General features: G+C 38.2%; 3 protein-coding genes and 1 pseudogene across 4 annotated transcripts; all 4 read right to left on the bottom strand.

Moving 5' to 3' along the window:
- Window positions 1-30281: 30281 nt before the first annotated feature.
- Window positions 30282-30353, bottom strand: LOC122028346 (annotated as a pseudogene).
- A 45348-nt stretch (window positions 30354-75701) lies between these two features.
- On the bottom strand, window positions 75702-93634 carry LOC122027407. Of its 2 annotated transcripts, none has more exons than XM_042586356.1 (7): window positions 93183-93634; window positions 86338-86400; window positions 86020-86156; window positions 78029-78069; window positions 77873-77921; window positions 76798-76962; window positions 75702-76172 (listed from the first exon to the last, which is right to left on the bottom strand). In XM_042586356.1, the coding sequence occupies exons 1-7, from the start codon at window positions 93542-93544 to the stop codon at window positions 75979-75981; spliced, it is 1011 nt and encodes a 336-aa protein (XP_042442290.1). In that variant the 5' UTR covers window positions 93545-93634; the 3' UTR covers window positions 75702-75978. The 2 variants fall into 2 exon arrangements, with proteins under 2 accessions (XP_042442290.1, XP_042442291.1); XM_042586357.1 differs by having other exon boundaries at window positions 78029-78066; window positions 93183-93633.
- Window positions 93635-160354: 66720 nt separating this feature from the next.
- Window positions 160355-166076, bottom strand: LOC122026876 (eukaryotic translation initiation factor 3 subunit C-like). Its single transcript, XM_042585602.1, has 4 exons — window positions 165924-166076; window positions 164672-164730; window positions 162773-164596; window positions 160355-161479 (listed from the first exon to the last, which is right to left on the bottom strand). The coding sequence occupies exons 2-4, from the start codon at window positions 164693-164695 to the stop codon at window positions 160535-160537; spliced, it is 2793 nt and encodes a 930-aa protein (XP_042441536.1). The 5' UTR covers window positions 164696-164730; window positions 165924-166076; the 3' UTR covers window positions 160355-160534.
- A 13527-nt stretch (window positions 166077-179603) lies between these two features.
- On the bottom strand, window positions 179604-264296 carry LOC122027847 (LRR receptor-like serine/threonine-protein kinase FEI 1). Its single transcript, XM_042586859.1, has 14 exons — window positions 264021-264296; window positions 261327-261531; window positions 261117-261252; window positions 257395-257466; window positions 257180-257251; window positions 243066-243137; window positions 228553-228624; window positions 228405-228476; window positions 214900-214997; window positions 203421-203582; window positions 202976-203308; window positions 199182-199427; window positions 180310-180443; window positions 179604-180187 (listed from the first exon to the last, which is right to left on the bottom strand). The coding sequence occupies exons 2-14, from the start codon at window positions 261427-261429 to the stop codon at window positions 179969-179971; spliced, it is 1791 nt and encodes a 596-aa protein (XP_042442793.1). The 5' UTR covers window positions 261430-261531; window positions 264021-264296; the 3' UTR covers window positions 179604-179968.
- Window positions 264297-288358: the final 24062 nt, after the last annotated feature.

The following is a 288358-nucleotide window of genomic DNA, read 5'->3' as shown; positions in this document are numbered from 1 at the left end:
TATACAAAATCAAACATTTGTAAGAGGAGGTTTTACCCATTAATTTTATTCTTGTCAACCTAACTTTATGACAAATAAAATTAATAATTGGTTTTCCTTTGGTCACACAAATAATAGTAGTGACTCCGATGAGGAGGATACTATTAGATGTGCCTAAGTGTATACCATTACTTGACACTTAGTTCATTAAATAAGATTGTGCCCCTTCCGATGGGGAAGATCACATGCTCCTAATTAATTTCCTACAGTCATCCAAAATGAAAGTTTAATCTAGTGATCCACAAACAAACTCATCTGATATGGAGGAAGGTACTCAGAGCCAACGCGCAAGTTTGTTTGCATCACTTACAAACCAATAATGGAGACCGTGGAATTTATTAAAAAAAATCCCTCTCCCACTTAGTTATTTAAGGTGAGGAATTTTAACCTATCAAGCACACATCACACACATCACAGTAAATAAAAGCAATAAATATGGAAATTAATTTTCCAACTATTATGGTCTTTTCCATCACTGTCCTTCGCGTGCTGCCAGCCCTAGGGTTCATGCCGTCGGGTCTATCAAGCTTCCTTTTTCGCTGCGCCTCTGGTCCTCCAATAGCACCATGCCTCGCAAGGATACGATCCGTGACATAAATAAAATTTTACATACATCGATCCTATATTCCACAAGGGAATGTACATCATGTCTAGATCGAACATAAATGTAAAATCCTTGGGCTAATACAGCTCCTGCTGTATTAGTTAAATACAATCATGCACACACAATAAAATGCCCTTGACATGTCCAAGGGTCCAATCACACACAATAACCAAAAGCCATAATAGTTGGAGTCTGCAACCACAAAGTTAGCATATCCTACTATTATCCTGCCTAAATTATGTATGACATGTGCATAATTAAATTGAAAACCAAAGACACAGAGGCACACCCTAGCTCTGATACCAATTGTTGGTTGGTCCTAGGAAGATCGTACCAGTTCCACTGTATAAAAATTTTGTACAAGTGTCGAACCTTTCCTAACAATCTATTGTGTTCTTTAGAAATTAAATTCGGAATCGCAAACGGAACTTAACATTATTGATTCCAAATTTAACTTATCTGTTCTTAGTGTTTTAGATTTGGATCGCAAACGATACTTAACATTATAGATCCAAATCAACCTAGATTACAAATTTAATTAAATATTTATTTCGGAAATCGTCTCTCAGGTCAAACATGGCGAGGCACTTGACTTTCTTGGGTATGGGAACATCCACCACTGCCTCGACAAAACCTCTTAAAAAATTTAATATTTAATTTCCTTATATAACCTTAGGTTTAACCAAAAAGAACAATCAAATCATAAGATCGAAAAATAAAATAAAAGAAACACAACTTCGAATTACAAATCCAAAATCTAGAATCTCTAGCCTCTTGTGTTTGGAATTCATACAAAGAAAACTAGTATGATACGGAAAATAATTACTAGTTATACCTTTCTTTGTAAGTAATAACCTCTTGATCTTCTACCGTATTCCTCTTCTTATCTCGGATGTTGTGTGGGCAATGATCTACTGAGATGAGAACCACCAACACCTTCCTTCTTGGAAGATTCGACCACCAACCTTCAAGCTCCAAGGGATGCAAGAGCAAAGCCTCCTTTCTCTCCTTCTTCTCCTAACTAGAACCGGCCACCAAGGAATCCTCTAATGTTGATGCCGCCGGCCACCAAGGAGGAAGAGAAAAGAAGAAGAGCAAGGAACTAGGGCCGGCCACCACCAAGGAAGAGAGGAAAAGAAAAAAGAATAGAGTTGTGTAAGGTGAGGCACCTCTACCCCCTCTTTTATATTCCTTGGTCTTGGCAAATAAGGAAATTTAATTATAATTAAAATTCCCTTATTCTCCTTGCCATTGGTTAATAAGGGATTTTTTATTAAAATTTCCTTTAACCCTTTATATGGCCGGCCAACTTCAAGAGCTCCAAATAAGAAAAATTTTGAACACAAAATTAAACTTCCTTATTTGCTTCCCGAAATTTTTAATAAAAATTTCTCTAATAATTTTTCCCTTCATGGTTGGTTATGAAAGGAAATTTTATAAATTAAAATCTATCTATTAAAACATGTGGATGATTTCCAAAAAGGAAAGTTTTCTCTAAAATTAAAATCTTCCTTTCAATCTACAAATAAGGAAAGATATCAAATCTTTTCTTAATCTTTTGTAGAAACTTATAAAAGGAAATATTTAATTTTAAAACTCTCTTTTGAAATCATAAACATGGTTACAAAAAAGGAAAGTTTTATCAAAAATTAAAATTTTCCTTTTAACTACAAATAAGGAAAGATATCAAATCTTTCACTTAATCTTTTGTAGAAAGTTATAAAAGGAAAGATTTAAATTTTAAACTCTCTCTTTTAAAAACATGATATCCACATAAGAAAATATTTTAAAATAAAATCCTTTTAATTTTATTAGGGCCGACCACAACAAGCTTGGGCTCCAAGCTATGGACGACCCCCTTCACTTGGCTCATCCCTTGGCTTGGCCGACCCAAGATTGAACTCCAGGCTTGCTTGGCCGGCCACCTAAGGGTGGGTAGAAAGTGGGTATGCGGTGGGTATAATTCTCTATATACAAGAGGCTACAATAGGGACCGAGAGGAGGAATTGGTTTTGGTCTCCCGATGAAATTAAGCTTCCCGTGTTCACCCCGAACACCCAACTTAATTTCATCAATAATAATTCATACCACTAAAGAATTATTATTGAACTACCGCACCAATAACAAATTATATTTTTGGGCTCCTTCTTATTATGAGTGTGTTAAACTCCCTGTGTTTAAGATGTCGGATGTCTACTAATTAATTGAGTTACTGACAACTCATTTTAATTAATATCTTAGTCCAAGAGTAGTACCACTCAATCTTATTATCGTGTCGGACTAAGTCCACCTGCAGGGTTTAATATGACAATCTTTATGAGCTCCTCTTGGGGACATTATCAACCTAGATTACTAGGACATAGTTTCCTTCTATAATCAACAACACACACTATAAGTAATATCATTCCCCAACTTATCGGGCCTATTGATTTATCGAGCTAAATCTCACCCTTTGATAAGTTAAAGAAATGAATACTAAATATATGTGCTTGTTATTATATTAGGATTAAGAGCACACATTTCCATAATAACTAAGGTCTTGTTCTTTTATTAAGTCAGTATAAAAAGAACTTACCTTAAATGGTCCTGCTCAATACACTCAGAGTGTACTAGTGTAATTCTATAGTTAAGATAAACTAATACTAAATTACACTATGACTATTCCAATGGTTTGTTCCTATCCATCTTAGTCGTGAGCTACTATTTATAATTTATAAAGAACCGATAACATGATCTTCTATGTGTGACACCACTCACCATGTTATCTACAATATAAATTAATTGAACAACTACACTTAGCATTTAAATGTAGACATTTTTTACCAATGTGATTCTTTATTTCAAAATAGATGTTTACAAAAGCTTGGCTTTTAGTATACTCTTCTGTGAGCTTGTACGAGGTTTCTCCACCTCTGGATTATTTTGAAAATGAGTATTTTTTATAGTGGAGAGTGTGCTCGTGTATAGATTCTTGGATTAATCATCTCATCTTGAAGTGAATACCAAATAAATCCTTTGTGTTAGCATTGGAGGAGTTCGCTTTGAGTTTTATTCTACAAATCATCTCCAACGAAACAAGATGAGTGATGTGCACAAATATTATGATCATTTACACATGCTTTAGCACACATTCACGTACTTTATGCATATATATTCGTTGCATGATTGCCTCTTTCATCTTGTATTCATTATATATACTCTTTTGCTCGGATATCTGCTTTTTGTTTGATTTTGTGTTGACAGGGATAACTTTCGGAGCAAAAATGATGATTATCAACGCAACAGAACATGCCGAAGAACACGGTCATGTACCCTTGCACGGTCGTGCCACCCCATGCCGAGACCAAGAAGTACACGGTCGTGCATCCTTGCACGGCCGTGCCCCAAGGACCGAGGCCAGACACCACACGGCCGTGCCAATTGGCACGGCCGTGCAGCGCCACCAGAGAAGAGAATGAACATGGTCGTGCCATCTTGACACGGTCGTGTCGCCACAGCCGAACCCTAGTCTATATAAGGGTTTTAACCCTTTTTCTCGAGGGGAGAAGGGGGGAAGCGAGACGTTGATAATCATGATTTTACTGTATTATTTTGATTCATATATGCATGGTTTGATGTTGATTTTATAGGTTTAAATCATGGTTACATCACATTTTATGCATTGTATCGATTTTGGACCTAATTGTAAATTATATTATTTTTGGTGTTATTTGATGCTAATATTTGATTCTTATTTTGTAGACATCAAAGGATCTTGGATTTGGATCTATTCGAACTGAATTTGTGCTCAAATCGGAGTTTAAACAAGAAGATCAAGCTACGGAGTATTATGTACCATTCATCAAAGATTGGTTAGATCTGAACCATCCAGTGAAGATCTGGTAGATCTGACCTAAGAGAGAGTAGATCCAGGCCCTAGATCAAGATCAGCATCTTCGGATCAGATTTTAAGTAACTTTCCACCATTGATCAAGCTCCAAATTAATTTCAGTCGTCCATTCAGATCTGGATCTGATTCAAAACAGAAGCTACAGTAGCACTTCTCTTCGTCGATCTCCCTGCATAACTTCGCGTCCCGCGGCGCATCTCCAGCGAGATTCTGACCCCATCTCCACTTCCAGATCTATTCTCTGGCCGACTTCATCAACGACGACGTTCTCAGATGCTTGCAACCAGCTTCCGGTGATCTGACCTCGCTCCAAGGTGTTCCTACGGTGAGAATTGTGTCCGCAAATCTCTGTTCTGCCACGCTCGATTTGGAGGTGTTCCTCCGATTGGTGATTCCGCTTCCATCAATGGGCATTGGCGGTGTTCCTCCACAACTACTGGACCGTTCCCGACGACATTCCATCCACCATCTTCTCCACATCAGATCTGAGGTTGCAGTCCACAGAATTGCAAATTTTTCGAATTCGGCAGCTCCGATTTTCATCAGCTTCGCTTGGAGAGGTGTCCGGTGAATCTGGTGAAGATTAAGCTGAGTTAGCTACTGAGATTGTTTTCCCCGATTGCTGAAGTGAGGTTTCATGGATGCTTCCTTATGTGACGGCAAGGAGAAGTTGCCGTGAGAAGTGATTTGGTGTTGAGATGGTTTAGGGTTTTATTTCATTTTGCTACTGTTTTATAGCTTAGAACATATTCCTTTTATGTTTGTTATGTTTTTATGCAAGTAATTTAGCATTTTTTCCTTTTGTTGAAGTTTAATTCATGTTTAGTAGTTGTAATTTCGTTGATACAATTTAGTTTAATTCTTGTTTGATGCTTAGTTAATTGTTAAGTGTTTAATTTCTAAGTTAGGGTCTTAATTATGTTTTAGATCAGATTTATCTTATGTCTTGTTGTTCATTCTTAGTTTAAGTGAGTGTTGATGATTTAATCAAAACGTAGGGTGACAATGCGTTATGGTTTGATCATTGGCACCTAGTTAGGTTTCACTATTGCTTTAGATTAATTTCTTTATTGCTGTGCTTTACTTTTGTTAAATTTAAATTCAAGTTAAACCCCCCATTTTCATATTAAAAATCTCAAAAATAGAAATAACTGACAATCCTAGATTACATCCTACCATTGGTTCCTCGAGCTTCGATCCTGGGCTCGTTATTACAACATGGTTGTGTAGTTAAGGGGTTCATGGAATATACATTGTTAATTTATTTTACGAGTGTGACAGACTTGTTACCAAATTTTGGCGCCGTTGCCGAGGAAACATTGTAGCGGTGTTTGGTGATTTTAGGATTATTCTTCATTTTGGAAAACTTTACAAATTTTGTTGTTTTGATTGCTTTCATGCTTATATATCCATGTGTTTGATTTTATTTGTTCCTGAGTTTTCTGATTTTATTTGCTAGTATTTCAGTGTAAGAACATGAAATTCTTTTTATCATGGATCCATATTATCAGCAATTTGGAGATTGGAATCAGAGTTATTATTATCAGCCTTAGACTGGGATTTATGCGCCTGAATATCAGTATGAGGATGTACAAGAACAATTTGCAGATTCAATATGGAAATGTAATGAAGTTATTCAACAAATGAGAGAGCATCAAGAGCAACAATTTGTGGGGATACGGAACATACAAATTTAGTTAGATGAAATTGCGTCATCCATCAATCAGTTACAAGCACAAAACTGCAGTGGAGAGATGGAAAGTAGTGATTCTCTCAGGCCTGACCCTACTTCCCTTTATTCCCAATATTTATCTAGAATTATTTGTGATGATGATGTAGTTGTAAAAATTTCTGATTCTACTAATAGGGTTGCTTTAGATGTTGTTGCAGATGCAGATACAGAAGAGAATTTAAGTGTAGGGGAATGCTTACTGGAAGCATTACCTCAAGAATTACCAAGGATAGAGGATGTAAGTGTAGGGACTTGTGTTATAGAGCCAAGCACCCAAGAATCACTACATGAAGTTGAACATTCACCAGAACCAGAGCCTGAGCCATTAGTTGATGATGAGGAGGTAATAAACACCAGTCTAGAACCTTTAGGTACCTTTCAACACGATAAGGTAAGTATTTCTTGTGATTTACTAGAAAATTTTATAGAGGTACCATTCATTGATTTTATTAGATGTGATTCATTCATTGATATATATTCTACCCACACTAATATTCTCCTATTTTCTTTTTATCCCACACGCGTGTGGGAGGTGTTTTGCTTTATTGATTGCGTAGGAGAAATTAAGCTTTCGGAGTGGGTACTTAAACTAAACTGCCTCAGACCTCCAGAGAGAATTTTGAATGGGAAAATGATTAATAAGAAGAATTTGAGAGGAATGAAGGTTACTCCACTTCCGGGGTGGATTCTATTTCTAAACCTTCTTCAACCACCGGGAAATGAAAGGGGAGTTGGTTCTAATTTAACTTTCTTTTGCATTTTAATTCATGCTTTGTGTTTAGTATTTTCTTTAATAAATTCTTTTTTGCTTTATACATTTCGTTAGTTGCACTTTGCTTTCATACTTGGCATTTTGTTAGTATATAGCATGTCATTTTGAATAAAAGTCTCCATGGGAATTTTCTAAGCAATATTTTTAAGATGGTAAAAGTTTCTTAAATTTGATCATCAAGTTTAGGTCATGTGACATGATTGGATACTCTACTTACATGATATTGGTTAAAATGGTAGTGGATTCTATTTTGATCGATTGAGCTTGTTTGCAAAAAAATTACCTAGAGAGGACCACTTTAAGCCTAAACACTATTATTTCTTTTGTGTGGCATGCACTCATAGCAAATTAAACTCTAGAACTTGCTTAGTTTCTTTTCAAGGTCACATTAGCATTTGTGTGCATGGTGATAAAGGATTTTGTCAATTTTGTTCCCTCATGACTTTTAAATTCTTTCCCACAAATTTTCTTTAACATTCTCATTCAACATTTTAACCCTTGATCACTTTGCTTTGTCTTCATCCCATTATGAGTATTGGTTGAATTCTTGATGATTTGGATCGACTAGATGACAAAGGATTAAGTGTGGGGAAGGATTGCTTATGCTTGAGGTTTATGGAGGTTTCTTACTACTAATTGACTGGAACTTCTGAAACTGTGGAATCAATTCAAGATGTATTATGTTTTCACTACATTTCTGTTAAATAGCAAGGCTCATTGGTTATTAAATTGATAGGCACATTTCAGTGAATATGTGTAGCTATTGGGAGGCAATAATGAAGTTAATCACTGAATGTTGGTGCCAATTTTTTTTGCTATTGCATTTCCTGTGTAGCAATTTCAGAATTCAGAAGTGTACAAAATACTAACAGATCATGAAAAGGCTGAATTGTAATGACTTAAGCATGGATTGAGATCCTTTTGGGAAAATTCTGAGCTTGAGTTAATTACAGTTTCTGGACTAATTTCCTACTTTCTTCAATGTGATTGCATTACAAAATATCTGAGTTTTGAAGTTGATTTTAGTGCAAATGCTTATGAGAAATCTATGTGCCATTTCGTATCAGCAATAAGTATTGAGTGTATCCTGTTGCTGAATTTACTAAGGCTGGAATGAGCTATATTATTTTGTTTAACTTATCATATATGATTCTAGTTTAAGTTCATTCGAGTTCAGATTGTGAAATTTAAGTGCTAGAAATCAGAAGTTATTAAGTTGAATCCTTGGTGGTTAAAAATTGCATTGTTAACGGAATCCCTTCTCAAGTTTAATTCCTTTTCATAGATTTTGATTTTTGAAACTCACATTGCTTCAATTCAGAAACTAAAATTCTTGAACTGAAGTGTCCTAGAATTAATAATAGTGGAACTGCGCTTGCATATTTGAGGCACCAGCTGAAAAACTGAAAGAGTATGAAATTACAGGAGACGTGTGATAATAAAAAGCAAGAAACACTAATAGAAAAGAGACCCAAAATTTGCTGATTACTTTGTTTTTCAATACTGATAATTAATCTGGCAAGTTGGGGCTATGGACAGAACTTAGACCAGATTCAAGCTTTGAATTATCCAGAAATTTGGAATTTCTTGGAATCTGGAATCTGAAGAGAGGATGAGTTGTGATTTATAGATTTGCTTGTCAAGCCCGAATTTGGAACATTCACAGTAAGTAATGTAACAAGCTATTTCTTTGATCCAAAAAGAAAGAAAAGAATACATGGGAACAAAGGAGCACTAGAACTATTTTGTGCCAACTTTCAATATAAAAATCTGGACAGCTGTTATGCCAAATTGAGTTCTTAACTTGTGATGCAATTTGATGCATTTTATTTTCCATGAAGTTTACCTTTATTGGTCTCAAGATCTTTGAGAAAGAGAAGTTACTTTTAAAGTGGCAAATATGAATAATCATGGAGCTGGAATCTGTCATCCAGAAATCAAAACTGGAACTGAATACATCAAACTGATTTCCTGGATTCGATTGCTGAAGTTGTAGTTGCTAGAAGTTGATAATTATGGGATGCTAACAAACTGAAGTGCTAGAATTTCGCAGAAGTTGTAGAATTAAAATGTGAATTGGTGTATCAGTTGTGTGCTAGATTCTGTTATAAGTATCCGGCCTGTAAAAATCCAAGTGGAGCACTTGGTTTTCATCTGGTGGAAGGGGAGTAGCTAAAATTTTCTGGAATTGAATTTTGAATTTACAAATTTCCATTCAGCATGAAGATGAAGAGTGAAGGTGAAGATTGGTTGAATTCAAAATCAATTTAGTTTGGTAATGGTGACTGAATTTGAAGAAGGAAAGAATGCTACATTAAGAAGAAGTCCATACTGTAATCAAGCTGCACTAACACATTTAGAATTCATTTTGGAGTAGTACAGTCCAGAAAAATTAGAAACCTGCAGGAATGGAATTTGCAAGTGAAAATTTGTGGGAAATTCAAAACCTTACAACCAAGAAAGTTCTGATTTTCTAGCAGTGAAGACACAAGAACCAATGTAACACAAGGATTCGAATTAAGCTAATAGAAGCTGGAAATGAATGTATCAACTACAACATGTTGTGTGCTAAGTTGAATTGTGATTTCTAACCACAAATAGCTTGGATTCGATTTCCTGAAATTTTAGTGCTAAATGAAGTTTTTTATTCAGCTTAACTCTTCATGGTTTAAAGCAATATTCTCTGTGTTTACAAATTCAGAGACTGAAGCTCTGAAATTTGAAGCTTGCATTACATGATCTGGACAGAAATAAAGAAGAGCAATGAATTTGAATTAGATTATTGTTGCTAGAAACAAGAAATAAACTCTGCAGAATGAAAGAAAGAAATAAAAAGATTTTACAAGATGACAAAGGATTAAGTGTGGGGGAACAAGAATTTTTTGATGCACTTGTTAATGGTTGGGAAAATTCAAGCCAATGATGGAGTTTTGGAAGAATGTTGTTATGAATTAAGTACTCTTTAGATTGTATGCTAAATGTATCCATATCTTTGTTGGGACCGAAAAGTAGCTAGAGGGGGGGGGGGGGGGGGTGAATAGCTTCGCGTGTGCTCATCGTGCTTCGTTGCTTGTTTCTTCAAAGTGATGCGCAGCGGAATACAAAGAAGCAAAACTACAACAATGCTAACAATAGGATTTTACTTGGTATCCACCTCACAAGAGGTGACTAGTCCAAGGATCCACGCACACACACACATCTCCACTAATAAACACTCCTTTTCGATAACTACCGAAGGCGGAGAAGCCCTACAAGACTCTCAATACAAGTAGAAGAAAGGGTAGTAAAGAATAAGCAAAAGCTTACAAGAGATGCAGTAAAAACCCTAGCTTCTTCTTCTTCTCGTTGCAACTCACCTCTTGATTTGGATGAACCTCCAAGAACCTTCAAGAACTGGCGGTGAGGAGCTTAGAGAGTGCTGGGGAGGAGCTGTGATGAATCTGGAATGAATCAATGAAGTTCTACTGAAGGAATCGCACGCCAACAGCTATAAACGATGCCAACGGTCGAATCCCAATCGATTGGATTGCTCCCAATCGATTGGGGAGGCTTTGGATCGATCCACGGATCGATCCAGAGTGCCTCTGTGCTCTGAAAAAATGTCTGGATCAATCCACGGATCAATCCAGCGCTTATCGCGCGAAGCAGCAGCGTCCCAATCGATCCACTGATCGATTGAGACCTCTGGATCGATCCACTGATCGATCCAGAAGCTTTTTGTTCGCTAGGAAAAGCTTGGATCGATCCACTGATCGATCCGGAGGCCTGGATCGATCCAGAGGCTTTCTGTTCGCTGGGAAAAGCCTGGATCGATCCACTGATCGATCCACTGATCAATCCACTGATCAATCCACTGATTGATTCAGCTCTTGGTTTTTACCCAAAACCAAGTCCCAAGCCTCCCAAACCAACATCCGGTTAACCATGACTTGTTGGTACATAAAACCTAGCATCCGGTCACCCTTGACCATCTAGACTCTCTCACCAAGTGTCTGGTTAATCCCTTTGAGCCACTTGGACTTTTCTCCTCTTGCCAAGCATCCGGTCAATCCCTTTGACCTACTTGGACTTTTCTTCCTCGTGCCAAGTATCCGGTCAATCCCTTTGACCTACTTGGAGTTTCACCAGATGTCTGGTCAACCTTGACCCATCTGGATTTCCCCGTGCCTGGCTTCACTCACCAGGACTTTCCTTCTGCCTAGCTTCACTCACTAGGACTTCTCTTCTGCCTGGCTTCACTCACTAGGTCTTTCACCTGGCTTCACTCACCAGGATTTTCCTTCTGCCTAACATCCTAGTTAGGACTTCTCAGTCAAGTATCCGGTCATCCTTGACCTACTTGACTCTTCTTCAATCAACCTTGTATTGTCAAACATCGAAATCCAAACCAAGACTCAAGCTTGGTCAACCAGGTCAACCTTGACCTAAGGGATATTGCACCAACAATCTTGAGTTTTATCATGTCAAGAGTAAGCTCCAATGGTTTTGAATTTTGAGACTTGATACTATGTTGATACATTCAAGACTCTAAGAGACGTATGTTGAAGAAACTGGAATCTGACTGTTCTGTTGGATGTTGCTGCACAAGAGCTTTGCTATAGCTTTTATAGAATGAAGTTATCAGTAAGCCTAAAAGGAGAATAGAAGAGAAGTGGCATAGTTGGGTTAGTATAGGTTATTGAGGATATTGAAAATGAGAAGTTGCTGTGTAGAATTCTGCAGAAAATTGAAGGTATCATTGTGGTGCTGGAAATCAAGATGCAACCTTTAAGCCAATGTGAAACTGAAGTTAAAGTTCTCTATTGTGTTGGAACAAATGGTATTCTTGCTTCCTTGACATCAACAAACTTTAGAACAGAATTTCAGAACTAGAAATTACTGAAACAATGCAAAAGAATCAGAAATGGAACTGAAGCAGAGAGCTTTTGTAGCTATTGTAATCTGATCAAAATGGATCAAAATTTGAAATTTAGTTGGTAAATATCATTACACTAATGAAGCACTTGGAAATAGCATGATTTAATCTGTAAAGAAGGAAGAAAAGAGTAATACTTAGCACTCAAAATAGAAAGGTTTAAGGGGGTAAAACAGAATCCAATTCTGGGGTTTGTATCATAAACTCTCAAATTGCTGGGAATGAATTTGTAGATGTCATAGTTGAACTTATTGTGAAGTGAAGTGTGAAAATCAGAACTTAGTTTTCAGATTCAATTTTGAACAATTTTGGTAGGCTTCCTTAACTTGACTTAATGTACTTAGAGCTTTTAGCTCTAATTTCAGAATGGTTCTGGAATTCTGTTTAAATGAGTAGAAATTTCTATTTCTACAGAACTGAAATTCTGAAGGAAGCTCAAGTTATTTCATTTCATCATTGGATTCGAAATTCAACCAATTAGTTGTGGATCTGTAGCAACATTTTGAATTCAATGTCAGAACTGTTAGACGTTGCATCAGTTGCAACGTCGGGAAGATGAAGGGGTGCCGATCCTTCATCTTCCTCCATTGAAAGCTAGCCATCAAAGCATTAGTTGGTAACCGATGTTTTGCTAGCTATATAAGATGGTGTCCAAGAGCAATCGTAATCGAGGGTGTGGAGCTAATCGGGGGTGAAGAGCGAGCGAGCGCTGTGGAGGTGATCAGAGAGCTTTGCGAGGAGATCGGCGAGCAGAGGGAACACCCAAAGGCTAGGATTTGGTTGGTGGAAGAGTTCGAGAAGGTTCCGTGTCGTGATCTTCTCGGCGACAGAAGCAGCGACGTCTCCGGCGGGTCTTCAGTTGCGACTTCGGGAGATCACTGTAAGTGATTATAATTACCGAATTATTTCGCTTTAGTTTTCATGCTCTCAAAATTACCAACAATGGTATCAAAGCATGTATGGTTTTGAAAACAAAAAAATCGTGCACGGTGATTTAATCGATTAAAGAATAAAAACGGTATGAACAGTGCTCGTTTTTGTCGAAGTACAGTAGCTTTCGTTTTCTTGCATGCATGAACAGAAGTGCACAGTGAAAAATAAAAAAAACATGTATAAAATAAAGAAAAAGGTGCATGTTTTTTATTCACGTACATGAACAGTAGAGATTAATTAAATATATTTATTAATTAATTAAAATACATATAGAAATGTATTATTAATTAATAAATAAATATTTAATTAATTTATGGTTTAATTTATTGAAAATGGAACCAGACCAACTTAGCCGATCAAACCCAGGTCTGGTTTAAATTATTAATTGATTTAAGCAAACCAAATTGATTAAATGATACCTAAAGCTGGTTCAAATTATTTGTTGGTTTAAGCAGCTCGGTTTATTATTGAATTAATTAGGGTGATCTTGATTACAGAAGTTGGGCTGATCAAATATGACCGGATTAGTTCCGTTGTGTCAGATTTGATCAGAAACATTAGATTTGTTCTAATGAGTCAGACTTAATCCAATGGGCAATTGGACGAATCAAACGAACCTGAGTTTGATTAATAAGTCTGTGATTGACTCCAATGGGTTTAAACAATAACAGGACATAGGTCTAATTAGATTAGTTCTAATGAGGACAATAGACTAAGTTTAACATCCGGACTCCTGATTGACCGGTCTAATGGGTCAGTCGACTTAAACTCCTGAAAATCGAGAAGATTTGTTTTTCTTGATTTATAATGATGGTATGCCTGTATAAATTGAATTAAACTGGTTTTGTAATTAATCGGTTTTGTACTGACTTATTTAAATTCATTTTTTCAGATGGCACGGACGATTACCACATTGACTCGTCGCGAAGTGCGGCGAAACCAGCTCCGAGAGGAGATTCAGGAGATAGAGTATAAGTCTGCTTATGGAGTCGACGGACATGTTAGACAGCTGGATAGACTATTTTGGAAACTTGAGCAAGAAGAGTTTCCAGTCTTGGACAGTTATAGGATCTGGGCATTGATGCATTCATTGCCAGAGTATCCCAGGATAATAGCAGACTATGTATGGGGGCGTCATGAAGGGCGTGCCATATATTCAATACTATATGAGGAACTACTTCTGTAACACCCACGAAATTATAAGATAAGTATATGGGTATTATATTCTCTTTAGAGCATAGAAATAAAAAGAATAAGAGAAAAGGGAAAATAGAAACCAAAATAGAATAAGAAGAGGTGAGGTCAAGGATTGAACCTTGAACCTCCCACAAATAATGGAAATAAATTGATGTATGACAACCTCTAGAATAATGAATAATATATGGATAGAAAGGAATGAAAATTTAGTTAGAGGTGAGAAGAAAATAAAAGAGAACTAAGCAAAAGAGCAAGAGAAAACTAAGTTGCTTACCTCCTCTTCCTCTTGGTTAAGAGAAGAAGCAAGCAAAAGATAAATTACCTACTTCCCTCCCTCTCTCTATTTTCGTGGGAATTAAAGGAATGAGGGAAAAGAGGAGTTGAGGGAATGAATGAAGACATGTTTCATTTGCAAAGGAATAAATTGATTGGGAGAAGAAAAACAAGAGATTAAATTCTTTTTTCTTCCTCCTTCCTTCTCCTTCTTCATTCCCCACCGAAACCAAGAGCCCCTCCCTCTCCTTATTCCAAAAGCTAAGCTAAGTTCCTCTCCAAGAAAACTAAATTTCGAGAAGAAGCCTTCAAGATCCATCCCTTCCAAGCAAGAGAAGCAAAAAGAGGTACAAGAAGAAGAAGCTCTCTCCTTCCTTGGAACTTAGGATACCTTTTTCCTTAAGAAAAACCACAAGCGAAAGGATGTAAGTTTCCCTCACCTGTGGTACAATAGTTTGTGTATTTTCTATGAGATTTGGTTGCCTAAAAACCTAGGATACCTTCATGAAATTTTCGGCCAAGACAAGACTAAAAAGAAGGACCTAGGAAATGTAAAGACCTAAATTTTGACATGCTCAATATGCTTCTTGTAACATGTATCTTATGGTAGGGATTTATCTAATGTTCATATGCTAGAATTTTTGGTTAGAACTTAGAATCATATCCCTAGACTCTCGGCCAAACATGTATAAAGGAAATAGGTAAGTTAAGACTCAAACCAAGCATGCTCCTTTTTGTTTTATGATATGTACTTCATGATGAGAAAGTTGTTAACATGATTTGCTCATGCCTATATGATGATTGAACTTTATTCCATGCTCCTAAGTATTCGGCCATGATAGGATTAGGGGCCTAGAAAATTGTTAAACCTAAACTAATCATGCCATGATCCTCCTTAAGACAAGACATGAAAATTAATATGACATGCTCATGTTGTAGTGTGGTTAGAACTTGTTATCATGCCCATGAACATTCGGCCACAACAAGTTTAAGGGCCTAGGAAACTTGGAACCTAACCTAATTATGCTTATGTTGTTCCTTGTAATAATTGTTATGAAATTGGTTTAGGGTTCTCATGCTTTTATGACACTTTAAAACTAGATTCAAGCCTTACAAGTTTCAGCCACAACAAGTTTAAGGGCCTAGGAAACTTAGAACCTAACCTAATTATGCTCATGTTGCTCCTTGTAATAATTGCTATGAAATTGGTTTAGGGTTTCCATGCTTTTATGACACTTGAAACCTAGTTCCAAGCTTTAAGGGTTTCGGCCACAACAAGTTTAAAGGCCTAGGAAACTTGGAACCTAACCTAATTATGCTTATGTTGTTCCTTGTAATAATTGCTATGATATTGGTCTAGGGTTTCCATGCTTTTATGACACTTGAAACCTAGTTCCAAGCCTTAAGGGTTTCGGCCACAACAAGTTTAAAGGCCTAGGAAACTTGGAACCTAACCTAATTATACTCATGATGTTCCTTGAAATATTTGCTATGAAATTGGTTTAGGGTTCACATGCTTGAATGTTGATTTTAACCCAATGTCATGCTTGATAAGATTCAGCCATGATAAGTTTATAAGCTTAGGAAACCTAGAACCTAACCTAAACATGCTCATGATGTTTCCTTATGGTAGATGATATGATATTGGTTTAGGGTTCACATGCTTGTATGTTGATTTTTTTTAACCTAAGTCACAACTATATGTTTCGGCCACTATATGGCATTAGGGTTAGAAATCTAAATATGATTCCCATGTATCTCACATGCAATATTTTATGATGTGATAAGAGTTTGCTATGCTTCTATGTTTAATTATGTATACTTATGATCTATGTATGTTGGTAACCCTTATGTTGTGCTGTGTGCCCAAGTTATGCATGCTATTTATGATGAGTTGTGTGCCCAATTTATGCATGATATTATGATGAGTTGTGTGCCCAAATTATACATGCTATTTATGATGAGCTGTGTGCCCAAACTATGCATGCTTTTATGATGAGCTGTGTGCCCAAACTATGCATGTATTTATGATGTGCTGTGTGCCCAAATTATACATGCCATTATGATGAGCTGTGTGCCCAAATTTAGTATGGTATGATATGATAAGAAATATGATGTGCATGAAATAATAAGAACCATGATATGTATGACATGCTACTTTACTTTATATGGCTTGTACCAAGGGTGGGCTCCATAAGCGCCCGGGGTCGATGGACTAAGAAACGGGCCTCGTTAGGGATGGGCTCCTAAGTACCCCTAGGTCGATGGACTAAGAAACGAGCCTAGTATGTATACCTTGTAGGGTTCAAGACTTGCTACCTTGGACCTACATAGGACGCGCGCATTTATGTATGTGGTACAAGCCGGGGCCCTAATCATGTTATGATTATGTTTAAGTATGTATGTAATAAGTTTTCAAAAGACATGTTTTATATATTTTTGCATGAATCATGTTTTTGAAAGTCATCTCACATAACACTTTATGATTATGTTACGATATGCCATGATGCTTATGATTATGATATGTTATACTAGGATGCACTTTATGATTATGTTATGATATGCCATGATACTTATGATTATGTTATGCTAGGATGCACTTTATGATTATATCATGATATGCCATAATGCTTATGTTTATGTTATGTTATGCTAGGATGTACATTATGATTTTACCATGATATGCCATGATGCTTATGATTATGATATGTTATGCTAGGATGCACTTTATGATTATGTTATGATATGCCATGATACTTTATGATTATGTTACGATATGATGCTTCTATACATGATATGATGAGTTGTCTTTATGCTATATGCCTTGGAGATTAAGTTATGTTATACGGTTTTTGTGAGTAGGAAAGGATCTTACTGAGCCTTGTGTGCTCACAGCTTACTTTCCTTGTACCACAGATAAGGGCAAAGAATGGATGTACTAAGGGAGCAGCAGGAGGGGGCAAGAAGGACGTGTGTAGTAGTGACTCGGCTAAAGAGAAAGACCTGCTTCTAGTTAATAAGAATTATGCTTATGTCTCTCTTTTATGACTCCATGACATTTCATCATACTCTTTAGTATTATGGCTTAAATTTATATTAAGCATGTTATGTGACTCATATGATAGGTAGTTAGTGATGATGATTTGAAAAGTAAAGGAAAAGTTTAAAAAAAAAATATACTATAGATAAGACTTCCGCTGTTTTAAGAAGAAAAGATAAGTAACCCCCGTCAGCTTGAGCAGGAAGGGGCGGGGCGTTACAACTTCACCATATGGGTGAAGAAGAGCCTGAAGAGGACCAGGAGAAGCTCGAGGAAGATCCAGAAATTGATCTGATGGAGAATCCTGAAGCTGCCCCATCTGAGATTATCCCAAATGAGTCCAGGTTAATAGGGATAGTGTTGGCTGCTATACTAGTGTTTGTCCTAGTGGGAGCAGTGCTGGCCTATCTAGTTTATTAGTGTTCTGTTTACTGTTGTTATGTATGAACAGTGTTAGCTCATCTGGTTTTTGAGTCATGTAATAATTTCTGTCGTTTTGTACGAACAGAATTAAATAATGAAAAGTTATGTTATATGTTAACAAACTTGGAAATGATTAGTTCATTTCATGATATGATTAGTTCATATAAATATGATTCGTTCATATTAAATGATTCGTTCATTAGATGGGATGTGTGCAATAAAATTGATCAATGTTGATTAGATTAGAACATACAAATGATGAGTGGAAACAATGTAATCACTTGATTTTACAAACTAATTTTAATTTACACTGAGTCAATGATTAATTGCACATATATGAATTACACTGAAATAATAAATAATTTATTTATTTATGTAGATCATGGCAACTAAAAACATCATAGCTAAACTCAATAAGGGTGAGAAATTATATGGGGATAACTACAAAATCTGGCACCTCAAGATATAATATGTTCTTGAGGAACAAGAAGTTCTAGAGGTTGTAAACCAAATTATGGAGGAACCGGTTGATGGTTCTTCAGTACAGCACAGACATGACCTTGATACTTATAAGCCATGGAAAAGGAAGGACTCCATTGCTAAGGGTATATTGATTAGTTCAATGGTGGATGACCTAGTATTTGAATATGAGATATTACCATCGGCTCATACTGTCTGGGTAGCCCTTAGAGAGAAGTACAGTGGAGTCAGTCTGAGTAAGCTCCGTCAGCTAACTATTAAGTTTGATAGCTATAAAAAGTGCTCGAATGTTACCATGGCCCAACATCTCAGGGAGATGGGTAACATGATTCGAGAGCTTAAGACTGCTGGTTATGCGTTGACCGATAAACAATAGGTTTAGGAAGTCATTCGTTCCCTTCTTGATTCTTGGGAAACGATGAAACAGAATCTGACCCATAGTGAGAGTATCAAGACTTTCACTGATGTCTCACGCCATGTGCAACTTGAGGCGGAGAGGATTGAATCCGCAAGGATTTCGTGTGAAGCTTTTGTAGTTGAAGGTTCTGGTTCCAAGAATAAGAATAAGTGGTTTAAGAAAGGAAAGGAGGCTAATGTTGTTGCTGGGAAAAACCAAATCAAGAAGAAAGGAAAGAAATATGGACAAAAACCTAAGAGGAGGTTGACTTGCTTCAACTGTGGCAAGAAGGGTCATTTTGCTAGGGATTGTAGTGAGCCTAAAAAGGTAGATCCATTTTTGTCTTCTTTCCACGAGCAATATGTTGCAAGTACAGTGTTGTTAGCTGATTCGTATCCTTTGTGGATTGTAGATTCAGGAGCAACAAACCACGTAGCTCGTGATCGAGCTACATATGTGGAGTACCGTCGGGTACCAGCTGGCAACAAATGGATATATGTACGAAACAATGCAAGAATTGAAGTCAAAGGAATTGGCACTTGCAAGCTCAACCTACGTGGTGGAGGCACCTTGTTTCTACATGATGTCCTGTACGCTCCTGAGATTCGACGGAATCTGGTTTCCGTTATTTGTCTTCTTGATTTAGGTTACAATGTAAATTTTTATAGCCGTTGTGTGGAACTTCGAATTAACTCTGTGTTAATTGGATATGTTTATGTAACAAATGGTTTTATGGTTCTTGATGTAGAACCAAATAATAATAGTTGTTTTTCAAACATTTCTCTTACTAGTAATGCTGATATTAATGATGAAATTTGGCATGCTAGATTGGGACATATAGGACAAGAACGAATGAATAGATTAGCTAAGGAGGGCCTATTAGGCACTCATGCTAAGATTAACTTGTCTATATGTGAGCATTGTCTTGCGGGAAAGACAACTAGAAAATCATTTGGTAAGGCTATTGGGGTTGAATCACCATTGCAATTAATTCATTTGGATATTTGTGGTCCAATGAATGTGAAGGCTAGAAATGGGAGTTCTTATTTCATTACATTTATCGATGGCTTCACACGTTTTGGTCATGTGTATTTGATTTCTCACAAATCTGAAGCATTGGATTACTTTATTCGTGACTTGAACGAAGTTGAGAATCAATTGGAACGTAAGGTTAAAACCTTGTACACTGACCATGGAGGAGAATATTTATCTGATCAGTTCAAGACAATGTGTAATGAGAAAGGGATTATTAGACAGCTAACTATCCCTGGAACTCCACAACAAAATGGGGTTGTTGAAAGAAGAAATAGGACTCTTCTTGAAATGGTTAGGTCTATGATGGCGCAGACTAATTTGTCAATCTCCTTTTGGGGAGATGCATTATTAGTTGCGACCTATATACTTAATAAAGTGCCTTCAAAGTCAGTTTCATCTACCCCACATGAACGTTGGGCAGGCAGAAAGCTGGATTTGAGTAATCTGAGACCTTGGGGGTCAGCTGCCTACGTTCATGATAAGACTCACGAATATGGAAAATTAGGACCCAGAGGTAAGAAGTGTATCTTTATAAGGTACTCTGAGACTTTTAAGGGTTATGTTTTTATTGGTGAGAGACAAGATGGAACCATCTCTGAAATAGAGTCAAGAGATGCTACTTTTCTAGAAACTGAGTTCCCAACATGAGGTGAGGTTGATAAGACAATTCCTCTATATGAGATAGAGGAGGAGGATAATGTTCCTTTATCAACAGATCAGGAGATGCCTGAATCTAGTCAACCGAGTGGGAGTAATTTGCCACTGAATTAGTCAGTTTCTCAATAGTCTAACCTTCGAAGAAGTAGTCGTCAGATTATTCCTCGGAGAAGATTTGATATTGAGAATGAGGCATTGATGGTTCTCCCAGTTGACGATTAGGAACCTCGAATAGTTGAGGAAGCTTTGAGAAGCTCAGTTAGAAAAGAATGGGAAATTGCAACGGATGAAGAAATGGAGTCAATGAGAAAGAATCAAGTTTGGGATTTAGTCGATCTTCCTCCGGGCTGAAGGGCTATTGGGAATAAGTGGATTCTCAAAGTAAAGAGGAAAGCAGATGGATCGATTAATCGATACAAAGCTCGATTAGTTGCAAAAGGATATACCCAAATGGAGGATATTGACTTTGAAGAGATATTCTCCCCAGTTGTAAAGTTTGTGTCAATACGTGTCATCCTAGCTATCGTAGCACAATATGACATGGAATTACATCAGATGGATGTAAAAATGGCTTTCCTTAATGGTAATCTTGATGAAGAAATCTATATGGTATAACCAGAAGGTTATGTTGCTGAAGGCCAAGAGAAAAGAGTATGTAGACTTCGGAAGTCTATATATGGGCTAAAGCAAGCGTCAAGACAATGGAACATAAGATTTAATGAAGTAATATTATCTTATGGTTTCGAAATGATCAATGAGGATCATTGTGTTTATCTAATAAAGGAAAAAAGGAAAGCTTATCATTTTATCGTTATATATTGATGATATGCTAATAGCTGGAAGCGACATAAAGTGTGTGATAGAAGTCAAAAGTTGGCTTTCATCACAATTTGACATAATAGATATGGGAGAAGCAGAGTACATCTTAGGAGTAAAGATCGTTAGAGACCGATCAAAGAGGTTTTTGGGTTTGTCTCAAGAAGCTTATATCACTAAGATGCTACAACACTTCAATATGTCAGATTGCAACATCGAACAGATGCCTATAGCAAAAGGTACTGTCTTAAGCAAAAGTATGTATCCCAAGACTCCTGAGGAAATAGTCGAAATGAAGAAAAAACCATATGTCAGTGTCATTTGTAGTTTGATGTACACTATGTTGTGTACCCGTCCCGATATAAGCTATGCTATTGGCTTAGTTAGTTGTTTCCAGTCAAACCCAGGATCGAGACACTGGAAAGCGGTGAAGAGGATATTCAGATATCTTAAAGGAATAGCTGATTATTGCCTCTGTTTCCAAGGATCAAATATGAGCCTTAGTGGCTACTCAGATGCAGATTGGGCATGGGATCTTGATGACAGGAAATCCACATCTAGTTATGTATTCTTGTTGAATGGTGGCGTCATCTCATGGAATAGCAAGAAGCAGGCTTATGTAGCCTTCTCGACAATGGAAGCTGAGTATGTGGCTTGTGCAGCGGCTGTGCAAGAGGTTGTCTGGCTAAGAAGGTTCCTAAAGCATCTGAGGATTGCTGAGGATAGTGGGAATCCTGTTACTGTGTATTGTGACAGTCAAGCTGCGATAGCTTTTTCCAAGGATCCCAAATATCACAACAAAGGCAAGCATATAGAAATTAAGTATAATTTTGTAAGGGATATTGTTGACAAGAAAAAGATTATTCTTGAGTACATCCCTACACGGAATATGCTTGTTGATCCTTTTACTAAGTCATTGACTAAAGAGTCATTTCATGGGCATGTGAAGTGTTTGGGGCTTCGAAGAATGTAACAACTGTAAAGACATTTTGATAAATGAAAAATGTCATGATCTATTCAGTGTATATGTCTTGGTTACATTCGAATAAAAGTCTCGATAAGCATGTTGACAGATTGAGATTGGTCCACTCACATGGACAATCATCTCTATTTGTTAAGTACGAATAGAGGTAAGACCGTTGCTTATGGAACAGCTTATGTAGCTGTGAATAGAGACATGCCCATAAGTTAAGGTCGCCTTGATATTTGTGTCAAGATGAGATCATTTGTGTGATAATTGAAGTAAATGCACCCACCATTTACTGAATCTACTTGAGGTCAAATTAGAATTCATATGTTGAATTCAGGATTAGACATTGGGAATGTCTAGATCGAAATCTATATGATGTTAAATTTGGGAAAAATATGCGCTCTTTTTAGTAAAGAGAATAACATCGTAGCATGTGATTCATACCACATGTGCATGGCGACAAGAAGGGTAGTAGGAGATTGGATCCCTGCTTCTCTACTATGTGAGACCCTTGAGATTATAAGTTAATCTCCAGCTTACCCTAAGTGACTATTTAGCTGTCTACTTGAAGTTCTGATCAGTGTCTGCTACTTTAGCATGTTTCCTATTGGCTATGGATGATTCGGTCTATGGAGCATAACTAGGAAAGTGACTGATTAGAATGAATGGATTCTAGCTAAAAAGGAAGATTAAGATTGATTTACATCTGTGACATTTATTCACTGGTACCGATTACATTTTTAGTTCAGTACATAAAATGTAATTGTGAATAATTTGTTTGATTAGAGATGTTGAACATGCTCTTGACATATGGTCAATATGAGGGATTAGAGATGCTCATGATGATGTAAATAATTTAATCTGGGGTAAAGGCAAGTCATTTATGTCTTTGATTCGTTCTGTGGACATTTATGTCTCTGATTTGTTCTATGGAGCAGCTAAGTAAGGTGTGATAATCTTTTTAGCAATTGAATGCTCACTGTGCTTGCTGTCGCACGAACCATTTTCCCTAATGTATGGAATGGATGTTCTTATTTGGTCTTTGTGACTAAATTCTGCTCTGGTCTTCGTGATTGGATCCTCATAAAGTCTACGTGACTTATTTGGTCTTTATGACTAAATTTTGTTCTGGTCTTCGTGACTTGATCCTCATAAAGTCTTCATGACTTATTTGATCTTTGTGACTAAATTTTGCTCTGGTCTTCGTGACTTGATCCTCATAAAGTCTACGTGACTTATTTTGTCTTTGTGACTAATTTCGCTCTAGTATTCATGGCATAATCACCTTGTAATCTATGTGACTAACATGGTCTATGTGACCATATGGATTGACTTGGACGAGTGGGAGATGTTAGACGTTGCATCAGTTGCAACGTCGGGAAGATGAAGGAGTGCCGATCCTTCATCTTCCTCCATTGAAAGATAGCCATTAAAGCATTGGTTGGTAACCGATGTTTTGCTAGCTATATAAGATGGTGTCCAAGAGCAATCGTAATCGGGGGTGTGGAGCTAATCGGGGGTGAAGAGTGAGCGAGCGCTGTGGAGGTGATCAGAGAGCTTTGCGAGGAGATCGGCGAGCTGAGGGAACACCCAGAGGCTGAGATTTGGTTCGTGGAAGAGTTCAAGAAGGTTCTGTGTGGTGATCTTCTCGGCGACAGAAGCAGCGACATCTCCGGCGGGTCTTCAGTTGCGACTTCAGGAGATCACTGTAAGTGATTATAATTATCGCATTATTTCTCTTTAGTTTTCATGCTCTCAAATTTACCAACAAGAACATCAAACTGATATGAACATAAACACTTTGAAGTCCAATCAGATTGTAATTTCTTATTATGACAGTGCCAATTGAGGGTTTTGAAGATACTGAATTTGTTACAACTCAAGCTGGAATTATCTGAATTCTTACATTACTTAAACTTAATGCACACACCTGATGTTGGCTGTAGCTGAGAAATGATAAAGGGCTATATTTCCCTTTACAGATGCTTGAAAATTGAAGAGCAACCCCCATGAACATAGAATCCAACAACAGCATTGAATCTGAAACTTAGTATCAGTAACAGAATTGGACATCTGATTTTTAATCTCAGTATCAGTTTAGCATAAATTAGCAGAGTTTCAGATTCAGTTTAAATTCCCTGTTCTTGTTCTACTGATGAATGATACTTAAGCATTTCAGTAAGTTAATGATAGCTGGATATTTCAGTAAGTTAAACTATGAGCTTGTGTACCAGAATTTAGTTCTAGAGTTGGAATCAGAGAAGGCAGCTAGAAATACCGAACTATAGCTTGAGATAGAGTATCCAATTGCTGAAATCTAAATCAAGAGGACCAGCTGTAATCAATGTTGTGGACTCGTGTAAGTGAAATACAATTCCATTTATGAAGCAGTCAGATTGAGGCATTAGTTCTGAAGATATGAGATGATTTCAGCTACTTGATACCATGATTTCTGCTACTGCTTAATACTGAAGTTTCAATTTTCAGAACTCAGAAATAACTGTCTAAGTCCATATATCCATTATGATAGCAACAACTTCAAGTTTAAATCCTATTAACATAGTATTAAATACTATCCTTGTCAAAGCTGAATTCAGTATAGTTGTAACTGAAGCTACCTTGAAATTACAATTCCAAAACTTAAGATTTGGATTCTGGATTTCTGAAAATGCCAGCTGGTATCTGCAGTAAGCTGTAGATTTCTGAATGGCTGCAGTTTGGTGAATTCTGCAGAAATGAAACCTGAAATTGAGTTAATGAAGATGAAACAATTCAGATTTGTAATTCTGAAAAACTTGAGTTTTTAAAGCTTAAACTTCAAACTATTTCGATTGGATTGGAGATGAATTCTGGTGTGATCTTGAATCAGTTTCTTAAGCTTACTGGAACTGCATATTGTTGAAATTGCTGATTTGGCCAGCTGCATTACTGTTGCTAGATGTATAGTTAGTTTCTGTAATCACGTACAATGATTTGTATGAAGAAACCAGAGCACAAAGATTCAAGTGCAGAAGTCGATTTGCTGGAATTGTGTACAATCAGCAGAACCAGAAATCCACATAAATCCAGAAATGCACTTTTATTTCTGAAATTGTGAGTACAGATATAGATTTGAATTACTTGTTTTGGAGATGTGTTGACTGAAACTGAATTCTATGATAAAGAATGCTGCAGAAATTTTGAAACTTAATCCAGAAATTTGTGTGTCAACTATGTTGCTGCAGAATTTGCAATTTCTGTAGAAGTCACTGATTTAATTTTCATTGTTCAGTATAAAAAATCTATTTGCATAAATCAATTTCAATTTCAGAATATGCACTAGCAACTCTCTTCTAAGTTAAGCCATGCAAGTTTTAGCCTGAAGTTCTTTGAGATTGAATTTTTGGAACTAAAACTGGAAACAATTTTGCAGTATGTAATTGCAGCGGGAGGAAGTAAAAATTCAAGTAGAATTTTTGTGCCATTGCAGAAAAAAATTACAGTTTGTTAGAAGGTTTTGCTGTTTTTTGAAATTGTTACTGGGAATTTGATTTTTGAGTTCAGTAGAATAAATGTGAGTATCAAATGAAGCTTTAGAATGCCAAGTTTCAGTTGATAGCTGCAAGGGATTGAGGAGTTGCTGAATTCTGGATTTTACCAGCTGCAGATTCTGTTTTTATGTTAATTACTAGTGCTGTTTCTAATCAATATGGTTAGAATTAAACTTATTGTGATTACAGCACTAAATGAGAAACATTAGTGAGTGGAGCTGGATCATAATTGCAGTGATAAGGAAACTACACAGTTTTACAAGATATCAGTAAAGTAGCTTGTTAAGGAAGGTAGCATTGGAGATGTTTTCTTGCCAACATTTGTGTCCAGATTTGTAACTGGAAGTTTCTGAATTGGGTAAAGTTTTTACCATGATTCTTGATTAGTGAAATGCTCAAGCATAGTCTGAATTTTGTAAGATGAATCTTTGTAGTTTGAGTTGGAATTCAAGAGCTCCAACCAATTATTAGTGTAATCTTCCATGACAACACTCTAAGAGGTTGCTCCTATATTTTTACTTGAATTTTTTTTCTGCTGCGATTGTGAGGATCTGGTAAATGAAAAACACCACAGAAACATAGATGATTAAAGAATCTATAGATTAAAGAATGCAAGCAGTAGTTTAAGCGTGTTAAGAATTTTTAGCTATATATGTTTCATCGTCCGAGGCGGCCAATGTTTTAAGTATGGGGGAGGGAACTCTTCTTGGCAAGTTGATGTGAGATTATTTTAGTTTCAAAATGCTGAAATTGAGTGCAAAAATAGTGAAGAAGAAAGGAAAAACAGTGGCAAAACAAAAGAGTATCAAGTCTGGAGATAGCGTATCAAAATTTTTGGATAGCCATCAAACTGAAGGGGAGTTTAGCTTGATCTTTTGTATTGATAATGACAAATGGTATTCATCTTTTACACATCAAATTTGGTCAACTCATCAAGTATATTCCTCCAATACTCTCATTCTCTCATTTTCTTCATTAATGCCTTTTCTTTTGCTTATTTCATTCACTTTCATTGTTCTTTTTTATTCCATTTCAATTCTTGTTGATTAAATCCTTTTGATTCATGTATGCTATGTTTTATAGTGGTGGAGAATTAGAAAATAAGCGAGCTTATGGTAGTGAAATGTTGTGAGTTGCATTGAGTGAGCTCCACGTATATGTAATTTTGAGTGTGAGAGTTAGAATAGGTAAATCCCTTGTGAGATTGCAACTTGCTTAATTTTTCAATTGGATTGAAACTACCATACTTACTAATTATTGGTTGGATTATATTCATGATTGTTGGTGATCTTTAGATGGTCTTAGTTAAATTCCTTTTACTATCTTCTAGGTATTGCTAGGGAATTTTTTGTGAAGATGATTTTTGGTTTTCTTTACTTGCACGGGATGTTCAAGACTAAGTGTGGGGGATTTGATAATCATGATTTTACTGTATTATTTTGATTCATATATGCATGGTTTGATGTTGATTTCATAAGTTTAAATCATGGTTACATCACATTTTATGCATTGTATCGATTTTGGACCTAATTACAAATTATATTATTTTTTGGTGTTATTTGATGCTAATATTTGATTCTTATTTTGTAGGCATCAAAGGATCTTGGATTTGGATCTATTCGAACCAAATTTGTGCTCAAATCGGAGTTTAAACGAGAAGATCAAGCTACGGAGCATTATGGGTCGTTCATCAAAGATTGGTTAGATCTGAACCATCCAGTGAAGATATGGTCGATCCGACCTAAGGGAGAGTAGATCCAGACCCTAGATCAAGATCAGCACCTTCGGATCAGATTTTAAGTGACTTTCCACCGTTGATCAAGCTCCAAATCGATTTCAGCCGTCCGTTCAGATCTGGATCTGATTCAAAACAGAAGCTACAGTAGCACTTCTCTTTATCGATCTCCCTGCACAGCTTCGCATCCCGCAGAACATCTCCAGCGAGATTCCGACCCCATCTCCACTTCCAGATCTATTCTCCGGCCGACTTCATCGACGACGACGTTCTCAGATGCTTGCGACCAGCTTCCGGTGATCTGACCTTGCTCCAAGGTGTTCCTACGGTGAGAATTGTGTCCGCGAATCTCTGTTCTGCCGCGCCCGATTTGGAGGTGTTCCTCTGATTTGTGATTCCGCTTCCATCAGTGAGCATTGGCGGCGTTCCTCCACAGCTACTGGACCGTTCCCGACGACATTCCATCCACCATCTTCTCCACATCAGATCTGAGGTTGCAATCCACAGAATTGCAGATTTTCTGAATTTGGCAGCTCCGATTTTCATCAGCTTCGCTTGGAGAGGTGTCCGGTGAATCTGGTGAAGATTGAGCTGAGTTAGCTACTGAGATTGTTTTCCCCGATTGCTGAAGTGAAGTTTCATGGATGCTTCCTTGTGTGACGGCAAGGAGAAGTTATCGTGAGAAGTGATTTGGTGTTGAGATGGTTTAGGGTTTTATTTCATTTTGCTACTGTTTTATAGCTTAGAAAAGATTCATTTTATGTTTGTTATGTTTTTATGCAAGTAATTTAGCATTTCTTTGTTTTGTTGAAGTTTAATTCATGTTTAGTAGTTGTAATTTCGTTGATACAATTTAGTTTAATTCTTGTTTGATGCTTAGTTAATTGTTAAGTGTTTAATTTCTAAGTTAGGGTCTTAATTATGCTTTAGATTAGATTTATCTTATGTATTGTTGTTCATTCTTAGTTTAAGTGAGTGTTGATGATTTAATCAAAATGTAGGGTGACAATGCGTTATGGTTTGATCATTGGCACCTAGTTAGGTTTCACTATTGCTTTAGATTAATTTCTTTATTGCTGTGCTTTACTTTTGTTAGATTTAAATTCAAGTTAAGCCCCCCATTTTCATATTAAAAACCCCAAAAATAGAAATAACATACAATCCTAGGTTATCATCCGACCGCTAGTTCCTCGAGAGATCGATCCTGGGCTCGTTATTACAACATTGTTGTGTAGTTAAGGGGTCCATGGAATATACATTGTTAGCCGTCAGTTGGAGAAACATCTTAAAACCGTCCCACGCCATCTTGGACCTCCGTCCAACGATCTTCCACCACCACACGACTCCAGAGGCAGAGAATTGGATCCGAAGGCCACTCGTCGTCATTTGGATAAGCATATTCTTTCTTTCTTTCTCCGTGTCTGAAGATTGTATGTTTATCTACATTATGTCTTTGGATATTTCTCCAATACTCATGGAGTAGATCCCTTGTTCTAGGATTAGGGAGTAGTTGTGGTTCGGTTCGATGTAAAACTCGTATTATGCTTATACTCGTTGGAGGATCTTTTATGCTTTGTCTCAATTGCATGTTGCTTAATTGTGTAGAACTTGTTAACCTCGTAGAGGTATTATCCTTAGATCGTACACCCGAGGGGCTCTAGTGACAGGGGTAACTCGTTCACGGATATCTAGGATACTTCCTTGAAAGGAGAGGCAAATTCTCCTCAAGGAAGCGAGAGACCAAACTTAGCTCTTAACCACTATTCTTAACTAACCAATTGGAGTTGTGTCCTCAAGATTTGCCGAGGTGCCCTAGTGACAGGGGCAAATTCTTAACTTCTTAGGGTCCTTCTTTATTCTGGTACTTAAGAATAGCCGCTTTAGCTTCCAGTAATTGTATGTTAAAGGATAGCGAGTGTAGGATAAAACGTGACACATCAACACCACCACAATGAAACCGACCTCCTAGAATTCCTCATAACCAAGTGAACACTTCGACTCACCAGCTCTCGATTCTTCTTCCCGACCTTTCTTCCTTAGATTATTCACAATCATTGGTAGTCTAGCTAACCCTTAGTGAACAATTGCTAGTGCTTATAACCAGTCCCTGTGGGATCGATATTTTTATTACGGACGACGAATCCATGCACTTGCAGAATCGTAACAAGTTTTTGGCGCCATTGTCGGGGACTGCGTCTATAACATTAGCAAAATCATATCGGATTAGACTAGGCTTTCTTTTCTTTTCTTAATTTTCCGCATTCATTTTTTTTTATTACTATTTTCTATTCTTCTATCATATTTCATATCTTATTATTGAATGCGTAAAACTAACCTTTCAGGACAGCTACTACCCTTTGATTCAGAGATTGACAGGACCTTTCTGAGGAGAAGAAATCTACAGAAGACGTTCCAAGTAGCACAAGAATCCTCAGAAATGGCCGACAAACTGCTAAAATATTACGTGGCACCATATGCACGAGGGGTTCGGTACAGCATCACCCGACCGCCCATTGAAGTCAACAACTTTGAAATCAAGCCTGTAGTAATCCACATGGTCCAGCAAAATCAATTAAGAGGAGGACCACATGAGGACCCAAACCACCACCTAGAGCTGTTCTACGAGATCTGTGGCATTATAAAGGTGAACGGGGTCCCTCCGGAATTAGTCAGACTACTTCTCTTCAGGTTTTTCCTGAAAGACAGAGCCAAGCAGTGGTTGAACTCCCATCCAGCAAATAGCATATCATCTTGGGAGCAGTGTGAGCAGAATTTTCTGGATAAGTTCTACCCACCCAACAAAACTACTCACATGAGGAACCTGATTGGCTGCTTCAAACAGATAGACTCAGAATCATTATTTGAAGCTTAGGACAGATTCAAGAGTATGCTAAGACAGTGCCCTCATCATGGCCTTGAAAAATGGTTAGTTCTGCACACCTTCTACAATGGGATAAATTATCACACGAAGGTATCTCTTGATTCTGCAGCAGGAGGAGCACTGATGAACAAAAGCCTTGATGAAGTTGAAGAAATCATAGAGAATGTGGCACAGAACCACCATCAATAGGCATCTGAAAGATCCAGTGGCTCTTTTACGGGGAATCCAATTAAAGCATCAGGGAAATTCAACGTAGATGCAGTTACACTCATGTCTGCAAAGCTGGACACTCTGACCAAGAAGTTTGAAGTCATGGGGAACAACACAGCTAATACAATGGCATGTGTTTACGACACTTGTGGAGGTACAGATCATGCTCAAGACACCTGCCCCTTTGGGACGATTCAGGCACAGATGAACCAACTTGAGCAGTGTGATACAATAACCAGCTACAATCAGAGGCAAAATAATCCATACCCCAACTCATACAACCCTAGATGGAGGAATCACCCCAATTTCTCATACCGGAATAATCAGGATCAAGAACCAGCACATCAAAATCAGGATCAAGGACTTAGATTTTTCAATTAGTCAATTAAATACACATTTCAAGGATTGGCTCCCAGGCTATGGCGAGGCACTAGGCCTTCTTGGGTATGAGATCATCCACCACTTCTAGACAGAACCTTTCAAAGAAATTATATATTTAATTTCCTTTTTGAAACTCCTAGGACTAACCATTCAAGTGTAAATTATGCCTAGGTCCTTAGTCTAGCCTAATCTAAGCATGCATAAAAATAAAGCAGAAAATAACAATCATCAAGCAATTCTATTTATTTATTAAGATAGTTTTTCTATTAGCTCCCCCTAAATCATATTCTCGATATGGTCTATCAAGGTAATGGACTTGATCCTTGGGGACCCAATATTTACCAAGTCCAACTTGATTGACCAAGTTGGACTTAGGTACCCATGCTTGAACTACCTTTATATTTGGTCTGTTAACAAGTGACAGATATAAATGGTATTTTCTTTTAGTCTTAAATCCTAGTCCGGATCAATTGTGTACGGCCTTCTGTTTTCCAAGAATCAAGTCAAAATTCTTGGAACCCAGTGTAAACCGTTCCAATGCAATCTTCAAATCCTTGACTTGAGTTTTCAGCCTGGAATTCTCTTCCTCAAGTTTTTGTACTTGAGTTGAGGTTCCAGTCTGAATCGGGTCAGTCAAGGATTCGGAGATAGTCACTTCTTTAAGGGTTGTTACCTCCTTTAGAAGTGCTTGGATCCGAATGTTAGATTTTACTAATTTATGCATCAGATAATTAACTAAGCCATATAACCGAGAAGTACTTACAGAGGGGTTAGGCCCTTCAGAAACAGATACGGATCCGTGGCTTCTCTCATACTCAGCTTCTGATTCATCCTCGCTTCTGGATTCGTTGACTTGGTCCCGGGCCATCATTGCAAGGAAACTTGTCTGTTCAAGTTCTTCATTGTCAGACTCTTCTAAAGAGGACTCGTCCCAAGTCGCCTTCAGAGCTTTCTTCTATCTTTGTTTCTTCGCATCCTTTTGATTAGGACAATTTGCTTTAATATATCCCTTTTGATTGCAACTGTAGCAGATTACTTCGAACTTTATCTTTGAGCTTGGTTGGGCCTCCTTAGACTGGATCACCTTCTTGATGTCCTTCTTGTTAAAGCCCTTCTTCTTTTTGTAGAGTTTTCTCACCAAGTTGACGAGTTCGGCTGTTAGCTCGTCGTCGTCATCTTCTGAATCTGGTTCTTCTTTGGACTCCGGTTCGGTTCTACGTCTTGCTTTTGGTTTGCGCGCTCTACTTGTACCTGCAATCAAAGCTATACCTTTCTCGGTCGATCGAGCAAAATTACAAGTATGAAATACAAGTAAAGTAATAATTAAATTATACCGACAACATAAATAATAAATTTGAAGCTCCTGATCGTCGGAGTGTTGCTACAGCTGTTCTGGACTGTCTCTTGAGCAGCACAAGGAAGAAGGATCGCTTGGAATGTCTTTATACAAGCTATTGGTCAAGACTGCCTTATAAAGGCTGTTGAGGGTGCCTTCAAGCCCCTTGAGGGCGCCTTCAATCCCCGGCTCAGCTGCGCATGGATAATGCCTGACTTCTTCGCCGCTTATCCTCTTGAAGGCGCCTCCATACTCCTTGAGGGCGCCTTCAAGGCTATCCGAGGTGTCTCAAGCCTCCATGAGGGCGCCTCCAGCTCTCCTACGCGCGCTCCTTCTGCCTTGCACCCGAAGCGCCTCCAAGCTCCATGGAGGGTGTCTCAGGTAATGTTCATCCGAGACAAAACTTGCTCTTTCGTCCATGCAAGATACGTTAGTCCACAAAACAACAACATATCCTGTAAAACAAAGGTAGCACATAATAAAAACATAAATATAAATGTTTGACAGTCGTTGGACTGTCTGGTTCTGATTTCGGATTTCCGACCGAAAACCCTAGGTCGAACCGACACCTACTATTCCCTCACCGAGGAACGCATCCTCACCTACTCCACTCAGGAGAGTTACTTGTTGCTAGTTCAGTCCTCCAGACCTATTGGACTTTTACTCCACCTAGGGTTACCACCCCCTAGGATTTTTGCCCGAAGATTCGACCCGCCAAGACTTCCCGCCTAGGGTTACCATCCCCTAGGACCTAGGGTTAACACCCCCTAGGGTTTTCCACCTACCTAACCGCAGCTAGGACTTTTGCCTAAGATACCTTAGGACTTTTCCTGCAAACTCATTCAACCATATTAGATAACAAATAAACTTAACTTTGAATCCTTTGCCATTATCAAAACTCGGGTTCGATCGTCGGATGCTTCCCGCACCAACATATGGGACCTTCATTGTGATGTTGTGAACAACAAGTTGTTAGTGCAATTCGCACTAACGGTCTAACTCAGGTTTTAATTAATAACAAGCGAGTTAAGTTAGGTGTTTTGTGATCTAATTATGTTACCAAGTGTGCAGGAATTGACAAGTCCAAAGGACCATACATCATGCTGAAATCTGGCTAGGTTTGCGGGATTGGATAGCTGGTGCGAAGTCCAGATAGGTCAACGGGCCAACCAGATATCTGGCAAAAAGTCTGGTTGGGTCCGAGGGAGCAAACAACTAGTAGAAGTCTAGTTGGGTCTGCGAACTGGACAACTGGCATAAAGACCTGGTGGATTAGAAGACTAGTCAACCAACTGCAAGATAGTAAGTAAAGGTAAGTCACTGGAGAAGAGTGACTTTGTGAGGACGCGTCCCGGTTGAGGGATAGTAGGCGCCAGTCCAGGTTAGGTCCATTTTAGTTCCCTAATCTGAGACCTTGAGCAGTTCCTGGTTCTAGATGGGCAGGAGCTAATTACTACTTCTTATTTTCACTATGCTAACTTTATTTTACAGGTTAGATGTTTTAGTTTTGGACTAACACAACTTGTAGGACAAAAGGAGCAAAAAGCCTTCGGATGAATAGTACCCAAAGGCACCTTCAAGCGTTGGAAGGCGCCTTCGCACTGTTCATGGAAGGCACCTTCAATGGCTTGAAGGCGCCTTCCAAGGGATAAAATTTGGACATCATCGCAGATAAGGCGCAGTGACTTCAAGATCAGATTTGACCCATTGGAGGCATCTTCAACGCCAATGGAAGGTGTCTTCCATGGCCTTTATAAGCCAGTCACGACTAAGCTTCTCATAACAACTAATATATAAGCCACGAGTCCGCACTCATTTTCAAAGGTTCCAATGAGGTACAATTTACTTTAAGCAAAAAGTTTTTTTTAAATAATAGCATGTTTAAATAAAAAATTAACTATGTCTGAAAATAAAATAAATGAACTAAATCTACAAAATAAATTACTTAACGATCAACTTGTTGGTGCAACCTTAGGTCAAGGTTGACCTGGTTGACCCGACTCGAGTTGACCTGACTCGAGTTGTATTTTGATGTTTGACGAGAACATGATGGGAGATTGTTGGTGCAACCTTAGGTCAAGGTTGACCTGGTTGACCAGACTCGAGTTGACTTGACTCGAGTTGTATTTTGATGTTTGACGAGAACAAGCTTGGGAGATTGTGAGTGCAACCCGTGGTCAAGGTTGACCTGGTTGACCCAAGGTGAGTTGACCTGACTCGGAAAAGTCCAAGCAGGGAGTTTGGCACGGGAAAAGTCCAAGCAGGGAACTTGGCATGGGAAAAGTCCAAGCAGGGAGTTTGGCATGGTGAAAAGTCCAAGCAGGGAGCTTGGCACGGGAAAAGTCCAAGTATGGAGACTTGGCATGGAGAAGTCCAAGTATGGAAGCTTGGCACATGGGAAGTCAGAGAGGGCTCGGTAGCTCGTTCTCCGGACTGTGGTCAGAGAGGGCTCGGGAGCTCGTTCTCTGGACCGGATGGAAGTCGGAGAGGGCTCGGTAGCTCGTTCTCCGGACTGTGGTCAGAGAGGGCTCGGGAGCTCGTTCTCTGGACCGGATGGAAGTCGGAGAGGGCTCGGTAGCTCGTTCTCTGGACCGGATGGAAGTCGGAGAGGGCTCGGTAGCTCGTTCTCTGGACCGGATGTGGAAAGTCCTGGTGAGTGAAGCCAGGCAGACGGATAAGTCCTGGTGAGTGAAGCCAGGCAGTGGGAAAGTCCTGGTGAGTGAAGCCAGGCAGTTGGAAAGTCCTGGTGAGTGAAGCCGGGCAGATTGGAAATCCTGGTGAGTGAAGCCAGGTGAAAACCCTAGTGAGTGAAGCTAGGTGAAAGTCCTGGTGAGTGAAGCCGGGCAAGGGAAAATCCAGATGGATCAAGGGTGATCGGACATCTGGTGTTGAGAAGGTCAAGTAGGTCAAGGGAGTGACCGGATACTTGACACGAAGAGAAAAGTCCAAGTGGGTCAAAGGGATTGACCGGACACTTGGTGGGGAGTCTTAGCAGGTCAAGGGAGTGACCGGATGCTAAGCATGATGTACCAACAGGTCAAGGTTGACCGGATGTTGGTGTGGGAGACTTGGGAAAAACCAAGCTCTGGATCGATCTGGGGACCGATCCAGTGATACGGCTGATCGGTCTGGTGACCGATCAGTAATCAAACAGAATGCTTCTGTGGATTATTTGATCGGTCTGAAGACCGATCAGGAAGCAAACAGAAGAGAAGAAGGAGAAAGGCTGATCGGTCCAAGGGACCGATCAGACTCCTCCTGGACCGATCAGGACATAGCCTGATCGGTCCAGGCTTAGCCTGATCGGTCACCAAGACCGATCAGGGATAGTGTGGACCGATCAGGTCGAAGCTTGATCGGTCCAGGCCTAGCCGTTGTGACTCAACGGCTAGGTTATTTCGGGCTTCTGTGTTCTGGCCTTTTTGCTTGCAGGTTCGTAGGTTGGCTCAGGAGATCAGAGGTTATAAGAGGAGATCGAGGGCTGCTACGAAAAGCTACTTACTGCTTCTTCCTCCTTGAGCTGCTGTTCTTCTGAAAGCTGTGCTTGAGCTTTGCTGAGCTCCGAAGCTTCGGGGGAGCTTCTTTGACTGAGTTGCTTGTTGCCATTCGTCCGTAAAGTTGGTGCTTCATCCGAGACTTCAGTCGACGAGAAGGCAAGCGAGTATTTGTACATTCATTGTATATTTTATTCTTGCTCTTCTTTGTATTTCCTTCTTGCTGTTGTAAGTTTTTGTGGCGAGGTTTCTCCACCCATAAGGAGTTTACATTAGCCGATTTTCCGAGGACTCATCCACCGACGGATTGATAGGCTTCGTCCACCTTACGGACACGCCGAGGAGTAGGAGTTTCATCTCCGAACCTCGTTACATCGACGAGTTTGAGGTTTGCTATTCTTCGCTTTCATTTCTATTTAGTTATTTCCGCTGCGCTAACCCTAATCGTAGGAAGAAACGGGAAGAATTTGGGTCGGCTATTCACACCCCCCTCTCTAGCCGCGATCATCGGTCCTAACAAACTCAATAGTTAAGTCAATTCAACCTAAAACCCCAACTCAAGTTGCAAAACTTAAGGAGGATAATTCCATATTGAAAGGCAAAATACTTGAACTAAAAGAACTACTAGAAAAATTTACAACTAGATCCAAGTACCTTGACATAATACTTAGATCACAAAGAGCTGTATACAACAAGTCTGGTCTCGGATACAAATCCAGCTCGACTAACAAAACCTTTATATCACTTATAAATCAAAATAAGAAACTAATTAAAGCCTGGGTTCCGAAAGCGTGTCTAACCACGCAAGTAGGACTCAATCAATTTTATGTACCTAAAAATAAAATCCACTATCTAAAACCAAATCCAACTAAAACTATAAATTCAAAACTTGATCCTCGATTTAGTTAATAAGTGACTCCTACCTTTTGTAGGAAACCAAGTGGATATTAGACAATGGTTGTTCCAGACACATGACTGGAGACCACACCAAGTTCACTCATCTAACATAAAAAAGTTTAGGAATAGTTGCCTTTGGAAACAACAACAAACTCAAAGTAATTGGGATATGTAATATCGAACTCAAAACTGACTTTATTGCTAAAAAGGTGTTATTGGTTGATAACTTCAAATATAATATACTTAGCATTAGTCAACTGTGTGATTCTAGATATAAGGTTAGGTTCCTATTTTATGAATGCTTAATCAAACACTTAGATAACCCTAACATAAACTTAAAAGGATTCAGGAAGGACAACATCTATGTAATCAACCTAACTATCTCTTCACTTAAGTGTCACCTGACACAAAAAGAAGAAACCTGGTTATGGATTAGAAGAATATTCCACACAAACTTTAGAAACTTAACAAAATTAAATGGTTTAGTTAGAGGCTTACCAAAATTAACCAACTTAGATTCAACAATCTGTAATGCTTGTCAACAAGGAAAGCAAATTAAATCAACCCACAAATCAACTAATCAAACTCAAACCAATTCAATACTAGAATTATTGCACTTAGACCTATTTGACTCCCATGGAATCAAATCCATAAATGGGAGTCTCTATTGCCTAGTAATAATAGATGATTACTCAAGATTTACCTGGGTAAAATTCCTAAAAAAAAGATGAAATGTTTGAAGTGTTCAGTAAATTATGCAAACAAACTAAAAATGAAAAAGATCAAAAAATCAATAGAATCAAAAAGTGATAATGGAGGTGAATTTAAGAATCATAACTTTAATCTATTTTACCTTGAAAATGGTTATCATCATGAATTTTCATGTCCTAAAACACCCCAACAAAATGGAGTAGTAAAAAGAAAGAATAGAGAACTACTTGAAGCCTCCAGGACAATGCTAAATGAGTATAAACTTCCAAAATATTTTTGGCCAAAAGTTGTTAGCACAGCCTACTATGTACAAAATAGACCATAATAAATAAAACTTATAATAAAACCTAATTTGAACTCTATTATAATAAACAACCTGATATTAAATATTTTAAAGAATTCGGATGCTCAGTTTATATATTAAATATAAGAGAACACTTGAGAAAATTTACCTCAAAAATAGAAAATGAAATTTTTGTGGGTTACTCATTAAACAGTAGGGGGTGCAGAGTATATAACAAGAATACACTAAGAATCGAAGAGACCACAAATGTAAAATTTGAAGAATTCAATCTGAACCTAGAATAAACTTATATTCAATCAATTGACTTTGTTAGAGGTAGCACTAATCTAGGGGGAGCGAGTAACAAAGAAGAACATCAACCTCAAAACAACAAACTAGAACCATAAGGGTTAACCCAAACCATCCACTTGTCCAAGTAATTGGTAACCCAGACCTAAGAGTCCAAACTAGATCAACCTTTAGAAACTTAAGTCAAATAGCTTTAATTTTTAACATCGAACCCAAAACAATAGAAGAATCATTAAGTGATCCAGATTGGATCTTAGTAATGCAAGTGGAACTAGCCCAATTTGAAAGAAATGAAGTATGAGATTTAATTCCATTACTAGAAAATAAAAAGGATAATCGAAACCAAATGGGTCTTTAGAAACAAACTAAATGAAAAAGGGGAAGTTGTTAGAAATAAGGCCAGATTAGTAGCAAAAGGATTCAGCCAAATTGAGACTTGACTATGATGAAACCTATGCACCAATTGCTAGACTCAAATCAATTAGAATGCTACTGAGTTATGCAGTCGATAAGGGATTCAAACTATATCAAATGGATGTTAAATCAGCCTTTCTAAATGGACTGATTAAGGAAGAGGTATATATAGGTCCCCCCCCCCCCCCCCCCCCGACTTTGAAGACTTAGAATACCCTAATCATGTGTTCAAATTAAAGAAAGTCTTATATGGCCTAAAACAGGCCTCCAGAGCTTGGTATGAAAGGTTGACCACATACTTAATCATAAAAAACTTCAAACAAGGTTAAATAGACCCAACCCTTTTTGTAAAAATAATTAATCAAGATCTATTTATAATACAAGTCTATATAGATGATATAATATTTGGATCAACTGACTCAAAACTGTTATAAGAATTCATAACGTCAATGGAATAGGAGTTTGAAATGAGTCTAGTAGGACAACTAACATTCTTCCTAGGTCTACAAATCAAACAAAAAAATGAAGGTAACTATGTTTATCAACAAAAGTATACACTTGAATTACTTAAGAAATTTGGAATAGAAAACTCCAAAGACATTAAAACTCTAATGGCTACCAATACAACCCTAGATAGTGACTCAAGTGGAAAACCTATAGACCTCAAATATTATAGAAGTGTCATACAAAGCCTACTATACCTAACTGCAAGTCGACTAGATATCTCATTTGCAATCAGTATGTGTTCTAGGTACCAGACTTGTGCCAAGGAATCACACTTGTCTTGTGTTAAAAGAAGTTTTAGATACTTAAAAGGTACGACCAACGTAGGAATGTGGTATTGCACTCTTAGGATACTCTAACTCCAATTATGCCGACTGTAAACTCGATCGGAAAAGTACAAGTGGTGGTTGTCAACTACTTGGATCATCAATTGTCAGCTGGTTTAGTAGAAAGCAGCACTATGTTGCTTTATCTACTACTGAGGCAGAGTGTATTACAATAGGAGAATGTATTGCACAACTATTATAGATGATGCATACCCTAAAAGACTACAATCTAAATTTTAAATACACAAAAGTGTTAATTGATAATATTAGTTCAATCAACTCAACAAAAAATCCAATGCATTATTCAAGAACTAAACACATTGAAATAAAACACCACTTTATCGGGGATCATGTCTCTAAAGGAGATATTCAACTCAATTATATTGAGTCAAAGTCCAACTTCGCTGATATCTTCACCAAGTCACTCCCTGAAAGTGAATTTAGCATGACGACAACTAGGAATTTGTTTCATAGAATAGGATTGCTATTTTTTTTTTTACTTTCTTTAAAATAGTTTGAAAATTATAAAGAAAAATCTTTTATTTTTTTAAAATTCCCAGTTCTTTAGACTTTCAAAATTGATTTTAGTCTTAGTCTAGATCAGATCCATAGAAAGCATGTTCCTATAGATCTAGGACTTGAGCATCTCACAAACACACTAAGACTCCCTTAATTGTGTATTCCAAAACTTAGAATGACATGAGATACGTAGACCCTTTTCCTGTACTTAAGATACTTATATTTATGCATCAACACAAATCTAGGTGAGAAATACCAAATTACAGTAATCAGATTAAGAAATCCATCTTAGTTAAATACTAAGTGGACACATATACTTAACTTGACTAAGTGAATACTGCTATCTTCTAATAGTTAGTTAGTAACTATTGGTTAGACATAAAAGGACACTTTCTAAGGTGTTTAGATTATTTTTAATATTAAATTCAGAGGGAGGATATTTAAAACTAATTTTTAAAATAATTTTAAAATACAAAGTGTCTTTTCAAAACTACTTAAAAAATATTTTCGAAAACACACTCAAACTTTTCCAAATTTTTTTAAAAAAAATATTTTGACAAAGTTTTGCAAGTAGGTTCAGAAATATATTACAACTTATCTTAAGAAATTATGAAAATATTTTCAAATTCTTGTTTAAGATACTTTGAAATTCTTTATTCAAAAATTCTTCAAAACTCATTTTAAATTTTTTTTTTACAGAAGTACTTTTCAAAATCACTATTATGCTATTTTTGAAAATTACCTTGAAAGTTTTTTCAAAATTATTTAAACTTTATAGTTAGTTTTGTAAAAGTTATCTTTCAAAACCTAGTATAAAAATTCTAAACATTGCTTGCACAAAATTTTGATAGTTTTTTTATAAAATATAAGTGTTTTGACAAAAGTTTTTTTAGGTTTATAAAACTCTATTAACTTCTTTCCCCACAAATCCTTAAAAAATTATTATTCTCACTGATTACTTTACTTATCATGTATTTTTCTATTATCTACTCATTTTTTTAATGAATGTCAAAAGGGGAGGGTTAGTGGTTAAGTTAAAAAACAACTAAAAATTAGAATAACTTAACTCCAAAAATTATAAAGAGAAACAAAACTAACCATCTCATTTTTTGGTGTTGCTTCTCTTAGAATAATTTTGTATGTATTTGTTGTATATTTTTTCTAACTTAACTCAGGTTGTCATTGCATCAAAAAGGGGGAGATTGTTGGTATAGTTTGAACTAATGATCTAACTCAGGTTTTGATGAATGATAAGTGAGTTAAGTTAGGTGTTTTGTGATTTAATTACATTACTAAGTGTGTAGGAATTGACAAGTCTAAAGGATCAGACATCAGGCTAAAATCCAACTAGGTCTGTGGGACCAGATAGCTAGTGCGAAGTCCAGATAGGTCAATGAGCCTACCGGATATCTGGCAAAAAGTTTGATTGGGCCCGAGGGATCAGACAACCGGCAGAAGTCTAGTTGGCTTTGCGAACCAGACAACTGGCATGAAGACCTGGTGGGTCAGAAGACTAGTCAACCGACTACAAGATGGTAAGTAAAGGTAAATCACTGGAGGAGAGTGACTTTGTGAGGACGCGTCCCGGTTGAGGGATAGTAGGTGTCGGTCTAGGTTAGATCCATTTTGAATCCCTAATCTAAGACCTTGAGTAGTTCATGGTCCTAGGAGGACAGGAGCTAATTACTACTTCTTATTTTCACTATGCTAACTTTATTTTCCAAGTTAAATGTTTTAATTTTGGACTAACACAACTTACAGGGCAAAAGGAGCAAAAAGCCTTCAGATGAAGACCCCTTCTAAGGGAAGGTGCCTTTGCACTGTTCATGGAAGGCACCTTCAATGGCTTGAAGGTGCCATCTAAGGGATAAAATTTGGACATTATCATAGATAAGGCGCAGTGATTTCAGGATCAGATTTGACCCATTAGAGGCGCCTTCAACGCCTATGGAAGGCGCCTTCCATGGCCTTTATAAGCCAGCCTCGACTAAGCTTCTCATAACAACTAATATATGAGCTACTACGCATCAATTTAAGGTTTCGACTGCTCCGACTTCTTGCTATGACTCCACTGCGAAGCTGCTACACCCGACGACTGCTCCAAGGACTTCCGATCACGGCTGGCAGACCGACACCGACACAAGAGTGCTCTCATATCGATCCCTATGTGTTCGTAACAAAATTTTTTGTACTTGATTATGAAAAGGGAAGTGTAGCGTGTTACACTTCGCCTAAATTCTTTGTACTCGATTCCCTCTTCCAAAGGCACCGAAAGAGGTATTTTAGTGGATTGTCCATCGATAGATCCACGGGACCTGAGTCTTGGAGTAGGATCACCGAAGGTTCCGAACCAAGTAAAATCAACCGTGTTTTCTTGTATTCTTTTTCTTCTTAATTTTTTGTTGCACATACTCATGTTTTTATTTAAATAATAAAACAAGTTTCCAAAATCACATGATTCACCCCCCCCCCTTCCTCTCATGCATGACTCGATCCAACACAAGTGAGGTTGTGAACAACATGTGAATAACTCTTCAGGAGGATAGTTTTTTATATGTGCCAAAGGAGGAGAATATAAAGTTTAAATTAGGAAACATTTATTTACCCAAATGGGGAGATTACCCTCTTAGAAAGGGGGAGAATGAAGGAAACTCTCATTTATGCTTTAGCATGAAGAATAAGTTGAGACTATGAGATTACCCTAACTTAAGCATATTATCAAACATCAAAAAAGAGGAAATTATTGGTAGAATTTCTCCTGAGTCAAAGTTGACCAGGTTGACTAAGCTTGAGTTGGCTCAAGCTTGAGTCTTAATGTTTGAATTTTAATATTTGACAATGTATGAAAATTACAGGTACAATTATCCATATGGGATATTGCTAGTCAAAGGTTGACCAAAAGAGTCAAATAGGTCAAGGTTGACCTGATACTTGACTAGAAAGTCCTAACTAGAGGTTACACAAGGACAAGACCAACGGGAAGGTTGGAAGAAGAAAAAAAATCTTAGTGGGTTAGTGTTGACCAAAGACATGGTATGGAAGTCTTGATGAGTAAAGCCAAGCAGATTGGAAGATCCTAATGAGTAAAGCCAGACAGTTGAAGAGTCCTGGTGAGTGAAGTCAAATAGTTGAAAAGTCCTAGTGAGTGAAGCTAGGTAGTGAGAAAAGTCCTGGTGAGTAAAGTCAGGTGAAAAGCCCTAGTGAGTGAAGCTATGTAGAGAAAGTGTTAGTGCGAGAAGCATCAGACGATCGAACCTAGGTTTTGATTATGTCAAAGGGTTCAAAGTTAAGTTGTCTTATAATCTAACAAGGTTGATTGAGCTTGCAGGAAAGTCCTAAGTTATCTTATGCAAAAGTCCTAGCCGTAGTTAGGCAGGTGGAAAACCCTAGGGGGAGGTAACCCTAGGTCCTAGGGGGCGGTAACCCTAGGTGATAGAAAGTCCTAGCTGTGGTTAGGCAGGTGGAAAATCCTAGGGGGAGGTAACCCTAGGTCCTAGGGGGTGGTAACCCTAGGTTATGGAAAACCCTAGGGGGAGGTAACCCTAGGTCTTAGGGGTGATAACCCTAGGTTATGGAAAACCCTAGGGGGTGGTAACCTTAGATCCTAGGGGTGGTAACCCTAGGCAAAAAGTTCAGTCGATCTAAAGGACTAGTCTGGCAATAGGTAACTTCTCTTGAGAGGAGTAGGTGACGACGCATTCCTCGGTGAGGGAATAGTAGGCGTCGATTCGACCTAGGATTTTCTGAGGAAATCCAAAGTCAAAACCGAATAGTCCGAAGGTTGTCAAGTTATTGATTTATATATCATTTTCTATTTTGTCCAACTCTATTTTGTAGGAAACTAACAATTATGCAGAGTTAGTTTTGGTCTTGATTGGTCGACCGGACCTAGGGTTCAGTTGACCGAACAGTGGATATACGGTGATCGAGATCAGGTTAGATTGATCATATCATACCAGATAAGCCAATGAGGATAGTGGGATCGGGCGACCGAACGATGAGATCGGTCGACCGAATGACGAGATCGGTCGACCAAACAAGGGCTCATCCGAAGTTGAATCTGAACGGGAAGACGGACCGATTCAGGCAGGATCAGTCGACCGAACCAGGAGATCGGTCGACCGATCAACGACGAGTCAAACTTGATCCTGATATCAGTGGATCTGGATCAGGCCTAACTTGGCTATTTAAGGAGGGCTCAACCAGTTGCTTCAACAAAACATAATTTCCAAGATCAAGAAACGAACAACTGTTGCTCTCTTCAACACTGCTCTGACAACCGATGAACAAATTCCTAATTCCTTATTATCGGTATACTTTGTTTTTTCAGTACTTGTAATTGCTTACTTGTAAAAGATTTCTAAACTATTAGTGATTGCTCACCAAAAGTGATCAACGATCGCAGGCCTTAGAGTATGAGTCGACACAGGCTCCAAACCAAGTAAAATCAATTGTCTTAGCATTGGTTTTGTCTTATTCTTTATTCCGTTACGTCACTTTAATTTTTTCGAAATGAGTGATATTCCCCCCCCCCCCCCCCCTCTAGCACATCAATGATCCTACAAGAAAATCCTAGTGAGTGAAATCAGGTGGTGAAAAGCCCTAGTGAGTGAAGCTAGGCAGAGGAAAATCCTAGTGAGTAAAGCCGGGTAGTGAAAATCCCTAGTGAGTGAAGCTAAATAGTGGAAATCCAAGTGGGTCAAAGGATTGATCGGACATCTGGTGTTAAGAAGTCCAAGTAGGTCATAGAGGACCAAACACTCGGCATGAGACGGTAAGTCCAAGTGGGTCAAGTTTGACCGAACACTTGGCACGGGGAGAAAAGTCCAAGTGGGTCAAAGGATTGATCAGACATTTGGTGATCAAGTCCTAGCATGTCAAGGTTGACCAAATGCTAGGCACAAGAAAGTCTCAGCAGGTCACGATTGACCAGATATTGGGCGTACAAACCCTAGACTTGAGTTAAGCAAGTTTGTGTTGGTCAATCGATTAGGTGATCAATTGAGCTAGAGCCCAATTGATCAGTGGATCGATTGGCAATGCTTTTTTATGCGAGGAGCTCAATAGATCAGGTGATCAATTGAGAGAAAATCCTGTCAGCATAAAAAGATTCCCAATCGATCAGTCGATCGATTGGAGCTGGTTTTCTTATAATGATGCAAGGCAGACGGAATCAATTGGTCAATCGATTTTGAGGTCTTCTATAAGACCACAGAAGACACCTGGATCGATTAGTTAATCAATCCAGCTACCCCCAATCGATTAGCCGATCAATTGGGATATGATCGTTGCATAGGTTATGAGCTTTGGATGGTTGGGATCGGCTAGATCTGACGTGGCAATCAATTGGGAAGTGAGCCCAATCAATTGGAAGCCTTAAATTGTGAAGTATAAAGGCAATGGTGAGGTTCAAACGCAACAACGCTTGCACAATTCTTCCCCACTACTGTTCACTAAACTTTGAGCTTGGAAGACAAATGCTGCTGCACTTTCCAACTAGTCCAGAGGCATCTTCAAGCTACAAGAGATCAAATAAGAGAGGTTCTTCATTGTATTTTTGTCCATATACTTCTTGTTTTGAGTTGTACTCTTGTGTGAGATTGTATGAGGTTTCTCCACCCCCGTATTGTTCCGAAAATGAGTATTTTTTTATAGTGGAGAGTGTACTCATGTGTGGATCTTTGGATTAGTCACCTCATCTTGAGGTGGATACCAAGTAAATCCTTTGTGTTAGCATTAAAGGAGTTTTCTTCGAGTTTTATAATGCAAATCATCTTCAACTAAGTGAAGTGAGCTATTAACCCCCCTTTTAAATAATTTCTCTAAACTAAAAGGAGGTTATGAATTAAAAGTTTTGAGCATGGTGAGATATAAGAGATTATAAGGAACCTATATATATATATATATATCACCAATGAGTTTTGATCAAAAGTCATTAATTACTTAGATGTTTCTAAAATTTTAAAACTTTAACACAGACAAGATCAAGAGAATACAAAGATGTAATTGGTGTCGTTTTAGAGTAAATCAAAAGTATCTAGGTATGAATATGACATTGTATTAAAGTAAAGATAGTTGAATTTTTAAAATAATTTACCTAAACTGATAGGAGTTATAAATCAAGAGTTTTAAGCATTGTGAAACTCTAGAATGAAAGGAACTTATTGGATAAAATTTGAACTGAAACTAACTTATGTAAGATAATTAATGAGTTTTGGTCAAAACTTATTGATAGCTTAGATTCTTTTGAAATTTTAAAACTTTGGCATGAACAAGATCAGGAGAGTGTAAAAAAAAACTATTGGTGTTGTTCTAGAGTTAATTAGAGATGCATAGATCTAAAATTGAAACTATATCAAAAGTAAGGAAGAATGATTTTTTTTTAATAAATTTTTTAAACTAATAGGGGTCATGAATCAAGAGTTTTGAGCATGGAAAGACCCAGAAGAGTGAAAGGAACTTATTGGATAAAGTTTTGATTGAAACTGACTTATGTAGATCTATCAATAAACTTTGGTGAAAACTCATTGAATGATTAGATGCTTCAAAACTTTTAAAATTTTAGCATGGACAAGATTACAAGAGTGCAAATAAATTATTGGTGTTGTTTTAAAGTAAATTAGATATATATATGTCTAAATATGAAACTGTGTCATGTTAATGGTTCCCCGATGAGGGAGACTGTCCCAACGGGTCTATCTATGGATGGCCTAATTCATCTAACGTGGCTTCCAGCGCCCTTGACAGGTGTTATCTCTTTTCTTCTCGGTCCACTAATATTCTTGTTCTTGAGACCAAGATCGCTAAACCGGAGGTATGTTCGCTGCCTCTAGGAAGGGTTGGACTTAGGGATAATGGTGGATAGCTATGTATATCTCTTCATTCAACCTTTGGCAATCGAGTAGTATGGTCATACTCCCAGTGGGAAGCACAAAACAAATGGGAAGGTAGATTGTGTGATCTCCTCTTATACACTTTAGATTTCTTTAGATCCTGATTCTCCTCTAATATATGGATAGCCTTCTCCTTGGATATCTTCCATGGGGCATAGTGGGAGAAAGGTTAAAATGCCCCCTCCCAAGGCATCGAGTGTGGGTCCTTCCTCAACATGGTCAGTAGGTGGGCTCACCAACCTATGGTTATTTCTTTTAACATATTGTGTTTCTTCCACATTGATGTACTTTGTTCGTCCCAAGAGATTGTCATAGACAATTGGAGGATTTTCACCAAAGATCAAAAGAAGACCCTTTCTAGTAATCCCTAGGAGAATGCACTAGTAAGGATTTCTGAAGTGGTCATAGACACCTTCAGAGTGGCTTGGGTAAAGCGTTGGATGTATTCCCTCGAGGTCTCCTACCTCTATTGCTTTAGCCAGAAGACACTAAGGGACGCCTTAGTATACCACTTGTTGTTGATGAAGTGGTGCAGGAATACCATGCTTAAATCCTCAAAAGAGTGAATAGACCTGAGCATCAACCAATTAAACCATTGTTGAGCCAACCTAGTAGTCTAAAAAACTTGGCATTTCACCCCCTCTAAGTACTGGTGCAGAAGAGCAACATGTTTGAATGAGCATAATGTTGGATTGTTAAGACGCTAGAGGGGAGGTGAATAGCATTCTTCATCTTTTTCAAAAATTGAGAATACACAGTGGAATATAGAAAATAAAAATAATACTAACAAGACCAAGTTTTACTTAGTTCAGATCTTGTGACGACTCCTACTCCTATGCCCACGATCGTCGATCGCTTTCATTGGGAAATCACTATCAATTTGAATATTTGAATTACATGTTGGTGCAATTTGTATTAACGGTCCAACTCAAGTTTTAATGAATGACAAGTAAGTTAAGTTAGGTCTTTATATGATTTAATTGTTTTACCAAGTGTGCAGGAGTTGACGGGTCTAAAGAATCTAACACCAGGCTGAAATCCAGCTAGGTCTGAGGACCTAGTAGTAGGTGTGAAGTTCAGATAGGTCAAATGGCTGACTTGATATCTGGCAGGAAGTCTGGTTGGGTCCGCGGGACCAGATGGCCGACATAAGTCTAGTTGGGTATGCGGATCTGACAATTGGCATAAAAACTTGGTGGGTCAAGAGGCTAGTCGACAGACTGTAAGTTACTAAGTTAGGTAAGTCACTGGAGGAGAGTGACTTAGTGAGGATGCATTTCGATTGAGGGATAGTAGGTGTCGATCTAGTTTAGGTCCATTTTGGATCCCTGAACTGAGACCTTGACTAGTTCTTGGTCCAGAAAGGATAGGAGCTAATTATTATTACTCATTATTACTATACTAGCACTTGTCCTATAGGTTATTATTTGGTTTATTAGACTAACACATTTTTCAGGGTAAGAAGAGTACAAAAAGCCTCTGGTGAACAATACTCGAAGTGCCTTCAAGCATTGGAAGGCGTCGTGGCACTGTTCATGCAAGGCGTCTTTGGTGCATGGAAGACACCTTCCGCAGGATAAGATTCTAACCTCTTTGGCAATAAGGATCAGCTTTTTTGGGATCAAGTTTTACACGCTAGAGGCGCCTTCCACAACCTTTATAAGAGCATCTCGACCAAGCTTCAAACAACAACTTATACACAAGCTTCTACATCTTTGATTGAGGTTTTGACTGCTCCAGCTTCCTGCTGTGACTCTGCTACAACATTGCTACACCCGTCTATCACTGAGAAGTCACCTACACACCAAGCTCAAGATGACCAACTCCGAAAAAAGTGTTTGGTAACTTTAAATTCTGTACTTAATTATTGCAAAAAGGACAAGTGTAGTGTGTTGCACTTGTTCCGACTTTCTTTTGTACTCGATTCCCTCTTTTGGTGGTTCTAGAAAAGGTACTTTAGTGGATTACCCATCAATAGATCCGCAGAATTTGGGTCTTGGAGTAGTAGTCACCAAAGGCTCCGAACCAAGTAAAACTGACTGTGTCTGTCTCTGTCTTCTTACTTGTCTTTTTATTTCTGTATTTTTCCACTACATACTTTGTTTTCAAAATAAAAAAGAACAAGTTTTTTAAAACCACATGATTCACCTCCCTTCTCACGCACGACTCGATCCAACAAGTGGTATTAGAGCCAAGTTTTGCTCTAAATTGGTGCAACCACCAATCAAGCCAAGGGAGTTGTTTTATTTTTTGGATTTCAATTTTTCGTATTCTATTTGAATTGGTAAAAGTTTACTCTTCAAATAATTCTTTCTCATTCAGTTTTTACTCTAAGTTGGTACAACACCACTCGAGTTCCTCGATATTCTTTTTATTTACTTAAACTCTGCTAATCCAAGATCAAGTCTTGGTACCTCCCTCTAGTTCTCTATTTCAGTGATAAATGGCCCAAAATGAAGGATACAGTAATGTTCATTCGCCACTATTCTGTTGGTGCAATTTGTATAAATGATCTAACTTAGGTTTTGATGAATGACAAGCAGATTAAAGTTAGAGTATTTTATGATCTAATTGCTTTATCAAGTATATGGAAGTTGATGGGTCTGAATGACCTAACACCAGACTGAAATCCAACTAAGTCTATGGGATCGATAGCTGGTGGGAAGTCCAGATAGGTTTAAGGGGCCCAATATCCATGAGAAGTTTGGTTCGGTTTGTAAGACTTGACAATCAGCCGAAGTCCAATTGGGTCTGTGGACCTAACAACTGACGGGAAGATCTGGTGGGTCAAAGGTAAGTCAAGCGATTGCAGTTGGTAAGTGGAGATAAGCAACTGGAGGAGAGATCCAGTGAGGACGCATTCCCCATTGAGGGAACTGTAGGCGTCGGTCCAGCTTACATCCATTTGGAAAACCTAAGTTGAGACCTTGACTTGATCCTGGTCTCGGGGAGACATGATCTAAGTACTACTCTTATCTTATTAATGTTGTGCTAACTCTATTTTGCAAGATAAATATATTTTTCTATTGTCTGGACTAACTTTTTGTTATAGGGAAGAAAAGAGACAAAAAGTGGTCTGGGCACCCCGACCAATCTCACTTGAGCAGGTGCGGCAAGCACCTGGGCAGTCTGGGTGCCCAGAATTAGTCCAAGAGACCGGACTATAAAAGTTATCTAGAAGCTGAGTTGGAGCACGATGATTGGACGAGCCCACATCAACGGTCCAGGCACCCAAAAGGGGTCCAAGTGCCCGAAAGTGGATAAACTTAGCGGATGAAGTTTCAACGAGAGATCACCATGTTAGCAACGGTCCAGGCGCCTGGAAGGGTTCCAGGTACACGGAATGGACCTATATAAAGGCATTCGACCAGCAACTTTAGAACAACATTGACTATAACTTTCATATTCAAGTGATGCTCCGAAAAAGCTCTGACGACACCGAAAGGCTGCTCTGAAATTTGAGGAACAAGAGACTTCAATTCTCTTTCTATTTGTCAGTAACAAATTTTATTTTCAGTTCTTATACTCAATCATTGAAATTGTTTATGAATTGATAATGATTGCCTAACAAAAGCGATCAACAACTGTGAGCCTTGGACTAGGAGTCATCACAGGCTCCAAATCAAGTAAAATCATCTGTGTTAGCATTGTGTTCTATTTTCTTTATTCTGCTACATAACTCATTTTCAATCACAATTTTTTTAAAATTGCTATTCACCCCCTAGCGACTTTTTGATCCTATAAGTGGTATCAAAGCATGTATCACTCTGAATTGGTGCAGCCACTAATCAGGCAAAAGGGTGATTTTTTAAACTTTCTTTTAATATCTCTTTTTCAATTTTGAGCTTTTCCAATAGAATTCAAATTGGTATAATTATCTCGTTGGATCAAATTTTCTATTGCAAAATACTCTTAAATTGGTGCAATACCAATCGAGTTTTATTTTTACCTCCCACACTGCTAATCCAAGACCTAGTCTTCAGATTTCTCTTCTCCTCCTCCTTGTGTGCAAGATGTCAGACTGTTGATGGTCGGCTAGAGAGAGATGAATAGCCCTAACAAATAAAAAGAATATTTCTCAAATTTATGGCTTAATTAATCTAACACTTGCATAAAAAAATAAATGACTGAAAGAAAAGAGGCACGAAAGGGTTACTTAGTTACAACCAGGGAGATTGTTAATCCAAGGAAGTTGGAGCTCAGTAAACAATCTCCTTTAGGTGGAGAAGCCTCTTACAGTAGTTGAAGTACTTAATTACAGAACAAAACAAAACTAGAATGAATCACAAGTGTTGTGTTGAATCTCTTGGACCAGGGTTGTATTTACAGCCCTGGTCGGGGTGCTTGGAAGAGTTCTAAGCACCTAGAATGGGATAGAATTCTATCCCCGACGCAACGGTTAAACACCACGTAGATTTGGGTAAAGTTTGGATTTCGAGCGTCTGAAAGAGTTCCGGGTGCCCGGATAGTCTGGGCGCCCCGACTTGGTCCGGCACCCGGACCAGGAAAGTCAACATAGTTGAATTTTTTCATCGGGGTCTTCTGCTCCGGTTTCGCTCGCCTCGATCTGGGTCTTCCACTCGCTTGGGTGATTTCGGCCATCTGAAATAGGGCTCACCCGAATCCAACTTCCGGCCTTCTCGAGCAACCTTCCGCTCCGGCTTCTCGTCCCTCAGAAATGTCGCACTCCTCCTTCTCGTCCGCCCGCATACTCTTCCGTAGCACCTTATCCCTCAGACACACCGAGCTCGTTGGCTCTCTCACGTGTCGTCTTTCTCGCTAGCTGCATCTTTTGCTCGACTTCCTGTGCTCTTAAGTTCCTGCACACTTAGACATAAGGTTAAACCCAACAGGACCTAAGTTAACTTGTTTGATCATATCAAAACTACCTTGGGGTTCCAACAATCTCCTCCTTTTTGATGTGAGCAACCCAAGTTAAGTTAGGGTAAACCAACATAAGGTAAAAGTAATAAATTTGCTATTAATTTTAAGTTACCTCCCCCTAGACTTAATTTTTCCTTCTCCCCCTTTGATCACATAAAAAATAGGATACCTCAAAAGTCTACGGGAAAAAAAATTTGAGTTGATAAAGTTTTAAAAAACTTTGAGATAGATCATTTTTAAAAACTTTAAGTTTTGCATAAAAAAATCTAAGTTAAAAAAATGCAAGAAAAGAATGTTTAAGTAATTTTGACAACTATATATTTAAAGCATTATTAATCACAAGTAAATGTTTTATCAGTCAGTCAATTAAATATTTTATTTCATTAATTGGCTTTCAGGCTGTGGCGAGGCACTAGGCCTTCTTAGTTATTGGAGCAACAACCACTTTCTAGACAAAGCCTCTTAAGGAAATCAAACATTTAATCTACTCTCTGAAAGACCTAAATTTAAATATTTAATTCAAATATGATTTTGAAACCCAATATAGGTTCCTTCTAACTAGGTTAATCATAAATTTCTTAGGTATATATTTTTCTTGACAATTTTTTGATTTTGCCCCTATGAAATCTGTGGTGCCAATTTAAATCATTATATCTTTTAATATGTGTGCATGTATAATTTTTCAGCTCTTCTATTTCTGTTTTCAATTTTTCATTTTCCAATTTCACTTTTTCAAAATCTTCTAATTGACAAGAAATAGCTAATGTTGATTTTAACTCCTTATTTTCTACTTCTAATTTATGAGATGTTTTAGTCAGAAACTTTATAAATTTAAATAGCTTATCAGGCGGTAAGGATCGTACCTGACTTATCTTGTCGATTTCATCATCTGAGACTACCCCTGTAGAGTTGCTCTCTTCTGATGTTGCTCCCCCTTCATCAATGCTCTCGATACTCATTGCAGAAGAGCTTGCTTCGTCCTCTTTGTCTTGATGACTTGCCATTAGTGTGATTTCGGCGTAGGCCTCGATTTCTGATTCTTATGAGGTTTCATCCCACATTGCTTTTAGGTTATTGTGCCTTTTCTGGGTTGGCTCCTGTCTGTGCTTGTGTCCTTATGCTTGTCCTTGCTTTTCAATTTTGGGCAGTTATCTTTTATATGCCCTTCTTCATTGCAGTGGTAGAATTTTACCTTTCTTTTTCATCTCTTACCCTACACTTGATTAAACTTATTGGAGTTAAATAATTTTTTAAATCTCCTTACTATAAAAGTCGTTACGTCATCGTCAAGTGATGTCTCGAAATCTGGTTCGTCCACTTTTACTTTTAAAGCAACATTTTACCTTGATTCTTTCTTTAGACCTGTACATCTTGACTCATGAATTTCAAAAGTTGAAAAGCATTCTTCTAAGGTGCTTACCTCTAAATCCTTAGAGATGAAATAAGCATCTACTAAGGTTGACCATTCTGGAGTCCTAGGAAATGCGTTAAGCGCGTACTTTAGCGAATCTCGGTTGGATACCATTTCTCCGAGATTTGTGAGTCTGGTGATTAGCTCCTTGATTCTTGAGTGGAGGTGTACGATAGTTTTGTCTTCTTCTAATCGAAGGTTGCTGATCTGATTCTGGAGCAAGTCCCGTCTTGCTAGTTTTGCCTCCGAGGCCCCTTCATGTAGTCCCAAGAATTTCTCCCAGAGCTCCTTGGCTGACTCGTAGGCTCTGATATAGTTGACTTCTTGAGGTGGTAAAACACTAAGCAGATGAAATTCTACTTTGCCATTTGCCACGAAGTTAGCTTGCTCCTTCTTCGTCCACTGATATTCTTCTTTATCTTTCAGGGCTACGAAACCATATTTTATAATTATTAATAATTCAAAATCTGTTTTAAAAAATACCTCCATCTTCTTTTTCCAGTTCGCGAATTCCCCCTCGAACTTCGGTGGATGGTTGCTCGATCCAGCCATCTTGTGCGCTTCTTTGGCAGTTAGTCCTTCTGAAGCGAACCCGCTCTGATACCACTTGTCAGATCGTTGGTGGCCGGCTAGACGGAGGTGAATAACCCTGACAAATAAAAAGAACCTTTCTCAAATTTACGGCTTAATTAATATAACACTTGCATAAATAAAAATAAATGATTGAAAGAAAAGAGGCACGGAAGGGTTACTTGGTTACAACCGGGGAGGTTATTAATCCAAGGAAGTTGGAGCTCAGTAAACAATCTCCTTCAGGCGCAAAAGCCTCTTACAACAGTTGAAGTACTCAATTACAGAACAAAACAAAACTAGAATGAATCACAAGTGTTGTGTTAAATCTCTTAGACCAGCGCACCTAGAATAGGATAGAATTCTATCCCCGATGCAACGGTTAAACGCTACGTCGATTTGGGTAAAGTTTAGATTCCGGGCGTCCAGAAGAGTTCCGAGCGCCCAGATGATCCGGGTGCCTCGGACTGGTTTCAGGTGCCTCGACCAGGTCCGAGCTCCCCGACCTGGCTCGAGCGCCCCGACTTGTCCGAGCGCCCCTACCTGCTCCGGGCGCCCGAACCTGGAATGTCAATATAGTTGACTTTTTTGTCCGAGTCTTTCACTCCGGTTCCGCTCGCCTCGGTCCAGGTCTTTTGCTCCGGCTCCGCTCGCTTGGGTGATTTCGGCCATCCGAAATAGGGTTCACCCAAATCCAACTTCCGACCTTCTCGAGCAACCTTCCACTCTAGCTTCTCGTCCCTCGAAAACGCTGCGCGCCTCCTTTTCGTCCGTCCGCGTACTCTTCCGCATCACCTCGTCCCTCAGACGCACTGAGCTTGTCGGCTCTTTCTCGTGCTGTCTTTCTCGCTAGTTGAGTCTTTACTCGACTTCCTATGCTCCTAAGTTCCTACACACTTAGATATAAGGTTAAACCCAACATGACCTAACTTAAATTGTTTAATCACATCAAAACTACCTTGGTTCCAACATAAGATTTCATTTCTCTAAATGGCCCAATCTGAAGGATACAGTACTGTTTGTCCCCTATTGTTCGTCCCCCACTCTTCAACGGGGACAACTTCCCATATTGAAAGAAGTGAAGGGAGGTGTACCTGAAAACCAACATCGACCAATGGTTCATCGTCTGACGAGGTTACAAGGCGTCGGTGTACGAAACAACAAAAACATCGATTGACCCAGGCAGATGCAATCTGGATGACAAGAAGAAGGCCCAGACCAACTCGAAGGCAACAAATGCAATCTAGTGCGGTCTTACTAAGGAAGAACTGAACCGCGTCAACCCATTAGAGAACGCCAAAGAGCTCTGAGACAAACCGATTGAACTACATGAAGGCACAAATAATACAAAGGTAACAAAGCGTGACTTGTTATTAAATAATCTGTTTAACATTAAAATATAGGATGGAGAAACGGCCACTCAGCTACACACTAGAATCAAAGACATTTTGAATGGGCTCCACCTAATCAGTCACCAACTAGAGAACAGGGATGTAATCAGGTATGTCTTGAATTCTTTTCCTCGAAATACATTGTGGACATCTATAGTAGATGCCTATAAAGTTTCGAGGAACTTAAATAAATTAAAACTAGATGAGTTATTTTGTGATCTTGAACTCCACGAACAGATTAACTCAAAGTCGGTCAAGAAAGGATTTGCACGTTTTGTAGGTTCTTTAAAAGAAGCCAAAAACAAGAACAAACCGGAGCCGGAATCTAAATCTGACTCAGAAATCGATGAACAACAACTAGTGAACATGGTCAGAAAGATATTCACTAGAAGAAAGAACAACTTCATGAAGAAGGACCTACAAAAAATGATCAAATCAAATGATGCAAAGGCGAAGGTCACATGCTATGGGTGTAACAATAAAAGACACTACAAGCACGAGTGTCTAAAAAGCAAAGACAACATACCCAAAACAACTAGAAAAAAGAAGGCACTCAAGGCGACGTGAGAAGAATTGTCCTCGGAAGAATCGGACGTCTAAGATCAAAAGCATCACAACTACCTCACGCGAATAGCATCAGGACAAAATTAGAAAGTGAGACAGAACAAGACGACGAGTCTGAATACAAATCAAGCCACGAGTCCGCACCTATTTCCGAAGGTTTGAACGAGGTATCTTCTATCTTAACCTCTAAGGTTTTTAGAATAATTACATGTTTGAATACAAAATTAATAAAATTTGAAAAAAAAAAAACTGAAACACTTCTTGAGGAAAATCAACAACTCAAGAAACAAATTGAAAATAAAAAACCAAATCAAGAAATAAAACTTGAGGAGGAAAATAAAATCTTAAAAAGTGAAATCAACAAACTCAAAGGACTATTAGAAACTTTACCACAAGATCAAAAAATTTTGACCTAATTCTTAAAACAAAAAAAGTCGTATATAATAAGTCTAAGCTTGGATATAAATCCAACTCTACAAATAAAATGTTTCTCTCTTTAATAAGTCAAAACAAGAAATTAACCAAATCCTGGGTTCTGAAAGAGTGTCCAACAACGCAACTAGGACTCAATCAATTCTATATACCTAAAAATGAAATTCATTACCTAAAAACAAATTTATATAAACCAGTTAACCCAAACCTAAAATATAAAAATCAACCAAATTCAAATCTTAAAAATAAATTTAAATTAAACAACTACAAAACTAAGTTAAATTCAAATTACCATCAAGTTTATTATAACTACAAAAATAATTGACATAAACCTAAAAGCTCAATAATTTAGGGGGAGACTCCAAATTAGTTGGCACCTCCAAATTAATAGTTTATCCAGCTGGGTAATTAGGATTAGGCTAAAAAGAGATAAAAGTTTAACTTGAAAAATAGCACTAAAGAAGTTTTGGATGATAGTAGGTTAGGGAAACTATTGTAGGATTGTAAATATGGTAGAGGTATTTTGCCTTAGCACTTGCGATTTCACCTACTTTGTGTTTATTGTCTTAAATAAAGGTATCAGATTCAAGGGGGAATCGAATTTCAAAACAATTGTCAAAAACTCTAAAATGTTTACTTGAGAAATTTTTCCTAAAATTTTTTTTCCTTAAAAATTTTTACTTAAATTTTTTTTAAAAATATTTCTTAGAAAATTTTTCTATAAAAATTCTTTAAAAATTATTCCTTAAAAGATTTTTCTTTAAAATTTCCTTTGAAAATATTACTTAGAGAATTTATTTTTAAAATTTCTTTTAAAAATCTTACTTAGAGAATTTTTTTTCTTAAATATTTTTTAATTTTATTTATAAATTTATCATACAATTTTTTTTGAAAATCTTACTTAAAAAATTTTCAATTTTTACTTGAAAATTGTTAGAAAATATTTACTAAGAATAATGTTCCTTTGCAAATATTTATTTAGAAACTTTTTTTCTTTGAAATTACTTTGTAAATATTTACTTAGAAATTTTCTAAAAGACTTTCTTTAAAATTTTTGAAAAAAGTCTACTTAGGAATTTTTGAAGTTTACATAAAAATTTTCAAAAAAGTTTACTTAAAAATTCTTGGAAAACTTTACTTAGAAATTCTTGAAAAAGTTTACTTAGAAATATTTAACAAAAGTTTTCTTAGAAATGTTTAAAAACTTTACTTAGAAATTTTTGAAGTTTTCTTAGAATTTTACTTACAAATTTTTTAAAAAATCTACTCAAATGTTTTTAGTTTCCTTAGAAATTTTTTGAAAAGATTGACTTAGAACTTTTTGTTCAAATCTCATCCTAAGTCTGAAATATATAAGGTATTTACTTTCAGTTATTTTCTGCATTACTGTCTGGTATTACCTTTCTTATGCTTGTATTTCATTTACCCTAGTCTTTTTATGAATGCCAAAAGAGGAGGGTAAGGGTTAATGTAGAAAAACAACAAATAAATTTAATCATGTAAAACAAATGCAAAACAAACTAAGATCATTTGTTTGCTTTTTTACATATTGTCTCTCAATATTATTTTTTTCTAACTTTAACCCAGATTGTCATTGCATTAAAAGGGAAAGATTGTTGGTACAATTTGCACTAATGATCTAACTCAGGTTTTAATGAATGACAAGAGGATTAAAGTTAGAGTATTTTGTTATCTAATTACTTTACCAAGTGTGCAAGAGTTGACTAGTCTGAAGGACCTGACACCAGGTTGAAATCTAGGAAGGTCTGTGGGACTCAATAGCTGGTGAGAAGTCCAGATAGGTCTGTAGGGCCCGATATCTGGCGAGAAGTTTGGTTGAGTCCATGGGACATGACAACCAACCGAAGTCCAATTGGGTCTATGGACCTGACAACTCGCAGGAAGACCTAGTGGATCAAAGGTAAGTCAAATTACTACAGTTGGTAAATAGAGGTAAGCAACTGGAGGAGAGATCCAGTGAGAACGCGTTCCCCGTTGAGTGAACTATAAGCGTCAATCCAGCTTACGTCCATTTGGGAAACCTAAACTGAGACATTGAGTAGATCCTAGTCTCGGGGAGACAAGATCTAATTACTACTCTTATCTTATTAATGTTGTGCTAACTTGATTTTACAGGATAAATATATTTTTCTGTTGTCTAGACTAACTTTTTATTGCAAGGAAGAAAAGAGACAAAAAGTGGTTAGAGCGCCTGGAAGGGCTCTAGGCGCCCAGACTAGTCTCGCCTACGCAAGTGCCTCAAGAACCTAGGCGGTCTAGGTGCCCGGAATTAGTCCAGGCGCCTAGACCACAAAAGTTATCCTGAAGCTGAGTTGGAGCGCGAGGACTGGCTGAACCCACGTCAACAGTCTAGGCGCCCGGAAGGGGTCTAGGCACCTGAAAGTGGATAAACTTCGCGAATGAAGTTTCGACGAGGGGTCACCATGTAAGTAATGGTTCAGGCACCCAGAATGGGTCTATATAAAGGCCTTCGACCAATAGCTTTAGAACAATATTAACTACAACTTTCAAATTCAAGTGCTACTCCTAAAAAGCTCTGACGGCATTGAAAGGCTGCTCCGAAGTTCGAGGAACAAGAGACTTCATTTTCCTTTCTGTTTGTCATTAACAAATTTAATTTTCAATTCTTGTACTCAATCATTGTAATCCTTTTATCAACTAATAGTGATTGCCCAACGAAAGCGATCGACGATCACGAGCCTTGGAGTAGGAGTTGTCACAGGCTCCGAACTAAGTAAAACCATTTGTGTTAACGTTATGTTCTATTTTCTTTATTCCACTGTGTAACTCATTTTCAATCATAATTTTTGAAAATCGCTATTCACCCCCCCCCCCCCTCCTCTAGCGACTTTACGATCCTACATATTCAACGGGACAATTTTCTATATTGGAAGAAGTGGATAGAAGTATACATGAAGACTAACTTCGACTAGTGGTTCAGCGTTACCAAAGGACACAAAGCGTCAGTCGACCACAACACCAAAATTTTAATGGGCCCAAAAAATTGGAATCCGAATATGAAGAAAAATGCCCAGATTGACTTTAAAGTGCTCAACGCGGACTAATAAAGGAGGAACTGAACTGGGTCAGCCCACATGAAAACGCAAAGGAACTATATGACAAGCTCATAGAGCTACACGAGGGAACTAATGATGCAAAGGTAACAAAAAGGGACTTATTCTTAAATAAATTATTTAATATCAAAATGCAAGAAGGAGAATCTGTCAGTCAGTTGCACGTGATGATAAAAGACATCCTCAACGAGCTTCACACAATCAGCCATCAAATGAAGAACCGAGATCCAATAAGGCATGCTCTAAATGCATTCCCTCGAAATACATTGTGGCCATCCATCGTGGATGCCTACAGAATCTTGAGGAATCTATCCAAATTAGAATTAGATAAATTCTTTTATGAATTAGAGTTGCACGAACAGACTAACGCCAAACCCGAGAAAGGTATTGCTCTTATTGTAAGAATGTCAAAAGAAAAATCCAAATCTAAACCAGAACCTGAAGATGAGTCCGACCCAGACTCAGACGATGAAGAATACCTAGTAAACCTGGTAAGAAAGATATTCACTAGGAGAAAGAAGAACTTCACCAAAAAGGTCTTGCAGAAGATCAAGTCCACTTCCAATTCCAACAACAACAAGACAAATGTCACATGCTTTGGATGCAACAAGAAGGGGCATTACAAGAATAACTGCACAAATCTAAAGAAGAAGAAAGCCCTCAAGCCAACTTGGGACAAATCATCTGTAGAGGAATTAGACAGCGATGAACCAAAGCACACCAACTATCTCGCGTTGATGGCATATGAACCATAATCGGAAAGTAAATCGGAAGATGGGTCCAAACTCGAATCAAGCCACGAGTCTACATTCATTTCCAAAGGTTTTGATGAGGTACAATCTATTTTAAGCAAAAAAAAAAATTAAAATAATTGCATGTTTACATAGGAAATTTACTATATCTGAAGATAAAATAAATGAACTAAACAAAGAAAATAAAACACATAATGAACAACTACAATCAAATTCAACAACTGAGCCAATTCAAGTTGGAATCCCAACTCAAGTAACAAAACTTGAGGAGGGCAATTCCAGATTGAAAAGTGAAGTACTTGGACTAAAACAACTACTATAAAAATTCACAACTAGATCTAAGTATCTTGATATGATACTTGGATCATAAAGAGCTGTGTATAATAAGTCCAGACTCGGATACAAGTCCATCTCAACTAACAAAACCTTTATATCTTTAGTCAATCAACATAAAAATCAAACCAAAGTCTAGGTTATGAAAGCATGTCAAACCACGCAAGTAGGAATCAATCAATACTACATATCTAAAAATAAAATACACTATCTAAAATCAAATAAATCAACCTTAATCTCAAAAATTAAACCCTCTAAGCTAAATTCAGTAAAGTCAATCAAAGCAATAACTAAACCTAGATTACATAAAAATAAAATTAATCTAAACTCAAACTATAATCAAGTATACTATAACTATAAAGCAAAATCAACACAAACTCAAAACCTAAAACCCAAGTCCAATAATTCAAGAAGAGTCTCCAAACTAGTTGGTACCACCAAAATCAATAACTTACCTAGGTGGGTAATTAGGACTAGTCTAAAAAGGGACAAAAGTTTAACTTGATAAATGGTACTGGAGAAGTTTTAGATGATAGTAGGTTAGGAAAATTCTGCCTATGCATGTTTAGGAAGATATGGCTTCGACCTGGTGTATGTGGCTTAGTGGAACTAATTGAAGCTACCCCTTACGAATCCTCACTAGTTATACTAGAGTTTTGTATTAAGTTCAATGGATAGGACTATTTAAAAAATTTTGAATGCGTGGTTACTTTAATGATGTCCAGGTAACTCACCACAGCTTAGAAATTTATCCAAAGTTCTTGTTTGTTGAACCCAAAGCTAAACTTGAATCTAACACAAAGTTAAACCAAACTTTGAATCCAACTTAACACATCTCACAAAATTATAGGATTCCCTGACTAAAAATATAAATCAGGTGAGATGATTAAGGATCCAAAATTAAACTAAGAAACCAAAATTAAAATTAAAATTAAAATTCAAACTAAAATTAAAAATTAAAAAAAAAGACCAAATTCATAATTCAAACTCAAATTTCAAATTCAAATTCAAATCAAAATTAAATTAGATTAACCTCCTAAATTATTTTCTAACTTAAATTAATTTGGAACTTAAACTTGCATCTTACAATTAATTTCTTAACTTAAATTAATTTTTAACTCAAATTAATTTTTAACTTAATCAATTTTTTTTAACTTAAACTCTGGACTTAAATTGATCTTTAAGCAACTTAATTAAAAACATTATTGTAAAAAAAATGAAAAATGAAAGTGCTACCGAAGGTGCCTCCGAGACAATCGAAGCCACCCTCGAAAAGGAGAGAAAAAATCTTGCCCTAATCAATTGGAGGCACCTTCAGTCAGTTGAAGGCACCCTCCTTAGCACATGGAAGGCGCCTTCTATTAGGCTGAAGGTGCCTTCAACCTTATTTTTTCCAGCAAATAGATCCTTGCTCTGTTCACGTAAACTCTGGACTTAAATTGATCTTTAAGTAACTTAATTAAAAACATTATTGTAAAAAAAATGAAAAATGAAAGTGCTACCGAAGGTGCCTCCTAGACAATCGAAGCCACCCTCGAAAAGGCGAGAAAAAATCTCACCCTAATCAACTGGAGGCACCTTCAGTCAGTTGAAGGCACCCTCCTTAGCACATGGAAGGCACCTTCTATTAGGCTGAAGGCACCTTCAACCTTATTTTTTCCAGCAAATAGATCCTTGCTTTGTTCACGAACTCGATCATGGCAAGGCGCCTTCCTCCATTAGATTTTCATCATTTCTCCATCTTTCTCCCTTCAAACTTCGCCAATGCTCCCTCGGTACACACTAACTTAACTATCTAGTTAAGTTTAACTATCTATATGTTGTTATATAAATGTTTTACATGTATACAATAGGAAACAACGACATGTTAACCCTAGCCCTAGAAGCACCCCATCTACTGATGCTAGATTTCCTACTGAGTGACTTAGACTAGACTTTTTACAGAATACATGCATTCCACTTAAATCTAGATTTTTTAGTAGATACTTTTTCACTAGGTACTATACACCTATCATTAAGGTCATTGACTATTACCAGTTAGATAGACTAGTTTACTATAGTCATCCAGTAAACCTAGACCTATGTGCACAATTTTATAACAACCTAGTTAAGATCGATGATCTGACATACTCCACTAGAGATGGTGGGAAGGACTTCAGATTCTCCCCCACTCTATTATATATGATAGCTTAGGACTTAGGAGATCTTTCTATCTATTTTTGTGTTACCCTAGTAGGGATTTTCTATTTGGCAAACCCTACTCCCATATTACATTGAATACTATCCACATGTATTTTTTTTAGGGAGGAGAGACTACCTACTATGATTGACTTTAGGTCACTCTCCCTTAGGGTCCAGGACTATGTCCTGTATTGAGTCTTGACTGTTGGATTAATCCCAATGGTCCGTGCGACTATGTGTTTTGATATTTGGGCAAAAGGTTTAAGTTAGGTTCATCCTTGTATTTGATATGTGTATTTGAGTTGTGCAGGTTTGTAAGATACACATATGACTCAGGTTAATGGCTTTAGGTCTGGGAAGGATGGAGCATGTGAGGGACCATGGACAAGGCAGCAAGGACAAGGGCTGAAGGAAGCAACTTCGAGGCACATGCGAAGGATGGCATGGGGACGAGCCGCAGGCTTGGATGCATCCGAGGGATAAGAGCCAAAGGAAGTAGACTTGATGGCAAGAGGTCAAGGCTGCAACGAAGAGTCAAGTGAGTCGTAAGGGTGAGGGTCCAAGTGCTGAGAGATTATACTCAGGGTACCAGTCAACTAATACTTTTATTAGTTGACTGGTGCAGTCGACTAGGGAGCGAATAGAAGGTCTCTATTTGTGCAGCCAGTGTGGAGCAGTCGATTGGTACTTTCACCAGTCGATTGGTATCAAGCCATTGGATTGTAATGATCGAATCTCCATGGAGGGCGGTTGACTGATACTTTCAGCAGTCGACTGATAGGCGAGGTTTTCCAACCCATGGCCTATATAACCAAGTCTCGGGAGCTTGGTTAAGGTTGACAAAATAGAGGTGGTTAACCCCTATTAGTAGTCTACCAATGCCCTAACTTCTCAAGAGTTCTTGTGAGAGTTGTGGTGAGGTTTCTCCACCCACAAAGAACTACGTGAGCTAGCTAGAGCTCTTCCAGGGAGTAATCCACTGACGAATAGGGATTTTCCACCTTATGGACAACCGTGGAGTATGAGCCTTATCTCTAAACCACGTAAGCCAGCATGTAGCAGTTTGTTTATTCTTTTCCTTATTATCTTTAACTTTTATATTCATATTAGTATTATATTTTCGTTGTGCACTAACGAATACGTAGGGAGAAATCGATTTGGGGTCATCGTCTATCCAACCCCCCTTCTAGCCAGCATCTGATCCCCAACAAGTGGTATCAGAGCGAGGTCGCACTTCGTCTGACTAACCACCGAGAAGAGCAACTTTCAAAGGATGGTCGAGTTGATTACCCCGCTAAAGTATGAAGGAGGAAGCTTATGGGACATCACTATTTGGTTAGTGAAAATGAAGAACTTCCTCGAGACGGATTGGGACACTATGATGGTCGTCGAGGAACTATTTGAAGTCCCAAAAGATAAGAAAGGGAAGAAACTCCGACCATGCCATTGGACAAAGGAGCAAACTTCACTATCAAAGGCAAATTCAAAAGTAATATCGATCTTGATAGATATTTTGCCTTCTAACATGATAAGTAGTATAGGTGAATATGAGAATGCCCATGATTTGTGGAGCAAAGTGAAGAAAGTTCTAGGCAAAGAATTTATGCCTACACAAGAAGAAGAAAAATCGGAAGAAACAGATGAAGTGGCTCAAGAAGTAGAGGAGGAGCAACCGGAAGTTGGCACATGCTCAATATCCAAGGAGGAGAAGGAAGATGAGGCATCATCCACATCATCAAGGGTTGAAAAAGAATCCAAGACAAGTGAAGAGGAAGTCTTAGAAGTCAACCTAGCAAACACCTCCACCGAAGTGAAGTCAAAGGACCACATTATTTGCTTCGGGTGCAATGAGAAGGGACACTACAAGAATAGGTGTCCATTGGGTAAGAAAGAGATAACTCCTAGACCCATTCAAGTTATATTAAATACTAACAAGCGTTGTATGAATAAAGAAGCCTAAAAGAAGAGGATGTGCATTAGATGCTTCACATGTGGTAAAATGGGACACTACCACACGAGATGCCCAAGGAAGGGAGAGCTCAAAAAGTTGAAGCATCTAAAGAAATGCATGAAGAAGAAGAAGAAGAAAATCTCAACTCAAGGGAGAGCTTCAAGGGTAAGGGAGGTATACCCTAACTTGAATTATAATTCAAATTCTTACTTTCCCATGCATGCTAGGAAAAATAATGATAATCATTATGTAGCAATGAAATTTTTTTGTTTTAGATATCATGATAGAAATAGGGTAAATGTAGATCATAATCCTAGGAGACCAATTCATGATAAATCTAGAAATGGTAGACCTAAGTGTTAGTTAGAGCCCTAGAGTCAATCATTTGATGATTGTTGTATGGACTCGTTGTATCATATTCTTGTATATTAATAAAGGCATTTGTTTTGGTTATTATACTTACTTGTATTGGTGCCAAATAACTAAGTATAATAGTGTCCTTGAGTAGAAGGTTCTTACCTATATCAATCGATTGGTTAAATCGATAGTGAGATGATAAAGGGAACACTACTCTTAATCATTCCTAGTCAAGTATTAACATTCAGGGATAATGTTAATACGACGAGACTAGCATGTAGGTCAACTCGATGATTTGATCTCACAAGTCATGGATATGGAGATATCAAGTCGACACATGGGTATGCATTAGAAAATGTATACTGAATGACCCGCCATGAGAAAGTATCATGGATCGTTATATGAGTGTCATATACTTTCTCATGTGGCTATTAGTATGACTACTAGTCCTTGGACCTGAAGTCACCATGGTTCCCTACATAAGGAGTTACGTACTTTGGTTTCGTCAAACGTCACCCGTAACTCGGTGGACTATAAAGGCGATTACTGGGTATGTAACGAATTATGCAGAGGGATGTGAGTGATGTAGATGGGATCTATCCCTCCTATATGACGGGAGTGACATCGATATTCTTGATAGAGTGAGACCACTAAGTGCATGGTCATGCCCAAATGAGTCAATATGAGATATTAAGCTCATTTGATTGAGTGAGTCTACTTGGAGTTCAAGATTTAGATTGATTAGAGGATGACACGGTCTATGCCTCACATTGATCAATCTAGATGTCTAGGATAGAAGTACATTGTCATATATTGTGAGGAGTCACAATTAGTAGTCACAAGGTGATGTTGGATCTCAACATTCTTATAACTTGGGTAGTAATGATGTGTTGCTAGATACTGCTCATTACTTATGCTTCTAAATGGGTTTAGGAGCATTGCCAACGTTACAAGAATCTATAGGGTCACACACAAAGGGCACAGATGGAGATTAGGTTCATTTAATGAACCTAAAGAAATAGGCTCATGTGATGAATCAAATTGGATTAAGAGTAATCCAAATTGAGCTAATTGAGTTGGACTCAATTTGGTTCATGTGTTAAGTGAGTCTAATTTGGACTTAGACTCATTTAATTAATTTAATTCAATGAATAGAGATTCATTAAATTAAAATTGACTTGAACCAATGGTTAGATTAGATCAACCAAGGGAGAGAAGTGGTCAAGTTTGACTTGACTTGAGAGGAAGATGAAGGGTCAAGTTTTACTTGACCATTTGCCACCGCATTGGTGAGTTGGCATTAAGTGGGCTTATGATGATGTGCCACATCATCAAGACCACTTCATGGTGTGCCACCTCATGAGGGAGATCAAGAGTTTTTGACTCTTGAAATTCCATGGAGTATATAACCACTCACTTGAAGGTGGTCGGCCACTTTTTGTGGAGTTACTAGCTTGAATTGATTTTTCATTAAAGTCATCTTCTTCCTCAAGCTCTTCTCTCCCTCTCCTCCCTTGGCCGAACCCTAAAAAGGTGTTAGCACACCTTTTGTTTGGTCTCTCCATCTCTTGCTTATGTGGATACACATAGAGGAGTGTCTACTTTGACACTCTCGAGATCCGGCGAACTTTGGACGAGCAGGATTAAGCGAAGGGCTTCGCATCAAGGGTAAAGCTCTTCTCCTTTGTAGATCTAGGTTAGAAAACTCATACTCGAAGTTTTACAAAATTTTAATCTTCGCACGGATCCGTGGCATGGGAATTTCGGGGTTTTCGCAACGCAAAAAGCGGTTTTTGTGGCCCGAAAAATCCAACACTAAGGAGAACCAAGGCATTAATCCCAAGAATGCTCCACATGCCTAGGAAGGGTAGGTCTAGGAATGTCTGACATGTTGACTCTAGGTTTAGGAACCTAAAAAGAGAAAATCAAGCTTTGAAGGCAAAGCTTGATCATTTGGAGAAAATCTTAAAGAGATTCAATGTTGGATCTAAAGGGTTAGATATGGTGTTGGGTAGTCAAAGATCCAACAATGATAGATCAGGTTTGGGATACTGATCTAATGTCTCCAATGCTAAGGAAAAGTCTTATCCTAGGGTTGCATATGACTATAGTAAGGAGAAGTCAAGAAATGGCAAGGAAGAGCCATTTAAAGATAAGGAGAAGTTAACTAAGGATAAGGTGTACAAGGTTAAGAAGGTTAGGTTTGTAGGTTAAGTGTCACCGGAGGTGCACCGATGTGGCATACCAATAGTAGATGAGTCACCTAGGGAGATGACTAAGGTTAAGAGCTCTGGGGGAGCTCAAATAGTCAATTTGGGACCTATGGCCAATGGATCTCAAGTGGGTATTGCTTGAGATTCTAGATGAGTCATGGAATGTCCCAAAGGATTTTGGAGATGAACTTGAGTCTCAAACCTAGGGAATTAGCACAATTAGGTTGAGTTCATATAGGAAAATATGACATTGGGGTCATATGGCATGAAAATTAGTTTTTGATGTATAGATGACATCTAAACTAATGCTAGGGATGCATTGATGTTTAGTATGGGCAAATACATCAAGAGGAAGTCAAAACTAGGACTTTAGGTCAAGGTTCAATTGAACCATTTAGCTAATTTTGGGTTTTGTGTCAATCTTGGGATCCGAGATATGTACATTTTTAAATATATTTTTTTCAAGTAGACACGGGTAAAACAGACCTCTCTATAAAATTGAGGATTTTTGGAGGTCTGTAAAATTATTGACGTATTTTTGAAGTTGGGTTCAGAATGTTGTTTGGGCTGAAAACAGTGTGTCAGTTGACTGGTGCAGTTACCAGTCGACTGGTAATAGTATTTATCGAACAAAGATTGGTTATGTGAGTTTGTTTCGATAAGGACAGTCGACTAGTACTTTTGACAGTTGACTGATACCAATCTGAAACTATATTTTAGCACTGATTTTTATCGGGTCAGCTCGTATAGGTGTATGAGATCCTTGGAGGATTAATACATGAGTTTAGAGTCAATTTGGATGTCAAGTTTCAACAATTGGGATATTGTTGGAGCTTTTTGATATTAGGCAAAGGGAGAGAAGTAAGGTTTAGTTGGGAAAACCTAAAAATACCTTTGCGGTGGTGAAAATCCTAGCTCAGGAGCTTAGGTGTAGGGGGAGCCTTGTAATAGGTTCTTAAATATCCTTGTGGAAAAAATCCTAACTAATGGGGAGTTTAGGTGTAGGGGGACCCTTGTGATAGGTTCCAATGCATGTTGCATACCATCATTCGACGGTATAAGTCCAAATGTGTAGCCTTGGCAACTTAAGTTCATTTGATGGTGTAAGTCCAAGTGTATATCCTTGGCAACGTAAGTCCATTCAGCGATGTAAGTCCAAGTGTGTAACCTTGGCAACGTAAGTTCATTTGGCGGTGTAAGTCCAAGTGTGTAACCTTGGCAATGTAAGTCCATTGTTTTTATCATGTGTTATTGTTATTTGTTTTTCCTAACTTGAACGTATTGCCAAACATCAAAAAGGAGGAGATTGTTGGAGCAATCTCAATGGTCCATGGGACCATGTGTTTTGATGTTTGGGAAAATGGTTTAAGTTAGATTTAACCTTGTATTTGATATGTGTATTTGAGTTGTGTAGGTTTGCAGGATACACATATGACTCAGCTTGATAGCTTCGGGTCCGGTGAAGGATGGAGCATCTGAGGGACCGTGGACAAGGCAACAAGGACAAGAGCTGAGAGAAGTGACTTCGAGACATACGCAAAGGATGGCATAGGGACGAGTCGTGAGCTTGGATGCATCCGAGGGACGAGAGCCAACGGAAGTAGGCTTGAAGGTAAAAGGTCAAGGTTGCAACGAAGAGTCAAGTGAGTCGTAAGTGTGAGGGTCCAAGTGCTGAGAGATTGTACTCGGGGTATCAGACGACTGATACTTAGTTGACTAGGCAGTCGACTGGGGAGCGAACAGAATGTCTCTATTCGCTCAGCCAATGTGGAGCAGTCGACTGATACTTTCACCAATCGGCTGACATGAGCCGTTGGGTTGTAACGGTCGAATCTCCACGGAGGGCAGTCGACTGGTACTTTCACCAGTCGACTGATAGGTAGGATTTTTCAACCCGTGGCCTATATAACCAAGCCTTGAGAGCTTGGTTTGTAACACCCACGAATTCTTAAGCTAAGTAGGTGAAGTTTTCTTTTAGAATAAAAGAAGATAAGATAGGAAAATATATATATATATATATATATATATATATATATATATATATATATATATATATATATATATATATATATATATATATATATATATATATATATATATATATATATATATATATATATATATAGATATATATATATATATATATTTAGAATTGGTCAAGGATTAAACCTTGAACCTTCTTAAGCTAAGAATTATAGAATTACCACTAGACCATCATGAGTTATTGTTAAATAGAGAATGAATATTGTAGATAAAGATAAAACCATGATTTAGAGAAGAAAGCAAGAAAACATCAAGTAGCTTTCTTCCTCCTTCTCTTGATTAAGAAAGCAAGACAAGTTGTTTTTTTTCTCTTCCTCACTCTTTTCATTTTCGTGGATGACAAGAGAGAAGGAGAGGAGAGGAAGTAGGGGGATGAATAAAGACATTTCTTCATCATTAAGAGAATAAAAGATGAGTTAAGAGGAGGGGAAAGCAAAACCTCTTTTTGCTTCTTACTTCCACCTAGCATAAGAGGGAAAATCAAGAAGGGACTTCACTTTTCTTCCCTTCCCTCATCTTGCCGTGACCTAGAGCCTCCTCTCTTCTTTCCCAAAAATACAACTAAGGTTTTCTCCCTAAGAAAACCAAACCACAAGAAGGAACCCTCAAGATCTACCTCTCACAAGCAAGAAAAACACAAAGGAGCACTAGGAGGAGGAGCTCTCTTCTTTCTTCTCACAAAAGGGTACCTTCTCTTAGGAAAAGACCAAGCAAGAGGATGTGAGTATCCCCTCACCTGTGGTACAAGTGGTTATATGGTTTTTGTTGAGTTTATATGAATTTTATAACCTAGAGTTTTCCCTTAGAAATTTCGGTTATGATACTTGTAAAGTTTATGGAAGCTTTAAAACCAAAACCAATATGTTTAAGTTTTCCTCATGATATGTTATGAATATGACTTTGATATTTCATGCTTGTATAAGGCTTGGAGTTAGGTAATACTCTACCTTAGGGTTCGGCCATGAAGAGGCTTAAAACCTAGAGAAGCTCAATTTAAAAAACTAACATGTCTATGATCTCTTCTATGATGTTATATGAATATTTTCCTTGATGTTTATACTTGTATGTTGCTTAGAACTAGTAGGAACCTATCACAAGGTTTCGGCCATGAAGGGATTTAGTACCTTAAGGAGGCTAAACCTCAAAGCTAACTTGCTTATGTATTACCTTATGAAAAGATATGAAAAATAACATAAAGCACTTGAGATTCATGTTGCTTAGGGTTAGGTTTTTTTCATGGTAAACATTCGGCCACCATGAAATGTAGGGCTTAGGCAAGCCTAAATTCAACCCTAACATGTTTATGTTCCTCCCCATGATATACTATGAAATTCATAAGGTACTCACATGCTTGTAAATTCTAGAAGAGGTATCAAGTATAAAGTTTCCACTAGATGTTGTGAATGTTCTCTTGATGTTTCATACTTGTAGGTTGCTTAGAACTAGTAGGACCCTATCACAAGGTTTCGGCCATTAAGGGATTTAATACCTTGATGAGGCTCAACCTCAAATCTAGCTTGCTTATGTTTTACCTTATGAAAAGATATGAAGATAACATTATGCACTTGAGATTTCATGTTTCTTAGGGTTATGTTTTTTCACATGTTGAACATTCGGCCACCATGAAATGTAGGGCTTAGGCAAGCCTAAATTCAACCCTAACATGTTATGTCCCTCTCCATGATATGCTATGAAATTTATAGGGTACTCATATGTTTAGAATCCATGCTTTGTGGCATTCGGCCACTTACACTTGGTGAACTTAGGAAGCTTGAACTTTAACCTAATATGCTCATGTGAATGCCTAGGATAAATGCATGGAAGAAAATTTATTTAGATTCACATGCTTGCATGCTATTTGTAACCAAGTTTGGACCTTGTATGTTTCGGCCAAGGTGGATTTAAAACCCTAGGAAGCATAGAACCTAAATCACATATGCTTATGATGTTCCTTATGTTAAATGTATGGAAATAAATGTGAGTTCATATGCTTGTATGATTTCATGAAATCTAAATGAGCCTATGCATGTTTCGGCCACCTTTAGTGGGTTGAGAATTTAGACCAAGTTATGACTCAATATGTACTTCCCTTGCCATGACTTGAATTGGAAGAAGTTAACTTGTGATCCATGCATGATTATGTTTTCTTTTTTTTTTTTGTGTTAGTTTGCTCATTTGAATATGTTTATGAACTATGCATGAGAATGATATCTAAATAGCTATGTGCCCAAATATGATGGCTATGTACCCAAGACAAGTATGATGGTTATGTGCCAAAGTATGATGGCTATGTGCCCAAGTATGCATGGCTATGTGCCCATTTATGCATACCTTATGAATGACATGAATGATATGACCATGATATGCCATGAATGACATGAATGAAATATGCTACGAATGACATGAATATGATATGCTATGAATGACATGAATATGAAATTTCATGAATAACATGAACATGATATGCTATAAATGACATGAACATGATATGCTATGATTGACATGAATAAGATATGCTATGAACGACATGAATATGTTATGAAATGATAAAGATATGATATGGCATGTATTTTACTTTGAATGGCTTGTACCAAAAGGGTGGTCTCCTCATGCGCCCCTAGGTCGAATTACGGGCCTAGTAAAGGGTGGGCTCCTTACGTGCCCCTAGGTCGAGCTACGGGCCTAGTTTCCTAGTAGGTTCAAGACTAGTTACCTTGGGTCTACTTAGGATGCGCGCATTATGTATGTATGTGGTACTAAGCCGGGCCCCTTTCATGTTGAGATTATTTTCAAGTACTATATGATATTGTTTTAAGACATCTCACACACGACATAAATCATGTTTTGAAAAGCATATTGCACATGACATTTACATTTCCCATGTTTTAAAGGACATCTTGCATCCATGCTCACGATATGATGAAAAGTAATGCCTACAAGATATGCTATGATATGATGCCTTGATGTTATGAAAATAAATGTCATGATGTTTTTCATTATGCTATGATGTACACTTATGTTATGACATGATCTATACCATGATATGATGATTTCCTTATGTTATGATAGTACCTCCATGTTATGATATGATTTATATCATGATATAATGATTCTTATGTTATGATGTGATTTATGCTATGATAGGATGTTACTTGTACCATGATAAGGTTTAGGCCATAATATGTTGTTTACTTTACCTTATGTCATTACTGAGATTCATGCCATGATTTGATATGTTTTAATTACATGATGATATGAGCATCAATTACTCTATAATGTATGATATGATGATGTTGCATGATACGTTGGTTTTTGTGAGTAGGAAAGGATCTCACTAAGCCTTGAGTGCTTACAGATACTTTTCCTTGTACCACAGATAAAGGTAAAGAATGGAGAAACTAGAGGCGCAGCAGGAAAGGACAAGAGATGTGTGATGGTGACTTGGCTAAAGAAACAAAATAACCTGCTTAAGTGTACTTAGAATAATATGTTATGTGATGTGATGTCTTTTATGATTCTCTATGCATGAGTTAGAAATGAATACTATGACTATTTAAGTTGAACCATGTTATTTCTTATACATGTGCTTACTATGTTACTCTATGCTTAGAAACATAGATATGCTTCCGCTGTATGTATGTATGAATGTTTAAGTTACTAAGTCTAAGAGTAAGGAAAGTAACCCCGCCCTCACTAGGCAGGAGTGGTATTAAAGGGGCGGGCGTTACATGGTTAAGGTTGACGAAATAGATGTAGTTAATCCCTATTAGTAGTCTACCAGTGCCCTATCTTCTTAAGAGTTCTTGTGAGAGTTGTGGTGAGGTTTCTCCACCCACAAGGTGCTACGTGAGCTAGCCGGAGGTCTTCCAGGGAGCAATCCACTGATGGATAGGGATTGTCCACCTTACAGACAACCGTGGAGTAGAAGTCTTATCTCCGAACCACGTAAATCAACGTGTAGCGGTTTGCTTATTCTTTTCCTTATTGTCTTTAGCTTTTGTATTCATATTAGTATTATATTTCTATTATGCACTAACGAATACGTAGAGAGCAATCGATTTGGAGCCATCGTCTATCCAACCCCCCCCCCCCTTCTAGCAGGCATCTGATCCCTAACACTGACCACCTGCATTCTGTCAATCAGATCTCGCGATGTTACGATGATGCAGCCATCACATTCCTTCTTCCTGTATGCACTATGTCAGTGTTTAGACATCGACATGTGCATTGCATTGCACATTTCAGAATATCATGCATGCATCCAGTCTCGTCACTAGGCGACAGGTTCATATGTAATATTGTCACATTTTGATATACATATTCTCAACCATAGGGATAGATATGACACAGGGTACGTCCACTCCCCTTAGCGCATATGACAAGATTGGCCAGCGTTAGCTTGCACTAGTGCATATAGAGGTCACCGCTCAGGAGCGACTAGCATGGAAAGTGGGACCACAGCTAGACATTCTAGGCGAGGTCGAGGATGATTTCCCACCCATCATTCCAAGCAAGGGAGAGGAGATGCCAACATTTACAGTCGAGGAGCTCTACAGATACCCTCTAACTCTGACCCAGCCCTCAACTCTGACCCAGACCAACTCCGAGCACCTAGACCGCCCTAGTACCTAGCTAGGAACCACGTTTGGGTAAAATTGGTCTAGGCACCTGGACAAGCCTTCTCTTTCTTGCAAAAAGGAGTTAGTCCAGGCATAAAAATTACCCTGCAAAACAGAGTTAGCACAATAAGGTAGTAGCATTAATTAGATCATGTCTCCCTAAGATTTGGATCTAGTCAAGATCTCAAATTAGATTTCTCAAATGGACCTAAGTTGGACCAACACCTACTGTTCCCTCTACCGGGAACATGTCCTCACTGGACCACTCCTCCAGTTGCTTAACTTTTACTTACCAACTGCAATCGTTTGACTTGTCTTTGGCCCACCAAGTCTTCCCAGCAGTTGTCAGGTCCGTATACCCAACTGGACTTCGATTGATTGTCAGGTCCCGCGGACCCAACTGGACTTCCCGCCAAATATCGGATCCCGTGGACCTATCTGGATTTCGCACCAGCTATCGGGTCTCGCAAACCTAGTTCGATTTCAATCTGGTATCAGGTCATCCAGACTCGTCAAATCCTGCATACTTAGTAAAGTAATTAGATTATAAACACTCTAACTTTAATACATTTGTCATTTATCAAAACCTGAGTTAGATCATTAATACAAATTGCACCAACACATAAGTGGTTCTCAAGGTCTATAGACCCGATAGATTCATTGATATGTAGAAGTCAAAAATTAACTATAATTCTTTTACCAAAGATATCCTTCGAGAAGGGAGTGTCTTGGCAAACTCCCCTCTCTTTCTCATCTCCACCAGACTTGCAACTCGAACTCTTCCGGGAGTCTCACGAGGCAGTTTGAGAGTAGTCAATCCTCAAGACTACTCTTTGGTCAATGACTCAAGGGGCATCGTTGGGCCTCTCTCCTCATAGGAGGATTTCCATTCTCCATGACTTGTATATGCATTTCTCATCTTTAAACTTAAATTTTTCACAGACAACACCAAAATGATGCAGTTGAGATCGAAATTTGAAATCAATGAGGATTCCTTCTCAAGGTCGATTGGTTGTCAGGTCAACTTTATCAAGTCAAGTTTGTCGAGTTTCCCACCTAACGAGGCAACTTCATGTCTAATCGATCATTTATCAAGTTGACTTCATATTGAGTCGGCCACTCAATGAAGATGAGAGTTCGTCTGGAAGGAAGGTGAAGCTACCACGTGAGAGAGAAATTTGTACTCCCATGAACTAGTTAGAAGGGGGTAGAGGAATGCCTCAACTAAACCCCTTCTACGGCTCGTCTAGGGTTAGGTCGATTACGACATCAGCTCAAAATTAACTGTGAACCGATAGCATGAACCGAAAGTTCAAACTATCGATCCATTCGTATGTTTTATTTTATCATTGGAATCGACGGTTCCAACGATTGGAATTGAAACGTGCAGTTCCGACCATTAGAACCATTAGTTCTGGCTGTTAAGATTTTTTTTTTTAAACGGTAGAGATTACTTAACTTTAAAAATAAGCCGCTCATTTCATTATTTTCACACTATCTTCTTCTCTACTCTCGTCTTTGAATTCTAAAATTTCAATTACTTACTTTCGACTTTAATTCTCTAATTCTAATGGAAAAAACTTCATCTCATCTAGGACAATAAACTAATCGATCTGGATGTGAATCTCAACGACATTTAAATTATTGATGATGAATCAGAGTAACTTTCAACATTTAAGATACAATAAGTACCAAAACTTCTAAGGTTTGAGATATTACATTTTTAAAATTATCTATTTTTACTACCCATTTTGAGAAAAAAAAATACTCTGGCATCCGAAGTATCATGTAAAAACTATAAGCATTATAAAATCTCTGACCAATTTCAATCAAACTACAATTATGGACTATTAAATGGACACATTAAAACAAAACATTCAAAAAAAAATTTGAAGTTCAACCTTCTCAAATATAATTTTCTAAATTTTTATCGATTAATAAATATTTCAATTTAAATTTATTTAAATATTTAAATAATAAATTTAAAATCATTAATTAAACTTATTTATGTATCGAGCTTTCTTTTAATTTTGAATTTAAATACACATTTTAAAAAAAAAATATCAAGAGCCACTTGACTCTTTTGTTAAACCTGTTCTGCAAACTACACTTGCTCGTCCAGTAAAAAAATTAATACGATAAGAAAAAAAATTATTGAAATTTTTTAATAAATTAAATAATAAAATTTCCTTATATCATGATATTTGAAGATATTATTAGTAAACTCATTCATTATAACTTCTGATTCAAAAATATTTATTAACGTATCTAATAAACAAAACAATCATTTTCTACTTCCGAACCTTTCTCAAATAACACACAGCAAACAACATCGAGAGGAATATGTGTATCCTTTAGTTCCAAAGAGAAAACTATTAATCCACATAAATATTAAAACTAACAATAAAATAGTTGTCATTTTTCAAAAAACAAAAAAGGAATGGTAGGAATCAAACCTAATAGTCCATCACTAACAACTAGTAATGAAATATAATAACTACCTTCAACAAATTGCTTTTTGAATTGGTTGGTCCCTTGAGAGATCCTGAAAGATGATAGCGCCAAGGGAACTGCAAAATCCATTCGATCAATTAGAATTAGTGTTTTCTTCCTCCTCTCCGGTCGCATAAAAATCTTTGACCATTAATATCTCGCCGTATAATTTTTTAGGCACTTGCTCCAAATCCTTCCCCTCTTGCCATGCTTGCCCCACCACCACTCCTGGTCCAGCATGGCGTAGGTAAATAACCAAATGATCATTGAACGGCCATGGATGCTCCGCTGAGAAACATTGTGAAGGGAGGAGAAATAGGTTTATCCAACTAAGCAGAATTTCAAGTTCAAATAGCAAATTAGAAGAAAAAAGAAAGGCAGATTTCATTCATGTGATTAGCAGATAGCAAGCAAGTATGAGATGCATATAAAAGGAAAAGGGAGATTGAGAAAAATAGTGTAAACTAATGGTGGAACAGAGAGGAAACAAAAGGAGTCACGTTGTCTTGCTTCCACACCTCCACAAACTATCCATCTTGTTTTTTCTTCAGCATGGAGAAAAGTAGTATAGGGAACAGAAAAGTCATGTTGTCTTGCTTCCATTCACTTACAGCTGCTATGTTTATTCTGACAGAAACTAAAAACAAGTGGCGACTCACTTTATGTTTTAAATACTAAAGGTTCAAATGTTTTCTCCTTTCACTTATATTTGAACCGAAATAAAATGAAAAATTCTGACAAGATTAAATTGATTCATCATGTGACAATTTTATTTCTTTTTTTCTTTCCTTTCATTCCAAATTTTGTCTAAGTAGACAAAACTACTTCGCTAAAAGCCAACACGACAATTTAGATCTCAGAGATAGTTACATAATGCCCCATGAGGTGTGCTCCAAACGTATTATCAGTTTACCTGGTTTTGGGAAGCGAGGAGGGATTATCAAGGGATCCAAAAGCCCATCTCCAAAGTCATAGGCTATGTCGCATGGTTGTTCTGTTGACATCACTTCCATGACTCCTCTCACTTTGAAGTACAGAGGAGCACGAAATTTCTTCAATCCAAACGAGAAAAGCACACCTGAAGCGCAAAAACACACATGGGTTACTGTAGATAACAAAGCAACTGTCTTTCCAAATTACCAATTGGCTTTTCTGTCAATTAATTCTGCATGGATAGCAGAGGTGGGCAAAACCCCAAACCATTGGATATCTGGCCAAGCAGATCAGACTCAAAAACTCTGATCATTTTAGTATTGGATCAGATCATGAGTCAAAGTGTATTTGGATCTTGGTGGTTGTATGCATCTATGTAGCTTAAAATACCAGTTAATATGACCAGGCCTAAATTAATTAATCACTAATTATCCATTTCTTAAAGGAGTAAGTTACTTCATGAACTTTGTTTAATAAATAATAGTGATGCAAAAATCCATCAAAAAAAATTAAGAGTTCTATGTTGTTGTCTTGAACACTCTATTGCACTGTTTATATTATGTTTATATTTTACAGGTTTGAATCTATAATTATATTGCATTAAGTAGGTCTTATATATATTATTTTGGATTTTAAACTTGTAATTTTAAAATTTAACTTTGGTTGCATTAGTGAATCTTTATATGGAAATTAGTAAGTGCTTTGATGGTGAACTATGAATCAAGAACCCATGTAACCTGATCTGACCCGACTCAAGTTAGGTTGAACCTACCATACATAGGTTTGTATATGATTTCGGATTAATTTTCCTTGATCCTAAAAACTTAGGTTGGATTAAATTTGGGTCAAAAACCGATCAAACCTGACCCACATTCACCCCTAATGGATATCTAAGAAAGCGATAGAATTTAAGGGCAGTGATAAACAATTTAACTGCAGTATGCGTTACAAAACACAGAACCAAGATAGTTCATACATATTGCTAGTAGCTCTTTAGCTAAAATTATTCATGAAAAATGGCAAGTATTGGAACATATCTAATATCAATAATTTACCTGTAACAATTCGTCCATATGTATGCCCATCCTTGCCAAAGAAGATAGCCTGCACTGGGGCATAAAAATCAGAATATAACAACAAAAAAACAGAAATCATACGATTATTAGATAACATTGAAATTTTATGTTAATATATTATGCAGAATTAGAGACCTTTTTGAAGTCATGAAACCATCCAACAGGCAAGCCTCCTGCTTTAATATCAACAAAAAAGTCAAAACAGTAGAAGCATAAAACACAGTAAAAGCTCGTAGTTCAGTTAAATGACTTGCACATCAAAAGAATGTGAAACAAAATGTTTTGAGTTCCTAGAAAGCCAAGATTAAAAAAAGTGGACCAATTGCAGATTCTATCTCAAACAAGAGAACGTGTACTGTCAAAAACTAGAAAAGAAAAAAAATGCCATTTTTTTTCATTTTGCATTCTAGATGAAAAACTGATGTGGATAATTTATCCATTAATTTTATGAGCCATCAGATCAATGACACAAGTACAGTTGGGGCAACCAATATTATGAACATGGCCAATCTATATGCCTTAAAAGCAAAGGAGGCACATGGTAGATCAAGAAAATTAACAATGGAAGTCCACAAAAGAAATAAATTAGATCCATTAGAACGCTTAGCCAAGTGTAGTTTTGTCATTGACTGGACCATCACTATAAAAACTATAAATCATGAAGAATAAAGGCTATATGGAAAGGGAATTTTTGGGGAGGACCACTACAGTAGCTCACAACGCATGACAGTGCTCTTAATAATTTTTGGGCGTAACTATTCACCACTTCAGCACCATTAATTCTCCATCTTATTCCACAACAGAATATTGATTCAACTTCAACCACAATGTAATCCCACCTTGGTTCACCCAGACGAGTTGCCCATAACTTTGCCAAACCCCAACCTCAACCAAACCCCAAACAATCCAGCTGTCCTAAGCCTAATTCACAACACAAATTGTCCAAGATCATCCCTTAGTTGGTCTTCGTTAGGTGACATCCCTATCTGAGGTCTAAGCTAGACTCAAAAGCTAAAAAACTTCAGTATTGTTATAGTTTTGACCATAAAAAATTGCATTGTTTATTCTCTACCAAGGCAAACGCTTACGGTTTCAACTAGGGAAAGAAGGGGTAAACTTAGGTAAATCTAATAGGGAACCTAGATTTTAGAAATTTTTAAATTTTCTAAAGTTGATTTTGGTAAGAACTTTCATATAGGAGAATTAATTTAGAGTATCTTTTATTTTTGATGGGAGCTTAATAGGGCTGATATTAGGTTCTTTTTCGCTAATATATGAGATAGTTATCTTTGTTTTATCAATGTTGTTCAAATTTTCTATGTGATTTGTTGATACGAGTGTTCTATGTTGCATTAATTTAGCATCAATATGTTTTTATGTTGCATCAATTTAGAATCAGCGTCAAATTCTTTATTCAATGTTCAATACTTTTCACCAACCACAAGCTAATTTGGAAAACAGGTTGTGGTTGGAAAATATGATAGTAATAGAAGTTTCTTTTTCCAAGCCAGAAGTTGTGTTACAAATAAGGTTTTTCCCTCATTTTGGCATAATAATGATTAATTTGAATTCTTGCATATTTGAAACCATTAGATCATATTATTTTCTCCAAGAGTATAGTCAATTTGCAATTTCTAGGTCACAAGGTAGTTTGTAAATCAGCTAACTAAATTACAAATAAGGAATAGTTTAAAATGACGAATAGTTTAAGGATTTTACTCAAATAGAGCTTGTTTTGGTAAAAAATGATTATAAGAGTGTCTAATCGATCGCCAGAGTTTTGATGTTTATTTGACAATATATTTAATGAAGCTTGGTCAAGGTTGACCTAGTCAAGTGTGAAGTCTAGTTAGGTCAATGTTAATCAGATGACTGACAAGTGGTGAGTAGTCTACCGAGTGATTAACAAGTTCAAGTAGGTCAAGGTGACCTAATACTTGGCAAGAGGAAAACCTTAGAAGAAGGTAACCCTAGGAACCTAGGGAGAGGTAACCCAAGGTAAAGAGGAAAATCCTTCGAGAGGTAACCCTAGGTACCTAGGAGGAGGTAACCGTAGGTAAAGAGGAAAACCCTAGGGGGAAGTAATCCTAGATCTTGGAGGAGTGAACTCCAAGTAAAAGTCGTAGTGAATGAAGCTAGGTGGTGAAACTCCCCGTGCAGGCAATGGAAAATCCTAAAGGGATGTAACCCTAAGTAATGAGAAACCTTAGAGGAGTAAACTCCAAACATGTGTGACTGAATGGTTTCCGGTTGACCGGACCAGCGGATTTTGATAAACCTAAGTATAGTTTTACCAACACTATTTTTGCATTACTCTTATTGCTATTGTGTTAATTTAGTATTGCAGAAAAAAATTTAGTGGAACGGGCGATCAGACACTGAACAGAGAAAGTCCAAACAGTCTAGAAGACCCGATGTTTGGCAGGTGAGTTGAGGTAAACTACTGGAGGTAGTGAAGTGAGGTCGTGTCCCATTAGAGACAAACCTTAGGTACTGATCCAACTAAAAAAATCGACAGATGTTTATAAGTTGAGATCAAGACAGTCATTACTGTCTCATTCATGCATACTATATTTACACTAATCTTGCTTTGTAGATTTATGTTCTAACTCTGTTTTGCAGGGTAAATATTATTTTTATTTACTAACACTATTTTGCAGAAAAAGATGTTTCGTCGACGGAACAAAGGTGTTCAGCCGACGGATCCCTGGAATATCGAAACAGTGAGATTCGATCCAGAATACAAAAAGAATTTTCGGTTCAGTCGACGAATAAAGTTAAATCAGTTTATTTCTAGAATTAAACAAGATTCGAATACAAATGGAAAACGATGTTCAGTCAACAGAAAGATCTTGATCCGTCGACGGAACAGAGAGATTTCCGTGATCGAACAGATCAAATCATCGCAAACAAGGAAGGAACAAAGGATCTTTAGTCGATAGAACCCTTTATCAATCGACAGAACGAGCCCTATAAAAAAAGCCCTCGAGCTCCGAGCTAGATAGAACCTCCTGCTTTTCAACTTACTACCGCTCTTTCTCTACTCGTGTAGGCTTCAACTACTACGACACTGAGAGGCTTCCAACAACCTGCGCTGCTACTTAGATTCATCGTTGTCGGTACACTTTACTTTTACTTGCACATTATACTCTCATTTGTAATATCAATATATCTGGATTGCCTAACGAAAGCGATCGACGATCGCGGACCTTGGAGTAGGAGTCGGTTGGGCTTCGAACTAAGTAAAAAAGAAGTGTGTTCTTTATTTTTATTTTTACTTTATTCCGGTGCTTACTCTAGATACAAAAGATAAGAAAAGTTTTTAAAACTACGAAATTCACCCCCCTCTCTCGTTCTTTCATGATCCAACACAATATTAAATGTAATATATTCGAGGTGTGATTTAGTAAATTGCCAAAAAAAACAATTCTCTAAAATAAGAGATATTATCAAAATCAACTTTAAAAAGTCTAAAAAGTTTTTAATGTAATTCTCTATTTGATACATGACCGAATTTAGGAGTAATCTTAGGAGTGAGAGATATAAATTGAATTTGTACTCACATAGAGTACAAGCTTAGATTCATGAAAATCAAAGTGGACTATCTAAATAATTTTCATGAATATTATTCTTCACATATATAGATCCAGGAATAATATGTACACTTATTTACAATTTCATTTTTTTTGGGTGTGTTTAGTAAAGAATAAAAATAATAATCAATATAAGTCCAAGCATAACCCTCATAGTTCTAATGAACAATCAAACCCTAACACATTTCTAAGTTAAATAGCAAAAATTGGAAAAAAAAAAAAAAATTATATATATATATATATATATAGCATATATAATGCGACCTCAATTGAAGGAGTACAACTTTTCAATATTAACCTCATTTAAATAGCCAGGAACTTTGTCAATGTAAACAAGACTATAATTACATAATCTGAATATTCCCATTACATAATGATCTGTGATTAAAAAATAATAATAGGAAAATATGTCTCAAAATAGGTTAAATATCAATCACATAATAAATTTTCAAAAATTGAAATCATCATCTCTAGGTGAGCCAAGTATAACATCATCTAGATATCATGCTTCACTTACAATTATAAACTTTTAGTTAAAAGAAAAAAGTTTATCTTTACAAAATATTAAAGCTAAGGATCCTCTAATAACACCTTCGAGCAACTCTCTAATGAAATTGATGAGTCCTTTGATGATGTCATTTAAAAAAAACCTCACCCACTCTTGTTAAACCCTTTTGAGAGTAATCAATTTGATACTAATGAGGACTTACATTTATTGATTATAACTCATTTATGTTACTCAAAAACGCAAAAAGAGGATTGAATAAATATACATACAACAACAACAATAACAATCAACCATTTATCTTACTAAATGGGGTCGGCTATATGAATCCTCTTATGTCATTAGCTAAATCCTCTACTATATCCTTATCCATATTTAAATGAATTTTATCATGTTTTATTGTTGTTAACCAAGTCTTCTTTTTCTCTTTTTTCCTTGATTAATCTGTGTATTTGTCATGATCTTATATCGCATAACTAGAGCATTTATTAGTATTTAAATATATATTTGTACTGTCTTAAATGCATCTCCGTACTTTTTCCTCAATAGTTGTAACATAACTTTCTCTCTAATGATCAAATTTATTATCCGATTCATCCTCATATGTTTGAACATCCATCTTAACATCTTTATTTATGCGACTCTCATCTTTTGCTCTTATGCTTGCTTCATAACTTAACATTCAACTCCATATTATAGATGAGGTCTAACCGTTGTTTTGTAAATACTCCTAGATCTTCTTATATAGATCCAAGAATAATATAGTATACTTATTTACAGTTTCATTTTTTTTTGTGTGTTTAGTGAAGAATAAAAATAATAATCAATATAAGTCCAAGCGTAACCCTGATAGTTCTAATGAACAATCAAACCCTAACACATTTCTAAGTTAAATAGCAAAAATTAGAAAAAGAAAAAGAAAAAGGAAAGAAAAAGGAATAGTAGATATAATACGACCTCAATTGGAGTACAATTTTTCAATATTAACCTCATTGAAATAGCCAGGAACTTTGACAATGTAATCAAGACTATAATTACATAATCTGAATAGCTCCATCACATAATGATCTGAGATTAAAATAAATAATAATTAGAAAATATGTCTCAAAATAGGTTAAATATCAATCATATAATAAATTTACAAAAATTGAAATCCATCATCTCTAGGTGAACCAAGTATAACATCATCTAGATATCATGCTTCACGTGCAATTATAAGCATTAGTTAAAAGAAAAAAATTGATCTTTACAAAATATTATAGCTAAGGATCCTCTAATAACACCTTCGAGCAACTCTCTAATGAAATTGATGAGTCCTTTGGTGATGTCATTTAAAAAAAAAAAACCCTCCTGTTGACCCACTCCTGTTAAACCCTTTTGAGAGTAATCAACTTGATACTAATGAGGTCTTACGTTTATTGATCATAACTCATTTATGTTACTCAGAAAAGAAAAAAGAGAATTGAACAAATATACAAATAACAACAACAATCAAACCTTTATCTTACTAAATGAGATCGGCTATATAAATCCTCTTATGTCATTAGTTGAATCCTCTACTATATCCTTATACATATTTAAATGAATTTTATCATGTTTTATTATTGTTAACCAAGTCTTCTTTTCTCTTTTTTCCTTGATTAATGTGTGTATTTGTCATGATCTCATATCGTCTAACTAGAGTATTTATTAGTATTTAAGTATATATTTGTATCATCTTAAATGCATCTCTGCACTTTTTCCTCAATAGTTGTAACCTAACTTTCTTTCTAATGATCAAATTTCTTATCCTATTCGTCCTCATATGTTTGCACATCCATCTTAACATTTTTATTTCTACGACTCTCATCTTTTGCTCATATGCTCACTTCATAACTTAACAAGTTTAGATACTTAAATCTTTCTTATAGGTGACTCATTATCTTCTATCTTAATAATTATCTTGTTGCATCTACTATATAAAAAATTCTATATATATTCTATCTTTACTCTGGTAAGCCTAAAACCTCTAACATCCAACGTCTCCCGTCAATATTCGAACTTAACATTTACTCATTTATGTCTCTCATCGACTAAAACAATGTCTTTTGCAAATAACATGTACTATAGTAATGTGTCTTGATGTATCAGTGAGTTCATTCATAACAAATGTAAAAAGATATGGACTTAGAACCCACAATTGAAAAAATATACATTGGGACATAAAATTTAAAAAAAAAATGGTATATGAGTTATTATATTATCTCATCTTTATCCAATTTACTTTATAAGGTGGGATAAGGCAAGCTCAAACAGATAGGTAGGTGGTCTTGATGGGGATTCAGGCGACCTCTAATTAATCGAGTGGAGGTGGGTCTTGATGGGGACAAGGCAAATTACCATCCCAACTAGCCTACTCACAAATGAGGTGTTAGTAGTCGTTGATAGATTAAATTCATGATGGAAAAAGGAGATTCGCTCGCCACAGCACCTCCGCCAACCCGTCCCCAGGCCAACACAGAAGAGGTATATCACGAATGGCTACTCGCCTTCGACAGCTGAATAACGCATTACTTAACATGGATATGAATCTAGATATCTAACACAATACTTTTCTAACCGTAAAAACACTAGATCAAAGAAAATTTACATGCCTTAGCAAACAAAATAACATGTAGTGTCAACACAAGATTAGGGGGTTCCGTAAAGGTCTTATTTTCTACAAATGAAGGAAACAATTAGAGAAAGAAAAAGGTAAGAGAAAAAATATTTAAAAGAATTATAAAATATTTTCCATCAAAATGTTTCCTTAAAGAGAAGGAAAGAGGGGGAGGGAATTAAATTTTAAAACTTTGTTTATTAAAAACATTAATTAAAAATAAATTTAAAAAGAAAATAATTTTTAATTATTAAAGTTGGGATTTGAGCTCCATTGTGCACAAAAATGAGTGTCCTGCCCAAAACAAATGGAAGCAATAAAGAGGAAAATTAGGAACGAATTTTACTATCTTTTCCTGCCCTCTCTTATTTATACAAATGAAAAGGAGAGAAAGTGATGTGTTAGAAAAAAAATTAGTCACTTGTTTTTTTTATTATTTTCCTTCCCTTGTAGGAAGCATGGGCAAAGATTAACAATTACACCAAGAATCCCATTAGAAAAATGTAAAACTAGCTAGGATATTTGATTGAACTTGGATTTTTATAGATGATGCTCATTTTGATATTTAAAATGTTCACCAAGCCATACACTCACTGGATCCAACAAACTAATAAGCACAAAACCATCCATTCTAGTTCTACATTTGTTTGAATAAAATGTTTAGCTAATTTCATGTGTCTAACCAAAAAATCTTTTATTTTTCTAATTTTTCTATCTTCCCATTCATTTCCAGTGGAACCCTCCTCCCCTGACACCTTCCATTCTACCAATGAATTACTTGTAATAATTCTCAAATCTGAATCGGCTATTTGTTCTCTAATAGCACCTGCTCCTAAAGATTTCTCAATTTTGAAATGTCTCAAAGACTTGGGTAGTAAAAAAAAGTTTAGGTGATAGGGATTCCAACAGACTAGGACTAACCATGCCATTGCAAAAATGCTGTGTATGTTTCAATGACCAGAGATTCCATTGGTATTGGAGTAGCTTGCAAACCACTAATCATTATTGCTATAGTACTAATTGGAGTGACTTGCAAACCACTAAAGATTGTTGCTATAATACTATCTTCCCCACAAATTATCTATAAACTACACAGATATGCCCCAAAAAACTACTGATCAAACGTATAGGGCATGTTATACACTACACAAAGCCCTTGCTTCACAAGTATTGCAAGATTTATCAAAAAGACTAGGTCTATCCCATAGTTGCACATGTTACCACCGTGTCAGAATGTCATGGGCATGTGTGACAAAATTACTTTCACCAAGGGACAACAAAGAAAGGATGTCAGCAGCAAAAAAACATTGGAGATTGGAAGAATTTTCTACCATTAAAGTCAAAATAGAATTTCAGAAACACAGATTGACATATTATCAAGTAAAAATACCTTCACTTGCCCGGCAGTTCCAAATTTCCAGTGCCTTGGAATTATTTCCAAGAGATAACAAGGGAGATGCACTTAGCTTTACAAATTTGGCATCCTGATAACGTGTTCCAGCTAGTTCCCACAACCTTGATATCAGTCTGCACGATAACAAGAATTTCACATGAATTCTAGGATATGTTGATCATAGTATTTGAGTCTTTAACAAAGTATAAATTACACATTACATGACAGTTGAAAAGTATAAATTACACATTGCATGACAATACGTGAAGGAATCTCAAATTCTTTTCAAAAGATTATCTTTAGCAATCAACTTACCCTCCTTTAACTGTACGCAACAAGTTATGCCGCCTTTCTTCAGGAATATCCCCAATTTTCTTCCTGTATAAGTTCAAACCATGTCTGCTCACAGGCATATTTAACAAACTAAGATAAAAATCATAGAAATGATCGAAATTTCCACTAAACATTTTGATGGCACCCTGTCATGTATTCAGCATAAAGGATCACTCACAAGGCAAAAGTGATTCAACATTTCAATCTAACAATACAACTTATCCAGTTAAATAACAAAGCCCGTAGTGGATATGTCATATGTTCCTCTTAGTAATTTCCTTCAATTAACACTATCATCATTATGTGTTCATAATGATGAAGAATTTGTTGGTGAAATCTTAGTCGAGTTTGACCGAGTAGTTTTGGGGAAATTGTATGTGCAATCATATCCCAAGTGATAGAGTTCAACCAAGTGATTTCAAAGTTTGGGAAAAAGTTTAAGTTGAAGTTTGTTTGTACAGTGGAAGAAGTCCAAGTATGTCAAGGCTCGTCAAATACTTGCAATCAAAGAATTCCAAGCAAGTCAAATGACCGGATGCTTAGCGGATGAATGTCTACGCAGGTTAGAAATGACCAAAAATTTAGTGGCCAAAAGTGTTGGCAGGTCAAGGTTGACTGAACACTAGGGAACCAAGGAAACCCCAAAGGCGAGACAAGGAAGACCTAGAAGTAAGACTTCTTGGAAGATGAAGAAATCCCAAAGGCACAATGTCTTGATAAGAAATTCATAGTGAATTTTAAGTCAATTGAACCTGTATTTTGAGATTTAGATAGAGCTTGACTAGGCAAAGACTGGCCTTAGATTACTTGTAATCAATGATCCAACTGACTAGAGGTTGAGTTCAGCTGATTAGTCGACTGGTGTGTTGACTTGATTAGGTAGTTGACTCACAATGAACTGCTCACAATCAGAATTATTCTGTTCGAAGTGGAGTCAACTGAGCAATCAACAAGATCTCGAATAAGAAAGATGAAGAAGATGGATAATCATTTTTAAGTGTAAAGAAGTTGTTTTGAGGCTAAAGTGCAGCCAACCTACCTATAAATATAGGAACAAGGGGAGCTCGTGATGACAACTGAAAGTGCTCATAATCACCATTTTAAAGCTCTCTTCTACCTTCAAGATTCATATTTGATTCAATTGTTTCTTCTTGTGCCTATTGTTTTAATCTTTGTAAGAAGAGAACTTAAAGACTTGAAAGTATAATTGGATTCAAAGAGTAACTCACCTTATGAATCATAGCCTGTGGAGTAGGAATTAAGGGTTCAGAACTATGTAGAATTGATTTATTAGCATTTGTTTTTTGTTTTAAATTATTGCATTCTTATTTTCGCTGTGCAACTAATACTAACTTTGAATTGAAAATTGAAATTTTAGTCTATGGTCAATCCCATCTAGATGTGAGATTGATCCTACAAAAATGTAATCAAAAGGGAGCATGTACAATGAAAAAAATATATAATATTGATGCCAAGCTGTCAGCACGTGAACCTAAACTACAATGAAATCTATTTATTCTAATATAGAATTGAATGGCAGGCTAGAGAAGACGGGTGACGACAAAAAATTAAATCAAGGTATGTGTACGTGACAATATATAAATAATGATAGTCGATGTAAATAAGAAATTCACAAAAAAAAAATCAAAAAAATGTTAACATACGGATCTAATGTGATTTAAAGACTCTGCTCTTGCTCCACAATGTATGACACATTTGGCGTGTCATTCCCAAATTCTGCTAAATCACTCTTTCAAATGAGGTAATAGAGTAACCTCTACAAATGAGGATAAAGTGATTAGACTTTAACTTTACTGATGGAATTTCAACAAACCAAAATTTTACACAGATAAGTCAAAGCCAAACTTTCCAAGATCTTGGATATGAATATGATTTGGACACTAGATAGAAATAAAACACAATAAATGGAGCTCAAAAAATTTGTGGCAAATGTTTCAACAGCCAAACACATTATATATCATGAACCAATGTTCACTCACACAAGCTGAAAATGAGCAGTTCAATCAACTGTGAAACTGGTTCAATCAGAGCATTCAAAAATATAAACATTGGATCCTGCAGAATATAATCTGGTCGACAAAAATTCAAACAAAAAATTTTGTGCCTTAAAATCCTTACTTTGCTGGAAAGTTACTCTAGTAGACTAAAAGTGCTCCAATCAACTGAAACATATTAGCACTCTGATCAGGTTGAGCAACTCCCCTATAGTCAGGTTACAAACTACATAGGTTGGCCAACAGTTCGGGACTGGGTTGTCGACAAACATATGACTCAGAAACACTTGTAAGTTGCAAAGCTTCAAAAAAAGAAAATCTCAGTAACCCAATCTCTACCTAATCTATTAAAACATCAATACAATCAATTTACCCAAAGCAAACTAAGATTGCAACTAGAGGTGAGCAATCGGTTTAAACCAAACTGACCGAACCAATTAAACTAAAAACTGAACTGACCAAATTATTTTTGAACCAACCGAACCGACCGAACTTTTCAAAAAAACCAAACCGGCCAAACCGATAAAACATCGGTTAATTCGGTTTTTAACCGAAATAACCGAATTTTCGGTTTGGTTTGGTTTAATTCCGATTTGGTTTGGTTTGGTTAGGTTTGGTTCCAATTTGGTTCGTTTCAACTCATAATATTGGTTCGATTTGGGTCCAGTTTGGTTTGATTTGATTTGGTTTAGTTCCGGTTTGGTTTGGTTTAAATCAAAATCTCGATTTAATCGGTTTAACCGAATTTTGATTTTCAAAACCGAACCGATTAAATTGATAATTCTAGAAAAAAAAATGAATTTCCGAATTAACCGAACCGAACTTTTAACTTCGATTAATTCAGTTTAGCTGAACTTTTGCTCACCCCTAATTGCAACAACCAACACATTAAACAACATTCATCTATCTACGAGTTTGAAGTTCCTCACAACTCTGCACTCAATCCATATAGTCCATTTCCCAAGTTTGGTCACCTCAATAGAAAGAAAATATATACGACTCCTAGAATTAAGTGGTAGAAGTTAAAAGATGGGAAGCAAAATATATATAAGGAAAAGATAGGAGTACAAGCATTAAGTGAAATATACGGTGATTCTAATACGACATGAAATAAGATTGTATCAAAGTTGAAAATAGTATCTAAGAGTGTACTCGGTGAGGCAAAGGAACATGCACCACTAAGTAAGGAATCTTGATAGTGGAATGAGAAAGTACAAGAGAAAGTGAAGGAAAAAATGAATAGCTTATAAGAAATTATATATTTGTAAGAACGAGGACAATCTAAAAAAATATACAATGGCCAAGAAAGAAGCTAAGAGAATAGTGAATGAAGCAAAGAATGAAACTTTTGAACAATTATATCAAAAATTGGATACAAAAGAAGGGGAAAGAGACATTTTTATAATAGCTAAAGTGAGAGAAAGGAAGACAAGAGATGTTATCTAAATAAAATGTATTAAAGATGAATGTAATAGGGCACTAGTAAACAATGGAGAAATAAAAGAGCGGTGGAAGAGATATTTTCACCAACTTTTTAATGAAGGTTTAGGTGACCAACTTAACTTAGATAATTTAAATAAGTCAGATGAGCATAGGAATTTAAATTTTTATCGTAGAATTCAAATTTCATAAGTAGAACAAGCTTTAAATGAGATGCACAATGGAAAAGCCGTTGGACCAGATGATATTCCAATAGAGGTATGAAAGTGTATAGGGAAACAACGTATTGAATGGCTTATAAAATTATTTAACATAATATTGAAAACGAAAAAATGTCTGATTAATAGAGGATAAGTACTCTAGTTCCCTTATATAAGAATAAGAGAAATATACAAAATTGTACAAACTATAGGGATATTAAACTAATGAGTTATACCATGAAACTTGGAGAAAAAGTAATAGAAAAAATATTAAGGAAAGAGGCACGGTGACTAAAAATCAATTTCGGTTCATGCCTAGAAGGTCGTTAATAGAAACTATACGTCTTCTTAGAGAATTAATTGAAAAATATCGGGAACAAAAATAAGATTTATACATAGTATTCATTGACTTAGAAAAATCTTATAATAGAGACCCGAGAGAAATTATATGGAGAATTCTAGAAAAAAGATGTGTTAGCATAGCATATATTGAACTAATTAAAGATATGTACAAGGATGCAATGACTAGAGTAAAGCCTTAAGACGAAGTAACTGAAGCATTTCTAATAAAGATAGGGTTACATCAAGGATCATCTCTAAGTCCCTATTTTTTTACACTAATTATGGACGAACTCACTACACATATTCAAGACACAGTACCGTGGTGCATGTTATTTGCAGATGATATTATTTTGGTAGATAAAACACGTAACAGAGTAAATGATAACTAGAATCTTGGCGGGAAACACTAGAGGGGCAAGGTTTTAAGTTTAGTAGAATAAAGACAGAATATATGAAATTTAAGTTTAGCAATATTATATATATGAGACAATTGTTAAGATAGGAGATGACGAGTTGTCCGAAACTGAGAGCTTTAGGGGGCGTTTGGTTTAGGGTAATAGGAGTGGGGAATGGGAATGGGAATCATTGATTCCCATTGTTAATGTTTGGATTATAGGAATAGGAATACAAATAAGGGAATGAATCCTTGAAATTGGGTAATAACTCATTCCCATGTACCCCCCTTCAATGAGTCATTACCCTATTTTCATCAATCAAAATATTTCCTTATTCCAAAAATACCCTTGACTTAAAACTAAAATTTTCTCCATTAATATCAAATATCAAAATATATTTATTTATTTTTTCTTTCATATCACTTATCTCTCCTTATTCTCTCTCATTATATTTTCTCTCTCATCATTTTATCACACACTTTCTCTCTCCTTAATCTCTCCTATCACACTCTCTTTCCTCTTTTTTTTTTCTCATTACACTTTCTCTCTCATCATACTTTCTCTCTCCTCAATCTCTTCCATCGCATTCTCTTCCTTCTTTTTTTCCTCATCACACTTTCTCTCTCATCATGCTTTCTCTCTCCTCAATCTCTCCCATCACACTCTTTTTTCTCATCACACTTTCTCTCTCATCATACTTTCTCTCTCCTCAATATCTCTTATCACACTTCCTCCTTTTTTCCTCAACACACTGTCTCTCTCATTATACTTTCTCTCTCATCATACTTTCTCTCTCCTCAATCTCTCTTATCACACTTACTCCTTTTTCCTCAACACACTTTCTCTCTCATTATACTTTCTCTCTCATCATACTTTCTCTCTCCTCAATCTCTCTTATCACACTTACTCTTTTTTTCCTCAACACACTTTCTCTCTCATCATACTTTCTCTCTCCTCAATCTGTCCCATCATATTCACTGTTCTCTTTTTCTCTCACCATACTTTCTCTCTCCTCAATCTCTCTCATGACACACTCTCTCCTCATTTTTTATCACTATATTTTCTCTCTCTTCATCCTCTCCTATCATACTTTCTCTCACATCATATTTTCTCTCATCATGCTCTCTCCAATCACACTCTCTTTTTTCATTTTCTCTCATCACACTTTCTCTCTCTTCATTCTTTCTTATCACACTTTCTCTCTCATAATACCTTCTCTCTCATCATTCTCTTTCATCATATTTTTCTCTCACATTCATCTTTCTCTCACATCTAATTTTTTCTCTTATTTTCCTTTAAGGGTAAAAAAGGAAACTTTGATTTATTCCGATAGAAAATATACAACTAACCAAACATTGCTTTTAAGAGTGATATCCATACTCATACCCATTCCCATTCCACAATACAATGATTCCCATTCCGATTCCTATTCCTAGGAAAGAACCAAACGCCCCCTTAGATATTTAGGATCATTTTTGTAAAATGATGGAGGGATTAAGAGAGATGTTTTACATAGAATACAAACGGAATGGTTAAAATGGAGGAGACCGCCGGGTGTTTTATCTGACCGTAAAATACCTCTAAAACTTAAAAGAAAATTCTACAAAACCGCAGTTAGACATGGTATGTTATATGGAGCTGAATGTTGGGCTATGACTCGAGTACATGAGCATAAGATGAGAGTTGTAGAGATAAGAATGTTAAGGTAGATGTGTGGGCATACGAGAATAGACAGAATAAGAAATAAGAGCATTAGAGAAAAAGTCGAAGTTGCATCTATTGAAGGAAAACTCCGAGAGACACATTAAAGATGGTATGAGTTAGACGACCAATAAATGCTCCAGTTAGGCGATCTCAAACTATGACAAACACGCATATCAAATGAGAAAAAGCAAGACCAAAAAAGACTTGGTTAGCAATAATAAAACAAGATAAAATTTATTTAAATATAAATGATGATATAGTTGGAGATAGAGCTCAATGGCGTAAAAGGATCCATATATCTAAGTCAACCTAGTGGGATAAGACTTGGTTGTTGTTGTTGGTCACCTCAATCTCAGACAAGTCTTGCACACTCAATGCAAATGATCAAATATAAATATATAACTTAAATCCCATTACCGAGACATCAAACATCAACGCATCATGGCCATGAATCATGGCTACAACTAATAACTTAATCAAGCTCATCTGACTAGTTTCATTTTGTGAATGCGCTATTCTGGTGCAATGTGATTTAATTGTATGTCCCTCTTCCATCGAAGAAAAAATAAGATTCCATTAGTTGTTCACCCATGGATTCTAAAACATTAGAACACAGAGCAAGAACTTGAGAAAAATTTGCAAAGAAAAAACTTTTTCTTCTCAATCGGTACTATGACGCAATTAGAAAACAACGTATAACAAGAAAAAAAAATCCGGCATTGGGGTCTCACCACAGATAAGCTGCAGGGTTGTAGGAAGTGGGATCGAGGGGAATGAGCTCCTTGGGCGGGTCAAGGAAGCTCAACACGTCCTGCTCGTCGAGGTAAACTTTCTTCCCACCTGGAAACAACTCGTACGGCTTATCGTCCCACGGAGAGAGGTGTTCGCTTCGCGCCGCTCGCTGCTTCGCCTTCAGGTTGAGAGGCTCCAGGCCGCGTCGGGACCCCAGACGAAACGAGAGAGGCGGAGGGAGAGCCCTGAATTCTGGGAACCCTGACCTCAATTCGCGGCCTTGAGGATGAAGTGGAAACGGAAGGATGGAAAGGGAAGCGAGGATGCGACCCATTTGATGCGTCCCGAATGAGAGCTCCATCGCCGGTGCCGCTTAGCCAAACCCTCCGAGGGTTTTCGGGCACGGATCGGAGGTTTTTGGCACGTATTCTCTGGACCGGATGGATCACATCACTCATATAAAATTTTATGGACCTTTTTATATGAATATAATTATGATTTATAAAATTTCATCTATGAATAATTTTGTGTCCAAAATATATTTTATTTTAAGTTATCATATATAATTTTAATTATGTAATTATAAATAATCATATAACAAAAATTTTAGGGAATAAAACATAATTAAACATTATTTAGTTTTTTTCTTTTTTCTTTTTCACGTTTTTCGTTATTTTTATATGTTTTTTTATTTTTTTTATTTATTTTTTATTTTTTACCTATTTTTAAAAAAAATCTATTTTTTATGTTTTTTATTTTTTGTTATGTTTTTTATATTTTTATATATTTTAAATTTTTTTAGTTTTTTGTATTTTTTTTCTATTTTTTGTGTTTTTAAACTTTTTTTTTGTGTTTTTTCTATTTTTTATATATTTTTACATTTTTTATTATTTTTTTTACGTTTTCTTAATTTTTAAATTTTTTTCTATTTTCTATTTTTTTTAATGTTTTTTTATCATTTTCCCATTTTTATTATTTTTTTAAAAAAAATGTTTTTTCTATTTTTTAAAAAAATATTATGTTTTTTTCATTTTTTATTTTTTTAAAAATACATATTTTATTTTATTTATTTTTTACTTTTTTACTTTATATTTTTCTCTTATTCGAAGATATTTTGGATACAAAAATTTCATTAACCCCGAAATCAAGAAAAACAATAGATTTCTAAAATTTTCAGATTCCGGATTACATGCTCTTTTTAATGACGTGTCGGCATAAAATATTATTCGGGAATCATCGATTGTCTAAATTAAATTAGATTTTCGTTGATAATCTTGGATGAATAATCAAGATTATCAAGGATAACTCTCAACCAAACGCACTCTAATAATTAGGGTAGGGTTTTCACTTTTGATACTCTAGATAGAAACAAGAATACACGTGTAGCAATCTTAGATCATAGGATTGTGATCCAGATGCACAAATCTATTGAATATTGGAGAATCGATTTTCCAGTAATATCGGAACATAATTGAAACGATAGGCAATAAGAATGAAAATGTTAAAAGATCTTACCTTTGACTTAGATGGAATTTTATAATATATCACATTCAATTTCAAAGTTTGCCCTTAATTGCTCGATTTTATAAAAAAAAGAAAAAAATATCGTCTAAGATTTTTTTTAAGAGCCCCAAAAGATGTTTAATCTTTTTATTATCATTTTTTAATTTTTCATTAGAATTTTAAGACTATTTCTATTAAGTTGATTTTGAGTTAGTTTTTATTAATAATATTTTATTATTTTTTTTAAATGATAATTTTTTAAATATCTATTGTCTGACATTATCTATAGGTTTTTAGAAAATTTTAAATATTAACATAATTCAAGAATCTTATAAAATATTAAATCTATATTAGGTTATCTGGATTTTTTTTTTTCATGGATGCTCCACATTTAAATGGCACCCAATCTAATTACAAAAAATTTCAAATATTCTTTTAAACTCACTAAAACTTTTAAAATTATTAATTACTATTTTAATCGTTAAATGCTATTCTTTTATGGTTTAATTAATAATATGGATGGATTTTAATAACGGCCAGAGAAAAAAAAATATAATATATGTGTAATTAAAATTGTTACATGATTAATTAAATTGAAATTTTTTCACATATAAATTTTGAAGATAAAAACTCATTTAAAATTATGTACTTGAATTACCAAATGATAAATGATAATGTAATTCTTTTAATTAAAATTGTTAGATGGTTATATAATAATTTTAATCAAAACAGCCTAGATGTTTATGTTGTTAGTAGATAAGAGAAAAGGTGGAGGAGGAAGAGAAGGGGAAGAACATGAGAAAGAAAAAAAAAGGTTCGAGCAAAGGAAAATGAAGAGGAAAAAGAAAGACTTACTGTTCGTAGTGGAGCAAAGGAAGAAGAGTGGGTGAGTGTAGGAAGATGCGAAGAGCGCGAAGAAGATGAAGAAAAGCTTATTGGTATTGCCTTATTGGTAGTGTAAAGAAAAAGGTGTCATGGAGTAGATGGTGAGGGTCGGATAAGTTAGAGGGGAGGAGAAAAGTAATTATATTTGCATATGCAAACTTATCTAGCTAATCTAATGTTTAGTAAGAGCATCCACATCAGTTTCCCTATCACTATATCTAAAATTTAGGGTAAATAGCTCACTATATTAAATTTAGACAATCACTTTTCACTACACACTACATCAACTATCCTAAAATTTCCATTATCTTCAATTTTTTATTATTTTCTTCTCTTTCTTATATTTTTTATTACTATATTTATAGAATGAGTGGAAGGAAAGAGAATGAATGAAATGAGAGAGATTGAAAAGAAATATTATTATATATTTAGGGTAGAGTTTTCATTCCCTAAATTTAGAGAATCACTATTCATCAAATCTAAATTTAGAGAATAGATAGGGTAGCTGATGCAAAGGTTTTTTAACTACCCTATCCAAAATTTAGGATAAAATCTTTGGATAAGATAGCTAATGTAGATGCTTAAGCTCACAAACATAAATAAGTTTATACATACTAATTGCTAATGCTCAGTGGCCACTCGAAAAGCCACTATCTTTCTCTTTCATAGTTAACTATCATAGGTGGAGAGAAACATCATACAATATGAACAATTATAAGATCTTACCAGATGAATGCTTAAGAGTGTAACGGAGAGACCTAATTGGATTTAACCAATCTCCATTCCCAATTTTCAAGCCTACATCTTGCTCCCTATTAATAGTATTCACTCTTGTTTATTCTTTAATTACTTGTTATTTAGTTGATCAATAGATTGGATTCATTCATGGTCGATTGGTTTCCATAATACTATGATTCCTATTTCGTTTCCTATTTCTAGAAAAGAATCCAATACTTTTTATATCAACTCTTTCTTAAAGGACAGTAAAATATGAATGGCGAAGATGAAATTGATCCGACGGTGGAAAAGTTGAGTAGAGGGGAATTAAATTGCTGTCACGGAGATCAGGACACTGATTGATTTTTGTTTTTTTTTTACCACAGTGCAGTTTTCACGCGTCCTCAAATTTGTCCAAAAAATAATTTGATTATTGTGCAGATTTGGCGATGGTTTAATAAATCTGTACCAAAAATAATTTGACCGTAGTGTAGATTTGCAACATAAATAATTTTCATCCTAAATTTAGGATGAAAATATTTTTATCGTGATTTTACAACGAAAATTATTTTTTCATAAATTCAAAGGAAAAAAATTTTACAACAAATTATATATTTGTCGCAACATTTTGTGATGAATTTAGAATTTTATCATAATTTTACAACGAATTTTGAATTTCATCCTAAATTTTATAACAACTTTAAAATTCATTGCAAAAAATCAAAATCAATGGTTTCTATCAAAAATTAGAATCAATGATGGAAAAAAATTTATGACAAAACTGAAATTCGCTACAAATTTTATAATAAAATTTAAAATTTATTGCCAAATTTTGCGACAAAACTGAGATTATTGCACAAAAATTGACAATAAATTAAAATTTATTGCAAAATTTACGAAAAATTTTACAACAAAAGTTATTTTGTGGCTAATTTGCTATAAAAATTATTTGTTGCTAATTTCATCATTGACTAGCGATGATTTTTAATTTTGTTGCAGTTTTACAGTGAATTGTTTTAATCACAGAATTTTGTCCTAAATTAATTTTTTTTTATAGTGTATAGTGTCGTTTTTCAGGCCAATAATGTCTTTTGGCTTTCCTTTTGTACCATTAGTTAATTAACCATAGATTAGTCATTTGCCCAATTGATAGTCCCAAATAGAAATAGTATCTTGGCAAAAATTAAAAGGACGTTCATTTTTTTTTTTTTGAAATCATCAAAGAGGGTGACTTTTTTATTTTTAATCAAATAGGCGCCCACCATCATCAGCAATCCATATACAATTATCCAATAGCCTATTGGACAATCTTTGTTGGAGATGTAGGTGATATTCTGAATTAAAAATTACAACAAATTTAACTCCAGACTTATTTGTTATATCTTTGTCTAATAATTTTAAAACATATTTGTTCCCTCTAGTAATGCTTCGATGTTACATGGATCATCTGTTTCTCAAGATACAAAGACAAACCACAATCACAACTAAGCAGAGGTTTATCATAGCGAATTGAGTTTGTACCCAAATGCTATTACGGGTAGGCTATCAAGTGAAAAATGCACGATAAAAAAGAAGATGAGTGGAACGAAGGTGGAAGGCTTTTTGCGTATGCTTAACATTGTGTCTTTTATTTGTGGTCACAAACCTCCTTAAATAGGAGCACAAACCCATAGTAGCATTCAGTGGTTGATTAAGAGCCATTTACTACCTTTACTTGCTGAGATCGAAACATTAGCCAAGATTCTCCATTAATTCCATAAATTATGGATTAATGCATCTGTTATACATATAAATAGTTAGCAAAAAAGGATTCACATGGCAAAACACAGATTAATTCACTTGGACAAATTTTACCCTGACTAGTACGACATTTGACACGCATGTCCTGCTCACACATGAGTCACATTTGGTCTAGTGCAATCCAGGCCCTAGATTTCCACCCCTCTGTGCGGATGCGCATGAGAGAAAGTCTCTCCCAATGCATATGTTAACAAGATCAATGCTTGTGACACATTATAAATCAATCATAATGCCTTGAAACTTCTAATATAGAACTAAAATCTATTCACAATGGAATCTCCTTCTTTCTTTCCAATTCTTTTTCATTCACATTTCTAATAATCCCTAATATGAATGAAAACAAGATATATGATAATATTCAATAGTTAAGTCTAATATAAGACAAGTAGATTTTACCCTTTGAACCTTTCTTTATGAAGACATATTTACTTACTGATTGATAGTAGACATGATGTTTTTGAACTATTTTACCGTCTATGTAAACATTGACATATCTCACCAAGAACTCTCTTTGATACAACTCAGTTCTCATGAATATGTTCATTCTTGGCCATGAACATACTTGGTTTTGTAAGAAGTTCTAAGAATCTAGCCTTTCAATTCTCTTCGAAGCGGCTTTATTTCTTTCTCACATAGGTGATCTCTCCAAAGTAATCCACATTACTCCACTGGATCATTAAAATGATATGCTTAATGCAGTTCCCCACAGTGATCTACTTAGTTAGTGTGGTTAGGTTGTCCCATTGAACATAGTTCTTGAAGTCTCCAATCTATATAGGTTGGGTTTCCTTTTCACTAACTTTTCCCATCAGCATCATGCTCATTTCTCTCGATGAGCTTGCAACTATTTTTCTATTTAACTTTTTGGTTAGTGGATCAGCTAGGTTATCCTTTAACTTAACATAGTTAACAGTAATAACTCCCATAGAAAGTTATTATCTAATAGTATTGTGTTTATAACGTATATATCTAGACTTATCATTATACATATAACTGTGTATCTAACCAATAGTCAATTGAATATCACAATATATGCATATTGTCGCCACAAGTTTGGTCGTCTAGAAATATCTTCTAAGAATTGTCATAGTCATTCAGTCTCTTCACCACATTTGTTTAGAGCTATAAACTCAAATTTCATCGTGGATCTGATTATTATGATTTGCTTAGAAGGTTTTTATGAAATGGATGCACCTCCAAAAGTGAATACATATCCACTTGTAGATTTAGAGTCTTTCGTGTATGATATCCAATTTAACTCGATGTATCCTTTGATCACAACTAGATATCTCATATAGTGTAGTTCATAATTACGAGTATATCTTAAATACCTCAATAATCTAGTTATCCCTTTCTATACTCAACACCGAAATTACTCATGTATCTACTCAATTTACTCACTATGTAGGCTAAGTCTGGTCATATACAACTAATCAAGTACATCAGATTTTCAATTATTGGATTGTAGGAGATGAGAGAGGGGGTGAATCTCATTCATTTAGAACTTTTTCTTTAAAGTAAATTAAAATGTAGCAGAATAGAGAGAAGACAAACACAAAAAGATAGTTTCTTTTTTACTTGGTTCGCAGTCCAGCAACTACTACTCCAAGGTACACAATTCTTGATCACTTTTAATGGTCAATCCACTAAATGCTTAAATCATACAAATATAAAAGATGAGCAATTACAATGCAAGTACAAATATAAAATATACCGATAATGAAGATTAGGTCTTAGGCGTAGGTTGTCAGATGGCCTTTCGGCGTAGAAGTAGCAAAACTTGCACGTGCAGCAATAGAAGAGACAAGGTTGTTAGGTTCTTGAGTGCAAAACAACACAAGCATAATGAAATAAACAACAAGATCCTTTCCAGAAGATCCATGCGAAGAAATCACATACTAGTTGAATTGAGAGTTCTACCTTTGTTGTGTAAACACGAACTCCCGATAGTAACTTTTCTTTGGATATAGATCTCAGCTCGATCAAGTGTTTGCACCTCTATGGTATCCACACGAACATGATCCGTCCTTCTCACGAACTCACGAACTTGGAGAAGAAGAACCACCTAAGATTGTGGTAGCAACCAACAAAGGGATCTCGGCCAAGGAGGAAGAAGAAAAGAGAAGATAAGCAAAAACCAAGTATCATCATGAAAATGAATCAAAAAATCCCTTTTGTACTCATTTAAGGAATACCAAAGGTTTTTTGGCTTTTGGTCTTCCTTTGATTAATAATCTATTAAACTTTTTAATGAAAGGAATACAAAAGGTCTTTTGTCTTTTGGTCTTCTCTTTCAATGCATGATTAATCCATATTAATCATTATTTTTCTTAAGTGGATTCAATTGAGTATAATTCAGATTAAACTTCATCTAACCCAATGAGTCTAACTCGGATTGGACACATTGACCCAATAAGCCTAATTATCTTATAATTAACTCTTAGGCTAATACTAACAATCTCCCATTAACATTAATGTCAATCACTACAAAGATTACACCAACACTTTGAATTAACCCATTATTCTTAAGGCCAGAGTATTTTAGTCAAACTAAAATAAACTCATATCCAAATCAACATATTCTTTATGAGTGACATAATAGACTCTCGTAACATTGGTAATGTATCCAAATCAATATTTTAGATACATAAGCAATTAGTGTTATCTTGCAATGCATCATTACTATCCAAGTGATAAGAATATCGATATCCGACCTAACATGTCCATGTCGATTATTTTGTATAACTCAATCCTTCTATCTTTGATATCTAGATTGATCAATAAGGCATAGACCGTGTCATTTTCTTATCAATCTTTGTGTTTCTTGATCCCTAATAGACACATTCAATCAAATAATTTCAATATCTCATATTAACTAATTTGAGCATAACTATGCATTCTTGTGTCCTACTTAATCAAGGGGCTCACAAATATCATTTTTGTCATATGGAAGGGATAAATCTCATCTACATCACTCACATCCCTTTGTATAACATTACATACCCAGTGATCGATTTTATAGTCCACCTTGTTACAGGTGACATTTGACGATACAAAAATACACAACTCCTTATGTAGGAATTGTAGTGATTTCAGGTCTAAGGACTATTCATATCAATAGTCACATGAGAATATTTATGACACTCATATAACGATCCATGAAACATCTCATGACTGGGTCAATTCAGTACATATTCTCTAATATATACTCATGTGTCAATGCGATATATCATATTCATGACTTGTGGGATTAAGTCATTATTTAACCTACATACTAGTTTCAATGCATTAATATTGTCCTTGCATATTAATACTTGACCTATAATAGTTAAGAGTGACATCCCGATTGAAGGGGCGTAGGCGTTAGTGTAATTTAAGTCCATTTTGGATCCCTAAACTGAGACATTGACTAATTTCTGATCCTAGAAGGAAAGGAACTAATTATTACTACTTATTATTATTTGTTCTAACTTTGTTTTACAGGTTAAATATTTTAGTATTGGACTAACACATTTTGCAGGACAAATGGAGCACAAAGTACCTCGGGTGAACAGTATCCAAGGCGCTTTCGGGAGCTTTGAAGGCACCTTAAGCATTGTTCATTAAAGGCACATTCAAAGACTTGGAAGGTGTCTTCCATTGGATAAAATTAGACTTCGTCAATGATAAGGAGTGTGTTATTCAGGATCAGATTTTGCACATTGGAGGCACTTTGAATGTTATGGAAGGTGCCTTCCATGCTCAATAAAAGTGCATCTTGACCAAAGCTTCTCACACATCACTTCTACGATCTACTAGGCATCCGTTTGAAGTTTTGATTACTCCAACTTACTGCTGCTGCTTCAAAGAAGTTGTTCTGCCACTAAGATACTTTTCCGAGTCATCCGATCATCTTTGGCAGACCAACAACAACACACCGAGCGCTCTAACTTATTGGTAGCATTTTATTAGTGTTGCATTCTTCATACTGTTGTTTTAAAAAGGAAGTGTAGGTTGTTACACTATCCTTATCTTTTGTATTCGATTATTTCTTCTGGTGGTTCTGGAAGAGACATTTAGTAGATTATCTATCGATAGGTCCGCGGGCCTGGATCTTAGTGTAGGGGTCGCCGAAGACTCCAAGCCAAGTAAAATCAACTGAGTTTTTCTTATGTGTTCTTTTAAGTTTAATATTTTTTTTGCAATTTTATTTTAAGTTTTTAAAATTACTCTAGTTTCAAAAATATATCAGTCGCCCCCCCTCTCACATGCTCAAGATCCAACACCAACAACATACTTAACATGTTCAAAAATATTCACATTGTAGTAACTATAATTTAATAGCTGTCATAATACGAATTTGAATTGTTCATCTAACATTCACATTGTAGCAACTATAAAATTATAGCCGCTACAACTCACATTTGTTCACCTACGATTAACGTTGTAACAATTACGAAATCATAGTTGCTATAACTCAGACTTGTGCTATTCATTCACAATGCTACAAACTGTAGCTACTACAACTCAAACTTGTCATGTTAAACAATATTCACATTGTAACAACTATGACTTCATACCTACTGAGGCTTCATAGCTACTACAACATGGGCTTCTCTAGTTCATATAATTGGCTTATGAGACTGGGTGGTAAGAGATAATAATGTTGAACAGTGTACTTAAGGGTATCCTTATCATTTTACAAGAGGGGCTAGTGGGAGAGGGCATCCTTTTAATTAAAAATAAAAAAGGGGCACCCCTTGATGATTCGTAAAATATAGGGTGCCTTTTTGATTTTTCCCCTAGTATGTTTTTTGCTACTCAACTAAGTAGACTCCTTAGTTGACTCAACCCTCTAATCAATTGGACTCTGCTATAGGAGTACATTCTCTCAACTCTCACAACTTATATAGTAAAACTTTCCTTTTGCAACTTGATTTCATTGCTATAATTGTCTCCCATCAAAGTTTGTGATTTTAGATTCACCAGTTGTTTGCCCTAAACCTATGAATTGTTATCTCTATAGCAATTGAATATTATACCTCAAACTCACCCAAACCATATCTTTGTGGTTTTGAATTAATCAATCAACCTCCATTGTCACTAATCAACTAATATTCTAGTTCCAACCACACCATCACTAGATCCTTATAGTGCAAAGAGACTCTTTGCCTCTAGAACTTCCTTATCTGCATCCTATAAGTCATCTTCGATTTACTAGGACTACTTCCTTGCATAATATCCTCAACTAACTATGACTTTCCTTGCTTAGAAACTCTTCATCTATGAGAATTCACCTATTAGTTAGTTTTTAGTTGATGTTGGTCTACCAGTACTTTTCCTTACCCAACCTCAAGTAACCATTGACCAATTAGAAATTCCACTGCCTAGAATTTGTTGGGATACTTCGTGTTGGGCCCCGTGGTTGTTTTGATATGATCAACCAAGTTAGGTTAGGTCCTGCTTGTTAATTGATCCCTGTATCTAAGTGTGCAGAAGCTTAGGAGTGTAGGGAGTCGAGTGGAAGACGCAGCTAGCGAGAAGGATCGCACGGGAAAGGAGTCGACGGGCTCAGTGCGTCCGAATGACGAGAGAGCTGCGGAAGAGTACATCGGTGGACGAGAAGAACGTGCACGACGTTCGAGAGACGAGAAGCTTGGTCGGAAGCCTTCTCGAGGAGAAGGCCGGAAATTAGGTTTGGGTGAGCCCTATTTCAATTGACCGTAATCACCCAAGCAATCAGAGCTTCGAAAGAAGAAAAGGAGTCAAAAGGAGCTGAAAAAACTAGATGGAGGCACCTTCAACGAAGTGCTGAGGGCGCCTACGCTCATTGTAGTCTTGGAGGTGCCTCAAGGGCATGCCTCAACCTTGTCTGAGGCGCCTCAAGGGCATTGGAGGCGCCTCAAACCTGGCCAAAGTGGTCGTTTGTAATCAGATAAAGTTTTATCCGGTCAAACCTCTGGGAGGCGACCTCAACCCCTTTGGAGGCGCCCTAAAGACTCGAGATAGAGTTTCCAGGAGCTATATAAAGGCCACTGGAGCTAGGAAATATTCAATCAACTCTGTATTAAGTTCCTAGCAACTTATGAGCGTTCTTAGTGTGTAAAAAAGGTTTCTCCGCCTACAGTGAAGGAGACATTCTAGTAGAGCTGTTTAACTTCCTTGAATTAACAACCTCCTGGGTTGTAACCAAGTTAAATTTCTTGTCTCCCTTCTTTTTGTTACTTTATTTAATTGTTGCTTTTATTTTTGAGTTGAAAGCCTTGAGGAGGGTAATTTTTGATTGCAGGCAATTCACCCCTCCCCTCTTGCCGGTCCGCTGCACCAACAAGTGGTATCAGAGTCTGACAGCCTCAGAAGGACTAACCGCCGACTGAAGCACAAAGATAAAGATGATGGTCGGAACAAGCATTCATCCCCCGAAATTCGACGGAGATTTCACGACGTGGAAATGCCGAATGGAGGTATTCTTTAAAACCGAATTTGATATTCTTCTTATTATGAAATATGATTTTGCAGCCCCTAAAGATAAGGAAGAATACAACTGGACGAAGAAGGAGCAAGTTGATTTCGTGGCTAACGGAAAGGTTGAGTTCCACTTACTCAGCGTTCTGCCGCCCCAGGAGGTAAGTCAGATCGAAAGCTACGACTCTGCCAAAGACCTTTGAGAAAAATTCCTGGAGCTCCACGAAGGCACCTCAGAAGCGAAGTTAGCAAGGCACGGCATTCTCCGGACCCAATTGACAAATCTCCAGATGAAACAACGACGAGAAGGTAGCGCAACTCTAAGCAAGAATAAAGGAGTTGATAAGTCAACTGACCAATCTCGGAGAATTGGTAACGAACCGAGATTCTATCCGGTATGCGCTCAACGCCTTCCCAAAAACTCTAAAGTGTACGTCCTTAGTAGATGCTTACTACATCTCTAAGGACTTTGAGGTAAGTACTTTAGAAAGTTTATTCTCTACATTTGAACTTCACGAGTCTCGAATTACAGAGCCTAAACAAGTAGAGAAGCCAAAACTCAATGTTGCACTACAAACTAAAAAGGACGATCATGACTCAGAAGCGTCAATCGATGAAACTGAAGCGACACTATTGGTAAGGAAATTAAATAAGTTCATTAAGACTAACAAATTCAAATCGCAGTCTGGGAAGCATCAATGTAACAGAAGGACGGACCGATGCTACAACTACAACGAGGAAGGGCACATCAAGGATGACTGCCCAAAGTTAAAGAAAAGGGACAAGGAGAAGTGTCAAAGACCAAAGTCCTCCAAACGCAAGAGTCTGAAGGCTACATGGGATGATTCTTCATCCTCCGAGTCAGAAGCCGAAGCCTTCTCAGGAGTAGCACTAATGGTCAACCATCTCTTGGAAGATGACTCAGGATCAGAGATGAGCTTAGATCAAGAGGAAGAATCAGAAGAGGAAAGCGACGATGAAGGGGGAGCATCACCAAGTGAGGTAAGTAAAGTACGTGCTCTCACCCCTACTCAGTCTTTTCAATTGATCAAAGTGCTTACGAAAGATCTAGCAAAATTAGAAAAAGAAAATGCTGAATTGAAATTGAAATTAGAAAAATCATGCCCCTTAGAGTTATTAAACTACTTAAAATCAGAGAATGGCAATTTGAAAATGCAAATTGAAAATTTGAAAAATTTAAAAATAATGTATGCTCAAATAAATTTTCAAAATCAAAATTTAAAATTTATAGAAAACTGAATTGGTATATTAGAAAACATCAGGGACAACTTAGACAAAATCCCAAATATTATGTACCCCTTAAGTTCTTATATAATCCAGTAGGAAGGAACCTATACTGGGTTTCAAAATCTTTACTAGATTAAAATTTTGTAAGTTAGAGCTTTCAGCGAGAAAATTAAACATTGAGTTTCTTTATGAGGCTTTGTCCAAAGAAGTGGTTGTTGCTCCAATAACCAAGAAGCTCTAGTGCCTCGCTACGACCTAGAAGCCAAAATATTGAAATAAAATGTTTAATTAACTTTTTGGTAAAGCATTTAAAATTAAAATTAGATAATGCTTTAAAAAGTTTTTCAAACATTTTTCTCAAATAACATTTTTTGGTTAAAATTTCTTCTGAAATTAGAAATGTGTATTTACCTTTTTCTCAAAAAATTGTCTTACCTAAGTTTTACTTAGAAATTTTTTTAAAAGATTTTTACTTAGAAAAACTTTCAAACTTTCACTTGATAATTATTACCCCAATCTTTTTGCTGTAATCAAAGGGGGAGAAATAGGTACAAGTTTAGGGGGAGTTTTAGGGAAGTTAACATTTTTTTTTAAAAATGTTTTTTAACTTAGTTTTTTAAACTTAATGTTGCAAATTATTTTATTGCAACCTTGTTGCCTAAAAATTGTTGATACAGTCTGACCTGGATGTTGTTTTGATGTTGACACTGATTTAAGTTTCAATCAGATATTGAATTAACTCAGACAAATCAGGGTTGACTTGGTTGACCTGATTAATCTGATTGGGAAAAGTCCGAGCAAGGAGCTTGGCACGGGAGAAGTCCTGGTGAGTGAAGCCAGGCAATTGGAGAAGTCCTGGTGAGTGAAGCCAGGCAATTGGAAAGTCCTGGTGAGTGAAGCCAGGCAATTGGAAAGTCCTGGTGAGTGAAACCAGGCAATTGGAAAGTCCTGGTGAGTGAAACCAGGCAATTGGAAAGTCCTGGTGAGTGAAGCCAGGCAAGGGAAAATCCAGATGGATCAAGGGTGATCGGACATCTGGTATTGGGAAGTCCAAGTATGGAAACTTGGCATGTATAGTCGGAGAAGAGCTCGGTAGCTCGGTCTCTGGACTGTCAGGATTAAGGGTAGCAAGCTTGGAAGCTTGCCTCTTAAATCACAGCCTTGGATCGGTCTGATGACCGACCGATCTAGGAGCACACGTGATCGGTCGGCGGACCGATCCAAGGACACTAGTGTGCTCGATCGGTCTACGGACCGATCAAGAAACACCAAGAGTATATCGAGAGCATCTTGATCGGTCCGCCGACCGATCGTGAGAACTTCGATAGCATATCTGCGAATACCGGTATGCTCTATCAGATCGACCGGTCTCGGGACCGGTCGATTGATGCTCGATCGGTCCGGAGCCGTCAGCTGGCTTGTCGACACCGATCGGTCCGAGGACCGATCAGAGTTGATCTGATCGGTCCGCACCATCAGCAACGATCGAAAAAGAGATTTGAGCGTATGGATCGGTCTGCAGACCGATCCATACTATAGTCTGTTTTGCATGCACTTTCTCCGATTCTTTCTGATTCAAAGTTGCTTTTGCCTAAATATTTCTAACCATCTGCTGCAAGATTTTGAGGTGCAGGTTACTGGTAATTTGCAATTGGTTGATTTCAAATTGAGCTTCATTAGTAGAGGATACCAGAGAGACTTTTGCTATGTTCCACTGTAAACCTGTTAAAGCAGCAAAGTCGTGGCTGCGATCTGGCGGTGATCTGGCATCGATCAGCTCAACTCATGGTGATTGGGTGGAGCTCAGAGACACCAGTGAAGACCAGAATTCCATTGGTGTGAGCTCAGATGATCAGATGAGAAAGAAGCGTGATTGGCGATGCTATGGCTGGATGCAGAGATTTGCTGCAGTTTGGCAGGGATCCGTTGCGGGCGAAAGGCAGAGATGGCAGAGACATAAAAGGCTGGTTGAAGAGAGGGTTAAGAAGAAGTTCTTGGGGAAGAAAAAAAAAACACTCTCTGTCGATCGGTGCAAAAGCTTTGACGCTCGGGGCTGAGAAGCGGCTGTCTCGACTTGCTCTCTGTTTCACTGACCTTCGCGTGACTGTAAGCTTAATTTTCATTCTCCTAAGTCACCAAGCTCAGTAAGTCTTGTGCTATATTCTACATACCTGTTGAGATTTTGTTGAGAGGTCACTCCACCGAGAAGGAGAAAGTTCATAGCCGGGTGTTCACCGGGGTTGATCTACCGAAGATCGGCTTGTCCACCTTACGGACACCGAGGAGTAGGGGCAAGTTATCCCCGAACCTCGTAAACACTTGAGTCACTGTGGTTTGCTTTGTTTCTTCTCTTATTCTTATTCTGTTCTTAACTTGTTTTCCGCTGCGCTAACCACTCGTGTGAGTTTTATCTTTAAGTTTTAGCTTTTGAAGAGGCTATTCACCCCCCTCTAGCCATCCAAGATCCTAACAAGTGGTATCAGAGCTTGGAGCTCTTCATCCGGCTTAACAACCTAAGAGCAAAGAGATGGCCATGAGGGAAGGTTTTAGCACAAATCGACCACCTTACTTTGAAGGGGCAGATTTCCAGTACTGGAAGGGACGCATGGAGTATTACCTAAAGACGGACATTGCCATGTGGTTCTCAGTCAAGGAAGGCTACACACCACCAAGAGATGAGGAAGGTAAGGAGCTCGAATCGTCAAGGTGGTCTACCGAACAACTCCGCAAAGCACAAGCCGATGCCAAGGCCATGGTCACCTTGCAATGTGGAATCGCCAAGGACCAACTAGTCAAGGTAGGTCCTTTTACTAGTGCAAGAGATCTATGGAACAAGCTCATTGAGCTTCAAGAAGGGACTCGGGACTCTCGAATTGCCAAGAGAGACTTGTTCCTCAACCAACTCCAGAACCTCACCATGAAGGAAAATGAGAATGTAAGTGAACTTCATGGTAGGTTTAAAGAGATCATTAACGGTCTCCATTCCATAGATGAAAATGTAGAAAACCGCGATCTTGTAAGGTATGCACTTAAAGCTTTTCCTAGGAATGCCTTGTGGTCATCTATGGTAGATGCCTACAAGGTATCCAAGGATCTTTCAATTGTCAAGTTAGATGAATTTTTCTGTGAAATGGAATTACATGAACTTGCTAACAAAGGCCAAAAGGAGAAAGGTATTGCTCTTGTTGCAGGAGAAAGGAGCAAGGATGGGAGAAGAAAGAAGGAAAAGAAGAAAGAAAAGGAGATCTCCTCATCCACCTCTTCCTCCGAGTCCGATGACGAAGGCGAATCATCGTCATCAAGCGAAATGGCGAATTTCGTGAGGAGGATCATGAGAAGAAGCCGAAGATACAAAGGTAAACCTAATGATCCGAACATTGATAAATCTAACGTTACGTGCTATGAATGTAGTAAGAAAGGGCACTACCGAAGTGAGTGTCCTAAGCTCAAGAAGGAAGAACGAGCCAAGAAGAAGGAAGAACGAGCCAAGAAGAAAGAAGAAAGAAGCAAAAAGAAGAAGGCCCTTAAGGCCACTTGGGATGAGTCATCTTCAAGCTCATCCGAGGAAGAAGAGAAGAAGGAGAAGAGCACTCGCCATTTAGCACTCATGGCAAGGGAGGACTCCGGAAGCGATGGCAACTCAAGTGATGCTTCAAACGCGGCCTCATCATCCTCGGATGATGAAGAGGTAACCTCTTCTCATGTAGAAAAATGTTATAAGACTATTACTCATTTATCTACATTGCTTAAAAAGTCGAAAACAGAAAATAAATTGTTAAAAGAAGAAGTAGAAATGCTAAAGGCTCTTAGGGAAGATGAGGTTGATGACCTCCATCTAGAGCTTCTTGAAGATGAGAACAAGGCTTTGAAGAGTGAGGTTGAGAAGCTCAAGAAAATGCTTGAGAAATTCTCAACTAGCTCTAAGACATTAGACATGATCTTAAATGCCCAAAGGGCAGTCTACAACAAAGCCGGGATAGGTTATCAACCCAAAGAATCGAGTTTTATCTCATTAGTGTCTAGGACCCAATACCATAGATCAAATGATTCTAGGGTTCATGGAACTAGGAAGGGTATGACCAAAGCATGGGTTCCTAGGTCACTTCTTGTAGATGCATTAGGTCCCAAGATTTGGGTACCTAAAACATCTATCTTTCGTATCTTGTAGGCATTGATCGAGGGGGAGCACCTATCAACTTGGTTTGTTGATAGTGGATGCTCCAAGCACATGACCGGGGACAAATCTCTATTTGCTTCTCTTCAAAACAAAAGTAGAGGTAATGTGTCCTTTGGTAACAATGGTAGTCTTAAGGTAATAGGAGTTGGAGACATTCATATATCCGAATGTCTTCATATCAAGAATGTCCTTCTAGTCAAGGGAATGACTTTTAATCTCCTAAGTGTCAGTCAATTGTGTGATACGGGTTACACAATTGAATTTCATTCAAGTCAATGTTTGGTTAAAAACATTGACACACTTGACACAGTACTAGTAGGCACAAGGGTAGACAATATTTATCAAGTATCATTTAAAAGTGCTACTAATGCTTTGATTAAGTGTTTCATGTCAAAAGAAGAAGAGTCTTGGCTATGGCATAGAAGGTTGGCACATGTAAACATGAAGAACATCCGGAAGCTAGCAAACAAAGGATTAGTGCGAGGCTTACCAAGCATCAAATATCAAAAGAACAAACTATGTGATGCATGTCAAAAGGGTAAGCAAACAAAAGCGGTTCATAAAGGTAAAAGCATTGTAAGTACTTCTACTCCGTTAGACTTATTGCACATGGACCTATTTGATTGCAGTAGTGTAATATCTTTGAATGGAAGTAGATATTGTCTTGTGATTATTGATGATTTCACTAGATATACTTGGACCTTCTTTTTGAAACATAAGGACCAAACCATAGATATTTTCATTTCTTTTTGTAGAAGAACGGAAAATGAAAAATCAACCACAATTAAAACCATCAGGAGTGATCATGGTGGTGAATTCCAAAACCATAGGTTTTTAGAGTTTTGTCAAGAGAAGGGTTATAGACATGAGTTCTCTACTCCGAGGACCCCACAGCAAAATGGGGTTGTGGAGAGAAAGAACCGAGTCCCGAGCTACTTATGGGCGAAGCTGTGAGTACAGCTTGCTATGTGCAAAATCGAGTCCTAATACACGATTCTTAGGAAAGACCCCTCATGAACTTTGGTTTGGGAAACCACCTACAATTAAACATCTTAGGGTGTTTGGTTGTAAGGTGTTTATCTTAAACACAAAGGATCATCTTGGGAAGTTCACGGCTAAGGCTGATGAAGGGATACTGGTCGGGTATTCACTCACCAGCAAAGCCTATCGAGTCTACAACAGTAGGACTAAATTGATTGAAGAGTCCTCTGATGTAGCTTTTGAAGAAATCCCTAATTTAAATGATCAATCAAGGGATGTAGAACAAATTCAATTCAAACTTAGAAGGCTAAGTTTGAATGACCAAAACATCGAAAGAGTCGAAATTGACTCTGATAATGATGAGCAAGGACAACAAAGAACTCAGGTGGATCCATTGCCTGATATTGAGTCCTTGTCTGTGCCAAGTGAGACCACTCATGAGGCACCATCAGCACCAAGGCAGTCTAGGTTAGACACTAGTCACCCCCAAGACCAGATTGTGGGAGACATCCATCAAGGGGTTAGGACTAGGTCATTCTTTAGAAATGAGTCCAATGAGGTCGCTTTGATCTCAGAAATTGAACCTAGATTAATTGATGAGGCATTGCATGATCCTGAGTGGATCATAGCTATGCAAGACGAATTAGGTCAATTTGAAAGGAGCCAAGTATGGGACTTGGTTCCCAGACCTAAGAAGACCACCATTATTGGAACCAAATGGGTCTTCAAGAACAAATTGAACCAAAAGGGAGATGTAGTTAGAAACAAGGCAAGACTTGTAGCCAAGGGCTATAGTCAAGTTGAAGGCCTTGATTATGATGAGACATATGCTCCAGTGGCCCGATTAGAGTCCATTCGCTTAATGCTAGCTTTTGCTGCACATAGAGGTTTCAAGCTCTATCAAATGGATGTAAAATCGGCCTTCTTAAATGGTCTCATTAAGGAAGAAGTTTATGTTGAACAACCACCGGGATTTGTGAATACCGAATCTCCAAATCACGTGTACAAGCTCAAGAAAGCACTTTATGGGCTTAAACAAGCACCACGAGCTTGGTACGAAAGGTTGTCAACATATCTACTAGAGAAGGGCTTTGTTAGAGGACAAATAGACCCAACACTATTTCTACGTAGAGATGGTGAAAATATTTTTGTAGCCCAAGTATATGTCGATGACATAATTTGTGGCTCAAACAACAAGGGCTATTTAAATGAGTTCATCACTCACATGGAGAGTGAGTTTGAGATGAGTCTAGTGGGAGAATTGACTTTCTTCCTTGGACTCGAAATCAAACAAACTAGAGATGGTATTTATGTCCATCAAGCAAAATACACTCAAGAGATGCTCAGAAAATTCAATATGAGTGACTCTAAGGAAGTGTCCACTCCAATGGCGACAAACACTCGCCTTGACAATGATGAGAATGGAAAACCAGTTGATCTAACGCAATATAGAAGCATGATCGGTAGTCTTCTATATCTCACAGCCAGTAGACCCGATATACTTTTTGCTGTGGGCATGTGCGCTAGGTATCAAGTCTGTGCAAAGGAATCTCATTTAATTGCAGTTAAAAGAATTTTGAGATATCTTAAGGGCACAATAAGAGTAGGTCTTTGGTATCCTCGTACCGAGTCTTTTGACTTGATAGGTTATACCGATTCCGATTATGCTGGGTGCAAATTGGATCGGAAAAGTACGAGTGGGGGTTGCCAATTTTTAGGGTCATCTTTAGTTAGTTGGTCAAGTCGGAAGCAACATTGTGTTGCTCTCTCCACGACCGAGGCTGAATATATTGCCATGGGAGAGAGTGTATCACAATTGTTGTGGATGATACACACCCTAGAGGATTATGGACTTTCTTATAAGGGTGTACAAGTGCTATGTGACAACATTAGCACGATCAACCTAACTAAAAATCCAGTCCATCATTCGAGGACTAAACACATTGAAGTGCGTCATCACTTCATAAGAGATCACGTAGCTAGGGGTGACATTGCACTCACATATGTTGAGTCAAAGTCAAACCTAGCTGATATTTTACCAAACCCCTTCCGGAGAATGAATTTAGTCATTTAAGGAGGGAGTTGGGAATGTGTTTGGCTCCTTAGGTCATTAGAACTTTACCATGATCAATAAGGACTATTAAAATGACAAGAGTAATTGGGACAAAAATTTGGGCAACTTGGGAACATCTCACATACACTATAAGGTTTAACAAAATGTTTTTGTTTGCTAGAAATGGGGTGAGATGCTAGGATCAACCAAATTATTCAAAATGTATCATGCATCCCTTGAATAATTAGGTTGAAGAGACATTAATTGAGTTTGGGGAACACCATTACACAATTCATGTGTATTTGGTTCCTAGATCTTACTCATATATTCCAACCAAGGAATCTTGGTTGGACATTTGCCTAGAAATTCTCTAATCATGGTTGATGGTTGATGTGTTGATTGGTATTGTTGCTTGGTTCATGTCATGACCTTGATTGATAAAACGCTAGGTTATTAAAGGAAATAATAACAAATTGGATATATTTTGACAAACTTGAAACTAAACATAACAAGAATCAAGAATTTCAGCTTTCATGCCTTGATTGCAAATTAGGACAAGTTGTCTATTTTGACAAACTTGAAACTTGTCTGAAATCTCAGTGTTTGTAGTCGAATATGAAAGTCTCAAATTATAAACAAATTCACACCATAAGAGCCCATCGTTAGGACATAGTTATGATTGTAGATTCTCAGGGTTCTAGATATTGAGTTTGACAGTTTTACTGGAGAAACTTCTACGACCTATCAAACATATCTAAGGATTTCGGTTACTGAAATCACTGAAAATTTCAGTATCAGACACTGATCGGGCTACAGCCCGATCAGGAGAAGATGGATCGGTCGACAGACCGATCCAAAAACTTCCCAACCTTACTGTCTGTAATCTGATCGGTCCAGGGACCGATCAGGGTATGTTTGTGCGGCTCACTGATCGGTCCAGGGACCGATCAGGATAATCTGATACGCATAGGGTTCTTCTGATCGGTCCATAGACCGATCAGTGGTTCCATTGGTTAAGTCTGTAACTTGGGCTTACTGATCGATCTCTGATCGGTCTACGGACCGATCAGGTAGTTCCCTGATCGGTCCGAGGATCGATCAGCTTCGCACTCCCTGATCGGTCTACTGACCGATCAGGAGGTTCCCTGATCGGTCTGGTGACCGATCTGTGGGCTTCCGAAACCTTCTGATCGGACAACCGTCCGATCTTTTCTTCACTGTACACCCATCTTAACCCTTAAAACCCCCGATTCTTCTTTCCCTCATTCACACGAACCCTAGCCGACTCTTCCCACCAGTTCACTCCTTCTCTTCTCTTTGCACGCCGAAGCTCCAGCACTCGCCCTATACTAAGGTTCAAATGGCACCAAGGTAACTTCTTACCTTTCTAGAATTTGGCAGCATTATGTTTCTCACTGAATTTGTTGTTTTGTTGTCTCGGTTCTTAATTGTCGGTGGCTCCGGTGCTCCCCATTTCACCCCATTGTGTCCCCTTAGGAAGAAACCCACTGATGGTGAGGGAACCTCTAAGGAACCAACCAAGACATCCAAATCCAAAACTCCTGCTGCTTCTTCCCGACCCCAACCGGCTAGTTCCAGTAGATTCCCAAACCGCCGGACTGAGGAAGCTTTTCAACAAAGGACATTCAAATTACTCCCTTGTAGGTCCGTGGATAGAAAATTCATGGACGAATTTTGCCCACAAGTGTCCGAAATCTTAGCATACTACAAACTCGATACTCTAGTCTACTTGGAACGGGATATCAACTATGACTTGGTCTCTGAGTTCTATAATAACCTTCATGAGACTAATGATCAAGGTTTTAAAACAAGAGTTGCTAGGCGGACTCTTGATTTCAGTATCTCATCCTTCTTTGAGTATCTCGATTGTCGGAGGTGTTCCGGTGATGTCTTTTCGATATTTCCTGACCTACCAGAAGAGTTACCTCCACCGTTTGATATCTCATCTGACGAAATCTATGAGTACTTCTTCAGACAGCCTAGACTAGGGCTAGATGAGCTAGATGTTGACTTCCCTACTTTTGCAGCCTTGAGATTATCTCCTCAAGACTACATTCTTTTTAAAATTGTCACGAACTGCCTTCTACCTATCACATCTAAACCACTATCTGAGATCCGACCATATCATTGTCTTATGCTTTATGGTTTGCGTCGGCGTCTCGATTTTGATATCATGTCAAGCATCTACTCCTCGATCATATCATATTCTCAGCCTAGCGGCTTCACTATTTATATGCCTTATGGGCATATAATTACTGATTGGCTTGAGACCCTTCAGGTTGATGTCTCTAAGGGTAGAATAATCAAAATGATCAGGCAGGATTGCCGACTTGGGAAACGAGCATTTTCCAAGTCCGGAATCATAGGCGAAATGGGAGGTTCGGTGGAAGGATGGGAGAGCTTTAGGTGAGTTACCACGGGGACCTCCTCGACAGGTTGCTGCGCTGGCAGATCGCGGAGTTGGAGGACCGATTTGATCGCCACGAGGAGATGGTGGCTGCTGAGTTCGTTGGTCTACGTCTCCACATTGACCGACGCTTTGAGACCCTACAGAGACATCAGCTGGCTACTCATCAGGCGTTTATGGGATGGATGGCCAGCCACCCACCACCTCAGCCTTCTACAGACGATCCATCTTCAGGCAGCGGCGTGCCCCCTCAGGGATTCTCTTATCCTGTTGCTGATGACACTGCTCCTCATGATGAGGATGCGAGTTGATTTTGATTATGTGATTGATTGTTGATTGTGCTACTTTGTTCTAGATACGATGTTGATTGCCTGTCCTGGATGGTTGCTATTTTAGACATTATGTTTATTTTCATGCGTTTTGTACTCCTATGATATCTTTTTCATGCTATGTATATGACATTGCTTGAGTTCTATCATATCTTACTTCTTTTTGTGGATTATGATATGGGTTTAAGGGGGAGGTGTTTGTCAGTCCTCATATTTTTTTTTATATACCTTTTCGGTGTTTGACAAAGGGGGAGAGAGTATTTGAAGTTTAGAGACGAATTGTAAACTCAATATGAAAAAGGGGGAGAAGATATTTGAGATATATCCGTCTTAGGGGGAGGTCCCGATTTCCCTAAAATTATGGATATGAAAGCATTTCTGATCTAAACTTAAATCGTGTTGTCAAACAACAAAAAGGGGGAGATTGTTGATACAGTCTGACCTGGATGTTGTTTTGATGTTGACACTGATTTAAGTTTCAATCAGATATTGAATTAACTCAGACAAATCAGGGTTGACTTGGTTGACCTGATTAATCTGATTGGGAAAAGTCCGAGCAAGGAGCTTGGCACGGGAGAAGTCCTGGTGAGTGAAGCCAGGCAATTGGAGAAGTCCTGGTGAGTGAAGCCAGGCAATTGGAGAAGTCCTGGTGAGTGAAGCCAGGGCCTGGTGAGTGAAGCCAGGCAATTGGAAAAGTCCTGGTGAGTGAAGCCAGGCAATTGGAAAGTCCTGGTGAGTGAAGCCAGGCAATTGGAAAGTCCTGGTGAGTGAAGCCAGGCAAGGGAAAATCCAGATGGATCAAGGGTGATCGGACATCTGGTATTGGGAAGTCCAAGTATGGAAACTTGGCATGTATAGTCGGAGAAGAGCTCGGTAGCTCGGTCTCTGGACTGTCAGGATTAAGGGTAGCAAGCTTGGAAGCTTGCCTCTTAAATCACAGCCTTGGATCGGTCTGGTGACCGATCCAGTGGCACAAGTGGCACTGGTGATCGGTCGGCAGACCGATCCATGACACTAAGTGTGTCCTGATCGGTCTACGGACCGATCAGTAAACACTCAGTAGCATACTGTGTTGTTACTGATCGGTCCGCCGACCGATCGGTGAGAACTCAGTAGCATACTGCGACCTGATCGGTCCGCAGACCGATCAGTAACGATCGAAAAAGAGATTTGAGCGTATGGATCGGTCTGCAGACCGATCCATATTATAGTCTGTTTTGCATGCACTTTCTCTGATTCTTTCTGATTCAAAGTTGCTTTTGCCTAAATATTTCTAACCATCTGTTGCAAGATTTTGAGGTGCAGGTTACTGGTAATTTGCAATTGGTTGATTTCAAATTGAGCTTCATTAGTAGAGGATACCAGAGAGACTTTTGCTATGTTCCACTGTAAACCTGTTAAAGCAGCAAAGTCGTGGCTGCGATCTGGCGGTGATCTGGCATCGATCAGCTCAACTCATGGTGATTGGGTGGAGCTCAGAGACACCAGTGAAGACCAGAATTCCATTGGTGTGAGCTCAGATGATCAGATGAGAAAGAAGCGTGATTGGCGATGCTATGGCTGGATGCAGAGATTTGCTGCAGTTTGGCAGGGATCCGTTGCGGGCGAAAGGCAGAGATGGCAGAGACATAAAAGGCTGGTTGAAGAGAGGGTTAAGAAGAAGTTCTTGGGGAAGAAAAAGAAACACTCTCTGTCGATCAGTGCAAAAGCTTTGACGCTCGGGGCTGAGAAGCGGCTGTCTCGACTTGCTCTCTGTTTCACTGACCTTCGCGTGACTGTAAGCTTAATTTTCATTCTCCTAAGTCACCAAGCTCAGTAAGTCTTGTGCTATATTCTACATACCTGTTGAGATTTTGTTGAGAGGTCACTCCACCGAGAAGGAGAAAGTTCATAGCCGGGTGTTCACCGGGGTTGATCTACCGAAGATCGGCTTGTCCACCTTACGGACACCGAGGAGTAGGGGCAAGTTATCCCCGAACCTCGTAAACACTTGAGTCACTGTGGTTTGCTTTGTTTCTTCTCTTATTTTTATTCTGTTCTTAACTTGTTTTCCGCTGCGCTAACCACTCGTGTGAGTTTTATCTTTAAGTTTTAGCTTTTGAAGAGGCTATTCACCCCCCTCTAGCCATCCAAGATCCTAACAAAAATGTTAGTTTGGTAATGTCTTTAAAATTACTATTTGTTTCCCTAACTTGAACTTGGGTTGATGCACATCAAAAGGGGGAGATTGTTGGGCCCCGTGGTTATTTTGATGTGATCAACCAAGTTAGGTTAGGTCCTGCTTGTTATTTGATCCATGTGTCTAAGTGTACTGGAGCTTAGGAGCACAGGAAGTCGAGCAGAAGACGCAGCTAGCGAGAAGGACGACACGAGAAAGGAGTCGACGGGTTCGGTGCGTCCGAAGGATGAGAGAGCTGCGGAAGAGTACATCGGTGGATGAGAAGAACGTGTGCGACGTTCGAGGGACGAGAAGCTGGCTCAAGGAGAAGGCCAGAAATTGGGTTCGGGTGAGCTTTAGTTTAGTTGGCCACAATCACCCAAGCAATCGGAGCTTCAGAAAAAGAAAAGGAGTCAAAAGGAGCTGAAAAAGCTAGCTGGAGGCGCCTTCAACGAAGTGCTGAAGGCGCCTACGCTCACTGCAGTCTTGGAGGCGCCTCAACCTTGTCCGAGGCGCCTCAAGGGCATTGGAGGTGCCTCAGACCTGGCCAAAGTGGCCGTTTGCAATCGGATAAAGTTTTATCCGATCAAACCTCTTGGAGGCGCCTTCAACCCCTTTGGATGCACCCTCAAGACTCGAGATAGAGTTTCTAGGAGCTATATAAAGGCCCCTGGAGTTAGGAAATATTCAATCAACTCTGTATTAAGTTTTTATCAACTTCTAAGCGTTCTTAGTGTATAAAAAAGGCTTCTCCGCCTACAGTGAAGGAGACATTCTAGTAGAGTTGTTCGACTGCCTTGGATTAACAACCTCCTGGGTTGTAAACAGGTTAAATTTTCTGTCTCCCTTCTTTTTGTTACTTTATTTAATTGTTGCTTTTATTTTTGAGTTGAAAGCCTTGAGGAGGGTAATTTTTTATTGCAGGCAATTCACCCCTCCCCTCTTGCTGACCCCGCTGCACCAACACTTCGGAGTTAAAGGGGGGGGGGGGGAATAACTTCTCGCGTTTCATCGATGATGATGTTGCAGTGGATAAAACTCGACGCAAAAGCTTCCCAATGCTAACAAGAGGATTTATTTGTTATCCACCTCAAGAAGAGGTAACTAATCAAAGGATTCGACCCTCACTCACACATCCACTAAGAAATACACTCCTTCTTGGAAACACTCCGAAGGTAAAAAAACCTCATACAAGACTCTCAATACAATAAGAGGAAGAAAGAAGCAAATACAAAGAAAATCTTACAAGATTTACACAAATGAAACCGTAGCTATCTTCTTCTTCCTGTTTGGGAACACCTCTTGATCTTGGAAGTGCAGCAACACTCTACTCCAAGAAGCTTCAAGAACTGGTGAGCTTGATGATGAGAATGGAGAAGAGAACCGTGTGAGCGCTGCTGAGAATCGAGCTCGAAAAACCCTTTTCTAAGGTTACCGTTGGTGCCTTAATCGATTAAGAACCCCCTTAATTGATTACCACACCGACAACTTGCATAAACGACTATATTTTCAACCTTAATCGACTACCTTAGTCAATTAGGAATTGTTGAATTGATTAGCCAGATCAATTCAGCAACAATCTGTTCAATCGCGAGAAATAGCTCAAGTGATCAACCTAATTGCTTAAGCTTCAAACAGAACCATTCTATTTGAAGTAAAAGTCACTGTAAGCGATTACCTTAATTGTTTATGGTATCCTAATTGATTACACCAATCGATTAAAGGACCTTTCTCGTGATTTCAAGCTTAAGCGATTACCTTAGTCGCTTAAGCTATGGTAATCGACTACCTTAGTCGATTACCAAACCCTAACTTCCCAAACCAAAGTCTAGGATTCTTTATCTAACATCCGGTCAACCTTGACCTATTGTGACTCCTTATGTATTGCCTAGCTTCTAGTCAACCTTAACCTGCTAGGACTTCTTCGCCAAGTATCTGGTCAATCTTTTGACCCACTTGGACTTTTCTCCTTGTGCCAAATGTCCGGTCAACCTTCACCCACTTGGACTTACCATCTCATGCCAAGTGTCCAGTCAACCTTGACCCATCTGAACTTCCCATCTCATGCCAAGTGTCTGGTCAACCTTGACCCACTTAGACTTCCCAATGCTAGATGTCCGGTTAACCTTGATCTACCTGGACCTCCACATGCTTGGCTTTACTTACCAGGACTTTCCTTCTACCTAGTTTCACTCACCAGGACTTTCTTTCTTCCTAACTTCACTCACTAGAGCTTTCACCTGGCTTCACTCACCAGGATTTTCCATCTGCCTAGCTTCACTCACTAGGACTTTCCTTCTGTCTAGCTTCACTCATTAGGGCTTTTACCTAGCTTTACTTGTTGGTGCAATATCCTTTAGGTCAAGGTTGACCTGGTTGACCAAGCTTGAGTCTTGGTTTGGGTTTTGATGTTTGACAATATATTGAGTTTAGATGATATGGGCAATGCATGTGCAGTTGTTCATTTAGGGAGATTGTTGATACAATTCTCGTTTGGTCAAGGTTGACCAGTTGAGATGTAAAGGAGAGTCAAGTAGGTCAAGGTTGACTGGATACTTGACTGGAAGTCCTGGTGAGTGAAGCCAGGCAGAAGGAAATCCTGGTGAGTGAAGCCAAGTGAAAGACCTAGTGAGTGAAGCTAGGCAGAAGGAAAATCCTGGTGAGTGAAGCCAGGTGAAAGACCTAGTGAGTGAAGCTAGGCAGAAGGGAAGTCCTGGTGAGTGAAACCAGGCACGAGGAAATCCATATGGATCAAGGTTGATCGGACATCTGGTGTTGGAAAGTCCAAGTGGGTAATGGAATACCGGACACTTGGCACAAAGAGAAAGTCCAGATGAGTCAAAAGTTGACCGAAATCTTAACGGTCGTAAGTCCAATAGGGAGTTGGCATGGAACTAGGAAATCGGACGTAGTAAACTTCCGAAGACCATAACTTTTGACTCGGATATCGGAATGAGGTGATCTTGGATGCGAAACGAAGCTAATTTCAAGCTCTGCACAGATTTATGCTTCCCAATTGATTGGCTAATCGATTGGGGGGTTGAATCGATCAGTGGATCGATTGGTTGACGCGAATTCATGCAGAAATGAGCTGAATCGATTGGGTAATAGATTGAAACTTCCCCAATCGATCGGTCGATCGATTGGGAGAGTTTCTGAGCGAACTGTAAGCTTCTGAATCGATCAATTGATTGATTGAAGCCTCCAATCGATCGGGCGATCGATTGGAGCGCTAGAAATCGCTCGAGAAGCCTTGAATCAATCGGGCAATCGATTCAAGGCAATTCCAGATAGCACAGAGGCGCTCTGGATCGATCGGTCGATCGATCCAAAGCCTCCCCAATCGATTGGGAGCAATCCAATCGATTGGGATTCAATCGTTGACGCAAATATAGACGTTGGCGAGCGTTTTCTTCGATACGGCTTCCTCTCTTCTCCACAGACGAACAAAGAACTTCTCCACAGCGATCTTTACTTTCTCACCGCCAGTTCTTGAAGGTTCTTGGAGGCACATCCAAGTCAAGAGGCGATTTGCAACAAGAAGAAGAAGAAGCTAGGGTTTTCATTGTAATCTTGTAAGATTCATTTGTATTTTGCTTCTTTCTTTCTCATTGTTGTATTGTGAGGTTGTAAGGCTTCTCCGCCTTCGGTAGTTACGGAGAAGGAGTGTTTTCATAGTGGAGGGTGCGTGAGTGTGTGGATCCTTGGATTAGTCACCTCTTGTGAGGTGGATACCAAGTAAAATCCATTTGTTAGCATTGTTGTAGTGTTTCTTGTATTTCCGCTGCACATCTTTGAAGAAATAAGCAACGTCAAGCACGAAGATCGCACCGAGCTATTCACCCCCCCTCTAACTATATTTTGGTCCTAACAAGTAGTATCAGAGCAAGGCCGCTCTTCACCGGAATCATCGCCGGAAGGGGCAAAGAGCTAGAGGGTGAAGAAGTTGGAGCAAAATTCTTCAAGTCAAAGATTTCTTCAAGCTCAGCTTCAACATGGAATTCCAAGACGGTCTTGGATTTGACACAAGGGTGCCTCCACCATATGTATCTACAAGCTTCGATTCTTGGAGATCAAGAATTGAAAATTTCTTGATGATGGAGATAGAGCAATGGTTTGCTCTATTGGAAGGCTTTGAGGCTCCAAGAAACTCAAAGGGCAAAATCCTCAAGAAGAGCAAATGGAGCCAAGAACAAATTCAAAGGTGTGAGGCGAATAACAAGGTAACCAAATTATTGGTTAATTTATTGCCAAGCACCATTCTTTGTAAAATTGGAGAATTTGAAGATGCAAAGGAGCTTTGGAGCAAATTGGCATCAATCCATGAGATCCCCTCCACTGTACCGAATCAAGAGGAATCCAAAGAGGGTGACTCATTGGAGCAATACCAAGAGGAGGACTCCGAAGTTGAGAGATGCTAAACTTCCGAAGAAGGAGTCCAAGACGAAGCTTCATCTTCGAGGGAATGCAATGAAGGGAACAAGGAGGGAGCATACTCCTTGTTCCATGTACAAGATGAAGATGAAGAAGTCTCCACCTCTAGGATTGAGGGGGAGCAACTTTTGGTGACACCGGATCAAGAAGAAGGAGAAGTCTCCATATCCGGGTCAAGAAGAGAAGAGGATGAAGAAGCTGTTGGGGTTGCAAGGTTGCAAACATAGTTCCATATTGGAAACACATGGGAAAGATCATGGGTTTATAAGAGAAAAAGATATCTCCATTGGCATGAGGCCTTTTGGGGAGAGCCCAAGAGAAAAACCATGAGGGTCTAGGCCCAAAGTGGACAATATCATATAATTGTGGAGATATCTAAATTCTTTTCGATCCTACAATTGGTATCAGAGCTCGGACTGCCAGAAGGTTTAACCGCCGACTGTGCACAAGAGCTATGGTCTGATTGAGCCATATCAGTACAATATTGACCTCGAACAAAGGAAATGGGGGCTCCTATGTTCGGATCAAGAGGACCAGACACCAGGCAGGAAGTCCTAGTTGCGAATAGGCAAGGAAGTCCTAGTAGGTCGGGTGGACCGAGGGGCAGGAAGACCTGGTGGGTCGAGGATCGGACATGGGAAGCCTATGGTCCTTTGTTTGAGGGGGGATTGTTGGGGTTGCAAGGTTGCAAACATAGTCCCATATTGGAAACACATGGGAAAGATCATGGGTTTATAAGAGAAAAAGATATCTCCATTGGCATGAGGCCTTTTGGGGAGAGCTCAAGAGCAAAACCATGAGGGCCTAGGCCCAAAGTGGACAATATCATGTAATTGTGGAGATATCTAAATTCTTTTCGATCCTACAGAAGCTTCCACCTCCACAAATCAAGTCATATCTATTGGAGGAGAATCATCATCGGATCAAGATGAAGCCTCCACATCCTGATCCAAAGGAGAAGAAGCCACCCCTACACAAGAAGGTATAAATAGTTCATTTAAAAATAAAAATCATATTATATGTTTTGAGTGTAGGGAAAAAGGACATTACAAAAGTAAATGCCCTAAATTGGTCAAGAAGAAGGGTCAAGTGGCACAAAAGGGAAAGGAGAAGCCCAAGGAGACCATCCCCAACACAAAGAAGAGCAAGGAGCACATTGTGTGCTTCTCTTACAATCAAAAGGGGCATTACCGAAGTCAATGTCCTAAGGGGAAGAAGGCGGTCAAGGCTCAAGGAGGAAGCACAATTCAAGGGGGAGCCTCCAAGGTAAAAAGGAAGGTATCATTCATTGAACCTACCCCCTTAAACAATGGTAAAAAGCATGATAGTTCTAATCTATATCATTTTAATGCTATTTACCATGAAAATAGGAGGCATGATGTTATCAAAGAAAATCATGTGGCTCTCCATGCTAAGACAACCAAACCTAGGTCTAGGAAGGTAGTTAAAAGTCTAGGCAATAATTTCAGATGTTGAAGTATTGTTACATTTGGCAAGATCATGATTTGGTCAAATTGAATCCGGATATTTAGTTATTCCACAAAGATGAAGTTTGTGGATGCTGGAGTGTGGTACTCGGTGGTAGTAGGTCGGTATGAAGAAGTTACTAAATGACTGACTAAGCTTTGAGTGAACAGTGGAATGGCAGTCTGAGAATTTGAAGTGGATTAGCTTCTTTCACTGAGTTAATTAAAGTGAGAGTCCAAGTTTGTTAAATTGAGGTTGCTAAAAGACCCTGGCCATTCCTTATCGTTGGATGAAAACCATGATAGATGGTGGTTCACTGTGCTCAAGCATTTGTATATACAATTCACGTTAGTTGATTTTAATCGCGATTTTGCCTAATAATGAGGTTTTAGATGTTGGAAGATCTGTTGATAGTGGATTATGGATTTCTGAGGTAGTTGACTTACTCACAATTGGCTAGTCAGTAGAGTGAAAGTGGCGGAAGCAAGGTAAGACCATAACCCACAGAAGTATCCTTTTCGGTTAGTATGATGGATTAGTATATGAGTGTGTTATTTGGTTATTACCCTCGGATGAGGATTCCCTGGGTTGAGCATTAAATTTGGGGACCAAATTTTTATTAGTGGGGGAGAATGTAAAATACGACACCAAATAATAATTAAAAATAGGGTTATTTGACAAATATTTTTATTGGATTTTTTTAGAAATTTTTAGAAGTTTTTTTTGGGATTTAATTGTAGCTCGTATGATATAATTACAGGGGATAGAGATATTGGGCTCGGAGGAGATCTGTTTGGGATCCCAATTAAGTTGGGAGTTGATTGAGAAATTAACCTAGGTCATTTTAATTAAACCTTAGGTTATAAATATAAACCCTAAGTTTAACTCCTTTAATTGCCGAGTTATATTCTCTCCTCCCGATCTTAGCCGTCGCCCCCTTCCCTCTCGGCCAACTCGCGCGCCGACCTCTCCCTCTCCTGCTCGCGATCCCCTGCCCAAAACACGGCCGACCCCTCTTCCCTCTTCGTTGAGCTTGTGACGCCGCGCCCTAGCCAACTCGGCGCCGCTTCCTTCCCTCCATAGCTTCTTCCCTTCTCTCCCGAACAGCGCCACCTGAGAGTTGCACGTCCAGTACTCTTCTTCCCTTTCTCAACCGCCAGCCGAGCTACCTTTTCCTCCTCTGATCACCGAGTTCGTCCGATCATTGCCCTCCGAGTTGCTGAACCTTTCGTGGGCAGATTTTCTGCCAAGAGGTGAGATCTGTGCCCTAGTTCCCGTTCCTCATCGCAACACCTGTGCGCCACACCTCCAGCCATCCAATCGCCCTCCTCATCTATTGTTGGGAGTACTCTATTGCTTGGCAGCAATCCTGGAGAAGGCAGTAGCATCTCGTCACTAGATTCCGGCCACCACAATGTCGATAGCCAGAAGCTAACTTCGCCGGATCTGTGCCACCACTATTCTCCGAAGAAAAAGAGGTAATGGGGATTGGGGTTGTATGCTAATTCTTAAGTAGAGTTGCGTAGTTCACAGATTGGTTAGACGATTTTCATCCTATCAGTTGTATGCTTAGCTTATGGTTAACTAGTAAATGTATATGGGTGTTTTGTTGAAATGGATTGGTATCATATTAGGGTTATGGATAGGGGCTACTATACTAGTGTAGATTGGAAGTTGAAACATGCTTAAACCTAATCTAAATTGATTATGGAAGGTGCAGAGTTGTCTCATTCTAAGCAATTATGGAAGGTTTAAGGGTAGTTAAGAATCTAATGTGCAGTTAGTTCTTGGATGACATAAGTTAAAATGGAAATTACAATGAATTTGATCAACAGACTGGGAAATTGATCACCTAGGGTTAGCTATTTATTTTGAATGTAGCTATTGATGTATATATAATTATATAAATTACTCATGTGATGCAGGACTTTAGTTCGAGGCTAGTATTTCGACGAAAGGATAGTTTCAGCGTGATCTACATATAAGGCGGGTACTTCTTGCTTTGTTTTCTTTTAGTACTTTGACCTTAGTGCATGAATTATTTTGGATAAGGACTGTTTACCTTGACTCCACTCTTACTTTCCTGCGCTTGATACTTCCACGCAATCTTTGAGAAATTCGTTCCATATCTATACAGTCTCTTGTTATTATCCATGATCAGTAGCAGATACTAGATACCATGTTTGTATGCTTTGACTGTTATTTATTTATATATTATGTTGAGCATGCTGGCTTCATGTAGCATACCTGTTTCTGCTTATATATATATGATGACTGTTGCATTGTTTGCATCATGTCATTGCATGCATGCCGCATCCTCGGCCACTCGAGAGAGTGGTAGCTGGAGTTGATGCCGCTTGTCCTGTCGTGCCGCACTCGGCCACTTTTGTGGGTGGTAGCTGGAGTACGAGCTGCAGGGACCCCATCGCAGATGTAGCTAGTTAGCTACTATACTACTATCCCCTCGGCCACTCGTGTGAGTGGTAGCTGGAGTGGTGTACAGTCTGTCACTGACCCGGCCTCTCGACCATACATGGGTCATGGTGCAGAGAGGTGGGCGGGAGTGACCATCCGTGCATACGCTGTTGTTATTATATTTGTTTTGGCTGCTGCTGTCTATATATGCTGTTATTGCTTGCTTACTGTCGTTGTTCACATATGCTGATATGTTTACTTGTGTTGAGATATGTTCTCGTTGTAGATGTCTAGTCATTGAAAATTGGTATATACCTTGCTCATTACCTCTGTAGTTATGAACATTAATGTAGCAGATTAGTACCAGTTTTGACCTACTATACCTAGCCTAGGATATGGTTTCAGGTATGAGCATTTGTTTTGGTTCTTTTGTAGTATCTGCTATTTCTGTATGAGACTGTATACTCTTGGCTCATTTTCTAGTTATATGTTATGTTCATGCACTATCTTTTTCCTTACCCGCTGAGTTCCAATACTCACCACCCCGCAAAATGGTTTTCTTTCGTCAGGTAACAGGTAGATGAGTCATGGATGCTTGGAGAGTCCCAGCTACCAGTCCCACGACACACTCGAGGATAGTTTCCTTTTTTTTTGTTTTGTTATCATTTGGGTGGCATGCTTATTTTACGTATTTTGCTTTTGAACAAGTCATTGTGGATTTTTGGAGGCTTGTTAAACTGGTGGTTGCAGGTAATTTTTGTTAGTGCCGTTGTTAGTTTTACGTTCGTATTATTTTGTGTCTTCCGCTGTGCATGTTTCCAGTCGTGTGGGTTGTTGTTAACTGTGTGGTTGTTTTTATTCATTTATGTCCAGCCAGGTTGGCTGTGTATATTAATTGCGTGGTTATATTATTTCTATTGTGTATATATTCCAGCCGAGTGTGGCTGATGTATATTTTGTATGTAGTAATGTTTCATATTGTCCGCCGTATAAGGGAGGTGCTATCGAAATTTTTTCGGACAGGGACTCCCCCGGGGCGTGACAATTTAGTGGTATCAGAGCATGGTTCGAGTCAAATGTTGTGTTTTGTGTTTTGGAATTTCGATCTTGTTTCGATTTATGATTTTCGATGTGTCGATTGTTTTGCTTTCCCTTTGTAAGTTGATTCCTCGATGTGACTCTCGAGTTGTGGGACCAGGCAGCGGCAGGAATCTCCAAGCTATAGGAGGTATGTGGTATACCGTTATCATACACTTTTACTAGTACTTGGTTAGTTGTTTATACCATGTGTACTTGTTTAGTTGTTTGTACCATATGTTTATACCATGTATGATTTGTGGTGTCAGCCAGGGGTTAGATCAGATATTGTGCTATGTTGTCTTTTGATGATCTATTACTGGATATTAGACTTGATGATCTATTATTTAGTCTTTGATGTTGATAGTAACATAAAGAGTATAATGCCTTGATATTTATGAAGTTGGTGACTTTAATTGAAGGTTAGATTGCAGACTTTATGCCGGTGATCTTATTTTTGGGTATGTTTGTGTACGGACATGAGGAGTCCTTGATATTGCTATTTAGGTTTACAGTGCTCTAGGTATTTTTATGGACCCGATGTATAGAGCATCGATTTACTCGCATTGGCTTGGTTAGTAAAGGAATGATTTACTCTTATTAGCTTGATTAGTAGGAGACCGACTTATTCTTTCATAGGTCTAAGGCTCCCTATATATATAGCAATTATGAGAAGGGAAAATGTAGGGGATAATATTGTGAACTTTGAAATTGATTCTCTGTGTGTCAACAAGTGAAGACAGAATATCAGAGTGACGCAGTGGAAGTAAAATGAGTCCATAACCCACAAAAGCATCCTTTTCGGATAAGGATTTGATTATGATACTATGATGAACTAGTATATGGGTGTGTTATTTGGTGGTTATCCTTGGATGAGGATTCCCTGAGTTGAGTAGGAAATTTGGGGACCAAATTTTTATTAGTGGGGGAGAATGTAAAATACGACACCAAATAATAATTAAAAATAGGGTTATTTGACAAATATTTTAATTGGATTTTTTTAGAAATTTTTAGAAGTTTTTTTTGGGATTTAATTGTAGCTCGTATGATATAATTACAGGGGATAGAGATATTGGGCTCGGAGGAGATCTGTTTGGGATCCCAATTAAGTTGGGAGTTGATTGAGAAATTAACCTAGGTCATTTTAATTAAACCTTAGGTTATAAATATAAACCCTAAGTTTAACTCCTTTAATTGTCGAGTTATATTCTCTCCTCCCGATCTTAGCCGTCGCCCCCTTCCCTCTCGGCCAACTCGCGCGCCGACCTCTCCCTCTCCTGCTCGCGATCCCCTGCCCAAAACACCGTCGACCCCTCTTCCCTCTTCGTTGAGCTTGCGACGCCGCGCCCTAGCCAACTCGACGCCGCTTCCTTCCTCCATAGCTTCTTCCCTTCTCTCCCGAACAGCGCCACCTGAGAGTTGCACGTCCAGTACTCTTCTTCCCTTTCTCCACCGCCAGCCGAGCTACCTTTTCCTCCTCTGATCACCGAGTTCGTCCGATCATTGCCCTCCAAGTTGCTGAACCTTCCGTGGGCAGATTTTCTGCCAAGAGGTGAGATCTGTGCCCTAGTTCCCGTTCCTCATCGCAACACCTGTGCGCCGCACCTCCAGCCATCCAATCGCCCTCCTCATCTATTGTTGGGAGTACTCTATTGCTTGGCAGCAATCCTGGAGAAGGCAGTAGCATCTCGTCACTAGATTCCGACCTCCACAATGTCGATAGCCAGAAGCTAACTCCGCCGGATCTGTGCCACCACTATTCTCCGAAGAAAAAGAGGTAATGGGGATTGGGGGTTGTATGCTAATTCTTAAGTAGAGTTGCGTAGTTCACAGATTGGTTAGACGATTTTCATCCTATCAGTTGGATGCTTAGCTTATGGTTAACTAGTAAATGTATATGGGTGTTTTGTTGAAATGGATTGGTATCATATTAGGGTTATGGATAGGGGCTACTATGCTAGTGTAGATTGGAAGTTGAAACATGCTTAAACCTAATCTAAATTGATTATGGAAGGTGCAGAGTTGTCTCATTCTAAGCAATTATGGAAGGTTTAAGGGTAGTTAAGAATCTAATGTGCAGTTAGTTCTTGGATGACATAAGTTAAAATGGAAATTACAATGAATTTGATCAACAGACTGGGAAATTGATCACCTAGGGTTAGCTATTTATTTTGAATGTAGCTATTGATGTATATATAATTATATAAATTACTCATGTGATGCAGGACTTTAGTTCGAGACTAGTATTTCGACGAAAGGATAGTTTCAGCGTGATCTACATATAAGGCGGGTACTTCTTGCTTTGTTTTCTTTTAGTACTTTGACCTTAGTGCATGAATTATTTTGGATAAGGACTGTTTACCTTGACTCCACTCTTACTTTCCTGCGCTTGATACTTCCACGCAATCTTTGAGAAATTCGTTCCATATCTATACAGTCTCTTGTTATTGTCCATGATCAGTAGCAGATACTAGATACCATGTTTGTATGCTTTGACTGTTATTTATTTATATATTATGTTGAGCATGCTGGCTTCATATAACATACATGTTTCTGCTTATATATATATGATGACTGTTGCATTGTTTGCATCATGTCATTGCATGCATGCCGCATCCTCGGCCACTCGAGAGAGTGGTAGCTGGAGTTGATGCCGCTTGTTCTGTCGTGCCGCACTCGGCCACTTTTGTGGGTGGTAGCTGGAGTACGAGCAGCAGGGACCCCCATCGCAGATGTAGCTAGTTAGCTACTATGCAACTGTCCCCTCGGCCACTCGTGTGAGTGGTAGCTGGAGTGGTGTACAGTCTGTCACTGACCCGGCCTCTCGACCATACAGGGGTCATAGTGCAGAGAGGTGGGCGGGAGTGACCATCCGTGCATACGCTGTTGTTACTATATTTGTTTTGGCTGCTGCTGTCTATATATGCTGTTATTGCTTGCTTACTGTCGTTGTTCACATATGCTGATATGTTTACTTGTATTGAGATATGTTCTCGTTGTAGATGTCTAGTCATTGAAAATTGGTATATACCTTGCTCATTACCTCTGTAGTTATGAATAGTAATGTAGCAGATTAGTACCAGTTCTGACCTACTATACCTAGCCTAGGATATGGTTTCAGGTATGAGCATTTGTTTTGGTTCTTTTGTAGTATCTGCTATTTCTGTATGAGACTGTATACTCTTGGCTCACTTTCTAGTTATATGTTATGTTCATGCACTATCTTTTTCCTTACCCGCTGAGTTCCAATACTCACCACCCCGCAAAATGGTTTTCTTTCGCCAGGTAACAGGTAGATGAGTCATGGATGCTTGGAGAGTCCCAGCTGCCAGTCCCACGACACACTCGAGGATAGTTTCTTTTTCTGGTTTTGGTTGCTAACGCTATTTATGTTTTGGTTTTGTGAACTTGGTATTGTATACTTCGATATGGATTTTGGAGTCCCGTCTGGTGGTTGCAGGTAATTTAGTTAGTGACTTTGTCGGTCATACATTTGTTTTCTTTTTGTGATTTCCGCTGCGTTTACATCCAGCCGCGTAGGCTGAGTATTTATCGTTCTGTCTTCCACTGTGTGTGTTTCTATTTTGTTCCAGCCGTTTAGGCTGATGGTTATAGATGGTGGTTATGTGTTATTTCATTTTGTCCAGCCGGGTAGGCTGAGTATATTAAACTGCTTGTTCTGTTGTTTATATTTTTTTTTCCAGCCGAGTGTGGCTGATATATATTTTGTATGTAGTAATGTTTCAGATTGTCACCCGTACAGGGGAGATGCTGCCGAAATTTCTTCGGACAGGGACTCCTTTGGGGCGTGACAATAACACTAAGGATTTTAGCTACAAGCCTAGAAACCAAAATGCTCATGGACTTAATGGGAAACCAAAAACTAAGAACTTAGCAATGGGGAATCAAGTCTTGAGATCAAGACTTGACAAACTAGAAAAGATCCTAAAAAGGATGGAAAATATCCTTAAAGGGCAAAATGAGCAAAATCTAGGTTTAGGGCAACAAGGGTCATCCAAGGGCCATAGAGGTTTGGGATACAAACCTAAAACCAAAAAGGATGTACCTACTTATCATAGAGTTCCATATAGTTATGGAACAAACCCTAGGTCTAGTGGTCAAGTCAAGAATACTAGGGAGGTCATCCCTAAGAGTATTTTTACAACAAACGTGTCTAAGACTTCTAAGAAGTCTAAGAGAGTCACAAAGAAGGTCACAAGGGAAGCAATCCCTAGGGTTGACCTAGAAAAAGTGACCAAGGCTTCTAAGAAGCCAAACAAGGTCACTAGGAAGGTATCTAGGGAAGTTATCCCTAGTGAGTACCTAGAGCATCCAAGGAGTACCAATAGATTTTGGGTTCCTAGGAGCATCTTCTCTACCCCATAGATGGGTTAGAGAGTGTCAACTCTAAGAAGAAGGGTAGTTAACCCAACTTTGAAGAAATTGACACTCAAGGAGCATTTTCAAGGTTATTATTAACCCTTTGAAAATGAAATGGATTTATGATTTACTCTTTGAAAGAGTAAAATGTGCCAAATTTGATAAGTATTGATTTTATTTTTAATTGGCACAATTTGGGAAAGCATAAGAAATACCAAGTTGGGACGTTGGTATTTTCTTAGTAATTTAAGGCAAATCTAAGCCTTAATTAAGAGTGTTACTCTTGTGGAAGAACGAAATATGCCAACATTTGAGGAATAAGCTAGATTTCAATTGTCATAAATTAATCAAGAGAATTAGAAATGTCAATTTAGGTTTTGGGCAATTTCTTGAAGCACTTTTGGGCAATCTAGGTTTAAAATTTTAAGATTAGCTAAGGATTAAGGATACTTAGGTAAATAATCTAGGTATTTTATCTATGCTAAACCTTGCCATGATTGTTTACTCACTATATGCCATGACATCATGATTATTTTTGCATTCGTACCTGATCCTGTCCGAACCAGGAGTCAACGGACGCTGGGGATGTGGCTCTCCCTGCTGGATCCTCGAATGCTCCGGCGAACCTGCAACAAAACCGAGCCGGGGGAGGTGTCCCGGCGACGGCCCTCCGACGCTCAAGTTAGGCGAAGGAATAAGAAAGTGGCTTAGAAAATGTAGACTTGTGTACCTCCGGTTGAAGAAGTGGAGGCCTTATATAGACCTCTCGAAGGAGCCTGGGCACACCAATCGAAGCAATCACCTGCTTTCGACCATGCCTAGGTGTGGGCCTGTCAGAAGGACATCCATAAGACCATACTGCTACTGTATCAACCTTTCCGTGACGTGATGGTGGGGCCTTTAATAGTGCCATCTTGCGTACAGTCTAATCATTATGCCTTTGCTGACATACCATATCCCGAGCCGAGCGAATAGGCCGCTCGGCTAACCACTGTTCCCTCACCACGATTCCGGCCGAGCGGACACCTCCGCTCGGCCATTCTGTCCTCGGCCGAGCGGACACCTCCGCTCAGCCACTCGGCTCCGGTTCTCCTGTTTTGGCGTCGGAAACCCAAACCTTTGGCTGGGTAATCTCTGGTTCCGCTCGGACGGGACCCCATCTGCGGGTCCCCCATTCTTACCACCGGATCACTTGCCTCCCCTTCAAGTCTAGTCGAAGGAGGCAGTGAGTCCGACTGACTGGACTGTGTGTCCGAGTGGGCGGTCGTCGCCTTATCGCTGCTGCTGATATCCCTTGAGCCGTTCGGCCCTTATGCCAAATTTAGCCGCTCGGCTCTTCGCTTTGTATGCCTTGGCGCCCAACGTGGATGTTTACTTGTCTAAATCCTCTTGAAAATAGCGCAAGTCTTTTTCATTAAACCGAAGCATGCGCGGTATGGGCGCATTAATTGCGCTCGGTGACAGAGCGCCACATGGCTCGTCTCTAGTGGCGGTGACGTTCCGTACGATGGGACGCCCTTTGTTTTGAAATGAACGGCTAGATGACGACCTCGTCTCTTGTGCCCTGCATCCGACGGACGAGGCTGAGCGGTCTCGTTTGTATAAAGCCCTCGTCCTGGCCTTCACGCCGCATTCTTTGTTTCATCGCGCGTCCTCTGTCGAAGCTGCCTGCTGCTAGCTTACTCCGGCGACTCCCGGTGCTTGCTTTCCGGCGGTTTTCGAGTTCCTGGGGATTCTTTCCTTTGATCTTCCCTCTGTAAGCTTCTTCTCTTCTCTCGTCCCCTTGTTTCCGAGTATTGCTAGGCTTCCTTCCCTTCTTTAGTCATGGCGAGCACTTCTGCGCCCGCTATCGAGGTTCACGGTCCGTGGTATATGAGTATGGAGAGTAGGTTCGATGAGGAGCACGCCCGGCGCGTTGTTAGGACCTACGGGATCCCGAACGACCATGAAATAGTTGTAGCCAGCCCGACCGACCGGCCCCATAACCCGCCGATCGGTACTATTTGTTTTTTTCTGGACCAGTTCCAGGGCGGCCTTAGATTTCCTACCCATCCGTTTGTTTTGGAAGTTTGTAATTATTTCCGCATCCCGCCTTGTGCCGAATTCCTTTAGGCTACTGAGCGGGGTAGTCGTCCTCTTTAGGCTGCACAGTATCCCACTTGACCCCAAAATATTCCACTACTTCTTCTACCCCAAACAATCAGAGTTGGGTACTTTTATTTTCCAAAATAGAATAGGCTTCAAATTTTTTGAGAGCATGCCGACCTCCAACAAGCACTGGAGGGAGTTCTTCTATATACGACTTCCCGAGCGGCCAGCATTCTGAACCAAATGGCAGACGGAGCTCGGCAAATTCAGAAGCAATCCGGCCTACCTTCATGCGGCAAATTGCTTGTCCGGTCAGCGGTACAAAATCGACCAGTTGCTTCTCAAGGGGGTGTTGTACATTTTTGGATTATCTCCCGTTCGGGCCAATCTCCCCTACCGCATGGGTAAGGACTCTTTACTCCCTTCGCCTTTTTTGTCTAACTGATTTTAATTTCTTCCACTGCAGCTGAAGTCATGTGGCGCTCCAAGGCTACCGATCATCTGAAATTGAAGGCCGTTGAAATTGAGGCGGCTACCAAAAAAGAACTCGCAGAGCGGGGTCTTATCCCTAGCCGCCCGGCAGATGCAGGAGAGGGGGGGACGCAGTCCGCCCCTGAAACAGAAGTTACTCAACCCGCTTCAATGGAGGTTGAGGTGGATCCTGTTTCCTCTGCTCCAGCCGAGCTGGGAGTCCCCCAGACCGGGGATTCACCACTGGAAGTTCGACGGAAACGTCAAAGAGACTCCAGCCTTTCGCCGACCTCAGAGGGCGAACCGCAGGCGCCGATCGAGATCGCTTCTCCAGATCGCACGCCGTCGCAGATCAGGACCCCCGTGGCCTCGCCCACCGCACAGCCCTCTGGCTCTCCTCCACGGACTCGTCGTCGCTTACGACAGTTGGGCGAAACTTCAACCATAGGGGAGTCCTCGGGACAGGCGACTGCGACTGGGGAAGTGCCGGCCGGCCACCCGACCATCAAGACTACCCTTCGATTCCCATCGGAGGAATATTTATTGTCTGCCGATCGGCCATCAAGCCCCGTTCATGAAATAACCTTGACGGGTCCTCTCGCCAAACTTTTCGAGGACGCCCAGATTCGGGTGGCCCTCATGACGCCCAAGCAGCTCGGTGATAACCACATGCAGCAGGCCACTCAGGTAGGTTCATTTTTCTTCCTGTGCCATGCTACTGTTCGGTTCCTGATTTTATTATTTCCCTTACAGCATTGGGCTGAGCAAATCGCCACTAGCCATCGGCTGGGTGAGCTGGAGGATCTTATGGAAAAACTCCAAGTCTCGGGGGGTCCATCGGCCGAGCGGGAGAAACAAGCCCGCGAGGCCGAACAGAAGAAGGCCGCCGACCTGGCTACAGAGGTGGCTCGACTTGAAGGCTTGGTGAAGAAACGTGACGAAGACGTGAAGCGCGCCAGTAGCCGGAAGAAGCGGGCGATCGCTGATCTGGACAAGATGAAAGTTGAAGTCCGAGCCCTAGATCAGCGATCTAAGGAACTGGAAGCCCAACTAACCACCGAACGGGATGGGCGCTCAGCTGAACGCACTAAAGCGGAGGTAGACCAGAAAGTTCTCCAAGATTCACTAATTGCCTCCCGGGCGGCGCTCAGAAAGTACAAGGAAGGGGAGCCGAGTCGTCTAGCTGCTGCTCGTCAAGATTACCTCCGCTCGGAGAGGTTCGGCATGAAATTTGGCGGCAGCGTCTCTTCAACCTTTGCTGAGGCCGTTAAGGTCACTATGGCCTACTTGAAGAAGGGTGGCCACCTTCCTGCGGGAATGCACATTCCCACCTCCGATATGGCGGCCATGACAGACGACATTCCGGATGATTTCTTCAACTTCGAAGACCCCGAGTGAAGAGTGTTCCTCGTCTCTATCTTGTTTTTGCGTTTCGTACGCCCAGCGTAACTTTTGTATTTGCCGTCCGGCATGCTTTCCCTTTAATGCAATTATGTCTCTGCTTGCGTCTTCCTGATTATTATCCATAATATTCTTCTGTTTGCTTAACGTTTATGCTTAGAGTCAGTCATGCTCTAAGTGTTCTCCGTCACGCGGCCGATCAGCTTAACCCATTAACAACTTGCTCTGCACGTATCTAGCCTGTGTGAAGTCAACAAACGCCAAGTATCGAAGAACCAACGCCGAGCGGGCCTAAACGCTTTAATACTTGTGGTTTCGCGGTTTCTTATTCTCGATATTTCGTCCGGTATTTATAGTCGCGGACCGACTCTCGATTTTTAACGATGGTGCTCGTCGGTTTTCCGCTCGATTTTTATGGCTCGCCTCTCGATTTTTAACGTCGGAGCTCGGCGGATCGGCGCGGCGCTCGATCTTTAACGACGGAGCTCGTCGGGCGGATATTTATAGCCGGTCGGCTCGTCTCTCGATCTTAACGACGGAGCTCGTCGGCGCGGATATTTATAGCCGGTCGGCGCGGCTCTCGATTTTTAACGACGGAGCTCGTCGGCGCGGATATTTATAGCCGGTCGGCGCGGCTCTCGATTTTTAACGACGGAGCTCGTCGGCGCGGATATTTATAGCCGGTCGGCGCGGGGCTCGACCTTTAACGACTGAGCTCGGCGGCGCGGAGCCGATCGCCGCGGCTCTCGATCTTTAACGACGGAGCTCGTCGGTACGGATATTTATAGCCGGTCGGCGTGGCTCTCGATTTTAACGACGGAGCTCGTCGGGGATATTTATAGCGGTCGGCGCGGCGATTTTTAACAACGGAGCTCGTCGGCGCGGATATTTATAGCCGGTCGGCTCTCGATTTTTAACGACGGAGTTCGTCGACGCGGATATTTATAGCCGGTCGGCGCGGCTCTCGATTTTTAACGACGGAGCTCGTCGGAATGGATATTTATAGCCGGTCGGCGCGGCTCTCGATTTTTAACGACGGAGCTCGTCGAGGCGGATATTTATAGCCGGTCGGTGCGGCTCTCGATTTTTAACGACGGAGCTCGTCGGCGCGGATATTTATAGCCGGTCGGCGCGACTCTGTATCTTTAATGACGGAGCTCGTCGGCGCGGATATTTATAGCTGGTCGGCGCGGCTCTCGATTTTTAACGACGGAGCTCGTCGGCGCGGATATTTATAGCCGGTCGGCGCGGCTCTCGATCTTTAGCGACGGAGCTCGTCGGGCTCTTAAGCCTAATTTGGACAACGTTTACCTGGCCGAACGGCACAGGGTCTTCGGAATTGAGCCTTTGGCTCGTACAATATACCTCCGGCTGAGCAGCTCGGGGCCTTCGTCGTCGAGCGCTTGGCTCAGATAACTTACCTCCAGCCAAGCGGCACGGGGCCTTCAGATACTATTCCTCCGGCTGAGCAGCTCGGGGCCTTCGTCGTCGAGCGCTTGGCTCAGATAATTTTACCTCCGGCCGAGCGGCACGGGGCCTTCAGATACTATACCTCCGGCTGAGTAGCTCGGGGCCTTCGTCGTCGAGCGCTTGGCTCAGATAATTTTACCTCCGGCCGAGCGGCACGGGGCCTTCCCATCGAGCTCGGGGCTTGGTTTATTTACTCCCGGTCGAGCGGCGCGGGAGTTCTTACTCAAGAAACTACAAATTTATGAGCAACAGAAATAATCGAAGAACTGACCTGCTGACCAGCAGGGGATCTGACCCAATTTCTTGACTCCCGAATACTCGTGGAGTGAGAAGAATATATATACTTGTCGAAACTCATCAAGGCTTCCTCGTCGGACCGATATCGGGGCAGGCGTTGCTCCCACTTGAATTCCGGTCAGACCCCCATTTTGCCCCCATTTCGCCTGTTGCTCCGGTCGGTCCGCTCAGCTGTGCTATCCGCTCAGCTTGAGCCTTCTGTTTCTGTTGCTCCACGAGCTTAGCTGCTCTTGCCTCAATTAGAGCGTCGGGCCTCTCCTGGGAGAGCATCACGGTGTGTAGTCTTCCAGCCTCGTCCATTGCCTCTGCTCGGATGCAGGTGCGTTCCCACAGACGGCGCCAAATTGATCCTGTCCGAACCAGGAGTCAACGGACGCTGGGGATGTGGCTCTCCCTGCTGGATCCTCGAATGCTCCGGCGAACCTGCAACAAAAATGAGCCGGGGGGGGGGGTGTCCCGGTGACGGCCCTCCGATGCTCAAGTTAGGCGAAGGAATAAGAAAGTGGCTTAGAAAATGTAGACTTGTGTACCTCTGGTTGAAGAAGTGGAGGCCTTATATAGACCTCTCGAAGGAGCCTGGGCACATCAATCGAAGCAATCACCTGCTTTCGACCATGCCTAGGTGTGGGCCTGTCAGAAGGGCATCCATAAGACCATACTGCTACTGTATCAACCTTTCCGTGACGTGATGGTGGAGCCTTTAATAGTGCCATCTTGCGTACAGTCTAATCATTATGCCTTTGCTGACATACCATATCCCGAGCCGAGCGAATAGGCCGCTCGGCTAACCACTGTTCCCTCGCCACGATTCCGGCAGAGCGGACACCTCCGCTCGGCCATTCTGTCCTCGGCCGAGCGGACACCTCCGCTCGGCCACTCGGCTCCGGTTCTCCTGTTTTGGCGTCGGAAACCCAAACCTTTGGCTGGGTAATCTCTGGTTCCGCTCGGACGGGACCCCATCTGCGGGTCCCCCATTCTTACCACCGGATCAGTACCTTATGATGAAAAACACAAAAATACCATGTCATGACATACATACATCATGTAGTTATAAGAAATTTTTGAAAATTATTTCTTTTTGATTTATGCCATAACATTATCATGCATTATGTTTATTTCCTTAAAATTCAGGACAAATGGCATTTATCAACAGGTGATATAAACAAGTAACATCCTTGGTGGATGTTTGCCACTCAAAATGTCTAGATAGAGATGCATGATCCCTAGATTAGGGCAAAACCAAAATCTACATCTCACAAAGACCTATAAGGTGACTTGTATGTGTTTTAGTGCACAGTCGATACAAGTGAGATGTTAGGATGATGAACAAAACTCAAGAGGTTGATTTGGTGCATTCTTTTGAGTTTTAAGTTCATCAAAACACATAGTTATGTGTGTTCCCATCATTGGGAAAACTAGTGTACAAGTCATGTGCATTAAGCCCAAGGAACATGGTGGGATATTGGTTTTGAAAATGGTTTTAAAATGATTTTGGAAAATCTTGGTGAAGGCTATCTTTTGATAGTAATCATCATTGAATAGTAAGACACAAACTTGAAGAAAACACTGAAGTTTTTGCAAGTTTTCAAGTTTGTGTCAATTTTTGAAAATATGATGTATTTTCTTAGAAAACTATTTTTTTTCTTGAAAATATATACCCTAAATAATGTATACACAAATTTTCACGATTTTTAGAATTTTGTAGAATTTTTCTAGGGGTTTCTGAAGTTAACTGAAATGAACTTTCAGCAACTATCAGACCTCAATCGATCACCCGATCGATTGAAGGGTCTCAATCGATCAGACGATCGATTGAGAACAGGCTTCTCGCGAACAGAAGCCATCTGGATCGATCAACCAATTGATCCAACCCTCCTGAATCGATTAATGGATAGATTCAGCATGGTCCGATCGATTGGGACCCAACTCCAATCGATCAAAGTTGCTGATTTTGGCTGGTAAAGCCTGATTTCAGCATTTTTGAACCATGGTTAGTCTAGGTAACCATTCCAAACCCTTAAAAGTACATTTGCATACATAAAAAGGGTGTTTTCATGTTGAGAACAAGGATGGATTGGGAGACTAAGTAGAAGTTTAGGTTGAGGTTTGCTTCAAATATTAAATATTTGAACCTCAAAACTTCTAAATTTGGGTTTCCTAAAGGTTTAGGGATTCCATGTCATTGTTGGTGCAATGACAGAAGTTACCACCATGTCTTTAGGGGGAGGGACTCTTTAAAGACATGAAAACTATTTTTCATAAACCTTGGAAGGTGGTTAACCTTCTTTTCAGAAAATGCTCAAGGTTGGGCATTGAAATTAATGAGGAGTGGGTATCCTCATTGTTTAAGTGGAGTTTGCTCATGGATGAGCATTTGATAAAAATGAAGGGTATGAGACCTTCATATTTGGGTTATTCAAGTGGTTAATGCTCAAGGGTGAGCGTTGATGATAATGAAGGGTATGGGATCTTCATTATCATGGTGATCACAACGAGTGAAGTTGTGAACAATGATAAGCAACTCTTCAGGGGGGGTGTTGTTTTTAATGTGTGCCCAAATATGGGGGCATGTTTGTGATGTGTGCCAATATGGGGAGAATGCATGGTTAAGTTAGGCCTTCAGTACCTAAAGGGGGAATTTGCCCTCTAGAAAAGGAGAAGAATGAAGGGAACCATCATTCAGATATTGGCATGAAGGGAGTTGAGGCTATGGGATTAGCCTAATTTCCTAACTTAAAATGTGGTATTGTCAAACATCAAAAAGGGGGAGATTGTTGGTGCAATATCCTTTAGGTCAAGGTTGACCTGGTTGACCAAGCTTGAGTCTTGGTTTGGGTTTTGATGTTTGACAATATATTGGGTTTAGATGATATGGACAATGCAGGTGCAGTTGTTCATTTGGGGAGATTGTTGATACAATTCTCGTTTGGTCAAGGTTGACCAGTTGAGATGTAAAGGAGAGTCAAGTAGGTCAAGGTTGACTGGATACTTGACTGGAAGTCCTGGTGAGTGAAGCCAGGCAGAAGGAAATCCTGGTGAGTGAAGCCAGGTGAAAGACCTAGTGAGTGAAGCTAGGCAGAAGGAAAATCCTGGTGAGTGAAGCCAGGTGAAAGACCTAGTGAGTGAAACTAGACAGAAGGGAAAGTCCTGGTGAGTGAAACCAGGCACGAGGAAATCCATATGGATCAAGGTTGATCGGACATCTGGTGTTGGGAAGTCCAAGTGGGTAATGGAATACCGGACACTTGGCACAAAGAGAAAGTCCAGATGAGTCAAAAGTTGACTGAAGTCTTAACGGTCGTAAGTCCAATAGGGAGTTGGCATAGAACTAGGAAGTTCGAACGTAGTAAACTTCCGAAGACCATAACTTTTGACTCAGATATCGGAATGAGGTGATCTTGGATGAAAAACGAATCTAATTTCAAGCTCTGCATAGATTTCTGCTTCCCAATTGATTGGCTGATCGATTGTGGGGTTGAATCGATCAGTGGATCGATTGGTTGACGCGAATTCATGCAGAAATGAGCTGAATCGATTGGGTAATCGATTGAAACTTCCCCAATCGATCGGTGGATCTATTGGGAGAGTTTCTGAGCGAACTGTAAGCTTCTGAATCGATCAATTGATCGATTGAAGCCTCCAATCGATCGGGCGATCGATTGGAGCACTAGAAATGGCTCGAGAAGCCTTGAATCGATCGGGCAATCGATTCAAGGCGATTCCAGAGAGCACAGAGGTGCCCTGGATAGATCGGTCGATCGATCCAAAGCCTCCCCAATCGATTGGGAGCAATCCAATCGATTGGGAGTAATCCAATCGATTGAGATTCGACCGTTGACGCAAATATAGACGTTGGCGAGCGTTTTCTTCGATACGGCTTCCTCTCTTCTCCACAGACAAACAAAGAACTTCTCCACAGCGATCTTTACTTCCTCACCGCCAGTTCTTGAAGGTTCTTGGAGGATCATCCAAGTCAAGAGGCGATTTGCAATAAGAAGAAGAAGAAACTAGGGTTTTCATTGTAATCTTGTAAGTTTCATTTGTATTTTGCTTCTTTCTTTCTCATTGTTGTATTTGTTAGAGTGTATACTGAAAGCCTAAGCTTTTGTAAACATTTATTTTGAATAAAGAATCACATTTGGTCAAATTGTCTACATTTAGTTGTAGTTGTTCAATTAATTTATATTATAGATAACATAGTACGTGGTGCCACATACAGAAGATGATGTTATCAGTACCTTATAAATTACCAAAATGGAAAGGAATAAACCATTGGAAAGTCGTAGTGTAATTAGTAATTAGTTTATCTTAACTATATAATTACACTAGTACACTTAGAGTGTATTGAGTAGGACTATTAGAGGTCGTTTCTTTTATACTGACTTTATAAAGGAACAAAGACCTCAGTTATTATGGAACTGTGTGCTCTTAATCCTAATATAATAGCAAGCACATATATTTGATAATTATTTTTTTAATTTATCAATGGGTGAGATTTAGTTCGATAAATCAATAAGCCTGATAAGTTGGGAAATGATATCACTTATAGTGTGTGTTGTTGATTATAGAAGGAAACTGTGTCCTAGTAATCTAGGTTGATATTGTCCCCAAGATGAGCTCATAAGGATTATCATGTTAAACCCTGCAGGTGGACTTAGTCCGACATGACGATAAGGTTGAGTGGTACTATTCTTGGATTAAGATATTAATTAAATGAGTTGTCAGTAACTCACTTAATTAGTGGACATTCGACATCTTAAACACAGGGAGACTAACACACTCATAATAAGAAGGAGCCCAAAAATATAATTTGGGATTGGTGCGGTAGTTCAATAATAGTTCTCTAGTGGAATGAATTATTATTGATAAAATTAAGTTGTGTGTTCAGGGCGAACACGGGATGCTTAATTTTATCGGGAGACCAAAATCAATTCCTCCTCTCGGTCCCTATCGTAGCCTCTTATTTATAGAGTACTATATCCACCTATACCCACCTTCATACCCATGATGAGGGGGCCGGCCAAGCTAGCTTGTGGATCAAGCTAGGGTCGGCCAAGCCTTGATTCATGGGTGGCCGGCCCTAGCTTGAACCCAAGCTTAGGTGGTCGGCCCCCATTAAATTTAAAAGAATTTTAATTTTAAAATTTTCTTATGTGGAAGATATAATTTATTGGAGAGAATTAAAATTAAAATATTTCTTCTACAAAAGATTAAGAAAAGAGATTAGATCTCTTTCCTTATTTGTAGATAGGAAAGATATTTTATTTTTTATCTTTATAAATTATTCACATGTTGAAAAATTAAAATTATAGATTTTTTTTTTTATCAACCATGAAGGGATTTTAAAGGGAAATTTTATTTTTTAAAATTTCCGAAGACAAATAAGGAATTTTTAATTGTTGATTAAAAATTGTCTTGTTTGCTCTCCATGAGGTGGTCGGCCATTACATAATTGATTAGGAAATTTTATTTAATTTTTCTTAATTAATTGATGACAAGGAAAATTAAGGAAATTTTATTGTAATTAAATTTCCTTATTTACCAAAGCTAAGGAATATCAAAGAGGGGGTTGGGGTGCCTTCATGAGATACAACCTCTATTATTCTCTCCCTCTTTTCTTTGGTGTTGTGGCCGGCCATCTTCTCTCCCTCTCTTCCTCTTTGTGGTGGCCGAAAATCTTCCTTGCTTGGAGCTTTTGTGGTGGCCGGATACTACTTGGAGAAGAAGAAGAAGAAGAAGGAAAGAAAGCTTGCATCCCTTGGAGCTTAGTTGGTGGAAAAAGTTCTTCATCCTTGGATTTTGGTGCTTGGCCGAAACTTGAAGGAAGAAGAAGAAGGTGCTAGGTGGTCCTCATCTTGGAAGATCGTTGCCCACACAACGTCTGAGGTTAGAAGAGGAATACGGTAGAAGATCAAGAGGTCTTTCTAAAAGGTATAACTAGTATTTTTCCTTTCCGCATCATACTAGTTATTTTTGGAAATAATACCAAATACAAGAGGCTTGCGATTCTAGTATTTCGAAATAGTTTTCGAATTTGTGTTTTTTTTTGTTTTTCTTTTCCTTGTGATTTGATTGTTCTTTTCGGTTGACCTGGAGTTATTTAAGGAAATTAAATATTAGCTTTCCTTAAAAGACTTTGTCTAGTCGGTGGTGGTTGTTCCCATATCCAAGAAGGCCATGTGCCTCGCCACGTCAGCACTGGAAGCCAATTTTGGAAATTAATATTTAATGAAATTAATAACCTAGGTGATTTGGATCGAACGTGTTAAGTTCCGCAGGAGATTCAAGTCAAAACCTAAAAGAACAAATATATTAAACTTTGGATCAAACGTGTTAAGTTTCGCAGGCGATCCAAGTTTAATTTAAAAGAACACATGGTAGCTAGGAAAAGGTTCAGACCTTTGTATAAAATTTTGTACAGTGGAACCATTAGGTTTTTCGAGTAGCAACCAACAGTATTGTGAGGTTGTAAGGCTTCTCCGCCTTCAGTAGTTACCGAGAAGGAGTGTTTTCATAGTGGAGGGTGCGTGAGTGTGTGGATCCTTGGATTAGTCACCTCTTGTGATGTGGATACCAAGTAAAATCCATTTGTTAGCATTGTTGTAGTGTTTCTTGTATTTCCGCTTCACATCTTTGAAGAAATAAGCAACGTCAAGCACGAAGATCGCACCGAGCTATTCACCCCCCCTCTAGCTACATTTTGGTCCTAACTTTATTCACCTGGATTTTTCATCTGCCTAGCTTCACTCACTAGGACTTTCACCTGGTTTCACTCACCAGGATTTTCCATCTGCCTAGCTTCACTCACTAGGACTTTCCATCTACCTGGCTTCACTCACCAGGACTTTCAACACAAAGTGTCCAATCAACACTAATCCACCTGGATTTTCATCTTCTGCCAACCTTCCCGTTGGACTTGCCCTTACCTAACCCCCAATTAGGACTTTTTAATCAAGTATCGGTCAACCTTAACCTATTTTACTAATCTCCACACACAGACAATTGCAACTGCAATATCCATATCTTATCAAACATCGAAACCAAAACATCAAGACTCGAACTTGAGCAAATTCAAGCTTAGTCAATTTGACCAACCTTGACCTAGGGTAATTGCACCAACAATCTCTCCCTTTTTTATTAGAGTGTTTACTAAAAGTATAGCTTTTTGTATAAATATTTATTTTGAAATAAGAATCACATTGGTCAAATGTCTACATTTATATGCTAAGTGTAGTTGTTCATTTAATTTATATTGAAGATAACATGGTGTGTGGTGTCACACAGAAGATCATGTTATCAGTTCCTTATAAATTATAAATAGTTGCTCACAACCAAGATAGAATGGGACAAACCATTGGAATGGTTGTAGTGTAATTTGACATTAGTTTATCTTGACTATAAAATTACACTAGTACACTCTGAGTGTATTGAGCAGAACCATTTGAGGTTGTTCTTTTTATACTGACTGTTAAAAAGAACAAGACCTCTGTTATATGGAAGTGTGTACTCTTAATCATGATATAATAACAAGCACGTGTACTTAATATTTAATTCTTTAATTTATCAAAGGGTGCGATTTAGTTCGTTAAATCAATAGGCCCGATAAGTTGGGAAATGATATTATTTATATGGTGTGTTGTTGATTATAGAATGAAACTATGTCCTAGTAATCTAAGTTGATGATGTCCCTTTGAGGAGCTCATAAGGATTGTCATGTAAACCCTGCAGGTGGACTTAGTCCGACATAACAATAAGGTTGAGTGGTACTACTCTTGGAGATAGATATTAATTGAGTAAGTTATCAGTAACTCATTTAATTAGTGGACATTCGATATTTTAAACACAGGGAGACTAATGCACTCATGATAAGAAGGAGCTCATATTATAATATGGGATTGGTGCAGTAGTGTAATAATAACTCTTTAGTGGTATGAGTTATTATTGATGAACTCGAGTTGGGTGTTTGGGGCGAACATGGGAAGCTCAAGCTCATCGAGAGACCAAAACCAATTCCTCATCTAGGTCCCTATTGTAGCCTTTTATTTATAAAGTCATATATCCACCTAAAGCCCAACTTCTTACCCATCTTGAAGTGACCGGCCAAGCCTAGCTTGGAGACCAAGCTAGGGCCGGTCAAACCAAACCAAGATGGGAGGTATGTTGTGGTCGTCCTAGCTTGGAGCCCAAGCAAGGGTGGCCGACCACATTGAAATTAAGAGAGAGTTTTAAATTTTGAAAATTTCCTATTATGGGAGCCATGATTTTAAAAGAGAGTTTTAAAAATTTTAAATCTTTCCTTTTATAGCTTTCTACAAAGGATTAAGAGAAAGGTTTTTAATCTTTCCTTATTTGTAGTTTAAAAGGAAAATATTTTAATTTTTGATAAAACTTTCCTTTTTTGAAATCATCCACATGTTTTAAAAGAGATATTTTAATTTCTAAAATTTTCCTTTTATAACCAACCATGAAGGGATTTAAAAGAGAAATTTTTATTTTAAAAATTTTTCTTACCGGAAATAAATAAGGAAGTTTTAATTTCATGTTTAAAACTTTCCTTATTTGAAGCAATAGGGGTGGCCGGCCATGACAAGAAGAAAAGGAAGTTTTAATTTTTTTAAAAAACTTTCCTTTTTAGTCATTGGCAAGGAAAATAAGGAAGTTTTAATTATGTTTAAAACTTTCCTTATTTGGCAAGATCAAGGATTATAAAAGAGAAGAAGGGTGTGCCTCATAAAAAAAAAGAAGACATCTTCTATTCCTCCTCTCTTATTCCTTGTGGCCGTCACTTCCTATTCTCCTTCTCTTCTTCTTTGGTGGCCGGCGGCATCAATCTCTTGGAGTTCCTTTGGTGGCCGAATTTTGCTTGAAGAAGAAGAGGAGAAAGGATGCATTGTTTTCTAGCATCCCTTGGAGATTGGTTGGTGGCTGAAACTCATCATCCTTTGGAGGTTGGTGGTGGCCGAAATTTGGAAGCAAGAAGAGAAGGCTTGGGTGGATTTCATCTTGGTAGATCGTCGCCCACACGATGTCCAAGAGAAGGAGAGGAATACAATAGAAGATTAAGAGGTCTATAAGCTACACAAGGTATAACTAGTTTTTATTTCCGCATCATGACTAGTTCATCCTTTTGTATAGATCTTGGAAAACCAAACACAAGAGGTTAACGGTTTTAGGTTATCATTTTTGTTATCGATTTTATTGTTCGATTTCATGTTTCGATATTGTGTTTTTATTGAGGTCTCTATAGTTAAACCTAGTTTATTGTAAGAAGTTAAATATCCAATTTCTTTGAAAGACTTTGTCTAGGAAGTGGCGGATGATCTCATACCCAAGAAGGCCTAGTGCCTCGCCATGTTTAACCTGGAAGCCGGTCTTTGAAATAAATATTTGATAACTTCTGTAATATGGTTTAACTTAGGAAGATCACATCGGTTAAACTTGGAGTAAAAATGTTAAGTATCATTTCCAATCCAAGTTTAATTTCTAAAGGATAATTTAGATTAATAATGTTAAGCATCGTTTGCAATCCAAATTTAACTTCAGTAGAGCACATGGGTAGCTAGGATAGTTCTATGCTTGTATAAATTTTTGTACAGGGGAATTAGGATAGTATTCCGAGTAGCAACCAATATTTTTGATATTTGACAATACGTTTAAGTTAGGTTAATTCCATAGTCTTAACTTCTTTCTTCATGCTAAAGCATGAATGAGAGTTTTATTCCTTCTTCCCCTTATTAAGAGGACAAACTTCCCCTTTTTGGTTAAGAAGGCATAACTTAAACCCTACATTCTCCCTTTTTAACACATATTAAAAACTCTCCCCCTGAAGAGTTATCCATTCATTATTCACAACCTTACATGTTGTTCACAACACCACAATGAAGGTCTCATACCCTTCATTGTCTCGAATGCTCACCCTTGAGCATATACAATTGTGAAGGTTTTGTTGGATCGAGTCACACATGAGAGGGGGTGAATCATGTGGTTTTGAAAAACTTATCTTTTCTTTTTAAAACTAAGATTAAAGTACACAGCGAAAAACTAAGTTAGACAACAAAGCAAAAAAGACACATAAGAAAGTACACAAGCACAGTCAATTTACTTGGTTCAGAGTCTGCGACAACTCCTACTCCAAGATTCAGATCTCGTGGACCTATCGATGGATAAACCACTAAATGACTCTTCCGGTACCCCTAGAAGAGGTTATCAAATACAAGATGAAAGTAGGACAGTGTAACAACCTACACTTCCTTTTTGCAAGTATGATAGGTAAACAATAAATAAAAAATTTGTTACAAACACTTTAGATGATAGGAATCTAAACAGGCTCATGTGTTGATGTTGGTTTGCCGGCAACGGTCGGATATCGCCGGGTAGTAGTGTAGTAGCAGCAGATTGTTGTCAAAGTAGAAGAAGAATCATAGAAGCTCAGTATCAAGTTCTATTTTTTTCTGTATCTTCGAAGTGTTGGTCGAGGCCTTTTATATAGCCGAGCTAGACCTGATCCAGATCCACTAATCTCAGGATCAAGGTTTGACTCAATGCTGATCGGTCGACCATTCCTGCCTGATTCGGCTCATCTTCCTGTCTAGATTTAGCTTCGATGAGTCTTCGTTTGGTCGACCGATCTCTCTATTTAGTTGACCAATCCCCTCGCTAGCTTATCTAGTCTGATCCGATAAATTTGGCCTGACCTCGATCACTGCATATCCACTGTTCGGTCGACCGATCCCTTGGTCGAGCCTTAGCCGCAAGTTGATTTGATCTCTGGGATTTAGTCAGCTGATTCGTACGTTCAGTCGCCCGATTTCGGTAAAATTCTAACCTACACAAATGTTAGTCTTTCTGTAAAACAGAGTTAGAATAACAAATAATAAAACATGTAAAGATAAGTTTTGACAGCCTTCGGACTACCCGGTCATGACTTTGAGTTTCGCTGAAACTCTAGGTCAAATCGACACCTATTGTTCTCTCTTCGGGGGGTGCATCCTCACCTAGTCACTCTTCTATAGTGACCTACCTTTGTTGTTGGTTGACTAGCCTCTTGACCTATTGTCTTCATGCTAGTTTTCCGGTCCTGTAGACCAACAAGACTTCTGTCGATTGTTCAGTCCCGCGGACCCAACCGAACTTTCTACCAGATATCTGGTCGGCCCATTGGTCTATCTAAACTTCGCACCAGCTACCTGATCTTGTGGACCTAGCTGGATTTCAGCTTGGTGTCCAATCCTTCGGACTCATCAATTCCTGCACACTTGATAAAGTAGTTAGATCACAAAATAACTAACTTAATTCACTTGTCATTCATCAAAACCTGAGTTAGACTATTAGTGCAAATTACACCAACAATCTCTCTCTTTTTGATGCAATGACAACCTGGGTTAAGTTAGGAAAAATATATGACAAGTATCTAATGTGTATTAAAACACATACAATTTACCTTATGGTCTTTATGAGATGTAGATTTTGATTTTTTGCCCTAATATAAGGGATCATGCATATCTATCTAGGTATTGTTATGTTGATCAACCTAGGATGTCACTTGTTGATAAATGCCATTGTCTTTAGCTACTAAGAATTTTAAAATAGGCATGATGATTTATAGCATACACCAAAATGAATATTTTTCAAAAGAAAAACTCTTTTAGCTACATAATGTATGCATGATATGACATGGTATTTTTATATTTTTCATAACAAGAATGAATGCAAAATATCATGTCATGATATATGATAGACAAACAATCATAGCAATTTAGTATAAATAAATATACCTTGATTATCTATCTAAGTATCCCTAATTATTTGCTAAATTAAAAATAAGTCCTAGATTGCCCCTTTTTCTCCTAAGAAAATGTCAAAATCCCAACTTGACATTTCTTCGACTCTTTCCTATTTGTGTCAATTTAAATTAAGTCCACTTCCTCAAGTTCTAGCACATTTTACTCTTCTAAAAATTAACCAATTAATCCTTCTCATTTTCAAGGAGTACAAGTCCCTTGAAAATGGCTCCAAGTGTCAACTTCACTAAAGTTAGGTTAACTATCCATCCGATTAGAGTTGACACTCTCTAAACCCATCTAGGGTGTGGAGAACATACTCTTAAGAACCCAAAATTGATTGGTGCTCCTTGGGTGTGTTAGGTATTCACTAGGGATAACTTCCCTTGATACCTTTCTAATGACCTTCCTAGGCTTTTTAGAAGCCTTGGTCATGCTAAACTCTTCTAGGTCAACTCTAGGGATAACTTCCCTTATAACCTTTTTAGTGACTTTCTTAGACTTCTTAGAAGCCTTAGTCACATTGGTCTTTTCAAGGTTAATTCTAGGGATGATCTCCCTTATAACATTGGCTTTACCTCTAGACCTTAGGTTGGTTCCATAATTATATAGAACTTTATGATAAGAGATCATATCCTTCTTAGCCTTAGGTTTATATCCCAAATCTCTATGGCCATTGGATGATTCTTGTGTTCCTAAACCTAAGTTTTGCTCTTTTTCCCCCTTAAAGGTATTTTTCATTATTTTTAGGGTCTTTTCCAATTTATTAAACCTTGACCTCAAAATTTGATTTTCTTTCCATAAGTCCATAGATTCAGATTTTTCTTGATTCCCATAAGTATTTTTATTTTTAGGCATATATCTAAAGTCCTTAGAGTTATTGGCTAAGTTATTATTTACCTTTCTAGGCTTAGGTTCAGTTGTCTTAGCATAATATGCTACATATTTCTCTCTAATCCTATCATGCTTTCTATTCTCATGATAGATAACATTGAAATGATATAAATTATTTCTATCATGCTTTCTATCATTACTCAAAGGAATTAGCTCAATAAATGATACCTTGGGTTTCCCCTTAGAATTTCCCCCTTGACTTGAGCTTTCTCTTTTGAGTTTGGTCGATTTCTTCCCCTTTCGACATTGGCTCCAGTAATATCTATTTTGATTGCAAGAGAAGCACACAATGTGCTCCTTGCCTTTCGTTCCATGGGACCAACTTCCTTGGGCTTCTCCTTACCCTTTGGTGCCACTTGCCCTTCTTCTTTGTCAATTTGGGGCACTTACTCTTGTAATGCCCTTTCTCCCTACACTTAAAGTAAATAATATGATCTTTATTATTACAACTTGAAATTATTATACTTTTGCTTGTAGGGGTAGTACTTGATCCTCCATTTAACCCAGAATTAGAAGCTTCTTCTTGCTATGGTGTCAATGAATGATGCTCCCCCTCAATTCTAGAGGTGGAACCCTCTTTATCTTTATTCTCTTGCATATGAAACAAAGAGTATGCTCTCTCTTTACCTTTTTCATTGCACTCCATTGAGGATGAAACTTCTTGATCTTCTTCTTCCGATGTTGAGCATCTCTCAACTTTGGACTCCTCTTCTTCTTCCTCTTGATCTAATGAGTTGCCCTCTTTGGATTCCTCTTGAATTGATGCAATGGAGGGGGCCTCATGAATCTTTGTCAACTTGCTCTAAAGCTCCTTGGCATCTTCAAATTCTCATATCTCGTTCAAGATGTTACTAGGCAATAAATTGACCAAAAGCTTAGTCACTTTATCATTGGCCTCACATCTTTGGATTTTCTCTTGACTCCATTTGCTCCTTTTGATGCTCTTGCCCTTGTCATTTGTTGGAGCTTGAAATCCTTTCATTAGTTCAAACCATTGCTCTATCTCTATCATGAAGAAGTTTTCGATTATTGATTTCCAATAATCAAAGCTCGTTGATGTGAATGGTGGAGGCATCCTTGTATCATATCCGAGTCCAACTCGGAAATCTATCTTGAAGTTGAGCTTTTGAAATGTTTGACTTGTTGAAATTGGGGGTTCAACTTCTTCTTCCTCTAGCTCGTTGCCCTTCCGACGATGAGTCCGGTGAAGAGCGGTCTTGCTCTGATACTACTTGTTGGAATACTTTGGAACTAGAGGGGGGGAGGTGAATATCTTCTTGTGTTTCGTCGATGATGATATTGCAACGGATAAAACTCGACGCAAAAGCTCCCCAATGCTAACAAGAGGATTTACTTGTATCGACCTCAAGAAGAGGTGATTAATCCAAGGATCCGACCCTCACTCACACATCCACTAAGAATACACTCCTTCTCAGAAAGACTCTGGAGGTGGAGAAACCTCATACAAGACTCTCCATACAACAAGAGGAAGAAAGAAGCAAATACAAAGAAAATCTTATAAGATTTATACAAACGAAACCTTAGCTCTCTTCTTCTTCTTGTTTGTGAACACCTCTTGACCTTGGAAGTGTATCAACACTTTACTTTAAGAAGCTTCAAGAACTGGTGAGCTTGATGATGAGAGTGGAGGAGAGAACCGTTTGAGCGCTATTGAGAACCAAACTCGAAAAACCCTTTTCTAGGGTTATCGTTGGTGCCTTAATCGATTAAGAATCCCCTTAATCGATTACCACATCAGCAACTTGCATAAACGACTATATTTTCAACTTTAATCGACTACCCTAGTCGATTAGGCATTGCTGAATCGATTAGCGAGATCGATTCAGCAACAGTCTGTTTAATCATGAGAAATAGCTTAAGCGATCAACCTGATCGCTTAAGCTTCAAATAGAACCATTCTGTTTGAAGCAAAAGTCACTGTAAGTGATTACCTTAATCGCTTACAGTGTCCTAATCGATTACACCAATCAATGAAAGGACCTTTCTCATGATTCCAAGTTTAAGCGATTACCTTAGTTGCTTAAGCTATGGTAATCGACTACCTTAGTCGATTACTAAACCCTAACTTCCCAAACTGAAGTCTAGGATTCTTTATCCAACATACGGTCAACCTTGACCTATTGAGACTCCTCATTGCCTAGCTTCTGGTCAACCTTGACCTGCTAGGACTTCTTCACCAAGTGTCCGGTCAATCCTTTGACCCACTTGGACTTTTCTCCTTGTGCCAAATGTTCGATCAACCTGGACCCACTAGGACTTACCATCTCATGCCAAGTGTCCGATCAATTTTGACCCACTTGGACTTCCAATCTCATGTCAAGTGTCTGATCAACCTTGACCCACTTAGACTTCCTAACACTAGATGTTCGATCAACCTTGACCCACCTTGACCTCCACATGTCTGGCTTTACTCACCAAGATTTTCCTTCTGCCTAGCTTCACTCACCAGGACTTCCTTTTTGCCTAGCTTCACTCACCAGGACTTTCCTTCTGCCTAGTTTCACTCACTAGAGCTTTCACCTGGCTTCACTCATCAGGATTTTCCATCTGCCTAGCTTCGTTCACTAGGACTTTCCTTCTACCTAGCTTCACTCACTAAGGCTTTCACCTGCCTTCACTCACCAGGATTTTCCATATGCCTAGCTTCACTCACTAGGACTTTCACTTGACTTTACTCACCAAGATTTTCCATCTGCCTAGCTTCACTCACTAGGACTTTCCATCTGCTTGGCTTCACTCACCATGACTTTCAACACCTAGTGTTCGGTCAACACTGATCCACCTGGATTTTCATCTTCTGCCAACCTTCTCGTTGACTTACCCTTGCCTAACCTCCAGTTAGGGTTTTTCAATCATCCGGTTAACCTTAACCTACTTGACCAATCTCCACATACAGGCAATTACAACTGCAATCTCTATATATTGTTAAACATCGAAACTCAAACATCAAACTTGAGCCAACTCATGCTTAATCAACCTAATCAACTTTGACCCAGGGTATTTGCACCAACAAAATCCACTCATGTAGTATTGCAAACCTTGTCTATAATCCAATCACCTTTGATTTATCAAGACTTCATCCCTTATCAAGCATTCAATCTTCTATGATGTGGCTAGACTTTCATTATGACCAAGTATTTATTTACTCTTAACCTATCCGAACTTCTCATCTATTGATTGACATCAAATTCTCGATGACTTGTTAAGACTTCTCATCAACTGTTTGACATCTAATCTTCCATGACCTATTAGGACTTCCTACCACATATCTAACATTTAGTCCCCCATAATCTGATAGAACTTTCATTGCCAACACCAATTGGATTTTAACTGTTAAGTTTCTAGTCAACCTTGACCACTTAAATTTCTTCCTTGTCACTCCCTATTAGACTTTCTAATTGTCAAGTGTATAAGCAAGCTTAACCTCACTTGGACTTTTCCACTATCAAATATATAGTCAACTTTGTTCTATTTAACATATTACTCCACCATCAAATATATATTAATCAAATATCAAAACTCAATCAGAACATGGTCAACCTTGACAAAAGGCCAATTATACCAACACACAGGGGGCTATGGAACCATGTTAAAGAAAGTGTTAATAGTTTGGTAAGTGTGATTGTATGTTTGTTTAGTTTTTTATGTTACTGGTTTGTTAATACCTTGCTATCAATAGTAATTCTAAAATCCTACTTGCAGTCCACAATAATTATCCATCACCCCTCTAGTTGGCCTCATAGTCTTAACAGAAAACTTAATCTCCTAAAGTGTTTCAAGTTTAGAGTTTAAGTAGTCAATTGGTGAATCGGTCGACTAAATCTAAGGAGTAGCAAGCAAAATATTTCTACTTGTGGCCAACTATCTAAACAGTTGACTGATGCTAAGATGAAAAGCAGGAAAGAGTCATTATTGTACAACAATAAGATCAAGCAAACTAGTCAACTAATTAGCTACAAATTATATAATAATAGAGGGTTTCGAAGGCTATAAAAGGATGGTTTCACATAGGCTTAAAGGTTGACGAAATAGAGTTGGAAAACCCCCTATTAGAAGCATGTTCCTTGGTGTTTAAAGTCTTATTGTAATTCTTTGTGTGAGTGTGATCTTGTAAGTTTCTTCATATCCTGTAAGTTTCAAGAAGTGATCCATCAATAGATTATAGACTATGTATTAAGAGTTTGGGGACTACCAAATCATATAAAAAAAATCCTTATATTTGCAATTGTAAATATTTAATTGAATGATTATTTTATTCTTGTTGTGTTAATTGTATGTAACCTTGTTAGCCAATAGCAAGTAGGACTATCACTTGCAGCTTAAAATTGTTGTTCAACCCCTCCCTCTAGCACATCTCACGATCCCAATAGATGGTACATTGGTCTTCGATGATGAAGGTTTGTATTCCAAACTTGATCTTTCATGTTTGGGCCTTTGCTTCTACGAAACCATATCTAAGGTCTTAGACCCTTTTGTTGTAAACTTCTCAGGGTATTTTCTAAAGAACCAAACCTTAATCTCAATTTGATTTTCCAATTTTGGAATCCTTAATATAGACATATGGCTATCCTTTTTCAAGTTGTTTTCTTGGGTTTTTATCTACTCTCCTAGCCTTAAGAAGAGTAAAATATTAAACCTAAAACTATCCTTACTCATAGTAAAATATTATACCTAAAACTATCCTTACTCATAGGTAATGGAATATTTAAATTATACATGGAAGACATAAAATTTGATTTAAATTCAAGTTAGGAGTTGATATCTTCTCTTTTACATATGAAGTTCCCTCTTGTTTTGAGCTTCCTATTAGTGCAATCGACCTCCAAGGTTTTAATATTCAATAAATATGTTTAAATGAGCTTGATCAAGGGAATTCCTAGTCGCGGCTAGGCAAGGGTGAGAAGTCAACCGAGTGACTAGTCCTAGCTGCGGTTAGGCAAGAGAAGCCCTAGTTGTGGCTAGGCAAGGGAAATCTCAGTAGATCATGGAAGCCAGGTAGTTTCAATAGGTCTGGAGGACCCGATATCAAATCTCTGGTGGGTTGATCCATTGCTAAGTCTTGGTGAGTGAAGCCAAGTGGAGAACCTTAGTTCTTGGTGAGTGAAAACAGGTGGAGAAAATCCTAGAGGGAGATAACTCTAAGTTCTGGTGAATGAAGCCAGATTGAGAAAATCCTAAGGGAAGGTAACCTTAGGTATGAGAGGGAACTCCAAGCAAGGTTTATCGGATGGTTTCCGGTCAACCGCGCGCAGTCGACCAGACCAACAGATTTTGGTAAATCTAAGTTTAGTTTTACCATAGTGTTCTGTATTACTATTATTGCTATTAGCTAATGTAATATTGCAGGAAAATCCTTAGTTGATCAAAGATCAAACACTGAGTAGAGAAAGACAAACAAGTCTGGAGGACCATTTTGGTAGGTAAGTTGAGGTCAGCAACTGGAGAAGAGTGACAATGAGGTTGTGTTCCAGAAAGAAACAAACCCTAGGTCGTTGATCCAACTGAAGAAACCGAGAAGGTTTCCAAGTTTAAATCAGGGTAGTTCTACTGTCAAATACTACTCATGCATCTTACTACTCGTACTATGCTAACTTTATTTTACAAGGATATTTTTTTTAACTCTATTTTGCAGGAATTGGCCTGATTGATCGACCGAACCCGGGATTGATCGACCAAACTAGGTCGACTCAAACCATAATTCAAACTAAAGCAGAGTCCGGTTAAACAACTAATCGGTCGACCGAACTAGTGGATCGATCAACTGAACCTAGCCAACATGGCACATACCAGATTGATCAGAAGCAAAGTAGAAGCCAGCCTGATCGGTCGACCAAATACAGGGATTAGTCAACTGAACATTAAATGCAATTAAAGCTCATTAATGGAGGATCTCGATGAACCAAGAAACCGGACTGATCAGTCAACCGATCAAGGGGATCAGTCGACTGAACCATTAAAGCTCATTCATGTGCGAAGATTGGATTTCAGCGAAGAAGGAAAGTCCAGGGTTCAATCGACCGATAGAAGGTTCGATTGACTGAAGGATTTATCAATCAACTGTACCATGCTTATAAAAAGGGAGCTCGAGGTCTGAGGCAGTAACGAAGTTTTCTGTTCATCTCTGTGCAAAGTATCTGTTGATGCTACTGCTCTAGTTCTCATCTTAGCTTCAAGCAAGCTACTCCATCCAGAAGTGTCAACCGAGCTTCATCTTCTATTTTTGTTGGTATATTTATTTAAGCTTGAATTGTATTTAACTTGAAAGAAGATAGTAGTTTGTTACTATCTTCTACTTGAATTTGTACGCATTACTTCTTTCCGAAGATTTCAGAAAGAAGAATCATAGTGAATTGCCCAATGGTGCGATCAAAGTTCATGGGTCTTGGAATAGGAGTCGACATAGACTCTGAACCAAGTAACCAACTTGTGTCATTTGTATTGCTTTTTTTCGCTGTCGCTTCCCCACCCCCCTATCACTCCTTATCTATCCTTCATTTCCAACTTTCTTCCACTCTTTTTTAGACTTCTTTCTCTTCACCACTTTTTTGTTCAAGCACTTGGTGTGATAATGACGGCTCTCGCCACATTACAATTGAATGATGTGATCCTTCGTTTGTACTTCCTTTTTCCTACAACTTAGATTAGTAAATTTATTAAATTCACTAAGTTTCAAATTTGTCTTCTCTATCTCTTTCCTTTCGGATATTTGTTCTTGTAATGCTCCTTCTCATACTATCCAAAGCAAATGATGTACTCTTTTGATTTGATATTGAACGCAAACGCTTAAGTATTTAGCTTCCAACATCTCTTCCTCTATTCACTTGGATTCTTTCTCATTCCTTAAAGAGGTAGATAGTTATCTACTCAACTCATCTGATAAAGAGGGTTTTATGTCCATTGATTTTCTCAATGTTGGAACTTGAATTTCCTCCTCTCTCTTTTAGATATTTCGATTCTTTGTGTACCTCTTCCGCTTCCTCTTTAATTTTGTTTTGCACTCGAGCATCCTCTTCTTGTATGGGGTTCTCATGGAAATGGACAATTTTTATTGAAGTTCTTTGACATTCTTGTATTCCCCTATCTTGCTTAAAACATTATTAGGTAAAACTAAAATAATAAATTCTATACCTTTCTTGCTACTTTCAAATGTTTCAATTTGTCCCTCTGTCCATTTATTTTTCTTGAGGATCCTTCCCTTCTATCTCTTGGAGATTCAAATCTATATTCCCTACAAAAAACACCATTGCAAGTCTATCCTGAACCATATTTACATCCTCATTTTCATAATCAAAATTCTCTTTAATATAATGAAACTTCAATAACAATTCTAACCAGCACTTTCTCCTTACCTCATGACGTAACTCATTGGCGAGAAGAAACCTCACATAACTAACTTTACATTATGAGCTAAGAGGAAAACTAAAAGGTATAAGAGATTATGGCTCAATAGATTCCCACAATTAGCATTTTGCCAACCTTAAAACACTCTTCTTGGTCTTATATAACTTTCAATATCTTTCAATTTCATTTATTATTTTGCTACTCTATCGACTAAATCCATCATCACTACTACCAATCATTTCAAGTTGCAATTCACCAATGGAGCCCATAATCTAAGTCATCAAATCATTATACTGCAGCTTTATTAATTAGATTATCATTCCTAGCCTGAGTCAACTCCTTAGTTAACTCAATTCAATATTTGACTCAAATCACCTTCGTCCTCGGGATTGAGTCTTTGTAATTTTACCCTCCCGAAAATACAAGTCTCTCAACTCTCACAACTCATACATGAAGTTGCCTTCTACAACTTGTCTTCGCTGCTAAGACCATCTCTTTTTAAATCCTCAAGTCTCTTGGATGCACCGAGCCTATGATTCATTCCACGTACTATCTTTCACTCTTCACCTATGTAATTCATCTTTCTTCCTACTATCAATATTCCATTTTGATGCTCCCCGTCCTATGGCTCCTTAGATATCTTATATCGTTATTCTCTAATCTCCAACAAAACTCAAGACACCATTCTAATCAATTTGGTCATGTCAACCCGTACTTTAAGAGTTATTCCAGCATGCTTCTTGGTAGGGGTGTCAAAAATGAACCCGACCCGACGACCCAACCCGAATCGACCCGAAAAAAATCAGGTTCGGGTTGGACATTTTCGGGTTCGGGTCGGGTTCGGGTTGGAGGGTATTCGGGTTGAAGATTTTCGGGTTGGGTCGGGTCGGGTTCGGGTTGACCCGGGTTGACCCGGGTTGACCCAAATATAGGGTTTAGTGGGGTTTTTTTAGGGTTAAATCAAATTTTATTTTGAAAATTAAGATGTTTTATGTATATTAATATCAAGTTAGTATGATAATGATGAAATATTGAGATAAAAGTGAAGAATTATAGGGAAAATAACTCCAAAAAGTCATTTTGAATCGAATTTTCGGGTTACACGGGTTGGGTTCGGGTTGGGCGGGTTCGGGTTCGGGTTTAGGAGTTTCGGGTTGAATTCGGGTTCGGGTCGGGTTCGGGTTGGGTTATAAAAAAAAAAAAAAAAATTTAACCCGACCCAACCCGACCCGACCCACCCGAATTGACACCCTTACTTCTTGGTCTGCAAACTTCTTCTTAGGCATCCGTGATTCGAGCTCCAGTTATGACGAATTTGTAAGAATTTTTCCTTAAAATAAGATACGCAACTAAATGATGTTGGGCTCCTGGACTGTCCATTGCGAGCACTTCCCGATTTATCTTGATGGTCAGTGAGAAATTTTCATGGGACCGAACCGATCACCCCAGACTCGACGTTATCCAACTTAATTAATCATTCTTTCTTCTTTTTTTTTTTGGTCTGCAAACTAATTCAAACTCTATCAAACCTCTAAATCATTGAATGTGCTGTCTTAATCATGCCATCATCCACACTTGATTTTGATATTCTACTAAGTTTCCATACAAACTTAACACATGCATATCAAATATAAAAACAAGAACTAATTTGAACTCTTATCAAACCCAGCCACTCAGGACATACCGTATTAACATCTTGGCAATGAAAGTGCATTACTAAGAAAATCAAAAAAGAATCCAATTTCACAAGCAATGCAAAAGACGTTTAACAAAATTATCTGCGAAAACAAAATAAAACAGTGATAGCCAGTAGCAAAAATTATCTGCAATCATGCAAGATTTTAAAAAAGAAAAGAAAAAAAAATAGGATGATCTATGCACGAGATTAGTTGCTATGATTCTAATCTGTTAACATACTTTGAAGCTACTTTTGCCTTACACGGCTGAGTATAATTTATAGGATGGATCGATTTGGAATCGATCATAGAATCATATGATTTTATTAAAAATTCTTAAAATTTAATTTAATATTTGATAAAATGATTGAATTGATGAATAAATATTAAATCAATATGGTATTTGATTACAAATCTATTTAAAATAAATAAATAATAATATTGTTAATAATTTTAATGATAATAGTAGATTGATAATATATATACTAAAAAAAATATAATTTATTTATAATTTTAAAATAAATTTATATATAGTTTAATGAGATAATTTTATTATGGTTTGAGAAAACTTATTAACTATCTCATTTAAATCAAGAGTTGATTAAATTAACTAACTAAAATTTTAATTAAAACCCTAAAGTTTTTATTTCATTGTGTTAAATTAATTAACTAAAATTTTAATTAAAACTCTAAAGTTTGTATTTCGTTGTGTCGATACTTTTAATTAATATCACTGTGCCGCTGCACTCACTCGTGACCTCGTCATTACTAGCCATTGGTCTTCCCATTATAAGTAACCCCATCGGTCGTCAGAGATCATCCATCCCCTCCACAAGCCAGCCACCAGCATCGCCTCCTCTACTATTGTTGCTCACTAGTTAACGCTTCCCATCATGAGAAATCCAGTCGATAGTCGGAGACCCGTCTATCCCCTCCACAAGCCATCAACATCGCCACCTCCGCTATCGCTCCCGCCAACAAGAAGAATCATTTGCAACATAAGAGTGTTCCATTTTCCCACCAATTTTATAGGATTCATTTGCAACATAAGAGTGTTCCAATTTCCCACCGATTTTATAGGATTCCAATTGTATGCTCTGATTCCACTACTGATCCCCAACCGATCTAGATCGATTTAGGATTTATGGATCATAAAATTGTACGATCCTATAATCCGGATCATGATTTTACATATCAAGACCTACAATAAGCAAATTTAAATCATACAGAATAACATGAGATGAAATAAGGTGGCATAAGTTATAAATCTCGCTACAACAAATTTTAAGTGAAAACAAATGGGTGCTAAGTCCTCATTCGAATCTGCTGCGAACAGATCATGAGACAAACAAAAATAACAAATAAACAACTCTTCTGAATGGCAAAAGGATATGCCGTTGAGCAAGATACTAAGTCTTAAATTCTACCAGCCCTGCTTAAGTTCACCATTCCTGCAAAACCCTCAACTTGTGAGGCTCTCATAGCTGTTGCTCGGTACGATGTCCGTCCCATACTCCCATAATGCCCTCCTGCGCCCCGTGAACCTGCACCGGCTTGTGCAGAGCCGCCAGTCCTCCCATTGTATCCAAGGCGGCCTCCATAACCGCTACCCTGCCTACCTTGTGAGACTCCTGAAGCAGAATTATCCTGCCATCTGTTTGAGCCATAGGCAGTATAGTCCTGTCCCTCTCTGCGCTTTGGCGGAAGTCCCTCAAGACCCCCACCAGTCCTCACCTCGAAAGCCCTCTCATTGTTTTCAGCTAGAATTACAAGCTTATCTGCCATCTGGAAGAGTAGGCTCTGAAGCCTAGTTTGTTCCAAATTGTGGAAGACAAGGCACTTTGTAGGCTGATCCCAGCTTGCTTGCAGCTCCTCCATAACCATCATCTTGCTAACAATGCTGTGGGCATGAGCCTTAGAGAGGTCAAACATAGAAGTAAGCTGCTCTAAGCTGAGAGAATCATAGCAGGACGCGAATGCAAAGAGGTAAGTCCGGAGAGCCTCTTCCTTGATCTTGGACTTCACCATCTGCAGTATACTATCACAGTTCCTGAGAAGCTTCCAGATCTCAAGAGAACTGATTACATCAAAAGCTTTCTGGTAGTCTCCCTTGCTAAGGGCTCTTGTGGCAGCCATGACATGGTCCCTTACACTCTCTGGAGGGCCCATGAATGTTTGCCGCTCACTCACTTCGAGAAGTCTCCTGAATGTCTTGCTAATAGGCTTGCGCTTAGGGTCATATGCAGTAGCTGCCATGTTAGGGACCTCCAGAAGCATTGCAGAGATCAGATGAGTAGCTTCAAGGAGCTCAAGATTAATGTGCATGTGGTATGGCATCTGCCTTCTCCTCTCAGCCTTCTCCTGATGAAATAAAAATATATACATAAATATATTATTTTCATTGCACAGCAGTTTAAAACACACAGGATAACTCAAATAATAGTCAAAGCAATATTGCTTGAATGGAAAAAAGAAAATCTTTGCGCTGACACACAAAGCAGATAATTAGACCTATCACTTAGTCACCAAAAACCAAGAAAGAATGTCACGAGGAGGATTTGTACAATGAGAGGAAAGCATTGCAGTGGAACAGCAAAAGAAATATTGTATAATGGCATAAAAGTACAATTATATCTACAACACAAGTACATGCAACCACCAGTTGGTCGTCTGCTCATCTAGAATGCCAATAGAAACCAGATTTCTCTGTGATCATCTAAATGCACTAATGTCTAATAATATATCATAATAAAGTAGTTTGATTAATAGATAGTGAAGAGAGGCAACACTCAGTTGAAAATATACATTATAGCAGATTTTATGCATAGAAAAAAGTTTAGAGAAAAAAAAATCTACCTGCTTAACCAAAAACCGAAATCAAACTAGCGCTCACACCAACCAACTACAGTCCCAATAAGATTCTGACAGTGTATTTGATCGGTTAAACAGTAGCTCATGATTAATTCTACATGGAAAATATCAAACCTTTTCCAAAGATTTTTTAATTAAAAAATAAGGTCAGCCATGGCAGAATTATTCATCAAAACAATTATGGAACTCAAAGTGCCAGCTCAATTTTACATGGATTAAGCAGTACAAGACAAACAAACAAGCTGACTTATAAAATACTAGGTCAAAACACAAATTTCATACAACACACAAAGCCAAGATATAAATATTATCTAACTATTCAATGATATAAATTTTGCATGAAGTAGGAAAACTAGATAATATTGGTGTAATATTTATGTGGCAAGAGAAAAACTAGTTAAAAAGTTTGAACAACTAAAGATCAGTTTGTTGAAACTATCGATTTAAAGATAGTCTAAAGCAGGCTAAAACTTGGAAAGAGGAAGATTTGAAACAGGAGACAATAGAATGAATGAGTTCAGTAATATGAGCAGGAAAATTACTAAGTTATAAAAAAGATACACTTATAAAGTCAGCCACTTCTGCACTCAATAAGCAACAATCAAACAGAACTGAGTTAAATAGAGTCACAAAACAGATACAGTCAAAATAAATACATAAAGTGCATAATTCAAATTGACCAGCAGCGCAACTGGAGACACCGTTCCTATCTTATAAAGTCCGTTACTTAATCAATCAGCAACATCAAGCAGTAAGAAAGGAACTTTGTTGAATGATAGTTACCTGCTCAGGAGTTTTCTCATGATATCGGTTTTGGGAAAAGCCTTGAGCCAGTAATTCTTTTACTCTACCACCTTGATACAATTCAAAGAGACAACCATGGGCTTCCTGAATCAACCCTGCCCTGAAGGCACAGAGTCCCAGCTGGGCCATTACTCTATTAAACAAGATCTGAGAAGATATATCCATGAGTTGAATACCATCCTGCAGATGACTCATTAATAGGAGATCTCGAGCAATAGAGAACTCATCAAAAATAGCATGGTGGTATATGTCACACAGCATAGCCCTAGCCTTTGTTCTTTCATCACCATAACTGTAGATTAGAGATACCAACGCATCCACCAATGCCCTACTGCTTTCTGAAAATGTGGGCTTCCTGGGCACAAGTTCAGGAATTGAGACAAAAACTGGAGGTCCTCTGTTTTCCTCCATAGACAGATTTTTTTCACTCTCATCACCATTCCCCAGACCATCTTCTGTTCCTGTCTGCTCTGCCAACTTCCTCATTGCATCATAAACTTCCTGAGGTTTATAATATATAAGCTCAAGTCGGCGCAGTGCTACCTTTGAAGATGCTTTGAAGTCTCCAATCCTCTCCAAATAGTCCTGCACATTCTGTGCAATCACAAAGAATAGGGGCTCATCCCTAAGCCTCTCAACATACTCTCGAGTATATGGATCAATACACTGCAAGCTCTTAAAAAATTCTGAATCAAGTCGATCAAGGAATGCAACCAAGTTACCCCATACACGAATAGTTCCATTATGATCTGCACCCTTCTGAGTCTCATTCTCCTCAGGCTCAACTGTATCATCAACCACAATGTTAGGATACTGCTCAAGGATATCAAGTGCAAGAAGCATGTTACCAACACACTTCTTCCAGACATTGATAGGCATATGCCCAAGTAAGCTTGGATTGATGTCAAACTGTGAAGATATGACACTAAATAGAATCTCAAGTTTCTGGGCAGGTGTTTTGGCAACACGAGTCAAAAAAGTAAGCTGCTCAACCTGCTCTACTCTCCCTGTTCCTTTTTTGCCTCTAGCTGCTACAATCTCTTTGAGCTTCTGGTTGACAATATCCCATGTGATTTCACTTGGGTCCTTCATGAACTGCTTGTCCATAAGTTTATCCTTCTTGCTCATCTTCCTCTCCCAGACTCCATCACCCTCAGTTGCCTCATCATGCCCATCCTCATCATCATCATCATCATCCTCATTCTCTTCATCAGACATGACAATCTTTGATGGATCTTCCTCCACCTCTGAATCTGATTCCTCATCTTCATCTGCAGTTCCATCATCCTCACTTTCGGGCATTTCACGGTACTTAGCTATTATCTCCTCGTACTGCTTATTATTTTTTTTCAGCTTCTGCTTCATTGAGTTAAGGGCCTTAGCATTGCTGCTGCTCATCTTTTTCTTAGCATCTTTATTAGCCAAGGCCTGAGCCAAGAAATCCTCCAGCATCACCAAGGCTTTAATATAAAGATTTGGGACCTTCACAGACTCTGTGACACGAACAACCTTCTCAAGCTGCTTATTTATCTTCTCAAAGCTCTCCTGCAAACTAACCCAGTCATTTATCTTCATAGCATTCTTCATCTGATCGACAGTAGCAGCCATCTCATCAAATCTTTTGTCACGAGCTGACTTGACCACTCGGTGTTGACCATCTGAATCATCACTATCACTGGCTTGACCTCGGAGGTACCTGCTCCCAGCTGCAGCCCCAGTATTATCACCTGCAGGTTGTTCTGCATCACTTCCATCATATTCACTGTTTTCCTCTTCCTCTTCCTCGGTATCACTATCGCCACCCTGAAGCCCAGAATTCAATAACAAATCAAACTAAAAAAGGAACTCGTACTATATATATATTGTACTAAAGCACACCTGTGTCCAGAAACGTGAAGCCATTTTCCTGTTGACTGCTAGCTCAAAACCTTGAAATTCTAAATAAAAAGATTTTCAGCAATAAGAACTCTATCCAATTCAATGAGCAAACATAGAAAGATAAATTACAAAAAGTCAATATAAAGCTAAAATTGGATAAATTAATGCTTGAAATCAATATATTTGTCAAAAAAAAAAAACAAATTATGAGAAGATCTACCTATTTTTAGAAGATAGTGAAGCAAACAGAAGACAAAAATATACAACAGAAGTTTCTGAGTCAGAACAATTTGGGGTCGATACTCATGTTGATAAAAAAAGAGGTAGTTTTAAATAAGAAACCGGTGTCACAGAAAGTATTAGAAGGGAACATCATGGTACAAGAGAAAATGTAATTGCTATCAAAGATTTTAGTACAAACTAGTGAAATATTCTCCAAAGCACATGCCTATGCACTAGATGGCACAACAAACTAGGTACCTCTAGTAGTTAAAGTGAGGCGACTCTATTAAGGTGAAAGGAAGGCACACGCCAATGCACTAGTATAAATGGAGATGTGTAATATATAATCAAGTTTGAAAAGTGTGTGCCACATGTAACATAGGAACACCCTACCCCTTTCACTGTGTGCCCAGACCCAGACCTTTTAGAGCCTAGTTGCATCTAGTGCCTCTAAATATACCAGTTAAAAACTAATTTTGGCATTGCTGATTTTAACAAGGCAATTACTCGTCAACAAAAATCTCAAATCTAACAAGTCCACTTGTGAGTCTCCTAATACATTATACCACCTAAAAAAATATAAAAGTGCAAAAAACGATAAAATCCAAACAGAAACATGTAGCACAATAGTAAATCCCTAGAACACTTCTCGTCCTCCCTTCTGTTCTTCATGAAGCTTCTATTATAACAACCAACAGTGTTCCTAAAGATCAACAACACGATAAGGGCCAAATGCAACATTTAAAGAATAATTGGTTACGGTGAAAAAGGAAACGGTATCAACCTATGGAAAATAAGACCATAGTTTACCTTCCACATGTAGTTTAGCAGTACAACCATCATGTTTACTGCAACTCAAGTTTAAGAACACAAAATGTTGACCCAAACACTAATCTAGCTAAATAGGCAAGATCCAAAAGGAAAAGAGAAAAAAGAAAAATACAAAACAGACGCTTTTACGGCGCATACATCGTAAAGTAGAGGATCATCGGAACAAAGGAACTAGAACATCGACAAAAAAAAAACTTACAAAGATAAAATCAAGCAGATGGCTAGTGTTGGCTTCGGTCCGGCGTAAGCGATGGAGGCAGTGCTCCGGCGGGGTCGACGGAGGCAGAGGCGTCGATCCGGTAGATAATGAAACGGTGTGCGGACGGATCCTTAAGCTAGGGTTTGTCTCGGTTGTCCTTCCGAGAAAAACAGAAATTTGGCGTATGGGTCGGACATCCATTATACAAAATCCGAATCCGATACGAAGACCCGACAGCGGAGATTTACCTTCATACCAAAACTAAATTATTTTAGTTAATTTCATATATGTGGTAAAAATAAATTTAAAAAAAAATTAAAACACCCAAAGAGTGATGGATTGCACCTAGAAGCCTTTCTATTAATACATTTTGGTGGTAATAATAATAATAATAATAATAATAATAATAACATTAGTGGTAGTAGTAGTAATAAAAATTAAAAGTGCGCTCTTTATTTTTGGAATCATTAAGATGGTACCCCTATCATTTTTTTATAAAAAGGCATATTATCCTGATGTATAATTATGGAATTACCCTCCATTGTATTGTTTCACTATTATATTTCTTCTATATTTTCTATCTAAATCCTGAATCGGATGAATGTTACATCAGCTATGGTTTCGTATCTGCTACATAACTATAATAACTATGATTTTATAATTGTTATAACTGAATTGTCAAATAGTTATAGCAGTTATAAACTGTGTGCCATCTATGAAATCATTGCTCATACAATGTGAATATTAAGTAAACTTTGAGAGATCATAATTTTTTACTCAGGTTGAATTACGAAATACATAATATATCAAATCGAATCTCGTTCAGAGATCTATATTTATCATTAGAGGTAACTTGTAATGGCCTAATCTTAGGCCAAAGAAAATATCATTTAAAGTCTTTTCGAACGTTTAAAAAAAAATTTAATCTTCTTAATTAAGTTATTTTCCATGTTATATTTAGTAGCTACAAAACTATAGTTGCTACTAGGGCTGTAAACAAGCCGAGCCGAGCCGAGCCGAGCCGAGCCGAGCCGAGCCGAGCCGAGCTTTGGGGTGTTCAAGCTTGTTTGATAAGATAACCGAGCCGAGCCAAGCTTAAAATGAACCAAGCTTTTGAAATGAGTGTTCAAGCTTGGCTTGGTTTATTTTTTATGAGCTTGAGCTTGTTTAAAGCTTGGCTTGAGTTTGGTTCGTTTAGATGTTATCAAGCTCTAAATTCAAGCTTGGCTTGAGCTAGGTTTGAGTTTAGTTCGTTTAGATGTTATCAAGCTCTCAATTCAAGCTTGTTTGATTGTTTGAAACTTTTAATTGTTTGATTGGTTATTAAAATTGATAATTTAAATTTATTTATTTTTTTATTTTATTTTATTTTATTATTTATTTATCATATTGAAAAGAGTTTTATTAATAAATATGGTTCGTGAACATTGTTCACGAACGTTGTTCACGAACGTTGTTTACGAACATTAACGAGCTGAACACATATGTGCTCAAGCTTGTTTGTTTAGCTTAACGAGCTGTTCAAGCTTGTTTGTTTAATTAATCTTATATATATTGAATGAACATAAACAAATTCTTACCAAGCCGAACACCAAGCTTGTTCACGAACGCTTGGTTCATTTACAGCCCTAGTTGCTACAACTGTTATAATTGTAGTAGCTACTAAATCTTAGCTGCTACAATTGTTAGTTGAAACAGATATAAAACCATAGTTACTACAATATGTGTCATTTTATATGAGAGATATAAACAAGATAATAATGGGAACCATACTAAAAGACAGTCATACCATTTTACTGGGGTGGAACATCCTTTTGATAAAAAAAAATTAAAGTGGAGCGCCCCTTTGACAATTTGGAAAAAAAAGCCCTTTTGATTTTTGTCCTATTATTATTATTATTATTATTATTATTTCTTTGTCATGGTTCAACTTAGATGTAGGGTTGTAAACGAGCAATGTCAAGTTTTGTAGTGTTCAAGCATTTTAATAAGGCAATTAAGTCAAGTTAAGCCTAAAATGAACTAAGTCATTAAAATAATTGTTCAAGTTTAGCTTCATTTCTTTTTTATGAGCTTAAGCTTGGTTCAAGCTTAACTTGAGCTTGGTTCAAGTTTAACTTAAGCTTGATTCGTTTAAATGTTATTGAGCTCTCAATTTAAACTTATTTGATTGTTTGAAACTTTTACATTTTAAACTTCTTTGATTGATTATTGAGTTTGATAATACAAACTTTTTTTTTCATTTTGAAAGTTTCTTTATTTATTTAACATGTTGATAAGAGATTTATTGATGAACATAGTTCAAAAACATTGTTCACCAATGTTGTTTGAACTTGTCCAAAAGCGTGAAACTGGAAAGCTAGGAGGTGGCGACTCTACTAACCGGATGTGGACTTCGCTCCGCTCTACAAAACAAATGACATCAGTGCCCGGCCAGGGAAGGGGTCCCGGCGTTGGCCCTCCGATGCTCAAGTCAGTCACCAGAATGTGGAGAAAAATGGAACAATAGTAGCAATAGTAGAACTCAAGAATAATGTCTACCTCGACCGATGATGGACCCCTTTATATAGAGCCCTGGTGGGCGACGTGCACGCGAGTACGTTCTCCAATATGTCCTATGAAATGACCTGTCAGGAAAGTACCTCTGACAACATACCTTAACAGGACATGCATATCCCTGACGAGATAGTAGAAGGTTCTGTCGTACGATCCGTCTGTCGATCATGCCTCGTGTCGGCGACACTATCTCCCAAAGGCTATCGAGAGATACTACAGTGGTCCCGTTGCTTGGCCGAGTGGGGAAACTGCTCAGCCGAGATCGCTTCGTCCATGACCAGATTCCGCTGCTTGACAGAGCGAGGTAGCTGCTCGGGCAGGGCTCCTCCGCTTTGTCTATGACCAAGTCCTGTTGCTTGGCCGAGTGGGATAACTATTTGGCCAGGACCACTCTGCTCTATCAATCTCAGTGGCTCCCAAATTAAACTATAGAAATATGAATATCTCCGAAATTAAACTATCAATTATTATGTGTATTTAGATGCATTTGCTTTATGCTTCTTCCGTAACATATAAAACACGAAGCCTAATTAAATGAATGTATATTTTTGGGTTACTTTAAGATATAGAAAGCTATTAATGCTAGATTAAAGAGTAAAAGTATAATTTTTCTTTGAAGATACAATTTATTTTTCTTGTAACATATTTTCATCTTCTCATTAAAATGCTCACTCCAAACAAATTTTCAATTTTGCCATATACTTCTCTTTTGTATTACTATTTAATGACTGACAAGTTGAAGATTTGCCTATTGTGCCTCAATTATTACCACATTTGAACAACAATATCTACCAAACTAACATTTGGTGCCTCCTATGGTATAATGTAGCAGTAAGGCGTGTGATGAATTCACAAAATACTATCGTTCGAAGCACAACTAGGGCAAGGACAAACTTTACCGTGAATTTTCGACTGAGGAGGTTGTAGAAATTATGGAAAGTAAAAAACATTAACCATATTATTAAATTTAAAAATTGATGTTAGAAATACAGAGTATAAATACTTGTATAACTAAATTAGAAATCCTAAACCCTAAATAGAAAAGGAAAAAAGACTAAATTATCCTAAAAGCTATAAACAAATAAATATATATAATCTAACATCCCCTCTTAAACTCACGATACTGCAACTAGAAGCATTGAAAGTTTGTGTAAAATACTGGAAAAATGAGAAATAATGATAAGGGAATTTTCCGGAATTTTTAGAAATTTTTCGGGAATTTTTCGGAACTCGTATGGATGAGTTTACGGGGATAAAAATGGGGTCCAGGAAAGCCTGTTTAGGCTACCCCATTTAAGTGAGGAAATGTTGATTTTCCTTTTTATTTTCCTTTTATTTTTCTTTATTTATTTTTCCCCATTTTCCCTACCGTGCGGTTCCCTACTCCCTCACCGATCTCTCTTCCTTCTTCTCGATCCTTCTCCTGTTCTCTCCCGATCCAGCCGAGGATCTCCCTTCCCCTTCCCATTTTTTACTCCCGAGCTGATTTCCCTCCTCATCCCTAGCACCGGCCTCTTCATCTGCTCTTTCCCGAGCCGCATCTAGGCGCCGCCGCCATTTGAGGCGATCGGAGCAGCGCCGATCCACTGCCGGTGCACCTGTGCCCTAGCACCCACCGTGATTTCTTCAGCCTGAGCGCCACTAGGGAGTCGCCTTCCAGAACAACGCCGGTGTGGCGCTGTCTTTCCCGTGCCCTGTCTTCCCCGTGCCCTAGCACCGGTGTAGATCCAGCAACTCTTCTTGAGCATGCCTTAATGTGGAATCCTTAACCCTAGTCTCACCTCTCGTGCCCTAGTTCGTCAGTGCCGGAAGCCGAGGACCCTTGCAAGAGCTGAGGCCTCTTTCCGATCCAAGTCGCCATCTTTGGTCTGGCGACGACAGTAGGCCATGATTTCTGTCGGCGGTTAGATCGGAGACATTGCCAGCAAAGATTGGCTGCTGATCCTTAGAGTGGAAGGGACCGTCGGCACAGAATTTGGTATATATGGTTCGTATCAGATTTTATGCTTGTTTGGTCAGTATAACTTCGGTTAATACTAATTTCGGGTGATTCACAGTTCTGGCGATCCAGCTTCAGCGGTGAACTCCTTGGGTCGTATTCCACCAGCTGTAACAAGGTTGTGATTTGAGGTAAGTTTGGGTTGTTGATTTTTGATCTTTGGTTCTTGATCCGGACAGTGTAAATTTGTTCCTAGTTATGAGTTGTTTCGTTCTGTGATATGGAATTTGTGGTTATTTTTTCAGCAGCCACCCGTTTTCCGGCAGCCACCTTTTAGTGGTGAATAGCCCTATTGGGGAGTAACTCTTTGATTCCAGCTGCGAGAACGAATGAGAATTGAGGTAAGAAGTATGGTATCAAATTTGGTAGGGATGTGAGTTTAATTTATAGTTGGAGGTTGTGATTATTTGTCTACCAGCCTTTGTAGCTTGGCCAGCATTGTTCACTGGCGATCCACAGCACCGGTCATTCTATTTTGGGCAGGGAAACTCTTTGACCGTGAGCCATCGACGACCATCCTGGATTTGGGTGAGTTCTTATGAATTGGTTTAGGTTAGGTTGTTGTGATGGATTATGCTTATTGCAAGTTCTAATTCGTATGGATTAGTTTAAGTCGATTGAGGAGTTAGATAATCCAATTAAGGTTTATAATTGGATCGATTTGGAGTTATGTTAGCTTCTCGAGGATTTGATTTAGCTAATTTATTTATAAGTAATTAGCTAAATCTGGCTATCATATATTACAGGACTCTGGTTCGAGACGAGCACTTTGACGTGGAGATTGTTTTCCTCGGTATACATTAGAGGCGGGTACCTTGACTTATCTTTTTGATCTGTCATGTTGATATGTCTAGTAGGTTATAGCCTTTAGTAATAATTATGTTCGTCCTTGTTTTGGTACGTCACTACCGGATACTTGTTACATGCTTGCTTGCTCACCTGATATGCATTTTATGCTAGTACCCACATGATTATATATATATATATATATATATATATGCTCGGAGAGGTAGTGACACACCATGCTTGTTATGTTCAGGACCTAGGTTTTTGATATCCTATCTGACCTGTGTACTTTAGATCTTCGTATTTGACCATCAATATTACGGTACTCATTTTATATATATGGATATGGTTATGCTGATCAGTTTGTTGCTATGCTTAGTGTCATGCATCATGATTGCATGCTGCGCGATTGTCGGCTCCACTATGGTTGAGCACATCGCCAGTTACATGTACTGCAAACACCACCACTCATGGATTAGTGGTATATCAGGCAGGTGTGTGGCGGTTCTGCTGTTTGGCTCCGTTGGTCAGGTGACTCAGCGTGGTAGCCGGCAGACAGTTCCGCTCTGTTTGGCTCCGCTGGCATTTAGTGTAGCAGCGTGGTAGCCGACAGATGGTGGACTCTGCTTGGCTCCGTTGGTCGGGTGACTCAGCGTGGTAGCCGGCAGAGATACCTCCCCGTCATCGTGTACCGGGAGATGAGAGCATTGAGCTCCCCCATTTATGATTTGGGGTAAGAGGATAGGAGTACTCCGACAGCATCCCATCCACTCGGTCACTCAACAGGAGCAGTGATGTCAGAGTACACGATTGTCACAGCCCTACCCACTCGGTCTCACCATTGTGTGTGAGATGACTGACTGGCGTCAGGGGTGACCAGGACGCATCATTGGCATCATACGCATTTATGTATTTATTGCTTGTGTTTGCTGCACTTATATGCTGCATTTGGATGGATGCATATGTTTGACATGCATACATGATTTATGACACTTCCGGTCTGACGACCTAATTATTCTGATAGGTGGCCTGGTGAGTACAGTACTCTTCAGCCTTTTCTATTATGCATTACCTTCTTTTGTTCAGGAGATTGTACTCCATAGTTATTACTATTTGTTATAGTTTACTATACATGTCATCTAGGTATCTGCTGAGTTGTTGAACTCACCCCCGTGGATACTATATTTTTCAGGTACCAGGTTGTTATGATGTCGCTTGGAGTATCCTGTCTGCTGGTCCCCACGTCACATCAGAAGACTTATCGGTTTCACGTATGTTTTGTTTGTTTATGTATCAGTTTGTTTAGCTCTGTACTCCGGTTCTGTTTTTGGAGTGTTGGTGTTGTTATGTGATATTTTGTATTGGTTGTTGGTTGTGTAAGCCTAGCCGGCTAGCAGTTTTTGTGCTTTGGTTTGTATTGGGTTTCTATCATTTCCGTTGTGTTGGTTTTGTTCCAGCCGTGTGGGCTGAAAATATATATATAACTGCGTGGTTGTGTGTATATTCCAGCCGCCTGTGGCTGATGTATATTATGCCTGTAGAAATGCTTCAGATTGTCACTCGTATAGGGGAGGTGCTTCCGAAATTTCTTCGGACAGGGACTTTCCCGGGGCGTGACAGTTTGTCAAACAAGAAATAAAAGCGTGAAACGGAATGTACCTTGGTAAACATATCAACAATTTATAGATTTGAAGGAACAAAAAGCAATGTGATGGTGCCAATTTGAAGATAATGATGAGTAATATGATAATCAATTTCAATATATTTCATCCGCTCATAAAAAATTGAATTGCGCGCAATTGAATAACACTTTGATTATCACAATACAACATAGTAAATTGATAAAGAGGGATACTCATATTTGCAAGCAGCCAACGAAACCAAGCTATCTCATAAGTAGTTGATGTCATGACACGATACTCAGCTTCGGTGAAAGATGTAGTAATAATATCTTATTTCTTACTCTTCTAAGAAATGAGGGAATTACCTAGAGAAACATAGAAGCCAGTGGTAGATTTGTGATCCATAGGATCACTGACCCAATCAACATCATAGTATACATGTAGCTCCAGAGATAAAGTTGAAGGAAATAAAAGGTTTTGAAATTGAGTGTCCCGAAGATACTTGAGAATACGAAGAACAGCAGCCCAATGAACTGTAGTTGATGCAACGATAAATTGACTAACCATATTAACAACATACACAATATCTGGATGAGTCATAATGAGATAAACCAAGCTTCCAACAATAGTTCTATACAAACTAGAATCCAAAAAAGGTGAGCCAGAATATCGAGCATTAGTCTCAATAGGAGTATCAACGACTCTATTATTAGTAAGATGAGCATGCTCAAACAGATCAGATATATACTTTGACTGGGATAAACAATAACCTTTTGGGGAATAAACGACCTCAATGCCCAGAAAGTAACATAGTATACCCAAGTCATTCATAGCAAAATAACAAGCCAACTCAGACTTCAAGTAAGCAATTTCAATGATAAAAGAATACGATCTGCACTCGTGCATCTGAAAAATAATACTGTATCATGATTACTAGGATGAAAATCAAGCGAAATAATCACTATAGAGAACTTCTCAAATCAAGCACGAGGTGCTTGTTTGAGACCATAAAGTACTTTATGAAGCCTACAAACTTCACCAGGTTGATATAAAATACTAGAAGGAGGTATCATATAAACTTTTTCATGAAGATCACCATTTAGAAATGCATTCTTGACATCTATCTGAGATATTCTTCATTGATAAACAAAAGCAACAGTAATCAGAGTACGAACAGTCATCATTTTTGTAACAAGAGCAAATGTTTCCTCATAATTCATGTCATTTTCCAGAGAATAATGTATAACAACAAGATGAGCTTTGTATCATTCAATAGATCAATTAGATTTAGTTGTGATCTTATATACCCAACGAGAACCAATAGTGTGTTTTCCTTGTGACAATGGTACTAAATCTCATGTATAAGTCTGATGCCAAGCAGTTAGTTCCTCAACTATAGTACTCTGTCAAAGTGTGTTACGAACAGCTTCTCTATAAGATTCAGGCCCAGAAAGACAATGAATAGATGCAACAAATAAAGAAAAAGAATGAAAATAATAAGAGTAAGTAAAATCTAGTAGTTTTGTGGACTTACGAACATGAGTGAATTGACTACGGTAGAGAGAATAATCATCCGCAATCTTAGGAGATGTTTGGGTAGTGGCAAAGGAGGAGCATGTGGAGTGGAGATCTCGAGAACCAAACTATCAAATTTAGTTGAGTTACCAGTAGGAGCTATGGGTGAAGCTTTTTTAGTGTCAGTATTGAAAAGATCAATGCAAAGTAGATATGACTTTGTCATATTATGCGAATTAGCCGGAATAGAAAAAAAATAGAATATGCTCAAGAAACACAACATGACGAAAGATATACAAGTTTTGACTAACGGGATCAAAGCAACGATATCCTTTTTAACTAACACCATAATTCAAAAAGACACAAAGAGTAGACCGAGAGGCTAACTTATTATACTTGGCATGTGGACAAAGGACGAAGTAAGTACAACCAAAAGCACGCAAAGAGGAATAGGCAGGAGCATGCCCATATAATTTTTAAAAAAGTGACAAGCCTAAATTATGTGAGACTAGAATTCTATTAATCATGTGAGCAATGGTAAGGATTGCTTCCTTCCAAAAGACACTAGGAACACTAATAGACAATAAAAATCAACGGGTTGTTTCAACAAAATATCTATATTTTCGTTCAACTACACCATTCAGTTCAAGAGTATCTGTATACTAGATTTTATGAATAGTATCATTAGAAGCAAGTAAATAAAAAAAATGATTCGAAGTGTATTCACCGTCCCAAATTACAACGAAAATACTTTATCATACTAAAATGTTGAGTTTTTATAAGAGCTCTAAAATTATTAAAAATGGTAAGATAATCAGACCTATGTTTCATAAGATAGACCTAAGAGTAACGAGTGTAAACCTTGACCCCTTTTTAGGAATAGGAGAGGGTCCCCATACATCAATAAGATCAAATGGAGCAGAAAAAGAAAGACTTTTAGAAAATGGTAAAATAGGAAATTTAACCAGTTTACAACCACTATAATCAGAAATATTAGAACTTTTTAAAGGTCCTAATACTCCTATAGAAGTTAAAAACTATAAACGAGACGTTGAAACATGACCTAAACGAGAGTGTCATAAATAAAAATTAGAAGATGAACGACTCCGTCTAAAAGATGATAAATCCACACTCGAAGCTATAACTTCTAGTACTTTGAGTTGATCTAAAATATAGAGTTCTCCATGCCTACGACCTGTCCTAATTAACCTCTGAGATTACAGGTCTTGAACATAATAATTAGATAAAGAAAAAGAGACAACGTATCCAGACTCACACAATTGACTAACAGAAATAAGATTTAAAGTAAGACTCGGAATATAATAAACATCGGTAAGAGATAAATAAGATGTAATAATTGAACCAACATTTACTAATGATATAGGAGTACCATCAGCAGTCACAATAGATATAGATGAACTGGGATAAAAATAAACAAAAGATGATAAATTAGATAATATATGATGGGAGACACCTGAGTTCAAAATCCACAAGGATGAAGATATACCTGAAATATTAGACGATGACAAACTTATATGAGAGGAAATTGACATGTCAAAGGGTTGTGAAGCAAGGAACTATTGAAACTGCTCTAACACATACGAATCAGATTTTCATGAAACATCTGTATGACCAAGCATGGTGACAGAATGAATAATGCTCAAAATAATCAAACTGTACAAATACACATCTTATGATCTACAAAAATTGGTGTCAGGATGACCCGTGGTCACACAAAGAATTCGAGATAGAAAAGGATGTTGGCGTAGATATCTGCAGCATAGGGCATTAGTGCCGAATTTGTAGAAAAGAGCGTCGGTACCAAAATCGGTAGCACAGGGCGTCGACATCGAAATCGATAGAAAAGAGCGTCGACGTCGAAATTGGCAAAAAAAGACATCAATGCCGAGATTGGTAGAAAAGGATGTTGGCGCCAAAATCGACAATAACAATAGGAGACGACAACAACAATAGGAAGTAATAACAGGAGCAGTAAAAAAATTAGATCAGAGAAGGAGAACCACTTTGATATAATGGAGAAATTAAGAAAAGAAAAAACTAGCCATATTATTAAATCCAAAAATTGATGTTAGAAATATAGAGTATAAATCCTTATATAGCTAAGTTAAGAAACCCTAAACCTTAAATAAAATAAGGAAAAAGACCAAATTGTCTTAAAAATTATAAATAAATAAAAATATATAATCTAAATGAACTATTATGAGCACTTTTAAATTTACTCAATGGACGAATAAGGGAAGACTGCTCACCTCGAGAGCTCTAAACTACCTTTCTAGTACATTCACTCTTTTGTCTACCCTTTCAAGCAAAAAGTCGCACTTCATGAATCCAGTCTATCTGTATCTTTGTGTTTTAAGGTAGTTTACTATCTGTATCTTTGTGTTTTAAGGTAGCCTATCTAAACTACCTTTCTAGTACAGTCACTCTTTTGCCTTCCCTTTCAAGCAAAAAGTCACACTTCATGGATCCAGTCTATCTGTATCTTTGTGTTTTAAGGTAGCCTACCTTATGGCAGCTAAGATCCTCTAGACCGTAATTTACGGTCCAAAGGATGAACCACTACATCCATTGGTTGATGGGGATGGATCTCACCTATTAAATAAGTGTGATCCATCTCCATCAATTAATCAATTTGTGTGGTCTATTCTCTAGATTGTAAATTACGGTCTAGAGAATATGTGCTCACCTTATGGACACATGTCCAAAAATCATAATTTATCAAATAAGTTTCACTCTAATCCTAACCCTCATGACATTTGACTATTGTCCAATCACGATTCTTTTATTTTAAAGATTCTAAGTTATAGTTAAAAAGATTTAGTAATATTGACTAAGCTAAATGCATAGATACTTAATGCTCGATTTTCTACTACTGCATCTTTTTAAGGAGATTCTCTCTTCTTTGAAATAAACAAAACAATGCTCAATTTTGATTTTTTAAATAGAACTTAACTGTAGTGCTATGTCGTTCACATATGGTGAAATTATTTGACTGTGATAATTACTAAAAGGCTTTGAGATTTCCTTTTCGCTTCTAAGACTAGTTTTAGTAGAACTGATCAAATATTTTCTATAAATGGATTGATATTGTCCATATCTAGCATGTTCTAGGTCTACAGAACATGCCTACGTGGCTTCACCCTGAGCTAGTCTGTCATCTTGTTGAGTCATTATTATTCGAGTCACACTTGGGGCGAGTTATCGAACTGAGTTGAATCGAGTTACTTGTTCATGCAATTAGTCTCTAGGATTTTGACCCCCTCTCTCGATGTGCAACGTTCCTATATTATTGAGTTGGTTCAACCTGTTGACCTCTGAGCTAATCCGAGTTAGTTTGAGCTATCGGGCTGATCTGAGCTTGTTTAACTGGACTCATCAGACTACAGAGAGACATGGGGCCATGAAGTGCACCCCACTTTTACATCATGTGTTGTCTACTTTATCATGATCTCCGAAATATCATACCCTCTTGCTGCTCTCTGAAAGGAAGTTGAAAGGAAGTTGGCTCCTAAACTCTTTCTCTTTATTTTCTCTCTTTTCATTCTATAATTGATGCATTATAACAGCTTAAGCATCAAAGATGTCTTTTTAAGATAACCCCTAATAAGTCCTCTAACAAGTGTCATTCCTCACAGAATCAATCATGTTAAAAGAAGAGAGCCTTTTAAATAATCTCAAAAGTTTCGTTAGTGATCTCGAATGAGATGGTAGATTTCTATCGCACCATGGATTATTCATTATTGTCTAATATATTAGTTAATATAATTTGTATCCTTTACTAAATTCTGAAATAGTTATTCTAATCAATGCCTAAGGATTCAATTTAACCCATCAAAAGTGGACCAATCTATAATCCTTGAATGCTCAATAAAATTTTTAGGACTTGACCATTTCCCCTAATGTTGAAATGTTTCCTACACTCTCTTTCTCTCTTTGAAAACTAATCTACTAGTAAGATTTTCTAGGAAATATATTTCCTTTCAATCTTTTGCCCTATTTTTTTCCTAATTTAACAACATAACATAATGTTACTATACTACCAACAGAATTGCTAATTTTAGTGTAGCAAGATTTTCACATGATAATATCATCGTATTAATCGAAAAGTATTGATAATAGAAGAGGAAAAGGAAAAAGTTTTGATTAAAAATAATAAATGTTTCAGTTAGACGATGTAAAACTATGAGAAATATACACATCAAATGAGAAAGAGAAAACCAAAAAAGAATTGATTAGTAATCATGAAATAAAATTGATTTAAATATAGAAGATTATGATATAAGAATAGATAAAATCTAATAGCATAAATGAATCTATATAACTGACTCCCTTAGAAGGATAAGATTTAATTGGTATTGTTTGTTAGTGGACACTTTAGCAACATTATCTAAATTCCCAACTTTAATATTTTGCTAACTTTTAAGATTATTTCAGATACTTTGGAGGGAGTTGTAATTAGTTCTTATTAATTCAAGTAAGGTGCTTGAATTATACCCTCATCTGTGGAGACAGTTTACTCCTTACTCTTAAGAAGTTATTCACATCTTTAACTACCCAAATTGCAGTCGCCAAAATATAATCCATCATCCGCTGCCTCCTCAAGTCTGCGATCCAAATCAGCTAGTAAAACCCTTCATTACATAGCAACTTTGTCACACATTCACCCACCTACTCCCTCTCCATGATGATGAAACAAAAGTAGTATATGCCAAGGGGGAAGATGGAGCCGCGGTCAGAGATACAACCTCAGCCAATTTCCACCATAGCGCCAATGGTGGTTGTCGTCTACTCTGTGACCATGAAACCTAAAGTTGCACATGTTAGGGGAAGATAGCTCTGTGGATAGAGGGACAGCAGCTGGAGATGACCTTGTGAAATGACCATGCATCTGGAGATGAAACTTCGATAAACTTTTGATGTGTTCTCTTAGAGGATCAAAGCAAAAGAGAGAGAATATAATTAATGGAAACAATAATTATTATCTATTATTTTCAATCATTTCTGATAAGCTTTCCAAATCATATTTGAATTGTTGATCACTTCAATACCTCAAAGGAAGCAGAGACATGCCACATATTAACTTGTGCTTTACTAAAATTCATCAGAAGGATATGCATAAGAATTTAAAGGTGGTTAATTAGATATTTTCTAACATATAGATTATTTACATGCTGAGCGATATGATTTGAATGATACTTTTTTATTAAATAACCAGCAAAGCTGAATTTGTATGGTCTTATGAACAATTGATATGACTGAACAACATAATTTGTCGGATGTTTCTTCAATTGACAAGAGAGAAAGCATGTCACCCCTTCGGCTAATCGACTCTACGATCAATTTAGCAAAAACAAGAATCTGGCTGAACATGCCACGTGTAAGACATGACAGTGATGCACATGGAGTCCTACAAAGAGGAAGAGGGCCAGAAGGAAGAGATTGAGAGAATGCATTAACAATAAGTGTGCTTCTCCAGGTTTGTCAATTTCATGTCCACTAGAAGCAAAAGCGGGAATTGAGAGGGAGGAGACATAATAATGCACAACTCAATCAGAATTTGAGTCATAGAAATCACTAGGACAGGGAGTCATCACTTCTGACTCCAGCATCTGAACCACCCTGTGCATTGTGGGCCTGTCCTCTGGAGAAGATGACACACATTGGATGGCCACTGAGAGTAGCGCATCGAGGCTTTCTATCTGTGTTCCCTCGCACATGGGATCGATGATTTCTCTTGGACGGTTCTCTACTATCAGGAAATTCAGCTGAAAATTGCAAAACATGAATATGTCATTTCTGTCAAACTCTTTCGATAGCCAATGCCTTATAGTTATGGATGAAGGCAATGAATCATAACCAAACAAGTAGTTAGAGAATATAGACTCACCCATCCCACAATATTCAAACCCTTCTCTATGAATACTGAATCAGTGGGTCGTTTTCCACTTAATACCTCAAGCACCAGCACGCCGAAGCTGTATACATCGGTTTTCTCTGTAGCTCTACCACTCTGCATGTATTCTGAAAACATTATCATAGTTGAATGGTTAGAGATAGGTTGCAGATTAAATGGAATGGCCACATAAGAGTTGGAGCAAAGAGAAACCAAGCAAGCTAGGATGCGACCAAAAATACTATGAAACTGCCAGTTAATAGAACTGAGTATCAATCGTTCAGGTAGTGTAAGGCATTCTAGGGAGAAACATATAAACCACAAATATAAATGACATCTAAAATTTTATGTGTTGACACAACAATAAGCCTATTTGGTGATTCAAATTGAGAAGTTGTGAGACTGCAAAAAAAGCCCAATGACTGAGATGTAGACAGTGTTCCAATGTTCTTGAGAAAGATAATTGTAAAAGAAAATTTTCTTTCAACAAATGAAGATCTGATCTAGCTTAATGCTAAAGCTAAACTTAAAGAGGATTGAAAAACTTCTGTGACCCAGCAATGTATTGAGTTACTTTCAGAATGGAGCAAGCAACAATCCCAAAGTGCATAGTCGTTTTCCTTAAGGTCTCATTCGTCCCCAGCAATGGTGTACCACTGAGGTAACGAATTTCATCTAGGATATGATGAAACTGTCCATCTTTCATTATCAAAGAGAAGTGCAATCAAATTGCCATGTCATTTATCAGCTCCAATGATCAGAGTTGTGAATTTGCCAAGTCCTTAAAAGATCCTAAGATCAAGTATTATGTGCAACAAGCTGAGTTTTAATTATATCTTTCTTAGTTGAATTTGGCTCATCCTGTACCCACATCCTGCCATGTCAGCATGGGCTTTTGGGCTGGCCGCAAGCTTCCCAATTTACCCTAGTGGCTAGTGGAAAACTTCCGTGGGACCGGACCGGTCACCTCTAGGGATAGTCAATGAGGCTAACTGGGTTTATCATTTTTTTATGAGTATAAGCGGACTCTGCCAAGTCCAAGTAGACTTTTTACCCTTTTCCTCTTCTACCAATTATAAGTTTTAATAGCCTTGTGTTTAAAGTACTGAAGAGTTTACCAAAACCAACAAATCTAGAAAATTATTGATACAAGAAACATAATATTAGCAAAATTTATTAGTCAAGCGCAGCTAGCTTAGAAGTGATTAGTTCAAGTTGGATATTCTGCATTATATAGGCTGTTTTATTGTGGTTGCCTTGGAAATTGTTAAGTAATATTATGTTGAAATTTAAGAGTTGACAATTTCATCCTGAACTTTTCTTCAAACAAGTTGGGATAAACTTCAAATGAGTAGCAATTACATGCTTAATATTTAAAATGTGTGGCTTGAGCAACTTCGCAATACCACATCAACAAATAATTGGAGCCTTCAGATCAACAGATGAACAGTTGGATCAATTGAAACATGCAGCCTCTTGGAATATTTGTCAGATTAGAAACCACTTCATCTCCTCCCCTTGAAGTCCTAACGCTGATCCACTTCTTCATCTCCCCTCAAAGCTCTGGCATCGAACCCTTGAAGTTTCACAACCCAGCCACCTGCTTTTTCCTCCCGTCTACTACTTGGGAACAACAACTCCAGCAGCACCCTCTCTACAAAGTGCCCTAGCAGAAGCATCATCCTGCAGTCATTGATCAACAACGTCACTAATTCATTCACCTAGGTTGTCTTCTTGGCCCCTGTCAATAATGGCTGCCACTTCTACATTTCTCTCTTCCTTTGGATTTTGATGTCGGCACTAATTTAGGTAGGAGTGCAACATAATTTAATGATTGAAATCTTTGTTTCATTTTTTCACAATTGAAACAGGAATATGAGGTTTTTGTTAGTTTTTCTCAAAGCTCTTGGTTCCATCTACAACATCAACCATCACTCGAATGGGATTTTGAGATGTTGATGCCGGCAATAATGTAGGTAGGCATCTAACTTACATTGCCACATCAGCAACTATAAGTAAAGAAAAATCCTCCAGAAACTATTACAATGCATATGTATCTAAATGGAGGATGCCAACTAATCCAGTTGGTAAGAGCATTGGAATTTTTTGCTTAGCTCTTGGGTTCGAAATTTGCCTTCACTAAATATGAGTGTTTGAGGATTCTCATATATATATATATTCTCCACATTAAATGGAAGGAGATCTTTTTATTCATTTTCTCCTCATTAAAACCATATTAATTTCAACCAAACTTTTATCTCACTAAGTGAAATCGACTATATTCCTCGCTCGATCCCCTACTATATTTTTTTATCTAGATTGAAATAAATTTTATGGTCTCCCTCTTCCTAGATTAATATATTTATTTGTCATGGTCTGGTCATCGAAGTACATGTCTGTATCATCTTAAACATGTCCCTCGGAGTTTTCCTTCAATAGGCTTAATCCTAACTTTCTTTCTAATGTTCTCGTTTCTTATCTTGTTCATTCTTAAATGTCCGTACATCCAAGGTTTTCCTTCAATTGGAGAAATTTGAAATTTTAATTTTTTATAAAAAAAATAGCTTAAATTTCTTAGACACACTCTTTCCTTCTCTTTCTCCCCCATAAGTTTAGATGTTTCTGTAATTGCCTACATTTTGATTCATTCTGTCGCTTTAGCAATATTGTGCTACATATAATATATATTTATGGATTTCTGCTAAAATAAATCATTGTACTAGAAATATGTATATTGACGATCAAGCTGAGTAAAATTAAAATATGCGATTATTATCTCATAATTGAACTCCAATAAGATTTAAGGCATTCATGAATATGTAAGAGTAGTAAATTTCACATACTTATGTGGCTTTTGGAGATTTCATATCTAAATGTGAGATTTGTTGAAGCTTGTACTAGCCATAAAGATTATTCGTGGATCAGTTTTGTTTTGCCATTTTCTTTTATTCCTTATTGTGTCACTTATAGGTGTTTGTAAGCACTATTGACAGGTACCATTCGAATTTTAAGATCAATTGAGAAATTCTGAATTCTGTATGGATCATGCTTGCCACCAAAAAAAAAGGTGTGGCATATTTACTTTTGATCATATTCATTTTGTTTGTAATTATATTCACACCTTTCAAGTTCATGATTTAGGCTTTGGTTTAGGTGTACCAAATGTGTTGCCTTGAAGATTGTCATGCTGATCATGGTGCATTCAATTTTGACAAAGATACTAAATTTGTCAATCAAACTGGTTTTGGATGCACTTTTGCAAAGACTTACATTGCAAGGATAGGATTTAAGAATTATGCAATTCAACTAACATGACCCGAATTATCCAATGGTAGGTAGAGGCACAATTTAAGGATGTCATCAAATGTTTACTTTTTAGACAAAATAGAAACTTAATGGTAAGTATTAAAGTTGCTTCTCAATCATAGTAGTACAAACACTACAACAACAACAACCAAGCTTTATCCCACTAGGTGGGGTTAGCTAGTAGTACAGACACTATTGATAATTTTTTTATTAATTAAATGATCTTATCATAGAAAAATATACAAGAAACATTGAAGATTGAACACTTATAAACCGACTCCATCATTCGTCATCCTCATCAATTTAGTAGTTCATATCACGTATTTTAATGACTTTCATATTAAGTATTCTTAATGCCCCAAAATTTAAAAGTGTTAGTAAACCACACACATAAAAATATTAAATATGCTAAATTGATTTAATTAAATGATTTTAATAAATGATTATATGATTAATTGTGTAACTGTGCATGATTTCAAAATTACGAATTTTCAAACGAATATTCGATACTTGACTGAAGAAAGAAGATCAAGGACGATTGAGATAGAAATATATATTTTTAAAATATTTATTTTTTAGGCTTGAAAATATGTTCAAGTAAGAATGAAACTTTCTAAAATTTATAGATTTTATATATATTTGCAAACCAAGAGTTTTTGAGTTGGAGAAACCAAATTTTGATAAAATAGAGGACCTATAATTTCGAAATTTATATATATATATATTAAACATAATATCAGATTAAAAATGGGCCTAATTAACTTAAGTTTACATGGGTTAGTGGGCCTAGACTTGCATGGAACATAAAAGACTTAAAACCCTAGCCTAGATGATATTTTTGGGAAAAAAAAAAGAAAAGAAAATAGAGGGTTCTTGGAGGAAGGCAGCAGTCGTGACCCTTGCTGCATATTTCAGAGGGAAAAATCATGTGTTTTGAGAGGAGAAAACAAAGCCAAATCGATCCCCGTTCGTCCTCTTCATCTCCTCACGTCGGTATTCGAATTTCGAGCATTTTAAATGCAAATGCACATTCTAAGCCTTTCTTTTTTGCACCATTCAAATCATAGTATGTATGTTATTGTGTTTATGCATGAAAATATGTGAAATCACGTTTTTGTTGAATAAAGATTATGTTTCTTTAAGTTCTTGAGTTTTCTTGAAAGATTCTTAAGTTTTCTTGATTGTTTGAAGTTTATGTGGCATGGGACGTTGTTGCCATTAGAGGGGTTCAGGACTCAGAGGAGGCATGGACACTAGGGCTCGGCCAAGGGTTGTTTTGATCCAAGTGCGTTGCAGCAGCTTGGGGCTAGATTCCTAGGGTTTGAATCATGTCTTAGGATGTTAGTAAAGGTCTGGTTGTGTCTCGGTTTGAGTCAGGGAAAAAGTTATTAAAGCTTAAGACAGTAAGAGTCTAAAATAGGTAAGTTTAGATATGACTAAGTAAAGTTATGTCTCAAGGAAAGGTTAGAAGTCAAGACAATATCCCGAGTAACCATAATAAGTGCTTGAAAGGTTATATAAAAAGTGTTAAAAGTTTCAAAGCTATGTGTTAACGGTATGAAATGTACGGATGTATGCTTATTTTATGAAAATAATGAAAAAGGTAATTTCCTTTTAGAAAGGAAAGGAAAAATGTTTTAAGAAATGTGATTGACTGTGACAAAGAGGACGTGTGAGGAATCCGTAAAAAACACGGCAATGAACTTACAAAAAAAAATGATTAATGGGAATATCGCGAGGGAAAAGGCCCCAGAGGGAACCCGGTTACGGGAAAAAAGATCCAAGAGGGAGTCCAGTATCGGATTCTCATATATATAGCCCAAAGGGATGCAACGAAGTAGTCGTTGAACTCCGATGAACTTACAAAATGATTAATGGGAATACCGCGAGGGAAAATGCCCCAAAGGGAGTGGTTACGGGAAAAGGCCCCAAAGGGAGCCTAGTATCAAATTCTCATATATAAGCCAAAGGGATGTGACGAAGAAGTGGTCGTTGAACTCCATCGCTTGGTACCATGATTTATAGATCAATTAATCGAATAGAGGATAGAGGAGTCACTTTCAATGATCAAACTTCACCTAAAATGTCTAGGATTAATGATGAGGAAAAAGTATATAATGCTTAAAGTAGTTTAAATATTTATGTGAATGTAAATGCAAATGATTTAAAAGTTAAATGTATTATTTTTAAAAGTATTTTTAAATGTATGTGATTGTATATTTATGTATTTGTTATTAGGGTTTGAATGCGCTGAGTCATTAGACTCACTAGGGTTGAATGGTTGCAGGTGATGAAAATATGGAGGTAGGAGGCTCTGACTCTTGATTGGACCGTGCTGCGAAAAGAAGAGGGCAACACCTCTCAACCTCGTGGTTCGGAAGAAGAGGAAGAGAGAAAGAGATCACACGGAGCAACAAGGCAAAGACAAGACAAAGACGCACAAAAGGAGAGCAAACACAAGGAAGGAGAAGAAGAGTTACCGTGTTTCGGCGACGTGCCTACTCCATAAAAACGGCCAAAGCTTTATTATAATTCTCTCTACACAAAAGAATCACATCCAATGATTCTTGTGATTGTTATTGTACAATAGGTTTATAATGATCCCTATTAATAATGCATAAACCTCAAACCCGATAAAATCATAACAAAATTTTGTTATGAAAAATCGTAACAAAGTTTTGTTATGAAAAATCGTAATAGAATTCTTTTATATAAAATCGCAACAGAATTTTATTACGAAAAATCTTAACAGATTTTTCTTTCATGACATCCATCGCATTGGCCTTTATCCAAATATGAGTCACCCGTCAACAATCTCCACCTTAGCGAATATTCACCCCTTCGAAAAACACGAGTATCTAAACAAAACTCCACATAGATCTCTAGGTCTGGGCTTCCTTCCTCTAGCATCTAGAGACATGGATCAAGTTCAAGCAATGCTTGAATTTCTATGTGGTTACTGGCTTTCTCAGCATATCTGCAGCATTGTCTGCCGTGTGAACCTTCTCAAGTTGAATTTCCCCGAAAGCAAACAACTCTCTAATCTTGTGAAACCTCACATCAATGTACTTGGTTCTCGCATGATACACCTGATTCTTTGCAAAATAGATAGCACTGACTATCGCATAACAACTTGACTCCACCTTACTGAACACCCAGTCCTCTGACCAACCTTGTAAGCCATAAAGCTTCCTTCGCTACTTCAGCTGCTGCCATGTACTCGGATTCCGTAGTTGACGATGCAATAATAGATTGTATCATAGATTTCCAACAAATGGATCCTCCTGCCACAGTGAACACGTATCTGTAGTAGACCTCATGTTATCTAAATCTCCTGCATAGTCTGCATCTACATACCCAGCAATTGAAGGATCTTCCGATTGTCTACTGAACATAATGTCATAATCAGTTGTATTTCTCAAGTATCTGAAAATCCATTTCACTGCATCCCAATATGGTTGACCAAGATTTGAGAGAAACTTACTTAACATACTAACTGCTTGCACTAAATCTAGTCTCGTGCAAACTATAGCATACATCAGAACAACCAACTACACTCGCATAAGGAACCCTTGGCATCTCTTGCATCTCGTCATCCATCTTCGGACACTGTGCACTGATAACTTAAAATGATGTGCCATAGGTGTGCTCACCGACTTTGCATTCTTTATGTTGAACCTATCCAACACCTTCTCCACATAGCTACGTTGAGATAACCATAATCTCCCTGTAGCTCTATCCCTGTGAATCCCCATCCCAAGAATTCTCTTGGCCTCTCCCAAATCTTTCATGTCAAATTCCTTACTCAGTAGCCTCTTTAATTTGTCAACCTCTTTCATCTTTTTTGCAACAATGAGCATGTCATCTACGTACAGTAGTCAGAAAATCAGTTATTCATCTTCAAAGCTCTTCACATATATGCAGCAGTTAAACTCACATCTCCTATATCCGTTTTGAATTATATATGAATCAAAATGTTTGTACCATTGCCTAGGAGATTATTTTAATCCAAATAACGATTTCTTCAACTTGCAAACCAACCGTTCTTGTCCAGACTGACTAAATCCCTCAAGTTATAACATAAAAATCTACTCCTCTAAATTTCTATGAAGAAATGTCGTCTTCACATTTATTTACTCCAGCTGCAAATCGTGATGTGCCGACATAAAAAACTACTCCTCTAAATTTCTATGAAGAAATGTCGTCTTCACATTCATTTACTCCAGCTACAAATCGTGATGTGCCGACATAAAAATATACTCCTCTAAATTTCTATGAAGAAATGTCGTCTTCACATTCATTTACTCCAGCTGCAAATCGTGATGTGCCAACATAACCAACACTGCTCTAAATTGACATATGTCACCACTGGAGAGAAAATTTCTTTATAATCAAATCCCCTTTCTCTGTGAATATCCTTTTGTTACCAATCGAGCCTTGAACTTTATTTCTTCTCCCTCTGACATTGCTTCTTTCTTCTTGAATATCCACTTGCACCCTATACCTTTCTGTCCTTTAGGAAGTTCCACTAAATCCCACGTTTGGTTCTTATGCAACGACTCCATCTCCTCTGCCATAGCACCCGCCCACTTATCCTTCTCAGAGCTATGTATCGCCTCCTAAAAGATGTAGGGTTAGGGTCTCCGCTACTAGTGATAAGCGCATAAGATACCAAGTCTTCAAATCCGTATTTGGTGGATGGTTTCATGACTCGTCTCGTTCTACCACCACCTCTATGTGCTCTGAGCTAGAATCATTGGAGTCATAGTCTCTAGCTCCACCTGCACAACATTTTTCTCCATATTACTTTGTGGTGTTTCCTTTCCTTCTTCCTGAGTACAGTGTAGCATAGTTTTCTCGTCAAACACCATATCTCTGCTGATCAACACCTGATTTGCCTTAGTTTCCCAAAGCTTAAAGTTTTTAACTCCTTTCTGATACCCTAGAAAAATGTATTGTTTTGACTTCGCATCCAGCTTTGATCTTTCCTCACTAGATATGTGCATAGGCTGAACATCTAAAAACTTGAAGATGAGAGTAATCTACTTAATTCCCTGTCCATACTTCCTCTTATACTTTGTCTTCTAGTGCTGCCCTTAGTAATCTATTAATGAGATAACATGTCATGTTAACCGCTTCCATCCAGAAATTCATTGCAAGCCCTACATTCAGCCTGAGACATCTTGCCTTGATTGTGCTGTACTCAGTCCCATTGTCTGACCTAAGACATTTGATCTTCCTTCCGATTCTCCACTCCAGTTTTCCACAGTTTAAACTTTGCAAAAGTTTCCGACTTATGACGCATAAAGTATACCCAGACCTTTCATGAGAAATCATCAGTAAAACTTACAAAATACAAGTGCCCTCCACGTGATGCTACACTGGCCGGTTCCAAAGATCCGTATGTACGTAGTTCAGAATCCCCTCCGTCTTGTTTGTTGCTGTCTTGAATTGCACTTTGCTCTATTTCCCAAGAACACAGAATTTGCAGAATTCAAGTTTGCACGTTTTGACACCCTTCAACAAATCTCTCTTGTGAAGTTTTAGCATCCCACGTTCATCTATATGCCCTAGCCGCATATGCCACAAGATAGTACTGTCTGATTCAGACTCCACCGAGGTGGCTCCACCTACAAATGTAGTTCCTATCAACTTGTAAATGTTTTCTGCTACCTTTTGTCCCTTCATTACCGTTCAAGCTCCCTTACTGATCTTCATCACCCCGCTCATTGATTTGTAATTGCAACCAATACCATCCAGTGTACCTAGTGAGATCAAATTCTTCCTTAGCTCTGGTATATATCTGACATCATATAAGGTTCTTATGATCACACCATCAAACATCTTGATTTAACATTCCCTATGTCGATAACTCTGCATGATGCATCTTTTCCCATCAACACTGAACCAGAATCCACTGCCCTATAGGTGTCAAACCACTCATTGTTTGGAGTCATGTGATATGAACATGCAGAGTCTAAGATTCATGCATCCGTCAGCTGCTCTGAACTCTGCATAATTGATAGCATATCTCCATCACCGCTGTAGTGTTCGAAATCACTTATTTAATTAAGAGGAGTTATTGGATTTAATTGAGAATTTATTTACATAAATAGACCTAATTAATTAAGTTAGCCTACAATTAAGAAATTTGGATTAGTAAATTATATTAAGAAAATAGTAATATACAAATATATATAAAGGCTTAGTATTTATATAATTTATGTGTATAAATTATCCATCTAATCAATATGAAAATGAAATATAAATAATATATATTATATGTACTAAATATATAATATATATATAGTTAAAAATGTGTATAATATATTATATGATAATATGATATACAATATCATAGTATTATAAACGTATATATGTAATATATAATATAAATTATATAAGAGACTAATACATATAAAAACGTATATATAGTAATATGTATATATGATATATATGGATAGATATAGGAAATTTAATTTAATAACAAATTAATGACTTAATATATAAAAATTATAGGACTTAGCATTTATAAATGGATAAAACTTAGTATATAGGAATTAATATTTGTAAAGAGATAAAACTTAGTATGTATAAGTTTTTATAGATTATTCATCTAATTAAGATAGAAATAAAATATAAATAATATATTATATAATATAAAATGTATAATATAAATCATAAAGCAAAAATAAAGTTTAAATAAGGAAAATATGAGATATATAATGTGTAAAAATATATAATGCATATAAACTAATTAAGAAACTATAGTATTATATATATATATCATGAATAAATTTATATGACTAAGTAAAATATATACGGAATTATATAACGAAGGATTTCTATCTATACTTGGTATTAAGTTTTATAAAAATAAAATAAATGACTTAGCAAATTTTATGTATTGTGAATTTTTATATATAGATAGATATGGAAATATAAATTTAGACTAAGTCCTAAGTCTCCCTATCTATTTAAACCTTACCTTCAAAAGCCCTCTCGGGGTTTTGTTGCCGCCGACCCTAGGAAGACCTCCTCACCCTCTTGTTCTCCACCGGTGCTAGGTTTTCCAAGGAAGACAAGGAGTTGGTGGCTAAGTGCTTAAGGCATGCTCTCAACCATGTTATTGTTTTATTTAGCTTCTATGTCTTGTGAAGTTTTGGATTTATAGTTGTTAGGTTTGGTTCTGTTGTAGTGTAAATTAGCCTCAATAGGGTAAACAAATTCACTTTGGTGTCTGCTATTGAAATGTAGGAGATTTAGTTAGCTTTCATTATCAATTTACAGAACCATTTTCAGATCAAAGATGAATTTCATATGATTTTTATACCACCGATGAATCTGGAATTATGCTGTGACCTTGCTGCTTTGGTTCTGTTGTGGTGTAAATTAGCCCCAATAGGCGAATGAATTTCACTTTAGTCTTCTGTTGAAATGTAGGAAATTTAGTTAGCTTTCATTACCAATTTACAGAACCATTTTCGGATCAAAGATGAATTTCATACGATTTTTATACCACTGACTGATGAATTTGAAATTATGTTGTGACCCTTCTATTTTTGGTTCGGTTGTGTTGTAAATTAGCCTCAGTGGATGAACGAATTTCACTTCGATGTCTTCTGTTGAAATGTAGGAAATTTAGTTACCTTTCATTACCAATTTACATAACCCTTTTCGGATTATAGATGAATTTCATATGATTTTTATATCTCTGATTGACGAATCTCGAATTATGCTATGACCCTGCTACTTTTTGTTCTATTGTAGTGTAAACTAGCCTCAATGGGTGAAAGTGTTAGATACTGCAAAAAAATTAAATAATAAATATTATTGGAAGAAAAATCTTATTGGATTTTTCAGGATTTAAACGGAGCCCGTATGACTTATTTTGGAAGGATGAATGGGGGGCTAAGCGGAGCCTATTTGGGATACCCATTTAAATGGGAGTTGATTAAGGATTTAACTTAAGATTAATTAACTTAAAACTAAGTATTTAATTAAAAAAACCTAATCTTTAATTCTCGATTTCCCCTCCCCTGTTCGCGTCCCCGATTCTTCTCCCTTCTCTGCTCTTCGCACCTCCGTTCCTCACGACCAGCGACCGGCGATCCTCTTCCTCTCTCGGTGTCGCCGGCGCAAAGCAACCATCGGAGTTTTGAGGGGGAAACAAATAGCCGATCTTTCTTCCTCTCCTCTCATTTCCCTCTCTCGATCTCTCTCTCCCGGGCGATCCGACGCACCCGACGCTGACTGTGCACATCCTCCACTGCGATCGCGGCCTCGCCGAGTTGCCTGAAGAAGGGCCGCTGGAGCTCGAAGGGTACCGATCATCTCCGACTGAGCAGGCGTCTCGGTGGCTGTTCTTGCTTGCGATCGGAGGTTGTTCGGCTTCTAGGGCACGACGGAGCTAGGGCATGGCAAGGGAAGGGGGATTTGATTCGCATCTCTCTCGGCGGACCAAGCTCTCTTAGTTCTCCTCCTTTATTTGTTCGTTGGAGTTTGACCGACAACTCCACACCTGCTGGATCGGATCAGACGACACCATCTTGAGGCATTCGATCGAGGTAGGCAAGCTTCAAAGATTTTGCCTAATTGGTTTCCTTTGTGATGATCTTCCTGTTCTAGATTAGAGGGAGGATCGAATCAGTGTGTTCCGGATGTTTCCTGTTGCCGGTCACTGCCCTCTCCACTTCTTGAAGCTGGGGAGGGTTGCTGCTTGGGTTCACCTCTGGATAGGTCACCAATTCCAGCAGCGGTCAACATCCCTTATTCCTCACAGTTGCATTTGGAGGGGAAGTTGTTGCAGAATCCAGATTGAAGGTAAGGTTCTGTTATGGTGAGCAATGTCTCTGTTCATTAGAGTTTCAGCAAATCAATTTCTCTACAGCTAGGTTTGGATTTGATCTTGGAAGAATTGGTGTAGTGCTTCTTTGATAGCTGACGGCAGAGGACTTCTTGGACTGTAAGCTTCAGAAATTGCTGCCAAAATACCAAGGTAGACAATTCCCAGTGTTTACTTTTGTGTTCTGATCCGTAAGTTACTGGGTTAGATTTTTCTAAGGGGTTGTAGGGTTTATTCTTGCTTAGATTTATTAGTGTGTAGTATTGTGTTCATGTTGATATTAGATTAGGGGTTTTGGATTTGGAAATTATGGATATGGGTGCGGATTTAAAGGTGAATCATGTTGGAGTTTAATCTAATTGTTTATGGAATGTTAGAGTTGTTCTATTTTAAACAATTAGGAGAGGAGAAGTGGTTTCCATTTAAATTGATAGAAGAAGACACTAATTGGATTCAGTTATTGCGTTAAGGATAACTAGTTCTGTTGGTACACGATTTATACATCGTAGTATATATATATATATATATATATATATAATTTGATACATTATATATATATGACACAGGACTTTGATCTGGACGAGCAGCGTGCCATGGGGTGGTTCTGTGGGATACGAGACTTTTCAAGACGAGTATTTCTTCCTTGGCTCTATGTAGATTTTTATTGAGCTTAGTGCATGGTTATTATGTGATGGTTTAGGTTGCTTTACCTTATATCGTGTTTGTTGGTTACTTTCCTGCTTGATACTTATGCTTGACCCTTGTGATGATCTATTTAATTCTTATACAGTCTACACTTTGGATTATCTATACTCTGTGGTATTTGTGCACATGTAGAGTGTGTATGGTAGTGTATGGTTCATTGGCAGTGTTCATAGGATGATTGTCCATTTGTATATCGTGTACACATTTGTCCGGTGTGATGATTGGAGGAGTTGTGTTGATTGTATATTTGTTGTATATACATGTGTCTGATGTGTTTTTACGGGAGGATATAGGTTGATTGTACTTATGTTCTGTGTACATGTGTCTTGTGGGGTTATTGGAGATCTTTGGTTGATTATACATGCGTAGTTGTGTGCATGTGGTTGGTGGTATATATGGAGGTATCATGACGATTATACTCATATTGTGGGGTACTCATGTGGTTTGGAGGTTGCATTGATGATGACAGTGTCGGTATCATGATTATATATGTATATATATCATGTTCATCATTCATTGCATCTGATGATTATCGTCTTCCTTGTGGTTAAGAGAGTCGTCAGTTGTTTATAGCCGTCCTTTCGACCACTGTTGGAGAGTGGTAGTTAGGAGTGGAGCTAGTCCTGTCGCGCTCATTCAGCCGCTCAGTGTTCTGTCAGCCTCAACCACTCTGGAGTAGTGGGTCTTGAGGGTACAGTAGTCAGAGGGTTTGAGTTATGAGTGGTCAGGGACCCTTAGCTGACCGTCCGCTTCGGCCGCCTATAGCGGTGCATGTACTGGAGGCTAGTACGGTTTGTCACGGACCCAAGCCTCTCGGCCATACAGGGGTCGTGGTGTCTAGAGAGGTGGCGGGGGTGACCATGGAGCATGCATGCACATTTGCATTTGATGCGCGATGCATCGTTGGAGATATATTTGCATACATGCCTAGTAGATACTAGTTGCATGTGTTTGTGGTATGTTGCATTTGTTTGCGATATGATTATTGCATATGGTTGTCATGCTGCATACATGTCATTTATTTTACATGTATTTGCAGTCGTATTTATATTGCACAGGTGTCACGAGTAGGTCTGTTGCAGATCTGGTGAGTTTACTGACCATTGTACCAGGTGTCGATTCCAGATTGGGTATGTATCTATGATTATGTCGGTTGTGGTTTGTACAGTATGTATGTCAGGTTAGTAGGTCTGATATGTTTAGATGCATTGATTATGATAGTAGGATCATGTTCTTTGATTCCCTACTGAGACTGTATACCTTTGATCTCTATGTTTATTTATAGACCATGCACTATCTTTTCTATTACCCGCTGAGTTATCTATACTCACCACCGCATGTATATCTTTATGTTTTTAGGTAGATGGTTGGAGTGTCGCTCGGAGTATCCTGTCTGCCGGGTCCTACGTCACATCCGAAGAGCGTTTCGGGTTTCCGCTTATGTTTTACTTGTATTCGTTATTTGGTGTATTTGGTGTTGTTGTGGTTGTTGCATAAAGCCTAGCCGGCTAGCAGTGTCTTAATGTGTTTTGTATGGACTTGTTTTATGTTTTTCCGCTGTGTTGGTTTTGATTTCAGCCGAGTGGGCTGATAGAAATATATATAACTGCGTGGTTGTTGTTATATTTGTCCAGCCGTGTGAGATTATTAACTGCGTGGTTGTGTATATATTTCAGTCGCATGTGGCTGATGTATATTTTTTTTTTACTTATGCTTCAGATTGTCACCGGTACAGGGGAGATGCTGCCGGATTTTTGTCTGGCAGGGACTCCTTTGGGGGCGTGACAGAAAGAATATCACTACGGTGTCTTTTGTTGAAATATAGAAAATTTAGTTAGCTTTCATTATCAGTTTACAGAACTCTCTTCGTATCAAAGATGAATTTCATATGATTTTTATACCACTGACTGACGAATCTAGAATTATGTTGTAACCTTGCTGCTTTTGGTTCTGTTGTAGTGAGTTTTAAATTCTGTTTTTAGAAGTTATATAGTTTGATGTTGCACTTCATGTTTGTTTCATGCTTCTAGTTGTTTTCCATTGGAAACTAGAGATCTTTGCATGTTTATGTTTAGGTTCATATTTATGCCCTATTTATGTTGCTAAGCATGCACATGATAAGCTGATGCACGAGTCTATGCTTAAGCTTACGATATAAAAATTACATGCTTACGTTTAGGTTTACAATTACATGTACGTTTAGGTTTACAATTATGCCATGTTTATATTTATTCATGCTCACACTATGTTTATGCACAGAATGACGTGAAATCTATGTTTAAGCTTATGCTATGAATTTGCATGCTATGTTAAGATTTACGATCATGCTCACATTTAGATAGTGATCAAGTTTATGTTAAGTGCATGATTAAGTTTATGTCCATGTTTATGTTATGAATTTGCATGCTATGTAATTACGTGATCGAGTGTGGTCGAGTGTGACCGGTGTCCTCAGTCCGGGGACTCGCCAAATCTACGTGGTCGAGTGTGACCGGTGTCCTCAACCCGAGAGCTCACCAAATCTACGTGGTCGAGTGTAACCGGTGTCCTTAGCCCGGGAGCTCACCAAAATTCTAAGTGGTTGAGCGCAACCGGTGTCCTTAGCCTGAGAGCTCACCAAACTATGTAGTTGAGTATGACCGGTAACCTTAGCCCGGGAGCTCACTAACTCTATGTGATTATGATCTTTTCCATGTTTAGCTTATTTACATGCTTATGCTTCTGTTCATCCATAGTATGTACGTTTATGTCAGCTAGTATGCTTATGCCTATGTTTATATACATACTCATGATTATATCTATTTCATGCTTAGTTTAATTACATGCTTATGCCTATGCCTATGTTTATATACATGCTCCTGGTGGTGTCTATTTTATACTTAGCTTACGTACATGCTTAGACTTATGTTTATGCTTGTATACCTATGTAGACGTCTATGCTCATGTCCATGATGTGCCAGTAGGTAAGACCTAAGCTACCTAGTATGTGTTTCCCTTAATACACTAAATTATAGATGCTAACCACTGCTTAACATAGTTTTGAATATGCTGAGTCTCTCGACTCACAGATTATAATTTTTTTTCCCAGACAATGAGACGAACGAGACAGGAGGCATGAACCACTGAGTCAGATCGGAACAAGGGCAGTACAACCCAAGGACGATCCAGTTTAAATTTTGTATTTAGTTATGTTTTCTTTCGAACCGTCTATATAATCTTATTTGAACTAAGAAACTATTACGGAAGTACGAGTAAGTGATGCCCGCGGTTTATGTATTTTCTTAAAAGTTATAAATTCTTTTAAAAAAAACTTGGCACGTTACAACCGCTCTTTGAGTTTTCCTCTTTAACTATGTTTGCAGACTTTGTCAAACTACCGTTGTTCTCTGCAACATATTTCTTTATCTCTAGACAGTCTCTCTTGATATGACCTTTGCCTCCACATTTATAGCACGTGATCACTTTCTTCCTTCTCGACTTAGAACGAGCCTTGTTGTTGTTACCAAATTCATGTTGAGATTTGCTCCTACCACGCTCTTGGTTGTTATTTACCACAAGTCCTTCTCCCTAAGAAACTTCATTGCTTGTTTTCTTCCTTTGGTGAAAACCCAACAACACACCTGTGATCTCCTCCAATTTGAGAGTTTCCTTACCCCACATCAAAGTAGTAACCAAATTCTCGTACGCAGGAGATAAAGATAGAGAATTCAACAACATCAGCATCTTTTCTTCGTCTTCGATCTTCACATCAATCCGCTTCAGATCACTTACAATCTGGTTAAATGCGTTGATGTGCTGGCTCAGATCGATTCCTTCTGTCATCTTTAGCCCGAATAATTTTTTGCTTGAGATACAACTTATTTGTCAATGACTTTGGCATGTATCGGCTTTCCAGTTTTTACCAAACTGTCACCGGTGACTTCTCGTCCAAGCTATGATACATCACATCATCCGTAAGACAAAGCCTAATTGTTGCCACTGCCTTTGCATGAAGTTCTTCCCAATTTGATCTCTCCATGCTTTCCGATTTCCTTTCTCCTAGCGCCTTCACCATGTCTTGTTGCACCAACAAGTCCTTGACTCTTCTCTGCTATAATCCGAAGTTCTCAATTCTGTCAAACTTCACCATATCAAACTTCGCAAAAGTCATCCCCGACATGTTGAAGAAATCCGCCAAAACCTGTAGCTCTGATACCAATTGTTGGGCAAAGAAAGGGCAACACCTCTCAACCTCGTGATTCGGAGGAAGAGGAAGAGAGGAAGAGATCGTGCGAAGCAACAAGACAAAGACGCACAAAAGAGCAAACACGAGGAAGGAGAAGAAGAAGAAGAGTTACTGTGGTTCGACGATGTGCCTACTCCACAAAAACAATCGAAGCTTTATTATAATTCTCTCTACACAAGAGAATCACATCCAATGATTCTTGTGATTGTTGTTGTACAATAGGTTTACAATGATCCCTATAAATAATACATAGACTCCAGACCCGGTAAAATCATAATAGAATTTTGTTATGAAAAATCGCAACAGAATTTTGTTATAAAAAATCGCAACAGAATTTTGTTATAAAAAATCGTAACAGAATTCTATTATATAAAATCGCAACAGAATTTTATTACGAAAAATCTTAACAGATTTTTCTTCCATGACATCCATCACATTGTCCTTCATCCAAATATGAGCCAACCGTCAACAGACCGAGCATGACAATACACTCCCGAGGACCTTACACTTCCGCAAAACTATGTTAAATGAATTTTTATGAGAGGATTTTTAAATTGAGAGTTGAATATTCTTGAAAATTAAAATGTTGAATTTTTATTTAAAGAATGAGTTTTGAATGGTTTTAGATAGTTTGTTTAGACTTATGTTTGTGTGATTGACAAATTTGGGGTTTACCGCAGTTGAGATTTTATTTCAAAAATGTTAGTAAAATAAATTTTAAATATTGATTTTATTGCTCTTTGTTTTGCTACATTGCTATAAAGTCAAGATGAAGTGTCATGGAATTCTCACATACGAGAATGAGAAAGGAAAGGAATGAAGCCCTCGTTCATGAGAAGCTCTCATTGCATTAAGGAAGCTTTGGATCTTTGATTAGAGTCAAGATAACTAGATCTCTCCTGATTTTTGGATGTCACCACTGAAAGCTTCCAAAAAATCGATACATGCTTGTGGAAGATTCGTGTTAGCGTCATAGTGCGTCGACAAAAGACTTATAGAACGACTTGTGTGACTTGGGTGCCTAACACAAAAACCTACGATGCATTACAAAAGATTTTGTGAACTGCTTAGTTGGTGATTTGTATGCCCTGATATTCCACCTCACATTCACAGAAGATTGACACTTGTTTTCTGAGGGGTTTTATCAGGCTTGGAGAGTTCCACATGTCAATTGGTGGGTGGAATGGAATCTTTCATTATTTTAATCCATGATAAATTCTAAAAGTCACTTGCTTGGTTAATGTAGTTAGAGATTTTATGATTTTGTCTCATAAAACAAATGAGGGATGTGGCTCTCATAGTTACCAAAGAACACACATACATCATCTAACCAGTCAGCCAACTAACCAAATTAAATTTTCATTAATGGTAGCATGGTGATAAGATAATTTGACACATGTAAAAATTTCGGTTGAATCTTTTACAAGTGAAAGTTCATCCATGGTGACAAACAAGCCAAATGTCATCTAGTAAGTCTGCAAACTCACCAAATAATATCTACACTGATGGTACTTGATGGTAGGATATAAGCATTACACATTATAGTCTGATTTGCTACAAGCAAAGGTTCTCGATAATATTCTTATAACCTTTATAGTTCAGACTATAATTAACCAAACCGATATTTATTTCAGTTCAGGTTCAGATTTTGGTCATTTTACCTGGAAATGGAATTTATTCAGCAGTTATCTAACATCAGAAATTTCTCTCTAGGCAGATCAGTTGACAAGATCGAATATGTATCTTTAACATGAAATCAATTTGTTGATATAATACGCATTGTACCTGGAGCAAGATAACCAAAGGTACCCACAACTATAGTGGTTATATGTGACTCTTCATCCTCCAAGAGTTTTGCAAGCCCAAAGTCAGAGACACGAGCTTCCAGATTCCCATCGAGTAATATGTTGCTTGCCTTGATGTCACGATGTATTATTCGAGGTGAACAATCATGATGTAAGTATGCAAGGCCTTTTGCAGCCCCCATAATGATGTGAAGGCGTGCATCCCAGTCCAATTGTTCTGCTCTTACTGCTCAAGTTACAATTAATAATATTAACTTCAGTCGATAATCATCTCAAAAGAAGATTAAGAACACTTCATAATGCAATTTGTCGTAATATTAATATAAAAACTAACTACTAACAATTTATAATCCAGTTGAAACACAGAAGAATCCACCAAGATCTCCCTATAGCATGAGCCATAAGAATCTGTTGGGTGGACTGAAGTGTTGGATTGAGAGTGCAGGTTGAAGAAGCAAATTTAATAAATAAGCATTCCTAAAGAGGTGGTGCTAATAATCTTTAATACTCGGGCTCTCCATTTATCCACTCTGCACCTATAGACCACTCCATGTGGACATAATATTATTGACCACGTGTAAAAGTTTCTGGAAATGCATGTGTTGAGCATTTGGATCTACATCAATATCAGATAATCCAACTGAGTTCGAGTAGCATAATTGGTAATGACCCTAAACTTCTGTCAACGGAATTGGTGGAAACTGATAACTAGAGACCATCACATTAACATTGACAGCTTGGGGTTTGGCATGCGATGAACACCTTCTGACTACTATATCCTATTGGCAGTAATGTTACTAATAACTAAAAAACTTATAAGATGAAAATTGCAAGTCCTTTCTAGACAGCAACATGATGAAGGCAGTTTCATATTTTTATTTTCCAATCTTGTCTCCAGACTTGAACCAGATTATACAAGATAATGATTTCAAAATGAACCTATCTGCCAGCCAGTCAACCTCCTCATCTTTCGATCCTTCTGCTCCCTTCTCACTCATCCACACAACACATGTGGAGCATTGCCACCACAATCACACGAGTTGCACATTCTAGGTCTGTTTCCTCCCATCTTCTCTTCATTAGATTGCTGTCCATGCTTCATTGCATTTTTGCTGCTGCCTAAACTACTGTAACCTGGAGGATGCAACCACACAACTAGAAGGCTTGACTAAGATCAAATCTTGTATGCCTTCATGGCCTATCACTGTCACTTCCAACTGAAATGAAATCTTCAGCTTCTTGCATCACCACCTCAATTAAGGATGAAAGGAGCATTGGCAAGTCAACCAATTCATCTTTGTTGTCATCCCACCTAATGAAGCTTGAATTTATAACCCCTACTGCATGGTGATTGTCTTCCAGCCATGGTTGCTTGCCACTTCCTACTTGTTATAGAAGAGTGATTCCATCGATCAAGCACCACTATTCTCTCCCACATTGCAAATCCTTTTAGAGCCAGATTCATAATCTCCAATACAGAAATTAATGATGGCCAATCAAATCAGCTACTCTCTACAAGATCTCCAAAATTTTCCTTTGGTGCTTCCTTTTCAATAGTAAACATCTCATCCTCCGTCTCCAATCTACAATGAGGATAGCTAGCCCATCTAAACCAGATATGCTTAATATGCCTCTGAACAAGAAGGAAGAGCACCAATGCAAATGTTGATCTTTTCTAGTTCTTCTATAGATCTCTTCTTCAACTTAATGCATTCTTGATGTCATATCTTTTAGCATCCTATTCTTTAGCTGCCACCCAACTTTCTTCTTCTTGCTTAGCATATCTCCGGCAATCTATCTCATCAAATACAATCTTCGAAATAACGCATATCTGGCCAACAACTCTCCTTGAATCCAGACAATGAGTTTGTCTTCTCCCTTCATCACATCTCCTTTGATCTGTTCTATCTCTGGTCCTTTCCTTCTGCATCTCCAACCATTTCCATCTAAAAAACAATCTGTTGCTTGTTTCTCTCTCATCTGAATCTATTGCTTCTTTATCATCTGGGTCTGCTTCATTCTTACTAGCTTCTCTTTGTTGTTTTAGTATTCCTCCTGGAAATGTTTCTTCTTTAGCAACAATGCTTCTGCAGTTTTCTTATGGAAACAACCACCAATCAATGCATAGATCTCCCAGTTCATGCCCCCGCGGGCTGGATCAACCGGTTAAGGCGTGGCATCCTTGCACAATGAGTTGTAGGGTCGAAGGTCCACGGACGCGCACTGGATGAATAATCTGGGCCGGCAGTGTTAAATTCCGGAGACACCACGCTTTACCCGGGCCAGCATTCACCGCTGATTTACCTCCTCCTAGGATCCCTGTGGGGCCAGGCCTAGGGGGCCGCTGGGCGGCGGGACCCGCCTTTTTGCACAATAGATCTCCCAGTTCATTGCCAATGTCATATTTCACTACTGTGTCCTCTTCTTCTTACACATTGTTTGACCTCTCAACCAACATCTCTTCATGTTCCTTCTATCTCAGTGAAACATGAAGAGAGAGTGGTTGAGCATTTGTCTTCCTTAAGCTGCCATTTCTACTTCTGTGATCAGCCTATTCTATCTTGATCTCCTCTTCAAGCACTTCTAAGCATTGTTTTTATCCCTTTCTTCCCCATTAAGCGCATTCTAGTCCATCTACAGTGTAGATCTGAATAGAGAAAACTCATGTGTTCAGTTTGCTATTTCAAGCAAAGGGTCGAGCTGTTCTATTCATTTCCAATAAAACTTTAATCAGAGAAAATGTCCTATTCTTATTCTATCATGTCCAACAAAGGATCAAGCTGTCCTATCCATCTTCAGTGATAACCAAAATAAAGTAAATATCTAACTCATTTTGCTACATCAGCAAAGGGTTGACTACACTATCCATCTTCCTTTGAAACCCTCGAGGGTTTTCCTTTTCCTTTAGTCCATGGCATGTTGTTATGTGTTTTTTCATGGTAAAGCTCACTTGAGAGATGGTTCTCATTATTTCTCTTCACTTTCATTGTACTTCATCATTTATCTCTATATCATCTCTCTTTGATGTGCAAGTTGGTCTGACATTGAAGGAATCATCACTTGCATACTTAATTAATTATTTCCTAAGATTTGTTGATCTAAGACCAACGATAATTAGCTTTGTGCTTCATTGACTCCTTATACCTTGTTTTTCTTGTGTGCAACTATTATGTTTTCAAGATGAAAGCTACACATAGTGTTTATGCTCCAACTTGAGGGAGCTGCTACGAGTATTGGGTAGTTATTGGTGTATTAGGTTGATTCGCATGTTAGTATTTTAAATTTAGGGTGGGACCTATTCATACATAAAGGGCAGCTCAATGCATAAACTCCCTCCAATGTAGAGTCCCGGGGAAGGGTCTATTGTACGCAGTCTTATCATACTTTGCAAGAGGCTATTTCCGAGACTTGAACCCGTGACCTCTAGATCACACGACAACAACTTTACCGTTGCGTCAAGGCTCCACTTCTAGGACCTATTTATACATATAGGGAGAAATGTCCCCTAGGTCAATATCTCTCTACCTAGGTGTATCACATGCTCAAAAGACAGTGAACAAGTATAGTAGAATCGACATGCACATATAATTTAGTTTGTGTTCCATTACATAGAAGATGCAAAGAACAAAGGTTAAATATACAGTGAGGTAGTTTGAAAAACTGAAATTTTCTATTTTGGTAGTGATACCAGAATTCATATCTTAATAGGCACATCTCAAATGTTATTATATAGATGACAAATGGTTCAGAAAGCCAGAATGAGGTAGAACATACCATGTAAGACTTCATCCAAGCTTCCACCAGGTAAGAAATCATAAATTAACAACTTAGACGAAGGAGAATTGCAATATCCTCGAAGATTGACTAGATACCGATGTTTAATACTTCCTAAGATCTCGAGTTCTCTATCAAAAAACCGATCCAGCACTTCATTTGTCTTCATTATTCTTTTTAAAGCAAACACATTTCCATCATCCATAGCAAGCTTGTAAACAGTTCCAAAGCCCCCAGAACCAATGATGTTTCCCTCATTTAAGGTTTCTAGTTTTCTAAGTATATCTTTTGATGAGTAGGGCAAGTCCCCATGAAACATTACTATTGATGCACCTGAAACAGAGGATTAAGTCAGAGAGAAAGAAGGCACCATATAGTTATCTCCAGTATGAATGACCAGTAAATGTTAAAAAATTAATTGAAACAACTAAACATATACTGATACCTCCACTAATATCCATTGCCGGGCCACTAATGTCACCTTTACCAAATTTCTTGTAAAGGAAACATCCCCAGAAACACATTAATGCCACTAACAACAAAGCTCCTACTGTTGCTACAGCACTAGTGACTAGCTTAGCTGAATTCTTTGTGCGCTTTATGTCACCTGTACATTCCACATGTGACAATGAACAGCGAATACAAACTTAAACCAAAGAGAAAATTGCAATCAGAAACTCCAATGTCCTAAACAATCTGTAGCTTAGAATAAAGAATTGATCTTGGAAGATATCACACGAGCCAACTAAGTGAAGACACAGGATGATATATTACTTATAATAGGCATGATATGGTCCAAGATCATACATATTAAAAGCCAAAACAGAATTATGCCAAAATGAATATACACTGAAAAAGTAAATATAACTAGACAAAAGAATGGACAAAAACTAAATATAACTAGAACTTTATTTAAACGGAGCACTGCAACATCTAATGTAGCAACATAGAGAAGTAGGTTTGCAACCCGTTTTTCAAATTGTACATGGTTTGGGTTGTATAAGCTCATTGATCCAAGTTTTTTAAACTACATTCTCAAACTATGATGAATTGAAATCAAAAATCACTAAGTCATGTTAGTCACAAGCAAAATTCAAAATTTCAAGCCTAGAAGTGCCAAAGTTTTATTGTTGCAATAGTCTATTGTGTTTAAATTTCAATACTTATTTAATTAAATTAATTTCACTTAAGTTATAACTTTCAATTAACTTTTTAATGTAATTATCATTTACTTAATAATTAATTAGATTACCAATGCATGCTTGTTCTTTTATTTATATTTATTGATTAATTAGAATTAATTAAAGTCTAGACGTAATGATAAAGATCAAGCATTAAATTAAATTCACATTTAAATTATTTGAATCAGGAAATTTTTTCTATTTATTTAAGGAGAAAATGTATAAGAAAAATAATTAACAAAAAAAACTTCCATATAAATAACATATGGGAAAGGAGAAAGAATTAATAGGAAAAATAATTAATTATTAAAAAATCAAGAAATATATAATTAAAAATTGAAAAAAATACAAAAAATATTTAAATTGAAAACAAAAAGAAATTCAGCGTCGCGCAAGCCCGCAACGGCCGCGGGACTAGCATGATGCCTCTGCGGCGGCTGCGAGGCTCTAGCAATGCCTCCGTAGCAGCTGCAAGGTGTACCAGTGTCGACGCCTTACCGATTGGCAGGCCGAATGAAATGTTTCGCTCGTGCCACTCGATACAGCATGAGATTCTAAATCATGCTTACAAGAAGTTTTACCATTCTCACCCCTTTTTGCATCTTGAAACTATTAATTTGAGCTCAAAAGAGGTCCCATTTTGACAATTACGCCTTTGTTATCCATTCGTGTAATTCCACTAACCTCTCTCAAAATTCGTTTGAGGACTCGTATGCTCCAATTTCACTAATCTTTCTTAACTTATATAATTCCATAAAAAAAAGACAGCTTGATGCACAAAGCTCCCGCTATGCGGGGTCCTAGGGAAGGATCCATTGTACACTCTGCTTTTTGCAAGAGGTTGTTTCCATGATTCGAACCCATGACCTTTTGGTCAGAAAGCAACAACTTTACCTTGCGCCAAGGCTCCCCTTCAACTTATATAATTCCATAGTAGAAAATAAATCTTCTAAATTACTTGAGACCTCAAGGTTCTTATAGAATGAATCTATTGTAGATACCCATTAGGTTCTCTTGGGAAGGCATTTATGGAACTTTGAAGCATGTCCTAGTTTTATATGGTTTTCCTAATACTTATCAATTTGTGGACAAGTGCTTTGAATCTTGCATATTTTGTCATCCAGATACTTAAATGGTTTTGCCATGCTGTTCCCTTTTTACATCTTGAAATTATTAATTTGAGCACTTAAGAGGTCCTATTTTGCCAACTTTGCCTCCAATGTCACTTCGTGTAGTTCCACTAACTTCTCTCAAAATTCTTTTGCAGACTTGTATGCACTAATTTAATTAAACTCGTGTCATAATTAGCATCATATCAAAATTAGTTTTGAAAAATATCTTTAATCAACATTTCCACAGAGAATTTTCCATGAAACTTTGGTAGATGAATGTTCAATCCAGTTAGTGTCTTATTGCTTTCTCGATGGTTAGTCCAAATAAAAATTTTATAGCTTTGATACCAATTGTTAAAACCAATGTTTATGGATGACTAGTATGTTAGGAGGGGTGTGAATTGCGATTTTCTTGCAGTGTCAACACTCAAACAAAATAAGCAGATTAAGATAGGGAAGAAAAACCAATGCTAAGGCATATACAGGGTTCAGAACTGTTCCTACTCCGTGTCTTATCATCCTTTGGTGAATCACTACCGAAAGCCCACTAGTTTTTCTCCTTCTCAGACTTCCTCTTACAATCTTTCACTAGGAGTTATGATTGAGCTTAGAATGAGGGAGAGAAGTGTTTACGATTGAGCTCTAAAAATTACAAAGATATGCTGTGAGCAAAGATATGATTGTTATCTTGCAACTCTTTATATCAACGACTTATCTCTAATCAATCATTCCGCAGTCAACTCAGTGACGAACAATTAGATTATCTCAGTCCAAATTCAGCCTGAAACAGAAGCATTGTGTTTATTGACTAATGCACTTGAGTTGACTAAAGACACTCTTCAATCAACTGGATCATCAATTATAACCAACCTAATGATCAACTTTTCACCTAAACTAAGAGCTACTTTCCCCTACCGACAATCTCTCAATTCTCAACTCAAGAGTTTACTTGACAACTTCTTCACCACAAGAATGTCTCCCATCATGCTTTTCATCCCTCAGATGTATTTGAGCCCTTGACTCACTCCAATTGTCATCCCTCATACTCCACATATGCAGTTTGCCTCCACTGACACAGTTGCAATCCAATGCTCCTCGTCATAAAATCTCTCGGATGTCTCATTTTATCATTCTTCGATCTTTATAGATCTTGAGCCATTGTATAACCATCAACCTTGGCCATGACAAAATGGTCTCAAAATTGTCTTCTCTTTAGAGGTCTTTCACTATATAGGTAAGTCTGCCAACTATACAAGGAAAATAAATACATGGAGTAATTCTAGAAACCTAAATATGGTAACCTAAATCTCCTATTTATGAGAGTATACACAGCCTTTATTAGGGAATCAATTAAAGAGGTAATTAAGTTGTTGTAATTTATTGCCTATTATTAACATCTCCCCTTAAATTGATGCGGGTAATCCACAAGCATCAATTTGTTGTAAAACGCCTTGTATCACTACACCCTGCATAATCAACATCACTATATGTTACAAGATCAAGTGAAATAGAGGCATGATAAAAAAAAGTCCACAAGAAACTGTGCCATGGGCATAGTGAATGATTCTACGAACTACAGCCTATGTAGGTGCCTAGGAGAAGTCTAGAACTGACTAACTTGTTGTACTGCATAAGAGATATCAGGTCTAGAAATAGTAAGACAGATTGGGCTGCCAACAAGATTTCGATAGGTTGCAGGATCTGATAACAAGTCACCCTCTTCTTTCCGTAGCTTGAGATTAAGCTTCATCGGAGTATCAAGGGGAATGGAATCTTGGAGACCAACAGCTGCCACCAAGTCTTGAGCATATTTGTGTTGCGATAGAAAAATACTATGGGAACTAACTATTGATGCAGTTAGCACCAATGGCCAAACTCAGATTTTGATGAATGACAAATGGATTTAAGTTAGGTGTTATGTTTGTCTAACCTTTTTACCGAGTGTGCAGGAATTGATGGGTCTAGAGGACCTGACACTAGGTTGAAATCCAGTTAGGTCCGAGAACCTGATAACTGGCACGAACTCCATATAGGTCAAGGTGTGACCCAATATCTAACAGGAAATCCAACTAGATCTGCGGGACCTGACAACTGGCCAAAGTCTAGGTGAGTCTGCGGACCTGACAACTGGCAAAAAGGTGGTCAAAAGGAAAGTCAAGTAACTGCAAATGGTAAGTGAAGGTAAGTTATTGGAGGAGAATGGTCTAGTGAGGTCGAGTCCCGGTGGGACTATAGCCACGGTCCAGCTTAGAGCTATTTCAGATGTCTAAGTTGAAATTTTAACTAGATCATGGTCTTGGGAAGACATGATCTAATTAATAATCATTTTATTTTAATTGTGCTAACTCTATTTTACAGATCATTTTTTATTTTTGGACTAACGCATTTTGCAGGAGGGAAGTGCACAAGTTAAGTCTCAGGTGAACAATGCTTAAGGCGCCTCGAAACTGACCGAAGGCGCCTTGAAGCTGCATGGGAGGCAGGGCTATCCAAAAAATTGGAAAACCGAAAACCGGACTGGAACCAACAATTTACCGGTTCTAGTTTAACAGTTAACCAGTTAACCGGTTTTAAAAGGTTCCGATTTATCCGTTTTTACCGATTGATTCCTGGTTTAAGATTTTCTTTACCGGTCTAATCGATAAACCGGTAAAACCAAAACCAACTAGCTAAATCAATGAGTGTGGATGGTATATAAAGCAAGAGAAGGGTGTGGATGTTATTTCCTTCAATCGAACGGTTACATGTATGATATCAGATTCATGACATTTCAAAATTGTGCATGATAGAGTGGGAGAATTCAAACTTTTTATTTCAATCATTTCCTTAATATACTTTTATGAAAAAAGAATATTTACCACCTATTTCAAATACATGTCTTACTTTGGTGGTTCCCTGTCAAACTGCCATACACATTGGTAATTAAGATATTTCAAAATTATCATCCCCAAGTATCAAACAGTATTTAAAAAAAAAACAACGAAGTTCATTATTCAAAAGAAACATCTCTATTCCTGTCAAACAACGAAGTTCATTATCCCAATTCAGCACTTCTAGAATGCAAAATCTCATCCACTATAAGCTCACATGATAAAATATTCACCACCTTCAATAGCATAAGCCCAATAACTCATTCACTAAGTTCACTTACTTAGACTCAATTCTGTTATCGGTTCTCAGTTGGAACCGGTTAACCGACCGGAACCGATCGAACCGATAAGAATACCGGTTGGTTAACCGATTCCATATAAAATATGGTAAACCGGAATTAACCAGAACCGATAAACCGGTTAACCGACCGGTTAAACAAGCCCAATGGGAGGCGCCCGCGTGCAAATCAACTTTGGGGATAGAAGTTTACTGTGCGAAGCGGCCTTGGAGTGCTCTGGAGGAGCCTCAAAGTGCTTGGAGGCGCCCTCACGCAGATAAAAATCGCAGGCATCGGAGTTGATAGAGGCCAACGAGTGCGTGATCAAATTTGAGGTTGGAGGCGCCTTAGATGGGGTTGGAGGCGCCCTCAATACTCTTTAAAAGGCTCGTTCGACCAGGAGATTGAACACACTTCAAAACAAGCAATTACAATCCTTCTACTGCTCCGATCACGTGCAAACTGGTATGCTACATTCGACAATTGCCGATAGACCGACACCAAAGCACGAGAGTTCCGCTTCGTTATCTACATGATTGGTAATGAATTTAATTTATTGCATTTAAGTTACTGCTTAAAGGAAATGTAGCTTGTTTTACTGTCCTTATATTCTTCTTATACTCGATTACTCTACCGAGAGTTTATCGATAGAGAATTTAGTGGATTGTCCATTGATAGGTCTGAGGGACCTGGTTCTTAGAATAGAAGTTGTCGAAGGCTCCAAACCAAGTAAACTGATCATGTCCTCGTTTCCTTTCTCATCTTAATTTAATTTTTCGACAACGTACTTGATTTCAAAACAAAAGAAAAGTTTTTAAAATCACGTGATTCACCCCCTTCTCTCACGTGCATCAGTCCTACACCAACATTAATCTCTATACCAAGAAAATATGTGAGAGAGCCCAAATCTTTCATGTGAAAAGTCCTGTAAATGTTTCTTTAGTTGAGAGATAAGAACTAAATCAATACTCATGATTATGATATCATCAACATATATTAAAAGAATGACAATACCCTGCTCAATCTTGAGAAGGAATAAAGATACATAAAACTCAACTTTTTAAAAAAGCAAACTTGAGTAAGGCAAAAGTGAATTTCTCATACCATGCACGCTTATTTTAGACCATACAATGAGTGATGCAATTTGCACACGACAGAAGTAGAGTTAGAAATTAAACCGGAGGATGCATATAAACATCCTCCTTGAGATCTCCATAAAGAAATGTATTCTTCACATCCATTTGGTGCAAACTCCAATTTTGTGAAGCCGCAATAACCAAAATAGTACGTACGGTAGTCATTTTGGCTACTAAGCAAAAGTCTCCTCATAATTAACTCCATATTTTTTATTATTGCCAAGAGCAACTAAATGGGCTTTGTACTTGTCTAAACTCCCATCAGACTTGACCTTAACAAAATAAACTCATTTCCAGCCAAGTGGAGTTACATAAGACAATCAACCACTTGTCTTATTAGCTACAAGAGCACATAATTCTTCTTGCATGGCCTGTTGTCGACATTCCTCTTTGACTACATGTGAATATCTAGTAGGAACAGTAATGGAAGAGAGTAGTCGAGAGGGCAAATGTAGGATTACCCGTGTCATGGGATGGAAATCCATATAGATCAGGTGGACCAGTAATTCTTATGGAATGTCGCAAGGGACTAGCAGACAAGGCAGGTGTGGAAGGGGTCAACATGGAAGATCTCCGATGATAAACAATGTCGAGCTTAAACCTTGCAACCTGAGTATTATGAGCACTAGAAGTGTTATAAAAAAAAGGCAAGAGCTGAAAAGACGACCGTGGAGATGAAGATAAAGGAAAGAACCATTGATTTTCAAAAAATAAAGCATTCCTTGAAACATGAACCCGATTGGAAGTGGAATTATTGAATACAAAACCTTTTTATGTGACATTGAACCCTAAGAAAGCACAACAAATAGATTGAGCAGAAAGTTTATGTTTTTCCGTTGGGGAAGATGCATAAAACGAACACCACCCCAAAATGTGAAGATTTGTGTAAGTAGGATGACGATGATACAACTTAACATATGGAGGCGCAAAATCTAAAACTTTAGAAGGAAGTCTATGGATGAGAAAAATGGCTGTAGTGAGTGCTTCTACCCAAAACTTAGGAGGAACAGATGACTTGATTAACAAAGTCCTAACAACATCTAAAAGATGACGATTCTTTTACTGTGGAGTATAAGGACACGAACATTGAGAGATAATTCCTCTAGATTGCAAAAAAGATTGGAAATCATGAGATACATATTCCCCTCCTAAATCAGACCTAAGAATATGTTTGAGCAGAAAATTAAGTTTGAATGAGAGCTACAAATAAGTTGAACATAGAAAACATCTATTATTTCAAAACTGTTTGTAGCTCTACTACCTTAAGATGGAAAGGATAGGCCAAGTTTACAAGTTGCACAATCAGAAAACTCAATAGAAGAATGCACTCTCTTATGCAATAGACCGGATTTCAACAAACGAGAGAGAATCCTAAGGTTAGGATGACCAAGCCGCTTATGCCCAACTTCATTGGACACTCTAGACTCAATACAAAATAAAGCTTGGACAAAAGATGAGGAAAAACTACAAGGAATAGATAATTGCAAAACGAACAAACGTCCATGCTTAGGCCCCTTTCACTATCAATTGCCCTGACATCTGATCTTGTAAAATGAACGTCACAATTTTGATCCACAAGTTGACCAACAGATACTAATTTCACAAAAAGATTAAGTGATACAAAAACATCCTTAAAGGAAGAAGATACATCACCCACTGCTGCAATAGGTAGATCACTACCATTAGTTGTTTGAATGGATAAAAACAACAATATTTTCCGATATTACTTAATCCATGAGAAGAATTAGTCATATGATTAGAGGCACCTGAGTCTACGATCCACGAAGTAGATACAAAATCAGTACCTTGAAGTCCAAGTGCTGAAAATGCTTGCACAATCATGTCCTGACTCTCGAGTTAGATGAGGTGTTTTAGGCTTAGGGCAGCAGCAGGAGTTGTTGTAGCAGCAGCTGAGATAACAGTTCATTGGAGCGAGGAGGACGAGTAGGACACTCTTTAATGATGTGCCCAGATTACTTGCAATAGTTACAAAATCTCTTAGGGAAGTGAGGTGCAATATGGCCGTATTTTTTACAGCTATAGCACTGGGTTGTGCTCATGTCTCATCCTTTTCCTTTTCCCATGCCATATGCAACATAAGCAATTGAAACATTATTAGAAGTAACGCGAATCTACTCTATAATGTGATGTTCTGAGTATTGATCCGTTGCTCTTCACGCAAGAGTTCACCAAAACAGATGTCCAAAGTTGGAACAGGATTTAATAGAGAGGATCAGGCAGATTCAAATTCAGGTCGCAGTTTCATTAGAAATTGATCTCTTTGACTGGTTTTATGTACTTGTTGTACTGCCTCCACACTTTCTGTAGAGAGCTTAGCTATAACAAGATCTAAATAATCATTCCACAAAGTTAGAAAACCAGAATAATATTCTTGAACTGATAGATCCCCTTGAGTATAGTTAGCAATGGCTAACTCAAGTTGAAAACGCCTTGCATTGTTATCTTGATTATAGACCTGCTTGAGATAATCCCACATTGCCTTTGCAGACTTATGGGGGCATAAAGAAAGAATTAGATGTGGCTCCATAGAAACAAGAATCCAGGTCATGATATGATTATCTTTAGCAGCCCAAGCTGCCCTGTCTGCAGCAGTAGCTCCTTCTTTGGTGTTGCCATTTATATGACCCCACAGCTCCTTACCCTTGAGAAAGATCTCCAACTGAAACTCCCAGGCAGCATAATTTTTCCCAGTAAATTTGACACAGACATGATCTGACTTCTCCATAATCACTAAGGTTATGACTAAGAAGGCTACGATTTCTTGGGTGTTGGCTCTGATACCATGACAAAATGGTCTGAAAATTGTCTTCTCTTTAGAGAAGGTCTTTCATTATATAGGTAAGATGGCCAACTATATAAGGAAAATAAATACATGAGTAAATCAACCTACATATGGTAACCTAAATCACCTATTTATGAGAGTATATATAACCTTTATTAGAGAATCAATTACAATATTTTATAGCGGTAATTGGACCTAAATATGTTAACCTAAATCTCTTATTTATGAGAGTATATACAACCTTTATTAGGGAATCAATTAGAGAAGTAATTAAGCTGTTGTAATGTATTGCCTATTATTGACAGGCCACAACAAGTTTTTATGTGTATATACTCCAAGTTTTACACAATGCAACACATAAATCAAATCCTGATGAATTCTTTATTAAACATCAAAATCTATAATAAGTCTGAATCACTTAGGGTCTGATTGCACTATATATATATATATATATATAGAAAACGATGAAACTACATTAAGTAATCAAACAGCAAAAGTGTGAGATAGTTTAATAAGATTAAAATTGTGGAATAGTGATAATGATAACAATTTTGAATATTAATGCTCTTTGGATTCATTTAAAAATATGCAATCATGTACTTCTTTCTTAACTCACTTTGATTTTATGTTCACATTGTAGAGTTTTTGGCCTCTAGTTTGCATGGTACTTGTGGTATCTCTTTAGAGGAAACCTAGTTTAATTACTTTATATATTGTATTTCACTCAAACATTATTATAGTTCAAGCGCAGAGAATGAAGTTTGCCTTTCGATGACTCTAGCTTGTGCAAGGCATGACACAAGTTCTTTATGATAATCCTCATTGAGCCAGAAGGATAAAAAACCAGTGGTAAGAGGTAAGGAGGAAATCAAGGAATCAAACATTTTAAATTGAGACTGCTAGAGGATCTGCCAAACAAGGTTCTAGGAGCATTATCACAATTTTAAGAGGTATTATCCTGGCAAGAAACTTTGTTGGCTCCATTTCTGCAAAGATGTATTATCGAAACCATTTCTCAAAATATTTTGTGTATATGCAACATGGAGTGAAATGTCGTTCCATGCCGAGCAACACGAACGGTATTTATCGTTCCACCGCACGGCAAAACCGGCACCTCACGCAAAACTCACGGACGGCTGCAGGGGATCGCGGTGGGATTGAGGGGGATGTCCGCGCCGCCGGAAGCATCGCGCGGTGGGATTGAGGGGGCTGTCCACACCGCCAAAAGCGTCTCGCGACGCTTCCGGCGCAACTGGAAGCTTCCCGTGACGCTTTCGAAGCCTCAAGAAGCTTCCCGCGACGCTTCTGGCGCTGCGGGAAGCTTCCCACGACGCTTCCGGTGCCACCAGAAGCGTCCCGCGACTCCTCTGGCACCACCGGAAATGTCGCGGGAAGGCGATGCCGCAGACACCCCTGTGCACAGTAAATTAAATTTTTGATTTAATTAATTTAAACAATTCCCAAGGTATGTGTGATATTTCGAATAGACTTTCATAAACCTTAATTAAATTATCCCAAAAAATATATAAAAAATATATTTAAAATTAAAATTTTCAAATTAAATTTATTAATTAATATTCTAAAATTTTATATTTTAATGTTTTAAGTTTCATTTAAAATTTTTTAAAAGATTATAATAATTCATTTATATTCTGATATTTCTTTTATTATTATAAATTTCATTTAAAAATTTTAAAAAATTATAAATTTTTTTAATAAATTAGATTTATATTATAATAATTTTTTAATTATTATATATTTTTAAAACTATTTTACTGTTTAATTAATATTTAAAATATATATCATTTAAATTAATAATTAATTAAATGAATAGATAATTAATTTTCTTTAAAAAATTATATTTAATTATTTTTTCTGACAATATTAAGTTGTCCAATAATTGAGAATTTATATAAAATCAATATACAACTTATTTTTAAATTATTCACAATAAACATATTTATCTAATAATTACTATATATATATATATATATATATATATATATATATATATGCCAAAACCGTATCAGCACAACACGATATGATACCGAAACCGTATCGTTCCAGTCTGACCGAAACCTGCACAGGTCAAGATTTTAAACCATGATATGCAACATGCTAACATCATAAACCAAGGGAAATATTGAAGTCTAGATGATCTTTGGCAAATTAGATTGGCAATAAGTTCAGGCTCGACAATAGATGAATCCTACAGCCTGGTCTCACAGTTGGATGGGAATTATTCTTAAAACCATTGTTCAAGATATTTTTAGTACATTATGCAAAAAAGGTACATCCAAATGGTAGTTATTGGAGTCTAGATGATAATCTTTGATCAATTAGATTGGCAATATGTTTAGGCTTCATAGTAAATTTCATCAATCTATCGTGGGCAACTAATTTCACTCTCAAAATTTAGATATATACAGATATGGCAGATTGCCGAATTACTGGCTTTTGATAATAACCTCAACCTGCACTTCAAATTACTAACAAATTTAAACACAAAAGAAAGCCATAGATAGCAATGTGTTTTTATGCTACCTGAATAGAAAAGTTGAGAATTTCCTGAGGGCGATGGAATCTCATCCTTGCAGTTAATATCAATCTGCTTACCACACAAACCGCGGTTTCCAACAAAGCTACAGAATACCATTGATATCAGAAAGATAAACCATGTTAGTTGCAAGAGTAACCAGCATTGTTAATAAGTTAATTTCCATATTTCCCCTTCCAATCTATACGGGAAGCAATTGAATCTCATATACCACCCAGTACTAGACTCCTGAGCTAAGTACTAATGGCGCTGTACAATATATCACTGAAAAGACTAAATAATTTGTTTAACTCGTTAAAAAAAGTATTACAATCTTATTCACTCTTTGCTACTGAGACATTGACAAATAATGATAAAATTATAATTACTACTATTATTATGTTATGAGACTTTATTCTCTAAGATATTTTCCTACAACTCACTAGAAGCACAGACAGCAACAAAGATGCAGATCAAGATGTAGTTCAAGAATCTATTAAACCCCAAACATACAGCCCAAGTAATGTAAAACTAATCCTCCTTGCTGATATGAATGAATTCAGTTATTTCTCCCAAACTAATGTGACACTAATTTCTAAGCTTCATCATATTCTGAAAGTAGCATCTGTTGTTCAAGAATAACGGAATTAGTTTTCCAGTTTTCCAAAAGTTTTGTGCTTAAATTGCAATCAATCTTAGCAATTAATTTTGCTGAATCCAAATTAGAGAGATTGAGCCTACAAATGCATTAGGCTGCAACTTTCCAAGGATAATTGTCAGCCCCCAGTAAAGAATTATAATTAAATAACTTATAGTGTTCTTGAGCCACAAATTGAACAGTTTGTGTGTTTCATTGTCCTTCACAAAGAGTCATCTGAGAAACTTCAGAGATCCCTTTCACCCTTGAGTGTACATGCGGATTCATACATTGTGAGGATCAAGATACAAGCTACATAAACAAAAACAAGATATACAGATTTAGTCATTCCCAGAAGGAAAATCCAAGAACTAGGGACAGTCTACTTTTGATTAGTGAATCAATGTAGTTTAGTTTCTTCTTCTTCCATACATGTCACTTGCTCTAATAATTTTCCTACTTTAAGTTTACAGTGAATTTTTTTGTCCATTTTGACCCGAGTCCGGTGCACTTAGGAACATCTTTATACGGTTCACCACATAACTTAAGTCAGTGTGGTGTATCATGCATACAAATGCAATTGCATGTTGCTATAATGTCCAATTAGCTAGCTTAGATGAAGATAAACCTAGTTATTAGTTCTAACTTATTTTAAATAGGTGACCTTATTTAATACCTAAGTAAATGCTAACGCAAACTTGAAGAATCAACAAAAAAAAATGGAAGACGTCTTGATTGAAAAAGTTCAATAAATTTAAAATAGTAAATTTTTATTTTTCATAACAATAAAGATTGACACTAGGAACATACTTAGTGGGAGATTTACATGTAAAATGTTCAAAATCTGAATCAGCCCAATAAATCAATTGCAACTTGATACAAGCAGAGAGTAACAAATTTGATGATTAGAATTCAATTGTAATTGTTTTAAAACAAACTTTTGAACTTGTACAATGATCATATATTTTGTTAGTTCATAACTACTAGAAATTTAGATATTATTTGTATTAAGTATTGATGATCACTAACTATTTATTAAGCTCTCAGAAATTATCCAAATTCTATTTTTCAAAGGTTTGAAAGCTTGTATCATATCAACAATGCAGTTGAAACATATTGTTCAAATAAATTACTAACCCTATTATCGATCAAAATGTAGATCCGCTACATTAACGGACCCCTAGTGTCGGCTCCACAAATATGGAGGGAGGTACATGCAGGTAAGCGTCAAGCGCATGGTCCCTATTATCGATCAAAGCTCCTTCATCACATGTGTCAACCATACTGATGACTATCGTGTTGTTTCAATACACAGGACACCGGCACACATTAAGATAAATTCAAATAATTCTTGCTATTTTTTTTGTAGATTATTTCTCTAAATTTCTAATTCAATTTAATTGATTAGCTAATGATCCTGTCCGAACGCTGAATCACCGGACGCTGGGCACGTGGCGCTCTCCGGGTTGCTGATGTAGATCTCCGGCTGGTCTCACGAAGCTCCGACGAACCTGCACAGAAGTCGGGCCGGGAAGGGGTTCCCGGCGGCGACCCTCCGACGCTCAAGTCAGGTAAGCAAGTGGTGGAAACAGTAGCTCCAAAGCTTGTATCTCGCGTACCTCCGGCGAAGTCTGCGGCTCTTTATATAGAGCGGTGAAAGAGCTTCTACACGCCCACCGAGGCGCGTACGTGTCCGCAGCCCATACCTCGGTATGGGTTTGTCAGAAAGCTTACCTGATGCCATACTTCAACAGTCCCATCGCGCCTTCGATGGGACTAGGAGTATGGCTTAGCTATACGACTTGACGGCTGTCAGCAGATGTTCCTGTCCCTATTTACCCATCGCCGGTCAGACGTCCGTCCGACCGGCTAGACGAAGAGCGTCGTCCGGACGGCCATAATCCCCTGCGCCCTCACGTCCCGCCTTCTCTTAGGCCTTCCGCTCGATCATTATTCTTGTTTCCTTGGCCGGAACCCGACCGCTGTCGGTACCTTTACTATCGGATGTTTCTTGGCGGACCGATCGGCTGCCCTTTTCTCATGAGTCCGCGGCTCACCCTTCTTGACGGACCACCGGCTTTGACCTACGTGGCGTTGACCGTTAGGGATCCCGCTCTTACCACGGATCACTTGCCTTCCCCGAGTCTAGTCGAAGGAGGCGAAGTCCGACCGACTGGACTGCCGATCACTGTATTAGGCCGCTCGGCCAGGCATAGGGATACTCATCCGTTCGGCGGTATCTTGTCCGTGCCTTGTGTTCTCTTGGAATCCATGTCCGATGCTCTCCCTTACTACCCATCACGTGCGCCGCGCACGGTAAGGGGAGCTCATTAAATGTGGCCAGTATCCTGCTGACATGTGGCGATCGTGCGTTTGTCAGCGTATGGCGGTGGCGTTACTTCCGATGGGACAGCCGCCGTTTGAAATGGACGGCTAGATGACGACCTCGATATCGGCGACCTGGATCGGACGGCTGAAATTAATAGCGGCCGCCCTTATAAAGCGCCGACTTCCGCTTTCCGCCGCATTTCGGCCACATCTCCTCCCGACGTTTCGCTGCTCTTTTCTTCTCCGGCGACCCTGCGTTCCGGCTCTCCGGCAACCCTACAGCTTCTTCCGATCATCTCCCTTGCTCGTAAGACTTCCTCTTCCTTGCTGCCTCTCCTTTCTTCTCTCTTTTAGCTATTTCTTTTATCATCCCGCACTCTTTCCTAATTTTATTTCTCCTTCCTTCCATCACACGTCCATCCCCGGCCTTATACCATGACCAATACCTCACAGCCGACCGGCGGTGCTCCGGGTCTTTGGTATCCGACCATGGAAAGTCGGTTCGACGAGGAGGACGCCTTGCGCCTCACTCGAACCTATGATCTGCCGACCGACCACCAAATAGTGTTAGCCACACCGACCGATCGGCCTCATGAACCGCCGCCCGGCACCGTTCTTTTCTTCCGAGACCAATTTTTGGCCGGGCTACGTTTTCCACCCCACAAGTTCTTCTTACAAATCTGCAATTATTTTCGCATTCCGCTCGGCCAGGTAGTCCCTAACTCCATCAGGCTGTTGAGCGGAGTGATAGTCCTTTTTAAGCTGAACAACATCCCCCTCGACCCTAAGATTTTTCACTACTTTTTCTATCCCAAGCAAGCCGAGTGGGGTACCTTTATTTTCCAATCTAGGATAGGTTTCGTCTTTTTTGATAATATGCCGAGCTCCAACAAACATTGGAAGGAGCACTTTTTCTATGTGCGTTTTCCCGAGCGGCCCACTTTTCGTACCGAGTGGCAGACGGCGATGCCGGCGCAACCAGAGCTCGGCAAATTTAGAGGTGATGCGGCCTACCTTCATGCGGCCGAGCGATTGGTGGGTCAGCGCTATCACATTGACAAGCTACTCCTCCCAGGAGTAATGTATATATTCGGCCTGTCTTCCACCCCAGCCGATCTGTCCTGCAGCATGAGTAAACGATTCTCATCCCTCCTTTTTCTTTTGTTCTAATTGATTTAATCTTTGCTTCTGCAGCTGAAGTTATGTGGCGTGCTAAGGCGACCGAGAAGCTCAAATTGAAAGCCGCTCAGATTGAGGCAGTGAAGAACAAGGAGGTCGCCGAGCGGGGCCTTGATCCAGCCGATCCGACCGGCGAATTAGGCGAAGGGACTCAGGATGCCCCTGAAGCCTTAGCAGCTACTACCTCTCCTGACGAGGCAGCGGGCGGCACAGAACCTTCTACCCAAGCCGAGGTAGAGGGCCGTTCGGCCGATGATGTTCCGCTAGTCACTCGGAAGCGCCGACGACCGGAATCTGCATCTGCCTCAACTCCACTTGATGAGCCACAGCCCGAGCGGAGCGCGGATGCTCCGGTGTTGTCCGGGACGGTTTCCCTAGAGAGTACCCCGACCCCACATGGCTCTCCGAGGGCAAGCTCTGAGGTGCCGCCGTCCAGCCCTTCAAGAACTCTGCGCCGTCTCAGGCGTTTGGGCGAGCTTCCTGCCTTGTCCACCAGTGGGCCATCCGGTAAGGCCGATGCTTCTCAGAGCGAGCCGAGCGGCCCGAATTTAATTAAAACCGTCCTGCGCCTCCCCTCAGAGGAATACATGGCTGCTGCTGATCGGCCAGTGGTCCCCGAGCAGCAGATCACCTTGACGGGCCCTCTTGCAAAAGCTTGGGAGGACGCTCGGCGCCGAATAAAAGCTATGACTCCCGGGCAGCTCGGCGACAGCAACCTTCAACAGGCCACCGGGGTATGCTCTTTTTCTTTGTTCGTGTATTTGAATTAAGTTTTTAACCTGTTCACTTTTGCTCGTAGAACTGGGTGGAGCAGATTGCCGTTAGCAATCGGTTGGCCGAGCTGGAGGATGAATTGAAAAAACTCAAGGCCGCGGGAGACAGCCGACAGTCGACGGCAGATCTGGAGAAGGCCAAAAAATTACTGGAAGCCGAACGGAAACGAGCTTCCGATCTAGCGAGCAAGGTCGTTCGGCTCGAAGCGATGATCAAACAACGAGATAAGGAGATCAAGACGGCGACCACCCTGAAGCGCCAGGCCATCGATGACATGGACCGAATGAAGGTGGAGATCAAAGGGCTGGAGCAACGCATCAAAGATCTGGATGCTCTTTTGGCCACCGAGAAGGAGAGCTGCTCGGCCGATCTTCAAAGATTTGATGGAGATTTGAAGGATCTCCAAACTGCCAGTGACGCCGCCCACGCCGAGCTCAAAGAGTATCAAGAGGGGGAGTCGGCTCGCTCCGACGAGGTGAGGAAGGCATTCGTCCGCTCGGATGCCTTTGGGGAGAAATTTACTGACAAGATCTCCCTCACCTTTGAGGAGGCAATCAAAGCGACTGTGGATCACTTAAAGGCCAAAGGCCACCTGCCCGCCGAGCTGACCATCCCTCCCGAGGACCTCGCGACCGTGATGGGCGCCATCCCTGATGCTCTTTTTGATTTCGACGCATGAGGAGTGTTTCTTATGAACCTTTTTGTATCCCCGCCATTCGGCCAAACTTATTTTTGCTGTAACTTTTTTGGTTAGCCCTGTGCTTAATAGATAATCTTTTCCTTTCCTTCAACTTTTGTTTTGGCAAGAAATTTTTCTTTCGTCACGTGTGAAATGTTCTTTAAAACTCCTCCGCTCGGCTTCACGCTCTAACGTGGACCCAAGCCGCCTGCCTTCAATAACGTCTTTCGCCGCGCAATTAAGCAGCCGCTCGGCGCGCGAACGTCACTCGTTCACTTGCTCGCATTTTTAATTCTAATTAACCATCTTTTGCTTTGCGCCTTACCTCAAAGGGGTTTTCCATAGATTTTGCTATGCGAGCCGCTCGGCTACTCAGGGGTCTTAAAGAACGAGCTTTGTCGTCGATCGGCTTCTTACCGCCGGAATATATTACATAGACGGCTCTCCCGCTCGGACGTTTATAGACGCCGGCTCGTCTCTCGATATTTAACGTCGGAGCTCGACGGTCTTCCGCTCGGACGTTTATAGACGCCGGCTCGTCTCTCGATATTTAACGTCGGAGCTCGACGGTCTTCCGCTCGGACGTTTATAGACGCCAGCTCGTCTCTCGATATTTAACGTCGGAGCTCGACGGTCTTCCGCTCGGGCTTGTCTCTCGATATTTAATGTCGGAGCTCGACGGTCTTCCGCTCGGACGTTTATAGACGCCGGCTCGTCTCTCGATATTTAACGTCGGAGCTCGATGGTCTTCACGGCTAACTTCGATACTGCCGATCGGCGGAACCCTTGGCCATCCTTTGAATTAATTTCGCTTCCTGCATTACAAGGACACGGGCGACTAGCATATACACAAAAATGAGTTACATTCGTGCACCTTTCATCCAGCTCGATAAGGCTGGAGATGATTTGCACTCCACGGTCGATCCACCGCCGCCTGCCTTCATCCTCCAAATAATATGCCCGGCGGAGCTTTTCAATAACCTGAAGGCCCGCCCACTGCCTCGGTTTGTCATAACGTCCGACCGGCTCGACCTTCTTCGAGACAAGATCGCCGACCGGAATGATCCGGGATTACACGGCGGTTGTAGTTTTGCTTCATCCGCTGACGGTAAGAACGCCTGGCTCTTTCTTCTTCGACCGTGTCCAGCTCCATGTTCCTCCGCTCGGCGTTGCCCTCATCATAGCTTTGGATCCGAGCGGATTCGACTCCGACTTCAACAGGAATGACCGCTTCGCTGCCATACACCAGGTGGAAAGGCGTGATGCCCGTCCCTTCCTTTGGAGCCATTCGGATGACCCATAAGACGCCCGGCACTTCATCTACCCAACTCCTCCCAAATGGTCGAGCCGTAGAATCGAAGCATCTCGATTAGCTACTTGGCTCGACCGTTGCTCGGGATAAGCCACGGACGTGAAGTGTTGCTCGATCGTAGCTTTGCACCAATCCTCTAGCATCTTCCACTGTGAATCGTCGACCATCGTTTAAACCAATTGGCGAGGGATGCCGAACCGAGATGATGTGTTGCGGATAAATTTTTGACCATCCGTTCGGTGATCTTGGCTAAGACTCGGCCTCCACCCACTGGAAAATAATCAATCGCCACTAGCAAAAATTTCCGGTCGCCATCGGAAATGGACCGACAATATCCATTCTCCATTGATCGAACGGACATGACACCGTTGATGCCTTCATTTCCTCTGCCGGTCGGTGGTTGAAGTTATGGTACTTCGGCACGAAAGGCACGTCGAGCGGCGTCTGCTTGTAAAGTCGGCCAAAAGTATCCAACTAGCAGGATCTTCTTAGCTAGTGCTCGTCCGCCGGATGTCCACACGATCCACGATGTACTTCTTGGAGGATGTGCGAGTCCTCCGAGCTCACGATTTCAACAACGGCGTGAGAAAGCCTTTTGTAAAGCGATCGGATGAGTGTGAACCGACCGGCCTCCTCCTAGTTCTTGGGCCATACTCATTGGATGGTGGGCCCGAGCGAGGAACTCTATGATGGGTGTCCGCTAGGAAATGTGAGGCCTTCCATCCGGTCGACGTCGCCACCAACAAGATTTTTTGATGAATGGCGACCCATTGAGCTCATGAGTTTGGCTAACTCATCTTGCTTGATTTTCGCTCGGGTATCTTCGACAACAACTTCTAAAATCGGCTTTGAGCTTCTTGAAGGCTTCGTAGAGCTTTAGCCGAGCACTATGATTTGAAGGTACAGAGGCCGAGCGACCACTGCGAATCCGAGTGGGCGCACCGGCCCCTCCCCACGGGCCTGCAACCCTATGAGGGCCTCATACCTGCATTGGTAGCTTTATAATCCAGGACGGACAAGTGCATCTTTTCTTCGAGGGAGCAGCAATATTCCAATCCGCTTCCGAGCCGAGTGGGCGACCCATCCACATATATATTCTCCACATAGCTTCCGGCTCAGACCTCGATTCATAAAATCGGCCAAGGATTGCGCTTTGATTGCCGAGCGGGATGGTATTGGATGTCGAATTCACTTAACTCTGTCGTCCAGATGAGCCGCCGGACGCTTCCGGGTTTAGTAACACACGACCGAGCGGGCTATTTGTTTTGACAATGATGGTATCGCCGGGAAGTATGGACGAAGACGCCGAGCAACAAGGACGGGCGAAGCCACTCGAGCCAGTAGCGAGATTCAAGATCTTTAAAATGTGACTAAGGAAATACACAGGCTCTTCTCCGCTCGCCCTCACTAAGCCGATTGCGTGTTCGGTTGAAGACAAGTACATATAAAGTGGCTCACCCTCGGTCGGCCACAGGAGAGTTCGAGATATGCCTTAAGTCTTCGAACGCGTTCTTCTCCCTGAAACTTAGTGGCCTTGCGAAGATTTTGAAGAAAGGAGGCTCCGATGCGGTTTGGAGATGAATCTGACAAAGCTTATCCGACCGGCCAAACTTCCTCAGATTTCTTGGAGGCGGCATGTCTTGGAGAGCTTTCACCTTGCTGGGATTTGCTTCGATTCCCCTCTCGGTCAACGTCCTCCCTTTGCTCCGAACAGGCACTTCGGGATTTAGCTTGACTCCATATTTGCAGCGCTCGGAAGGTTTCCTCCATATCTTTGAAGAGATCGGCCGCTCGGACGGATTTGAGAATATTGTCCACATACACTTCCAGATCTTCTCAATACTTTATTCATCGTTACCGATATGGCTCCCGTTCTTCATCCGACGGTATCACATTATAGCAATAGTGTCGAGTCGACTTTTCTTGATCCTCACGGAAGCAAGACTGATAGCCTTAGTAGCGTCGGCATCATATTAATTCATGATGACCGTAGAGTCCACCAGTTGATCTATCCAGGAGGATAAAAGTCTTCGAGCAAGCTTTGTTGAGATCCCGAAATCTACCACTTGTTGTCCGGCTTGGAGAATAATACTACGTTCGCCAACCACTCGGGAACCCACAGTATATGGCGGCTTAAAAGCTTCTCCACCTCCGGATGATGGCATTCCGCTGAAATCTCTTTTTCTTGATCGCCGTCCGGTCGGACGTGGAGCTCATGCTGCGCAATACTTGGTGAAATTCCGGGCAGCTCATGTGTCGACCAGACAAAGACATCATGATTTCTCCGGAGGCATTGGATCAGCTCCTCTTTCTGCTTCTCCAGATCGGATGCAATAAAAGTCGTGGCCTCTGATCGGATTGGGTGAATCTGCACTTCCTCTTTTTCTTCATAAATTAAAGAGGGTGGCTTTTCAGTGATGGCGTTTACCTCGATCCGGGGCGCCTTCCGAGCGGAATTGGCTTCTGCTCGGACCATCTCGATATAAGATCGCCGAGTGCTAGCCGATCTCCCGTACTTCTCCCACTTTGTCCTCCACGGGAACTTGATCTTGATGGAAGGTTCGAGACGATCGGAATTAGTCGCCCCAAATGACGTTATGGGGCGAGGGAGAGTCGACCACCACGAAGTTTGTTGTCCTTGTCCTCTGAGGCTCTTCTCCCATCGAGGTAGCCACCGGATCCGTCCGTGAACTTCATCCGAGAAACCCGTAGGCGGAGTTGTCATGGGTATTACCGCTCGATCGATTTCGGTGATCGAACGCCTTCTTGAATATGATGTTGATCGAGCTCCCTCAACAAATACGCTGATGAATAGTGTAATTGGCTATTACCGCTTTGATGAAAGCGAGCATCGTCGGGTACTTGACTCCTTCCAGTCCGGGCCCAAACCATTTCGGGTCCTTCGCTCGTTCTTGGCTACACCGCGTGAATCTGAGACGCCGCCTTTCTAGCTCGGTTGGAGTCTCCTCCCGCCGGCCAATAACGTTGATCTCGCCTCGGAAGTATTTTTATTTTCCTCTTCCCGAGCGGACGGCTCGAGACCGTTCTCTGGACGGGCCTTCGATTCTTCCATCGAGAAACGCCGATCGGGAGTCTCTGTTCTTCGCGCTCATCGGCGTCCGATCGGCTTCATGAGTTCTCTGTCGCCTGTCGATTGAGGGAGACCGTCGTCCGGCATTCCGGGTGACAGATGAGTCACGAAGGAAGACTTCGACAATCCCTTGTGTTGTGCGTGTCCGTCCGGTGGAAGGAGCGTAACATCGGTCCATCTCTTCTTTCGGCCTACCTCTCGCATAGGACTGGCGTGGGGATCGGATTACTTGCCCATGGTCCTCTGGCGGTGATGGTCGTCTTTGTTTCCGCTTGGCAAGGAGCCCGCTCGGTTGGAGTTTCTTTTTCCTGGGCTTCTTCCACGTTGATGTATTCATTAGCGTGTAGCATGTGATCGTAATCTCGGGGCGGCTTTCGGATGAGTGATCGGAAAAAATCCCCATCCACCAGGCCTTGTGTGAAGGCATTCATCATGGTTTCCGAGCGTTGGAATATCCATCGCCACTTTGTTGAACCTGATGTAAGCTCGGGCGATTCAGGCTTCTTGCTGATGGCGAACAGCTCACGCTGCTTTCGTTTTACGGTAGCGTCGGCAAATGGTGGAGGAAGGCCGTTCGGAAGTCCTCAAGCTTGTGATGGATCCGTCCGGACCTCGAAACCACCGTTGAGCCGATCCAGAGAGTGGTAAGAAAACCTGGCACTTTACTCCATCTGTATATTGATGGAGAGTAGCGGTATCGAACTTACCAGATGATCATCCGGGTCGGTTGTCCATTATACTCGCCGATCGTCGGAGGCACATAGTGCTTTGCAAGAGGATCTCGCAGAATAGCCTCCGAAAATTGGCGATTAATCCTCTCGGGTGATCGTCGCTCGGGGCTTTCCCTTTTCGTTATCCGTCCATGCATTTCATCAAGAAGATCCCTATCTCATGAAATGGGTGCGGAATAGGGCTCGATGAAATCGGCGACGGTCGGTGGTGCTTCCTCCGCCGACCACGAGATCGATGTTGCTTCTTTGCTCTACGCTGCTCCACGAGCGGCCCTTATCTCGATCGGCGGTCGAGTTCCTCGTTGCGCCACCACGTGTTGTCGCGTCCATTGTTTCCGATCGGATGGGAGCGTTCCCGACGGCGCCATTTGATCTGTCCGAATCGAATCAATCGACGCACGTGGCGCTCTCCGGGTTGCTGATGTAGATCTCCGGCTGGTCTCACGAAGCTCACAGAAGTCGGGCCGGAAGGGGTTCCGGCGACCCTCCGGCTTCAAGTCGGGTAGCAAGTGGTGGAAAGCGATGGCTCCAAAGCTTGATCTCGCGTACCTCCGTCTGCGGCTTTATATAGGCGGTGAAAGAGCTTCACACGCCCACCGAGGCGCCAGACGTGTCCCATACCTCGGTATGGGTTTGTCGAAAGCTTACCGACACCATACTTCAACAGTCCCATCACGCCTTGATGGGACAACAGACACCCTGTTGTCGATGCCAGGAGTATGGGCTAGCCGTATGACTTGGCCGGTGATATTCTGTCCCTATTTACCCATCGCCGGCCAGACGTCCGTCCGACGGCATTAAGAGCGCCGTCCGGGACCGGCATAATTCCCTACGGGCGGCGCACCCATTATCTGCCTTCTCTTGGGCCTTCGCCGGTCATTATTTATCGCTCGAGGCCGAACCCCGATCCCTGTCAGGGTACCTTTTACTATCAGATGTTTACTGGCAGACCGATCGGCCTGCCCTTTTCTCATGAGTCCGGTCGGCTCACCCTTCTTCGACGGATCACCTGGCCTTTTGACCTACACGTGACGTTGACCCCTCGTTAGGGGATCCCGGGCTCTTACCACCGGATCAGCTAATTTTCATTTTATAAGTAAAAAAAAGTTAAATGTAATGAAATTGGAGTAAAATTTAATTCATCTCAAAACATATTAAAATAAAAATAAGAATAATTTTTAATTTAATTACAAACTGATATAGTGTTATTAAAAGTTGAAAATCTAAATTTATCTCATCAAATATTGAAGTAAGAATGAGTAAAATCATTCTAACTCAATTATTAATTGATGTTATCCTTATCAAAGTAGAAAATATAAATAAATGAGGACTAAATGAGTAAAAAACATCTAAATTTATCTCCCCGTGCTTTAATACATACCAAACCATGTATCTATACTACATACTAGACCGCATATGCATATACCTCTTAGCAAAATGCAAAAATCATCTACTTGCCAATAGTATGATGATGCTTCATGTGTACACATCTAAAAAATATCAGAGAGAATATAATTCACACCTCATAGTTGCTTACTTAATTATGTCCCATTTTTATACTTGATGGTAAAATTATTTTCTTAAAAAAAATGCACAAATGAAAGCTATAGAGTATCTTTATTCTCAACAAATTACCTTCTCATTAACATTGAGAATCTTTAATTGTTTATGCTTATATTCTCAGCCCTACACATGACAAACTGAGCCCTGGATCAGCTAGCTATATCTCTTTGTTCTTCTATCCCAACTACTATCGCATACATTGAGACTAAACCATATTTCGTGTAATCTTTGCCATCATCTCTTAAAGCCATAACACTTTTCCAAACCGTATTAACCTTTGCATATCCACCACTTCATTACAAATAATATTGACATAAGAAGATAGCTTTTTTAGATTTTCAACATCTATTATCAACTATAGCTCTCAGAATTAGTACCCGTATTAGCATAAGCCAATCTAAAAAACAAAATATTGGTTGTGTCGACTAATCTATAAGATCAGACAAAAAATAATGTTTTTAACTTATCCATGTAACAATGACAGATAACTTCTTAATAATGACAATATGTACACCCACAACATGTACACACAATATCTATGGAATCCCACCATCCACAACATACAATTTGCATATATTTCTAAAATCTAATGCTTGGGCTCTTCCTACCCATTAATGCTATTATTTGGCACCAACACCAACATTCTGTAGAAACAATCGGACACTTAGATCGATCCTTGTATCAAATATTTGTACCCAATTCTGAATAACAAAACTTTTAAATTATGCATTCAATCTCAAGAATGAGTATCTGACATGGATATAGTTCCAAGTTTCCTACAAAATTATTTCTACAACATTTATAAATGATCAGTAGCGGTGTTACATGTCAACTCGAAGTGCCAATCTTGGAATATGTCACTATCTAACACAAGTATCGAGGCAGTATATAAAGCATCCAAGTACAGAGCTTTTAACTTTTTGACTTCGACTATGAAAGTTATTAATAACAACTTTACTGCTATAAATGACATGGTTAAGATCCAGTACGGTTTACAAGAAATTTTTAAATATGTAAACACATCCACCAACTAACTTAAGCGCTTAAAATAAAAAATATAACAGAAAACTGAAATCATACACCAATTCAGACTTCCTACTTGTATAATAATGTTTTTTTGCATTAAAAAAATGCATAGATGAAGTCATCAGTACTAAATTTGGTTAGAACTGACAATGAAGCCAATGCTATGCATCATAATGCAGCATATACTACTTACCATGTTTCGTTGAACTTGAGGAGTACAGCTTTAGATGGTATTCTTCCAGTCAAAAAGTTCATGGATACATTGCTTCAAAAAAATTGTAAAAGTCAGTTTCCAATAATCATAGAAACACAGTCTCATTTGAACATACGAAGTCACTTACAATGACATTAGTTTTGTGAGATTGTCAAGAGATAGAGGAATGCTTCCACTCAAAGTGTTGCTAGAAATGTCTCTAAAACATAAAGAAAAAGTATGATGGTAGAAGGGTATTTCATATATAAACATGCTATTAATATAAGTTGTTTACAACAATTTATCAGATCTTCTATTTGATTTTTTTCAAAATTAAATTTGGTTAGAGTGCTGTACTTCATTCAGAATGTTCACACCATTGTATCGCTCTATGACATCTAATTCAACATGAATTATGATAAGATTTGATTTATGGAATTATTTATTGGAGCACCATACAGGGCATTTCATAATGCAAATACCATAGACCTTGGAACAAGACCATTGATTCAAAATGTTGATCTCAGAAATCTCTGTCAAGTGGGAATTTGTTAATATATATGATTTCATACCTTTTTGTAGTACAACTGTGAGATGGGATATTAATCTTGGCTTTAATAAATTGCAAGAGAAAATAGAGTATCATAAAGAGTATTTGTGAGATTGAGATTTGAGTAATATGTACTGGATTTATGGAGCTTTATTACAGGTGTGTTTTGAGATATTATAAAAGTCACTTATGGATAATTGGATTTCCTATGATTTTGAATTTTTACTAAATTACCAGCATTCTATAATTGACTGAAACTTTTGCTAGATGCAACTGACATATTCAGGAACATACTAATTTTTGAATTTTCCATTAAGCATTTAAACTATTAAAATTCTAAAAAAGTGGATGTTTTGTGAAATCATTGCGAGTTTTGGAATGTAATGTTATTTATTGGCTTTGCTTTAAGGATTTCCACATGGATCCATCAATGTATAGTATGTTATGCACACCAAGAGAACTCATCTCTTGTGCATATTGACCCTTGATAGCACAACAATAGCTAAATGACTTGGTCGTAAAATCTCATGCTCAAGAAAATCCATAAGCATTAAAATCTAAAATATCAAGTTTCGGTCTTTGACTAGAATTATACTATGTTAGTAATGTCTTGGCATTCTAATATATAACATCAATCCAGGTTTAAAATCTCAAATCATGCCGAAGTTTTGGTCCCGGACCGAACGATATTGTATCAAGCCATGCCGATACGGTTTCGGTATTTTTTTAAATATACAATATATTAATTAAAAATAAAAAATTTAATTTAAATATTTTTAAAATACTAAAAATAATAAATAAATAATTTATATATATATATATATATTAAATTAATGTGATAGTTTTATTAGGTTTAATTAAACCTATTTAAATTATCTAAATTATAGTTAGGAGTTGATTAAAATTATTAACATAAGTTATTTAATTAAAAATTAAGTTCCCTTCTCGTTTGCAACCCTTTCCTCCGCGTCCACACCGCCAACAACCTCGGGGCTTGCAGACACTTCCGCAACAGCCGCGAGGCTCGCAGGACGCATCCACGAGGCTTCGAGGCTTGTTGACACCGAAGGCGTGCTGGAGATGGTTGGCGGGCGAAACAAAATGCTTCACTCGTATCGGACGGTACAACATGAGATTTTAAATGCTTGTGCCAATGAGGGATTAGAGGTTAGAAAAGAAAGGAGATGAAACATACGAAGGAGATATTGTTTGTGCTAAGTCGTATTAAATTTTGGTAATTTAAACAATTCGTTTCAAGTATTTTGCATGTTCGGTACGAGATTTTAAACTATGATTAAAATGAACATAGTTAAGTAACAATATTGTGGTAATCAACTTTGTACAAATATTAGTGTTTTACCATTACCCACAAATATGTTGCACATAACAAATATTTAATAACCACCGGTTAGCATACCATAGTTCCAATAATATGATGGACAAATTGTGTTGTTCCTTGAAGTTTACAAAAAAAAAAAAGAATCTCAATTCAACTCTTGTTTTTTATGTTCAACAAATCTGTTAGTCACTATTCCACAAATGTGTATCAATTTGGCCTTTGATAGTCCCAAACTTGTAACATTGTCTCAATCTCAACAAAAATATTTCATGTGTCCTGTGTGATAAACAAGGAAAAAATTATTCTAAACAACATCATCCTGCACCGGTTAATGGAATTCAGACACACGTGGAAGTCAAGTGCCTTGACTCATTACAATAGGAATCTGAGGGCATTGGATCTTCAACCACATGTGAGAGCCATTGGCAAAACATGGACAACCAACCACAGCTTCCTTTGGCTAATCTCTCCTGTCCTTATGCCTAACATTGCATGATCTATACTATTCAAGCAAGGATTAAAAGTAAAAGTGGTAGCCCTCAGTGAGTTCATTAACATGTGGGTTAATGAGAAGCAACTAAGGCTTTTTGTGTTGATTCAAGATGCAAATGTGTTACCATTTTAGAGTTGTCTATGCCAAAATTGATAAGCATAAGATGACTTCAGAGAACAAATTGGGACATTAAAAATTTTAGGAGCCAAATATTTATTGTTTTTGAATTTAAATTTTAGACCACATTAGCAAACTCCACCCATGGTGAATAAACTCCATCATAACGGTCTAAAGCCGGGATAAAGGAGAGCAGCCAACGTTAAAACATAGATAAATGTTATATATGAATTCATCAAACTAATGCACTAATGCTAGGTTATTCCCGGAAGAACGCGTTGAAAGATCCGACTGCAATGTCATACCAACGACTGCTATATCTCCATGAGAATTTAGATGTAGTAATAAATATGCATGAGTTCTCACATCCTAAATTGGATAAAAACATAATACCATTATCTTAGATTTGGAACGTGGAATGTTAAAACACTGACTAGCAAAGCAATGGAGAAAGTAAATATGATGATTAGGAGAAGAATTAATATTTTTTATTTATAAGAGACAAAATGAGTAGGAAAGAAAGTAAAAATATAGAGAACACAAGTTTTAAGTTATGAAACACAAGAAATGTCGATCGACATGAGCAAAATTTATCGTTCCGTCCGCCAATCGATATGGTATCGGATACGGCACAAAGCCAATAAAAATTAAAGAGAAGAGATTAGCGGCAACATATGAGGGTTGGGCAGTAATGGTTCGCGATTCTTCTCATTAAAATTCCAATAACACAAAGATGGCCACGAGACCGCCGCGAGCTAGCGATGGCTAAGCAAGATTACGAGGCCTCTCACAGTAGCCATGGTTGGTCGTGCAGCCTCCACGAGGCCTCTGCAGGCCCACAACCAAGCTCAACTACATTTTCCCCTCCTCTTTCCTCAATTTTTATTACGTTCTAATCACATTCTCTTTATTTTCTCTCCTACTAATTTGTGTCCTTTCCAAATAATTTATTTCCCCTTTTTCCTTTGTTTTTTGTTTTTTCTTTCCTTTCTAACCAAATTTTTCCCCTTTTTCATATATTTCTTTTTTTCTTTCTTTCTTGTTAATTAATTACTTTCCCTTTTCATTTTCATTTCCTTTTTTTCTTCCTTATTGGTTATTTCCCCTTTTATTCATTGATTTTTTATTTACTTACATTTTAATGTTCCTCTTTGTTTCCTATTCCCAAGAATCCTTTCTTTTTCTTTTATGACTAAGAATTTTTTTCATAGAAATTATAATATAATTTTTAATCTTATAAATATACTATTATTTTTTAATTAAATATTGAACCAAATTATTTTTAATCTTATAATATAATTTTATAATAAAATATGGAATAATTGTTAATCCTATACTATATTTTATATTTAAAAATACTAAAATCATATCAATCGTATCGTTATGATCATAAACTAAAAGTCCAGCATGGCTCAAAATTGTAAATGTTAAGAGTAAGTATTGTTATGGATAGTCTGTTAAATGACGAAATAAGAGTAGTTAGAAATAGAAGTATGGCTATCAAGATAGCGGTAGCAAAAAAAAAAAACTATTAATGTAATTAGCATATTTTCACCATCTTAAGTAGGATTAGATGAAGATAACATACACAGTTTTGGAAAACTTAGATAAGGTGGAACAAAAAAATTCGACAAACGAGATAGTTTTAATAGGAGATCTAAATGAGTATGTAGGAATAAGAAACAAAGAATATAATGGGATGCAGGGGTTATAATTTTTGGCAAACAAAATGAAGACGAAAAAACAATGTTAGATTTGGCAATATATAAACTTATAATAGCTAATATGATTTTAAAGAAGAGAGAAAACACCAAATTATTTTCAAAAATGAGAACAATAAGTCGCAAATTGACAGAAGAAGGATAGAAAAATTTATAAAGATAGTAAGATCAACCCTAGAGAAAACTTAACCACCCAACATGTTAGATATGCATGACAATCAAGTGATCTAAGTTAAAGGATAGACCGTAAAGTATGTTCAAGGAGAGTAGGGGCACAAGTATTAAAATAAAAACATAGTAAATTGAATAAAACATGATGTATGATGGCGTCAATTTGAAAACAGTGAACAAGAGCAACGACCAAGAGTGTACCCGATGAGTCAAGAGGATAGACAATGTTAAATAAAGAATCTTGGCAGTGGTATGAAGAAGTATAGAAGAAACTAAAGGAAAAAAAGAACTAAACAAAAACAGAGCAACCTATAAATTACAAAACACTAATATGGACGAAAAAAAGTTAAAAGAATACCAACACCTAAGAAAGAGACCAAGAAAGCAATAAGTAAAGTCAAAAATGAAACTTTTGAACACTTATAGCTTGTTACAAAAGAAGGATAAAAGGACATCTCTATAGAATAGCTATTGAAGAAAAATAAGGGAACTTATCTAAATAAAGATACGTTAAAGATATATGCAATATTGTACAAGGATGAGAAAATAAAAAGGAGTGACGAAATAGATATATTTATTAATTTTTTAATGAAAGTTTACATAACCAATTGGAAAAGTAGGTAAAAAAAATATGAATTTTAAATTTTTTATTCGAGAATTTAAATTTCAAAAGTAAGATTTTAGGGATAAACAAATGGAAAAATAGCTGAAATGATGATATTCCAAAGAGGTATGAAAGTGCCTACTTTATCAACTTTTAAGTAAAGTTATGAAAGTGCCTAAGGAAGTAACATGTTGAATGACTTATAAAATTATTCAATCTAATATTGAAATAATGAAAATATTTGTTCGAGAGTAAGTACTTTAGTCCTCGATATAAAACAAAAGAGACAACAAAATTATGTGAAGTATAGGGGCATAAAGCTAATGAGCATACCACTTTGGGAAAGAGTGTTTGGAAAAAATTAAGAGGACAAGGGCGGAACCACGTGTTAGCCTACCCAAGCTTTAACACGAGGTCCGACGACGTTCAAGAGCTGTAGCTCGGATTTGCGGTGGGAGAAAAGAAGAATATGAGAGAGAAAGGTAGCCCAAGGGCTTTTTTTCCGATCAACCCGGGATTAGCGCGAGGGTTATAAAATTTCTAGCTCCGACACTACAAGGGGGCCAAGGTGACTAAAAAGCAACTTGGATTCATGACTAAAAAGTCGACGATAAAGTTACAAATCTTATCAAACAACAAATTGTAAAGTATCAAAAAAAGAAATAAGATTTACATTTGGTATTCATTGACCTAGAGGCTCGAGTGAAATTATATAGAAAATTCTAGAAAAGAAATATATTACAGTAATGTATATTGAAACAGTTAAAAATATATGACAAGAATGAACACTTCAAATAGATTAACCGAAACGTTTCCTATATTAAGTATCAAATCAAAGTTCATATCTTTTTATACTAATTATGGATGAATTCACTGAACACATCCAAGATAAGTTATCATGGTGCATGTTGTTTGTAGATAACATTGTTTTGTACGATGAGACATGTGAAGAAATAAATGTTAAGCTCAAATCTTAGCGAAAGACATCGAAAGTTAAGATTTTAAACTTAGTAGAGTAAATATAAAATAAACAAAATTTAAATTTCAAAGAAGCGCGCTTAAACACACGTCTTTGAAAGGTGACAATCATGCGTAAGGCGCGATTTTACTCGCCCAATTGAAACCCAACCCTTGTAGTAGCGCGGCGGCATCGCACGAGCCCCACGACTGAGACAGAAGCGTCGCGCTAGCCCCACAGCCACAATAGACGTGTCGTGCGAACCCCGCAGCAATGATGGAGTCTTCAAGTGAGCCCCGCGATCGCGGAGGACTCGTCGCGTGAGCCTAATGGTCATGACGGAGGCTTCACCCGAGCACCGCGACCGTGGCAGAATCTTCACAAGAGCCCCGCGGACACGGAGGAAGTGCGAGCTCAACCACCGAGGCGGAGGCTTCAAGTGAGCAGCGCAATCACAAGCTACACGTAACAAGCTTTTAACTAAATAAAACGTAAGTAAATAATTTCAATCAACTTCCAGCTATAGTAAGGATAATTTAAATAGACTTAATTAAACTCTAATAAAATTATCCCATTAATTATATATATATATATATATATATATATATATTTATTTATTTATTTATTTAAAATTATCTCATGCTTTTAATTAACATATTTCTCTGCATGATTTTATTAGTGAAATATTTTAATAGAAAATTTCTATATATGTTTGAATTGTAAAAATTTATATCAAGAGCGTCTTACTTTGATAAGGCGTACGCCTCACTTTGCAACTAGCATCTCAAGCCTCACCGCACCTATGCTCTTTTAGGCATCTCGTGCCTTAAATAACTATGGACATAGTCGGACAATTATTAAGAAGATGATGAATTACCTAACTGAAATTTTAAATAAGTAGGATCTTTTTTTTACAAAAAGATAAAGGGTTGATAGAGATGTTTTACATAGGATACAAGTACGATAATTGAAATTGAGGAGGGCATCACGTGTTCATTGTGCTCGTAAAATATCTTTAAAGCTTAAAGAAAAGTTTAACAAAACAACAGTCGGTCGTTGGGCTATAAAGTAAGCACAAGATGAGAATCATAGAGATAAGATGAGAATGTTTTGATCGATGTGCGAACATAGGATTAATAGAATAAGAATTGAAAACATTAGAGAAAATTATAATCGCATAGGGAAAACTTCGAGATACGCATTTAAAATGATATGGACATGTACTTAGATGACTAATAAATATCTTAGTTAGGCGACATAAGACCATGACAAATATGGACAGTAATCGAACAAGAGAGACCAAAAAAGGCTTGATTAGTAATGATAAAATAAGATAAAATTTATTTAAATATAGATGGTGGCAAAAGGCGAAAACGCTTGCCCACAGCACCCCCGCCAACCCGTCCTAGGGCCAATGGTAAGAATCTATGTAATTGGCTCCACTTAGTGGGATAAAAGCTTCGTTGTTATTGTACACCACATTAGCATTTATCCTAATATAATTTACCACCCAATGATTGAGAACTCTTTCCTACTATTTGATGGGATCAAAATAGACAAATCGATTGGCAACTTGATAGACCAAACTATTTTGAAAAAAAATAACACATTGATTTGTAATAATTAGTGAAAGGTTTCAATTATTTTTAAGAGTGATATTTGTGCTTTTTAAATTGGATTTAACAAAGTGGGCAAGAGGTCTGCACTCATGATAATTATTCTATTCCCACTTCTTCCATATTTTCTTTCAATTTGGTCTGACATCCACCATTTTCATCTGATATCGGATAATATTTAAGCAAATGAATGCAACGGATCTTAACCAATTGGGTGCCTATCTAAAATTTATGTAATAGGCAATGGATCTTCCTACACTCAACATTGAGGTGTCCAACATTTAAATAACGCCAACTGTGTTTATTACCATCATTCCAATTTGATCCATCAAATCCAATTTCTTAAGTAATCTTCGTCTTCTCTAGCAATAAATTCAAGGTTGAGTAGCTATTCTCACTTCCTCAACATTGTTCCATCGATTGATACTAGCTCGTCTATTCTCCTCCAACTTAAGTTATGGCATTACAATAAAAAAAAACTGCACCATCTCCGTTTTCAGCTTCTAAATATCAATCATCTTCTCAAATTTGGTAGATTGAGCCTTCATCAATACGACTTCAAATTTGAGAGAGATGGAGGTGGTGTCCAGGTTTAAAATTTTGAGTTGTACTAGAGTTTCAACGTTTGATTAGATAAGGTTTTGGTACAATGTTGTACCGTGCCGGATGATTTTGATACTTATACAATTGAATTATTAATAATAATATGATTAATTTTACATGGAAAAAGTTTAACATAGTTTTGTTGAACCTTAATTTTTTTATTGCTTGCTTGCAAAATCTTTCGGTGTCAAAAAAAAAGTCAAAATACAAGAAAATATCTTTGTTAATGTTAAATACTAAATTTTATACTATTTAAATTTTTATATTTTAAATGTTTTAAAAAAAAACAGATACTAATTAAGCTAAATTGAATTAATATTTTAAATTTTAAGGTCTAGTTAAAGTCAAATTAAGGATAAGTGGAACCTATCAAATAGAAACAGTGTGATTAGGATTAATGGGTTAAAACCAAGCTTAATTTAAATATATTTTGGCCAATTTAAAGGTGAACCAAAATTTATATATAACATCGAGTGGTTCAACTATTGAATCATATTTAATTAGATTAGTATTATTTTTAAAAACTAAGAATTATTATTTAACACGTTTTCTCTCTCCACGTGACTTTTTGTTATTGTTTCCATAGTTATCGCAAAGCAACTCTCACCCACATCTCGTCACTATTGTTTGCATTGCCACCCATCCATCACCACCCACCTGTTACCCCTCTAATCCTCCTCTTCTCCACCCTTCTCTCCCTCAATGTGAGTTTTCTCTTATAGTAAACACAGCACCTCTTGTCACTGATCCATTGCCGCCCACCGCGACCCATCCATCAACACTTTAATGAAGATTGTTAAATGAATTCATTAAGAACTTTAGAGGATTTAATCAAGAAGCTTGTTGGTTCTAGCAAGGTTTGATTGTTCCAATTTCTTCTAAGGGCATACGAGCAGCCCTCTTCAACATTGGCGACGTTCGGGCTCCAAGACCAAGTGGATACGGCTCAAATTTGTTCAAGGCGGACTGGACCACGGTGCATTCTGATGTCTATGTTAGAGTGTATACTAAAAGCCTAGCTTTTGGTATAAATATTTATTATGAATAAAGAATCACATTTGGTCAAATTGTCTACATTTGTTTGTAGTTGTTCATTTAATTTATATTGTAGATAACATAGTATGTGGTGTCACATGCAGAAGATGATGTTATCTTATAAATTATAAACAGATTCACGACCAAAGAGGGAACAAACCATTAGAAGGTCGTATGTAATTAGGGTAATCATATGACTATATAATTACACTAGTACACTCCGAGTGTATTGAGTGGGACCGAGGTTGTTTACTTTTATCTATGACTTTATAAAGACAAAGATCACATATTATTTACTCTTAATCTAATAAAATAACACATATATTTAATATTTATTTTTTAATTTATCAATGGGTGAGATTTAGTTCGATGAATCAAGGCCCGATAAGTTGAAATGGTATCACTTATAGTGTGTGTTGTTGATTATAGAAGGAAAGCGTGTCCTAGAGATACTAGGTTGATAATGTCCTCAAGAGGAGCTCATGAGGATTCCGACACGATAATAAGGTTGAGTGGTACTACTCTTGGATTTAGATATTAATTAAATGAGAACTCACTTAATTAGTGGACATTCGATATCTTAAACACAGAGACTAACACACTCAGAAGGAGCCCAAAATATAATTTGGGATTCATGCGGTAGTTCAATAATAATTCTCAGTGGAATGAATTATTATTGATAAAATTATGTTGTGGCGAACACGGGACGCTTAATTTTATCGGAGACCAAAACCAATTCCTCCTCGGTCCCTATCATCTCTTAATTATAAAGAGTCCAATGGGGCCGGCCCAGCTAGCTTGGAGACCAAGCTAGGGCCAGCCAATATTCATGGGTGAATTCATGTGGTCGTCCCTAATTAAAATAAAGGAATTTTAATTTTAAAATTTTTCTTATGTGGATAATATAATTTAAAGAGAGTTTAAAATTTAAATCCTTCCTTTTATAAGATTCTACAAAAGATTAAGAGAAGAGTTAAAATCTCTTTCCTTATTGTAGATTAAAAGGTTGATTTTAATTTTGGTAAAAACTTTCCTTTTAATTATATTCATGATTTAAAAGAAAGTTTAAAATTAAAAATTCTCTTTTATTAGTTTCAGATTAAGAAAAGATTTAATATCTTTCCTTATTTGTAGATTGAAAGGAGATTTTAATTTTAGAGATAACTTTCCTTTTGGAAATTATCCACATGTTTAAAAGAAAGATTTTAATTTATAAAATTTCTTTTATTAACCAATTGAAGGATTAAAATTATTGGAGAAATTTTATAAATTTCTAGAACAAATTAGGAAGTTTTAATTTTGTTTTAATTAAAACTTTCCTTATTTTGGGGAGAAGAGTGGTCGACCATAATTTGAAAAAGAAAATTATTTTAATTAAATAAATTTTCCTTTTCAACGGCAGAATTAAGGAAGTTTTTATTAAATTTTCCTTATTTGCCAAGACCAAGGATTATAAAAGAGGGGTAGAGGAGGCTTCAATGCGAACGACTCTATTCTATTTTTCCTCTCTTTTCCGTGGCCGGCCCTTTCTTTCCTTTCCTCTCCTTTGTGTGGCCGAAACCTTCTCATGGTGGAGATAGCTTTGGTGGCCGGATCTAAGAAGGAGAGAAAAGAAGCCTCTTTTCTAGCATCCCTTGGAGCATGGTGGTGGTGGCCGAACCTCTTCATCCTAGGAGAAGTTTTGATGGACGAAACTTGTAAGGAAGAAGAAGGTGCTTGGTGGTTCTCATCTCGGAAGATCGTTGCCCACACAACGTTCGAGGTTAGAAGAGGAATACGGTAGAAGATCAAGATGTCTTTCTAAAAGGTATAACTAGTAATTTTTGTTTCCGCATCATACTAGTTATTTTTGAAAATAATACTAAATACAAGAGGCATACGATTCTAGAGTTTCGAATTTGTTTTCGATATAGTGTTCTTTTGTTTTTCTTTCCCTTGTGATTTGATTGTTCTTTTCGGTTAACCTAAAGTTATTTTAGGAAATTAAATATTAGCTTTCCATAAAAGGTTTTGTCTAGTCGGTGGTGGTTGCTCCCATATCCAAGAAGGCCATGTGCCTCGCCATGGAAATTAATATTTAATGGAATTAATAACTTAAGGTGATTTGGGTCGAACGTGTTAAGTTCCGCAGGAGACCCAAGTCAAAACCTAAAAGAACGAATAGATTAAGTTTTGGATCAAACGTGTTAAGTTCCGCAGGCGATCCAAAATTTAATTTAAAAGAACACATGGTAGCTAGGAAAAGGTTTAGACCTTTGTACAAAATTTTTGTACAGTGGAACCTCTAGGTTTTCCGAGTAGCAACCAACAGTCTATACGGTAGTCTAGGAATTTTTCGAAATAGAGCAGCTCCTCGAGCAATGGAATTACACCCTCCTCGTGTTAGTTCCGAAGTCAGATCATGCATCGAGGGTTATGGACTACAAACCGATTGCTTGCTGCACTGTCTTGTACAAGATCATATCCAAAATCTTGGCGAGAAGTCTGCGCAAGGTGATAACCAACATCATTGATCCGACACAAGCAGCTTATGTCAAGGACCGTTCCATTGTGGAGAACATCCATCTTGCCAAGAGCTCTTGAGGAAGTACACACAGAAGAAGACTTCACCACGGTGTATACTTAAGGTGGATCTCCAAAAGGCTTTTGATTCCGTCGACTAGTCATTTTTGCTTGCTGCACTCCAGCGGTTTGGATTTTCTAAGTGGTGTGTCACATGGATAGAGGAATGTGTAACCATCGTCTCCTACTCAATGGATATTAATGAAGCAATGCATAGATTCTTCAAAGGGAGAAGGGACTTGAGGCAAGGTGATCCACAATCACCCTTCCTTTTAGAGGTGTTCTCAAGAATGCTCAGATATACTGCCATGAAGCCGGCTTTTCACTATCATCCTATGTGTGCCGACATCGGTATCACTCACCTTACGTATGTGGATGATCTCTTACTCTTCGCTAGGGCCGATGAACCAACAATCAATTTGATAGCAGACTGTTTAAGGCAGTTTGGACAGACTGTAGGGCTACATCCTAACCTCAACAAATCCAATTTGTTCATGGCTGGAATTGATAACCGCACAACAAATAGACTGTGGGAAATCACGGGTTTTCAGAGAGGTTTTTTTCCATTCCGATACTTGGGCATTCCCCTTGCGGCGGAGAAGTTGAGGACCTGCAATTATGGTCCTTTGACGGACGCTTTCCTACAAAAACTTACTTTATGGCCCAAGCAAACTTTATCATATGCCGGCAAGCTCAAATTGGTGAAGACAGTGCTCCAAGGTATCGAATGCTTTTGGCTTTCCATTTTACCAATCTCTTGTGAAGTGATAGACAAGATTATATGATATTTATCACTCCTTTGTATGGTCCACCAAGCATTCACTCATCTCTCGGGCCACCATGTGCTTGGCAAAAGATGATGGGGGATACGAACTGCGTGATCTCAAGACATGGAATTTTGTACTGTTGTCCAAGTCCTTGTTGAACATCCAGCAAAAGAATGACTCCCTTTGGGTACGGTGGATTCACCACCAATACCTCCAACGTACTAACATATGAGAGTTGGAGTAGCAAGCAAAACCATCTGACAACTCCCTCATCAAGACACTTATCTAAATCCGCAAAATAGTCCAACAGGGGCTGGTTCTGCTAAGCAGGCTGCAGCAATGCTGGGCTCATGGTTCAATCCAGAATTGCGGCACAGAGCTATTGCATGTGATTTCTTCAAGCCACGGAGTAGCAGGAAGGCGTGGGCAGTAGTTGTATGGAAGCCTTACATTATGCCGAAGCACCAATTAGTCATGTGGTAGTTTGTAAACGACAAAGTACACACTCAGGACAGATTGTCATATGTAGACTGCAAAACCTATCTGTTGTGACAGCAGGCACACGAGACGGCTGACCATTTTTTTTTCATGTGTTCTGTCATTAAACCCTTATGGGGCAGGACGCAAAGTTGATTACACATTGGGCACAGCTTTGGGACAGTGGCAGCCTTGTTGGAGACGTTCCAACAGCGATATCATAGAGGGAGCGTGCTCAACAAAGCCCGTCACTTGAGTGTATCTTGTATGATCTATTTGATTTGGCAAAACCGAAATCGATGTCAATATAAAGGGGATCTGCCGAACATTGAGAGGATGTCTAGAAAGGTTATCTTTAGATTTTTTTAGTGCTCCTCAGGTCAGTGTTGATCAACTTTAATACAATTTACCTTTATCAAAAAAAAAAAAGGCTTGTTGGTTCAACATTCAAGAGATTGTGTTAGAATCATCCCAATTAGATGTTGTACCACTTGGATCTCAAAACAATATTGGTAGAATTCTCTCTATGGCTAGGTTTACATGGGTGGAAGTCAAGAACGGGAAGGGAGAGAGAAAGAATCACAAAATTACACATTAAGCTTGTACATTTTTGTTTCACTTCCATCTTTTCCTTCCTATCTTTTTACCAGTTGACCCACTATCAACATCTAGTATGAGCTCTTGCATTATTCTCTAATTAGGGCTCTATTGGCTTCCATTTTATGGCACCATGCTTCCTGCTATTTGACAAATTTTGCCAATATAACTAATGATAATGATAGTTCGCGAGGTTTGAAAATCAGGTCGAAGTTGAAGTTTTAGTTTTTGAATGGAATAGTATGAATTTTAGTATCATGCAAGAGTGTTAACCCATGGAGTCAGTGGTAAATTGAAATGGATAGATGAAAAAGATGAAGAAAAAGAAGATAAAACAACCATTTACCTAAGGGCAAAATTTGAACTAGCATTTCATACCAAAGTTCAGTCCATAACTATGATGACAGAGTTGCAACGATGTATTGTGTTGATAAGATTTGGCATTCATCATAGTATGCTCAAATGAATTTAGATGAATTTATTCCTCCAATACTCAGTCACTTAGCTTATTTACATTGAAAATAAGAATATAGCAATTAGATACTCTAAATTTGTTTAAGTGTTTCAAATAAATTTTACTCGTTTAACTTCTCACTTAAATTTTATTTTTTTAATAAGATTGCATCAATTAGTAATTAGATTAAAAATGATTTTATTTTCTTTTACTTCAATATGTTCCTCCTATAATCATCTTTAATTTAAGATGTTTAGTTATAACAATTAGATAATCAATTGAATTATAATTTTTAATAACACAAAAGAAAAAAATGTTACTTGAATTCACTTTGTGTCATTGTGTTGTAACATGTCAAGGTGTGCTAAGTATTAGCACGACATGATACTCATTAGCAGAATCAATACTCGAGATTATCTGTACTGATCAGGTTTTGGTAAATTACTAAAAAGATACACTTCGATTATGCTACCCAACAAGGTATAAGATTTCAAATCACAAGGGATAGCTGCTGGATTGTTCATATACATAGTTCAAAGAAAGAATTATGATAAACATATCTAGATGTGCTAAGACAAATGACAGCCAGAAACTTACAAGGTCTGCAACTCCAAAAGATTTCCTAACTCTTGAGGAATAAATCCACTCAAATAGTTACCCTGCAAAGATCTGCAAACAAGTTGATAATATGAGGAAAGATTTCAAGTTAAAACTTTTCTACAAACTAAATGAAAATAAGCAACCACAATCTTAATAGTATTAAGAGAAAAGGAAGAGAGGCAGATGAAGGATTCATGACTCTGGTGATTATTGCAAACCCAATCCTAAAATGTAGCAGAGAAAAAGCATTTGCTTGATGGCAGAGTGACCCTGCCTTTGAATCTCTAGAATGCAGCATATAGAGATTAAATTATAGACATCCCAGCAAAGTTGTGGCCTATAGAGTCAAGATATTCTCTTCCTAACTTGTTTGATGTGCACACAGCTTAATTACTACCTTAGTTTCCAAATTATCTCAACTACCATGTAGAGACATGAAAAGAGGATTACTTTTCTTCTTCTTTTTTTGTCTACAACATAAATATTCATCAAACGCATAGATTTAAATTTGCACGTAATAGATGCCTCTCAAAAAGATAGATATAAAACCATTTTAAATGGTATCAAATATATTAGCATTATAAATTTTGTCTTCACTAAGGTAAAGGTATTATTTTCTAGTAGAGTTTTTCATCCTCAATGAAAAGGAACAATTTTAGTAATATATTGAGCCAACACTTGGCATGCTTCAACAGGCTTCAAGCAGTGGCGGAGCTCACATGGGCTCAGTGTGGGCAACTCGCGGTAACCCCTATGAGGGCTCCATCAGTTGCTCGCAGTCGCTCGCCCACCTTCAAGCCCAACAAGAGTTCCTATGCGCCACCGCCCTCGCTGTCGAGCGAGCCTTCCTCTCCACCAAATCCATCACTACCCTAAACGAGGCCTTCGCCAAGTTTGTCACCATGTGACCAAAGTACCAGTCGTCCAGCCGCATCGATGGCCTCCCCCGCAATGAATACTGCCACCTTGCTGACACCGATGCCAGAGTCGAGCTCATCTACTGCGGCTTCAGCTTGTTCTCCTACCTTGAGAGCTTCCAGACATGGGAGTCCTCCGCATTCAACCTCTCAGAGATCACCGCTAACCTGAGGAAACATGCCCTATACGGCGGTGCTGAGAAAGACACGATGGAGTACAATGTCAAAACCAAGATCATGGACTACCTCAACATCCCCGACTATGAATACGGCCTGGTGTTCACCTTCAGCTATTCAGACTGCTCGCTGAAACCTATCCTTTCCGCTCCAACAAGAAATCGTTGACGATGTTCGATCACAACAGCCAGTTGGTGAACTAGATGGCACAGTGTGGGAGGGAGAAGTTCAAGTGACCAACCCTCAAGCTATGCTCCACCAAGTTAAGGAAGCAAATCTCCAACACAAGTCAAAGGAGGAAGGACTCCGTAGTGGGGCTCTTCCTCTTCCCAGCCCAATCCAATCACCGGAGCTAAATACTCATACTAGTGGATGACCCTCGCACAGCAGCACAGCTAGCATTTGTTGCTCGATGCCGGGGCACTAGGGCCAAAGGACATGGATTCTCTCGACCTCTCCCTTTTCAGGCCAAACTTCATCATCACCTCCAGCATGTGCATTTTACATACAATGTTTTGTCCATATATCTATAGCAAAAAAAATGATTTCGAATTTCTTTTATGTTGGTGATGTGATAAATATTGCCTACACTGAATAAGATCATGGCTCTGCCCCTGGCTTCAAGTGGTTTGAAATCATATGAGTTTTAATCTTATAATATATGTTACGAGCAAATATAAGCTTATAGCAATCAGAAGGTCAATTTGATTAAAATTTTGGAACAAATTATAAAATTATAATAAGCATATTAACTAGTGATAAAATCTACTTAATACCAAACTTAGTGTTGTGCATTACCATTCTACTCAAGCTATACTAGGACAAGGACCGAAGTGTAGAGAAAAAAATGGTATCAGAGTCATGCTAGAAACCTGATATTTAGTATAAGACTTCTAACTCTCCACAGAAAATTTGATTATTTAGACTTAGCTCTACAACATCCAGCAGGAAAGATCATCACTTTAGAACAAAACAAACACGGTTGCTACTTTAAAACCAAAACTCATACTCATTGTCTACACTGACAATTCACACTTGAACTCCATTACAGACTTATAAGTTTAGGAAGCTCATTAGAATTCCAACAACAAAACATCTTCCAAATCCTAGACAATATAACTAATAGTCTGGTCCAGAAAAATCAGATATTAGCTGAAGTCTTAAGAAATCTTGACCACCTTAAAGAAGCTCAAGAATCCTTAAGAAAAACTTTAAGATTAGATAGTATGCCTACTGCATAGGATATACTAGCCTTATCAAAATTAATCGAGACAAACAAACCACAAAGCCTGGAAGCTCAACCCAAAGCATTATTACTACAACTCAAGGACTTGATTACGAGTAATAAGACTCAAATCAATGAAGAACTTATAGCTCTTCATAAGATACTCGAGGAAATTAAGTATACATGAACAAACTTAGATTTTAAAACACTCAGTATGAAGAAGCTTTAGAATACACACATCAATATTCTAAAATTAAAAAAGACAGATATTGTAGTATTGAATTAACTAGAAAAGGTGATCAAATCTTCGCCAAGCAAAACAATACTATACTAGCCCTTTTAACTTCACTACATAGAATAACACTAATGGAAAATAGGTTATTCTTAATAATAACACAACTCCAAGGGTCTACTCAAACTAATGACCGGAAGGAAGCCTTGGACAAACTAGCAAACACTTAAGCAAGTTATCTCTTGGGAAATCTGTTGCCAGAAAATTCCCAAAAACTTGCGCATTCTTAACTTATACGTCAGAACAGTCAAAATGAGTATGACAAGCACCCTGAACCACTTTCTGGCTCTTCTAAAACAACACTAGAAAGGCAAACAGAAACAAATACAACTCCTTGGTTACATAACATACTAGCAAGAAGAAACAATTTTTCTAACCATAGATTAGAACTCATAGGCATAGATAGAAACTTAACTGTTTTCTCAAACAACCCGTTAAATACACTTAATCCCAAACAACTCTATAGTTAAGGAATATTTAACTTTACTACTTTCTATGTTTAGACATCATAAAACTATTTTAAAAAAAAACAAGGGAAAGAAGCATTATCTGAATAAAGGCAAACATGTTACAAAATTGAAACCTAAAAAGACTTATTCCAACACTATAACATGCTTTGCATGCCCTAACAGGAGAAGCTAAACTGCAAGGATGCACAAATCTAGACTTAGTAGAAGTAGAATCTGATGTATCAGATGCGCCTTCTATCTATTTTATTATCTGTAAAGGATATGGAAGAAGTCCCTTCTTCATTAGATTATACATTAGTCAACTCATTCCTTCAGCATCCTTATGGACTGACTGAAAAATATGGGATGACAAACCTTCAACAAGATCTAACTGAACTAGAAGAATAGTTGGAAAATTTTGACTTAATGTATCACCAATTTATACCATATAATTTAACGGACTTAAAGATCTGATCAGCGGGAATGCCCACATGATTGAATACTTAAAGAAGGAACTGATAGCATTTCCTATTTTATTTGTGGATTCTACCCCTCTATCAATAAAAGAGGAACATGTAAACTTTACAAAAAGCAATGTTCTAATCTTTGCTTAACACAAATCTTTCATATTACTACAGTGCATATTGTCCGAGGCAGTATAAGAAATGTACTACTCGAAACTCTGAGTATCAGTACTTGAAACTCGAATAAATTTACTTGAGACTGACATAGCAAGCCTTAGAGAAAACAAAAACACTCCTCCCTTAGATAAAGGAAAAGGTATTATCATCTAAGGAAACAGAAGATACAGTTCTAGTGTTTACAGAAGATACAGATCTAATGTTTATTAAAACACCTAGTATGTGTAATACTGTACACTCTATATACATTCGTGCACGGTGCGCCTTGAATATTTAGGGGCATGAACTTATGTTACATGCTTTCCTTGATAGTGGAGCAACAAACTCAATTATTGATGAAGCACTTCTCCTTTCCTTCATCCTGTCCAATTTAACGCCGGGGAGGATAACGATTATCCTGCGGGTTGATAAAAAAGGAGATTGGAGGAGAAGACAAAAAAAGAAAATGCCGAAAACAAAGAGAAACCCACCATTCTCTAGGATTTACCAAAAATAAGAAACTTTATTAAAAATAGAGGCATCCTCAAACAGAGGTGTTTATATAGACTCTAGACCTTAAGACCAAAGAAAAGAAATAAATTCTAACATATAGACTTCAATTCCTATCTTGTAAAGAAAGAAAAAAAAATTTAAAAAACAAGGAAAAAATTATAAATAGAATCACAATCCTAAAATCCTTAAACGAACTAAAAATACAAAATTATAAAAAGATAGAAATTACCGAAATACCTAAAATACTAAAAAGACCTTGAATACCAACAACAACAACAACAACAACAACCAAACTTTTTCCCGCTAGGTTGGGTCGGCTGTATGAATCTTTTTACGTCATTGAGCTCTATCTCCTACTATATTATCATCTATATTTAAATAAATTTTATCTTGTTTATTATTGCTAACCAAATCATTTTTGGTCTTCCTCTTCCTCGTTTGATATGCATGTTTATCATAGTTTCACATCGCCTAACTGGAGCATTTATTAGTCGTCTAAGTACATGTCCGTACCATCTTAAACGTGTCTCTCAGAGTTTTTCCTCAATAGATGAACTCCGACTTTCTCTCTAATGCTCTCATTTCTTATTTTGTCCATCCTCGTATGTCCGCATATCCACCTTAACATCCTTATCTCTGCAACTCTTATCATCTGCTCATGTGCTGGAGTCATAGCCCAACATTCAGCTCCATATAACATAGCAAGTCTAACTGCGATTTTATAGAACTTACCTTTAAGTTTAAGAGATACTTTACTGTTACACAAAGCACTCGAAGCTCCCCTCCATTTCACTCATCCTGCTTGTATTTTATATAAGGCATCTCTCTCAATCCCTCCATCGTTTTGCAAAAATGATCCTAAATATTTAAATCTCTCGATTTTAGGCAACTCATCATCTCCTATCTTAACAATTGTCTCATTACTTCTAATATTGCTAAATTTAAATTCCACATATTCTGTCTTAAATCTACTAAACTTAAAACCTTTCTCTTCTAGTGTTTCCCGCCAAGTTTCTAGTTTAGCCTTTACTCCTTCACGTATTTCATCTACCAAAATAATATCATCTGCAAATACCATGCACCACGATACTGTGAATGTGCACATGAGTTCGTCCATAATTAGTGTAAAAAGACCTTGAATACCAAAAAAAATAAAAAATACTAAAAACAATAATAAAAATCTTCGTATCCTCCTGCATCAGTCACCGGGTTGAAAGAACTCGTTCTTGAATTTAGAGTAGTGTTTAGGGTTTAGCTCATAAGGAAGATCATGTGACACTAAGGTGGCGTTTGGTTCACTTCTAGGAATCGGAATAGAAACGAGTATCATAGTATTATGAAATGGGAATGGATATGAGCTTGGGTATTATTCTTAAAAATAATGTTTGATTAATTGAATATATTCAATCGGAATGAACCTAAATTTTCTTTTTTATCCTCAGAGGAAAATAAGAGAAAAATTAGGTGTGAGAGAAAAATATGATGAGAGAGAATGTGCGATGAGAGAGAGTATGATGGGAAAAAATGAAGAGAGGAAAAATGTGGTGAGAGAAAATGAGGAGATAGAATGTGATAGGAGAGATTGAAGAGAGAAAAAATACGATGAGCGAGTGTGATGGAAAAAATTGAAGAGAGAGAAAGTGTAATGAGAGAGATTGAGTATAGGGAAAGTGTGATGAGAGAAAATAAGGAGAGTGTGATGAGAAAATGAAGAGAGGGAAAGTATAATGAGAGAAAATGAGGAGAGAGTATGGTAGAAGAGATTAAGGAGAGAGAAAGTGGGATGAAAAAAAATGAGTGTAATGGGAGAGAGTGTGATGAAAGAGAAAGTATGATGGAAGAGAGTGGAGAGAGAAAATGATGAGAGTGTGTGATGAGAGAGAATATAGGGAGAAAATAGTAGAGAATGAGAGAAAATATGTTAAGAGAGAAAGTATGATGAGAGAATGAGGAGAGAGAAAGAATGATGAGAGAGAACAAAGAGAGAGAAAGTGAAATGAAAGAAAAATTGAACCAATATATTAAGGGTATTTTTATCCAAAACTTAATTTTCATCTCATTCCTATCAAAACCCAAGGGAAGAGGTGGGGTTCATCAATACCCAAATTTTTTGACTTCATTCCAAAATTTTGATTTCATTTCCATTAACCAGACACAAAGTTTGAGAATGAATTCATTCTCTTATTTCCAAACCCCTAAACCAAGCGTCACCTAAATCAAGAAAATCTACTAGCTGTTGGACTTTGGAAATCGTCGTGGATTCGTCAACGAGCATGACATCCTGGAACTGCTGAAACCTCTCTTCATCAGCTGCTAGTTGTAATCTTAAATTTTTCTCTATGGTCAAAAGTTGTGAAGTGTTTGTTCCTAGCTGACTACTCTTCCTGTTGATTAAGTTTGAGCTCAATGAGCTGAAGTTCTAATGCCTTCTGCTGTAATTTTTGGCCAAAGTGTTTCTCAGACCAAGAAAGGGAGCTTTGGCGCAACGGTAAAGTTGTTGTCGTCACGGGTTCGAATCCTGGAAACAGCCTCTTGCAAAAAGCAAGATAAGGCTGCGAACAATGGATCCTTCCCCGGGACCCCGCATGGCGGGAGCTTCGTGCACCGGACTGTCCTTTTTTTTTTTTTATTTCTCAGACCAAGCATGGAGATCAGCAAGGAGCTTTAACTTATTTATCAGCATCTCATTTTCATTGAGCTGAAAAAGGCATTCATCTTTTTGCACCTCAAGCTTGTTACTGATATCCTTTATTGCATTAAATGTCTGCAGTTTTTTCTCTGTCGAATCTGTTTCTAAGCCTTCTTTGCCTTCAATTTGGTTTTTATCATGAAACAGATCGTGTTCTAGAACAATGGAATCTGACGGCTCATATACACCTTTGAATTGGAACTTATTCCCTTCACATTCATCCAACTTCTCCAGCTGGTCGTCCTAGATCTGATAGCGGCCATAAATAGCAAAGCTTGAGCTTCTCACCATTTCAGCAACCTTGCCACTTTCATGTAATTTTGATCCATGACAGAAATCACAAATTGGGAAAGGGCAATTGTAGATATCAACGCACCCCTCACAATCAACATGGTCGTGCTCATGTTTTGCTACAACATCAATCGTATCTTGAGTTTGGTTCTCAAACAGCTCCTTTCCCATAGCATCTACAGCAGTCCATCCATTGATACCACTAGCATCACTTATGCCTAGACTTAACCTATCCCACGCATAAGCAGTGATAATTTCTGCATTTACAATTTCTTCTACTTCATCATCGTCATAGATTAGCTCACTAGTTGACTCAGTCTTGTCTTCATCGTAAATTGGATTATTAGTCATCTCATCTCGAATTTGAGATTGAGATTCCTCTTCAATTATAGCATCTTCCACAACTTGCAGAGTGTCAAATTCATCAACTTCTTCTAGTTCAAATTCCTCATGAATGATTAAAGTCTCAGGGTCATCACCATAAAGTACCTCGTCAACTTCTTCCTCCAAATAATCTTCAAATCCGTCAAAGTCAACTTGGGCGTCGAAGTTATCGTTCTCTATGGCAAAACTTAATCGTCCTTGGAACGAAGTTTGAGTGTAATCAAAGAGAAGAAAGTGACCTTAATCATTTTCTCCAAATCCTTGACCTTGGCTTTACCTTATCGGTCTTGTAAGTGTCGCAAGTGCTCCCACCATGCCGATACTAGACCTCTAAGCTTGAAGACAACCAACTTCACCTTCATCTGATCCGAAACTTAATTATAGTTAAAGATCCGCTCCACTTTGTTGATCCAATCAACTAAATTCTTTATTGTGACATACCAAAAAATTCGGATAGATCAACTCAAAGCCTGAGGTCTCTATGTCGATCCTCTCGACCACGTACCTCACAATCTTCATGATTTCACGTAACCATCACTACATGCTAGGTTAAATTGTGGCTTGCCCCAATAAATCCTCAATCCTCAACCGTCTTTCATGGTGCTCGGCTTCCTCCATCGGAACCTGCCTACCATGACCACAACATCCTTCCGTGGGATCTGACACTCGGCTTCCTCAATCAGAACCTGCCAGCTTTAATACCAACTGACACCGGGCAAGATAGTGATTATCCTTACGAGAAGGGAGATTGGCGGAGAAAGGAGGAAGAAAAAACATCGTAAACAAAGAAAAACTCGCCATTGTCTAGGATTTACCAAAAATAAGAAACTTTATTAAGAATAGAGGATTCATCCTCAAACAGCTATACAGGTGTTTATATAGACTCTAGACCTTAAAACCAGATAAAAGAAATAAATCCCAACATATACACTCCAATTTTTATCTTGTAAAGAAAAGAAAAAAAAAATCGAAAAGGGAAAAATTAATTAATAGACTCACAATCCTAAAATCCCTAAAGGAACTAAAAATACAAAAATATAAAAAGATAGAAATTATTAAAAATACTTAAAATACAAAAAATATTTTGAATACCAAAAAAATAAAAATTACTAAAAATAATAATAAAAAGCTTTAGATCCTCTTGCATCACAACTTAATCAAAACTTCCAATACTCCATTGGTAAGTACCCAATTTGATGGCCAAAAACTTACTTGCAATACATTTGTTAAGAATGTTCGACTACATTTCTATACAAATTGTGGCACTTGTAGTCCTCCAATTTCACTTGATCAATTATGGATTCGCCCATTGCCCCATAAAAATATACACTTAATCTTGGGACTCAATTTCTTACTTGTTCCTGATAGAGACTGCTGTTTTCCTTATCATGCTTGTAATTGCACCTATTCTTTCTGAACATTAGAGGTTAGCGCTAGTAAGCGTGGTGATGCTCTCATTCCTCTTCCTGAAAGTTGTAACCCAACTAACCTAATATGAAGTTGCTCCTGTAAAATCAAAGAATCTTGTAAATAAGAATTTGTCAGCAGGAAAACTAGTTTTACTTGGCCGGGAAAGCTCTCATGAGAATTTGTTACACAATCAAGACAATGAAGTCCCTAACGACTTTGTAAATCCAACTTCCTTTTGTAACCTGATCAAAACTCAAGAAACTTTGGACTCCTTAATCTCTAGGCAGGAAAAAACTAGAAATTATAAGAGAAAATCTCACTAAATATTGGTAAAGAAATCGGATCTATTGCAAATTAAATATTATTAATCTTGACGTCACTATTAAAGCAAGATTTAAAATTTATCAATTGGGAAAGACATGAATGTACAATGAATATCAATCAATTATTAAGTCTTAGAGCTATACAAAGGTCTGTCTCTAGACATTTGAGTCATGCTTTCATTGTTAAAAAAAGAGTTGAACGGAAAAGATGACAGTCTAGAATGATATTTAATTATAAACATTTTAATGACAATTATCATGAAGACGACTATAAAATACCAAACAAAGACCAACTATTCAACAAAATTCAGAAGTCAAAATGGTATTCCAAATTTGACATGAAATTTGAATTTTGATAAGTTAAGATGCATCTGGACTCTATAGAATGAAGTGCATTCTTTTGTCTAAAAAACATTTTGAATGGCTAGTAATGTCATTTGGATTTAAAATAGCCCCTCAAATCTTCTAAAGAAAGATGGATGATATATTTAGAGGATATCTACTTTTACTTGTGTCTATATAGCTGATGTATTAGTATTCTCCAAGGCCAAGGAAGAACACTATGCACTTCTTCACATGGTGTTTAACTTATATGATAAACACAGATTAATTGTTTCTATAAAGAAAATAAAACTAGCTGCCAATTATATAGGCTTTCTTGGAACAAAAGTTGGACAAAGGGAAATTTCTCTTCAAAACCACATCTCTACCCAAATACTTGACCCTCCTAACAAGATGGAAGGCATAAAAACACTTCAATCTTTTCTAGGACTTTTAAATTATGCAAGACCATACCTTAAAAATATAGGAAAAATAAGTGGTCCTTTGTATAATAAAACTTCAGCCATTAGACAAAGATATTTTAACTAACAAAATATAGATCTTGTTAAACAGGTCAAAGCTATGGTTAAAAAATTACCAATACTTTACCCTTTGATTCTGACTACCTAGTCATAGAAACATATGACTGTGAATCAAAATGGGGTGGAGTTTTATTTAGAAAACTTTCTAAATACGTTCTAAAACTTCGGAATCCTTATGCTGATATGCATTTGGAAAATATAAAGAAAAAGGACCCCTTCCCTAGAAATCTTAGTAGTTATTTATTGTCTTGACTCTTTTATGCTATTTATCTATAGCAAGCAGGAAATGACTATAAGAAACTAGAAAAGGATTAGGATCAAAATGCTAGATTAAGTTTGCTAATATTATTATCAATAGAGGATTAAGAATGAACCAAGAACACATTAAAGGAACAAATAATTCTCTAGCTCTGGACTTTTTCACTAATTTGTGATGTTTTATGTTACTTACAGGAAAACATACCCATCCATATTACTTTTGGTAATAGCGGAACAAATACTTCTACTTATCCATCAAAGTATGGATCGACAAAAGAAAGTAAGAACTTATACAGGTTTTAAAACTAAGAAGTTCGGAAATCAAGAACTTCAGCAGTTCACCAGAAGAGAAGATACATTCCAATTTTAGTTAAGATCAAAGCTGGATAACATCCAAGAGTGTCTTATAGATAATATTTGGAATATCCCTACGGCACCGACCATAAAATTTCTATTGTCAATGCACTATCTAATTACTTCTTGACAACAGTCCAAAAAATGCGGGAAGAAATTTTCTTGTTATGCTGTCTTTTCATATACACAAGGAGGAGTTTACTCAACTTGGAATGAAGTCAAAACTTCCATCTCTAGGTGTGAAAGACCTTTATACAGAGGGTTCTATGCCTTAGATAAAGCTTTTGACTCAGTTAGGACTAACGTAGGCCCTAATTTCTTCATCAGCACTTCACTCAACTACAATGAGAAAACTAAAACTTATTTAGCAACGGCATCATCTTCTCAAAAGACTAAAAACCTTTTGAGAAAGTATTAGACGACTTCTATGATATACACCTTTCTGGTGCTACACCAGTTCCCAAGTTATCACACTAGCCAAAGGAGTCTCCGCATGAAATCCTTAAAGCCAAAAAACCTTCAGAAAATATTTTCTTTGGACAGACTAATAATCTACCCGAAGAAATTTCCACTTATATAATTAGTCTGGAAGAGAATTCTAATCTCCATCGATTCTTGGATCTTTGTGAAGCCCTGAATGGTTCCAGGAAAATCCTACTACAGGCATCTTAGTCACTTATTAAGCATAATACAACTTCAAACTGAAATGTCAAAATACATTTCCTCAATGTGCTATTCCTTCTACAGGAAGCAGGTGCAAACTCATCTATTCTTTTGGAAAAGTAGATATTTATTTTGAAAAATTTGAACACCATATATTCAAAGGAAGAATAAGAACTCCTTTTACTTTCATGGATTATGGACTACTTAACCAGTTATGTGTAACTGATATAGAATCCTCTCAAAAGTTTCCCCATAAACTGGGTTTGATAATCAAACATGCCCTAGAAATGGAGACTTTTATAGTATGCCATTTTGAAAGCTCACCTCCTAAAATGGATCAACTTAAAAATTGAACCAGTAAGACACCTAATCAAAATTGACATCCATGGTATCAATACACAACTGGCAACATTTGAAGATTATATGTCTTTTGATCCAAATCAAGAATGGTCTTCCAATATCCCTATTCCAAAGCAGCTAACTTTGATTCTTGCAGATCCTACTTAGCTTAATTCCATAATTTTCAAGACGCGTATTAGATAATGCACCTAAGGCATTTGATATTAGAATTGGAATCTCCATATGTCCATAAATATTTCCTGATTAAATAGATTTGGACTTTGACTAGCATAATTGAAACTAAAATATACACGAGATATGGACATATTGATTTCTCTAACTCTGAAGTCACTCTTCTTTATTAGTGCACTAGTAGGTGCTCCTAGAGCTGTCAGAAGGGTCGACCTATAGCAGGGTGTACCAGCCGGCCATTTGGTGGGGTGGGGCGGGCCGACATCTTGACAGATTGGAAAATTCCAACTAAACCTAAGGCAGGTTGTGGGTTAGGCGGTCAACCCACGAGCCCTACAATATAAAAATAAAAATAAAAATATATATAGAAAAGATTAAAAAATTTAAGTGGGTTAGGATTAGGAGGGTTAAACACACAAGCCCATTGAATTTTCCATTTTAATTTTAAGTTTTGGAGAAATTTTTTTTCCTCAACCCAAGCCCGCCACGGATCGACCCGCGCAAGCCCTTGAGGTTCGCGGGCAATCCACTTAAATTGTTTGACGAGACAGGCCAACCCGATGGGCCCAACCTAAATTGATGGCTCTAGGTGCTCCTCTTCCTCTCCACTCCACAATTGTAGGATGAGTTATGGGAAAAAGATCTTCCTATATAACTAATATTGTTTGTCAGTGATTCCATTCTCCCCGCCCTTTATAGGGTTACATTTTTCCATGTGATAAATGGATGGAAATAAAGAATGTCATGGGAAGAGAATCTAATTTTGGATCACAGGTCTTGCCTCAGTTGATACATTTAAAACCATGTCAACATGGACTAACACAATTACATGAGCCAGCATAGTCCAAGACTAAGACAACTGTTCAGAAATTAAAATAATATGTTTTGGGCATTTTAACTGTGTAAATTATATTAATTGAGACTTGAAGCCATGTTTCAAATATAATTAAGCTACAAAAAGAATGACTTAAAGAAAATGTCTTATCTTAGATAATATGCTCTATAATTCTTTAAGGGCCTAGTTCATAATTAGACATAGAAGATTTAGTGACACAATTAAAAGTCTATAAGAACCCTATTAAAAGTTTTTCCACTAAATTAATTCAATAGACCCTTTTATTACTTTGGGATTTAGTGACAAATTACAAAGAATTTTAGCATTTCTGAGTATTTACCAGAAGCATAGCAATACTTAACTTATTCAATATTTAGGTTTAATTGGTTGTGCAAAACCTTTAATTTTGATAATTGGGCTATGAAATTGACCGTAGCAAGTTAGGAAAAATCTTCCCCACATAATTACATAAATTTGACTGCCACACATTAATTTAGCTCACCTTGTCAAATAACCACTAGTTTGGCGTGTTGAGATTATAACTACTCTACTTGTACATAAGGATCCATATTCATCCTAGCCTTGATAATTGGGCGATCTAGGAAAAAAATTTCCACATAATTACATAAATTTGACTGCCACACATTAACTTGGCTCCAGTAGTCTAAGTAACTACAGTTTGGAGTGTTGAGATCACAACAGCTATACTTGTGCATAAGAATCCATATTCATCCTAGTCCTGATAATTGGGCAATTTCATAGTCCAATTATCAAAACTTTTAATTTTGATAATTGGGCTATGAAATTGACCATAGCAACTTGGGAAAATCTTTCCTACAAGATTACATTAATTTGATTGTCACATATTAACTTGGCTCAACTAGTCTTGAAGTAACTACTAATTTGGAGTGTTGAGATCATTACTACTCTACTTGTACATAAGGATCCAAATTCATCCTAGTCCTGATGAACTCAGATTCAGTAACTACTCCACTGAGCTTCCACGATCACTAAAATTATGGACTATAGCATTCAAAGAAAGCCAACTACTTTATTTCATGTTAGCTCAATCAAGATCAATGACATCTTTGGTTAGAAATGATTTCATCAGATGCCACTCAAGATTGCATAGTAATTTATCATAATTGAATTTACCCTTGTGGTTTGTAGTCCTATAGAACACACATTTTATACATGGTAACATTATAGAAACACTTAGAACTTCTGAAGAAAGCAAAGAGTATTGACAGTAAGAGCAACCACAGTAGACTGACACATAACAAAAAAAAAAATTATGCATGTAAGATAAATGATTACAGATATTGTAGTTCTCTGCAATTTCCTAGCTCTGGAGGGATGACACCATACAAACTGTTGTCATGCAAAGCTCTACAAGAAATAGGATCGGAAGTAAATGCAAGATAATTAAAGCGGCAACAACAACAACCAAACCTTATCCCACTATGTGGGATCGGCTATGCAAGTAATTAAAGCAACACGAATTAAATCATGAGCCAGTGCAAAATACTTACAGGAGCTTTAAATGATTTAGCTTCCCAATTTCTGGTGATATTGAACCAATCAACTTGTGGTAGGCAAGCCTTCTGAAACAAATAACAGAAAGTTATAGTCAAGTAGCAGACACCTCTAAGACCTGTTAGATTTGACAAAATAAAAATCAGGCAGACCTAATAACCAACGAAAACCACAATCAAGTTGGTGAAGATTGACAACTCCATAGATGAAATGTCACTCTAGACGAGAGGCAACAAGAAGCCAGTCATCCACACAATATGCATTCTATTATATATCAGGTTGAGGATGTTATTCACCCTTTTACGATGCAAAGCAGTCATTAAGATTCTACAAACAAGTAAATTGTCATGAAAGGAGTGTATAATCAAATAAGTTCAAATTTAGAAATCAAAGTTAAATTAAGCAAAATTACGCCTGCAAATAATAATATGTTTAGCATTACTTGGAGATATTTTTGGATTTTATCCAACAGAGAGAGGTTGATGAAGTTATTTTCATTGAGATAGAGATTGGATAGTTAAAATGGACTTCTAGCGTATTGTATGATTGTCATGTGCCCCTCAAGCTAAAAGAATATTTTATAAGGCAAAAATAGTATCAACTACCAATCTTCTTTATGGATAATGTTTACAATTGAAACAATCACACAAAAAGCAAGGAAGGATTGTTCTGTGTGGTTATTTTGGTCTATGGTTAAAAAGGTACAATTTTAGTGATGGATACAGCAAGTGAGGTTTCTAAAGAATTGTATGACCTCAAATGAGTTATAATCCTATGATTGTCTTCCAAGCATTTAGGATGCTTACCTCTAAATCTATGCTATAGCAATAAGAAAATAAATTGAATTAAATTTTGTAGCAACAAGTTACAAAAATTTAATAAGCATCTTAACTAATGATTATATCTTACTAATACCAAAATGAGTATCATGTATTGGATAAGAGTTGGAGCTAAAATTCTAGATGAGCAAGTGAGGTCTAGGGTTTAGCAAGTGAGGTCTTTATAGCATCCTAATGCAATAAACCTCATAATTTTTCAAAATCCATATTAAATAATGCTTCCGGGACACAAATAATGTTGGAGCTAAACTAATTTCTCCACATGTTCACCAATAAATATTGGTTAACGACCAATAGTTGAACTTAGATTAGAAGAACAAGAACTAAAGCAGGCACTGCACTGGTCCACAAAATAAATACATTTTGATTCTTCGATTCAAGTGTTACTCTTCTTGGTATTGTGAGCCCTCTACTTGGTGTTTATCCTCTTCCCCTAATTTTTTTTGTAGTGTTTCATCACCTCCTTATGATATGCAGATGTAATTGAAGGATGAGTCATGGAAAGGGAGCCTTTTCTCGATTGGTACCATTGAAGTTATGTAAGAACGTGCAAATATGTATTTGTTCCAACACGTCATCAATATTGGTGAATGGAAGGAATGATATGTTTTGGCTGCTCCATGACAAAAAGTTACTACGTAAGTCATGATTGTCAAAATCAATGTATCAAGATTGCACAATAAGATTGGTAACATCAGAAATGACAAAACAAAATCCCCAAAAGGGACAAAAAATATTCATGTATGAGATGACAATAAATGTTTATGAATTCAACGAAGGATGCATATTATATGTCATTAACACCATACTTATTAATAACTCAATAAATAATTAAATAAGAAAATTTTAATATTAAATTATTAAATGGATTAATAATATATACTATGCTCACATAATATTGATATTATCATATTAATATAGTAATACTATCATAATAAATTAATGTTATCATATTAATACATTATTATCTGACTAATAATTACCAAAAATATTATTTAATAAAATTATATTAAAGAAATGTTTTAATAATATTAAATTACAAGGATACAAATTATTAATAATATCTGGTGAGGACTTGTCTTAAAGGTTAAAACCATGATCCAAAGGTAAAGACTCTCATGTGCTCATTCTTTGGATCCCAGCTAAGCTCAACAAAAATTGGCTAGATTAAGTGAAGTTTTCAAATAAACTTGACTTGATCATATTTCAATTGATGTCCTTCACTCACTTTTTAATTCTTTGAATCTCCCTTAGATGCTTGATTTTCAACAAAATATAAAAATGGCACTCTGCTGATCCAATAACAAAATTGATCCATATCAAGATTAGTTGATTTTAACAATCATCATAGCAAAGATGAGCATGTTGAGATAGATGTATCAGTGACTAGGATATATAAAATTGAAGGTAGTATTATTGGTGAGTGTTTAGTTATCGCCTCGGCCCTCAATAGATAACAAATGAGTGCAAATAAGTTAACATCAGCATTCAAAGATGATGTACAAATTTTATAATTACAAGAAATTGAATCCATGATGAGGGGATTAGAAAGATAATAAGGGATCATACAAAGTTTACTTGAGTAAAAAGTATCATAATAGCTTGGTTATATTAATGAAATGAAATTACAAAGAGCTCAGCAGTGTATAGCATCAACTTAGTCATCCAGAATAGCCAGTGCACATGACTTAATGGTCATGCATACTCAAACATGTAAAATTTTACATTGTTTAAGTATTTCCAAATGCCCTTCAATAAATGGTTTAAGTACTCCATATCAGATAAATTTTAGGTTGGTGCGAGTAGTCAGTAAGGCTTAGAAGATTGAACTACCACTAACTTAGATTTATTTCAGACTAGTGGTTGAAATGAGTTAGCTACTTCTCTCATGTGGAAGTAGATGGAGTCCTAGGCTCCAAGGCTTGATGAGGTGTTTCAATTGGAAATAATTTCCTTTTGTACAAACCTCTCCATTGGTTGCATCTAGGTGTCAATCATATTGGATAAGAGAATTAGGGCACTGACAATGATATGAAATCTTAACAGGAGGAATGTGAGTCCCCAGTTTCATCCGACAAAGGATGTTGTGAGCTAATGAAGGGATCCATACGGCTTAGATGAGGGAACAATAATTAACTTAAATCTAGGGATCTTGTGTGGTTAGGTCTATCTTGTTAATGAGCCCATTCTCATTTGAACAGTTTGTTATATCAGTAAACAACCATCTTCTCAAAAATCATTTGTTTGTTGGTACAGATTGTCAAATAGTAAATATGTTGATTTACAATAAGTTTGGATTTGGAATTAGACATGTATGGATATAAGTATCAGATACAGGCATTGATCTAGTAGTTCAACACGACTGTTTCCTAAAGTTTTTACTAGCAATCAACAGACATTGTGGTATTATTCTCGAAATGTTAATGTCAAAGTGTCTAACACAGGGACGTAGTGGGGTAGATGCCTATGTAATGGCTTTGTTACAATTGATAGAAACACACTAGTATCATTCTGATCAATCAGAATGGTTCTTGTCATCAAAAACTTGACTCAAGTGCTTACTAATGGGAAGGCACAAGGAATTTACCAAAATCATCCAGGATTTATAGAATAGGAATCAGTTGTGATACTCAGAATCAGTTACGTAATAGTTAAGAAAACTATCTGGTCCATTAGAAGATTGTGATGGTTATGGGATTTTAACTGGTTGACCAAGATCAAACCATCTGAAGATGCTCCAGAAGTAAAACTGTCCAAACATAATTGGGATCAGGCAAACACATAGATTACACTAACAGAAAGCACATCATAATTGAAAAGAAAAGTACACAGTTCAAAAAAAATCTTAAACCTACAATGTTTTTCCAACATTCACTTACACATGTGTAACTCTCTTAGTATTAGAATCACATGATACACCTTTCCAACTACAAGGATCAGGATCTTCTTGTCTCCAATTGAGAAAAACAACATCTGAACCAACAATAGCTGTCTTGATGCTAAGCAAAACCTCACCTGTAATAGATTTTCAGCTCCAACAATTAGGTTATGTAAGAGAAGTGTGGCAGTATAAAAGAACTACCCCATACCATCTGGAGTTATTGTATTGCTCATACTCATGCAAACTAGAGTTGTCATAACACAGAGAAGCCACTGAAATTTCAATGGAAATTGGCCCATCGAAGTGCTCATTAAGCATAATGAGCCTACATCAAACTATAAGTTCCTCATCGGCTCCATGAAGAACACAACCGCATTTGATGATAAAAGATTAATCAACAAGACAACAGATAACTGCAGAGAAAAAGCAAGAAAATGCATTAAGAATAATCACAAACAACATTATCAAGAATCTTGATGGATGAACAAGCAAATAAATACTAGACTCATCAATGTGCTACTGAATAAAAAGAACATATATGGATTATTTCACCCCCTTTTTCTTAAAAAAAATGAAGTGAAGGTCTCCAACAATGTGAATTACTTGCCATCTGTAGCAGAATCAAACCAATAATCCCAAAAACAGGCCTTTTGTGAATTGTCCAATAAATCAAGTTGACAATAAACAAGTTCCTCAAAAAGAAATTCACATTGAGAAAAAAATATATGACCTTCAACTTCAATCAGGTAACTAAACATCTATAAGTAAATTTGGCATGAGAAAAATCACTGCTGGGATCAAAGAGAAGAGATAGTCTTCAGAATTTAAATCATTGAATCAGAATTAAATCTATTTAGAATTATCCATGGTTATTTGCAATTAAAATATATTTTAAAATAAAAATAAATATACTAAAATAAGCTCAAATGAGGAGTTTAACTTGGAAGGTTAGGCAATAGAACCATAGAGTGCAAATGAAATTTGCATCAGATGTATGCCATTAGCATTTTGCATTTCCAGTTATAAATTATCTGACATTTTAGAAAAATGAAAATCTAATAATTTGCTTATAGAATCACACTGATCAGCACGAATTGTTATCATTTTCAATGTTCATAAGGTTCAACCATCAGCACACAGAAAGAATCTGTTTTAAGCAAGACTGTTAGCATCTCTTTTCTGCTGCTAGATGAGACAAATTAATCTAGTGTACAATGGAGAATATATTTTCCTGATCTTGAAACTCTTGATTGATAAAATCAATATAAATATTAGTATTAGAAATCAAAACACTTTAGTATAATCGTAGAAAAAGTTAACAAAAATAATAAAATTAAAAAATGTTAAATATCAACAATTTTAAAATATTATGATTAATCGTATTAATAATATTGGATTTTTTAGATAATTAACAAATAAATCAATTTAAAAATATTATAAATAATGATACCAAAGAATAATATGACATGCAAATACCAAAGAGTGAATAATAGTATTAGTCTTACTATTAAAAATATTTGGATATATAATAATATAAATAAAAATGTAACAAAATATTATGAAACTTAGCTTGTTATAAGCAAACACAACTTTATGATTGGAGACTTGTTTGGAAAATTTGTTAGTTGATCACTAGAGATGCCAAATTATGCGACAATTTCATTGTATAATACAATTCTCTATGACAAAGTGGCAATCAATCTCTATGCTATTTTCTCATGGGAATTGTGGCTATAAGCATGGCAGTTTAACTGTAACAGTATAGATTCATTGGCTCCCAAAGAAGCCCACATGTAGCTAGGGTTTCAATCTTATACTCCGCATCTATACTCAATCTAGCTATGGTAGTCTATTGCTTATGATAGTCTACTGCTTAGCCTTATTAAAAATCAAATTACTTCCCATGTGAATCTTCTGTCCATAGGGAAACTTACGCATCAGCATCAATGTATCTCACAATCTGAAAATGACAGGAGACCTTTTCTTGAAGTATTCTTTAGGTACAAAATAGCTATAACATTGAGCCTAAAGAAACTAATTGATAATGCTCATTGCTAGAGGAAGTTTTTTCTACAGAATTTTCCAATATCCATATTAAATAATGGACATTTGCTATTGGATTTGTTTTTTCTATACATCTATAATTAGAACTCGTTAATTGTGCTTTCTCTAAATTACACTCAGTGTAGCCTACATTATCGAATAACTTGATCAATTGGCTACAAACATCAACTTCCAACACCATAAACCCTATGCCTTCAGATTTCCACCTTTTTTTCAACATAATTAGTATATCCCTTCCAATGATAATTCTACAGAAACAAAAGTAGTATTGGACCCTTCTTTGAAGGATCCATCTCTTATAATAACCTGAATCAAGAAGGGGAGCCTTGGCGCAACGGTAAAGTTGTTGTCATGTGATCAAAAGGTCACGGGTTTAAATCCTGGAAATAACCTCTTGCAAAAAGCAAGGTAAAGCTGTGTACAATGGATCCTCCCCCGGGACCCCGCATGACGGGAGCTTTGTGCACCGAGCTGCCCTTTTATTATTATTATTATTATTACTTTACACTATCCTTGAGCTTCAGTTCAGTATCATTGGTTCATCATAAGTGGGCTAAGCAGACAAAATGAGATGGTAAGATCCTGAACACACAATTTGTTTTTTTTTTGGAGGTGTTCGAGCAATCCATCTGAGACACCTACCCGAAGTAGGATCAACTAGTAGGAATCACTAGTTAACGCCAGGAACAATCTCAAACCTGGATCGTTATAGAAAGTTAATATTCACTTTCCATAACGACCAGATGCAGCTTTTTTTAAGAAAATTTAGTGAAGATGTGGTAAAACGCCATACCATCATCAAGAGACGACAAAATTTCCAAAGTAACCTAATGCTTACATATTTAAAGGCCAAATTCCACTCGGGGCTGGGAATCCGAAGCTCATGAGAGCATCGGGAGCCAGTGGTCGCTCGCTCGGAGATCCGTCGAAGATCTCGCCTGAGCAGCGAAAAGAGGGTAAATAGGTGGTCGCCTTGCGGCGATCCAAGCGCGACGAAGACGGCGATCTTTCCGAGTCTGCCGCCGCAGGCGCCGAATCCCGGCCACAGCCAATGTCGGCGGTAGAGAGAGAGGGCGCTCTGAGTGAGTGGGGAATGGCAGCTGGTGGGTGGGTGGGCGGTATTATTCTGGAACTTTATTGAAAGAAAGAAAAAAAAAAACTGCGGAAAATGGAAGAAATTAGGGCGAGCGGACGGTGGATTTGTTCCCGCATGTGTTTTTTACATGCGGAACAATGATCACGCCCGCCCGTCTTTCGTGAAGTGATATAATTGTGGGAAAATAAATAAGGAAAAGAAAGGGAAATAACAGTTGGCTTTGGCCTTGATGCAACTGGACACTGTCTTGGCCGGCTTCGCATAATTTATCTATAATTTGTCTGAAAGTTATTTTTAAAAATATTTTTTATTAAAAAAAGATAATTAATTTAATATAAAGGGAGATCAAATTTAACGAGGCACGGGTGCTTTTTAGTTAACTAGGTACTTATGAGTCAATTTTTAATTATGACTTATTACGGATTAATTTATAGGAAGATAATCTTGGGGTGGGATGTTGACTGTGAAGCCACAATTCACACAATAACATACTATGGATTAATTTCCTCTAGTAAAAAAATAATCTTAAGACGCTAATTGTAAAACGATGTGTCATTCATATCTCCATATTTAATCGGTTCGAAAAGTTGAAAATCAAATTAAATTATAGGAATAGTCAATTCATATTTGCATATCATACTTATTTAGACTTTTCAGTTTACTAGGATAGCAAAATCAATCCTAAGTTATATGTATAATTAAGGTTCAATTTTACTGTCACAATTACTATACATAAATCTTAAAATTTCTAAAAAAACACAATTACTATTAACAAATCCCGAAAAACATAACTTATTTTGCATATTTCGTGTAGAAGTTATGTTTTTCAAGGTTTGTTAATAGTAATTATGTTTTTCATAAATTTTAGTGAACTGTAAAAAATAAATAGTAATTATGAATAATAAAAAATGAATACTAATAATGAACAGTACAATATTTTTCTATGTGTTTTGGGAGAGACTAGGTCAAGAGAGAAGTTGTCATATTTTTCTGCCATAATTTTTCCTTTTTTTTCTTCCAATGAGTCTTACATATAAAGGACTCACAATTGAACGGTTGCCCTAGTCATTCTTTTGGAATTTAGACAGTATGTCTTCCTTACTTAGCCAGTAGAAGACTTATCTAACCAAACTTCTATTATTCCTTATATAACTACTGTTCACCTCTTAGATACTTAGAGAACAACTGAAGAAGTTTTTATAGAGTAATTGTTAGTTTGAAAAATAAGGCAAAGTCTCTCCTGACTTAGAGAATTTTTAGTTCTTCATAGAAACAACTTTATTAAACATAGAAATTTTATAAAATCATAAAATAATAGTTAAAAAGCAATAGAAAATTGCATAGGTGAATTATAGATAGATAGAGAGATGTGGAATTTACATAGACTCTTCGAACTTAACTTAAGAAAGAAAATGTGCACACGTGCGGACTTACAGATGATTCTTGCTTAACTGAGACTGCTTGCACTTGCACTTCGGGTTGCACTTCTCCAGGTTTTTTGGTTGAACCTGGAAGGTCTTTTATAAAGGAAGAGAGATAAGAGGAGAGTTCATTCATGGAGAAGGAAAGACAACTGTTGAAATAAAGGAAAGGGAACATTTTTTGAGTGAAAAAATAAGGCATTTGGAGGATAAAAGAGAATAAAACGAAGGTGGGGATAGTAGAAGGAGTTGTAAAGTGAGTTTGTTAGAGTGGTGGTGGAGTGTCAGAATGAGTACGGGATCCTTAGGGCTCTAGCATGTTATCAAGGTTATATTCACCTTCAAAATCCTTGATGGAGTAGCACTAATTCTCTGGGCTTCGTTGAATTGGGCTTGTTGGTTGTAAGAGATGTTGGCTTGGGCCTTGCTTCTTTGGGTCTTGCGTAGAGTTGCTTTGCAAGCTCTAGCAGATAGGGTTGAGGTTGCTCTTGCTTTATGAGCCCATCATTCGGCTTTTTGTTGGTAGTGCTGGAGTAATGTTGTATGTTATATTGTGAAAGAGAAGGAAAAGAACCTACTTCCCATGTCTCTAGGCCAATAGACTTTTTCAATGTATATTTCTCCGACTAAGAAGTACCCATTTGGGTCTTCTTGTCTATCCCATGTCTAATTGAACCGTTAGACATAGGCTCACCAGTGTTTTACTTAATCAATTAATGGAGGGAAGGCATCCCAATCAATATTAAAATCAAAAGTAGTCGTCCATTGAGCTCATCAATGTTTATTTTAATAAGATGCCTAGCAAGTTCAATTTTCAAATCTACCTATTCTAGAGGAGAGCTATCAATAGTATATATAATATATGTTTCTTCTTCTTCAAGAGCTAAGGAGATGATCTACCAAAGTTTCTTTGGAAAGTTTCAAATAGAATCAGGATTATGCACCCACAAATTGTAAAGCATACCATAGTCCATTAAGAGGAATGGTGTAATCAACTTGCCTTTAACTATTGGAGGCTTATACGTGTCGATATTTATATGAACTTTTCTGAATGAATATACTAGTTAACATTGTTGAAGTTTCGCAAGTTTTGTTCTAATTTTGACATTTAAGTTTGGGACTGAATTCTACTTTATAAATAATTGTCATTCCTTTTGGTACCTTTTGATGTAATAGTTTCAAGGTTTCACATAAGTCAGAAAAAATCTAGAAGGTAGATATTTTTGCCAAACTTTGTATGTAGATGGCGATATCTTCAAGAATATAATTGGAAATCCCTAATATTATTGATTCTGATGTCCTTTGTACTAAAGTAGCTTTTGATTGAGCTTTTAATTGTCCCAAAATTAAATACTTTAGTCTATGGATAAGAGGCTTTGCAACATTGGGGCTAGGCATTATTGTGAGGGTCTGTGAATAAGTCTGTTCTAGTTCCTCTGTTTCCATCGGTACTTTGCCATTTGTTTTAAGTAGAGTGCTAATAAAAAAGTTAGGGTCAATGATTGTTCTTGTTGTAGTGAAGGCTTCTTCTCAGGAGTAGAAACCTTTAAAGGAAGGATGCTTGCATCCTTGGATAAGAATAGTTACTTCTTCCTAGTCAGAATAGATCCCTGCTTGTGTACCAGTATACTACATACATATCAAGAAAACTTCTTTCCTGCTGATTTTTTTATTATTGTTTGAAAGTAATTAGCAAGGGCATTGATAATAGCTATCTTGTAATTTAAACCTCCTGGGATTATTGGAATGCTACATATATTGTCAAGTAAACAAGTTTGTATATGGTCAAGTTTTTCTCTTACTGTATAGTGGAATTGTTCCTCATAACGAGTGAACTATTGGAGTTCTTGGTTGCCAACCTCATGGTTTTCATGGCAAAATTTTTTACTTTATTTTGTTTATCCATGCCTGCAACAGTCATGAAGTTAATGTAAAAGTCTAGAAAATGTATCTGCTAGGGGAATTATTACTTCCCTTAATATGTTCCCATTGGATCATTAATCCTTTGTTGATAATTGTATCTATAAATTTTAACCGTCTTTTTTTATTAAGTTTTTTTCTTAATCCTTTTGTTTGTTGACTATATCTTACTATAGCTTCACAATCTGTTCGAACTATGATTTCTTATTTGCTACAAATGAAAAGTCGAAATGCATTTAAACGATATATTACTGTTAAAATTTCATAATCAAGAGAAGTTAAATGTCCTTTTTCTTTGTACTGACCAGAAGCATATCTACATATGACTTCTATAGTTTTTTGTTCATATTTAGATGATTTTCGGTAAAGAACCCCCCCCCCCCCCCCCCCCCCCCCACCAAAAAAAAAAAAAAAAAAAAAATTATGTTTCACAATCATAGATAATTAAGTAATCAAAATCAAGTGGCAATGTTAGGATTGAGATTTTTTTACCATGTATTTAATTTCTCTGACTAATTTTAGGTCTTGTTAATTAAAGTATTTTTATCTAGTTAATAATGTTTTGTTATATAAGAGTATACTAATTTTTCCTATATCTTTCAGATATTATCTAGCATAGTTGAGTAATCCTAGAAAAGATTTAAGTGTCTTAGTATCCTCCATTTTATTAAGAAAGCTTAAAATTTTGGAAGTAATATGGGGTTGAAGAGAGATTTTCCCTTGTCTAATTTCTACTTCCCAAAAGTCTATGTGTTTGACTCCAGTTTCATTTTACCTTTAGAGATGATTAAGCATGTGTTTCAAATAGGTTAAATACTAGGTGTAAATGTGTATAGTGTACATTTAAAGAATACAAGAATATCATCTATATCGACACAATACAATTAGATAGATTTCTTAAAAAAGTATCCATTTTTCTCTGAAGGATTTGTAGTGCTACTTTTAAGTCAAATGACATGACTAACCATTCAAAGTAACCCTCTGGACAAGAAAAAGTTGTCCATTCTACCGAGTCTTGATGTATCTTAACTTGACAAAAACTCGGTTTCATATCAAATTTTAAATTCCATTTGGAATCATGTATTTTGTTAAGCAGTTGGTCTTTATCCAAAATTTTATACTCATCTTCTTGACAGTTATTATTCAGACGTTTGTAATTGAATACCATTCTAAATTGTCATCTTTTTTGTTCAGCTCCTTTATTTACTATGAAACCTGGATTGCCATGTCTTGACGTACTTTGTTGGATGTCTCCCAATTTTAATAATTATTGGATATCATTTTACACTCTTCTATTTTCCAATTAGTGTACTGTAAGTCTTATTCTTTTATTGTTAAATCAATATTTATAATTGTCAGTTTATAATATATTTTATCTCTTTCCTAATACTTAGTGGGATTGTCACCTATAATTTCTAACTTTTCTAGTGTAGAGACTAAATTGTCTATCCCTATTTAAGTAGATATTAATTGTTCTAGCTTTGCTAGTGCTAGAAAATTAATTGGTATTTTTAAGTAACTGAATAAATCATGAAAGATCAAGGGATCTAAAATACTGTGTTATGTTGGGTCATAAGAGATATGCATTAGGCAGGAGCTAGTACAAGAATTTTTATCCTTACACTGACAGTGGCATTACACTGAGTTTTTTATTCTTGGACTAAAGTTGTAGACTTGGGTACGACCTTAATAGGAGGAGGTGCAGAAGCAACAAGAAGATTAGATAGAGGGGTATCATCCTGTGTGTACACATAGTGGAAGGATAGTCAAAGACAATAGGAGAGAGGATAGGATACAAACAAAAGGGGCATAATCTTTGATAAGGAAAAAAACCATGATCATCTTGAACTAGAAAGTTGATGCCAAGGATAAGATGGATATTGGAGTGTAAGAGGGGGTTTATCCAAAGTTTGGAGAGGGAAAGAAGAGGACTGAAAGTATCACAATTGGTATAAAAACAAAGATGGACATTAGTGACAAACTTCGTACTAGTTGTGGGAGCAATCGGCATAGGTTTGATCGAGTACGATCATAGGTTTTGATGTGTATGTCAAAGAGTTTAAGTTAAGTTTCATATTATTTTGATATATGTTTTAGTCATGCAAGACTTGGTGAAACACATAAGGAACTTGGTGCGGCCAAGTTTGGGAAAATCTCATCCTATGGCTCAGGTCCTTGAAGATCGATGAAGGATGGTGCATCGGAGGGACCTGTTGGAACCCCAAGGTTGTTTTGGTGTGATCAACAAGTTAAGGTAGGTCCTGCGTTGTATTTAACCTTGTGTCTAAGTGTGTAGGAGCTTAGGAGCACATGTACTCGAGCGGAAGACGCAGCTAGCGAGAAGGACGACACGCTGTGCGTCCGAGGGACGAGGCGCTGCGGAAGAGTACATCGGCAGACGAGAAGGAAGTGCGCGCGGTGGTTCCGAGGTACGAAAGCCAGAGCGAAAGATTGCTCGGGGAGCAAGAGACGCAGCTAGCGCAAGGTCTGCACGGGGTGCGACCGAGGGACGAAGTCTGCGGATGAGTACGCTGGTGGACGAGAAGGGACACGCGGCAATTCCGAGGGACGAGAAGCCGAAGGGAAGCACGCTCGAGAAGACCGGAAGTTGGGTTCGGGTGAGTCCTATTCCGGATGTCAGAGATCACCCAAGCAAGCGGAGCCGGAGCAGAAAGACCCGGACCAGAGGCGAACTGAACTGGAGAAGAGAGCACGGACCCAAAGTCAACTAGGTTGACTTTTGGCTCCAGGGCGCCCGGAACTGTCCGGGGCGCCCGGAGCTGTCCGGGGCGCCCGGAAGTGATTTTTCATAGGATCGAGCTGACTCGATCCAACCGCTGGGAGATAAATTTTATCCCCAAGGTCGGATCCAGGCGCCCCGACCAAGGCTATAAATATAGCCTTGGTCCAGAAGCTTTTCAACAATCACGATCATTCTATTTCCAAACACTTGTATGTTTTAGTTGTAATTAAGCTTCTGTTTTCTGTGCCTAAACGCTGTAAGAGGCTTCTCCGCCTGAAGGAGTTTTTGATCTTAATCTTCCTTGGATTAACAACCACATCGGTTGTAACCAAGTAAACATCTGGTGCCTCGTCTTTTCTTTTATGCTTTTATTTATCTGCTTAATTCATTTTACAAGTGTTAGCTTAATCGTTCGAGGAAGGGTTGTCTGTTTTTAATTGACAGGTTATTTACCAACCCTTCTAGCCGGCCCAACGGTCCTACAAGAGGACTAATCGCCGTCTGAAGCAACAAAACAATGGCGGGAGCTAGCGACTACCCACCAGCATTCGAGGGGGAGCTTTCTTCATGGAAGCAACAAATGAAGGTATTTCTTAACTCTGATATTGGTATTTCTCTAATAATGAAAACAGGTTATGAAGCACCGAAAGACACGAACGGAGAGAAAATCGGCATACGCCTCTGGAACGAGAAGCAACGTGAAGAGTCCATGGCGAATGCTCGGGCAGAGTTTCACATTCTAAGCGCAATACCAACTAAAGATTTCGACAGAGTCGGAGTGTACAAAAGCGCGAAAGAACTTTGGAAAAAGTTCTTAATACTCTATGAAGAACCGGTTGAAGTCGTCTCCTCAATAGACATCGAGCCGTCATCAGAAGAATTCGAGACGGAAGAAATTACCAAGACAACCCCAACAGTCGAAGTACATCCCGAGATCGATGAAGGGGGAGAATCTTCGGAAGAAATTAATTCAACAGGGGGAGAACCAACGACCGACGAGGTAAGTAAGGTATGGCCTCTACCCTCTGAACAACTGGTTCAATTAATCAAATTACCTGAAGATTTTTGCGAACCAAAATTTGAATTATCGAAAGAACTTTTCGGATTAGAAAATCTTCGGTCGAATAATTATTGCAAATTACAAAATATTTTTACGAAAGAATTATGCAACTTAGAAATATTATCGAAAACTTTTTCCGGATCTAAATTTTTTTCGAATTACAAAATATTTTGACGAAAGATTCTTGCGAATCACAAAGTATTTTTTTCAAAAACCTTTTCCAGATCTAAAAATTTCGAATTACAAATTACTTTACTGAAAAAGTCTTGTGAATTAGAAATTGATTCATCAAACAAAATTTTCAGATTAAGAAATCTATTATTAATAGATTCCTGCAAACTCTTATTGTTAAAAAATTCTTGCAAATTACAAAATAGTCTTTCGAACAAATTTTGCACATTTCCGAAAGAACTTCTTATATTGTCAAAAATTTTTATCAAGTTTAAATTTATGCTATTCAAATATTTTTGTGAAGTAGAAATTCAAAAAATAGAAATTAACATGATACAAATTTTTACATGTTTAATACTTGCGGTTTTAAATCTGAAAAAGATTGATTTAAGAAATTATGATAAGTTAAAATGGAAATTTAAAACTTTCTGATAAATAGAATTAAGAACTAATAAATGCATAGAAATTTTTTTTGTTTAAATTTTCTTGCATAAAAGTCTTTTGGGCTTAGAAAGTTTTTTTTTTAACTTAGAAACTTTCCAAAAAGCTATTGTTGACTTAGAAATATTTTAACAGATAACTTTTCAAAATTTTCTAAGTCTTTAAACCCTTAGAATTTTAAACCCCATTTTATTGTGATCAAAGGAGGAGAAGGAAAGTATAAGTCTAGGGGGAGGTACAAATTGAAAATTAAAAATTTTCGAAATTTAATTTTTTCTATCTTGTTGCACATTGTTGCAATAAATTGTTTACTTTCATATCTATTTTTGACCCTAGCTTAACTTGGGTTGATCACACCAAAAAGGGGGAGATTGTTGGAACCCCAAGGTTGTTTTGGTGTGATCAACAAGTTAAGTTAGGTCCTGCGTTATATTTAACCTTGTGTCTAAGTGTGCAGGAGCTTAAGAGCACAGGTACTCGAGCGGAAGACGCAGCTAGCGAGAAGGACGACACGCTGTGCGTCCGAGGGACGAGGCGCTGCGGAAGAGTACACCGGCGGACGAGAAGGAAGTGCGCGCGGTGGTTCCGAGGTACGAAAGCCAGAGCGAAAGATTGCTCGGGGAGCAAGAGACGCAGCTAGCGCGAAGGTCGTCACGGGGTGCGACCGAGGGACGAAGTCTGCGGATGAGTACGCTGGTGGACGAGAAGGGACACGCGGCAATTCTGAGGGACGAGAAGCCGGAGGGAAGCACGCTTGAGAAGACCGGAAGTTGGGTTCGGGTGAGCCCTATTCCGGATGTCAGAGATCACCCAAGCAAGCGGAGCCGGAGCAGAAAGACCAGGACCAGAAAGACCCGGACCAGAGGCGAGCTGAACTGGAGAAGAGAGCACGGACCAAAAGTCAACTAGGTTGACTTTTGGCTCCAGGGCGCCCGGAACTGTCCGGGGCGCCCGGAGCTGTCCGGGGCGCCCGGAAGTGACTTTTTCACAGGATCGAGCTTTGACTCGATCTAACCGTTGGGGGATAAATTTTATCCCCCCCAGGGCGCCCGGAACCCTTCCAGGCGCCCCGACCAAGGCTATAAATATAGCCTTGGTCCAGAAGCTTTTCAACAATCACGATCATTCTATTTCCAAACACTTGTATGTTTTAGTTGTAATTAAGCTTCTGTTTTCTGTGCCTAAACGCTGTAAGAGGCTTCTCCGCCTGAAGGAGTTTTTGAGCTTAATCTTCCTTGGATTAACAACCACATCGGTTGTAACCAAGTAAACATATGGTGCCTCGTCTTTTCTTTTATGCTTTTATTTATCTTCTTAATTCATTTTACAAGTGTTAGCTTAATCGTTCGAGGAAGGGTTGTCTGTTTTTAATTGACAGGTTATTTACCAACCCTTCTAGCCGGCCCAACGGTCCTACAGGACCATCGGACGAGGAGCGACGGAGTGAAACCGAGGGAAGTGGACTTTAAGGAAACACGAAGGGTGCATGGAAAGGAGTTGCAGGCTCGAATGCATCTGAGGGATGAAGGCCTAGAAGAGGGCTTCAAGGATGAATCTGGAGAGGATGAGTATGAGTAAATCTAAGATATTAGTCGACTAGTACTAAGACCAGCCGACTAACCCAAATTCATGAGAGCATAGAGAGTCTCTGTGCCCGATGGCTGAAGGGAGCAGCCGACTGGTGTTTACACCAATCAACTGGTACAAGGTCGTTGGCGACTATTGGCAGAATCCCAGATTCTACGGAGAGACGTTATCATGGACCAATCGACTGGTGCCGAAAAAAGTTGACCTTATGATCAACTCTCTCCTCTTATTTAATAGAAGCTTTGGGGCATGAAGGAGGTTATTGACATAATTGAATAACTCCTAAGTTTTTGCCCAAAGCTTCTAAAGTCTGCACTCTTTTTCGTAATCTTATTCTCAATCTTGTAAAGAAGAAGAGTGCCTTGTGAGAGGTTGTACTCCACAGATAAAGAGTAGGCTCTATTCAGAGATTGCCGGGGACTAATCCACGGGAGGATTGAGAGATCATCCACCTCAAAGACAAGCCGTGGAATAGGAGTAAGTAATTTTTTAACCACGTTACATCGAATGTGTTAGAGTTTATGTTCCTTTTTTATTGCTTTCATTACTTTAGTTTTTATTCCGCTACGCAACTAACGAATTGTAAAGAAGCAATTAACTTGGGGGTGTCCAGGCTATTCAACCCCCCTTCTAGCTAGTCACCGATCTCCTACAAGTGGTATCAAAGCAAGGATGCCCTTCTACTAACTAATCGCCAAGAAGATCTTTATCATCAAAAATGGTCGGCTCAAGCATTTATCCACCCAAATTTGAAGGAGACATATCTTAGTGGAAAAAGAGAATATAGGTATTCTTCAATACCGACTTCAATATTATGCTAATCATGAGAAGTGGTTTTGAAGAGCCTAAGGATGAATGCAATGAGACAATCAACATAACAAGATGGACCAAGAAGTAAAGGGAAGAATATTTAGCAAACTCAAAGGCAATGCATCACCTACTAAATGTGCTTCCCCAACAAGAAGTGACTAGGATTGGAAATTACACAAGTGCCAAGGATTTATGGGAAAAATTGGTTGAGATTCATGAAGGGACAATGGAAGAAAAATTAGCACGAAGAGATCTCCTTCGAACACAACTCAAAACATCAAACTCGTAAAAGGAGAAAAAGTATTTATACTTCAAGATAGAATTAAAGAAATTTTAAATAAACTAACAAGTATAGGTGAGAAACTTTCCAACCGAGACATTTTGATAAAAGCCATCAATGCTTTCCTAAGAATCATAACTTGGAGTTAATTGTAGATTTATTCTACATTTCAATAGACCTAGAGAAATCTTCTCTAGATGAGTTTTTCTCAACAATGGAGCTCCACGAAACAAGAGTTGAAGGGTTGGATGGAGAAGCACATAGATCAAGAGGAGTAGCCCTTGTGGCAAACAAGAGAAAAGGTAAGAAGAAGAAGTCTTCATCTCTACCATCATCTGACTCCGAAGAATCAAGCGCCTCAATGGATAGCGATAAAGAGGTGTATATGGTAAGAAAAATGAGAAGAGCATTTAAAATTTTTTCAACTAACAAATCTCATACTAGGAGAAGTTCAAGGGGCAAAAGTAGGACAAAGAGGATCATTTGCTATAATTACCAAAAAGAAGGGTATATGAGGGATACATGCCCTCTCTTAAAGAAGAAAGAACAAAAGAAGAAGGAATAGAAAAAGAAGACAAAGAAAAGGGGAAGAAAGTCAAAAATCATAAGGCAATATAGGATGATCCATCATCATCGGAGGAAGAAGAACACCATATTTCCCTCTTCGCTCTAATGGGAATTGATGACATACCTCCACTTCATCCGAAAGAGAAGAGGAAAGGAACTCAAGTGAAGAAGAAGGGAGCTCAAGTGAAGGGGGAGGTCAAACTTCGGATTCGGACTTCTCGGTAAGTGAGGTATACAATGCACCCACTTATACCTTAGTTAAATTATTTCAAGTACAAATGAAGACTTATTTAAGGCTAAAAATAAAAAAAAAGTTTTGAAACATGATATTTGTATGCTTGAAGAAAAATTAGAATCTATGTTTGTTGGAGCAATCTGGGTACACTATGTTTTGATGTTTGGGCAAAGGTTTAAGTTAGGTTTATTTTTGTATTTGATATGCATTGTGAGTGTGCAGAATACAGGTACAACAAGGAAAATCCAAGTGTGATCTTGGCAAAGGACGAAAGTCCAAGGATGAGTCTTGGCGGTGTAAGTCCAAGCATGTAGTCTTGGCAATGTAAGTCCAAGTGTGACTTGACAATGGATGAAGTTCTGGAGGCGCGATCTCTTGGCAAAGGAAGACCTGACAACAATGACAAGGCCAATGGAAGTTCCAGAAGACAAGACGTGAAGGATGGGAGACATCCGAGGGACGCAAGACTGATGGATGAGGTTAGAAGGCTAGGTCTAGGTTGGTCGGGCGAGGACGAGTGTTGAGTGAATGTACTCGGATGTTAAATTCAAGGATCAAGATTTTACTGTAGCGCCACTATAGCATTACTGTAGCGTTACCATAGCACCACTGTAGCAGTCGACTGGTATTTTCATCAGTCGACTGACAACTGACCGTTGGCTTATAACGGTCGAATTTTACTTAGGACCAGTCGATTGGTGGTTGTACCAGTTGACTGGTGGCGGGGAAAATAATAGGTGTTTTCCTCCCGAACTCTATTTAATAGAGCTCGGGATGCTTGGCCAAGGTTGAGGAAATTAGTGGTAGTTAACCCTAATTAGAGTCTCCAAGTGGCCAAGGATCTAGTGTGCTTGTACGAGGTTGTGGCGAGGTTTCTCCACCCACAAGGAGCTACGCGAGCTAGCCGAAAGTTCTTCGAGGAATCATCCACTGGTAGATCAGGATCATCCACCTTACGAACAATTGTGGAGTAGGAGTTTTATCTCCGAACCACGTTAAATCAACATTTAGGTTTGCTTTCTATTGTTAGCATTTGCTTTTGTATTCCACTGTGCATACTAACCATTATAGGAAGCGACATTTTATGTGAGACGTTATTCATCCCCCCTCTAGCGGACGTCAAGGTCCCAACAATTGGTATCAGAGTGGGTCGCTCTTCTACGGACTAATCGCTGAGGGAGCAAAGCATTAGAGGAAGATGGAGTCCAAAGAACCTCTAGGATGGGATATTCAAATCTCATCTCTATATGATCGAGATGATTTCGAGTATTGGAGTGTCACGCCCCGGGGGAGTCTCTGTCCGAAGAAATTTCGGCAGCACCTCCCCTGTACGGGTGACAATCTGAAGCATTTCTACAGATATAATATACATCAGCCACAGACGACTGGAATATACACAACCACGCAATTAATAATCTCAGCCTACACGGCTGGACAAATATATCAACAACCACGCAGTTATATATATTTTTATCAGCCCACTCGGCTGTAATCAAAACCAACACAGCGGAAAAACATGAAGACAAGCCCATACAAAACAAAACAAAACAAAACACCGCTAGCCGGCTAGGCTTACACTACATAACAACACTACTCCGGAAATAAAACCGAAACACAAGCTAGATACACAAATACCAAAATACAAATGAACAACATTAAAGACAAGTCTTCTGATGTGACATGGGGACCAGCAGGCAGGATACTCCAAGCGACTCCATAAACAACCTGGTACTTGAAAAAGATAGTGTCCACAGGGGTGAGTTCAACAACTCAGCGAATACCAATAGACATGCATAGTAAGATATATCTAACAACAATAAACATGGAATACAGCTTCCTAATCATATATAGGAAAAAATGTAACAAAACTGAAAGGTAACTGAGGAAGCTGTACTCACCAGAAACTCCTATCCAGAACAAAAAGGTCATCAAACCGAGAGTGTCATAAATCCTATATGCATGTCAAATAGATGCATCCAACCAAATGCAGCAAGCACAAGCAATAAATGCATCAATGCGTATGATGTCAATGACATATCCTGGTCACCCCTACTCTCCAATCAGCCGTCTCACACATGATGGTGAGACCAAGTGGGTAGGGCTGTGACAACCGTGCACTCTGCCATCACTACTCCTGATGAGTGACTGAGTGGACGGGATGCTGTCGGAGTACACCTATCCTCCTTACCCCAAATCATAAATGGGGGAGCTCAATGCTCTCATCTCCCGGTACACGATGACGGGGAGGGATCCCTGTCCTGCTACAACGCTGCGTCACACTAACCCACAAGTGGACCAACGGAGCCCTTGACAGAGCACCTGCTGCAACACACCCTGCTTGAATATACCACTAACCCATGAGTGGTCGTGTGTGCATATATATGTAACTGGCGATGCGCTCAACAATAATGGAGCCGATAATCGCACAGCATGTAATCATGCGAATGGTGCATGACACTAAGCATGACAATATCCTATACCAATCCATATATATATAAAATGCGTACCCTAGTACAGTAAGTCAAATCTACAGATCTAGGGTATATAGGTCCTCTATGGTATAACAACCTAGGTCCTGAACATATCCACCTCCATAAAATGTGTACCAACAATATACATGGATCAAAGCAAAAGGGTCTAAGTACACAGATCAGATATGATATAAAAATATAGGTACACATGTCAGATAATAAAAATCTAGAATCTAGTTCTAAACTCAGTAAAGCATGGTATGCCACTTACTCTAGGAACTAAGGTACTCATGGCAATAATCACGAGGTATAAACATGGATACATAATTAGCGACAAAACAGAACATGCTATGGGTATCAAACCGTGACATACCAAAGACAAACATGATCATTGCTTGTAGCTATAAAATACTATACATATCCAATTGACAATATCATAAAAGATAAGTCACGAGGTACCCGCCTCCAAATCGAAAAGTCCAAACCAGAAGTCGAGATACTCGTCTCCCGTCAAAGTCCTGTGATATCAAACATAATGTCTAGTTTAGCTAATTCTATCATACCACAATTAGCCAAACTAAATTCTAATCCAATTTAAGAAGTTCTAAATTGGATCCAACTAATCCATCCAACACAATTAATGAACCCTAATCGACACATAACAATCTATTTCTTAATTCCAACTCATACCTAATTCAACCTATACATGATCAACAACATAAATCAAATCTCTATGTCATACCTTAAACTCTATAGCCGTTCTTACTGCTAGATATACCCGTTGTCGGAGATTCGTTGCCGGAAACTATGAATAGTTGCTGCGGAGAACACATAATCACTGTACCACAATGATTAACCCATCATTCCAACACAAAAAAATGAAAATCCAAATACCTAATAAACCTTACCTACTCGATACCCCTTGTTTTCTCTCTGCCGGCGGCTAATGGCGAAGCAGGAAGATCCGATGGTGAGGTATAGGTCACAGTGAAGCCACTAGAGCTTGGAGTTTTGCCTTTAGTTGAAGACCAACTCGCTAGAGTGGCGGTGAACCAAGTCTAGGGCACGAGCGGAGGTGATAAGAAGGAGGCGTCGGCTTTGATGGTTTCAGTGGCAGCACAGAGGGAAGATGGGCGTCGGCTGTGGCAGCGACTCGGAAAGCAAAAAGGAGGAGAGGCGAGGGAAATCGGGTTCGGCGATGTTCCCGTGAGGCGGCGGTGGCGCTGGGAACTCCACGGCAAATGGCGACGGCAGAGGAGGGCTTCAGGCAGTGGCGAGAAGTGACTGTCGAGGGAGGAAAGAAGAAGAAGTTGAGAAGAGGAGGAGAAGGGCGGTTAGCGCAGATCGGCGTCGGTTCGGCGGGGGAGAGGAGAAGGATCGGGCGGAGAAACGGCGAGGAAAGAAATAGAAAAAGGAAAGAAAATAAAACTTTTCCTCGTTACATGGGGTAGCCTAAACAGGCTTTCCCGGGGCCCAGTTTTTATCCCCATAAACTCGTCCATACGAGTTTCGAAAAATTCCTGAAAAATTTCCAAAAATTCTGAAAAATTCCCTTATTATTATCTGTCCCTTTTTTTCCGATATTTTACATGGAGGAAGCGGTTGGAGACTTGATTCCAAATGAATTGGAACCAATGGATTGTGTTGGAGGAACTGTTTGAAGCTCCAACAGACAAGAAGGGAAAGCGCCTCCGACCTCGGTATTAGACCGAGAAGCAAAGAAAGCAATCGGAGGCAGATAAGGAGGTAACTAGAATTGTGATTAATTTATTACCTCTTAATTTAGTATTGAATGTAGGTGAATACAAGAACACAAGTGACCTTTGGAAAAAGGTAATTACGCTTCATAAGGATCCTACAAAACTCCAAGTAGTGGAGGAGCCCAAGGAGAAGGGCTCATTGGTTCAAAAGGAGAATGACCAATCGGTTGTTGACATGTGCTCAACATCTGAGGAGGAGAAGGAAGATGAGGAGGTATCATCTACATCTTCAAGAGAGGAAGAAGTTGAACCATCCACATCATCAAGTGAAGAGGAAGAAGAGCAATCTAAGGAAGAGGAGATCTTGGAAGCTCAACCCTCCACCTCAACTACCAAGAAGAGCACAAATGACCACATCAAATACTTTGAGTGTGGTAAGATGGGGCACTACAAGAGTAGGTGCCCTTCGCTCAAGAAGATAAAGGAGGTAAACCCTAAACTCACTAAAGTTAATTCAAAAACTAATGTGAGTTGTAGGAAGAAGAAGAAGGAGAAGAAGCACATTAGGTTCTTTACATGTGGTGAATGAGGTCACTACCATACAAAGCGCCCAATGAGAGGAGAGCTCAAGAAATTGGCGCACTTGAAGAAATGGGAAAAGAAGAGGAGCTCAACTCAAGGAGGAACTTCATGTTGGGGTTGCAAGGTTGCAAACATAGTCCCATATTGAAAACACATGGAAAAGATCATGAGTTTATAAGAGAAAGATATCTCCATTGACATGAGGCCTTTTGGGTAGAGCCCAAGAGCAAAACCATGAGGGCTTAGGCCCAAAGTGGACAATATCATGTCATTGTGGAGATATCTAAATTCTTTTCGATCCTACAATTGGTATCAGAGCCCGGACTGCCAGAAGGTTTAACCACCGACTGTGCACAAGAGCTATGGTCTAATTGAACCATGTGAGTACAATATTGACCTCGAACAAAGAAAGTGGGGGCTCCTATGTTCGGATCAAGAGGACCAGACACTAGGCAGGAAGTCCTAGTAGGTCGGGTGGACCGAGGGGCAGGAAGTCCTAGTTGCGGCTAGGCAAGGAAGTCCTAGTAGGTCGGGTAGACCGAGGGGCAGGAAGTCCTAGTAGGTCGGGTAGACCGAGGGGCAGGAAGACCTGGTGGGTCAAGGATCGGACGTGGGAAGCCCATGGTCCTTTGTTTGAGGGGGGGATTGTTGGGGTTGCAAGGTTGCAAACATAGTCCCATATTGAAAACACATGGAAAAGATCATGAGTTTATAAGAGAAAGATATCTCCATTGACATGAGGCCTTTTGGGTAGAGCCCAAGAGCAAAACCATGAGGGCTTAGGCCCAAAGTGGACAATATCATGTCATTGTAGAGATATCTAAATTCTTTTCGATCCTACAATTGGTATCAGAGCCCGGACTGCCAGAAGGTTTAACCACCGAAGGTTCGCTCTTCATCGGATCAACACCCGTGGGAGCAAAGCTAGAGAATGGATCTCTATGGAGAAGATGTCACCATTCCACCCTTCTACGAATGCGGCGACTTCGCGTATTGGAAGGTAAGGATGAAGTATTTTCTTATGACTAACATAATGAATTGGTTTTGTGTACAAGAAGGATTTACTCCTCCGGTGGATAAGGAAGGAAAACCACTTGAGAAGAAGGAGTGGACAAGAGAACAAATTCACAAATCCGAAATCAACAAAGAGGTAACGAAAATAATTAAATTTTCATTGCCTACTAACATCTTGTGTAAGATAGGTTACAACAATGCCAAGGAATTATGGGATAACTTGGCCAAGTACCATGAAGAGAGCTCCACTTCAAGCCATGAAGAGGAGCCTAGTGAGCCAAGTAGCTCACATCATGAAGAGAGCAAATTGGAAGTTGAGGGTTACTCAACATCTAAAGAAGAAGAGGAAGTGAGTTCTTCTTCAAGATCGGAGCACGAAGAAGAAGCTTCTACCTCCGAGAGGGATGAAGAAGAGAGCATCCATTCATCCTCAACCCTAGGTAACTCAAACACTTTAAGTTCAAGTAAATTGCACATAATGTGTTTTGAGTGTAGGGAATTTGGGCACTACAAGAGTAAGTGTCCAAAGAGGGTAAGAAAGACTCCACCGGCGCCAAAGGTCAAGGAAGCCGGAGTCCCGACACGCAAAGGCAAGGAGCACGTGGTGTGCTTCCAATGCAAGCAAAGGGGACACTATAGGAGCCAATGTCCGAGGGGGAGGCAACCTCACAAGGGCAAGAGACCGGGCACATCGATAAGGGGAGCTAAGGCAAACCCTAAGGTAACCTCTAAGGTTCATTATTGCAATTCTAATAAAACTCATGCTAGTAGTTTTGTTGCAATTGTTAATAATGATAAGCATGTTAACTTTAGGAACCAATACATGTGCTTAGGAGCTAAACATGTTAGCCTAGGTAAGGATAACACTAGAAATACCAACCCTAGGATTAACACTTCTAAAGTTAAGGAAAACCTAGGTAGAAATCCCAAGAAGACTAGACACATGCCTAGGAATATCTCAAGAGAAAATGACAAATTAAAACTTGAGGTATTGGAGAGGGAAAATCAAGTCTTGAGGTCAAGACTTGATAATTTAGAAAAGGCTCTTAAAAACATGGAGAAGTCATCTCTAGGGTTTAAGAGTCAAAAACCCAAGTCCAAGGACAAGAAAGGTTTGGGTCACAAACCTAAGTCCCAAATGGTCAAGCCCACTTACCACAATGTTCCATTTGATTATGGAACAAAACCTAGGGCTAGGAAGACCATTACCAAGGTTACAAGGGGAGTCACCCCTATAGTTGACCTTGATGAGACCCAAATGACCAAGGCTTCAAAGCCTAAGAGGGTCATTAGGAGGGTTGCTAGGGAAGTTATCCCTAGTGAATATTTAGTGAACCCAATGAGCTCTAATAGGTATTGGGTTCCTAGGAGCATCTTCTCTACCCCATAGATGGGTTAGAGAGTGTCAACTCCAATTAGAAGGGTAGTTAACCCAACTTTGAGGAAATTGACACTCAAGGAGCATTTTCAAGGTTTTGATAACTTTTGAAAATGAAAAAGAATTATTATTTACTCCTTGAAGAGTAAATTGTGCCATATTTGAAAAATATCGATTTTAATCTTATTTGGCAAAATTTAAGAAAACCTAGAGAAATACCATAATTGGGATTTTGGTTGTCTCTTAGGGATATATGGGCAATCTAGGGTTAGATTCTAAGTTAGCTAAGGCTAAGGATACTTAGATAGGGAATTTAGGTATTTTATTTGTGCTAACTTGCCATGATTGGTTGCCATATGTCATGCCATGACATCATATTTATTTTATTATCATTTGAAATGTCATGATAATGCTTAGGTTATCTATATGTCATGTGTTAGTTTCGTTTCAAACTTTATGCCATGACATCATGACATTGGCACATGTTTTCATTTATGATACCATTTTATGCCATGTCATCATCTCTTGCATTAGTAATCAATTGAATTGATTTAAGGATGAAAAACACACTTTGATATTAAGATCAAATTTGTGTTTAGAAAATGCATGAGACCTTAGTCTAAGATACCTAAACCCATATCTCATATCAAAATTGAATTGGATGTGTTTGATACACTTTAGATGTGTGTGAGATATTAGGATCATGAGTTAGGATCAAGGTGCATAGTCCTTGTACCTAGATGAGCCTAATTCAAGAAATGGAGGATCATAGGGAAAGCTTGTGTACAAGTCATGTACATCTAGCCCTAAGATTATGGTCCTAAATTCAAATGATTTTAAAATCATTTTGAAATTGATTTGGAAAACCTTGATGAAGCCATCTTAGTGATTGCATTCATCATTGAACATTGTGATACAAAGTTGACTTAACTTTGAACTATTTCAAAGTTTTTGAACTTTGTATTAAGATTGAAAATGGAAACTATTTTCATAGAAAATTATTTTTCCGTGATAGTATATGGTATGAGGAGTGTATCCTCGAAATTTTACGATTTTGGAATTTTTGGAATTTATTAGGAGTTTCTGAATTTCGGAAGGGAAAATCGAAATCTCTGATTTCAGAGTGTGGATCGGTCACCGGACCGATCCAGGGAAGTTCTGATCGGTCCGGTGACCGATCGGTGACGATCCAGAAAGCGTGGATCGGTCCGGGGACCGATCCAGGGGGTTTCTGATCGGTTTAGGGACCGATCGGTGCGTGCCTTTCGATTTTTCAGTTGTTGTCTGAAATTTCACCGGAAGTTGGGTTTTGTGGATTTCTAAGGTTTGGAACTCTCAAAGACATTGTTGGTGCAATGGTCAAGGGGAGTTGACCTCTAGGGGAGTTTTACCTAATTGTCAAGGGAGTTGACTTTTAGGGGAGTTTTTACTCCAAAAGACTCTTAAGGATTAGTGATATGGGATTGTCACTAAGTTGATTGTTGGGTTTAGTATCAGGGGAAATTAAGAGTTTCAAATGAAAGGTATGAGACTTTCATTAGGAAGAAACTCTTGACCTTGATACCCTCCTTGTTCTTTGATGTGTGTCAAAGGGAGAGTGTTCATTGGAGAATTATTGAAGAACCCAAGCTAGGTTATCGGTTAACCTAAGCTAGGGAAGAATGTCAAGGAATGTTCGAGGAAGAACATTGGAATACTTTTGATGTGTGTCAAAAGGGGAGAATTATGGAGAACCCAAGTTAGGTTATCGGGTTAACCTAAGGGGAGAATGGGTTATGTTCAAGGAAAGAACATTGGACATTGGAAGATGGTTGGAAAACCTAAGTTAGGTTATTGATTATGGTTTTGTCAAACATCAAAAGGGGAGATTGTTGGTGCAACCTTAGGTCAAGGTCGACTGGTTGACAGACTCGAGTTGACTTGACTCGAGTTATATTTTGATGTTTGACTTGGAAGATTGTCGGTGCAACCCTAGGTCAAGGTTGACCTAGTTGTGTTGCATGTTGATGTTTGACACTGTGAGAGAGTTGTATTCTTGATGTGGGACAAGAATAGATGTTTGGGAGATTATTGGTGCAACCGTAGGTCAAGGTTGACCTGGTTGACCGATCGGAGAAAGTCCAAGTATGGAGACTTGGCACGGAAAAGTCCAAGCAGGAGCTTGGCATCGAAAAGTCCAAGCAGGGAGCTTGGCACGAGGGAAAGTCCCGGTGAGTGAAGCCAGGGGAAAGTCCTAACTGGGATGTTAGGCGGTTGGAAAGTCCCGTGAGTGAAGCCGGGTAGTGGAAAGTCCTAACTAGGATGTTAGGCGGTTGGAAAGTCCCGTGAGTGAAGCCAGCGGTGGGAAAGTCCTAAGCGGGATGTTGGCGTTGGAAAGTCCCGTGAGTGAAACCAGGCAAGGAAAATCCATGGATCGGGGATGATCGGACTGTGTTGGAAAATCCAGATGGATCGGGGATGATCGGACTTCGGTGTTGGAAAGTCCAAGTAGGTCAAGGGAGTGATCGGATACTTGGCACGAAGAAAGTGGATGGAAGGGATGATCGGACATCGTGTGGAAAGTCCAAGTAGGTCAAAGGGATTGACCGACACTTGGTGGAGAGTCTTAGCGAGTCAAGGGTGACCGGATGCTAAGTAATATACCAACAGTCAAGGTTGACCGGATGTTGGCTTGGGAGACTTGGGACTTGGTTTGGGCAAAACCAAGCTCGATCGGATCTGAGCACCGATCCAGGTGTCTGATTAGTATCGACGGTGCAGGGACCGATCGAGAAGTTGATCGGTCCCCGGGACCGATCGACGCTGAGGTGGGATCGGTCAGGACGATCAGATTCCAGAGTTGGGCAACTCTGTGAGCCTTCCGATCGGTCCGGGACCGACCAGATAGGCCCGACGGTCCCCACGACCGATCGTAGCACGATAGCGAGTTCGGGAGCGGTCGGTGCGTGGACCGATCAGACACTCGATCGGTCCATAGACCGATCGGGACGCACTCCCGATCGTTGCGACCGATCAGGGTTCTAGCCGTTGCGACGCAACGGCTAGTTTCTTCGCTGTCTTCTTCGCAGGTATAAAGGGGTCGAGGGCTGCTGCTGCGCGAGAACTTCTTCCTCCTTCCTGTTGCTAAGTGCTGCTGTGCTTGAGCCTTGTTGAGCTCGTCCAAAGCTTCGCGTGAGCTTCCCCGACTGGAACAGCTGCTGCTGTTAGAGTTTTTGAAGCTGCTGCTTCATCCGGACTCCAGTCGACGAGAAAGCAAGATTGGTAGAGTGCTTGAGTATTCTTATTTGTATTTCTTGCTTATTCTTTGTACTTGTACTCTTTGTTTGCTGTTGCAAACGTTTGTGGCGAGGTTTCTCCACCCACAAGGAGTATATTGTATTAGCCGGTTCTCCGGGGACTCATCCACCGACGGATTGACTGGACTCGTCCACCTTACGGACACGCCGAGGAGTAGGAGCCCTAATCTCCGAACCTCGTTACATCCTTGCGTTGAGGTTTGATTTCTTCTCCTGTTTTCGTTTCTATTTGTATTTCCGCTGCACTAACCTAATCGTAGGAAGAAACGAGTAATTTGGGGTCGGCTATTCACACCCCCCTCTCTAGCCGCGTACGAAGGATCCCAACACTTCAAAGGTAAAAGGAAAGGTAATCCCTATTTTAAAGTTTAATCCAAGCTCTAATTCTTATATGCTTGTTAGAAATAATGTAGATTATTTACCCAAGCATAATCATAGATTTAGTTACAATGATAGGAATAGAGTTAATGTAGGTAATAACCCTAGGAAACCTATTCACGCTAAATCTAGTAAGGGTAGACCTAATAAGACCCAAACCACTTTGCTTAAGGGAAGGAAAGTGGGTAAAAACCTAAGCATAAATCCTAAGAAGGGGAGACATATGCCTAGGAAGGTGGGTAGATCTAGGGATGCCCAAAGTGGACATGCTGATTCAAGGGTTAGAACTCTAGAATTAGAAAATCAAGTCTTGAAGGTAAAGCTTGAAGAAATGGAAAAAGCCCTAGGTAGATTCATTGTTGAATCTCAAGGACTTGATAATGTTATGGGTTACCTAAGATCCAAAAGTGATAGATTGAGTTTGAGATACCAATCTAGTCTCTCCAAGGCCAAGAAAAAAATCATATGCTAGGGTGGCAAATGATAATGGTAAGGGAGAGTCATCCAAGGCCAATAAGAAGGATATGCTAGGGTAGCATATAATTATGGCAAGGATAAGGTGTCTAAGATTAAGGACAAGAAAAAATTATCCAAAGACAAGGTGTCTAAGGTTAAGAAAGTCAAGTTTATAGGCCAAGTGTCACCTATGGTGCACCATGTGGGTATAGCCATAGTGGATGAGTAACCAAGGGAAGTGACTAAGGTTAAGATTCCTAAGGTTAGGAAGAACCTTTGGGACCCATGGTAGATGGGTTATCAAATGTGCCAAGTGGTTAGGAGACGGACTTGAGTCTCTAACCTAGTAGGTTGACACAATTAGGATGATATCATGCATGAAAATATGACATTGGGGGTGATATTACATGAAAATTAATTTTTAATGCATAGATGCCATATAAACCCATGCTAGGGAAGTATTATGGTTTAGTATGGGCAGATACATCAAGAGAAAGCCAAAACTAGGACTTTAGGTCAAGGTTCAATAGAACCATTTAGCTAGTTTTGAATTTTATGTCAATCTTGGGATCTGTGATAAATATATTTATATATATATTTTTCTCAAGTAGACATGGATAAAATAAACCTCTCCACAAAATTTGAAATTTTTGAAGGTTTGTATAATTTCTGGTACATTTCCGAAGTTGGGTAAAAAAGGTTGATTTTTGCAGAAATAGAGAACCAATCGATTAGTACAGTTACCAGTCGACTGGTTGTTAGTTAGAACCCTAGAGCCAATCATTTGATGATTGTTGTATAGACTCGTTGTATCATATTCTTGTATATAAATAAAGGTATTTGTTTTGGTTATTATACTAACTTATATTAGTGCAAAATAACTAAGTATAATAGCATCCTTGAGTAGAAGGTTCTTACCTATATCAATCGATTGGTTGAATCGATAGTGAGATGATATAGGGACCACTACTCTTAATCATTCCTAGTTAAGTATTAACATTCAGGGACAATGTTAATGCGACGAGACTAGCATGTAGGTCAACTCGATGACTTGATCTCACAAGTCATGGATATGGAGATATCAAGTTGACACATGGGTATGCATTGGAGAATGTATACTGAATGACCCGCTATGAGAAAGTATCATGGATCGTTATATGAGTGTCATATACTTTCTCATGTAGCTATTAGTATGACTACTAGTCCTTGGACCTGAAGTCACCATGGTTCCCTACATAAGGAGTTACGTACTTTGGCTTCGTCAAATGTCACCCGTAACTGGGTGGATTATAATGGCGATTACTGGGTATGTAAAAAATTATACGGAGGGATGTAAGTGATGTAGATGAGATCTATCCCTCCTATATGACGGGAGTGACATCGATATTCTTGATAGAGTGAGACCATGAAATGCATGACCATGCCCAAATGAGTCAATATAAGATATTGAGCTCATCTGATTGAGTGAGTCTACTTGGAGTTCAAGATTTAGATTGATTAAAGGATGACACGGTCTATGCCTCATATTGATCAATCTAGATGTCTAGGATAGAAGGACATTGTCATATAT

Source organism: Zingiber officinale, chromosome 10A (assembly GCF_018446385.1).
Source record: "Zingiber officinale cultivar Zhangliang chromosome 10A, Zo_v1.1, whole genome shotgun sequence".
In the NCBI taxonomy this organism is placed as follows: Eukaryota; Viridiplantae; Streptophyta; class Magnoliopsida; order Zingiberales; family Zingiberaceae; genus Zingiber; species Zingiber officinale.
The sequence above is the reverse complement of the archived record's forward strand: the minus strand, read 5'-3'. Positions and strand labels throughout refer to the sequence as shown.

Excerpts from the sequence above, each read along its gene's own strand:
- LOC122027847 (XM_042586859.1), bottom strand. The coding sequence starts at position 261,429 with ATGAGCACTTCGATGGGCCAATTTCCATTGAAATTTCAGTGGCTTCTC. Across the intron at positions 243,138-257,179 it reads TGCAGAGAACTACAATATCT|ATCTTTGCAGGGTAACTATT; the intron begins GTAATCATTTAT and ends ACTTGTTTGCAG. Across the intron at positions 180,188-180,309 it reads GTTTGAATATTGTGGGATGG|CTGAATTTCCTGATAGTAGA; the intron begins GTGAGTCTATAT and ends TGCAATTTTCAG.
- LOC122026876 (XM_042585602.1), bottom strand. The coding sequence starts at position 164,695 with ATGGCTTCACGTTTCTGGACACAG. Across the intron at positions 164,597-164,671 it reads CTTCACGTTTCTGGACACAG|GGTGGCGATAGTGATACCGA; the intron begins GTGTGCTTTAGT and ends TCTGGGCTTCAG. Across the intron at positions 161,480-162,772 it reads ATGAGAAAACTCCTGAGCAG|GAGAAGGCTGAGAGGAGAAG; the intron begins GTAACTATCATT and ends TTATTTCATCAG.
- LOC122027407 (XM_042586356.1), bottom strand. The coding sequence starts at position 93,544 with ATGGAGCTCTCATTCGGGACGCATCAAATGGGTCGCATCCTCGCTTCC. Across the intron at positions 86,157-86,337 it reads TTGCGTACAGTTAAAGGAGG|ACTGATATCAAGGTTGTGGG; the intron begins GTAAGTTGATTG and ends GTTATCGTGCAG. Across the intron at positions 76,173-76,797 it reads TCCTCGCTTCCCAAAACCAG|CGGAGCATCCATGGCCGTTC; the intron begins GTAAACTGATAA and ends AATGTTTCTCAG.